Genomic DNA, 227,344 nt, shown 5'->3' with positions numbered 1-227,344 from the left:
CATCCGACATAGCGTGATGCTGAAACAGCTGATCACGCGTCACAACCAAAAATACAACCAGATGACGTGACCGTCAAAAGAGCATACCGGATCAGCACAGGGAAGGGAAGTAGGAAGTCTTTTTTTCTGTACACTCGCATATTGCGACAACTTTTGCACGAAATATAAACGAATATGTACTGTACTCCGAGAATATGTCCTGTAGAAAATTAATTTTTCGATAGGGAAAATACCCTGACTGAATTTTGAACGGTATGTTACGCCATAATATGTATGCTTGATTATACATATACAGTCAACTCTTTTGTAAGCGGACACCCTCGGGAATTGGAGAAAGTGCGCGTCAGTAGAAAATTCCGTCTACGAGAATATTTTCCAAGAGCAGAAATCAGAAAAAAATAGTGGAGTGCGTTAAGCCGGACTCTTGTTACTGTCAAACGAACGCACAGCATGCTTTCCCGCAGACACATGGAGATTTGACAAAACTGATCAACACTGTTCTGTTGCTTTGTCAGAGGTTATACTTTTGTTGACTCACAAACTCAAGACACTGATATTGATCCGACAAATCGTACTGCCAAGAGTCAATTATATATACATGGGGTTTCCGCTTTGGAAAGATAAAAAAAAAAAAAGGACAGTTTCGCTTTTCAAAGTGTCCGCGTCCGCTTTCGGGAGAGTATTCGCTTACGGGAATGTGTAAATACAGAGTTTAGCTGGGAGGCAAAAAAGGGGAATTGAAGAAAGAGTCTGTTAGAGGAGAGTTGACAGTAATTTATAGCTCTGATGAAAGGCAGAACGTCAAGTAATAAAAGGAAGAAAAAATTACACGTGTGGTAAGAGATCTGAATTCTTTTAAAGTAATGTCATTACCGGATGCGGAGGATTTAAAGGATACGAAACTGATGTAGTTATTTTGAAGGGAGCTGTGTTGTTAGGAGCCCCAAATACTCTTTGATAAAATTTAACTCGAATCATACTCAAACCACTTTGGAAAACTTTGCTTCAAGGATGTTATAAATGCCAAATCTTCCAAAGCGCAGAGAGACTACAGCATCTGTTACGATTACTTACATGACATAGCTGATACCGCTGGACAGATCTCAGAAATAAACAATACCACCGTCTCGCCATCGTGTCCTCTCTGGAGCGAAACGGAAAGAATAAGGAAAGTCCGCTGCAAACCCTTGCACGCGCTCGGCTGTCGGCGACCTTCGATCTTGGTGAGTATTTCATACAGATATCAGCCTCAAACTGACCTTAACTGTGCCAGTTTTAAAGTTTCTCTCCACGGGAGCTAACCGAAGATTATATCTAGAGTATGTGTTAAAAAGAACGGTGAAATCGAAATCGATCAGCATAGTGTCATGCGAGGTTCTCCCGATTCAACCTTTGACAACGACTACTGAAAACATTTGCTTTAAAGGTAACATAGAAGTATTCTTTTTTTGTTTGCAATCGATAGAAATTCGAATTCAAAGCGTAGGGTTTAAAACCAAAGGGTTTGAGGTTTAATTTATGCTCGTTTGGATATTTTTGTGTATCAAATTATGCAGGTTGAATTTCTCAAAAAAAAAAGGCCAGATACTGAAAGCTTGAATCCTAAACCGTTGTCTGTTTGACCTTGAGCCATTTAAATGTTTCGCGAAAGTAGAAACCAAAAGCCCCAATAAAACTGTCATAATTTATTTCAGAGATAGCTGAGGTTTAGACCGCTGTACAACCTGGTTTTAAAATTTATTTAAGGAAACCAACATTGCTTTTGAGCACTTAATGGACTATGAATTTCTTGAGGATAAGGATCTTTTAAGCGGGTTTTTCAGATCTCAGTTTTTGTGGTAAATAAAAATCTAAGAATGAGCGCTCAAAGAATACCGAGATTCGAAGAGACAGCTGGAATGTTTTGCAGAACCATGCCAATTTGCGTATGATGAATCCTAATAACTTAATATGCAAATATTGGCTTCAGCACTCATGAAAACCTGATCGTAGCATGTGGGTTTCTAAAATTGGTGGGAAGTAATGAAATATAATAGCGGAAACCGCTTAAGTCATCTGGAGCGGACTTCGGTCGGTGTTTGTTATAATTGGAAAGAAAAAGAGTGCGTTTATTCGAGGAAGCAATCTTGTGCCGTCCGCCCTCAATCGAAACCGTTGAAAGGGTATGTTGCGTGACGTTACACATGTGATTTGAACAAAATTAAGCTATACATTAAATTGAGAATTTTTAAACAAATGCGACTCGTTTCTTTCCTTATTTTACTGGCTAAATTCTAGACTGAATAATCCATCTTAATATATGAAAGTATTATAGTGGACCAAGTACAGTGGATTTTGGATTACGCACGGGGACTACGGAATCTAGAGTTCAGAGTAAAACTAGACTATAAGGTGATTGCGTAGTTATGGTTTTTATCAACTATTTCTAAAACAAACTGTAGTGGTGGAATTTTGTGAGATGTTAATTTTATAATAAAATAATAAATAAACATCTTACCACTTTAAGCACTCTCGGGATGTCTGCCGATCAAAAGAAATATTTAGAATGACATGTTCTTGTACCGATAATGCATAAGGTATCTTTTCTTTCAGGTGTCAATTACCATATTAGAATATGAAGTTTTCTCGTTGGACGTTCCCTCTTTTTGTCGCTATCTTGATCCCTGCAGGTATGTGCATGATGTCTATTAGTTTACAGCTAGTTTCAAAATTTTTATGAAGAAATGTTTTATGAAAATCAGACGGCCAGAACGGCCTAGAAGTGAAGTTTATGACAGAACTCATCGTTACCGGGAGTCTAGCATAGGAACAAGTGATGAGGGGGATCGAAATGCGGATTAGTTGCGTTAGAACGGCCCAGAGAATCCCTAGGGGAGGGCATGCACCTCGTTAAAGATGGCGGACGGACTGTTAATATGGTAGATCAATGAGTGAGTTGCCAGTAGTCGGATTCTTGTGTTTGCGCAAAGATTTCTGAGATCACCACGGGGCAAACATTGCAACTTGCTTGAAGGAAATATATGGCGAAAGGTTTTTTTGACGCCCAAAAAACGAGAGATGAGAAAAGCGGCAAAAAAGCGATAATCTCACCCCAAGATCGTTTTTTTGGACGTCGAAACAACCTTTCGCTACAGATTTCTTTCTAGCAAGTTGCAAACACAAGGATCCGATTTCTGACAATTCATTCATTGGGGATTACTTCTGTGGAGATGACGGCTAAATTCTGTTTATTGGAATGACAGGATCATTTTCTTTTAGTAAAATCACTGTATGTTCTAATTGTATTCCACGAGTTCACCACAGCGCCACATTGGTTTTCTGTCTTCCGGTGCTTTTTTTCCATGTACGTTTGCGAATCGTACTTCACATCAAATTGAAATAGCTTAATGGAATTCAAACCATCACCATTTTTCGCACGAAGGGATGGTTGGCAGGGGGTGCTAATCTGCGGGCTGCGAAGAAGGAAAATCGCAATTTTTACCAACATTTCTTGGCGTTGAAAAAAGGAAGGGAAACATTTCCTCGTCCGGAGAGCTACAATTGGTAGAAATACCATTTAAAAATGTCTTTACCTATTTTTGCCGATATTTTCACGCAGGTTTTTATCTTAAAAAGCCGCTTTTGTTCCTTTCAGCTTGTGCTCTTCAGTGCAATGAATGTCATTTTGATACTCAATTAAATCAGAACACTTGCAACACCACCGTTAAGAATTGTCCGAAAGACTCGACATTCTGCATGACTCAGTCAGACCGCAGACCAGATGGAAGCAGGACATTCACGAGGGACTGTGTACCCCCTAGGGTTTGCAGAAAGGACTATTGCAAGGAAGAGATCATAAATAGAATAGGACGGACGGATTGTAACATCACCTGCTGTCAGGAAGATTTTTGCAACACAACAGTTGGCAGCAAAGGACATATGACACGTACCAACTGTATGTTAGAATACTTTCTCATTATTGTAGGTATCTGGTTTTCTCTTCTAGGAAGACAGTTGCAACTTTAAGAAGTTTATTTTAGCTTTAGGAAGTTTCCTTAGAATTCGCAGCCTTTGTTGGGATCGTCAAGTAACACACTTTATCCCTCTCTAAAAGCAAATGTTGCTAAGGAGTTGGAATTCGGTGATGAAGAAAGAGTTAAGGATTTACTTTTCTGTGCGTCACGCTTTACTAACTGTACCAGCCATTCTTACTTTTCTGGAAATCTTGACAACAGAGTCAATTATCTCGTTATCAACTCTTTTCAGCTTATCACAATTTGTGATAAATAAGCCCGAATAAATTGTTCATAAACCTACTTATTTGCATAAGCCTAAAGGGCAATAGCAATTCGTAATCTTTAAAAAAAAAATAAACAGGTGCTCATTCATTCCGAATGGCACCCGAAAATCATTGTCGTATAAACTGAATTGAACCTTGAACACTGCTATTGTTGTCACGTAAGCTTGCCATGTGGTCATGTTGTAATCGTAAGCGCGCGCAAGTCACATGGCGAAGACTGCATTCGGACCGCCATTTGGAAATATAGTGGTGTTTGATTATTGAAACTCTGTTACTCGTCTGTCCGCATTCCTTCGTTCTCCTTACAGCCGATATCAGCGGACGCTGAACTACTTCTTCTCTTCTCTAAATTACGTCCCTTCTGCATTGTGTTACCTAAAAACTGCAGTTCTCTCATTCCAGTCAGAATGAAAATAAATTTCATTTATATTATTGTAGATCAAACATTCTGGATCTCTGCTTGTTAAAATCTCCCCTAAAACTTTTTATAAACATACATACACAATAAGATATGTCGTTCACGAGGCGAGGTAGAGTGTATCACTGACATTTTTACCACATTTTAATTCTTGTCTATTCTATTACTGAAGAGACACGCTGACATTTGTTTTATACGTATGATTAAGAGGGGTTTATTTAGTTGATACTGACGTCATCTATACGTATCTCCTCCAAAAGAACATAAGTAAGAACCAATCAAAATTCGTGTAAAATTCAGCTTATTGTATTACGTATATACCCCTGTCGCGCTCTCATCAAGCCTCGCGCATGTTGACAGAAAAAAGATCATTCATCGATTCGCTATATTTCTGTGGAATCACGAAGATTTCTAAAGCCCTCGCAGAGTGGTTGAGTGAAAAATAATTCTCTTTTTTCACTTTTACAAGTACTACAAAGAGCAAAGTTAAAATAGTGCCAAAAAAAGCCGATGTTGTTGTTGGCAATTGCAAACTTTCAAAATAAGAAAGACCACGTGTATTTTCATTGGTACTCAACAGATTCTGTGAGCTTGTTGCCTTTTACACAACCACAAGATTCGCACGAGTCCCATTGCATGAATTTGAAAAGTGGACGATGGCTCTTGAAAACTGTGACAAGTTCTCACGACGTTTTTAGAACATAACTGCTTCCTTAGAATGGACGACATTCTCCATTGTGTTTCAAGAGACGCTAAGTTGGCAAATATGATTGTCCAATGTCGTTCTTCAGCAGCGTGGCAGAATATGTTGTTTGCCCCTTTCACGCCTGGAAAATCAATCGATTCAGCTTAATCTTAAATTAAGTAATAGTTCTTGTGTATAGTCACAACGATACCGTGCCAGATCGGGTCAGTGCCTTGATATCGTGTGATATCAGGACAGAAAACCAGGCTTTGGATTAGCTTATTGCGAGTTTGGGTACGGTAAAAAGTAATAATGCACGAATAAGCAGTCTTTCCCCGTAGCCTCCCCGGATGCGGTTCTGCGTTAGCCGTAAAAGTGAACGGCCTCAAATTTACCCAAGGCCCGTGAAAGCCACTTCTGCTTTGAGGCCTGCCCTCCAATCTTGACTCAACTCAGTTGACAACTATTTGGTGTCGCATAATGAGACTGTTGGTCGGAAATATTTGAGCTGAAGAAATACCAGTTCAGTTTAATATACATCCTAAGGCAGTATTGAATATTAATGCCTGTGAATATCTGAAAATCATATATGTGCACTAAATAGAATCGATCCTCGCAGTTATGAACACTACTGAACTAGTAGTTGATTTGAACCCAGGACCTCTGCGATACCGGTGCAGCGTTCTACCAACTGAGCTAACATTATCTGGATCAAACATAATGACCAGCTCCCAGCTGGCTTGTTAGCTCAGTTGGTAGAGCACTGCACCGATATCGCAGAGGTCATGGGGTTCAAATTCAGTACGGGTCTGAATTTTTATCAGTCCTTATTTAAACTACTCGTTCAGTAGTGTTCATAACTGCGAGGATCGATTCTATATTAGTATTGAATACTGTTCAACGTTTGCTTTTTATTAAAACCTAGAAAAACTGCCTTGTAAATAATCAAAATTCGTAAAACATTTTGTCAGTAATCAAAATAAATTTTAATTCTGATGGTTATGTAAACATTGCCATTTTAAACAAAGCGGAACTTCCAAATAAATAGTTTAATTTATACAAGATACTTTTAACTAACTAATCAGTATCATAAAATGTTACTTCCGCTACATCTTCCAGTATAAACAATGTCAAAAATGTTTTTCTTTGTTCCGAAAGTAAATTTTAAAAGTTTTAACTTCAAAATCGCATTAAAGCTCTTTATGGTTAGTGACACATTTCCTAATTAAAAAAGAACATGAATTAAACGCCCTCGAGGAAAGGGTATACAGTCGCCGTCACCTACAACCTCTACACATAGGGGCCTGGTTAATTATATAGAAGGAAGTTACCATTTATTTAAGCATTTGAGGAAGCTAATTCAGATTTTTTGTCTTTTGAAAAAATTTCAGCTCAATTATTTCAAGTTCGCTGACTGCAGTCCACGTATATGTTCATCATCCAGATTTTTTTTCATTAACTTACTCTTTTCCTTACTGCATTTTTCCACATTGGAAGGTTTCTTCGTCGCTGGATTATCACAAGTTAGTTTCATTAATCGTGTTACACAATCAAAGGCGGCCTGTTCATAAACTGACCAACTCGCTCAGTTTTCGATTGAATGTCGAATATAAGATTACATTGGTTTTGCCTTACTTGTCTCTGTGTGACTTGGGAACTCGAGCCAACTTCTCAACCAATCATATGAGTCACAATCCCGACGCTCCCCTTTTACTGCGCTTTAAGCAGTGTGCTTGTCTTCACTTGGAGGTGTCATCGCCAGATTATGAAGTTAACCTTTATCCTATAATAACTATAATTTTGGTTTCACAACACTCAGACTAAATGCGCTCCATATCTAACATAACTTAGTAAGAAAGCTTTGCTGTCTGCGTGAATGAGGATCTTTTTTAATTCACTTTCTTAAAGACGTATTTAAATTCCAAAGACTACTCTCTTATAATTCAAAACTCAGAGATCGCAGACAAAAAAATGTACAAACGCTGATCTGATACCAGACAGATACCGCGAACACAACGAATATGTTAACAAAAACTCAAACTTAACTGGATGTAATTATAAAAAAAAAAATTTTGTCTGCCATCCTAATAAAAAGTAAAAAAGAAAACCTAATAATTTTAAAATCATAAAAATCTTCTAAAGACTTACAAAATAAAGTTTTTAAATGAAATGTTGATCTCATAGCACTTGATTCTGATTTCTTATTAGGATTATAAACTCTGACATCTTCCACTAATTTTACCTTAAATTCACCTATTCTACATAACTTGTCTTACAATGGAATAACTTCCTACAATTTTTTCCTTTCGGAAATAATTTGATTTAGTAATGTCTCACTGACTAGAAACTTCCGATACTCTTCAAGTGTCTCTTTGATACAGTTATTTAAACTAGGCAAGAGAATATAGCCAGTTTATATTCTCTTGAACTGGGACAGTCCCTGAGGAGACGACGAAATATTTTCCCAATCATTTACAATCGCCTAAACATTAGTGCAGTTCAGAATTTACGTTGTGAGTAATATTTCAAAAATGAGAATTATGCAGAGAACAAACAAATATTACTATTGGTCCGTTAAAAATTCTCGAGCTTTCATATGATTCCTTAACACGACTATGACAGTCGTGCGGTGAGTAATTTTCACTTATATGATTAAATGTGTTGCATCTTTCGAGGCTGAGTATTAAAATTTGAAAAATTTCTAATTAGAGTAACTGTAAATTAAATATTGTTTCGTAATTAGAAGGGATGATATTTTCTTTTATTACGTTCCGTTGAACCACTTGTTTAGGATCCAACCAATGTGTAAAAAAACGCCCAAAGAAATAGTGTATCTATAACAAAAAATACAATGCAAGAATCTGAGTAAGTCGCCTTGTAAGGATCAACCGTTATACTTTTGAATAGAAAAGGTAAGTTTCGAAAGAAACTTTGGCGCTGTGTCGATTGGAGGGTAGATAAGATAATCTGGTTTCATCAACTGCAAATTGGCCACCATAGAGAGTTTCAAAGCTGATGTTTCGAGCATTAGCTAATAAAGCCCCTCTTTACAGCGCTCTACTCTTGTTTTAATGGTGTTGCTCCCTAACGAGTTTTCTGTAGCTCTGTTGGCAAAGCATCCGCATACGTGACGCATGCGCAGTTGGTTGGGGCTCTAACTTACAATGAACGAGACTTAATCTTCGTTCCATGCAAAAAAATATAATCGTACTCACTAGTTCATCAGTAAATTGGAGGAATAAAGTAATTCTTTAAAGCCAACCCACCTAGCTTCGTTGTAAACTCCAGCTGATTCACAACAGGAGGGTTTTCCTCCTATCGAACAACAATATTTCAATTTTTTATTATCCTTTGGACGCGGACAGTAATCCCTAACTCTTGATCCGTTGTCATGACAACGCTCTCCTCCCGGCTCACAACAGCTTGGGCCATTGTCGTAGCAACAAATGCCAGTTTTGTTGTTGTTTACGTTTAATTCCTTTGGACATTGAAACGGGTACCTCCAATCCATCGGACAGGAAAATCCTATAACAAAGAGATTACTTTCAGTTTTAGTTCTTCCTTTCAATATCAGAAATTTATGAATGAGCAGGGCTCAGTTGATTTACTGCATTCCTGTAACTATGAGACGCACGCACGAACAGTGTGCCTGTTTTTAATTAGATCTATCCACTATCATTGACTGTGAACGTGAGAAAGCTTCATACTCATTTTCATTCAAACCTAACCATAGTCTGATGAAACTGAGAGATAATGATTATTATCTCTTGAAGAAACTGAACCACACTATGCCTTCTTTGCAGTTTAAGTCGGCACCATTTGCAAACTGGAAGTCAGCTTACTCTCCACTTAACCCTTGGAAGTTAATATCACAACTAGGAAATCGTACAGCTTACCTTTCCGATATTTCTCAGAAGAAAACTGCGCCACAAAACCCGAATCAGCCACAGCATCGTCTGATCTGAATCTTACCCATAGGTGTCGGCCGCTTGAATATATCGCATCCGTGTTATTAGTTCCACAAAATGTCCCGAGCAAACGAGCACTAGAATTTGCTCCATCTCTTACTTCAACGTAATCGCACGAACAAAACTCGGAAGTTCCCATTCTACCGCAGCTTTGTATTGACATCGAGAGGATTTTGAATATGATGCGCGTTCTATACGGCGCAGTGATTTCCCAGATACAGTCCACATTGTTAGGATAATTTCGAGAAGGAAATTCAGGGCTCTGAACTGTTCCTACTGATGTAACGAGGCTCGTGGCGTTCCTACAAACTGAGAACCAAAACTATAACTCAATAATAGAATAAACGGAGAGAAAAGTGAACGACAAAAAGGTCAGGACACAAAGAATAACTATTGTGAAATAAATTGCATCGAGTGGTGTCTTTTGGCTTTATTACCAACTGAGCTACTTCACTGACTAGAGCTTTGCTTTCAGTTGTAATTCTGATCAAGAATTGATTGAAATAGTTTACTTTTAGTAACACGCTGAATAAAAACGATTAGTGCCCGTAAGAACCGCTGAGTTAGTGAATAAATGACGTTTCTTAACCTTGTGAAATGCATGACAAAGAAAAACACTAAACAAGGCACTAAACAAACCTGCACCAGGAAGCACTGAGGAATATGTCGCCGTAAATCCTGAAAAGCCGTTTCCATGATCAGAACTGAACACAACCTTCAACGCCTGTTTGCTTGAAAAGAAAGGGCCTGGTAAAGAGCTTCCGCAAAACTTTCCCAAAGAAGTGTGTATGTTTCCGATGACGTCCAAAATCTCTACAAAGTCACATTGGCAATCAAGGCAGCTCTCCAATTGAAATGTGTTAAATGTAAGTTTTATGTGCTGATTTCTGCCTGGAATTGAAATGTGCCATACACAGCGAGTGTAGTCCGGATAGAGCAATGACCCACGTGGTTTGGGGCTACTTAAATCTCCAGAGCTGTTTGAAAAAAAGGTAGATTCAGGACACCCTGGAAAAAAAAAAAAAAAAAAAAAAGGAATGGAGTAAGCATGTGAAATCCAAAGACATTGTTTATAAAGAAAATCATTTTGAAGCGTGTGATCAGCCATTACTTTCCATGGTTATGGGCCACCATCTTAATAGATGGTGCTGACTTTCTCTATTTAACACAAATTCATTGTTGCGTCTGTTTAGTTATAGATCACAGATGACATCAAGATATGGTGGGAACAAATAAATAAAATAAACGGACAAAATATTTAAATGGTGACATTCTTTATGCGTCTGTCTTCCAATAGATCATAGGTAAGGTTCAGTTATAATACCTGCGTAATTCAGCTTCTTATATATAACAAATACACCTGAAATTCAATGTTGCCGTGACACCTGACATTCTATGTTGCCGTGACACCTGACATTCTATGTTGCCGTGACACCTAACATTCTATATTACCGTGAAACGTGACATTTTATGTTGTGACACTTGACATTCTATGTTGCAATGGTTCTATTCGAATTTAGTGATAAAGTACAGATGACGTCAAAATGTGGTAGGGACAAGAAAATGGCACACGAGGCGCAGCCAAGTGTGTTACTAATGTTCCCACCACATTTTGACCTCTTCTGGTGTAGTCCTCCAACACGTCTGTTCTCCATAGGATCATGAGGAAGAACCAAAATAAGAGCGTGTATAGTTTAACTTATTCTATAAAAAGGAAATAGTTAAATAGAATAAGAAAGATGTATGCTTTAAGCTCGGTAAAGAAATAGAGAAAGATTTTTTTTCGTCTTGCCACTAGCGAGGGACAAAGAAAAAATTCTGAGTCTCCAGGAGGGGCATCGGAGCGCAGAATCCGTGGGTTCGAGGTTCGAATCCTCATAGAAGACTCACAATGTTTTCCTTGTCTCACGCTCGTGACAAGCAAGACGAAAAACATCTTTCACGATGATATAGTTATTTTCTGAAAAAACACATGTTAACTTACAGAAATAATTTATTGCGTCTTGGGAGTTGAAGGTTCAGAGAATAGCTTGCTCTGGTCAGTGAATTAAAAAAAGGCTCGATGAGCTTTCTCTATCTTTTTTTTTTTTTTTTTTTTTTTTTCAAGGAGCTAAAATTTCAAGCTAACGCAGTACATAATCATCTAAATTTACTGGATTGCACAATAGTTAAACTCGAGGTTGGTAATCTTCAGTTGAGCAGGGAATTTCCGCAAGATTTCCGTTATTATTTTAAACCAGGTACACCGATACATGTACATCCGGTATTATCAACAAGCCACACACGTGCACTCGGAGATATGAAAATATCATAATACTTCCAGCTGCATTTGTTGGGACACCTACTGGATCTCATGCCCCTCTCAATGCAAAATGGCTCAGGAGCATCGGCAATTAACAAGATAGGAAGGGAAGAGGGGTGAAAGAAAATCTTGAACATTGTCCTGGAGAAGCATCCCAACTAATTTTGTAAAATAATTTAAATAGTACGCGCGCTCTGATTGGCCATAAAACCATTTTACATGAGCGTATGTAAACACGGTTTTCGTTCCTCTTTCATTAGTTATTTTATAAAAGAAATGTAAAATGGTTTCTGTGTTTACATAGCCTGATGTAAACACTTGGGAGGTTGGGAGAACACTCGATAAGCTGGAAACCACTCCGCTTCGCGTCGTGGTTTCCTACGCTTATCTCGTGTTGTCCCAACCTCCCGCGTGTTTACATCAGCTATGTAAACACGGAAACCGTTTTACATTTCTTCAATGTCTGGAAGCGTGGTTTCACCAATACATATGTATCCGGTATTGTTTACCACCACACGCGTGCAGTCGGAAAAATGCACGAAATGAATAACAATGGAGCACTATCAGCTCCCAAATAGGAAACAGCTCGATCAGGAGTTCAGCGCGTTCTTTTTCTGCTGAAGGAGAGATGCTTTTTCACGCCCAAAATGCTGGCGTGACTACCAGGTGATTATTCATATTTTTACACTTTTGTACCGAAATGTATTAAGTTATCCAAGGTACTTACATTTTTGCGTTGACACAATTTCCACGAGACAGATTACTGTAAAACCAGAAGGGAAAAAACAAAATTTTAGGGAATTAGTCTCTGCATAACCCATAACCCCAAATGTCAGACCAACTGTATTAATTAACTAACAAATAAGTCACGACATCTTTTGACGACGAAATTTCCGTTCCAAGAAAGGAAACCATATCTCGTTGACTTTCTAAGGAAGAAGCGCTCGAAAGAGAAATAAGCAAACTGAAGAGAACGAGAATGTGTTGATAAACTTGAAAAATTCTGGCTGCGTTTTGCGAGATCCTTGAACCGTGATGAAGCCTCTTTAAATATTCTGAGAGGCTCTAAAGCTCACAGTTACAATGTTGGCTCTGGTACTTCCATTCATAACTAATATACGCGTCTAGATCAGTCTAATAAAGCGGCTTAAGCTGTAGTGTGCAATGACGCTGAAGATACGTTCTTAGCACTACTTATTGGAGCGGAGGCCTTAAGGCGGAAAATAAAACTGATAGGTAGCAAGCGGTCTGTTGCACCTCATTTATCGGAAAACGACGAGGATAGTATTGTATGATAAATAAAGTGGAGTCTTGTGTTCCAGCCGTTAAGACCTATGTTTTATTTTGAACCTCATTTTGAGCTCTCGAAATAAGAAATTCCCTCTAGAACCTGATATTATGAGTTAGTTTCAGTTTTGTTTATCAGCAGCGGTTATTTAAGTCCTTAACTCTGTCTGTTATCAAATCATCAGCTGTCAACAATAGCATTATCACCAATCAAGCGCGTAACAAAAGCCATGTATGTGAAGAATAATTTTAGACTAAGTATTAGCTCTAAACAACAGAAATTATCTAAAAATATAAAAGATCACATCATTACCTGTCAACAACTGAAGCATATCGTCAAGCAAATAATAGCAAAAGCCAACTCCACCTAAATTTCCTCGGTAACTGAGAGGTACAGAAACCACAGCGGATGTAGAAAGGTCATTTTCAATTCACGTGAATAATATTTTCAGGATCATGCCCGGTATACGTTCCGTCATGCGAGGCTAACAGCGCTCCTTAATTAGGATCGGTTCGTGATGATCAAAATAAATGCCTTTTCTTTACAATGGTATGACGTCTTTAGTTCATACTATGGTTTGATAGGGTATCTTTCGCACGAACTCCGTCCTTTTTTCTTCCGCTAACAAAAGACTGGTTCAGCGAGAATGTGACTGTGATGATCAGAAAACCACCTTGAGATGGAAGCTTTGACACATTGACGGGAAGATCCTACGAATTAAGTGTCTACGAGCAGAAAAATACAAAAAATGTCAAATGTCCAAAGCACTTAGCGGTATTTTATAAATCATGACATTTTCTAATGGATGACGTCTGTGATGTGCTCTTTTCTGGCGTCGAGGGTTTGTAAGCTACTTACTTGCTATCAATTTGCATTTATCTAAATGTAAACATTATGTTTGTGTCTGCACCACAGTGAGCCTACGCGTGAGACAAAGCTTTTTTGGTTTTTCTTATTTCCTTATTTGTCGTCTTTATGAATATTCTAGAATAATTTCTGAACCATGCCTTAGGGTGATTTTAAGTTGTAAAATGGTTTGAAATATCAAGAGTGCGACAGTTGTGTGAGTCTTGATGAAAAAAAAACGAATGGGTTGATCTACAATGTCACTCATACCACGAAAACCGTTGATGGGAAAATAATTTACATCGTCTGAACGTGATAAAAGTGCGATAACAACGAAGCACAGAAGTTAAAATCAACAATTTTTCATTAACAAATGCACTTGTCACGAAAATACATGAGCTGAATCCATAGTTAAGAAAGCATGCGTGTGTTCTGACACTTTTCATTACAAGTAACTTGAAGAAAAAACATCTGCTTAGGTGGACTTTCCCCGCACACTTTTCCAATCTAGTTCCTTGATCAGTCCCTGTATTACAAAAACTGGCATGTCACTCACTGCCAATCGTACATGTTTAGGAAAAATTGTTAAGGGAAATCTTGCCTTTGAAAATAAGTCCTAGGGAAATCATACCCTCCTACCTTTAAATTTCTTTGCAGTGCAGCTGGGTAAATTTTTTAAATACCCAGGTTTTTGATGACGAGATCAGGAATGAAGACTATTTCTATTATCAATTACACAGTGGGGAAGTCTTTGTTGATCACATTACTGTCAACGATCAGTGTGGATTCTGCTTACAATTACTTTTGCCAAATGCACGTAAACAGGCACTTTATGCACCTTATACAGGCCACATCTGACGGACAGAGAATGCCGGCAGGAATTGCTGGCACTGCTCAAAACAAGCCGCTTGATCGATAATATTCGACTTTGCTTTGCTGGAAACTTTCTACCACGTAGCCGAAACTGATGACGTATTAGATATCTGCAATAGAAAGTCATTCTTTCAACTTCCTTTCTCGATCAATTTTGAGATGACGATCGTATCTTTTCAAATTGTCAGCCTATTCTTTCGACTTAAGAAGGATGCTATGCCATTGAAATCATCACTTTGGCTACTCTTATCTGTATCTTATATACGTCAAGGCGAGATTCAATGTCGCATGTGTTGCCGCTGCCAACCTTGCTGGCGCAGAGCTCTTGTGTAAATATACAAGAGAATACAGACAGTTTATTATCTCTTGATATATATTTAAATTTAAAACTAAATTAAAATAAAAGAGTAATATATATATATATATATATATATATATATATATATATATATATATATATATATATGTATGTGTGTATAAAGAGTTGTGAAACTCCCTTTATGGTTATAGTCATCTTTACCAATATAACCAGTCGAGTATCGAGACTATCGTGTTCAGGTAAAGGCAAATCTATTGTGGGTGTGTCTTTGGAAGCCATCAAAGCGAGAAAACCGTCTAGCGGTTTCATTACCGGCGTATAGCAATTGAGGGATAATAGTATCTTGTCTCTGCTGATCAGACGTTCTGTCAGACCCTAGGGGGTCGGAAAGGACACATTGATTAATTGTTCGACAGCTTGATTCATCGTGTTTTGAGCATCGCTGTCACGCTAGGATTCTTTTCAATTAAAACCCAGCTCATTATCTCATATCGGTCAAGTTTTGAACCGATCGGAAACCTTCTGAGAGTCAGCGAATAAGCAAATCTCAAAGCCATCCAGTATTGCCATGGCACTGCTCTTAAAATAATGTATAATTTTGGTATTTCCATCACTTTATCACAACCTAAAAGATTATTAACATTTTGTCACGAAATCAGTTTAGTGGCCCCAGAAAACTGAAATGGCGATTGAATCAAAGTTTGAACTTCGCTGTTTTTAACGCGGTATTTACGTCCCGCTTCTTATTGCTAACCAGGTCAAGTTATCGAAATAAATTGTCATTTAAAAGAACATGTGGTGGCAAGTGTAGGAGGAGTAAACACGTGGCCAATTGTTTTGTTTAAAAACTCTTGTTTACATTAAGACTCGACAATGCTTCAGTGTTTTCGTTTATGAGAGCGATTATGGCGATATCAAGTTATAATAATGTTTCTACTTTACGCCAAAACGTCGTTTTGTGGCGCAAATCAAGAGTTAAAACCTCTTGAAGCGATATCGACGTAAACCAGAATGTTTTAGGTTCTGCGTATAAAGCGTAAACGTATGGTCTTTGCGTGATGAGGCGACCACCCATGCGGAAAAGACTTACACTGAAACGAAGATTTCCCTCGAAATTTAGGGAAAATCAACTTAAAATCTCTTAAGGCTCTTTGGCAAACGTGATGGCGAGGTTACTTTTAAATGGTAATTTGATCTTTGTCGATGGCTTGCAACAAACGCGATTGTTCCACGCCTGAGACATTAATAATAACAGCGGTCGTGTATGTCGAATAATCATTTGACTGAATAAATTTATGTCTCCCTTGAAATGTATAGAAGATATCAATAAAGGTTTGCTCACCTATAAAAACTCTCATCATCCCAACAGTTGCGTTCAGAAATTTCCTTAGGATGATTCATAAAATTTACACGCGGTCTTGATGTTGAGCCAGTGTGGCTTGTCGACAAGGTGATGTCTGTCACGCAAAAATGCAATAGTTTTCTTGTATATGCAAATTTTCCTCCAATGATTGGGCAGGTGCTAACAAAGAAAGCCTGTGCTTTTGAAGAATTAATGCAAAGTCAATTGACCGGAATAACAAAACGTCATCTGGACGAAATGTCAATAAAACCTGATTTGGGAAAAAGCCAACTCTTCACTGCACCTCGTCGGCCGTGTCTGCTAAAGTCGGTATTCGCCTGCGCGCATTCTAAAAGTGACAGATAATTTGTTTATACGCCCTTTTGAGTGACCCATGAACGAAAGCTATGCAAATTTCGCAAACAAGAAGAAAAATCGTTTTAGACAAACTTCACTTTCGGTTTGAAAGTTAATGCCACTGTCTGGAATTTTCTGTCACATGTTCAGATTCAATTTTTTATTTTTTTCTCTGTTCTGCTCTGTTCTTGCGTATTCTGAGAATCTTCTTGTCGTGAAAAAAATTCAATGGAAAAGTCATATCATGTATCTTTAATAAGACGCCAACTTCATAATCGATGGCGAAATATAATGAAATATTAAAAAAAACACTCAAATACAGGTTGACAGATCTTTCTTTTATCTACATTGCGGTCGTTGAAAAATAATTTACACATATAGTTTTCAACCCCAAAGGCTTGAAGTTTACACTGGTAATGCATATTTTATGAAAACACAATTTCAAAGAGTAGCAGGTTGGCGCAGTTTTTCAGCCAGCGAAAAAAGAAATACATAAATTAACCACTCTATTGCTAGTTTTCAAGACATCGCATTTTTAATTATTGGGTGAATATACCATTATTTTTTTGGCTAGATATTCTTCCCAATGTTCTTGGTCCTTTAAGATTATCGGCAACATACTGAATAGAATCAAAACGAACAAATTTTATAGATACTTTTTGAATTTTTTCTGTTATCACGGAATCGCAGCCATGTCGATCACTACCTTTTTTTGGTAACTTTTTGGTGGTCAGTTTAGTTTCAAAAAGGCATTGATTTAAGTTGCCATTCCTTCCGTTGAGATGATAAAATCAAGTTCATCCAAAGAAATTATTACTATGTAACTTAAACGATTTGTAATTTTTCACCAAAACCCAAAGATATGCACGTTTTTAATTAACTGGGTGATGATTCTAGACGTTTTATTCGATCAGCTCAAGTTTTCTTTAAAACAGCATCATTCTAAAGGGTATTTGGCTCTGTACCTCTGCCAGCATGCATTTAGAATGTCTTGTTTTTCATTCTATACTATAATCCTAAATCATACTTTCGGTCCACTTGGAACACAATCGAATCCTTATTATTTACATTATGATATTTGTCAAAATTGTTTTAAGGGTTGTCGGAGTAATTCTGAGTGAAACCACTGATTAACAATTAATATTGATAATTACAAGTTATGCCTTCATTGAGTGGAAGAGACAGGCGTATACCTACAGCCATTATTTTGAAGATATTAGTCTCCGACACCTCGTTTTCATCAGCAAAACCAGCAAAACCAAAATTCTAAATCAGTTCCAATTTTGACTTAGAGAACAGTGGGCTAGGAACCACCTTATTACTGCCTCTGGTATAAAATTCCAATTCGATCTAAACCCAGAGAAAATATCAAGACCAATATTTTCTCTTAATTTCGACATATGTATCTAGAAGGGGAAAAGAACAGCGTACGGTAGATACACATGCTGTCTTCCATAGAATAGTTTAAGGTGTTTATCTCGCGTGAGAGAGTAAAAAGAAAATAGGAAATAAAGAAATAAATTACCTTGATTTTTCTGAAATTTGCGTGTTGCCTCTGTTTGAACTCTCTTGTAATTATCATGCTGTTAAGCCTCTCTGACTTAATGGTACAGTTTTTTAAAACATTCTCTAAAAAAATAACTTTTATTCTAACAAATTTTCACTTTATGACTTCCTGCCTCTCAAAAACCCCAAAACGTCGTTATATGTGTGTGAATCCTAGCACTGGACATGTGTAAAATCCCAGCCGTCTCCTGCTTTGTCCCTAGGGTAACGACCAATGCAAGTATTCAAATAAGTATTCAAAACGTCGTTATATGTGTGTGAATCCTAGCACTGGACATGTGTAAAATCCCAGCTGTCTCCTGCTTTGTCCCAAGGGTAACGACCAAGTATTCAAATAAGTTTATCTTTTCATTTTTAAGTGCGAGAATGCGAGTTTCCTTAGACCCATTCTCAACTGACCGCTCACATTAATAGCTGGAGATATTCGTGTGTCTGTCTTGAAGGTATTAAATTTTGATGCTGTGGACATTGCTACAGCCTAAGGGTATTACTTACCGAGACTTTACCTACCGAATACACAGGAAAGACCAGCAACTGAAACCTTTACATTGATTCCATGCATGGTTGCAGAGCATCGAACTATCAGCAATGATGGTATATTTATCCGAGCCTCTTTGTTTGACGATTGAACATAATCTTTGCCACGAGGAACTTTAATTTCTTTATCTATTAACATTGGGAAGTGCTAAGGACCAAGCTTTTGTCAAAATACATTTCTTGGCTATCAATCGGAGAGTAAAAATATAAATAAGATCAGAAGATAGGAGCTTTGCTTTTAAGTGAAACATTGTTTTCTTGTAAACTTTCTCTCGGCATCGTATACATATATGCTCGACGACAGCCCAAAAAAAAAAAAAAACTGAACGAAAAATGTCTTTAGGTATTTTAGATAGAGGCGTTCAATTTTCTTATTTTGTATTCATTCACAATTTTATCCGTTTCTTCACTTACAGACTGAACTCTGCCGATGTTTTTAAAGAGTAGATTGTGTGGTTTTACCCTTTTTTATTAACTTCTTGTCAAAAGTGCGCTTCAGATGTGACATTAATGATCATTTACCCAATAAGTTCTCAGTTCTTCCTCTTTGAGGTTGTCGGAATGCCATTAGCCATTGGTCAGGCTACAAATGGAAACGAATGTTAATAAGATGTAAAAAACCATTGAGATTTTACCTCTAAGAAATATAAATTATGTAGGATTTCACAGCAAAACAAAGTTCAAAGCTAGCCGTTGATATATAAGTAAAAATGATTATTTGCAGACACTTTTTCAATTAATTTCTTCAGAAGCAGTTATGGCAGGTTAGTTCATCCTTGATAAGATAAGATATATAAAGATAAATCCATCTCATATGTCGATTGTCAAATATTACACGCCAACAATCAAGTTTCGTGAATAATTACTTAAAGAATAATTTTAGCTGTCTCCCGTCATCGGTCCGTGGCTAAATTTTTAAAGCTATCATGCCAGTTATATCTAATAGAGGACTTTCAGCAAGGTGTTTGAATTAAATTTGTTTTCGACGCTAAAGAGATGTGCGACCAAGCCGAACGAAGAACATTGTGATTGCAGTGAAGAGAATTAAGAATAAAAGAAAAACCATTTAAAACTATTTACAGGGAAAATGTGACAAAACTTTAATCGTGATCGGTGTTTTAAAGTCCATTTGCACTGAAGTCGATTTCACAAGACATTAACCAAAATATCATGCAATAAGCTTGTATGCGCGTTCTGTCTTAGTCGATCTGGAAGTGCCGAACATAGTAATAGTAAATATATATGGCTCTTACTTTAAAAGACAACGATTTACACCTTTTCTCTTCATGCCGCGGAAGTTAAGGAGGAAGAATAACTCTACGCAGTGTGAGGACGAATTTGTTGATATTTGTGCTTAGTTTCTAGACTAAGTGGAGAAGTTCGCCGAGAAGGGGTTGGTTTCATGCAATAAATGTCTTAACCCTTTACTCCCAGGAATGATTAAAATATTACTTCTCCCTAAGATATCCTTACATTATCCAGCAAACAGGCGATGAGAATACTCAAACTTATCAGGTAGAATTTGCCATCTATAGTTCTTGCACTAAATTATTGTAACCGGCAATTTACAAGGAAATGTATCGCAGCTAAAGGAGAGAATTAAGGAGAAGAACTTGGGAGTGAAAAGGTTACACTAACACGAAATGAGAATCATGTCCAACGTAAACGCTAGATTTTGTCTTTTCCAGGTGAATAAATAGCGTAGATGTGTCTGGAACAGTCATTTCGAAATACACGTCTGATAACGCCATTATCATTTCCAACTGTATTCAGTTAGCGTTATTGTCACCGGGTCGTGGGTTATTTTACTGTGTAATGCTGCGGCTCGAGTGATTTTTCAGATTCCAAAATTTGATCATATCACACCTGCACTTATCGACCTATATTGGCTCCCAGTAACGTTCAGAGATCAGTTTAAATTGCTCCTCTTTGTTTACAAGTCATTACACAACCAAAGTTCTCCCTACATTAAAGATCTTTTGTCCCTGAAACCAGCTACTAATTATGCTCTTCGCTCGTCCGCTCAATCTCATCTGTTCGTTCCAAAAGCCAATTGCTCTTCACTTAGGGATCGGGTCTTTGCTCATGCTGCACCTGTTTTATGGAACTCGCTGCCATTAACTGTAAGAACAAGTAGTAGCCTCACCATTTTTAAACAGCAACTTAAAACATTTCTATTTAGGAAAGCTTCCAATTTGTTTCAATAGTTCTAATGTTTATTGCCTTTGAATATTTTAATTTTAATTGTATAGAACTTTAACTTATCTAAAGCGCTTCTGAATATTGTTTATAGTTTTAGCGCTATATAAATTCCTTATCATTATCATTATCATTATTGTCTTTTCAGCCACCAAGTGAGCTTACACCGACTTCCAAAGATTGATAACAGTCAAGCCCACAAGACGATCTTAAGAGGTGGTTTTACTGGGTCGTGGATTATTTTACTGTATTTCAGTAAGCTTACACCGACTTCCGAAGATGGATAAGAGTCAAGCCAACAAGACAGCTGGTTGTCATGAGAAAGATAAAAATGCCTCTTGTAGCACTGAAATAGGTGCGTAAAGCTTCACTGTCATTCTGCACGATTGTGCATTAATTGGTAACATAGCGCCTCTGAGACCTAGACTCTGGAGTCCATGGTTTCAATTGGACGTTGGAGTTTGCAAACTTCTAGATATTTTAAAGCTTACTCTCTTAAATGACCCTGGTCTTCTCCATCAATGTTGATATGTTTATACATCTAACCAAGTATTAAAACGTAATGGAGCCATTCACTTTCCCAAATCTTACAGAAAAAAGATGAATAAGCCAGGGTATAAAATGATCAAGTTATTTGACTTTCCTTCATGCTACAAGAAAAAACGAAAAACCTGCACCTTTCGAAAGAGCATGCAGACGTTATTTACCCCTTAAGCTCTGTTATCAATCCTTCTCCCCCCCCCCTTTTTTTTTGTTTGCTATTTTTCGTCTTTCGTAGATAAACGATTGATAAAAAAGATGGGTTTAGTCAAATTCATTAATGGGCCACTTAATGAATAAAAAGAAATATTCTTGCTTTATTCCTGTCCCTTCTGCTAGGTCCCAGTTACGAAGAATGTGAGATAAACGTGGCGGTTGTAATTATAGTAATTCTTGTAATCGTGGGTTGGTTCATTGGATACCTGTTCCTCCAGAAGGTGCAAGAGAAAAAAGAGGAAGGGACTAGTTCGACACCACAGAAAAGACGGAATTTTAAAATACCATAATATGTCAAACTGATCAACTTTTAATATTAGTGATCATTTTAGTTATGGACTTCGTTTCACCTCGTCGAGGATGGCACAGTAGATATTGTACATTAGGAAAGGCGACAGATTTCTTGGTTTAGGTTATACTGTCAAGCTTTTTGGACCGCATCTTGCACAAAGTTTCATAGTATTCTAATGGTTTTGAGTTAAGTGACCAACAGAAACTTTCCCAAAGGTTATTAAGTAAGAATCAGTGAACAATAACACACTAGGATTTTGCACGGTTAGGGAGCTTTCATCCTGAACCACGCGATAGTTATCATCATCTTTCATTTTAGTTGGCTTTCACAACTAGTAACCTATGCTATATGTGACTATGATGAAAATCAACGAGGTAAATATCAAGAGAGAACGCACAGACAGGAAAAAAGAGTTTCCTTTGAAAATAGAAACAAAAGTGTAAATGCTCTTGTCCTTGAAAGTAACGTCAAAATATTATGCGGCTCTTGTAGTGTTGTGTGAGAGGACGCGTTCTGTACACGGGGAAGTATCTTTACTTGTAATAAAAAGTTTCCTGAAAGAAACATGTTTAAGATAAGGTGTCCTCCCTGAGCTGTAACAAAGTGACAAGATGAAGTTTTGTTTAAGTACCTTGAGTACAGAAGATGATTTGGATCTCCCTCACAAACGTGTATAAAGAAATCCATTCAAAAACATCCCAACGAGTCCTACTCTTAAAGTTATTGAAGGTATCCTTGACAAAACACTTCATTTCCAAATAAAAACTCTCTGGGATTCAAGTTTATAGTTAGCACCACTGACTAAGACTGCTTTCTCGATGTTACAAGTCCGTTGAGAGTGGAACAAACTTTGCACAATTATGTGAAATGCATGATAGTTTGAGTACATTCACGGGGCGTCCTTTTTTATTACGCTGAAACAGTCCCAAATGTCAGTAATCGGAACTTAACACTCGAGGAAATCGGCAGGTCACTCCAGGCAACTAGAAAATACAACGAGGGCTAAATTTGTAAGAAACCATAAGAAACTGTTCACTTGTGACTTTCCTATCGAGTTACGTGGAGTGTGAAGCGTCGGTGGATTGGTGCCTCCATTTGATGAAGGTTCCTCTGCCGTGCTAGATATATCTAAAAAGACAAAAAGAAGGCAAAACTGATTTGACCTATGCGAAAAATTTATACAAAATTCTAGTTACGATTTACATCGTTTCAGTTTTACAGTTTCAGCCTTTAAAACGTGGTGTTAAAAATCGAACAATATCCCCTGATTTATTTGTTATAACCTTCTGTTTAAGAATGTGATAGTATTGTGTAAAGAAACTCCTTCATGTTCATCCCTGTGGTTTCTCTTTTCATAAAAACTTCTTCAGCTCGAATTTAACTATTCACCAGGCAGAACATCAATGTAGGGCATCAAACCTGTTTTTGTGGTCTGTGAACTTTGTTCCTCACTATCTTTGGCAGTTGTCGGCGTTGTTGTTGTAGATGACTCTGACCATGGACAGTAACCATTAGGAACAGACTCCCCTATTAACAAAAAAAACAACAACAACAAACAAACAAACCATCAAAAAAAGTAAATCGGTAGTAAAATATGGTACTAGGGCTGGTGCACAGTTATGCCTGAATATTTAAGATGCAATCGAGCAATAACGTTAACCAATCGCGTTTCCTACAGGATCTTGGGCCGGCAAAAGGTGTTGATGATGAACGCACCACTCCGTCTGCGTTGAAGCTTTGTTGCATGTTACAACCACTCCCTTTAGGATACTGCTGTTATGGGAATATATTTCCGATCATTCTTTCCTATGTAACTAAACCATCGAAGTTTCCAGAGAAAGTAGAGAACTTTGCACTGAAAGTGCAAACGCAAAAGTTGCGGCGTATTTAAAGGAGCTATAAAACCAAGTGTTGGTCGTGAACTTTGGATATCTTAGCGTTGTTCCTGCATATTATTAAGGCATGATGCGTTAAAAACATTGCGATTTCATTGCCATGGGTTCCGATCTCATGATCACACCATACACCACAAATGCGAAATAAACAAAGCATTTCTGCGGAATAATTGTGACAGGTTTTAAAACATTGATCCTTTTAATACAGTGATCATTACTCTTGCACTCATTGGATATGAGATACATTAGTTATGAACGATTCATTTCCAATGCTTGTTCATGGAGAAACTACTAAATATTCTTGTAAAAAGGGGACCCAACTGGATAGATCAAGAAATTTGCAGACAAAGGAAAATTTTCTTGTTTCGAAAGCTGAGTCTTTCAATTCCTAGTACCTTTAGTATCCTTGTTGTTATAAAAGGTACAATGGCAAACCGTGAATCAACACTACAAACAATGAACATGTTGGGTGCTGCTTTTCAGGGGCAGCTTCTCATTGGTTGTGCCATTAAAGAATTTTGCAGATCAGACAGACAACCCCTACACTTACTTTGCAATTTTGTTCATTGAGTCTTTGTACCTGTACCCACAAGTGCAATATATGAACTCATTTTGAGAAAATAGAACAATAAGTAAACAGATTACTCACATGCTTCTAAAGGTACAAATGTGTAAACTGCTTGAAATCCCTTCTTATTTGAATGACTATCAGATTTAAACGTCACCACGATATCACGTCCAAAAAGATTTTTCACCTTCCATTCACCCGGCTGTAATGTTCCACATTTCTTTTGCGCATTGTCTTTGCCGATAGCAACCTTGAAAAAAAAAACAGTTGTTTATAATTTTATACAAAAAAATGATGATTGTCTTTAGATTAGGAACGAGGGAATTCTTCAGTGGGTTGTTCGAAAACCTCACTGACCGAAAAAACCTTCAAGAGGTACCCTTATCCTACCTAACAATTACGATACATCATCAGCCCCTCTTATTTATCCACAGTTACAACAATATAGAAATTACTCACCTCAACATAGTCGCAAAAGCACGTGCTTACACAATCTTCGAGATCAAAGTCCAGGAAATTTAGATAAATCTTGTACCCTGCAGGGATTGAAATATTCCAGCCGCACTGAATATTATCAGGATAGTTGGCAGGGAAGTTCGGACTGGAAAACCATCCACTCGTGTTCGTCAGTTGTGTCATCTGAAGGCACGCTTTTGAGAAAAGTATAGGGTTAATGCAATATCTATTTGCGGAAATAAGAACATAGATGGAAACGGGAATGAAAAACTAAGAAATCAGTTACTCTGAGAAAAGAAACAAAATAGGTCAATAAGAAGGCTATAGCCAGATCATCACTTAAGGAGTGTTGTCTATTCGTTCGTATGGCTTAACTGATGTGATACTCCGAGCGACCGTTGTCCAAAGAAAAAGAGACTGTTTTCATAGTGTCCCGTTTTTTTCTTCTTCTTTCATTTTTTAAGCTAGACATACAACTGCTTTTGCATAGATGGGTTTAAAGGTATCCTACCTCACTTCCAATCGTATAAAAAGAATAAATAGATTTCAAATTCCACCAACCTTCATCACGAAATACATTATGATAATCCGCCACGAATCCTCTTGAGGTTTGCTCATTGGTCAACATGGACAAAGAGATTTGATTGTCCACTGAAATAAACGGTGTTACCGAAGAAAATGGACAAAGATGCTGATCGCCTACTGTGACTTCACCAATATCTAAACTACTACACAGACCGTCCGCGCATGGCGTGGACGATGAACCGCTGGGCGAGCAGATACCGAGGCATATCCGGTAAAATACAAGAGTAAACCGCGATCCGGCTGGTCCTGTTAAATTCCACGTGCACTCCATGTCACTCGGGTAGTTCAATGGGTAAAATGGACTGGTAATGGATCCTGAGGTTCCATTGGAATTGATATTTCTTGGGCAAACTGTAAGGGTTTATTTTAACAAATGGACTTTTCATGGAATTCGTTTATCAGTTACTTCAAAATATAAACCCGCAGTAGAAACGTCAAGACAATAAATTCTCTATTAGAAAAAAAAATCCCTGCAGCTTTAAGACTCGATTTAAAATGCCTGGTGAGGACTCGTAGCGGCATGCCCAAGTTTCAGGTCACCACGTATGAAATATAAATATTAACACTCTAACTCTCAAGATCTCGTTGGTAATTCTCCTTACTGTCTACCATACATTTCTTGTTGTGCTACTTTGAAGAATTTGATTGATATTTTTCTTTTTTCTCATCACTTGTCTGCTTCATGTTGTCTTGATATTTTAAGGAGAAATTCTGTCTTGGTAACTCATGGGATTTAAAGGGTTGAGACTGTCAATGAAAGATTAAGAAAATCTAAACGATTTCTATCAGAATTGTCATGGTGCATAGTTAAAAAAGATACAAAAAGCAGGATCGGAAATTCTCTTTAAGAAGTACGTTACCAAACATGATAAAATAAGAAAAACTACTTACAAGATGGATCAAGAAGCTTCTTGAAGGAAGCTTGGAAGGAGTTTCCTGCTTGAGTTGAACTGTATTCCACCCACATTTGCCTTCCAATTGAGCGGAACACAGAAGGACCTGGGTTTGAGCTGCACATTTTCTTCAACAAGGTGCTCGTGTTGCTCCCACCATCTCGAATCTTTGGAATAATGGCAAGAATAGTCAGCGAAACTAGACTGTTGCGAAATGCTTAAAAAAAACGCAAAGGTCAATTTTATTATCGCACAGTACATTATCATTTGGTTTTTCCCGAGACAACTACTCACAACAGCTGCTTCCAGAAGATTAACCATATTTTTTCACACAGTTATCCGCTTATACAGCATAGCAATAAGAACGTGGCCATAATTACCTGTACATAGTCATTAACACAGTTTGTGTTACCAACAGAAGCGAAGTTATTCTTTGATATAGTGAGTTTAACAGTATAGTTTTCAGGCACTGTGATCACCCATGAGCAAGTGTAGGCAGCACTAGCTTGTATAATCCAATCTCCGTCATACGGCACCTGAACATTGCTGGAGCAGTCTGTAAAATAGAATACTTTTCGATGTAGTGTCGTACATCAAAGGAATATCAACTGTTGATATCCTCTTGCGTACATGTAATACCAAAACCAAAGTTATCCTTTCAGTCAGTCAAAACAAAGGGAAACATCATAAGGAGCCAATGAATTCCAGTAGTTAACGAGGTCACTCTGGCTCCTAACCAATCATAGAGCGTTATTTTGTACCATCTGACGCAAACTGACCAATCCTATGACATTATTGGAAAATTACCCATAATCTACTTCTTCCCTAAATGACCTTCCCTAAGTTATTTGGGACAATCGCTGCTAAATCTGAAGGATGCCAATTTGTTCCTCTGTAGTGTGCCTTAAGTCTCACACCCTATGAGGAGTTAGTTTGATTGACGCTTTTTATTTTGAAATATTTATTCAGAAACATTTTAGGGTATAACAGCCACAAAGGCTTGAATAGCTTAAAAGGTGACTTGCTAATCATAAAAGTAACTAGCTGTGAATACATACCGAAGGCGAGTAGATTCTTGGACTGTGCAACAATGATAATAGATGCTGTCCAATGAAACAGATACATGAAGTATTTCAATTCAATAACACCAAGAGACATCTAAAGCACTAAATGAACAAATTTAGCCAACCAGGCTCGATTGGAAGTATGGTGAATTCAACTAAATCCCGGATCAGCCTAGCAACTGACGAAAAATGACAATATATATTTTTGGCGCAATAAAAATATAATTAAACATTAGGAGCATTGAATGATACCCGTGAACTGTGAACAGAAAAGCCTAACGAAACGCTTCAGGCTTATCAGGCCTAGGGATGGATTATCCTCCCATCCAGGGGAAGGGACAATACTTCAGGGCCCTTCATGCTAAAGAGACCGCCTGACTTGAGTGCAGACTGGTAAAGGAGGTCAATATTGTGCATCAGTTACCATTTGAAGTAATTGTCTCTTCCCTAACTACACTGTTTCTTTAATAGCGTATTCATGCCCCTATAGGCTTTTTTTTTACTCCATTATTTTATCATTTTAGGTTTTTAGAATTAAAAGATACTTTTCTTTTTCGCTTTTAGAACACCAAAGGCAAATTCAACAAGTTAAACATTATCTTAGTTCCTTTCAATCGCTCATCGTGGGATGCGGAGAAAAAATAGAGAAAAAAAAATCCTTAAACCGTCGTAAGCACGGAAAAATATACGTACCAAAAAACCAAATCATAATGGATACGTAATCACCATGACATCTTCGATTGATAAACATGAAATGAAAAAATTAAAAATGGTTTCTGTTAAATCAAGAACTTTGGAGCACTTAATTAAATTCAAAGGCACAATGTTACATTCAAAGACATTTCTGGGAAGAAATGGGTTACGATGTAATAGGGAACGCTACATGAATACAGATATATTTTTTATTTCTGATTCAACTATGCATGGCGTTCTCAATTTCGCGCTTAGTGGTTGAATAAATTCATCAATAATAGATGTCTCGTTTACATAGGGAAAAATAAAATTATCACAGGATCAACTTGGTCACCAACATTAAAATTTGTCAAATCGCACGGAATACAAGATGATCCGGTTGCGTGACTGTGAAGGTGCAAAGGTGTCAACATCTACCGCTTTTCTAGCGACACCTAACATTTTTAAGTTTAAAGTTTAGACAAAAAGACGATATGAAGGAGGCAAAAATATTCAAATATGATTTAGCTGAGGATGGATAACATGAAAACATAACTTTTGTTTTATTGGTAACCAGTTTTTGTTAACACGCTATTAACATTAACATTAACCATTCATTCCCCAATAGAGCTGATATCGACTGTCTTACCGCTGTCCTATCGACGAAAATAATCGGTCCAATCGACCAAATTTTCGTCCCAGAGTGAAATGAAAGTAGAGTTAGGGGTATAATTTAAGATACCTTCTAAAAACGAGGTCTCTATGCGAATTGTTTTGATAATATGTGACCACCATTGGAGAGTATCGGAAAGTATGCGTGTTGTACAAGTGCAATTTATTCTCAAGAAGTCCGCAATCAGAGGCCAAAATGTAAACAAATTGGTCAATTTCTACTTTTTCTGCTGTGGCATTAGCAGAAAGAACCGATCATTTATTTGCTTCGAGCAGGAAATTTATTATTTTGTCTATAGTGTCCGAATGAATTTTGGGCGGATAGAACATGTGTTGTTGAAATACAGTGATACCAGATAATTCATCATTAATATTTCGATTTAAAACGCTCTCCTAAGCAAAATAAGTAAGTAAAATAAGAACACTGAAAGAGAATTTACCTCTATAAAACCTTTGTGACGAGAATCCAGTTTCTTGTTTCGTACCTTACGCGAATGAACGGAGGCATCACCAGCACACAATTGCGTGACTGGTGCATTGCACGCTCATCGGTAATTTGAATTGCTAATATTGTGCAAAAGAAACGACCGCCTGTAGTGTGTTTTTGTTAAAAGCTACCGCTTAATTCAATGCATAGAACCTTCAAACGCAAAGGATTGCCCCTAAAAAGACTGCATGCGATATTCTACCTTCTCCAAACGGGAAAACTTGGTACATGTGTGGTGCTTGGTTTTATTTTCATATATTACTTTATATTATTTTATTTTATTTTATTTCGTCTGTTGGCTTGTTCTGTAAAATTTTTATTGTTTGGTTTATTACGTTCTTTTCATTCATTTGCATATTTCATTTAATCATGTTTTATTTAACATCATTTTTGGACTCAGCAGGATATAGATAGGGATTTTATGGATACTGAAAGATTTTTCAGGGCATTCTGAGGGATTTTCTTTACCAAAAGAGAAGAAAAACTGCTTTTTACATTTCTCAATAAAGCAAAGGGGTTATGGGATATGATGTGTGTACCCAAACTTCGTGAGTGAGCTGTGTTTGTGTGGCTCTTAGTTTGCACCAGTAAGGGAGCAATCATTAGTTATCACCCTGAGGCCCCGTCCACACGTATCCGGATAAATTTGAAAACGGATAAATATTTATACGGTTACGGGTTCCGTCCACACGTAAACGGCGTTTTCACACACCGAAAACGGATCAATTTGAAAACGCTCTCCAGAGTGGATAAATTTGAAAACGCTGGCTAAGCGTCTCCGTGTGGACGCCTTATCCGAATAAATTTGAAAACGATTTGAAAACGATGACGTAACAAGAAAATGAAAGTAAAATAAAATTTGAATTTCTCGTCATTCTGGCACCATCACCATTGATTTTGATTTTATCAGTGATGGGGTCAAAGTCACTGTTTTGCTTCAGGAAATTAGAGATATGTATTTTAAACACTGTTTCAACAGAAGTTACTTTGGCCCCTTCAAACTTAGCATTTAGGGGTTCAATTCTGCACATTTTGTTCAGTTCATCACGGCATTGTTTGACGTTTACGTGTGGACACCAAAAACGATTCACAAACGGCAACGTGTGGACGCTGATAAATTTGAAAACGGATAAATATTTATCCGTTTTTAAATTTATCCGGATACGTGTGGACGGGGCCTGAGGGGAGGGGGAGAGGGGGAGAGGGGGATTTCGGGGATGCAATGATTTTCAGGGGAAACGGAGGGAGGGTCGCCATCAGAGTGCAAAGGAAGTCTTAAGAGAATTGATTGACAAATTGATGGGGGGGGGGAGGGGTCAAAAGAATATTGCAAAGCCTTATGGTGGGATGAGGTAAGTTTTACCCTGACGCAACCAAAATCCTTCGCCCATTACTTGACGAAAATGTTGCACTGCGTAGTGGTGTCAAGTGCGCTAATATTGTCTTTTTTTGTCATAGATTGTATCAGATCGGTGTCTCAAGATTGCCTGTTACCTGTGATCCAAATCATTCGTTTTACGGAGTAATTGTAAGTGTTAAAAACATTGTAGTTCCTACTGATGTGAAATTTCTAGGCCAGGGCCTCTCTTGAAGGAATCGTTAACGTAACTACCACATGTCAATCAAACTAACATGTCAGGTGAAAGAGAACTTATCGCTCCTCTCTTGTTTTCAGGTGGAGAAAAATTAAATCTTGCAGTGATTCTCCATTCGTTTCTTAAGCTAAGACTTCCTCAAACGAAATGATTTTTGGATTAAGAAAAACGGAATTTGAATATTTATTGGAAAAAAAGATGAAAGAAAAAAAAGAAGTTACTCGCAAAAAATTTACCAAAAGGAACACCATTTTCATCTAGAGTGTACCGACGAGGATTGTAGATCCATGCTTGATTGCTCAAACACTTCATAATCTTTTCGTTTTCCTCCTTTTTTACACCTGCGTCCGGTTCGATTGACCCTTCGATATCATGGGAGAAAAAAAAAAGAAACATTGATGAAAACGATAAAGGATCTTTTCTATCCCACATAATGACTTAACGCTTCGATTTGCTTCTTAATTAAATTTTCAAAACAGCCTGTAAAATATGTATGAATACCCTTAGGGCTATCTATAAAGCTTTTAGATATATTTGGGAAGATTAAGTAGTGCGTGTTTGCTCACCATATCTTATATACGCTGAAAGCCCAAATATGATTGGGCGTAATTAATCATAAACCGGAATTCAAATTCAGACTTCTTAAGTTTCTAACAGGATATAAAGAAACAAGAAACGACAAAAAACAAAAATTTAGCCGAAGCCGTGAGACTTTTCTCTGAGGCAAATTTATTCAACATCCATAAATAATTACGGTCACTTCGCGCTAATTTCTGAAATATAATGAATGTAGCCCTTTAAGCGAAAGCTTTAAAGGTTACACAAAAAGGGGCTTTTTTTTATAGAGCTCTGTATAAGTCCTTCTTCTGATTAGATTGGTCAGCTTTTTCGTTTACGAATAGTTGTTTATTGGTGCTCCGTTCATAATTATGCTCAGGTGGATTGTCATCCCATCCAATCTACCAATATTCCATTTTTGTAAGTGTTCGTTTTAGTCGAGCCTATTTGTCTCTGTTTAGAAACAACACCCACTATGTTTATGTAAATTCAAGATATTAACCCTTACGTAAAAAAACTGCGCACTATGCTATTGGTTTAAATGTCTTAACTTGGTGTGAAATAATTTCGACTGTCATCGTTAAGTGAACACAACACTTTTAACTTCGCTCTCTTAAAGTTTGTTCCTTCACCGCAAACACATTTCTCTTGTTTAATTCAGCCGGTTTCATAATTACTCAACTCTGCTACTGTAATTCGATGGTTGGCAAGTTTTGAAAGCATTGCAGTTTTTTAATGCCTTCTAAGAGTAATTTTTCATCTTTTAACTTCTCCCAACGAACCCACCTGCATCGCCTATAAGCATTCAAACAGTAAGTTTGCTCATCCCTGTGTAAAGCCAAGCGAGAAAGTTAAATTTCGTTCAGAAAGTTCTCTCAAACAGGGGTCATTATTCACACCGAGCGCCAGAAAAAACACGAGTAAACTTGAAAAGAATTCAAGCAGCAGAGCAATATTAAACAGGTGTTTTATCAATATTTGAATATTAGAATCAAAAGAGTAAATATGTCATCTATTCGAACAATAATGTAAGCTTTCAGGCTATAAGCTTTTCAGTGCTTTTCAACAACAGCACTCGAAAACAAGGCCCCAGGCATTGCGATAAACATTGATAGTCAGAACGTCTGAGTCAACTCACATTACACAGGCAGCTGATGTCCGATCTCCATTTTTTCACTTTCATTATTATGTTAATTAGTCACGTAAATGACCTTTTAAAAGTCCAAACATCATATGTCATTCGACCCACCAGTGCTTAATTAATTTTATCCCCGTTTGTGGTTATGGTCACAGTGCGTTTTGGACCACGAAGAAGGCGAACGAAGAATATTTGCAAAGACTGTGAAGCTTGGAAAGCAGAACTTGATGAAGTTACGAATTCTCAAAGACTTTCCAAAGTGGACGAGACTAAACAATAGCAAGCTACTACGACGCCAGCACACCTGAAGCATACAACAGTATAAACAAATCTACAACATGCTAATCCGGCTGTTAGAAATGAGAACACTTCGTAAACTTATCTTTCTGGTCTTTGTGAAAACAATGGTTCGTTGCACCATCAGTGGTTGGTATACCTCGAAGTTATATCCTTTCGGTAAAGAAGCTGGCGACTCATCTTTGCCTGTGCAAGATGATGTGAGCTCAGACGCAATTTCAACACCGCCGTTTCATTTCTTCGAACTGAAGGTCGAATCGTTTTACGTAAGTATTCGGCAGGAAAAAGTAATATTTTAAGGAGTGAGAATATATCTCCTAGCGATCTTTTGTAAATCAATCACTTGATTTGAATCTTCTTGAATACTTTGAATTTTCACTCAAAACGAGTCTGATTCACTAAGTCGGTAGATTACAGAAGCGAAATTTTTGTTTTCCTTCTTCCCTTAGGCTTTTTTATTTCTCTTTTACAAACAAAATCAGATGGCTTCATAGTGAATGAGTTACAAGTTCGTGGGACCAGGCCAACATATTCAAAAGTTCATTGATTCAAAATGTGAACGAATCTTCATGAGAGTTGAACTGCAAGCGTCAATAGATATTGTGAGCGGACGGCAAATTTACCTCATTTCTTTTCTTTTCCTTTCAAGCTTTGAATAGATTCAGTAGAAAAATAAAACATTCACAAAGGATGCAAATTTTGCTATATTTTATGCTCAAACCGGGATGATTAACAGACATTAAAATTCAATTTCTGCCGTTCGCTCAGCGTTTGTATCAACGCGCTTTTCACGAACTTAGCTATCATCTTAACTTTAGATAGAGCATATACGTAGACTAGCTTTAACGTCGGGTAGTCATTGAACGTAACTGTATGTGTGGTGCATGCTAGCAAGTCCTGTTTATTGTTGAATTATTTCAACTGCCAGGGAATACTTTGTTTTCTTATTGATAATGCATACTCAAAGTATCCACTTCCACCAGAGTTTTTCTCGTGTATTCACCAGTGAGTGTTATGAAATACATACCTGTCATTTTTTTTCACCACCATTTCGTATGAACAAACATCTAATGGTCATTGCAGGTTTATGCGGCCCTTTAGGGTAATTCCTAGTTTTCTCGTTGCGGTAAAATTTGATAATTTTTGTAACTTTCAATTTACTACAGTTTTCAAGTCAAATACCAGCTCTCTGATTTTAAAAGCAATGTAAACAGTACGTTGAGGAATTCTACTAGTTTTTTTAAAATATTTTTGAGTGCCCCTTTACTGTAAAACGGTTGGGTTGACCGTTGTTACCGAATGGTAGGCGGCAAGGCTCACGTATTTTGATTACGCAAACGCATAGCGTTTTCTATAATCGAAATCTGAATCACAGACATCGCAGCTCACTATATGGAAGAATTACTTTTGTGACCAAAGTAAATAATTGATGTATATTTTAGGATTGAGCTCGCCGTCAACATCGGGCGACTCTCATAAAGATTATGTGTACGATGCTTGAAAAAGGCGAAGGAAAATGTATGAGGACGACCAAAGTACCACCAAAGTAAATAACTGATGTATACTTCAGGATTGAGCTCGCTGTCAACATCGGGTGACTCTCATAACTTGAAAAAGTTGCTTGAAAAAGGCGAAGAAAAATGTATGAAGACGAAGTAAGGGGTCATTTTTTCTTGGCACCCTACAGGGTACATGAATTGAAGAGTTTGAAATACAGGTTTTTTTTCTGTATACCAAGACGCAATTAGAAAATAACATCAGATGGAGTGCAGGAGAGTGCATGTTAACATATCTTTTGAATCATAATTCAGTGATACTTTTTTTTGAAGAATTCGTCGTAACTGCGATGAAACAGTCTATATAAGCGTACAATGTGTCATAACAGAATTTGAAATTCTGGTGAAAGGAAACTTTGCTCAACAATTATTTTGGTACATTTTTTTGACACCTTCTGGAAAATTCGGCAATTATCCGTTTGCTAATTAAAACCGATGTTCGAAGCTATACTTCCAAATCTTCAAAATTAAGTTCCCCGCGTGCTTCTTTAATCTGCTTAAATGTTTAACGTAGCTATACATATTACATGACGTGACGTCCAAATTCTCATTAAATCAACAACTTCCTCGTGGGGGAAATAACCGCGGGTAAACGCTTTTGCATGAAAAGAAGGTTAATCTATTTGCCTAGGGCTGATTTTTATCTTCCGTGGCATTCGCCGTTGTTGATGATTTTAAAATCAGCGGAGGGACCGATTTTGAAGTTGTTATCTTTGCAGAGTAAAATCGTTAACAAGGGGCTAAACCGGGGAAATTACAAAAAAATGTTCGCTAAGCCGAATAAGAATATTTTTACAAGGGTTTTAATAGCTCGTAATATAAGCAGCTGCTTATTGGCGGCTGTGCCGAAAGGCGATCCTAATAAAGAAAGCTAGCTCGCGGCTAAAAAGACGGCAGCAACCGTCTGTTATTGAAGTCGCTGGTTTTAGGATAAAAATTCTCTGATACTTCATTTTCCATCATATGATTTGTTTCGTTTCTTCAGAAACATAAGGAAATCGTATGAAGAACATTCCATTAAGTTAACTGCTTCAGTATCATGATAATGGTAAAAAGACGAGTTGTAATCAACTTGTAATCAACAGTCTGTCTCTTTATATTTAACCTAAGTTATTGCAGTAAAAAGCAATATTAAGTTTAATCTAGCTGGAAATCTCGTCCACTAGATACATGAAAATGGACTCATCTCGTTTGGTTCTTCGTTGAAATCCCAAGAGCCATCATCTTTTCCGCTTAACAACCACACGTACGTAGCCGCACCATATTGGGCCGATGTATATACAATAAGAGGAGGTAGGGTCTGGTATCGAGTTACTACCGAACAAGCGATCATTTCTAGGGCAGCGAGAGACGTCATCCGCGCATTTCCACGCGACACAAAATTTGTGGCAAACTGGGTTGCCATCGTTACATGGAATGAAGTCTCATTCTATGGAGCCAGTGGTATATACACAAAGAATGTAAGTGACAGTGTTTGAGCATTCTTGAGAAAAGTGAATTTTTTCATTTGGTCATTTCATATATAGTGGTATTCTTTCGTTGGTAAGTGGCGAATTCGCCACACTGCAATCACTCGCTTCGATTGCTCGCAAAGGTGGTTGGGGGCGAACTTGCAATGGGGCGAATTCACCATAAACCCTTTCGTTTCTTGTCTTTCAGACAAACACATTCCAAGTTGTCATAGCAGGTGGAGAGCATATGACATTTGTCTCATACATCTACGATAACCTTTCTTGGACAACTGGTACCTTGGATGGAGGGAACAATCGAGGTTTGGGAGGCAAAGCAGCAAAGGTATTTACCAAGGACTTTCATTTAGTAGGCTGGAAATTTATCTTTTAAAAATTTTTAAATTAAAATTTTTTTTTTTATCTTTGGAAATTTATCTACATCAATAGAGTGTCGAAAGTTATCCGGGACTACTTTCGTTTTGTATTATTTGGCTGAGTGACTGTTTCACTCGAAAACTTGCACCACTTTCATATGCAAGCAATGAGATACAAAGCTAAAACCCATCGCAGTTTCGTCACTCATGTTTCCCAGAACTTTGACAGTTTGCTTATTCTTACTTCCAATTCTCATTGGTCGACTAAGATTGTTTCTTTTATTCCGATCATTGACTGTTGTGATCACTTTGGTTTTGGTTTGGCGACGCTCAAACGAAATCCTCCCTAAAATAATGAGATTTAATCTTTTTCAGTTCTTCCAGAACGTACAAGGAGGTTGCTTTTAAAATTTTTCATTACTTGTAATCATAAAGGGTTTCAAAGATTTTGCGTAGTCTCAACGTATTCTAGGTAACTGCAACTGGGGTTTAAAAGGATTTAAATAATATGGAATCAAGGCAATGATATTCATAACAAAAAGCAACCATCTTTGCCTGAATTTTGTGATGTTTGCATGAGAAAAGATGAATTAAATGGATGAATGAAAGAACAAGGGTAAGTAACAAAAGAACAAGCGAGCGAACGAAGGAAAAGAAGGGATGAATGACGATCAATTGAGAAATAAATTGGAGAGATTAAAAATATTTTACTACCTTTGACGCATTTATTCATTTGACGATTAATAATATTATTAAAAACAGTAATGGAAGAACCCAGTACAAGATTCTTCATTTTCATATTTACAAAGGTTGGCTTTAGCTTCGGATCCTCATACCAAAATGTACCATTCTCCGGGTCAAAAGAACTTTTGAGTCTAGTAAACAGAACTAACTGTGGTCAGCCGGGTGTTTGGCTGTTCAAAGTTGATACCGAAAAAGATATGAACGAAAATAGATGCGAAACCTCAGGTAAGACTGAAATCCTGAAGAAAAATTTTTACCATTTTAAGGTCATAACTGTATGTTTTCTCTCTCATTCATTGCCCACTCTCTAATCAGATTGACATCGTTATCTTTGAGCCCAAAAAGTTAATCTACGTTTGGTTTTCAAGGCTTTGCAAACTACATTGCTGTAGAATGTCATCTCATTACTGACATTTAGAGCATGTATTCACATCCTATGTTGGTGTTTAACTGGTTTAGAAAGGCACAATGAAAAATTCTAGTTGCTCAAGTTTAGCTCCTAAGGCCGAGAGTACAAGATGACGTAAAGCACTGGCCCGTCTTAAGTAACATCGTGCCATTCCTGAAAAAAATTTTTTTAGCAAACATCGCCCTCCAGTCGAATAGAAATAGTGCTTCCATAAAAGGTGTATTCTTGGAGTAACTACTTCCTTTTACAATTGTTGTTAACATCCAAGGCACAGTATCCATTCATTCGGCCGGTGGAAAGCTAAACAGTGGCTCCAACATCCTCATCACTGGACTGTGCTATTGGCCCGGTATTGAGTTGCGGTGCGAATTTGGCGATATCGGTGTAGCCAAAGGATACAAAGTCAACGAAACGAAAGCCATTTGTACCGTTCCTTTGTTACCTACGAGAAAACAACAATCCGTCTTTTACATCTACCCGAATGAAAATGATGATTTAAAGTTCGCGCAAGAATTTGACCTGGGTAAGTATCATGGAAACTAAAATCTTTTAAACCTCGTTGCGTTCAGCAAATTTCAAATTCTGACTAAGTTATTTTGCCAAACAGGCTAATTTTTCAAAAGCTAGATTCAATAATAATGTGGGAAAAGATGTTTTTCGTCTTGCCACGAGCGTAGGACAAAGAAAAAAATATTCTAAGTCTCCATGAGAAATCGAACCTCAGAACTTCGGATTTCGTGCTTCGATGCTCTACCATTAAGCCACGCTCGTGACATGACGAAAAACATCTTTCTCTGTTTCTTTACCAAGCTCAAAACTTACCATCTCTCTTATTGTATTCACAAACGTGACGCTATCGACATTGCTGATCCTAGCTGTATGCAGGGCGCCAGTCACATGAACTTCGTGGTACACTTCGCTCACCGTAGAGTCTCGGCTGTGCCTCAATGGTTGAGCATCGGAGCGCGGAATTCGTGGGTCTGAGGTTTGATTCCTCATGGGAACTCAGAATTTTTCCTTTGTCTCATGCTCGTGACAAGACGAAAAACGTCTTTCTCTATTTCTTATCCGAGCCATCTTATCTACCATCTCTGTTATTCTATTAACAGTAATAATTTTTAGTATGCCTAGGAAATTTTTAGAACATTTTGTTTACCATACTATCCCAATAATTTTTTGTTGTCGATGTTGTAACTTTGTGTTGATGATTGCTGTTGTCATATTGCTTATTATAAAATAATTCAAATAGTACGCGCGCTCTGATTGGCCATAAAACCATTTTACATCTTCGCGTCATGGTTTCCTACGCTTATCTCGTGTTCTCTCAACCTCCCGCGTGTTTACATCAGGCTATGTAAACAAGGAAACCATTTTACATTTCTTCAATCTCCTTCTTCTACTTCTTGTGGTGCTATTATTCTGGTCAGGGTCTTTAGAGCTGATACAGCTTTTGATAAATTTAGATATGACTATATCTATACAGTGAAGCAAAGTAACAATAATCATTCGTTTAACAAACAAGAGGAAGGCAATTACATGCTCTAAATGAGCATTTATCATATTGGATTTCAGAACCTGTTTTTCTTGACGATACCACTGTGCAGAGAAAGGCTCCAGATACATGGACCACAGGGAACCGAGTGAACATCACCTGGAATGTCTCAGACCTGGCGGCTGACTTGCTAGTGACAATAGAGATTATAAATCTATCATACAATCAAAGTGGTAGAGAATTTCATAATTATACTACAGTCGTGTTTAGCCAGCCGAACACGGGGAAAGCCGAGTTTGATCTGCCACTTATGGAAAATTTGAGGTGAGTCGATAATACAGAGAAACTGTCCGTTTTTCCATGGTTTTTTTATTTGTAGGAACAGAATGAACTAAACCGTGATTTGTTGTAATTTCCAGTTATTTTTAACCCTGTTTGATTTACGTCCAGGAGGCAAAAACCTGCTTGAAATTTATTGTTATCACATAATCAGGCTTTTTTCAATTGTAATGGGATATCGGTGACAATACTTATCCATTCCACGCTCCAACATTTCTTTGTCCAGAGCATAGAATTTCACGGGCATTTAGTAGAAAACATCGCATCTAACCTTTCACGTGGCGTTTGTAGTTTGGACACAATCGTTTAAATTTTAGAAAATCGAACAAAAGTAACGATATTCACTTTAATTGATTCTCTTGCTCATATCGATTGCACATAACCTGAGTCAGATTCATCGCTATACGAATATTCCAACTTGTGTTTCTTCATTGCATTGCTCCTTTTCCCTTAGAAAGAACCCAAATACACCAGAAACGTTGCAGATGGTTCGGGTTCGAAGCTTGGTTGGAAACAGTTACAACAAGTTCGTGGCAAGGGAGTGGATCGGAAGTGAACTCTTCTTGCTAACAAATCAGACTGCGGCCAACGGAAGCTGCTCAAGTTGGCTACAAAATCAAACGCATTCTCTCATGATAAGTGAGTATATAATGTGCATTCTAATAATATATAGGTCCCAAACGAACGCCTATAGTTGTAAAACCTTTTAACTTCCAAGATCTCATCGTTAATACTCCACTCTAACCGCTACTCATTTCCTTGTAAACTAGTTAAGAGAATTTCATTTTAGATTCCACATAAAAACTTCTAGCTGATATGTTTAAGTATTCTCATTACCTGTTTGCTGGATAAAGTACGGATATAATAGGAAGAAGTTGCACGTTAATTACTTCTTGGACTTAAAGTGAAGTCGTTGCTCTTTGCTGGCGTAACCAGAACGTTGTTAAGGGTAGATGGAATAATACAACCTGGCCATCCATCACGGAGGAATCAAGTATTATTAATATCTCGAATTTTTTCACCAGCAAGTAATAACCACTTAACACCCTGCCCCAAGACTCGACGACAGATGAACGCAGACATTGGAATTTTCAGGGAACACGACTTGTGCGATACAAATATCTTGCCTCTTTGTAAATTCTACTATAGAAAGGTCGAAACATGCTACAAAACAACAGTCACGAGGTGGGTAAAAATTTAAAATGCTGATAAACGTTACTCTGGATCAAGTATTATCAAACTTGAAAATGCTACTCTGAATTCTCTTTATCAGTTTGTTATTGCTACATGTTGAGGGCAAAGTACTTTTAATGTGAAATGAGCAGTCACTAAGCAGTTGTGACCATCTTTCCAGCCACAATTTAATCATTGCCTTTGTGGGTGTTTTCCAGCGATCGAGGAATAACGCGAGCATGTTGCTATGACAAGGAAGGAGAATTGACTGCAGGGCCACCTGGCGAGTTCGTAAATCGAAACAAACACGCTGTCACGAGCGGATCAATATTCCCTTCCATATGGGACAAAATCATTCCTTATCTGCAGTGCTGTATGTTTTCTAACAATTGCTTTAAATATCAAGAGCTGACGACATCTGAGGGGCGATATCTCCCTCCTAACATTGGCAAGTACTGCTCGATGTTGTCGATCTACTAGATACTGATTCAACTGATATCCTGAGGAATTATTACGTGTATGCAATGTGTTGCTCTTTCTAAACAAACACAGAAATCCCTTTCTTTATTTCAAGGACTGAATCCAAGTTTTGAGATAAAAAAAACTCTAACAGGGTTTTTAAAATTATGGGAAAGCCAAGTTGGTGTCATCATTAATTTTTTCTTTAGTTTTATTGCTTTACGTATGAGGTTACTGCTGATAACTTTCCGCCAGCTTTTCCTTGTGGACAAATCTAAACTAAGCTTATTTTTAAGTCCTTTATCAATTTAAAACACAACCAGTTGTAACTGATTGAGGTTAGCTCCACTCAGGAGGCAGTATGATTTAAAAATGACATTTTCATTTCGATTTTAGGAGCAGCATTCGGTGATCCCCATATTCAAACTTTAGATGGTGTGGAATATACGTTTAATGGTTTTGGCGAGTATACAGTCCTCAACGTCGACAATACACGGTTTCTTCTCCAAGGGAGAATGCAGCCTTTGAAAGGTGAGAAAAGTGGAGAAGCACCTGCGACAGTTTTCACTGCGTTCGCCATGAAAGAGAAAAAAAGTAGCCTTATTCAGGTGAGTTTTTCTCGGGTTTCAAACTCTGCGTAAATATCGCTTGATTCTCACTGAATACTTTAGGTTAGTCTTCTTATGAAGAGCCTTCGTCTTCCTACTGCACTCTGTTTCAGCGTAAGATAGATCGGGAATGGGGTAGGAAAGTGAAAATAAAAGTTTTACCATCAATAACTATTCAGTTAGAGGGTTGGTGTGATCTAAAGTAATAGATAAACTGGGTTGTGTCGCTCATGGAAAAAATGAACAAAATTGACATATACTGTATTTTCTTATCTCGTAGATGCAACTAAATGAACGGCAAACAATAGACATTCTTGTCGACAGAAAATTGGTCATTTTTGATCACGAACTACAATCTAGAGGAGTGCTTATTAAGAACAGCCTTCGTGAAAACAATCCAAGAGTAATTGCTGCCTTTACTTCAGGGATTACTGTATATGTTGAAAATGCCGCACCAGTTTTGCAAATGGCTGTAGTTGTCCCTGTAAAGTTCAAAGGTGAGTGAATTCTTCAAATGTAAACCTAGAAAGGTGAACGGTTGAACAATGTGGATGGTTGAAACAGTCTCAGGAATTTTTTCCTTATCATTTTTATCAACTTTAGCTGCTTTTTATTTTAAGAGGAAACGCTGCACTTTATGGTAAACCGTTTAATGTTTCGTCTGAATCTGAACGATTTGCACTCTTACAGGAAAAACAAGCGGTCTTCTCGGCTATTGGGACGACAATAGTGATAAGGAGTATCTTCTACCAAACAACGAAGTCCTCAGCACCGCGTCAACCATGTCCGAGTTACACTACAAGTTTGGTCAGCAATGTATGTCTCTCTTATCCTGTAGTCATTAATGTTCACAACAGATTAATCAGCACAGTTGTGCTGGCTTCAAAACACTACCAAAGCATAGGGAAAACTATAACTTTAAGTTTGTAAATAAAGCTTAGCAAGGAGCTACGAAAAAAATTGGCAACAGTACATAAGAGGGTTCATGATGAGATGTCAATTTTCTTTTTTTCCTTCAATCGTTCATTTAGGGGTGACGAAAGAGATCGATTCTCTGTTCATGTACGGCCCGGAAGAGGCTCATAGGGACTTTCTTGATCCTTCTTATATCCCAACGTTTATGGAAGGATATTATCCAATAACATCCAAGATGAAAAGTGGCATGAAAAAGAGGGCGCTCAAGACGTGCGACCACTCATTTCAATGCATATTTGACATCGCAATAACAGGGAGATTTGGAATCGGCCAGGCTACCAAGGAGTTCCAAGAATGGTTAATGGGCATGAAAAGGGATTTACATGATGAAGGTGAGACAAATGCAAGCATGAAATCAAACTCATGTTTTTTGTTCCTTCTTTTTGAGTTAAGCATCACCTCTTATGAAGAAGGCAAAGTTTTAAATCTCAATACACCTGTCGTACTGTCTGATCGCAAATACGTATGGCTACTAACACGCCACGCAGCCTAGTAAGCAATAAAGAGAACCTCCTTCGAAACTAAGCAGCAGCTGGATAACTTTGACTTAAATCTTGCTTCTGAAGGATGTAACGTTGTATTGAGCTTTGATCGTGGGTCTGTACGAAGGGACGTCTCAGGAGATCAAGTAACGCATCACTTTACTTGTAACAATGGTTACACAATGGTTGGAAAAGACAAAATGTCTTGCCGTGGAGGGGTCTGGGATGAATCGAAACCAACCTGCATAAAAGGTTAGTGAATGTGACTATGCGATACACATATAAGATAATGGTTTTGAAGCAGTCATATTTAAGTAACTTAACTCAATATGTTTTGTCTGACAGCTTCGAAAGGGTGCGGGCAGTTTTCGACATCATTTAAAAACGGGCACTTCACTGGTCAAGGTAACAAAGCAGGCGATCGATACAAATTCCAGTGCGACTCATCATACACGCTCGTAGGTAAAAATGAAATTGTCTGCGAGAATGGGGAATGGAGCGGAGAAGTTCCTTCTTGCAAAGGTAGTTAAATCTTTAAGATATCTCATTAAATCGAGCCCCAGACCTTGGGATGCTCCTCCCCTTTGAGGAGAGAGAAGGAAGCCTCAGTGGGATATTTACTCTCCCACCGTAAGGCAGTCTCTTAGTTTATCAGAGTATGGTTCTCGGTCATTCTCTCTGCGCCACTGGCAAAATTTCCTGCATGCCACTGACCTGAAATTTCTTGGACAGATACGTTATGGGCAAGAAACTCACAGTATTTCTGGTTTCTTACTTATAAAGACTTTGTATTGCATTCTGAGGACCGCACCTGGCTTGCCTTTATAATTCCTAGCAAACATAAATTCATTTTTTCTCCTCAGCTAAGTGCTCTCAAATAAAATTAAACAATTCTCAAGTTACAGTCGGGAACGGAGGCCAACTTATCATCCAATGCAACCCGGGATATACTTTGTCCGGATCCAGAGTAATAAGCTGTCTGAATGGACTACTGAATGGAACACTGCCTTCTTGCACAAAAGGTGCCGTTAAATGAAACATATTATTATCTTAATTCTGTTTATAATCATTACATACGAATATTACCTCCAAGCTGCTATAACATTAATCAAGAATGAACGAGGCTTAAGTTATTTTGGTTTCAAACTCGCCTTCCACGGCTGCAGTACAACTCTAACATGAGGGCAAGAACACTCAATTTTGCATAGCATCAACCAATCAGCGAAAGAAAAAACGTGGCTCAGCGATCATAACTGAGGACGTCGAATCCAAATATCGGTGCACTAGATCCCAAAGCCAGAATAACTGTCCGTTTACCCTCCATAACTTCGGTGCAGTATTTCACCGACAATTGTCTTGTTCAGCGACTGTCCTCGCCCGCATTTTCACAATGCATGATTAACAGTCTTTCCCAAACGTTTACTCTGACGGTATCACTTAATTTAGATGGCTTCTATTAAAATTTCATATCGGCTTATGTTCACCCGTCCACATGTCACTGCTGAGCAAAAATTTCCACATTCTCAATTGGTCTCTATTCTTGTTCACATTTCGAGAGCCAGCGAGATGTGCTTTTAACTCTCCAGGCTGGCTCACTTTTCCGCGCAGCACCAGCAGCTTGGTGCAAAATGAAAGAACCTGCAACCCCAGGCTTTCGGGAATTTGTGATAGTCCCTGTTCTGAACTCCTATCGCTCATTCCGAGGGTTTGATTAGCTACATGACCGTATAATAAATGATATTTATCTTATTTTATTGCTTTTTAAGGGTACAATTTTACAGCTCCGATCCTGAAAGCCTCCGAAAAGAAGAAAAATTTCATGATTGTCATCGTAATTGGAGTGTTAGTCCTCTTCATAGCCATTCTTGTAATCATGTTGACGATTTACTTGGTCAGAAAACATCACAGGAGGAAGGACACCCAAGTGCAAAAAAAGCCGGACGAGGACGATAACGAGTGCGTGGCAGTGTGAGAATAAGGAAAGTTAAATAATCAGCACGAACTTAATTCAACATATTTTGCTCCTGATTTCAGGTCGAAACCAAAGGAAATTCACAATTCTACGGCCCTCAAGTTCATACTACTTGCGTTTGAGTAAAATCATTCTTATCCTCACCCTGCAAAGCCGTCGAATGACGGGTAAAAAATTGCCCGAGAAATTTCCCTCATGCCAGTCAAATACTAATGCGTTCTCTCAGAACAACAAATAGAATATCAGGAGAGCATGAAACTGTGATGGTATTTGAGATAAGTTAAGCTGCTGCAACCTCATAAAACAATTTATAATTATGGCTGTAATGAAACTGCAATCTCACTAAGATCACAGAGTAAGGTTGCTTTATTCACTCAGACGCCTCCGCGCTGTCGTATTCACGTGTATTGACGTTTACATTGTTGGAACTTTCTTGGAGGAACTACTTAGGTGTGGGTACTTCCATTAAAATAAACACAGCTCGTTCGAAGAAAAGAAATAGACAGCGTACAAATGATCGACACGGATATTAATCGCTTATACAAAGTGTATTTCTTAGACGTCCTTTTATAGAAAGTTTTCAATCGAGAATTTATAGTTCAGCAAAATATGTTAGGCCAGTTTTAATTGAATGCCGGATATTAGAAGATATATAAATTATGGCGACAAACAAAAATACATGCATGAAGCATCGTTCTTAAGATTCCCCCGAAATTATAATTGCTCAAATATCCCGCTCTGAATGCCAGTTTTATTTCAGTTTTTCCAAATATTTAAGATAGCTGACAATCAAAGAATATTCACAAGACTTCATATAATAATCATTTTTCCAGTAAAGATTGTTATTTTTCATTTGGTAAATACATTTGCCTAACTGAATAAAGTTGACTTAAGAATCAGGAAGCAATGTATAATCAATAAGTGTTTCTCTTGAATCCTCTTTGTCTGTAAGCCTCCTCGTTCCTTTCTAGTTTGTTACTTTCATTTTGATGCTTTCGTATCTCAGCAAACTAAAAATTTGTTGTTTCCTTTGGGGTGAAGGCATGATTTACAAGTCTTTACAAACCACACAAAATTTGGATAGTTTTAATTCAAGGCACTAAACCAAAGACCTCTGACTGTGAATATATGAAAATCATATATGTGAACTGCGGATTAAGAACTTAATATGAAAGCCATCTTCGTAGTAATGAACACCACTTAAGCAGTAAGTATGAGATGGTTTTCATGCATTCACAGTCATTGATCAATCCACACTTCTCGGGTTTATTAAGAACAAACATGATGTCAGCTCCCAGTTGGCTTGTTAGCTCAGTTGGTGGAGCACTGCACCGGTATCGCAAAGGTCAAGGGATGCAAATCCCGTACAGGCCTGAATTTTTTCCAGGTTTTATTTTCACTTCTGCTCAACTAGTGTCATTACTGCGAAGGTCGCTTTCATATATATTTCCAAAGAGAACTGTTTGGATTTAATAATACACTACACTTAGTCACCTATTTCCCGTGATCGCGGGTTTTCCCCTCTATGAAGGTCTACAAATCCTTCCTCCCCCCCCGCCCCCTCCTCCCACTGGATAAAATTGTTCGTGTGACGACAACAAGAATAGTTTAGAAGAATATGTGAATGAGCCAATATATTCAAACAGGGAATTAATCTGTTTTTTAATAATTTCCTTGACCAATGACCTTGTTTCAGCAGAAATATTGGCGTGTTTCTGAAATGTTTACCACTCATAACTCTTCACTCTCCGGGAAAAATACTAGGATTTTTGTTTAAAAGCGCTCTATTTGAAGCAGAGTTGTAGGAGAGGAAAAGAATTGAAAATTTTAGAGTTTGAAGAACATCTGGATTATATGTTACTTCAGTTTTGGACGTGGCTTGCTTACTTATTTTTGCAAATGGCATCAAACGTATCATATTTGAAAGATCTCTCATTTCACATACCGAATAGCCTAGAAATCCTTAAGACGGCTTTCTCTTTCTGAGAGTGTATTTTGTATATGAAGATACAGGACTCACTTTGTGGATCGATCAGTACTGATGAGAATACTGCGAGTTTGATACCGAGATAGTTTCTATCCACGTTTGCATAAGAACCGACTTCTAAAGACTGTATCAATAACCAAATAATGCTCTTTTGACATGATTTCACAAAATGAACTTAGCCGTAGCTATTGCGAGAGTAGTCCTTTTCACATCTCCCCTGAAGTTATTTCTTTATTCTTTTTCAAATCACGGTGATAATGTTTTCAGTTCCTAACATCGATGATATTGTTCTTTTAACTTATATTTCAACTTCCCTCTTTACAATCAAAGGTAACGAAGTGTAAAATCGGTCGAATTGGTAACCACTGGTTACAAACTGCATCAAGTACCACAGTTCTTCAACTTATAACAGGTTTTCCATCTCTGAATTCGGTGACGTCTGATTTGCTACATTGTAGCAAATCAGACGTCACCGAAACAATGGTAATCTTTTAAAATGTTTTTTGCCAGGGCCCTGTAATACATCGAACTTTACCTTTTGACCCTACAATCACTTTCCACATGAAAACACTTGAAAACGAAGAATCAATACCAAGTGCTGTGTGGGAAAACTATAGAGCGAATTACGTCAATATATTCTATTGTGGAGTGGATAAGTAGCTGACGAAAACTTTCTTGAGCAGTTTTTTCAAGTATTTGACAGAATGGTGTCAAGAAAGCTCTGCTACATTGCTGTGATTATCGTTTTTTCTGGTAAGTAATTCTTTATCATAGCGAAGGGAAGGTGGAAGGAGATAAGAGCTCGTGAGGAGCAATTCTGGAACAGTTCTGCTCTGAGTATTGACATCTTGGTACGATCTTTGACTTATCGAAATACATCATTAGTTTCTATTTAAGTTCCCTGCTCATTTACCTCAAAGAGATACCTCAGCCAGATCTAGAAACATGCGTTGTTATGATTAAGTTGATTTGTACTTCAGTGGAGGTTCGATTGTAAATCGGTTTGTAAAATTCCGAGGCAATACATACATGCTATCTTACTTTTTACAGGTCATAGACATAAGTCTCGTTTACAATGTAAGAAAAAGTGCTCATTCGCGTAACAAAGCAGCAGCTTATGATCTGTAAGGGGAAGTAAGAAAATCTGGCAAAGCACGTGCCAAATGAAACCAGAAAAAGCCTTTAGCAATGAAATATCGAGTCATTTTCCATTTTTTATTCAGTCAAACAGAAGCTAGGAGTTCCTCTTTGACTCAGAGCTTTAAACTTAGACTTCTACCAAGCGGTAGGCTGCTTGGAATGCATTTTGTAAATGTTTTCTTAAGTTGTCATGATAACAGTCTTAAACAAATATTTTGCATTACAATAGGGAGTTGTGCTCGGTCTGACTTGTTCAGCCACCATTCAAGTACTTTGTTTTCGAACCTGACTGAACTTCCGCATATCTTCATATCTTGGTTTGATTTTATATTTATCTGTTGATAAATGATGTAAAAATAGAGTCTGATAGAAACAGGTAGGCGTTTAACTTAGACAATAAAGGGGGTATGTTTCTAAAGAAACCGTGGTGCTGCGTTGGTGGGAGAGTATAACAGGGTAATTTAGAATTATAAACTGAGTTGATAACGTAAATTTGCCACCTTCATTAAAACATTACAAAGCTAACGTTTCGCGCGCTAGCTCTTTATCGCCCTTCAAAGGGCTAACACTCGAAACGTCAACTTTGTAACTCTTTACGGTGGCCAATTTACGTTATCAACTCAGTTGATAATACTTAATTACCCTATTTAACTCAGTTATCTTATTAGTAATTTACTAATAGAGACAGTGTGACTTCAGTCTGGGAGCAAATGTCATAAAATAAGGTCCCGTGTGAAGTTCGTGCTGAAAGCAAGCACCTAGTGTAAAAGTGTTCATTAGGTCCTACTAAACATGAAAAGTTTTGGTGCCAGCTTTGCCACTTGCTCAGACGGCTTTTAAGGGGGGGGGGGGGGGTTAAATTCTGACCCATGAAATCCAGCGTGAAAACGAGGCTAAAACACATAATTCCTCATAACTTTGTTAATAACAGACAAAAATACACCAGACTTGCTCACATGATTGGGCATGATCCTCCCTGTTGGTTTATGCTAATTTACATACGTCACGTGACCTTACGCATGAAAGCGAGGCTGAAACACATAATTTACTATAAATTTGTCAAAAAAATCCTTATCATGCCAAACTTGCTCACCTTAGTCAGTTAGACATCTTGCATCGATTGGTGCCACTTTGTAGTGTCACGTGACCCCATATATGGAAATGAGGCTGGATTGCAAAACACGCCAAAGGTGAACACATCATCCAGGACAATAACGTTGACTCATTGTAATTCATATTAATGCTGTATGTATAGCATTTGAATGAAAAAAATAAAAGCTAAAAAGCTGCAATGATTATGTATTTCGTGTGGCTTATATGACTTTATTATGAGCGATTTCTACAATCCTATTTCGCAATGGGAGACAAGTCGTTGTGGCATGGGGAACGGAATGTGAGGCAACGCACAGAGACGTCAGGCATTTACGAAGTACACAAGAAGAAGCCGACACGAAGATTATTTTACATGCTCTGGATGCCTCTGCTCAAGGTGCTACCCAACTATCTATATATTCTCCTGACACTGATGTTCTTGTTTTGGCTCTCCGACGGTATCCAGATTTGTACTCCAACCCTTGCTTTGTTACTGGAACCGGCAGTAGTCGTAGAGTTATCAACTTGAAGTCAATCGCAGACGCCCTTGCGCCCACTAAGACGGCTGCGCTGCCAGCGTTTCATGCGTTGACCGGAGCAGATGTTACTGGGAGTTTCTCTGGAAAGGGAAAAGCCATTTGTTGGGATGAGTTTGATAACACCAGCACTCCTATCTTGCAAGCTCTTGCTAACCTCGGTTGTGGGGAACAGCCAGATGACGGCACAAGACGTGGAGTGGAACAGCTGGTTTGTCGGATGTACCAACCAAAGACAGACATCAAAACTGTCAAAGCCCTCAGATGGTCCCTCTTTAAGAAAAATCAAGCTGAGTCTGAGAGGTTGCCGCCCACACAAGCTGCTCTCCATCAAGCCATACTGAGAGCGCACTACCAGCTTCTTGTTTGGAACAACGATCATGTAGCAAACCCGGTGTTGCCCTCACCAGAAGGCTATGGATGGCAAGATGAAGATGGAAAGTGGGTACCAGTCATGAAAAATCTTCCACCAGCTCCAGAGGCAATTATACAGCTTGTCCGATGCAAGTGCGCCAAGTCCCTTGCTCTAACAACCGTTGTCGGTGTCAAAAAGCCGGACTTGTCTGTACTGATCTCTGTCTGTGCTCTGAAGATTGCCAGAACGAGTATGCTGAAAGTGATGATGAGTATGATGAAGACGAAGTCGAACAGGAAATTCCATAGGAATGGACAACAGAACAATGTATATAGATATTCAGTAATACTTTCATGACTGTATATATAAAACAGCAGTGGTCGCTATTTTCATTTTCTGCCCTTGTTCCAATATACATGCGAAAATGAATACATGGAACCAGTATCATAAGTTGGCAAAATTATTGATTATGTGTACAAGATAAATTCTCAAATGGAGCCTCCGCAGTATTTGCTTTATCCGTCTTGTCCCTGTGCTATGGGCCATAGGACAATGATTAGTTGAAGTTTTTATATCTGAAATCGGATAACCAGATATGTATCTGCCTAGTAGTTGTTAATACATTTGGCAGGACAAATGCCATCCTACACGATGCTACCAGATATATCCAGCCTCGTTTCCATGTATGGGGTCACGTGACACTACAAAGTGGCACCAATCGATGCAAGATGTCTAACTGACTAAGGTGAGCAAGTTTGGCATGATAAGGATTTCTTTTGACAAATTTATAGTGAATTATGTGTTTCAGCCTCGCTTTCATGCGTAAGGTCACGTGACCTATGTTAATTAACATAAACCAACAGGGAGGATCATGCCCAATCATGTGAGCAAGTCTGGTGTATTTTCGTCTGTTATTAACAAAGTTATGAGGAATTATGTGTTTTAGCCTCGTTTCCATGCTAGATTTCATGGATCAGAATTTAACCCCCCTTAAAAGCCGTCTGAGCAAGTGGCAAAGCTGACACCAAAACTTTTCATGTTTAGTAGGTCCTAATGAACACTTTTACACTAGGTGCTTGCTTTCAGCACGAACTTCACACGGGACCACATTTGCTCCCAGACTACTTCTGGAATGAGTGCTTTTCTCGTAAACTGTTGGTGATTGGCTTATTCAGGCTCGCCCTCATTTACTGGATATGCTTTTCTGTTCTTCCAAGCTCATTCTGCTTCGTTTCAGTTTGGATTCAAACCGATGCATAATCATTTAGAATAGCTGGTTCATTGTTTGTATACGTTGCCTTGAAAATCAAATGCACATGAAAATATGCATATATGCTCAATATACGTCCATTGTTTTGGCCACATCTGTCCAACTAGCAGCCCTTAATTAGGCTCATATCCAACTCCATACCACGTGACCACTTGATTCGAATGCTGTTTATCGCAATCAAGTTTTTCAAAGGTTTGAATGATATAGGAGGGAAACTAACTATTATACTACTGAACTTTACAAACTTGACTCTATCTTGAATTTTGATATCAAAAGACAGCTCATCAACGGAAACCATTCTGGAAAGTAACATTGTTTTTCTTTTCAGTTTTTACCCTGTTATCTTCGGTAAGAGGACAATGTAGTGAGGCCGGTATCACTCTCAATGGTACAACAGGAAGTTTCGCTAGTCCTAACTACCCATCAAACTATCCAAACAGAGAGACTTGCAGGTGGATTATAGAAGTTCCCCAAGAGCATGTTGTGCATCTGAGTTTTGATGTGTTTGTAATGGAAAAGTGCGCAATCCCTTCACCGACCTGCAGCTGTGATCATGTGGAGATACGAGATGGACCAAATGTCAGTTCTCCGAAATTAGCGAAATATTGCGGAGACGAAAATCCCGGTACAATTATGTCATCTGGAAGATTTATGTGGGTTGAGTTCGATTCAGACTTCTTTAGTAACGCACAAGGTTTCTTGGCAACGTACATAGCAGTGGGTATGTGAGATTCAAGTTTCTCCTTAATTCAAACCGTTGCATAATCATTTAGAATAGCTGGTTCATTGTTTGTATACGTTGCCTTTAAAATCAAATGCACATGAAAATAAGCATATAGTAAGTTTTATCTTTGGAAAAGTGAAGTAGCGTATGAATAATTTAAAAAAATCGCTCGCTATTATTTTATAGGGATTAAAACATGGACGCGCGTAGATATGGAATTTCTCTTCGAGTTTTCAACTCGATGGCTCACGAGTGAGATATGCAGTTTTTCCCTCTTTTTGTTTCCTTTCAGATGCAAGTGAATGCCCCAGGGGTAAAATATTAAGTGGTACAAATGGCAGCTTAACCACTCCACGTTTTCCCGTACGTTACCCAAACAGTGTCAAGTGCACCTGGATAATACAGGTTCCTGAAGGCTTCCAGGTGCGGCTGCGATTTGATTCATTTCGACTGGAGACGTGTACTCTTCCTTCTGTGTGCTCGTGCGACCATGTCCAAGTGAGAGATGGTCGAGATGAAAGCTCACAGTCTTTAGCGAAGCTTTGTGGAGACCACTCACCAACCATACTGCGATCGTCAGGTCAAACACTATGGGTGGAGTTTGAAAGTGACTCTTTAACAGGAGGGCAAGGATTTTCTGCCACCTTCAAAGCTGTTCGTAAGTATACTATGTTGACGTACGCTAAAAGTTATCTAACTTTAAAATAATGTAATACGTAGTGAGATGTATCGGGGCAATGGGAAAAGGTCGCAAACAATTATAATAAGGAAATTGTAATCGCACGGGGAAAGATAAAAATACTACAGCTGGTGGCCATAAGGAAACGATATAAAGACGATAGTGAACTTCCAAACGTTTCTTAAGATAAAAAAGGTTCGCGCAATAAATTTTCTTAAAAATTCCTGCAGGTAAAGTTTCAACTTGTCTATCCAAAAGTGATGAGAACTTTTAGAATAGATAAACCAGGCCAACTCCTTTCCAGGTAATTTAGTGTTAAAAACTGAGTTGAAAACGTAAATTGGCCACCGTAAAGAGTTAAAAGGCTGACGTTTCGAGCGTTAGCCCTTCCTCAGAGCGTTAGCTGTTCGCAATCGCTCTGACGAAGGGCTAACGCTCGAAACGTCAGCCTTTTAACTCTTTACGGTGGCCAATTTACGTTTTCAGCTCAGCTGCCATACTCTCCCACCGACGCAGATACCCCCTTTTGTCAGCTGCTTTCCAGCCTGACTGGATGTAACATTACTCAAAATTGGAGCAACTTTTCATCAGTGTCAGTTACTTTCTATTTACTTCACATTTACAGGGATTATGGGATTATAGGAATCTTACATGCTGGCCAATTTATGGAAGAAAAATCTCCTAAACAATCATTCCCGAACAATGCTAGAAATGAAATGATTAAGCTGCAATTATTCCTTAAAGGTACCACAGCGGTTAAGATAGGATCTGTAAATTTACTCCTCCTATGTAAAATGAGAGCGAAGAAAAAAAGAAAAAGAATGAATGGTTTGAAGTGTTTCACCAACAGTGATACTTTTTCATTCGACCCGGCATTGCATTTGTACTGATTTCAGCTGAGAGTGACTGCCCAAGAGACGGTTATATACTGAGAGGTACAAATGGTAGTATCTCAAGTCCAGAATATCCTCTAAGCTATCCAGACAGTGTGAAGTGCACGTGGATAATAGAGGTTCCTGAAGGCTATCGCGTACGACTTGAATTTCAATCTTTTCAACTGGAGACTTGCACAATCCCTTCTGTGTGCACATGTGATCATGTGGAAGTCAGGGATGGTCGAGATGCAACTGGCAACGGAAAGGTCTTGTGGAAAGGTCTTGTGGCGACAAGAAACCCCCCCCCCCCCCCCACTTGCGGTCATCGGGGCGATTCATGTGGATCGAGTTTGAAAGTGACTCTAAGACGACACGCAATGGATTCCATGCAATCTTTAACGCTCTATGTAAGTGTCCAGTAGAAAGGAGCGCTTTCTCTCTTTGAAAAAAAAAAATCAAATATTAAAATCAACCTTAGTTTGATTTATACTTTCATCTCAGTTGAGCCGTGTAACAATGAGCCCAGCATGAATTGATCCATTTTCCAAGAGGCATATCTCGCTGTGCTTTAGTTTTGCTTCCGCCCTAACGAGGGTCCTTATTCTTTATGTGCTGCTGTCTTGTATGGATTCTGTAACTAATCTGTTTAATGCAGACGCGGTTGTTTTCTATACTTTTATTCCCCCTTATTCCTTTCTGTGCACTTCAAAATTGTCTATTCTTAAACCTTGAAAAAAGCAATTCAGAATTCATTAAAGTAATCCATTACAGTCATCCCGTCTAATATATTTCCCTTTAGCTGTGAATGAATGTCCAACAAGAGGAGTATTGCAAGGGACAAATGGCAGTTTCTCAAGTCCACAATATCCTTTAAACTACCCAAACAGTGTTACATGCACGTGGATTACACGTGGATTATAGAGGTTCCTGAAGGCTACCAAGTTCAATTAACATTCAATACATTTAAACTGGAGGATTGCGCAATTTCGTCGATTTGCACTTGTGACCACGTTGAGGTGAGAGATGGGCAAACGGAAAATTCGCCTTCCTTGAAGAAGCATTGCGGAAACGAGAAACCAACTCCACTTCGATCCTCTGGTCGATATATGTGGGTGGAGTTCGACAGTGAGTCAGAAACAACTGAGAAAGGATTTAACGCTTCCTTTGTGGCAGTTTGTAAGTGCTTGCAAATAGAATCTAACTAATAAAAAAATAAGATACGATTCGCGTCGTTTTTGATACAGTTTTTTTTTCGCTTAGTTTTTGTTCCTTTGAGACGTTTCAAAGAAAAAAATTCGACCTTCAGTTCGAATGTATGTAGGATGAAGAAACGACAAGTATTGAAGTTATTTCTTAAAAATCTAGTTCTGACTTAAAGTCAGAGGAATTTGTTTTGGAATAAAACTTAGTCTTTTAATTTTATTATTTAGCTAACAGTGAATGCCCAAGAAATGGTTTATTGAAAGGCAAAGTGGGCAACTTCTCTAGCCCTGGCTATCCAAAGGAATATCCAAACAGTGTGACCTGCACATGGGTCATTGAAGTTCCTGAAAATCATCTTGTTGAACTTACATTTGACGATTTTGAACTGGAGGACTGTTTCATATCATCAATATGCACGTGTGATCATGTTGAAGTCAGAGACGGTAAGGATAAGAGTGCGTCTGAGCTGGACGAGTTTTGTGGAGACGACAAACCATCGACGTTGATATCTACCGGGCGGTATATGTAGGTGGAGTTTGAGGCTGACTCAAGCACAAATCGAAAAGGATTCCACGCGACTTATAAAGCAATCAGTAAGTTTCGGAGAAGGATACTCTCAACGTTGAAAAAGCTGTATTTCTAGTGTTTTTGAAAACTTGTGGTTAAATACAATACCAAAGTTTTGTTAGAAATGCATTATTCATTCAAAACAGACATCCCCTTAAGGTGGAGCCTGTTTTCAACTAGCGCCGCCTTCGGTTAAATTTGGGCACGAAAAAAACACATAATTTCCCTCTTCAAATTGTTCAATTTGAAATTGAGTTCTACTGCTCATCTTAACAAATCAGAATGTTTTATTTTGACTAATGCTCATTCTCAATTTAAAATTTAATTTATCAATTATTCCATGAATCATTTATTCCTATTTCCCTTTTTCATTTGTTTTCCTAATTCAGAAACTGGCATGTACTGTAACACCGCATTTGGATGGAACATTAGCGCAATCGGCTGGTGAGGATCATACTTTGAGTTGTGTTGCCTTTGTGGGTTAATCTTGAGATTTAAGCTTTGGAGGTTCTCCAAGGAAGGCTCACCTAAGATTAAGTTATCCAAATTTGCTGTTAAATAAAGCTCAGAAGCTTTCAGTGTTTGTTCTTGTCGTGGTCATTTCAGGTTTAGCTGCATTATGTCAAAGAGAAATCCGCTTCCAAAGCTCATTTACAAATTATTTGCAAAACATGTTGAATCCTCCATGTGCTTTTTTGATTCGTTTTAAGTATTTGCTTCACGAGCAACGAGGCGCCTGTAACAAATAACAGCATAACCTAACTTAAAACACTAAAAACTGCAGGATTGTTGCAGATTTGTGTTAAGATCTTCGAACGAGTAACCTAAAAATAAGGCTATGTCTTCTTTGAATTTCTAGACCATTATTCCCAGCAGATTTAGTAGCCTTACGCAGCTGATATTCAAAACTGGACCTTTCACTAAATTGAATATCAGTCGTTATTAAAAACAGACTTTTTTTAGAGAAAGATGTTGATGTTTAGAGAAAGACATAATTGATCCTAACAGTAAGCTAGACGCATGTCACATGTTAACCCAGAATCTGCCTCGTTCACCATAGAATTTCTGTAACTCAGAAGTAGAGCATCGAAGCGCCGACTGAACCTAAAGGTCAAAGATTTGACCCCTTATGGGAAGTGCTAGACAAAATAGTTTCTTTGTCCTACGCTTGTGCAACACGAAAAAAAATTTTTTCTCCATTTCATCATCGACTTTTTTTCTGCTAATATCAGATTTTCTGCATATTGTCTGTGCCCTTACTCGGTGATAGGGAAATGCTTTATTTTAACCTTTTTAATTTTTTACAGCATTGCTGCCACCGTCGGTGTGTTAGGAGGAGGAGTCTTCATCATAGTCTTGATGTGCATTGTGTTGGTCAAGAAACCAAATGTATTTAAGTGCAAGTGCCGTTGGAGTCTCTTCGGCTCCTGCTTCGACTGCGAAAATGCTTCGTAATAGTTGTAATATTCCTTGTTGAGAAAAAAAGGCTTTGAAATAATCTTGAGAGCATTAAGAGGCCAAGCTTTCCATATTGTTTGATAAGAATACATGCGCTTGGTTTAATTCAGAAGAAGCGTCAGCAATGCGTGTGCCACGCGTATATAGTGTTGTAATCATAAATAATTGTCACCAACTCTCGGAAAGAGCAGCATGATGCCCTTTGCGAAACCCTCGAATTCAGCAAAACTTGTACTTCTCTAAATGTGCGTTAAATAAATTAGGTGACTACGAAATTGTGTCATGGTTTCACTTGCATCTGTCTACTTTGAAAGAAAAAAACAACCTTGAACCTTGAAATTTTCACTCTTTGGGACCTGAAACGCAAAAACAGTAATAAAGTAATAAACAGAAACGCCATAACCATCGGCTGACGCGTCACTAGCTTTTTGCACTTCTCTGTCAGGTTGATGAATGAATGTGATATATTGCGTTCAACATTGATAGAGTCGATCTTTCTTATCGGCAAAGGCCCACGGCTTTTATATAATAAACAAAATAATAAACGGTTACATGTAGATATGGAACTGCTCCTCTCTTTTTCAAATAGATATCTCTACTCTAACACTCGAAGAGAAATTCCGTATCTGCGCGCATACATATATTTACTGTCTCACACCAGATACCCCGAATCTACATAACGCAAGGAAAAATTCCCTTTGAAAAAGGACATTGCTTAACACTCATTCTCTTATTCGTCAAATCTCGCTTCAATACAAGATGTAAGGTAACTTCACGACTTTGTTAGATGGAAGGTGGCCGCTACTGAGGCTTTGATTTTGATATAACTTACATTTTTCATCACACTCCTGCTTAACTTCACATGGTATTCCTCGGCACCATTCCACATCTTCACAGTAACAGCCTCCAAACATACCACGACAGTAGTCGCAAGCTAATTAAAAACAAATATCCAAAACATTTTTATCTGCAATTGAATGCGAAAGCGATCTTCGCAGTTGTGAACACTACTTAATTCAGGCCTGTGCGATTTTCATCTGCAACGTATCATTACATGAGCGATTTCTTAACAGTTATCGTGTAAATGAATGCTGGTATGAGAGGACCTTAATGGGGTGATTGCTTTTACGGCTAACGGCTTACGCTGAGATCTCTAAATAACAAAGAAAAAAGGGTAGCCAGGTCATGTAATGAAAATGGACATTGCTTTTGAAATTCTATGGAAGCGACCCTTCCCCCAAAATCTTTAGCAATAGGAGATCTTACATGACTTACACGGTATGAACCATATTTTGGATTCTTTGGGATTATATTTTCTCTGGTAGATTACTGATTCCTGGTTAATTGGCAAAGCTTGGTTTAGTTATACGGACTTGAATATACAAGTGTTCGTTTTCGACATTTTACCTGGGTTGGATTCGGAGCCAAGAAGGTTAGCAGTAACAGGGGCTATGGTCTCCTCAACTACGATTTCACCTTCAGGTGACTCTGAATAAAATGCATATAAAAACATTAACTTTATTTTTCAAATGTGTTTAAATTACTAGTCTCCGACGTGGGACAAGAGATGAGTCTCCTTGGTGGTACATCAAGCAATACCAAAAAACTAGTTTGATTCGTTCAATATACCGAAAAATTGTAGGAAATTAAACTTTTGACGGGCAGTTTTTTCTTTTCGGCTTCTTAGAGGCGAATTGCACTAACTATTCACTTCCGAACTAGCCAATCAGTACGCACAAAAAGTACCATTCACTTGTGTGGTATATAGTAACACTGATTATTGGTGTGAGATTCTTGACATAATTATACAAGCAATGATACACAGTCACTTGTTTTCCGTCACTTTTTTACCCTGTTTGGATTCGGAACTAAGAAAGTTAGTTGTAAAAATTATAAAAATTTGATCTCCTCGACTCTGAATTTTATGATTACTGAAAAAAAAATCCAATCACGATAACAAAAATATTTGTGATAATCTAATTCTTCAATGCGAGTAAAAAGGTTTAACTCGAGCCTACTCAGGTTTTAATTTCTAACCTTCTTCTCGTTCATCTGCTATAGGCTTTGGCATAGTCAATTCCATCATAGCATTCACTTCTTCATCGTATCCTTTGACATCAGCGCCACCTTTGTGAATGATACGTTTCAGTTTTTAAAAAGATTCATGCCTTTATAAGTTGACCTCAGTGCCCAGTTGAGCCGTGCTCTGACGACCGAATTGAGAATATATTGCCCTTCAGGAACCACTAATCCTTGATTGAAAGAATTTCAGTGATAAGATTCTAAATCACTGTGATTTTCACCTTACTTTTCACGTTTTCGCAACCAATCCCATGTTGAGGGACTAGTGCGTAACTAGCGCCGGAGATAAGAAAGAGATGATGAGGACTTTTTATTCGGCGGGAAAAAGGCGCTGGCACAAATATACAATTATTATGCAAACGGCCGTCAGTTGACATAAAAGAAAAAAAACTTCCGAGTTGTACATTTTTTTCACGGGCAGTACAGTTAGACCTTAAGTTTTAGACAATGAAGAAAATGAAAACAGTGTTTCTTTGATAGCATCGGCCATAATTTTACCTCATTGATAAGTTACATTTGGATGAGACAGTTCTTACCTCGATTCCTCTGTTGGAAAGGAAACTTTACGCCGTTGCAGAAAGCGACATACAAAATAAAAGATATAACGCACACATACTTCATCGTGAGGTCACTACCGATAATAACTTTTTTTCCTTTTCTCTCAATTTTTTTAGCAAGATCGGATAAAGCCGAGTCAGCCGAGTCAGCAGAGTGCTCTGATTCAATAAGGCAAGTGAAATGAATCGTACACCAGGCTTAGCACTAGTTTTATTTCTGACAGTTCAAAACAAAATACTGCAAGTCTTTTGTTCATAATCACTAGACTGCGACCGGATTAATTAATGAATTTGCATAGCCCGCGATTTTCACGCTTGCTTTGCGCGCCACTCCGTCACAACTGTTAACGTCTATGGACAAACGACAGAAAATTTATTTCTGATAGGGATTTTCCTGGAGTCAGCTTAGTATATAATCCTCATGATGAATACGTTCTCTTTAATGAACGCTTTGTTATTTCAATAACATTTTTAAATGTTTGCGCTCTTCAAAACTAGTAGTATATTAAATTAAAAGTAACAGAGATAGTGATAATTGTAATGTTATAGAAATGTTCATGGTCATGTTTAAAATTTATATATAATATTGGATTCGTCGTACTTAAAAGAGAGAAATCAAAGACCGCTTTTGAAAATAGCTCAACTGAAGAAAAACAATTAATTTTTCTCGCTTCAGTACAGTTATTTTCAATGGCGCCTAAAAGATAAATATTCTCGAAAAATGGCGCGTGAAATGGCGCGTGAACTTCCCTCGTCTAATTTGTAGTAAATGGTCTCTGACAAGTTAGCTTGGTTGAGGGAACAGTGCATTAAATGAAGTCTCGGCATATAGAGTTTGGGATCTTCCTTTATACCACTAGCGCCTTCTGAGATTCGAACTAGTTATAGAGTTCCAGCACCAAAGAACATGTGCAATAATCCAAACAAACAACAGCTTCCCTAATAATATTTATAACAATATGCGTTCTTCACATGTCTCGCTCTCAAGACTCGAGCTTTCGCATGGCAGGCTATTACTTCTTTTTCCCGCACACTGTGGAAGTCCTATCGAAGAACTAAACGAAAACCACAAAAACCCAAGTTTTCATTCGTTTCCTTAATAAACATTTATCGAAACTTTTCTTTAAGGTACACTCTGTTATCCCAATTAATTTCCATAATGTTTGTATGTTTTTAACATTGGAATTTATACTTCATCACCCGCGATATGTACATTGATTTGTACGTTTATCGTACTATTGGCCTTTACCCTTCGTCAAGGAAACAAAATTTCAGCCTAAGTAAGATGAAAAATGCAATTTAATAAGGGTAAGTAAACCAGATCAAATTTGCCATTTGCGGGTTCCTTGCTCACCCGTTTAACGTTCCACAACATCAGACATAGTTAGATGCTACACTGGTTTGCAGATTTAATGAATGTAGCCGAAGAAGTTACAATTCATAGACCCAACGTTTCGACACTCCTGTCTAGTGCCTTCATCAGGGGTGATCTAAACGCTGCAACAAGAGGTCCTTTTATATGATCACTAATTAGCGGCCTTTTTTCTGACGAGGTGTAAATAAGCGTCAGGAAGCAGACTGCCATCGTCACGATTTAGAGGAGCGTGGGCGGAGTTAATGTGCCAAGCCTCCAAACAAAGGCGCTGGTGGTAACGCCGATTAGTGGTGATAATTTTAGAATTATCCCACCCAATTGTATGGTTGGTTAGGCAAGTATGCTCCGATAAAGCTGAATTTTCCTTTTTGCAAAGAAAAACCGCTTTTTGGTGCTCTTTTAACCGTTTACCAAACTGGCGTTTGGTCTGTCCGATGTATTCGTTGTCACAGTTATTGCAAGGAATAGAATAAATGGCGTCGGTTCGTTGTTCTTTCTTGACAGGATCCTTAGGTTTGGCGAAAATATGCCCCAAAGTCTGAAAAGGTTCTTAAGCAACTTTAACGTTGTGGCTATTCAAAATTCTCTTGATGGGTTCAGTAACACCCTGTATGTAAGGAATAACAGCAAAACCAGTCGCTGGTTCCCTTTCATCAAGAGAGTTACTATTTGTAACTGGTTTTTGGCAGTTACGGAGAAAATTTTTTTGTATAGCCATTTGCCTTTAGGACATTGGAAACATATTTCCTGCCGTAGTCTTCTTATGTCAAGTGACAGCTGTGATAACTAGCTTCTAGTGAGCCAAGCAGACAGTGTAGCAGCTGTTCGTCCAAAATCGCTATTGGACCCGCGTAAGACCTTTGTTTATAGCCTCATCATGGGAATGGAAACTTTGCAGTGTGGCTGGAAGCAAGAATTCGAATTTAAAAAAGAACAAAGCACTATTCTTCTGATGACATCAAGAAAGCATCTATCGTTCAACTTCATTGGACTGCAACTTAATCAATATAATTTGCATAAGTCTTGTTAAATAATGAGTCACATAAAGCACAAGCAATTTAATCTTTTTTTCTTGGTTTCGATGAGCTAAGTGAATAATTTGTGGAAATTTTCCTCGATGCATGAACTCTACTGATGCGTTCGACGAGGGAGATCTCAGTCCTACAGTAGACGGGAGCGAAATTTTATGAGACGGTGGACTGCGGCAGTTGGAAGGATGTGGGGACATGGATGGATGTGCACGCTCCGCAACAGGGACGAATACAAACAATGAATTTCTATTCAATTTTAAGAAGCATTTCCCATATGAAAGTAACACCAACGCTGCATGACTCACGCAATTTGCTCTATTTTGTGCAAGGATAGTCAGTCTTCATTTGCGCGGATGGTATTATGAGCGCACACAGCCATTTCCCTCACAACACTATATAACCATGTTCACATTTCCGAATTAAATTCCTTCGCTTTTAAATGGTTCGACTTCGAGAGTATTTTCAAAAAAGTATTTTTATCAAAGAACATAACTCGTGGAATGATACTGACCAGTAAACTCAATTAAAAAACGAGTCGGAAGTCACAAAATTCCGATGAACTAGAGTGTTTGGAGGCTCGGTTAGGTCTGTGAAAAAGGACAGACGTACTTGCGTTAGTACTCAAACCACTGCGATCATTTCCGAGTCGCAGATCGGCTCAGAGGTAACTAAATTGTTGTCATTAATGTTATGTAACTATAAGTCAATTTTCAAAACAAAAATTTGCACGCTGTTCGATACTTTTTCCAACTTTATTAAGAAGCTACGTGCTCTTATACAAATTAGCGCAGACTTAGTTACATGCAAAGATCTCTTCTCATGGACGTTGTGTCCATCAGTGTCTTTATATTAACTGCTTAGAAGCGATTTACTACAAGTGCAGCTACGATGCTAAAGAGATACATTTATGCAGCAAATAGCACCAAGTGCCTCAGCGGAACCTCAGTTCTATTTCAGTCTTCAGCGAACTAAAAGATGAATAACAAATCAGAAGGATAAAATGAATTGTAAAGCAACAAAGCGTTCCTCTAATGTCTAGATCTGTTTACCATAATAGAGGAGATCAGTGATCCATAGTTTTTTAAATCAATTTTAATCCATGTAGGTATTTTTCCTATTTCATCTTGGATTAATAATTCTCGTCACTACTTGAAAGTCGGTTAGAAATATTTAGAGAACTTACCCTTGTTATGGTGGAGTTTTCGTGCAAACTTCGGAAAAATTTTATCCCTCTTATTGTCCGCGCCTAGAAATGCAAATAAATTGATTGTATAAGAGCGCAGTTCACATCGGGAAACATTATCCACTTGCTGGCTTGTCTGAGTCATGTTACGTATTCAAATCACTATTTCTGATTGGTTAGCAAAACAGCCAATAGCGAGACGTGATTACGGAGTCCGTTAGCGAACCTTTGGTGTTATGATTCTTTAGATCCTTCATCATAATGGATTATCATTGATCTGCGACTGCGAAGATGTTTATGAACGTTACGTTTAAGAGTTTTCTTTCAATTTTCCGATAGACTAACGGAATTCGGGAAATAAGCCTCGCATGGAACTTTCTAAGTGCAGTGAAGCACGAACCATCAAGTTTGGATTCGAGTTCGAGTTGGATATCAAGCTAGAAACCAATTTTTTCTGTGATTGATTGATTGTAAACCTAGTAGTATACGTGTTTGCTAAAAAATTTCACTGTCGGAAGACCCGAATGCGAAATCGGAAGTCTTCAGGAGCCGAACTCCCTGAAGAATTGCTGGTTTTCACGTGACGTCACTAAATTTCAGACTTCAGAACTATTGATCCTCCTGAGATTTTACTTTCATGATGTATTAGAGCAGCTAAAAACTAATATTCAGACAAATTTTCACTCCAAATGGGTTCTTGGTTTAGTGATAGACTACTCTTGAATTTCTAAGCTTTTGCGTGACGTGGCCTTTACATGACGAGCGAGAGAGCTGTTATGTTGGTTTAAAAGGTGACTTATTTAGGGAAATTCAGCTATCTGAACAGTTCTTGTATTAGAATAAAGTATTATTGTTACGTTTATGAGTTCTTAGAGAGATAAATTCACGCTTTTGTAGCAAAACTCAGTGACAGATGTTTCTGCTGGTTTCCGGCCGCCATGTTGGTGCCCATCTAGGTGGGCACCAGCATGGCGGCTCCATACAAATCTCTATAAATTTGGGAAAAACGTTTCTCCTCATATCTTCCGTAAGAAAAATTGCTGTGACCTGAATCTTGGCGAGAGTTTTTACATATCTAGCTTCTTTCTATTTCCAGATTCTAGACTAAATCGATTGAACGGTTTTTATTTTTTATTTTGATCTATTTTGAATGGCGTGACACTGAAAACCAGCAATAGGAATAAATGACATTACTCACATATATTTTTGCATTTCTCAGGTACTTCACAATTATTACTACTACAGAATTCCACGTCCTGGCAAAAACAATCCTCCAACATATAGTCAACGCAGAAGTCGCAATCTATTGAACAATAAATCCATTGTTACAATTAGAAGACAGTTAAAATACAAAACAAAAACGAATGTGTGAACAGGTAAAAGTTAAGTGCAATTTTGTTGCGGCAGCGAACGATTTCAGAAACTGTTTTTAGAAACCCACATTGCTCATTTGAGATTGAATTTCAATCAGCAACGAAAAAGGACGCGAATTTCCAGTCCTTAATTTTACATTTTGAAATGTGCACTAAGAACCTGATCGGTGATCTTAAGAAAAATTAATTTTGAGCCAACTACAAAGCATTGATCATAATTATTTTTTTATCTGCCAGATACTCGATAGGCAACGCAAATATCAATTAGTATTTGAAATAAATCGGTTAGATTTTAGCTCTAAAAAAACTTAAAAACTCTTCGCTTCAAACAGTTGAGATCTCCGGAACTAACCAAGCGTGAGACTTGGCGAACAAATTCGTATTTACTCTCTAAATGAATGTAAAAGGGCTATATTTAAGCTCAGCAAGGAGCTACACTCTACGGCTACAGACATCTCTTGAACTGTTAACACAACACAAATTAAACCAGCAGATCTTTGAGCCAAACAACTTTGCTTAAATTGAATTAGTTAATATAACAAAATGGCGGTTGAAGCGTGTGACTTCTACATACCTTGGCGCTTTACATGTAATGGGATCCTTGCAGCGTTGCAATTGAAAACAATCAAAATCAGAAACATCAAAAATACCGTCTTCATCTCTGGAGTAACACAGATTATTGTACTATGTGGAATGTCTCTGACTCAAAATCGAAATCTCAAAGACGACGATGCGTTCGGTTCAGTTGGCGGAGCCTGATCGAGGTCTTTCGCCAAAATGAATGGTACTCCAACTGTAGGTATCTTTTATTTGTCACAAATACGACAAAGGCCTCGAATAAAAAACAAATGATACAAGAATGATTGGCTGATGACCCAGAAGGTTCCTTGTTCTCGCGGTTGGAAAATTTTAATGACAAAGAATATTTTTCCCAACAAGCACCACCTCATTGAACCAAAGCAACGGACTGAAACTGGCGTCTGTTTTTCATTTAAGCAACCGCAAAGAAAACCGGGTATGATTTATGATGCGAATCCATATTTTAAGCCATTGCGAAAGACTTGTATAAATTTCGGTAAAGTTTCCGCACAGCCCCATACTATTGTAAAACGAATCTGTTTTCCCAACGGAAATGTATTGTTTTTGTCATTGTTTCCTCTGTTCAAGAACTGAATGCATAATGTAGGATGGGGCTGTGCGGAAAGTTTACCTAAATTTCTCTTCAGCTAAAACTTAAAAAAGAACCCAAAAAACCGAAAAAAAACCTCTATTTGAGCTATCAGATGTCTGTAGTTGTCTTTGCAATGCTTGCAAAGTTCAAGAATCAAGGAACTTCGATGCAATGAAGTGAGACAAACGAGTCATGACATGATAAACTCATAGATCGATATGCGCACTCATAGATGAATGAACAGCAGATTGTTGTATTTAACTATTTTCCACCCCTCACATCTATCAAAGCTTTATACAAAATAAAGAACAAATGACGAATGATGATAAGATATTCCTTGCAATGACTGTGACAACGAATACATCGGACAGACCAAACGCCAGTTTGGTACACGGTTAAAAGAGCACCAAAAAGCGGTTTTTCTTTGCAAAAAGGAAAATTCAGCTTTATCGGAGCATAGTTGCGTAACCAACCATACAATTGGGTGGGATAATTCTAAAATTATCACCACTAATCGGCGTTACCACCAGCGTCTTTGTTTGGAGGCTTGGCACATTAACTCCGCCCACGCTCCTTTAAATCGTGACGATGGCGGTCCGCTTCCTGACGCTTATTTACACCTCGTCAGAAAAAAAGGCCGCTAATTAGTGATCATATAAAAGGACCTCTTATTGCAGCGTTTAGATCACCCCTGATGAAGGCACTAGACAGGAGTGTCGAAACGTTGGGTCTATGAATTGTAACTTCTTCGGTTACATTCATTAAATCTGCAAACCAGTGTAGCATCAAACTATGTCTGATGATAAGATATACTTGCACAACAGTGGCTTGCTTCCTAGTGTGAATTCATTAGCAAAACGCCCGGGAAATTGCTTGGTCTTAATTTATGACTAAATAATATACATGAAAAAATTACTCAGTTCTGATTGGTTAAGATAGATGCAGTTTTCAGGTAATTCAGTGCAGAAGAGAGTTAAAAGAAAGAGAAAGTAACAAACCAGACATTCTGATTGGTAAATAATCAAAGAAACTCACAGATAGCCAATCAACAACAAAATTTGAAAATTTGCGAGCGAAACATGGCCGGCGTTTTAATTAGGTTTTCTTTCGCCACCGCAGCTGAAAAACAGCTCAAACAAAGAAAACACTGTAAAAAGCACTGCTTTTTGGTTATCGGTTTAGAAAAGTGGTGTTTAGAGAAGGGAACTGCCAAGGAAATCGAAAATTACGAGCCAACCCAGCTTAACACTTTGCTCGAGCAATCCAACGCCGAAATGAAAAAACAAACATGGTTAAACCTCGGAAACGACGATTCCATTTCATCAAAAGTGATTTGGACACAGACTGAACAATTTCTTGAACTGTTTAGCCGGATTTTTAACTTTTTTTGCGCCTTAAAGATGTGAAGATATCATGGCATATTATTGTTTTGATCGTACGCGGTTGTTTTGACCGAACGCACGGTTTGAATAAATTATTTTTGCACTTGATGCGCGCGCTTTGCTTATGCTTACTTATGATGAGCTGTCTCGTATTTTTTCATGTATATTATTAACACGTAATCACATGATTTTTCTCGTGCAATTTGGAACAAACAAGCACTTGTTTATTTTTTCAAAGACCACAAATTGTGCGTGCTTATTTATTCCAAATTGCACTCGAAATCATGTGATTACCTATACAAATAATATACATGAAGAAATTACTCAGTCCTGATTGGTTAAGATAAATGCAGTTTTCAGGTAATTCAGTGCAGAAGAGAGTTAAAAGAAAGAGAAAGTAACAAACCAGAGATTCATATTCATATTCATGTTCATATTTTCCCTTACTTTTCTGAGGCCTTTTATGTGTTTTACTCAAGGCTCAAAGTACGTGTCTCAGTGATTTTGCGAGGCACTGGAATAGAAATAAAAAATAGTGACCTTTCAAATGATGTTGACACGGAAGGAAAAAACGGTCGGCTTTGCTAATTTGCATATGAGTTTTATGCTAGTGATGAGAATTCTTGGGAGTAGTTGGTCAATGCCTGGTAATTTCAAATTTCATATGTTTCCCACGAAAGGAAACTGTTGTTTTCAAAATCGATTCAATGAGGAGCTGATCTGGATGGCAAAAAATTGAAGACTGAATAACTAGGGAAATTTGAAAATACTTTGCCCAAATTTAAAGAAATTGAATTATATTTTGCAATCGTTTAAAAGCAAATCAGAGAGGCGCTTTGGAAGCATGTTGGGCCCAGATCGGGGATAAGACCTCGCCCTGCTGCTTTCTTTTTATTCCTTTTAATTTTCTTTCACAGAACAGTAATACCGTGAACGCGTTGAAATAACCTCCTGGAGTGTATTAATATCCTGGGCTTCTAGACGAAAACACACTTTGGAGGGGCTTTGGTTTTTTTGGTTTGATAGCCCAAATGGGATCGCATTTTAAGGCTTACCATCACTTTTAGAGTAAGAATGCCACTTATAAACCCTTGAGTGGAAGATTTTATCGAAGAGTCATCTCTGAAGGAATAAAAGAAAGGTCTATTTGTTAGACCAGTCATTATTGAGGAGGGAGGACGAGGGAGGACGAAGGGAGGTTATAAGGCTCTAGGTGGAACCATATGGTTTTCAAGGAAATTAATGGGGATCAGTCGTCGCTAACAGAGTATAAAAGGGGGGACTATAGTTGAATTTACTCTCAATGAGGGGGATCGTTAGAATACTACAGAGCCTTACTGGAGTCCAGTAAATTTGGTTGTGACGCAAATAAAATCCTCTCGGCCCCCTCCTTCCGGGCGATAATTAATGACTGATCCCTAACCAAGAGAAACTCGCATTACAAACTGGCCCGATGACTAGCTTCCTTTCCCGTCCGACAAAGAGAGAAACCTAATTATTCCCTCCCTCACTAACACTAAAACTTAAAGATATATTTTCTACCAAAGAAAGTGCAACCACAGTAAGATGGAGTGAGGAAACAGGAAGGACCCAATGACAAGAACTCACTGAAAACCAAACCATAACCGAGCTATTCTCTTCTACTTTGCGTTCTTAATTTCATCTCATCTATTACACGAATTAATTTATTAATTAACTTATTTATTAATTTTATCAAGTTATGTTAATTCTGTTTGGATTTATCTCAAACTCTACAGAACTAAGCTATGGGCAGTTGTACATCTTGTTCATTTGACGGGCATCTCCCTCGCTCTCTCTTTCTCTTTGACCAAACTCGATCTGAAACGAAATTTCATCAAATATATTATACTTGGGGAAACCAAAAAGAAATATGGTCTCTGTTAAACGGACAGAAGAAAACAGATCTTCTCCATATTAGTTCTCAATCGAAAGCTAGTGGCGTAGGTTGTACGAACACACTTTTCTAGCCACACAAGAAACTGGACTCACAAGTGAATGAGAGTGATTATCATTTGCTGTTATGTGCAATGGCTTGAGAACTACTAACATCACTGCCCAGACTGGAAACGGAAACTAAGTAAAATCACAACACTTAGCCGACTCATTTTGTCACCTTTCAACTTGAGTTGTGAAAATTTCATTGCTCTTACTCTTGTTTAAAGGACACTTGGACAATGATTCTTTTTATAATTATCATAAAAATTATTATTATTATTATTATTATTATTACTATCATTATTAAATCATGACAGAAATAAAGAAATATTGGAGGCTTGAAACACATCCTTTTTTGCTAGAAAAGGAAAAATTCGAAGCTTGAAATACGTGCGTCTCTAGTCACGTCGTTTGAGAAGATCTTTGGTTCACAACATACACAACGTTTACACGAGAAGAGTAAAATGTTCCTGTGTACTACTGTAGCAGCACAGTATTTAATAGCAAATTTTTGTATTTGTTTTAGTAAAGCAGTAAAGACAGTCTCACCCCTTTCTTTTGTGGAAACAAGGTTGGACGACCGTTCTTGCTAAAAAACGTACGACCGTAATGCATAAGAGAATCGAAGTCATATGGTTCCTCCAACGAATTAATGTGGTTGACCTTCATGAAGTTATAGCCCATACCTACGGGTAAGAGTTTGCATTTTAACGAAGAATATTCACAATAGGTAGTATTAATTTTTTTGAGCGTGTATGCGTCAAATAAGCAACTGACGATTATATTGACAGCCAAAACTTGCCTGAATTTATTTGAGGCTGAGGCGTAGCTATGGAAGGGAGATGCCCAAGGTGCACATGACCCTCCTTCATGAGGTTAAAATTTTTACAAGTTGACAAAATTTGAACCGCATAATTAAGGTAGTAAAAACTCGGGAATCCGAAAAATCTCCATGTATGGCATTTCTCCTTGCCGGTCCTATGAGCCCGCTGATTCATGAAGTAGAGCAGCGGTATTCATTTGTTTACATACAGCACACGAGATTCGTAAACGTGACCCCTATCATGAAAAATCTTATCTAGTTAAAAGATGGAAATGAGGGGGTGATGGAGAGCCGTTGATACCTTTACTTTTCCCTTTGGTCAAGAGTAAAGGATAACAGTAAAATGATCGCATTAAAAACTAGAAGGCTTTAAAAATACGCTCAGTTAGTAATCTGTGGAATGGTTATCACTAATTTTATGATTACCTGTTTGAATGTTGTACCAGACAACTCTCACGAATCTGTCTCTGTCCGGTCGAGATTGTTCGTGAAAGAACCCAAGAGCGTGACCTTAGCAAAATATAAAGCACGTATGGTCAAAAGCCGCGAGAACGATAGCAAGCAATGTCTCAGTGAGAAAACTATCGAGTAACAGCAATAAAGAAAGGGTAAAGAAAGGATACTTTATTCTTAAGTCACAATAACAAAATCATACGCTGTTGAAAAATAATCCAGGGTTCTTTAAAATCGTGTCTGAAGTCAGAGAAAATTAACAGAATCCCGTTCAGTGAGGTGTAACAATACTCAACGCTACCTCAAGCCACCAGAGATGTAGTAAGCTCTTGCAGTAATAGGCTTACTGGCTCGTAAGCTGGAGCCGACCTGTGCAACCAAACCCCCCCCCCCCCCACCCTTTTCCCAACCCACGTACCGATTTCATGAGCCACAGTCCCCATGTGCCAACATCCAGGATATAGGTTAACGAACTGTTGGTATCCTTGATATCCCACTGAAGTAGAGCAACTGCAAGAACATATAAGATTCTGTAGACACACTGTTAGCTCCCTAATAGATAATTCTTCTCTCTCGCTATAACTCTGTTGTTGTGAATAAGAAATGAGAATTTGGTGCCAGATCGTCTGTAGGCCAACCCCTCTGATTGGTGAATTTAAATGCCAATCAATGGATTTCGAGCTGAGAGTTTAATAAACAGAACAGGATTGTTCGTTACGAGATGTCTTTATTGATTTTATTCTAAAATCAGTGAGAGCAACAAGTCAACAAAGTTCTTGGACTCTTAAACAGCCCAAAACGAAGAAATTTAAATGGGAATGCATTATCCAGCAGGAATTATTCGAAGGTTACAAGAGTAAAGTGAGATAATGAAAGGCTTCCAGGTAAAGAAAATCGTGTAAGAATGAAGAATTGTAGAGTCCAGTTTTGACACGATTCCTGGCAAACGATGTGACTTAAACTGCTATTAAAGGCGTTTATACAATCAAATTAATATATATTAGTTTCACTAAAATCAGGTACAAACCCGCTTCCTATGCGAAATGTAACGTATGCCCTCTCGGAAGTCCTTTCCTTGAATTGCAAACAGGTTTTGCTTGTCCATTCCTCAATAGCAGCAGTAATGACAGATTTGGCCACATCTTCCCTTTCTGCAAGAAATGTGATGGGCAGACTCAGTTTCTCTGACGCAAGATAAAATCATAGCACGAACGCTGTCATTTTTAGGGGTGTTAGTAATATCTTAAGAATACTAAGCCTTCCGGGTTAGCTTGTGTGTGTTTCTTTTCTCCTACTTTTTATTTCTTTATTTTTAATCGCATGGTTGTACGGGCGTAGTGATATTTGACAGGGGAGAGCCTGGATCAAGACTAAAGGCACAATAACATTCTCCTCCTGTCTCGTCCCAAACTCTTGTCATCGGCAAAACTCACTCCCTATCCAAAGATCACAGACTACTAGCAGGCGATTCATATCCTAAGCATATGAGAAAAAATTGTTAGATTAAAGTGTCTTCAACTTTAAAATTAATGTCACGCTTACCCAAACTCCAATCGATAGTATATGGCACCATGCCATTTGACCAGCGGCGAGCAAAATGAGCGCCACGTGACTGTCCCAGGAGTAACCCTCTTACTTGCTGTGGCGACATAATCATGTCACCTTCAAGTAGGTTAGGATTTAAGGATTCCGAATTCTCTTCAAAGGAAGGAATGTGATTCAACTTAGACCACTAGCAATAAAGTTGACAGAAGAAGAACTTATCAATAGTGTTCGTTCCTCTCAATAGTCCAACTTGTTTTTCTAAGAATTTTTCTTAAAAATTGTTTCATTAGAATATAACTTTGATGTATCAATCCGATTCATTTTCAGAAGAGCAGATTTCTTTGAAAAGAATATCCGCATTCATTCGAAAAGGTAGCCAGGCAATAGCTGTGCAGTCCGGAAAGACCAAATTATTAAAAGTCATTTATTTGTATGTGCTTTTCCGTGTCCCTAACGTTTCTTTTAGAAAACGTGCAGTTCGATTATACTAAATAAAAATTCACAAAAATGACGAAAGCAAACCTTCTGGGCTAGAGGAAAGTATTCTTGCCCTAAGAGTGAGAACTGCAAAAAGCAACATCGTTGCTTGTTATACACTTTAGTCAAAAGTGGGTCGCCTTGACCGTGTTTGCAGTTACTCAGAATTAAAGTGTCCCAAAAGGAAACTGTTAGGTGAAGTCCTGCGGAAACGGCACAGACATTGGTTGGAATCGTGTAGTGATTTCATTGGATAATTTAAAGGAGAAACGGCTAGAATTTCTCATCGGTGTTTAAATCTGACTCGCGTTAGCCAGATCGCTCTTAAAACAGTCTTTGAGCATAAACAAATCAAAGTGACTGTAACAATCTGTTTACTTAGGCAAGCATCTGTTCAATGTTATTTCATAACACTAACTTTGCTCCAAAATGGTCTTCGTCCTTTTACTTGTTTACATATGAATGGTAAAACGGTTTTTTGATGGAAAAGTTATTGCGTTTGCACATATTATTTCAGCTTGTCAATATCAACAGCAGATTTCCCTCGCTCTCCGCTGCGGCTGTAAGGCGGATGTATTCTTAAGCTAATTTCATTTGCATTAGAAATTTCAATTTCTGAACTCTAAAAGAAGCACACCGCCACAAAGAAAATGCGCGATGACCTCACCGAAATTATGCTAGTTGGGAATGAAATAACTGGTCCTTATGAAGAAGCTGAAAATTTAGAAAAGTTGGCAACCTTATTACGCCGCGTGGTAACATGGAAATTGATTGAAATATGAAGCGGTTTTCCGGACTGATGCTCAACGTATTTAAACAGCTGGGAAACTTGAGAGGATCGACCTAAAAAGTTTTTGGTCTATTCTCCAAGTGAGAGTGTAAAGCAATATTAAATGGTTGCTTTTGTTCGGTATTCCCCATGCATTAACATTTTTTAAAATTCTCTTTTGAAACTGACGAGAAAACCAGGACTTCATTTCTGCGGCTCTCTTAAGTCACGTCTTTACTTTCTCCTGATATATGAACGTCTCCCCCATACAGCAGCTGGTTGCCGAGCCTAAAGAACATAAACAATAGACCTTTGAGGTGACCTCGCTGTTTACACGAGAGCCAGACAAGCAAAACTCATTCGTACTTCCTTACTTTTTCTTGAGGACTGAGAGAGCGAAGAATCATCACAATCAGTACCCTTTGGTTCTATTTTTTTTAAAAACAAAATCATTTGCAATACTGGTTAAACTGGTTACTCGTCTTCAGGGTACATTTTCATCTCTTACATGAAATGCTTGATTCAGAATTCTGGACTAGCCCGAAAAGCGTTAAAATTTCTATTCCAGAAAAGAAGTTTTACCTGGAATTTCAGCTGAGCGGATAAAACAGAAAACATTTCTGTCTAAAGAGGGACAATCAACAAACCAATAAAAATTCCTAGCCATCAATTTTATCCATTTTTATTCGTATTAAACGGATGATGAAATTTCAGAAAAATAAATACTCTGTAGTCCATAAATGAAGACAAAACTTTGGGTAAAAAAAAAATTATAACCTTCATCCAACATCAAAATACAAGTGTAAAATAAATAATTTTTCAAACCCTCTTCGTGGAATATCATGTAAAACCAAAAGCCATTATTCTCCTTGCAGAGTAACAACTATAATACAACAAACACTCGTAAAATTGACCCCCAAAAAATTGCTGTTACATTACTTGACGTAGTATTTAAAATGCTCACTCAGTGAATCTACTTTTGAACAATCACAGAATGCGGAATGGATGGACAAATATCCTTGTGAAAAATGTGCGCTTTACACCTTCATAATTTTTTTAAACAAATTCGTCGTAAATTTGTTTATGAGTCGAAAAAGGGGGCTGCCAAACTTTACCAGCCCTTTTAACTGTATCCATAAGAAAGAACCGATGGGAAACCATCGATAGCAGGTGAAACGATTTACAGTACAATTCAAGGAGTTGTAGCTAAACCACCTCGCGGAAAGTATTAATAAATCGAACATCAATAAGACGTTTAAAAGACAACATTCTTAAGGAGAAGGGTCTGAACTCTCCAAAATCGCTTTAAATGCAACTAGAGCACAATATTCTTGTCGTCACTAGTCCCTCACCACACTCGGCCATCAGCGTAAGCGGGGTGCTGGGCTGCATACTCATGACGGGCAAGACTCTCGCTGTAGTTTGACTGAACGAGCTGCGCATGAACAGTTTGATCTGCTTTGCGATCTCTAGCACGTTGATTCATCTCTTGTCTGTAAATAAAATGATAAAATAAAAGATATCTCATCGAAATAAAATTTCTTATCAAGCGCTGCAAGTTAGCGTTAAATAGCGTCCTACGATTGAATGGAAATCGGTCGATAGAAATCGAAATACAACGCACTCACATCGGTCGATAGGCGTGCTTAATTAAGCAAACGCTCGTCTGCGTGGCGGTTTTGTATAGCTGTGTTTAGTTTTTTAACCTTCCTGGTGTTTAGAAGAGACAAGTCATTTATGGTAACATACCTAGCGCCTGGCCACAGACAGAGAAATGTACGAAGAAAGTCAAGATATAATTAAATGTTTTCATTGTTAAAGACACAATCAAAAATACAAACCTCGCCTTAGCCAGAGCATTTTCTTCCATGTCAGTATCAGCAATCACATCAACATTTACGGAGGAGATAACAAATGGTGTCCCGTACATGAAAGCCTGGCCAGAGTTGTAGTATTCCACTGCCCTTTGAACAGACTCAGCGTCTGCAAATAACACCCAGGCTAAGCCATTTGGTTTCCTGAGAATCTGATCCTGATTCACAGAAAAAATAGGCAGATTGGAGAGGAAGAATAATACTCCCAATACAATTACAAAAAATATATGTTAGCCCCTATTTCTAGGTACTCAAAAGAGTAATCTTTAATCAATAAGACTAACCGACTGACCGACTGACTACCTGATTGTCTGACTGACTGACTGACCGATTTACGGCTGATTGACTGACTTATCGACTGACTGTTTGACTGAATGACTACATCACTGACTGTCTAATTTACTACATCACTTACTGACAACTGACTGACCGTCTGACTGACTAACTAAATCACTGACTGACAACTGACTGACTGACTCACTAATTGACGGCTGAACGGACACACAGACCTGCTGTCCGAAAAAACCGTCTTGATTTTAAAAATGAAGCTTCAATGATTTTGGCTCTTCTGAGGTATAGGAAACAATTCTTACTGAAAGGGAATTTTTTTTTCGTTCTGTCCGAAGTCCCCTACATTTGATAAATACTACACTTTACAGTTAAATAGAGGAGTTACAGCCTAATAAACAAATAGAAGTTTAAACCTTTAGCAAATAGACTTCCACGACGTTACACTCCGCTTCACTATCCAGCTGCCCTTCCAATTTCTCCGCAGTCACGCTCAGCGGCAGATTACTAACATATATCGCACATGCCCGCTGTGACGAGATCTGCAACCATCCTGGTGCGTCTTTGTCAGCGCTGATAACTCGGTTCCAGTCGCCTTGACTCATCTGAGATCTCGTGTTTTCCGTTTGGGAGAGAGCCACAGACAGCTGCAATGCATCATCAAGTGTCAAAGTCCTACAATGTTTTGAGCTGTAGTCTGTTAGGACGGCCAGACTGTCCAGTTTCGGTCCCAGTTCACCAGGTTCGCCCCCAAGTCCGGTGAGGTTGACTGAGAAGTTTGAGGGTGGTACAAAAACGTCTGACGTAGGAGGGTCACTACTCTGTGGGTCGAATCCTGAAAAGTATAAGACAAGGCCGCTTGCCAGTTATTTCACAGACACGCTGCCACTGGTTGTAGGGTGCCATGCACGTTAACGTACAATCCTAGCACGATGATAATACTTCAGTAATTCCTTATCTTACATCAAATTAATAATTATCTAAACGAAATGAATAGTGCAAGAACACTAAAAGAAAAAGCGTAACATATCAACAAGGGAGACGAGGAAAATAAACTGCCAGGGTACTATGACAAGAACAAAATTATGATGTTAGGTAATAAAATATGAACAGGCATGTACCAAGTGCTTCTGCCAGCCGTTCCATTATCTGATCCACATCTTTTTCTCCCAAAGCTTGTTGCTGACTTTTGAGGTTTAAAACTCCCAGTTGAGAGCCGGAACCAATTTTGCCAACCAACGCAAGTATCCCTTCCCTGCCGATACAGTTGTCGCCCATAAACAAGCTCTTCAGGTTTGCCAGTTTGTCAGCTAAAGCACAAGCTAGTTTCTCAGCGCCGCCGTTTCGAATCTAACGAATAAAACAGTTGTTTCAATTAGTGTTTCATAATAAAAGCAATTTATAAATACATGCAAACCTTGTTTATTGACAGATCCAGGGTTTCAAGAGAAAGCGAATTTCCAGTAGATTCCAACAAGTTGTTGACCGATGTGTCTGTGAGCCTGTTTGCCGCCAATCTCAATTCCTTTATAATCAGTCCATTCCCTATTGCAGTCATCAGCGGTTTCATGTCTCTATCGTTCAACCCACACCCTATAAGCGACAACAACTCAAAGCTGCAGGGAGTTATGGGTATAAATATGTCTGACAATCCCAGCATTCTTTTCAGAGCATCTGTTCCTGACAGTTTGATTCCGTCCAATGTCAGAGAGGAAATAAGTGGGACTTCAGGCGTTGTCACGGCAACGAGCTTAGAAAGATCAGCGATGAAATTTGGTGAAATCCTACATTTCTTTAGAAGCAGCGATTTGAGGTTTTTAAGTTGAGGAAGGTTTACGATTTCGGCGGCGATATCATCAGCAACATTCAACGAGAAGTCAACGGCACACAAGGAATGTACACTTCGATCTACAGAAGCAAAAAATGGAAAAATTAAAACCAGTTCGTCGCTTAATGTAAGATAGGGTTGAACAGAAAAAAATTTAATCGAATAACATTCCTTTTCCTTCGTGTTTCCCCGTTTAAGGCAAAAAGAAACCTTCAATTAATTGTCTCACAGCGATTTCATTCACCTACCGTCGCCAGTTAATAAGGGTATGGCCAAAACTACATAAGAAATGAAATCTCACAGAACTGGCTGTCCACCATTCGAAGATCGCGTCTCTTTCAAAAATAAGATGTATCATCGAGCTTTATAGGGGCCTCTAAGTGTGAAGGGCAGATGCAGGGCTTTGGGTCTAGATGCTAAACCGTATGTCACAGATTTACATGTTTTGCCACTGCTTTGAGAGGGGAGGCTTGGGAAATTAATTCCAAAGTTCTGTTTGTTTAGAATTCTATAATAAAGGATATTTGATAGACAGGGAAAATAATCTCCCACAGGTAAAACGGTCTTTATCAATAACCAAGACAATTACCAGAGGAGGTCAAGGCGCAAATGCTTGATAAACACTTTGTGGTAAGCTGATCATTGTTGGACAAATCCAAGGAAAAGAGCTGATTTAATTTTCCCTGAGCGTTTTCTGCCAAAGTCCCTAACGCTTGATTTGTCAGCGAACATCCTGCTATAAGTAGCTTTTTCAGATTCGAACTTCTTTCCGGCTCATCAGTCACACCTATATGGTTACAATGCATTCAAAAGTGAAAGTAAGAAAAGATGCAAGTCTGGGGATGAATAGTTGCCAATCAAGAACAGTTACTGCGACTATGAATGCAAACCGTTAAGAACTATTTCCCATGCCAGAAGACTGACATTCGAGTTTAGCACAAATCTCACCTACAAATAAATGCAAAGACTCTAAAACACCCTAGACAGCACGAGATCGGTAGATATAACAAAATAAGAAAGCTCAAATACACTGTAAAGTACTGAAAGTTGCAAACAGAGAGCAAGACCTGATGGTTTCCATTCATCCCGTTCGCCAATTTTGGTTCCGTCAAGAACCAGCTCCTCCAAAGAAGGATGACAAATACAGCTCCACAAAAACTCCATGAGAAATGACAGACAAGACACCTGGACATTAGACAAGTCGAGAAGTAACATGCATTAGCCAATTTGAAGATACATGTGAACTCAGCGGCAGCTTGGTGATGGCAAATAAAAAATCAACAAGCCAGAAGAATTCTCAAAATTTACTGGATCTCGTGAAAAGTCCACGAACAGTCAAACAAAATGTGGAGATCGTGCTTAAGGGTAATTTTTTTTTCCTGTTGCACAATACAGTGAAAAAGTAATTGGTCTTCGCAAATGTTAGACAAACAATAGCTTCCTTTGCTCTCTCCAGTATATGGTTTGGACCCGGAAGTAACGCCTGAACGGAAGTCATCACCAGAGTCGATTGAAGAGTTGTCGTCAGTCACGTATTCTAAATTCAGTTCGTGTAAACTGATAAGTCATGTACGTTTTACTCTAATTTTTTTACCAGTGGTTTGAAAAAAAACATCCATGATGAACAAATGCAGTACACTGATTGTCGCCTTTTTTGGTCCCAAGTTGTACCATTCAATATCACAAAATATCACGGTCTAATTAGATGATGTCAAAGTTAGCCCAGAGGTGTGAAGTTCGGAGAAAATGACTCCATCCTCACTGTTAACTGACAACCCTGTAAATGACTACACAAGTGCATCATTGTGAACCAAGCACACGAATAGTTTTTTTTCCCGTGAAAATTGTAATCACAGTGTTCAGTAAATTCAGTGCAAAAATTTAGTTTTTTGCATGACATAGGTAAATTTACCTGGTGCCCAGCTGCATTCACACTGATGAGAGAGTTGTTATTTTGAATTCCTTTCCGCAGTGCTGCCATTCCATCGTTTCCAAGGCTCGTTCCATGGACGTCAAGATGTCGCAAGCGACAACCTGGTTTCTGTGACAAACAGCAAACACTATATTATAAGACTTGTTCACGATACCATTCAACATTATAAACACATCCACTGTACATGTAACCAAACGTCTATACATTATGATATGAGTTTCCATAACAATATGCAACACATGAACTTTTCAACAACACTGAAATGCGCAGGATAACGATTTCTCAGTTGAATAGCGATATTCGCTCTTTGAACGACCCAGAAAATTAAGAGTGAACCAGAATTCTGCCGTTAGTATGCTAATACCACTAATATGCATAGATGTACATATACCTGCAAGATTTTTAACAACCCCTCTCCAAACACAGCTCCAATGTGATTATTACTGGCATCGAGTTCCTCAATTGTTGTATTTCCTTCTACCATTGCCTCGCAAATGGCAGACACATCATTTGATCCACAACTGGTAAACTTTAACACCTTTAGAGATTTGTTGCTCATCAATGCTGGTCCAACACATCGCGAAAAGTAATCACTCCCAAGGTTATTCCCAGAAACATCCAATCTCTCCAGAGTGGAGTTGACAGACAGCATTTCTCCTAAACAGTCCTTTACGCGTGAAGAGAAAACATCACACTCACTTATCAAGGTTATTTCAAAAAGCTGATTATGCTTAAGTTTTTGGCGGTGACAAGTTGGCATTTGTGAGAGAATGTCGTTAGTTGTACATATTATATAATAAAATAATTTTGTGAGAACAAAAACCTTAACAAAAAAAAAAAGAAATAAGAAAAAGGTTTGGGTAAATTTGAATCGCCGAAATAAATTTGTATTATGTCATGAGATAAGCTGTTTCGAAATCAACCAGAACTAAACGAAATGCTTTTGGCTCTGTGGGATTCCTGACCAAATTTATGATAGTTGATGAAGGTTGCCATTAGATGTTAATAAAATATTTTTGTTTCGCAAAGAATTAGTATTCTAGTAAATAATAGCTAATAAAAAAAAAAGATTTCAATACTTACAGAACTATCAGTGTCTGCCAAGTTGTTTGCCAAGTTCAAAGACTTAAGAGTAACATTCCTTCTGAGAGCCAAACAAATAACACGAAATCCCTGAGGTCCAATAAGATTTCCTGATAGATCAAGTTCCGTCAAGTGAACAAGCTTTTGTATCAGCTCTGCTACAGTCACAACCCCTGGTGAAAGTGAACGCATCAATTGAACTGACTTCACACCCATGACATTAAGATCTTTCACAAGATGCCCAGGTGATAACTTGCAGGAAAGACGTAGTGCTGCAATGAGCCTGTTTTCGGCAATGACGTCTCGAAAAAGCGCAGAATCTTGTGCTTCTGTTTCAACACTGCTCATTTCACCAACAACTGAGAGACTTTCAGCTGATGTGACATTTCTATCTGACAGATTTATTTTGACATCATTTTCACTCTTATCTGTGGCACAATTTCCTTGGCCACCTTGGATATTTTCAGTAGCTTGTACAACTGGCACATGGTTCAATATTTGTAGAACTTTCCCTCGGTCACTTTCATTTTTACTTGTTACAGCTTTGTTCAAGTTGCCACAAAACAGGGGATCCTTAATTTCAGCAATATCTTGATTTATTGAAGGATAAATATCAGCATTCTTAGCAGTTTGTTCCCTACAAATATCACCATTTTCTAACTCAGTTGTCCTTTTTTCTATGGCTTTCTTTTGGGTAGAGGATTCTTCATTTTCTTGAATACATTTAGGATCAGTCACCTCGGCTACATCTAATTTATCCTCTACATTTCTTAACTTTATTTCCTCTTCAAATGTTGCTTTTGTAGCTTCTTTCACCTTACTTTCTTGAATGTTTTTAGATTCAATCACTTTCACAGCATCCAACTGATTTTCTGACAGATGAAGATCAGTATTTTCAGCTGTTTGATCTGTAGCAGCCGCACCATGTGTTAACTCACTGTCACGATCTTTATACGTTTCTTTGGTACGTTCTGTACTTTCTTGATTGCTTTCAGAGTCAGTCACCTCAATAGCATTCAACTGATTAAGATCAGTACTCTCTGCTGTTTGGTGTGATGTAGTAATTGTACCATTTGTTAACTCTGAGTCAGTTTCCAGTCCAGATATTTCGTTGGCAAAAGAGTCTTGAAAGCTTTGGTTGGGTGTTGCAACAACTTGGGTAAATGAATCATTTGTTTCATTCAGGGATGTTTTCTTTACCCCACCTCTACAACTACAGCCATCTTTGGCAGGACCAGAATCTCTAGTCCCAGTCTGAGGAGTAACATGTACCTCAGAATTTTCATTCCTCTGATCCATGCCAGCAGAAACTATACATAAACCATCTCTATCTGTAACCTGATTTGTCAGCCCTGAACTACCATTGTCATCTTTTCCATTAGGGATATCATCTCCCTTAACAATACCACTTTTACTGTCCTCTATGATGTCATTTTTAACAAATTTCTTCCCTGATTTTGCCTGCTCTGTCTTTGCAGAAGTTGTAGAAATATTTTGTATATCAGATAATACTTCGCCAGTGACATGTTTCTCTTGCTCCCTCAAGTTCTTTCCCTCTTCTGTTGAAGCTGCATTGACAAAGTCTTGCTCCTTTCCAAAACCAGTTCTCCCAACTGACAACACATAATATGTTACAAAATAATCATATCAAAATAAGTGCTTCACTTGGATTGGCAGTGTAGGATTGAATTACTAACAAAAATGAGCATATTCGTCTAATTTCATAAATATGTGAATTATGCTCAGCTTACAAACTTGTTCAATTCAAGGCACTCTGCTTCCAAGATATAAATGACCTATTCCTCATTAAAATTGTTAACTTTTGGGAATCTTCAAGAACACTAGTATAACACTTGTGTGTTCACCAGCATTTTTTCTTTGATATAAATGCATCTGTCTTCTCTTGAAAAGTACAAAGCAAACTTAACACTCAGCATGTACATGCTGGATATTTTTTCCACTCCTTTTTAACACCAAACCAGCTCATAATTATATATTAACCACAAGATGCAAACAGCAGAGCCAGCAAGGGCTTGAATAGTGAGCAATGGACACCCAATTGATATGATATACAGTGTACTTTGAACAAGCCATAAACACTGGCAATATTCAATTCATCCTCTTGCACTAATTGTGTCTCTTACTCATTCCCCATGATCACTTAGCAAAAGATGATTCATCATCAGCACTTAGAAATAAACTTCATCTCCCAGTGTTACAACAAAATATATATATATCTCCTCTGTGTCATTGAAAAAAAACAAGTTCACATTAAATGTCTCCTCACCAGATTTTGTTGCTTTCTTGTAAGGATCTACATCATTTCTTTCCTCTGCTTCATCAACTTCTACTTGATGAGCACTTGACCCACATCCCATACTTTGGAATTTCTGATTCACTAGGGACAAGACATAAACTTATTGAATTTTCACTTATTCCATGATTGTGCATCTAATACAAGATTGGTTATAGTCAAATCAACACTATGCACCTCCCTGGCTATTAACCATCTTATATCCAGTGCACTATCATGGAATAATTGTTAATTGTATCTACTGTATTAAATCATAATTAATTTAAACACCACTTCCATGCTCCATACAAAGGTAGTGAAAAATTAAAAATCAATGGAATTTCAGAGACACCAAGTCCTATCAGCCTGATTATAGCTTGTACCACAACCACTGACCAAAGACTCCCTTCTCAGACATTATGCCTCCTTTGCCAAGTCTATCACCTAGATCAAGAGCAATAAATCCCCCCCCCCCCTTCACCCTCATAAGCCCATTTCTTCCTTTCTTAGCTGAATAAAAACTCTAGTCATGTATTTTCATACATTTGGGCTGGGTAGGGTTACATTAATGGTGTACTTGTATTTGAAGGCCTTTGTTATAAGTGTCTGTCCTAACCATAAAAAATCCACACGGCAAGCAGCATTCACTAAATGGCGGGGGACAGGCCGATGAAAATAATGGCTCAAATTTGGCTTTCATTTCTGGATTTTCAACTCACATCACTTTCTCATAACTAAGCCCCACTCTCCACCAATGTTCCCTCTTGGGAGGTCTCACAGTGAATGAGCCCCCTAAGGACTTATTTTAGCATTTACAGAATAATTACACTACCTCATTATGTGAAATGCAGGAGTCTCCTGGACATGCATAAAAATATCTCCCAGTGCTCTATATACTTTACTTAATCTCAAAGATAAGTGAATATGGATTTGTTTATCTACAGAGGAGATGAAGTCATGTAAACTCTACTCTCCACTTTAAAGGAATTTTAATTGGTTACCTTTTCAGAGATAGTAATTTTTTGGCCAATTTTTATTTGATTGTGGAAAATCTGCATCAATTTAAGGGTCTTTCAATCGATGAGGAGAAAAATTGGCGACCAAACAAATTTCAGAAGAGAGAGGTTGTCATATGCTGTCCACTCTAAACATTCTCCAGATTTCAGTTGTATACAGTAAATGATGTCTGTAATAGTGAATTTCAATTTTTGATACTATGGTGTCACTTATTAAAGAGGGCAGCACAAGAGTTGAAATCCAAGTGTTATTTCTAAGACGATAGTCCTCGTAATTTATGCTCTCTTTTCATTTGTTGGCATGACGGCGGCTAAAACAACTACAACATTGTCGATTCTTTCAAACGAAAGTAAATTCAGGTCTTCCCTCGAATAGAAGATTCAAGACGTAAGATCAAAGTAAAGATAAGCCCTTATCGATTATTTATGCCCTGATATTCATTGACTAATTCGGTTTAAAAGTTACGAACAATAATTTGGGAAAAATTAATCGAATGAGCAATCATATCAGATGCCAGGATTTGTGAATAGAATGAAAATTTTACGATTGGGAATAGCTCAAATGGTTGGAATTTCAAAGAAACCAACCTTGTACGTTGTACCTGTCCCGTCTCAGATATCACTAAAGATATTATTCTCAAATGCATCGACTTTCCCGCTCGACGCCATATTTACATGTTACTGTACCCATCATGCATCGCTTCTCATCTGAAAAGAGGTGAACCGTAGTTGTTGTGGAGTTTTACAGGTAATTTCGGGCAACAATTCAGGTCTGAAATTAATTTTTTGATCGATTTCTTGTTCGAAATTTCTTACACTTTTCATTCCTCTACCTCGCCCTCAATTTCTCCATGTAAACTTTAAATTACAGCAGTATATTGATGCGATCAGAAGGCCTGGTTCAACCTGGGTTTGTGCAGGGCAATGAGGCTCAGAAAGATGGTATCATGATTAATTACACTTCGTTATAGAAAAGGTTGATGAACTTGTCTGATTTTAAGAATGATGAAGAAGAAGAACAAGGACTGACTTCCAAGGACCGTGCAAATGATCCACCTCGCCGTTCAACAGACACCTTAAGCAAACGTACAAGTACACGAAAAACACTTCTACCTAAAAGAAAAGATTGTGAGCAATGATCTTAGAAATACAACAACAATGATAATTTCAGGCTGGGCATGTGTTCACTTCTGACCTAAAATATGAAAGCCTGTCCCAGATGTTTTTTGTCAGTTCATCCCTTAAACGGAGTGAGTAACTAAGAAATTCTTCTCACAGTATCCATTTAATTTCAAACAGAAAGGTGATGAGAAGCAATAAAACATAAACCTTAGGATACAGTTTGATTTCACAGATATTTTCTCATCTAAAATTCAAGAAAATGTGGTAAACAGCATGGAGAAACGACTTTTTTGATCATGGGAGTTTAAATTTGAACAGGGTCCACATTGACTAAGCGGAAAAGGTGGTTTTGGACGAGTTGCTTAATCTCTCTCCACCCGGTTTTCTCTCTGCGCAAGCATAGCAACCCGTTTGCTAACTGGACACCTTGTGCTGGCTACGCAAAAGACCACATCGTGAGACAAGCACTACTTTGTCATATGGTTTTAAGGGGAAACGGATGGGGTTCAGTTTCCACCAAAAGAAGTAAAAAGAGGAACTATAGAAAATCGAGTACCAAGTAGGGAGATCATTAGAATACAAAGAGCCTTAAGGGGGGGGGGGGGGGGGGAAAGGAAAGGGGGTTTGGTAGATTTTATTGTGACACAACCATGCCGCCCCCCTACCCCGCCCCCGGCCATAAATGGTTACTGGCCCCTTTTAAGTTCACCGCTGATTACGTCACGATTAACACTCGAAGATCTGTTGAGCGTGGTTTATTTACAGCCCAAAGTTTCACTTCATAAGGATACAAATTTCATTTCAATAAGTCATTGTAATTACAATATTTTGTAAATAATTTTTCAACGAAATAACTTTGTCTCTCTTAAATTATACGAATCTGAGTTGTTGACAGTTTATTTTTGATAAAAATTGATAATCAATCCCCAATTAAGGGAACTCGTTGAATGCCGGACATAAAATTGTCTCATTTAGTGCCACATCTGATTCAATAAAAATAATTTCATTAAGATATATGTTCCTCTGAGCACTTCAAACCGGCAAGCATTCCAGTGAGACAACAGCAGCAGCTAGCGATGGCGTGCTAATTATAAAAAAAAGTGTCGTTAAAAGCAGACACGATTGCACAACGATTAATAAAAGCCAAAAATGAAAGAGGGATCACGTCCTTGCTTCATCTCTAAAAGATAAAAGATCTCCTTTTCTTGCTTTAGCACAAACTTTAAAACCAAACTTAAGCGCGCACAAAAATCAGGAGCTTCTCCTACCAGGCGGGTAATGAAGAAGATTCGTGCACCAAGAAGGCATTGAAAGAGATGCAAACTGCGAACAAACTTTCGCTTGGAAAAAAAAGGACAAGAAAACGCACGGAGAAAGTGAAAACAAGCAAAACAAAACTGAAAACAACGACAACAAAAAACTACACTTTCTCGTTAAACTAGAAACTTGAGGGCATATAGGAAAGTTCCCTAACGAGCTTGTAGTTTTAAGGTAGTTTTAAACCCATTCAGTTCTCTAATGGTAGAAGGACATGAGACGTGTAGGTGTCGACCTTTCCCTTCCCAGGTAACCCTTTCTCTTCCTTTTCCTCTCCGAGTTTGTCGCCTTCTCAGTTTACATTCTAGCCGCGAAAGGAGTCGGTAATATCTTGTGAGAGTTTCAACACGAGCCCAATTTCTGACCGTTTGAGGTCCAAATAAAATTATTAAATTATTATAAGCGAGCTAGCATGATTGCGAAAACAAAACTCTGTCGATTGTTATTGAGAGCCTGACAAAGCCATGGGCGACACGAAACAGTTCGAAATATTCTGCAACGCAAACTAAACGGGAAAAATCCCATCCAGTAACTTCAAAGCGATTCAAATTATGTAACCAAATGTGATAGCTGGAAAGCACTTTCCTTTATACTATCATTCAAAGCAACTTTAACTGCTGTAACAACCTCTGGAAATTCGTAGAGACGAAGGGCTTCCGAGTTCGATATATTTGCTTGAAAGAGAGATATTCTCTTCAATCTTGAAGGTTCTTCTTTCCTTCTGGTACATTTCCTCTACTCATGTAATAGTTACACATCTGTCACAAAACTACTAGTCGTGTCCATTCGCTGGAATACAGGTTGCACCGTTTCTTTGGAGTCCCGTCGCTCAAGCGTTGTCACTTCATTTTCCAAAGAGGACTCGAGGTTCCGAACAATTGGCGAGGACGGCGCATCCGTCGAACAGCGTCGGTACCAAACCGCCGAAATCTGACATGAGGGTTGTTCCGATTCGGACACATGACGTTCTTTCGAGTGAGACCTTCTCCTCTCATCAGAAGGTTGACCAAAACAAAATTCCACCACTCCATCCCTACCGGAAAGTCCTGGATAAGGAGGGAGATCTTCGTCATCCGACTCAGGGTCACCCAGTAAATAGCTGATTTCCCGATGAAGGTGTGGAACACCGGAGTAACCACGAGACTGTTGGCGTTCCTTTGAAGGGAAAAGATCCGGAGACGCCATAACTGCAAAGGAATAATTGCAAAATTTGCTGTTATTGCGTAAGTCGAAAGACGCTATAGGTAACGGATTGAGGGAATGGACGGACATTGCTGTTATCTATCAAGACGCAAAAGGGTCTCCAGAACATTTTTTCGAATATGGATGGGCAGTTCTTCAGGATGTTTAACATACACATCTCACACATTTCCCTCTAGATTTACCAGCATTACCTAAATCATAAGCTGGCGGGGCATTAGCCTGATGGATGTCGAAAGAAACAGTGCTGGCCACTTCTGATATCCGGCTCTGAGCCCGTTGGCGCCGCAACTTGCGAGTGTGGAACACGGCCAGAAGACTGAGCACGATGAAAATGACACCACAAGAGGCACCAATCATTATTCCAGTGAAGTGATTCCTTTTTTCTCCGTCTGAAAATCAAAGGATTTCATTTAATCTTGCACAAAAAGAAGTACACGAGGAACAAATCGAAGTTTAAGAAGAGATTGGCACATTGTGAGCTAAGTTTTGCTCATCTAACACTTATTAAAGCACTTCCAGTTAGAAAAGAATAGTGAATTAACATGTTTTTTTGTATCGTGATGTTTTCATTCGTACTTTAGCAAAATTATACATCCTCAAACCTCATGATTTGCAATAAAACACTAACACACTTTATGGTACAATAAGTTTGTAAAAAGAAATTTAATACTACTGCAAAATAGAAACCCTGCTGCATCCCACATACTTATCAGAGCCCTATTCTACAAGAGAAAGATGATTCAAGAATACACTGACTAATTGACACACAACCACTCATTAAATGGTAACAAATAATCACATTAATAATAATAATAACAATAATAATAATAATGATGATGATGATAACAAAAGTAATAGTAATGATAACTTATAGAGGCTCGCTCGAGAACCTCACTGTTCCTCTGTCCGTCTATCCCTAGGCTTCAATAATGATTAAACTAGCCTTCTTTTAATTTTGATTTGCCTGTTAATTATACATTGCAATTCCATTTTTTTGAGACTTTTGTTTCATACAACAAGGCATTCCGCGCTGTAGAATATTAGGCCTTTCCATCATTCCATCGTTTAATCAAATGGCGTCACCCTGTTGAACTCAACGTATCGTATTATAGACCTTCCTCGCTTCGCAAATTTAACGGCTCTTCTGAGCATTTGACGCTGATTGAAATGGTAAAATGATCTCTTTTCGAATATATAAATTCTTCTACAAAGTTTCCACGATGTACAGATCAAACGTATTTAGATATTTCTTCAATATCATTCAAACGCTTTCTTTTTTTCACGTGCCATTCTGAAGTGATTGTGAAATGTTTATCGTCTCCTGTAGTACACAACGAGAAAACCATGAAGTAGCACCGAAAAACAGTGTGATTACCTGCTAATATGCCGCGTAACATTCGAAGCGATTCGAAGAAGTCATTAAACGTTGAACAACCGAAGATGTTCGGAAACAAACAAAAGCCAAGAGCGAGGAATATCGGGTAAAACTCGGCAGACTTCGTTGAGGACGAAGACGTCGTTCGTATTCTATTCTATTTTAACTCTCACTCACTCAACAGGACAACATTACTGCTTCGCCTCCACAGGAGGCAGTGGCCATAAAAATAGGACAAGAAAAAGCAAAACAAAGAAATGACTAAAAAAATAATGGAAATTAAAATAACAACCAATAACAAAATATTTTGGGTTCAAAAAAGGTAAAAATTTAGACCAATCGTAAACCAAGGTTAAAAGTTTCCTCATATATTGTAACATGTAGTTAAATAAAATTATAAACCTTGAACATTACTCGAAAGTTTCCTTCTAACTGAAAACGAAATTAAAATGAACAGCCCCATTAAAATGTTTCCTTTTATCGGATTGAAATCCCAAGATCCCAACAAGAATTTTTGAATTTTTCGTGACTTAAATCGCGTTCTGAAAAGCTCGCCGCTTTTAAATCAATTAATTACAGGATGGGAACGAAAGTGTTCACCAGCCAATAATTTGTCAGGAAGCCAAGGCTCATCACAGAAGATCAAGACTTTCACTCATACTAAAATTTACAACCGGAAATGGTATTTGGAACTAGCCTAAACCGGAAGTATTCATTGGTCAGGGATATTAGAAAGATGGTGAAATTGTTTTTCGTTTTTAATCCATCTGAAATTTCCAGATGCGAAAATGACCTTTGCAATCACCGCTCTCATGGTTGAAGGTGATATTTCAAAATTGGTTCAATTTGATCACTGTAAACCAGTTGGTGTAAATCCGGGATATTTCTTATCTCGATGATCTTGTCATCAGAGGAGTCAAATGGCGTAGGCGGGTGAAGAAAGCGAAAAGCGAGCAGTGAATCACAAAGAAAGAAAAACAATCAATCGTAAGATCATTCACTTAGAGGACAAAAATGAAAACAAAAGAAAAAACAGGGAATCGAAACCAGAAGAAAAGGCTCTCGAGAAAATCAGTACTTAAGTCTTATTTCTCATTTCACGACTGCGATTTCGAAATGCTTGTAGCCTACCAGAAAAGCCAAGATTACCTGCTGGTGAATTGCTTGCATAATTCACATTCAATGATATCCATTTAATGTCGTAATCGAATTCGAATATTTTATATTCGAGACCCCAATAAAGATATCGTATCCATGGTGAAAGAATATGTCGCCTGGTATTCTGCCACGTAATAGTTGTTTTAAAAAAGAAATATTCCATCGCTCTTTCACGCAATGGGGATATAGCTCAGTGGTAGAGCATTCGACTGCAGATCGAGAGGTCCTTGGTTCAACTCCGAGTGTCCCCTTGCTCAAACATTTTTCCTATTTTCTTTTTAACATCACTACATGAATTTTAGCAACTTAGATATTTACAATTCTAGCCCTCAGGGTACTTGTCTGTAAAAATTGGTTTATAGGCTTATTTAGAAATAAAAAAGCGTCAAAATCGTCATCTAGTTTACAATGACTACACGAAGATTCGAACCGAGAAGATCAGACAAGGATATCTTAACGAGATCAGATAAAGGAAAAGAGGGTTAGCTCATTATTGTATAAATCAAGATCATTAAATATTAACGTTTATTTCAACCTCTTGGAAAGCGCACACAAACAGCCCTAACACTTGACTAGGCTCCACCAATGTCACTAAGATACACCATACCTGCTTCGTCGCTCTGGATAGTGTACACTGCATCAAACCCTCGGCCAGCATATTGACTGTTGGATCGGAACTCTATTCGGAGCTTGTTCGTCTTCGATTTGATGGTGGCCGGGATGACTCGGCCACAATATCGGCCAATCACCGGGGACCAGCTAGCCAAACCATTGTACACTTTAGCATAGTCGGAATCATCTGGGCATACCTGTGAATCCCCTTCCACATCAAACTCCCTAAGGGAAAATCAGCGTCGAAAAGATCAGCTAGTTGAAAATGCTTCAGATAAAAAATCGTAGTAAATGCTTGGTATTAAACATGACTTGAAGAAACCCCAACTGATAGAGGAATTACTTTCTGTTAGAGGAAATTTTGAGAAATGCTAATATGTTAAAATAAAACTGCGACTTCCTAATCCATTGAACAGAATTAGCTGAGACAACAGGGACAAATTTATTTTGATCACTGAGTAACACGCAAAAATATTGGTGGAACTGTTGCTTAATGTAGTTGTTGTGAGAAGGAACCTTATCATTTTGCACTTTTATGGGATTATCTAACACACTCAGCTTTGCAAAAGTCTGAACAAAATAAAAAGGTATTGTTTTTATTATTCATTCCTATAGCTAACACAAAGTTTACCACACGTCTTTTTCTATTTAATCGAATGGTTCCGAAAACACAAAAACTATTTACAGTGGATCACCCATTGCAAGAAAAATGTAAAAATTCAAAGTCACCGAAATTACCAAGTCATTTAATTAATTGAGGGCCAAAACTGAAGGCTTTTCCAAATTCGCCTTGTGAGAGCGCAAGAATACGGGTGTTCATACTTGTGAAGGGAGGGGGGGAAGAGAGGGTTTGAGGATTTCGGAAATCAAATGGATTTCAAAGGGGAATGGAGGGATGTCAGGCCTGACCTACAGAGTACAAATAGGGGGGCTATAGAAAATAGGCTGCAAATTACCTACCAATGGTGTGTGTGAGCATCATAAAATCACAGAGCCCTATGAGGGTATTGGGTAAATTCTAACATAGCAATAACCAAACCTAACCCTCCCCCTCCACACCCAGCAATAAATAATGACTGTTCCTCCCCCCCCCCCCCCAAGAGTGAACTGTAGAATGCTAACATCAGTTGTGGCAAAAGCATTTTGTAAGTAACGAGAATGAGAATCTTATGAATCTCATGTCTATCTAATACACACAATAAAATAAATCTTACTGAAATCTGAGGACAATCTTGTTCTTACTGGCAACCTCAATTTTCCATATACAATTAAGACCAGGGGGATATTGTTCCAGGTATCGCGGTGTTGAAAATCTTCCATCATTGGCATCCAACAAAAAAGCATGATCACAGTAATCTGGTATGAAAGCAGTAACAATAGAATTAACTTCTCAATTTGTGTATGACTAAAGCAGTTAAGGGCAGCTGGGGGAGAGGGGGTGTACTGAAAGACAACAAAGAGGGGAGGGGGGGAGATACATCACTGGGGTATGGTTGGGAGGAAACATGCCATAGAGTTGAGAGCAAGAAACACTTAACACTCCTTGGGTAAGGTAAAGGATGAAACACTCTGTATGGTTGAGAGTAAGAGAGGCCAGCTGAAAACAGAGGAAATAAAAAGCATAACACTAAATGGAAGACAAATATTTATTTACTGGAGAAACAGTGGCTAAGTTGTTGGTGCCTTGGGTGGTGGATCAAAAGGCCCCAAATCAAGCTTGGGTTAGGACCAGTGGCTTACCACCTCCAGGAGTATAGATAGATACAGAACAGTGTAGCACCAACCATTCAGGGAATCAGGACAAAAATGCTGCATGGTAACCTGTGTTTGGCTCATCAAAGAGAAATAGCAACAACCTGGGGTAGTTTCAAGGTTAGGAAAACTGACAGGGAGACACCCAGGTATCATGGGCTACAACACTCTGATTAGACTTGATCTAATTCTGAAAGTTTTAATTTAAAAGCAAAACCTGCAAATTAAACAACTATGCCAAAGATAAAATGACAAAGATGGGATGAAATTCAACATACTGGTTTTGGATGCTGGAGTGCTGTCTACAACAGTGTACTGTGCCTTGAAGGAATGCTTAGAGGTGATCCCAGTGTTACTTCCATGCAGTGTTATTCTTAAGTATTGCCCTGATGAATACACAGGGTATGGCCTTGATGTTCCACAAAATCTTCCAAGGACAGGTGAAGTACTGCTCAAACACAAAATACATTTTAGTTTCATGTATGCTCAGTAAATTTACAAGAGGAGGTTACTACAGAAGAAACACTTTTTGATCAGCAACACATATATAAAAAAAAAACAAAACAAAACCACAGCACCCAAAATGGCTGTACATATCACAAGGACTCAATAACAACCCACAGAACCCTTTGACCCCTACCATCAATGTGCATATTCTCCATACTGTTCTCTCTACATTTCCTTTAATGGTGTGAAGGAGAATTTGTTTAACAATCTAGAGCTTCTTTAAGTAAGTGATCTTTTCTTTCCTTTTTTGACCTTAATTTTTGAATCAGGGATGATATTGTAAAGAGAAACAAGATAATATTCACTTTTAGAAGGGAGAGGGTTACAGTAATTAGATGTACGTGTAAACAGTCATGAGAGTGGGTAAGATGAGAGGGAAGTGCAAGTGATTTAATTTTTATCTAACAAAAAAATGTTGAGAAAGAGGCCAAAGTTGTGTCATCCAGTCACCACGAAGGTAAAATAACAACAGTTCAATCTGACATGCAAATCACTTTTGACCCTCAATCAAAAACTACTCTATCTTTGGTGTAAAGCTCAGCCCTAATAGCTGAACACTTCATGGTATTGTACCTGTATCTGCCATCTTGAACTTGAACATAATTCTCCTTACAGTCCTGGGCAAGGCTTGTCACTTGAAATCTGTCTTTGAATGCCAACTCAATTATGCCCCTCTGGACAACAATGATCCATACACACTTGTTGCTTCCTCCAGGGTTTGCAGGCAGTCTGCCTTCAAAGGTTTGGTTCTTGTTGTTGTCATTTTTCAATATGTCTCCACAGGAGGCTGCAAGAAAACAAGTTGTCAAACAAAAAATGCAAAGTGCATGTACTGTACAATCTTGTCATAAAAAGTTTGGTCTCAGTCGCAAATATCAGTTGAAGTAAACAAATATAATGTATAACAAATAACTACACAGTTAAACAAAGATATATATATGAATGAGGCATTTCAAGAAATGACTACATGTACATTGTGGCATTGCCAGGGATTTTAGGGGTTTGACTTCGAACTTCAGTTCATTGTTAGGTTTTTGTTGATTCAGTTATGAAAATGAGAAAAGAAAAAAGAATAATGAGATGGTTGGCATAATCGACAAAATTTAACTTAATGGTTGCTGTTCATTCCACTCAAAGATGACAGGCCTCAAACAAATCTTACCGATTGAATAAAATTATACAATCTTTTGGGAAAAAAATTTTATCATGTCTAAATAAAAATTGATTGAATATGTGACAGATTTTCATTTAGCAAATTCCAGATTTTGAGTTCATATCTGTTTCATTTTGTTTCACAAATTAAAAAAAGCAGAATACTTTTAACAGTGCTAAGAAAATAGTCAACTGATGTCATTTTACCTGCACTCTCCGCCACGCTTAGACGAAATTTATTGCCTTTACGCTTCCCTGAAGAGAACTTTATAGTTACACAAGACCCTGATGAGACCCATAAGATTCCAACTGGCTCAGTTTTAGGCCTTTGACAAATCTTTTCCACTAGAAACCGCTCGGAACCACAACCATTGAAAATTTCTAGCCTGCCATTTTCACAGTCATCTTTTATCTCTGATCCAAAATCAAGATTAATAGCTTGAACAACTACTGCCATCCCTCTTGGATTGCTCACCTTCCATGAACATTCAGAGCCACGAGGTGAGGAACTAGGATAGTCCGGTGATGAGAGAGAGAAAGTTGTCTTATTGAGATAGATGTCTCCACTACACTCTGTAAAAAGGAGATGTTGATTAGCTCTCCAAGCTCACATTTTTTCAAAGTTTCGTTTTGCAACCCAACTGTGAAATTCATAAAATCATGAACAACAGATACACTTAATATGAAATGCTATTTTGTTACTGACATCTCTCACTTGGTATGTGCACGATAATTGGTCGATTTGGCAGGTCATATTTCCGAGTGGCACCCACTAAATTCAAAAGTTTGTTTGAATTAAAATCTTATTTCTCTATCGGAACCCAGAGATATCACTAACAATACTTAGCATAATTACTAAAGTAATTATAGAGATTAACATGCTCTGATTGGTTGAGGATTGCATCATATCTCCCTATAATCACCAGTGCAATTTGCAACAAGTTTCTGAGCATAATTAAGTAAAATTGCATTCTTAACACCATGGGAGACCCTGCTGTAAGTATCCCAATAACTACAAAGTAAAATACAGAAAAGGAGTCTAGTCATTAATTGTGTTGTTTTACCAGCCAAGACACTTAACTCTCCAGCTGTCCCCTGATCTTCAATCAGACAGGTTTAAGGAGTGTACCAGGAATCAGCAAGGGAAACTAGCTCATTATATTCAAGGCATAACCCAGGATGCACTAAAATTCCATGCCAGTGAATGATATTTAACAATTATTCACCAGAGTGGAGGTGAATAGTGGTGGATATTTACCAAGCCACTAAGCTGCAAGGTCAATATCTACTACTTTCACCAACACTGAGGTGAATAATTGTTTTAGTATATACCACACAGATACCAGCAAAACTAGGTTTATTAGTTCTTTAAATTAAACTTGATTGGTAGTCATTAAATGTGATTTTTATCATAGGCTGCTTGGAGGTGAATAATAGTTGCTATTTACTTCTAAACTAGCCAATCAGCAGGTGTGAAAAGCACTATTCAGTTGAGTGGTATATGCTAATTATTGATATTCCATGCCAAAGACATCAGCCAGATAGACATCACACATGCTATAAAGTAAATGCCTAATGTGCAATATGTTCTTAATGTCAATGAAGCTGCTATATATATAGCTGCTCACCCCAATATAACTTACCATGTTCTGGATATCGTTCTGCGGCAACCAGGAGTGGCCACAATAAAAAGAAACAAACTGGGAATAGAAACACAAAAAAAGAGAACGATATGCATTAGTCACACAAAAGAATCAATACATCAACTTTCATTTTGTCAAGAAAGAAGAATTCTATCATTTCAGTTTTCCTTTTTTTTTGCTATAAGGTAAAGATGAAGAGTCCCTGATGTTAAAAATACTGCCGTGTTGAAGCTGATATAAAGTAAAAATGAACTCAGAAGAGAGTATTTCAATACAAGTACAACAGGTAAAATAGGGAATTGCATATTTCATATTCTTAGCCGTAGTCTTGTCTTTTAAAACAGAAGTAACCACATTTAAGCAAGTTTTGGATTGAATTATTCACCACCCTTTCCACAGGGGGAAAACTCTAGTCTACAAAAAGTGTCCCTTTCACAGAGGTGTTGCAAATAAAAAGAGGATTTTTTCCTAAAGGGACTATTGTTTATGCTCCTAGAATTGGGGTTTCCCCTAAATGTTGTGTCCAAAAAGATAGGTTTGATTGTTGCATTTGACATTAACCATCATGTCTACATCAGACATAAAATTAGACTACAGCAACAAGTACTTTGAAAACCAAACCAAAAAGTCTAAATGAAAATACAATGCTGCCTTTTTTTAAGTATCTAAGGGGTAAGGAATCTTGCCAGAAATTTTTTGTACAAGTTTGCATTGGTTTTTGAAAAGATATACATGAATTCTGAAAATGTTCCCATGTTATTTAACTAAAATTTGCGTGCAGCATCTCAGTTTCCACTCTCAGTATCTGGACAATCTTGCAATCTGGCCAAATTTTTGATAGTCCAATTGCTACTCTAAAATCCTGGATTCTTAATTCACAGAAGTTATACTTTTCAATAGCTGTCTAGAAGAGTGATTGGTAATCTAAAGGCTGGTTTTCATCTCATTTCAACTCTGAGTTGAAGTTGGAGTCTCAATCATAAGCACACAGCCATAGGATCTAATGAATATCAATCTGACCAAATTGGAAGAAAAATAATTTTGCCACTTGCGACTCAGTCGCTCACAATCCAGTGAAAACTGAGTTGTTAGAGTCACAAGTGGAAGAATGTACTGCAAGGGCCTGAGAATTGGCATTGTGATTGGTTGGTTTTTCCATTTCTGCTTGCAACTGACAATCTCTTTCACTGGATCAAAAGCGACAGAGGCATAAGTGGAATAGGAAGAAAATGCAACAGTTTTGATCCTTCTGAATACGATTCTGTTGAGCTTGTGACTTTGCTTTTGACTCTGATTTTTAGCTTTCACTCGGTTGGAAGTATCTTACAACTCCATCTTTTTTTTTTTTCAATTGGAACCAACTGACCATGACCAAATTGAATGAGGAATATTTTACCGTTGCAACTTCTGCTAACCAAATGCCAACTGAACGTTACTCAATTATTAGACCGGTGAAGCAAATTCAGTATTGAGAAAACCTTATCAAACGTAGTCGGTGCAACTTCACAGGTAAATTTTAATCTCAAGACAAGGTAATCAACTCAATAAAAAGGATTATCTGCGAAGCAATTCTCAAGGCCATGATCGAATTGCTCTCAAGGCCGTCGTCGATGACAAGGTAAGATGAACTCGTCTACATTTTTTTCGTCTAGACTTGAAAACCTCTATTCATCCCAGCAGCAAAGCATAGGCAAAGGGGCGGTCACGAGATCATTTAAAGTGTCTACAGTAAAAGACAACGTGGCTAAATAAAGCATTCCAGAGGTCATTTCACGTCTAGTCAACTTGCACGGTGCGAACTTGTCATATGTGCTCATTCATGTTCGGGGAGTTTTGCTTAATCCAAATCTCTCACAGCGATTTAGTTCGAGTATTCTGGCTACCTTACAATGGAGAAATTTCTTTCGAAAATTTGAAAGGTTGTTGCGAAATAAAACCCTTAGTATAGACGCCGCAGTGCTATCACACTAATGAAAGTTGACCGCTCCTGATCACGTACACTCTTCACATGATAGGACGTATTTAGAAAGCGTGGCGAATTTTAATTGCGTTGTGATTGCAAAATTACACTTCAGTTTCGCTCGCTACATTGAGTAACCGTTAATTTACGTACAAAATAAAAAACGAAAATCACAACAAACATAAATCGAGTCTGTGCAAGTAGATACGCATTTCGCATAGATCGTAAAATGACTATGACGGTCCCAAAATAGCAGTTTAAATGGTGTACCATTCAATAATCAACAGGTCGGTCTTAGAAGATTTTGACGAATTGCGAATCAGACAGCAAGCAGAAAGCAAAAAAAGGACTCCATGCATCCTCATTACAACGATCACAATGAGCTGATGAGCTTAAAGCCGCAGTATCATTCGCGTAATCGAAGAGTGCGTAGCACGTTTTGAACTCACCAAAACAACAATGAGTGAAGAACGAGGGAGACTGAATGCCGTAAAACAGCCGCAGTAATTCCATGCCTTTCCGATCCTGCACCTCTTGTATCTTACTCTACCTCCAAATATACGAAGGTCTGCGGATGGCGGCCTTTCCTTCAAACTGATCGCTATTTTCGAGCTCGGATAGCTTTGATGGCCATTACAAATACGGTAGCTAATTACACGAATCTAAGCATAGAATGCGCACAGTACGCATGCTTCGCTTCATTGAATTGCATGTGATAACTTGTCACCGCGGTGTCCTATATTTGCATACTAAATCGCGCCTTTTTCGTCACATCACAAAAGGCTTTATCTGACAGGGAGGAAGCAACCATCTTAAAACTAGAGAAGAGTGACCCAAGTTACCTCGGTACATAGGGCTATTTTTTGGTGTATTATGCGTGCCCCTCACTTCCGGCTGTCACTTTCATGCGGTATGTGCACTTGGCTCTCTGTTTCCGGTCTCCACTGGGCTTGTTAGTCAAAAAGAGCGAACGAGAATATTAGTCCGGAAGCCAAGACCCCAAAATAAGGGTTTCGTACAATGATCGAGTCAGAAAAGGCTCGATAGCGGATTTTTATAGAATAGAGCCTGCTGATCAATGTTAGGCTCTGAGTTAGGGGTGTTTTAATAAAACACCCCTTAAATTTGCGGAAACGAGGCTCAGCCATAACTACTGATAATGCTTAAATGTAACGTTCATTATGACAAGAATCTTCAAGAGTGCGTTACATCTTTATAATTAATAAGTTCACGCAAGTGAAGGAGATTTAATGGGCTTCCACAATAATTTGGGCTTTGGACACGTGTTTTTGTCGGAGACAATTGTATGATGTAACAAGTACTTAAACCATCGCGGAAATGAAAAAGTCAAATACATTTCCAAATATGTCAATTTCAGACTTGGTAAGGTTGACTTTATGCTTTATGAGGAAACAACTCTAACCAGTGCAATTTGCCAAGGAAAAATTCTCCAGCAGTAAAATATTTATGTGCTCTCATAATACGCTGGTAAAACAAATCCCTATTAGCCTGCTCTAGAGTGGGTTAAGGAGTGCAAATAAAGTGAAACGCAGCAAGCCAGTTGTCTATTGGGCATGTGTTTGTGAAATGTACATTCAGCCCAAGGTGGAACAGGTGGCAAAGTGTTGTTTGGAGCACGGACCTATCTGTTATTTGTAAGTGTCATTTGAATAGAGACACCTGCGTCTTGTGTTTGGCTTCAGTTTTGGTAATAATATTTTTTCATATCTCACCTGACTTCTCTCCAAACAATTTTTTTACCCTATCACATTTGCAAACAATTTATTTTGTCTTTTCAGACCCTGCAAACAATTTTTTTTCAACATTTCTCATACCCTCCCTCCAGAAAAATGGTCCGTCCCTCACTCGAAACCTATAACTCTACAAACTAGCTGACATTGATCAGCCGGGTTTATTCTACGAAATCCGCTATCAAACCTTTTCTAACCCGATCATTGTTCGAAACCCCTATTTTGGGATCCTGGCTTGCGGACTGTATAAACTAATCTTTCTTTGGTTCCTTGAGGTTAAGAATCAAGAGTACGGTGGTTGAAACTGAACCCTGTTTCTGCTGTATTACATGCGACTGGGAAACTCAACCCTGAGTTCCAAACTTGTACCCTTGAATACAACAATTCTGCAACCCTCTTAGGAGGAGCAACATGGCCTAAGAAGAATTGAAGGTGTGCCCATCAGGAAGCAACATACAGGCTACTTAAAATCCGCTGGTTGAAAAGAGCAAAAATAACAACAAGGGCTTCATCAGGCCTTTAGATTGTCTTTCTTTTTTTTTTTTCTTTTTGTGCTATTTTTGACGGGAGTTAGGTAAAGGACATTTTATCAGAATGCTCCGACTGAGAAAACAAACTTCTAGCTAAAGGAGAGGGTTCAGGGACTCCAGTTTTCCAGAAAAGACTGGCAAATCTGTAATATACCTGGTTGCAGTCAAAGAGATATGTAAGCTGTGGCTACTAACAGCGACATTTACCATGGAGGTAAGCGCGATAATTTTTTATATTAATTCCTCTTCTTTTCTTAATTCTTACCGGTATATTTTAAACAGCGATCAACTCAAGAATCATTATTTTCATATGTCACTTCTAGATAATAAGGATCTATTCAAAATACCAGATGAGCCACGTCCCAAAACCCCAACTGGCCCTCCCCAAACTTTTAAATGGGCAATAGATCTAGATCTATAATCTAGATCTACAATATTAATAGATCTAGAGTTGTTCACGATTAAAATCCAAGCCAAACCATCCCTCTAAGTCCTATTGAGATAATGAAAACTTTTGAGAAATCAACGAATAATTTTTTTTTACGGGTGGAATGGTTCCTCTATATGAACAACGATCTGGCCCTGACGCATTCTGGTGAGATGGTGGTGGCAACTATAGTGATACTAGAATCAACGACATGTACTTTTGCTTCTCCTTTCGTGCAAACTCTGTGGAGCTTACACAAAATAAAAAGAATTTAACACCGTCTTTGGTGAGTTGATTAATTTATCAATCATTATCCAGCACTCCTTGTTGATAGAAAGTGGCTATGCAACTCGCTTCATAAGTATTGTGGGACTTTTTCCTTGTTATTCGATTTTAATTCCTTCGCCTGATGTAGAAACACAAGAAAAACAGCAATAATCTCGTTAACTTCGTGAAGCAGAAGGATATTTCCAATCTCAAAATCTTTACCTAAATCTTAAAAGGTAAGCACTACTTCCCGGTTATGGTTGGCAATGGTGTACTTGACATCAAGAAACCGGAGTAACCTCCCCCTCCCCTTTTCACTCCAGGGGTGATTACTTTGGCTATGCCAGTATACCTCAAAATGTGACTAGGAGCTAGTACTTCGGTTCATAGTTAAAATGACCAAAACAAATGAGTTGACTGTGATAACAAGATAAGTTTATTTCATTTCACATTATACACTAGTCGACTTGACTGATAAGCTTCCAATAACTAAATAACTGCAAAAATGTAGCATTAATTTTACTAAGACTCCCGTTATAAAGAGTCAAGTGTTAAAATGGCCATAAAATACATCACGCTGGCTCAAAAATGTCTTCAAATTATGAATACATTTGAATCTAAACAAATATTATAACTGACGAGTCTAAAATCAGGGCAAGATATTAATTGTAGACAACAAAATACTAAAAAGTTAAAAATCTCCTCCTAACCCATACAATGAAGTAATTCTTTACCAAATTATCATTATCATACTACAACTTACATCACACTCAAGCTATTATTTTACAGCAAGCCTTTAATTGAAGCAGCCCAGTCACGTTTTGCAATCTTGAAAACTTGAGCCTCAACTTTTCAAGATAGTAGCTATAATTTATTTTACTTGTTTCATTCTCTACCATTCTGGAATACCCCCAAATCTATTGTCTGTCTACTAAAAAGAAAATGAAATTATTAAGTAAAAATTTTCTGACAAACCCAAAGATTTAAATGAGAGATTGTTTCAGTGCTAAATTATGCAAACATTAGGTATGTTTTTGGAAAAAAATACACGAGTTGCTCCTTTTAATTAGAAATATTTGTGTTTGAAGCTAAACATCAATAGGGACTACATTTCTTAAAATTACATACTTTTGTCCCTGCATTCTAGTTTGAAAGTTAAATTTTTTCTAATTGTATCCATCAAGTACTGTTCTGTAAAAGTATACTGTGCTAGATCATTTTCCTTAATGGTCCTCTTTTTAATTTAGTGAATGAAAGCAATGAATATGAAGATTTCTGCATGACAAAGTTCTCTGCAAAATTGTGATGAAAGTTGGATGAATTTTAACAGAAATATTTTCATTGCATGTTAAAAGTAATTTGTGAACTACAACAGAAGGATGGATTCAATATCTAAAGGATAAATTTTAGTTTCCAAAGCAAAACAGCAAAACAAGCCTACTAACAGCTTGTAATACAACAGTAGTGCTAGGAATGAGATGTGTTTTCAGGCTTCAAGTGGAGTATAAGTATGTTCACTTCAACTATTGCCAAAACCTGTCTCCAAAGAAAAAAAGTATCACATACCTACACTAATACATACAATCTCTGTAATTTAAGGCTTGAATGGAGCTTATCAAGTTTGAGAATGACAAGAAAAGGTACAAACCTCTTTTAAACGTGATCAGTAAGGAGAGTTCATATACAAGGCAATGTCAGAAAAAAGTATCCTGTGTAAATGGAAGGTTAGTTAAGCCACCCTGCTTTGAACCAACTTTCCTTTTTATAATTTCCCCTCACAAAGTTGCCCTAATTCATCTTGAATATTCAATAACACAGAAAATATGTTATTTCTCCAAAGCTCAAATGAATTTGCTAGTTTCTTCTGTTTGGCTTCAGATTTCAATTCTGGTCAAGAATATCAGGTGTAAGGATGATAAACATTTTATCTGCAAAGTCACCAGGACCAATTTGGTTTAATTAGTTTCAAATAAAGTCACAAATACCTAAAATCACATACACGTGTGTTGAAAATTTCACAACTGTCCTGCAGTTGGCAGACAATGCACCTGATATACTAAACCATGACATCATGGCATCACTTATGAAAGGCAAGTTGAAAATTAAGATCAGAGCAGTAGAGAAAGTTGTTGTTCAAAGACATTTGCTTTACCATTATTAAAATTAGGTATATGGCTGGTTAAAACTATCCACATAACTGAAGAAACACTACACTATAACAGATGAAAACAATAATTATTGCAAACAATAGCCATTTGTGCAACTGCCAGAAGATGCACCAACAAAAGTTAATGGAGTGAAAAATTCCACTACCCACAAATCACAACAACTCAGGTTATCACTGTGAAATATCATTTGAACTGAGTAAGGTGAGTTGAGAGGTTTGGACCTGATACTAGCATTCTGGAGTCCTGAGGATGCACATTGACAGGCCTGTAAATACATGAACATGTACAGCCCTAAAAAGCAGTGGGTGCAGTTCATACATGCATCATTGTTTGGATTGTACTTTAACATTTAAAAACCCAAAACAATTCTATCACCTCCTACAAATGACTCTGCTAATTATTTGCAAGGTACACCTGTGTCCTATACTTTAACCTGACGCCCACTAAATATCTTTATCAACTAAATTTTTAATATTTTTGTAAAAGACTCTAGATTTTAAGGCAAGGACAACACCTTTTTATATTTTGGTTGACTTTATACAGATAAAAAGGAAGAGAAATCACCCTCGAACCCCAAAGCTAAATTATTTACATTAGCTTTAAGTTTGCTTACTTAGCTGGCAGTTTTGTAGGTGAACCTGAGTGTTACCCTTCCTCCTTACATCAAAGTTTCAATACCCGTACAAAACTGCTAATTAAGCAGGGAAAGCAACTACAAACTTTGCAATTGTAAAGAAGAGCTCCCTGAAAAACCCTGTCAGCTGATTGTCAGCTGAAAGTTAACCAACAGGTTACCAATATTAGTAATAGACCCAAGAATAAAAGGAAAAATAAAAATTTGACTGTAATTAATGTATACTTTTTAATGTTGAAGTTACTCTGTATACCTTGAATCACTTATACTGACTGTTGACTGACTGTCACCCAACAGGTCTGCTGAAAACTGTCAGCTAACAGTTGGCCTACTGTTGGCTGTCTGTCAGCTATCTGTCTCACAGACTGTCAGCCAACTGTCAGGTGACAGGTGTTTTTTAGGGAGATCTTGTTCACAATTACCACACTCTTAGTGTCAATCCTCATCATCTCGAGTTCCAGACAATGGTACTTCCATGGGTGGCAGAGGGACACGAGACATTGATGGAGTGATTGATCCTGGAGGGACACCATCACCAGCACCCTGTTGAGGGGTTGGCTTCTTGTACTTCAAGATCCCAAAATAACGCAGTAAAGCGAAGATAGGAATGAAGAGCACTGACGTTGATATAAGGAGGACAATGACAGCATAGCCCCATCCAGGATAATTTAAGTCCATTGTCTTGGACTGAAAAGACCAAACAGAAGGAAAAAAGGTTAACTTGGTTTCAACCTGTATGTGACATGTAGAAGTAGTTATACCTCAAACCTCTTTAAAGCCACATTCATCACCTAATCTTTATCTGCTTGTGAAATGTTATGTTTTGAACAGACAAATACAGATACTTTTGAAAGTGGACAACAATAAAATTGTCAAAGTGCAGTTTGATCATCCAGGTGAGTGTAGTCCTGAGAAGGACTGTTGTCAGTAATGGTGAAAAGTCATCATTACTGGCAACAGCCCTTCTCAGGACTACACTCACCCGGACAATCAAACTACACTATTACATGTTACCACCAGGTTCAAACCATTTACTGTAATGAAATTGTCCATGTTAATGTGTGGACAGTGTAGGCCCATGATTAGGTTTGTGATGCAAACCTTACCACTGTCTTTCTACAGTTGTAATTATAATTTACTTTTAAAGGTTAACTCTTTAACCTTCAGATCCTGTTTTCTCCCATCCATAGATATATCTTTTAGCTCTACTGTACTTCTGTTGCTTTTTTTATACCTGTGTTTCTTTGTACTTTTTCTACAACTTCTAGTTACTATTGTAACCTTTTGACCATGCAGTTGGTTTGCATTACAAAATTCATAGCTCTTTCAATTCAGTTTAATTATTATTAGGAATACAACCCAAGTTGACTCAACAATTACCAGTGATCAACAAATTTGTATGACTACAGAGCAGGCAAAACACATAACCTGTCCCATTAAAATGTTCATTTATAAGTACAATGCACTGACTATCCTACTAGTGTTAAAATCAGGCAGCTAATAGCCAATTATATTTGACAATTTTTAATAGTTTTGACAAACTTTAGCATGCATTGGACAAAATTGGCCAGAACACTTACAAGATTAGGATCCCATGCTGAATATGTCATAGGTGTGATTGCTAGATTGATGATGCTAGCAATGAGAATAACAGAAATGAGGAAAGGTGATACATAGCGCCAGCAGATCCTCCAGTATGCATGTGGTCTGAAGCCAATCATATACTGTATGTCATCTTCAAACCTGTTGAGGGGAAAAGAACAAGATGTCAGAGCAGCTTTGAAGAAAAACCATAAATATAACACAAAGACCTCCAATCATGGCTCCTCCACTGAGTTTTGTAAAGTACTCTTACCTTTCAATTGTGTAGATGTAACTGACACCAACAAGTTCAAACAGGCCGATGAACAGCAGAGGCAGTGTAGCACAGTAGTTATCAAACATCTGGAGCCAGTACTGTCCAGAATGCTGGGTAAACAGTAAACCAGTGATGTAACAGAAGACACAGATGATACCTGCAAATAAATCCCATGGTTAAGTTATGCTAACATTACTAGTTATTCCTGAAGTGGCCAAACTAAGAGAGCCCTGAAAGCTATTTATATTTCATATCTCACAACATTCTATACCTCATGACATGCACACTGATGAACAAGATATGACAAAAGAAATTCTTTGCCACCAGTGAGATACCATGCTTTAAACAGACATTTTGAACACTAAACATACAACTTTAAAGACCAAGACACCTACCAGTCATGATCTCTTTCCTCCATGGTACAATTTTCATGTCGTAAAATGGGGTGATGACTCCTTCCAGAGTTCCAAACATGCTGCCAAGTCCAAGGGTCAGCAACATTGTGAAGAACAGCACAGACCAGAGGGGTGAGGCAGGCATTTTGACTATAGCCTCAGTGAAAGCAATGAATGTCAGACCAGGGCCAGATGCAGACTGCAAAATTAAAGAAACATCACCTTGAAGATCTGTGCATGCACAAGCAACTGAGAATCACAGTGGGAATAGCCTGGTATGTGGTTAGCGGTTATAGGATTGATACGGCATGGAAACAATTAGCAAAATAGAGTACTTGAATTTTAAAGATTTGTACCAGGAATGTGAGATAAAAACCTCAACCTCCTAGATCCAGTTTTTTGTTGTATTTGTTTTGAGCTTTTGTGTGATAGTCAAGTCTTTGGCATACATATTACAACATAAATGGTATACAACAATAAGTGAAGATAGCATATAGCAACAACTATGAAAACAAAACATGTACTCGCCCACTTCTAACATGTACATATTTAAATCTTTATGCAATGAAGAGTTATCCAAATGACCTACGTAGTAACATATTTTGATCTGTGCTAGATTGACATCAATATCATTTTTATTGTGTGTACCTTTATTCGAAATAATGCATGAATTCTTCTGGTTATTGCAATAAGATAACCTCCGCCTTACCTCTGAAAGCCAATATTCCAAGTCCTTACACTTCAAAGCAACCAAGTCAGTTCCATTAGTGTTGTTTATGGCTCCATAAAACTCTTGACAATCATGGAAAGAACGAGTGGCCTAAAAAGATACCAAATATTAAAATGTTTACCTACAAGTGATGCCACAACAAAGCTCTCTGAAGTAAAGTAAGAGAGTATTTTCTAGTTCTAAAGGAAAGAGATGAATAGGGTTGCAGACTAAAATATTAAGTACTACAGATCCAGAAATAATGTTGAAATAACAGATCGGGTGAATAAAAACTGAGAAAATTGCCTGGTTTCACCAACTTAAAAGCTAGAAGTTAGATTTTTGTTACTCCCAAAGAATGAGAGTAAAAAATTAAAAGGAAGAAAAATTGGAAAGCATAGGAAAAATGAGTGGAACATATTTAAGTATACTGCATAAACAGTTAAACCATAAATAATACACAATTTAACATTGTGGGGGTCATCTATTGGGAAGAAAAATTCTTGATTTCACAAAAGTTACAAATACAAAACTGGTCCTTTCCAGTTCTTCAACACGATGTGATTCTCAACTTAAACTCTTGAAAGATACAATTATAGACATCAACTCAAAAGAAGAAAAAAAATAGTTTTAGGGAGTTTGACAGAAGACTATACCAACAATATCAGCATTGTGTTATCTTTACAAGTAACAGGATAAGGGTAAAGTGTATAAAAGGCTCAGCATAATAATCTTATGGCAAACCTTGAATCCAAGGATGCTGAAAATAACAATACTGGCAAACACTGATGTTCCACAGTTGATCAATGAGACCATAATAGCATCGCGGTGGCAGTTGTTGTGCACTGGATTGTAACTGGACATGGCAATAAGTCCTCCAAAGGCCACACTTAGAGAAAAGAAAATTTGTGTAGCAGCTTCCAGCCACACTTGAGGATTTGCGAGCTTTGAAAACTGCAATAAGAAATTTGGGGATGATGAAGAAATGGATGAATAATCCATTGAGCCACTAGTATAGGGTGACAACACAGAGATTTCAACCATGCTAATCCAGCAAAAAACCCTCCTATCACTGCTGACCTTCTGTTTTCATGAAATCCTTCGTCCTTTTTCTTTTTTCAAAAATTTCTTAACTCTTTAAACCCTAAAAGTGACTACCATCTAATTTCTCCCCACAATATCACCCCTGAATCACAGATTAATGTCACGAGAATAAAAAAAAAGAATCATCAATGAAAAAAGCTTTTGATTGGTAAACAAATTCTTCTTGTCAGCACCTTCGGAAATGTATAAAGAACAGTACAGAGAATATGCATACTGATGTTGGGGTGTCAAGGGTTAAGTCTTTCTTTCCTTTATGGCATCCCAGTGTAAGCCCACAAAAGGCATAGTTGGTGATATGCACAATAGTAAACCTTCCTCAAGTGTGGTACTTGATTAGATCATTGGATATTTGCAACCAAACACTGTAATATTCTAAGGTCCCTGACAAACATTTTATTGAAAGACCAGACACTAACCTGGGGTTTCAGCATGTGAGCAATTCCAGCACCAGCACCTTCCAAGCTGACACCACGACCAAAGAAGATGGTCAGGACAATGTAAGGGAATGTAGCAGTAAAGTACACAGCCTTAAAATTGATAAATAAACCAACACTAGTAGAGTCCTTATCAGACCTTTTCCAACAATTTTTGGATTATGTTCATCCATTTAGCCTCGTCAGTTAGTGAAAGAGACTTGGACAAAGTGGACTTATGTTAAATTGGGAGTAAGGGGGGGAGGGAGGGGAGTAAGACAGTCTAAACCAAACATCCTCGATTTTAATATTCCCAAAAGTTTGCACCTTTGGAATTGGCACTGAAGATGATTGAGGTTTTAGTGGATTTTAGGACTAAAATTGTCCCTCTCAATACAGTCTTATATAAGCATAGAGTAACCAGTTATGAGTTACCTTTCCTGCTGACTGAACACCTCTCATCATACACAGGAACACTACAGCCCAAGCCACTAACAGCACAAGGACAAGATGCCAAACAAGACCACCACTTTCCTCAATGGATGGAGTCACATCAAGGGCTTTTCTGTACCAGTAAAACTGTGTGCGACCAGCCTCTTTACACTCTTCTAGCAATGTGCCATTATCCAGTCTGGGGCACGTGGAATATGGTAGAGGGTCTTGAAATGAAGCAAACAGATAGTAGAAGCACCAAGAAATGACCATGTTGTAGTACATTCCCACAAGTAGACAGACAACAACACAGGCATAACCAACACCCCCAAGGTATGGGTGAATGGCATTCCATACTCCAACAGATCCTTGTCGCAGACTCTGGCCAATGGCAAGCTCAAGGAAGAACAGTGGGATACCAATGAGGAAAAGACTTAAGAAGTATGGAATCAAAAATGCACCTGTAAATGAAAAATAGTTTTGTTAAACTGATACATGTTTTGTATAGGAAGTGCTTCATAATTGTTTGTTGGTTAAGTTACCTATGAGCTCACAGAGACAAACATCTTATAGATTAGAAAACAATCTTAAATTGTATTCAGGAGTAGATTTCAGACTAAAGTGGCTGTAGGGCTGGTACTTCCCCTTCCTTGTTGTATTTTACAAATGTCTGAGCAACCAAACTACAAGTAAAAACTACTAGGAGAGGAAGGGGAAGTCTTTTTGTCTTGCTGTAATTTCTCTGTCTCCCTCTGAATAAACCATTTTAGCTGCCCCCGTTCCTAACACTTTAAAGCCATCTAGTCTAATCTCTGATTTTCAATGCAACATTACACTATGGGAGAACACAATTTTTTCTTTTTGGAGCAGGGGGGAGGGGGCACATCAGAAAAAAAATCCCCAGAAGCTCAATTATCACAATACTTGGATGTTTTAAAAAGTCATGCAATGTCAAGATCATCTTCATTTTGATTTCATATGATACAGATCTACTGTTTTATTGAACTGTTGGATTAAAAATTTCAGCAAATAATTTACAACAGTCAATTACTGAATCTTTAGAACCTCAAAATTGTATGGAATATGAAATATTGATGACTGTTATCACTCTGCTCATGTTCAAAGAACCTCTGGCAAATCTATCTCCCGAACTGATAAACTGAAGTAAATTCTGGAATGTCAATTATTGGTAAAAACATGTAAATTTCAAGTAAAAGGACAAAGCAATGAATAAATATTCCTTTAAGAAACACTGTCAGAAGTAAGTCCATTTCCAGAGAATCTGTTTGCATTTATAGCTTTGACAAACGAAAAGGTGGAAAATGTATGTCAAGCATATTGCACTGACTGATATTTTAGTGACTGTAAATATTTTGATGTAAAATCTTCTATGTTTAAACAAAGAGTTGTTTTGAATTTCTTGCACAACCACATACAACTGTCTCTAATCTGTTTTGCTACAATAAACAATGACACATCAAGTAAATAATTATCTCATGAAGATGCAATTACAGAGCATCACTCCTACAAGATACAAAGGGCAGTTAATCTGTGCAAAACCATGTTTTAAACTATCCTCATGCTTCATCTAAATGCTGATTTTTGTGAACAGTGTTGATTTGTCCCTGGAAAAACGATGACTTACTTTAAACAATTATCTGAAACCGCGGCTCAAGTTTGATCTCTGGTGAATAACCGGCCCTCAAACAGCGCACTTTTTCATCCTTTGGACTGCCTAATCAACATTCAGTGTGAACAGACCCAATCCAAATTTAATTTGCGCTTATCTGTTGATAATATTCATGTTATCACTAAAGATTAACAAAAGAAAACAAAGCGACCTTGATTACATTATTTTACAACAACTACAGCCACTTGACAAATAAATTTATGTTCAAAACCATTGTGAAATATTGTTGTGAAACGCATTGGGCAACACAAAGGCGGGTTGCGGCTTGTCACAAAAGAGCCTTAGCATGAACCAGTCACACACACGTCCGAGAGCGTGACAGTATCCGAATATAAATCATTCTACTATGAACGTTCCGATCGACAGAAGACCGATCCATTTGTCTCGCATTAAAGTCTTTTACAAAATCATTTGTCTGGCAATTCTTTGAGATGCTTCAGTACTGAAAGGTAAAAAACTGAACGCGGGAATTTTGGCGTGAATCAGCGCAAACACACACATAAAAATATCTGAGATAAGCGAAGCACGCAATTTTCTGAATGGAGCGACCTGTTTCTTCGTATTTTGCGGAGGAAATGTTCATCGTCGATAAAATCAGCCAGACGCACTTAAGCTAAACAAACAAGAGAATCGTTTGCATCTAAACGAGCGAATACGTGTCGCGTACAGGTCTATTTAAAAAAAAAAAGACCACAATACTTTAATCGGTTTCGCCTTCTGCATCCAGTAAGGTAGAACTAAACAAAGCCCTTCACCAGTTAAGCAGTAAAAAAAAAGGGTAATACGATATCTCTAAGACGATTTTCAAATACCCATGATGTTAATTTCCCGTCAATAGTTAAGGTCTGACCCAAGATTGCTTTTGAATATTATTTTCATGCACAAATTTATTCAGACCGAAGACGGTAAATTAATCTTAATCCGAAAAATTTTGAAATAGGCGTTATTTAGTTATCAATAATACAAATAAGATTGCCAGTCTGCCAATTTAACCTGTGATTAATAATAATCGAGGGGTGGACCTCCTCTAGGGTTTAGTACGTAACCTTTCAACCGATTATATGTTAAGGTTTGCCCCGGACAAAAAGGCCTCAAACAGGTACAAATATCGGATAAAATACCTCCTCCGCTTTTTTGACAAAGATAAGGAAATCTCCATATGTTTCCAAGACCGACCGCGAAGCCAACAGTGGCCAAAATAAATTCTATCTTGTTCCCCCATCCTCCTCTGTCGTCCGCCACAGCCACCTCTGGCACAACATCGCCATTTTTGGCTGATTTTTGTTCCTGGATTTCTAAATTTTTCTCCAGAGCATCCGTGACAGTTACGTTTACGACGCCATCCTTTTGATCTGCTGAAGACATGGCTGGAAAGAAACCTCCTTTTCAGCGAACGGACGGATATCAAATGCGCACTTGCTTCACCTCGAGGAGCATATGAAAACAAACACTGGTGGATGCAATGCACGTGGGAAGATCAAATTTCACTCATGACCTCTGGAGTCTTCACTTTACGTTCCCTTAGGCTACTTCTTTCTCGAAGAAAAGCTCTAAATCGCACGACTTAATAATGATCCGAATTCCTCTCACTGTAAAATAGTACTACGCTACTTGTGAAGGCCAAAGTTTGAATGAACTAGAAGAAAACCATTCCGACTCCGGTAGATTATAATTGGCAGGTGCCAATCTTTTTGCCGCGTTTTTGGGTTAATTTATTTGATCTTCAAACTCTATTTACTCTCTACGTCCACAAAAGTCAGATGGTTAAACATTTCTGGACAAAAGAGGTGCAACTTCGCAGACTTTCTTTTAGTTTTAAAACTCTTTGTTTACATGAGTTGTGTTGTAGACTTACGGGGACATCGGTTCAAGCCTGTTCGGAGGTATCCTGCAGAGCTTTGGATAATTTAGGAAACGACCCATCAAATCGAATTTCAGCGCAAATACGATCGTGAAAATTCGTCTTCGCTTCGTAACGAGGACATCTACCTCGAATCATCTGCCTACTACCTTCCAGTTAGCTGCCCGAGAATAAGACAAAAACCGAGGTAAGTTTGAAGATAATCTTTCGGCCTACGTCGTGTAACTGTTGCAGCAGACTTCGTACAGCTCTTGTTACAGTGATTTTTACTGCCCATTTACATTACAGCTCGGGAAACACAACTTCTGTTTTCAAGTTGACTTGTTAGTTTCATTGTATTTGGAAATGGAAGCAATTTCCGTTTGCCCCAATTTTCGTTTGTAGTTAATAAGTAGACCAGAGATGCCGTTTGCATATCACATTGAAGATGTAAACCACATGCAAACAAGACGGCACGAAGGTATGTGAAATTCAATTACCTCTATATCAATAACTTGATCCCAGAACTTACCGAACTATTGTCCTAGAAATCAGGCAATTGTGGCGAAAAAAGACCTTGAAAATAAATCCTCCCAATTTTCAAGATTTTCCTGTGATTTGACTTTGAACTTGCGAATATCACGGTTTAGGTGTTACTGAATTAAGCTGGTAACACAATCATAACCAGTTTGCTCTTAGGCTTTACGTTAAGACAATGCTATTTCTGCTTGTTCTTGAGGGAAGGAGAGATAGTTTTAATACACTTTTTACAAGAAGTGATATGAATTTGTCGACAATTTTTTTTCCAGATATATTGAAGCGTAACATATCATGAGCATCGAGAATATCAGGTTGCAAAAAAAAAAAGATAAAATTTTCTACAAAAGGAATGAAAAGAAACAGCCGGCGGGGTAAAATATTGAAAAATAAAGTATGTTGCTAAAAAAATAAAAAAATTCTGGTCACATGACACATCATGCGCGAAAATAAAGGCGGGAAGAAAAACGTAAACAAATACACGTGATACAATATGAACGAAGGCAGATTCCTACAAGCCATTGATTATGAAAAATAAATTGCCCTCTGTTCTTCGAAGTAATCGCCCTTTTCGTTCGATTTAACGATATAGAGTTAAAATTAATTTTGTGATTGATACGAATTTCTGGCGAGGTAACCACTTATATAGGAGAACAGAAGTTAGCTGGCAAACGAGATCGCAGTGGAAAGTTAAATCATTATGCTAATAGAATAGGAACGAAGGCAAAAAATATTGATTTGATTTGCTTGTACTAGTGATGGGCTTGAAATGGAGCTTCGATACAGAAAGAAAACTAATGAATTTAACGGCATTTTGTTTCTTCGTAAATCCACTTCACTTTAAAGTGTGTAAGGATATTTAACCTTTGCGACTGACCACGTTCGTGGTCATGCAAATCGATTTACCTAAATCGTCTGTGGCGTATAGTAATTCACGGTTTATTTTACATTTGTTCACATTTCCACAAAAGGTTCTCGAATAAACGTTTCTGTTAATATAGCAGCAGAGATATTCAAAAGATACATGCACTTTGTGGAATGGTGGCGCATTTCGGAAACGCAAATTTTTCACTTCGTCATTGTGGTCAAATGCGAATGAATGGCGGAAAAGCTTTGTTTACTTGTAAAGGAGAATACAACGAGGAAGAGGGGAATAAGAGCAGAGAAGAGACACTGTGAGGCTGACTTTGTCCTAGGAAAGAAAGAAACCTTGAAAAGTCTTTAAAGTCCAGCAGGAATTTTTAGAAAAATAGAGCGAAAACTTTAGTTTCGTGTTGGTTGTAAAATCAGTCAATTTATCACATGAAAGGTTCTATTGATGAATTTAAAATATCACATGTTTTAACTCGATGAAACACGTGGAAAAAAGTATTCTTTCCGCAGAAACAGAATTTTCATGTGAAATACCTAGATAATTTCATAGCTAGGGAAATTAAGATCTTTTTTTTTCGACAAAAGCTCTTTTTTTCCGTTAATTCTTCGTCCGCTGAACTCCTGAGCGGGAAGGTTTTACACAGTTCCACACAAAACAAGTAGTAGAGAAAATGCTATATTACCTCCACCATTTTTCTGGCAAAGATAGGGAAAACGCCATACATTTCCAAGACCAACCGCAAATCCGATGGCAGCGAGAATGAACTCTATTTGATTGCCCCACTTGCCACGGTCGCTATCAGCTTCGTAAATTCGAACTGTTACTCCATTACTTTCTATGTCGGTGGTCGGATGCGGATTATTGATCTCCCCAATTTCCTCGTTCTCGACGTTGAAGGTGATTTTCTTGGTGTCTGAATACTCAAGATCTTCTTCTTTGGCCATTTCCAAACCTCTGAATAATGAACTCACTGTTTACGACCCTGCAACACAAAACACAACAATTGAACACCATCAATTCAGGTCACGCGGAAAGCAGCTGACCAGGCTTAGTTGATATCCGAATGGTCTTATTTTGGTGAACCTCCTACGCGCTGAATTTTATATCCAAATGGTCTTATTTTGGTGAACCTCCTTCGCGCTGAATTTTACTCCCTGATACTTTCAGCTAACGTGTGAAAAATTGCTCACAAGAGCTTCGATTCTGTTTCTTGTATTATATTTATGCAGGAGCTCATACTTTCTCGTTTCTCGAATGTTTAAAAGACCCTTTATCAGCAAGTTTGCAATTAGTGACCACGATAAATGTGAAATTTGTCAAGACGATTCGGAGAAAATGTTTAACATTCGGTGGTTACCGGTAATAGCTGTTATCACTGGAATATTTTCCTCGATCAATGGTCTGACTTTAAACACAGGCTAAATTGAAAATAATACTCTCAGCTTTTTAAGAAAAAAGTTTAAGAAACTCGAGTAAAATTGTCTCATTCGACCTCGGTCACAGCTGATCCGTATCGATATCAGAAAAAAAAATTCTGAGTGATCATGCGAAGCGAAAGGTTTCCCTCTTTTTTTGATCGAAAAAGAACTTATGTGAGATCCTAACGCCTCCTCGAAAACTAAAGGCCTCTCTACGTGGTTACTGACCAAAAAAAAAAATAAATAAAATAAAAATCACATAGAACCCCAGTTGACTACTTTCACAAACTCATCTCTTTGTGACGTCAGAGTTGGCTCCTACTTTCGTCAACAAAGCTGTCAAAACAAGAAAACAAGTGACTCTCTTGAGGTGAGCCAAGTGTGAACTCGTGTAGGAAAATGATTTCATTGTTCAGGGGCTATAATGTTTGTCTCTGTCCTTCAAGGAGAAGGCAGTTTTTTCAAGGCGCTAAGGTCCCCTATCATCGTCGCTATACAGCTTTTCAATTCATGACTTGAACTTATATTCGATGATGTTCAGGTTTTACAAACTCCCCACACGGAATAAATTTCACTTCGGTAGGGAAACAAATACCATGTGACGCATCAAGAGGGCCTCGCTTTCAGGAAGCCGAGAAATTTCCCGCCAAGGTTTGATGATGTCCTGGGGCCTCGTGTACCTTGCGAAAATCACGCGAGGCGCGACAACTTCAAGGTCACGATCGCTTGAAAAGTTCGAAGTTTTTAAGTGGGAAAGAAATACGTTTTCTCTGACGTACAGAGCAAAATTCCCACAAATTTGGTCGCCAGTTGGCAAACTGACGACAAGAGACGTTATATTTCAGCTCAGTTTTGTTCAACCGAGTCTGAAACCTGTAAAGGCCGGAACTTTCTCCTTCTTTCAATTCAAGAATTTGATCGTGGCGCAATACAGTTGTAAGGGCAACAATACACACGTTTCAATTTCAATTGAATTCCCTGGTTATGGGGTAAAATGTATTCTGTTTGTAGGTGATGTACTCTTTAGTAGTACACAATTAAGAACCCTCATATATGATCACCAAATATTTAGTAATGCGGAAAAAAGCTGGTAATTTATTAATCTTCCATTTTCCCATGTGCTATGGGGATGTACCAGCAATTCATAACAATATTAACTTAAAATTGGCTTTTGAAAATCAAGAGTATGATTTACTTATTCTTTATGATGTTTCAAGAGAAAATTCGGTTTCAAAATACGGCCATTCAAAGGGAGTGTGTGACTTATTGTTTTGCTGCACTGCACAGAAAATATACTGATGAATGGGCTGAACTGTGGAAGCCATGAATTATGGAAAATATTTTAGAATGATATCTATGATATAGTCCTTACCTGCTAGAGTTGATCGACAGCCGCGAAATACTTGGCACAGGGACGAAGAGCGATTTACTAACTTGGCAAAGATTTAGAGAGCTCTTTTTATTTGGAAATTTCAACCCGTGCGTTTCTGCCGGTCTCTTCCCGGCATTGACAGGATGTGGCATATTTACAAATTGTAACCGATGTCAGCTTTTAGACTTGTCATGTCTCAAAGATATTTGAATGCTTTCCAAGACATACAGTGAATTTTTAGGACAATAGCGGCTAGCAATCGTTACTGACATTTACGTTGTTTTTTTAATTAATTCACACCGAGTGTCTGTATTTTGGTGGAAACTTTACGAGTACGGATTTCTATGCTTTTCCCGCTAAGGTCCCTGTTAAGTATCAGTTGAGTCACTCCACAGGAAGCATAAACATTAAGATTTTCGTGCTCAACTGAAACAGGCTCAAGGCGGATTTCTAATTCAGAGCGTTTGATTATACAAGATCAAAAGTTGATATTTCGTCATTCGCCACCACATTGTTAAAAGGCTTGAGAACCGGCAAGTTGGCTTTTGTTTGTGAATCCATAAAATTTGTTAGTGGCGATTCAAGACACGTTTTAATTCATCTTTTGCACGAGGGAGAAACAATTCCATAACAAGTAAAATACATACACCAAATTTGCCAAGTGATTGGATGATTAAGATATTGAATTGTCTCGTATTAGGAGCGACCTTTACATTTTTCAATTTCCATTTACTTCTTATGGATATATATTTGTACGTCTATTGAAATAAAATTCAGCGCCAGTATTAGAAAGCTTTTGAAGGAAAACAAGAAAAAAACGTTTCCCACGGGTTTTGAAGCTTCGAGGCCTTTCATTGTTGTTTAAACGCACGTAACTCGGTTTTGCGTCTTTGTAAAACAGTTCAATATGTCAAGTAGATTCTTATCTTCTTGACACGTTTCCAGTGAAAGTGAACCGTGAAACCTACTTTTACGGGTCGCGGTGCAACAAGACAAGTCACGCTACCTTAACCGAAAGTCAAGGGATAGTTTCACTTGGTTTCACATGATGGTGTTTCTGAGTCACATTTGCGGTCGAGAGGTTATCAAGATATTTTTTATAACTCATGGATGATGCAGAACTGTAATTTCAGGTCTCTTCAATGACTTAACGTTATTTTTCTGGTTTGTTGAAATCATTTGTTTTGTATTACAAATGTATCGCGTGCGCGGAGGGCAAGCTTGTTAACGAAGCTTATATAAAAGCATGCCTGCGGATAACGTGTTCTATTTTTGGTTGAACTTTCTATGCTCCGCAAACTCGAAACACTAACTCTCTTTTTAAGAAAATGGGGAATTCTACGTTCTGCAAGGCTACTTTGCGAGAAGAAGAGAGATGATTTTTCTGCATGTGCCACTTCGTAACAAGGCAACACAGTTTCTTTAATATTCTTTTCCAATCTTTTACGCATAAATATTGGAAAATTAGATGACAAAAATTTTGACTACACCTCAGCAGGTTGTCTCAAAAGTGAAGCGCCATAATTCTTTGAAATTCTATGCTGGAATTGCTATTCATGCCGCGTAACCAGCTAAAGTGGATCACTGCCAATCACGCGGCACAACACACACAAATCACGTGTGAATTTTGAATGGTATGTTTATATTACAGATATCTGTAGTTTTGTGTTGTCTAAATCAAGCGATCTTAAATTGATAGACTGTTGAATCACCAACTTTGCGTGAATAAACAATATTAAAATAACATCTCTTTATTTTGTTTTACACAATACGTTTTGTAAGCAGGTCCTCCAAAATCGCGTGCTAATCCGAAAACATAGCGTGATTTGAAATTTAACTTTCAACTTTCAACTTCTCAGCGCCGAACACCTGTTAGGATGAAATATAATTATATTGTCATTTAACTCGATGGTGGAACCTAAACAGTATCACGTGAACACGAGACGAACTGTTTCGAAACAAAATTGATTTTTCTCGGCAGTTTTTAACACCAAGGATACCTTTAACAGTGGTTTGAGAGCAAGCATAGGAAGGAACTATGCATTTGCAGTTTCTTGAAACGTACGGAAGTAGTGCGATGAATGGAATTGAAATGAGAACTTCCGTATTTCAAATCCTACCTTGCGATTCATTTGAGTCTCATTTTCGGTAGTGCCGAAATCACGCGTTTCGTCAATTACCAACTGGTTTACCTCCCTACTAATGAGATTTATAGCTATTTGCTTTCAATTATTCTACATGACGAGATAAGAGTCCCCAAATATCATAGCGCTGCTAAAGACATCCTCACTTAAACCAATATTTATTTATTCTGGATTTTCGATTTAACCTCAGTGGAACACAAATATTGTCAGGACACTTTAAAAGTGACTTCTCCAAACAGGGCACTCCAATACAAACCCCACAGTTATTGCTGGCCTGGTTGCTAAGGATACGTATCGCTGACCTCGTTATCGATTCATTAAGCCAGATAAGACATTGTTCCTTATCAGTCATTGAGTCTCTTATTATTTTCGCAAAATTTCGATAAAACTTGTCGAAAACTCTATCAATATTTTTTGTTATTTTTGGAATGTCTGGTAATTTCCAAAAAATGCAAAGCTGGATGTTCTGTGGGAGTTCTGTATCGAGCGCCCGAAAAATGGTGGCTGCTAAAGGTCGAATAATTATCCCCTGCAGGAAAATGAAATTTTCCCCTTGAAAGCATACACTGACTGGGTCAAAGTTGTCTCGATCTATTCACATGACAATGCGTTAAACTCTTCCGCTAATTATATGTTTGTATTTTATTGTCAGATGATCAAATAATTACGGACATATTATTATCACTTTCGATGCATGGCGTCTTAGAAAACTTAAATCTAACTGATCGGGGAACACTTATTTTGTACTTAAAGTAAGTGACCTGTAAAATAGCGACACGGTTCAATCCTTTTGTCCTCTAAAACGACGGTGTTTTGTTTATATTGCTCGTATATTTTGACCCACGTATTGTTTCGCTACAATAACGTATTTTTCGAATATATTAAAGAACTGTACAAATTCTCCGAAAGATGATAAGAAACCTTCCCTTGCGCAAAAAATATCAGTTTCCTATGTTATCCAAAACGAGCCGTTAAAGCACAATTAGAATGATTGGATTAATCATAACTAAGCTTAGTTCAAGTAAAGAGTACATATTTCAAGTGAGGTGGTATAACAATACTACAATCTCTACTGAGACCTGTACAAAAATTGTGCAATAAGTTTCACAAGGAGATTGCCTATAGCCTAAGTCAAAAAATGCTGATTAATTTCATTAGTTCTATAACGATATGATAGAATTATCTAAGAAAAAAGTTCTCCCGCCACGTGCACGTGGACACTACAAAGGTCACGTGAAAATTTTTATGAAAGATTTGTCTTCGAGCGACATGGAGCTTCGAACTAACAAAACACTTCCTTTAGCTCATAAAACCATTGCCATTTTTGTTAACTTCCCCTTTTTCTCAGTAACAAAATTTTATTGTCTCAAGCAGTTTCCCAGTGTGACATCAAATTCTGACTGGTCGTTTCTTCTCATCCAGTGATTAATGTTTAACTTCGACCCAACGCCTACGTTTGTGTTTACATGAGCTCACATGTTCGATTTACGGCAAGCGCTTAAAAACCATCGAAATAATCCCTCCGGCACAAAGATAAAAAACTAGTGAATGAATCGGAAGTCACTTAAAGACAGAGAACAATCTATTTCGTAGAAAGAAGGGAGTCGTAATCTAGTAAAATAGTCGAATTCTTCGTGTTTACGGTGCCTGTTGCCTCGTTTCACCGTGTGTTTTGAATGACTTTGAAACTCTACGGTGGTCTCTCTGCGGTTTTCCTGACCACCTAATCGCAAATAGCTGTCTTAAAATATTTAAATATGAGATGTATCAACTGAAAAATCACCCAAAACATACCAATAACTGAGATCCGAAGGGCTTCACTGACTACCGTCTATATACCACGTGGAATACGCACAAATAAGTCGAAAGTAAAAGTCGCTCCAGCTTGAAATCTTAATTTGCATAAACTACCACACAAAAGAGCAAATCAAGCGGGAACTAAGTAGCCAATCAGCCCCGTCGTACTTAATTCATTCCTCTTTCTCTATCTATTGCGCAACGGTATTGGGTCTCTAGTCAGACAGTTCAGGTTTTACCTGTATCTTTCGCCTCGACAAAGCATGAAGAACTTGTTTCTTCTTCACGTTGCTCTTGGCGTGATATTTCTCTGAAATATGGATTGTTTGAACGAAAAGAAAGTAAGATTTCCGTGAACATGTTGTTTCGCAAGTTTAGTTCAACAAGAAAAAATGAAACTTCAATATCGTTTTGAAGGCACGTGCTAATCTCGAGGGAAATATGTCTTTCAGAAAGACTTCTTTCACTCAATACTCAACGATTAAACATTGGTATTTTCAAGGTTGTTCAGTGAGAGATGAGCGTGTTTACAGTAATTGCCGCCGCTTTTTCATTCATGCATTACTAATTTGTCACATTGTTCTACTTTAGGGGCTTTATTTCCATTTAAAAGGACTCTAAAAGCTCATTTGATAATGTCTAATTCACAACAGAGCTGCGCACAATGCTCATTTTTCCATTTCGTCAACCGCTGTTCGCAGATCATTTCCAAAACCAAATTCCACGTGCTATTTAGTCATGAAAACGAAAAATATACAACTTCCGCTCTTTAAATTTGTCGAGCGACCAGTGTTCAAGGCTTCAATTCTGCTCAGTCGTAATGGGAGTGGAAGCAATCTGGTTGATAAAGCTGATTCTTATCGATAGAACCGCACTCGAATCGAAATGATTTCTATATGACGCAGCTGTGTTCCACTAAAAGTTGACTGTGGCATATGCAAATTAAAACATTCTTCATTTCCATCGTGGTTGCCACGTCTCCCGCCTTACTTTCCCGCCAAAACACGAGGGCGAGACACCTGCTGCTGGTTTATTGCGCAAGAAAGAGATTTAAGTAGGACACATTTATTAGGCTATAGTACGCAAAAATTGAACTACGATAACAAAATAAACTTGTCGACCTACCCCTTCTTTTACCTAAAGTTATGTCAGTTTTTGTTGTATTCTATTTCGAGGCACGTCATATGAAACCGAAATACCTGTCTGGCTCTGTTTCCGAGATGTAACCTCCTTACTATTCCCCATGTTGATGTTTTGATGTCTTTGTTGATATAGGATGGCGATCTAGATCTCCTATAACGGCCTAAAGCTACCATATTTGAAAACCCCGCCGGGATCAAACTTGAAAGATTGTGCCTCGTAAGTTAAAGTTTGACTTATATGAAGAGGTAGTCCATGAATTTCTCTGAAAAGAACTAAGTAACTGCCGCTCTCGATCAGTCTGACCCGTCAGATTTTGTTACTTAGTTCGAAATCAGTAAAGTGTAGAAAAATATGATGCGTTCACAAGAGCTCTTTCACTTTCTGTCGCTTTAAATATCAAGTAAATAACACGTGGGCATCATATCCGTCACACTTTCCTAGAATTTAATTTCTTGTTATATTTTCGACCAAGAGGTGATACCTGTATCTTTTAGTTTTACACATAAATATTCATATTTTGCGCAACGTGGAAATCGTCTAGTGACGTTGTACATTAGGCTTTGTTAGGATGAATTGTTTGGTTTCACCAATCGTGCTCCCTTAGAAATGGATGAAAGGTGTGTAAGTCGGGTACGGTTGCAAGGGAGGTTTAACTGAATTTGGCAGAAGAGGAGACGGTTTCTTCTTAACTGTGGCTCTCCCGCCGTTCTATGGAAAAGCGCCCGGTATGGGTCATATATTTATTGTTTCAAATTCTGAGACACTTAGCTCGCCAAACAAAGTGTACATGGGTAATTTGGTTAGAAGGTCAGGCGGCTTGAGTGATTACGTATATGTTTGGCAAAGAAATGGATATTGTGACGACTGAGTGCATTTCATTCTTAATTTGTTGGATCTCTTTTCTATATCGCTGTCGTAATCCGAAACGGCTGAGGCCTCCGAATAGGAGTGGTCTCTTAATTAAGCATAATTTGAAAGCGAAACCTCACAAGAATAGTGCATTTGGCGCGCATCTATCGAGTTTAATTTGCACCGCATGACACTCGCAGACCAATGAACTGACACGGTTCTATTCTATGTTTAAAGCTGGAGTCTCGATCTAAGATCTGAAGAAGCAAGTCATTCTGTGTTCTTCTTGGGCGGTTTCTTTGCAGACGTTTCAAGCAAGTCACGGACAATCTCTGTATCTCTCCTTCTCCTTGAGATCACACTTTGATATAATCTTAGAAAAAACACCGCCGGTATACAGAGACAAGAAGCGCAGATGAGAACCGCAATGATAAAGAGACACCAATTAGGATATTCTACACTCTTAACGTCGCCCTGAAATGAAAGAAAAATGATTTTTCATCGGTGGTTTATAAATTTTAATCCCTATGACAATACAGATAATCTCAGCAAACTATAATGCTTAATTATGCAGTCATGAAAGTCACGTTATTGTTATGATTCAGTTGACTAAAACCGATCAAACTAGAATCAAGGTCGACGAAGATGGCAGAAGCTGAGCGAGGATTTCATCTCATTTTACAGCCTAATGCCTTACCTCAACCGGGTTCGCGTGTCGATTTGCTCCGACGAGAGATTATTATGGATTAGTGAGACGTTTGTGCCTCCTACCATACAAAGCTCTTTACTACTGATTTATTATTCCACACTCAACTATGTCTCTGTGTTTTTGAATCACTCAAATTGAGTAAACAAACTTTTATTTCAGGTGACAGGCGAAGCTATTTCAACCAATTAAATGAAGACTTCGTTTCTAGTCCCCTGCTTGTTTATGACATGACTGGTTATTGAAATGCTCTGTCTAACACCCCCAACTTCCGTTTTGTATATAAATGCGAAAGGTGTTGTTCGTACCTCCTTGCTGTTCCACACCGAATATGTAATCGGTTTCAGTCCAAGGTTCAACACACTCCACACAAAGATGACAAATACTATCAAAGGGGACACAAATCTCCAGGTTATTTTCCAGTACAAGCCAGGTCGCATGCGCAGCATATACTCGATGTCGTCGTAAAACCTGTGTATCAAAGTACGAAAGAAAGCGCTGTGTTACCGGTCGTTCGTAATGTGAAGTGAAATAATGTTGGTGCAGGAGACAATTGTTCTATATAAATTGACACCACAGGTAAAGGTGTGTCTTAGAATAAAAAATGACCTTTAATCCTTCTAAATCTGCGCTAATCATGATCACTTGCGCTCAGATACAGACGATCTGCCGCGGATAATCTCGGCACGGGTGAGAAACAATTTCCTTCATGAACACCACTCATAGTTTCACACTCAAATTTACTTCCTTTGAACTCTTTTTTTACCTTTACTTGTTTGGTTGGTTGTTTTTTTGATTGGGTTAACGGAGATGGCCACACCACCATGCGGACAGAAGGACTGACAGTCAAAAGAACCCTTTTTCCACTCCCACCCCGATCAAATAGTAAGCAGTTTCAAACTCTCGATGATATACTAGGCCGATCGTTCATTAAAATTAAGGCACGATCTTTCATCCATTACCTGTTGGCGCCGTAGATCCATGAAACACCAACAAGTTCAAAGAAGCAGATGAACAGAAGCGGAAGTGTTCCTGTAAAGCTGTCAAACATCTGCAGCCAGTACTCCCCAGAGGTCTGACAGAACAGCAGTCCAACGACCAGACACACAAAACACGTCAGACCTGAAGACGAAATGAGATATTTTGTAAGATATTTTATCATCTGGAGTGTGAATATTATTCCTGTTTTCCTTCCTTTATTTTCCCTTACATATCACTTACTTAACCATTCAGCGAGAGATCATGGACAAAAGCAACATTGTTTATCAGAGCTTTTCTTTAGTTTTTGGATTTGAGTGTTGTTCCCTTGTCTTAAAGTTTCTTTTAAACAGTCGGTGTATTATAGACCGGTAAGCATCAAATCAGTGTTCACGCTTTGCTGGCCGTGGGTGTCGTATATAGAGAATAATACATGGGCGCGGGTAGATATGGAATTTCTCTTCGAGTGTTTAACTCGATAGCTCACGAGTGAGATGTCGAGTTGAGCACGAGAAGAGAAATTCCATATCTACAAGCAACCATGTATTATTTTGTTTATCATATAAACACAATAGCACTTTACTGGAAAGAAAAGCCGACTTCATTAATGAATGAAAATAAATGAATCGACAATCCTCGAATAACAATCGTAAAGTGCGTTAGCGCTAACTCTTTATAAGATGGAAAAATGCGTTTAATCATGATTACAAAAACAACAATGATCGTAATTTTCAATTTACAAAATTCTCATTTATTGACTTTGCCCTTACCGACAGAAGAAGTCTTTCAGGTAAACGGCCAAAATCGGCCAGTGAAAAATCTTCCAGTCGTCGATTTCATTCTGAGCCGAGAGAAATGCTTACACTAAAGCCACTGAATACGTAACTTTTGGTTTTTCTTTTAGTATATTGGTTTCCTCCCTCTTCTAAAAAAGTTTGAACCTCACTGTCTGTCAGCAATACGGATTTTTTAGTGTTTTAGCCGCCATAATTTGAGGAAGCTTTGAATCGTAAGGGATTTGCCGTTCATTCATCACTGAACCTGACCGAGTGGCGCCAAAGGCGATTGACGTATAAGCAGCTGATTGGCTATATCAACACACGTGAAAAAAATACGATATTTTTTCACGTGTGTTGTTACGGCTTTTCTCAGGGGCCGGAAATCCTTGTATAACACCGCAGTTTATGTGATAAAAAAAGATAATCTACAATAAAGAAATTCTGAAATTTTACGTAGCTAAAAAGTAAATGAAATTATCTTACCTGTCAGTAATTCCTTTCGCAGCGGAATCAACTTCTGGTCGTGCAGTGAATTAAGCACACCCTCCAGTATACCGAACATACTGCCGAGGCCAAGAGACAGCAACATGGAAAAGAACAGAACAGACCATAGTGGGGATAACGGAAGCTTCAGGATGGCTTCAGTGAAAGCTATGAACGTCAGGCCAGGACCTTGGAACGACTGATAAGGAAATTCATTAAAAAATGGTTTTTGCAGAGAATGATATTTCAGAAGTATCCTGATTAATTCAGTCGTAGAAGCTTGAAGCAAGAGACTCTTGATCTCAAGTGTTGTCCTTTAACGTGATTTCTATTTATCTTAGAAGGTATCGGAAAAAAATTTACTTGTCGAACTTGTACATATAATTTTATGGCTACTATTTAGCGTCTTTACCTCAGAAAGCCAATATGTTAGGTTATGGCATTTTTGCTGAATTGTTACTCCGTGCGGAAGGTTGGTGTTATTTGCACCACCGTATAGACTCAAACATTCGTCGTATGATCCATGTGCCTGCGGAATAAAGTCAAAAGACTTCTAGAGTGCTAAAAAAAAAACATTTTAAAGATATTTTCCTCGCTTTACGACTGGCGTCCTCCTAGAGAAATGACCAGTGTCTTAGAAACTAGCTTGCTTCTTTTCCTTGACGAATAAAAACGAGAGCATGGTGCAGTAAAGGGTTAACAAGATGCTAAAAAATTGGCAGGTTTGCAGTTCTTTTTTTCTTTCTTTAATCATTAGGGGTTTCAATTAAGTCCGATGATAAAAACTTTCTGGTAATGTCGCTCTCAAAAAAACGCGTAAAAAGCTAGACGATGAGTGTTTCTTTTGTATTATCGTTACGTTAAAAAAACTTAATTTAATTAAAATCTTGTAGTGATAACAACAACAATAGCAGCAAGGTAGTATCTCAATCTTAACCTGGTAGTTGAGTTAACACCCATCTCTTATTAATTAGTACAACACCCCAACGCATCTCGGTCTTTTGCTCACTTGGGTGGTAGAAATCTACTCCCCCAGGCTAAACCTCACCTTGAAGCCGAGGACGGAGAAAACTACAACGGCCGCAAAGACTGACGTGAAACTATCAGTCAAAGATATAAAAATGGCGTCTCGCCGACAGTTGTTGTGTTTTGGGTTGTAACTCGCCATCGCGATGAGGGTCCCAAAACCGACACCCGCAGAAAAAAACACTTGAGTTGCAGCCTCGAGCCATACTAAAGGGGACAGCAATCTAGAGAACTGAACATTAAGATAAAGGGAAGTTAAAGGTCGGAAAAAATCATCTCATATTTTCTTCGAGAGTTCACAATATGCGCGGTTTTTTTTAAGTACATTTACCAATTACATATTTCTACTACTTTTGTGGTTTTTGTGGGCGCCTTACGGTTTTTACTTAAAACTGTCTTCCATCCTAATAGGCCTTTTGCAGCCTTACCGCTCATTGCTTTGGCGTGAACAAAATAACCAGCGACGTAGGCTACTCTAGATAGTTGATGCCTCATTATGCAGATAATAATCAGTTCTTTGTTAGGCTTGATTTCTCCCATTTACGCGAGTTCGGTATTCGATATCCTCGAGACTCGGGCTCATTTTCTGAACAGCATTTATAATTGGGCATCGGGCCGAGTTCTTTACAGTATAAATGGAGTTTACGCAGTCCATACTGATCGGCCAGATCGGCGTAATTATTCACTGAGAGGATTTAAAAATCAATCGGAGTGGTTCTACTAGATAAAAGCTATTTCTTAATTGTATCCACTACATCGAATGTAATTGGACTACGTGGCCGATCAGTTTTAGCTCGTGAAAAATGCTCCAAGTGGAAGAGTCTGCCTGTCGTGTGTGTCCGTTGGCGATGGTTTCACTATGAAAATAAACGCTTTTCCGGTTAGTTACCTGAGGTTTGAACATGTGTATGATTCCATCTAATGATCCCTTCAGAGTAACAGCTCTTCCAAAGAAGATGGCCAGCACGATATATGGTAAGGTGGCAGTGACATACAACGCCTGTTAAAAAAAATGGGAAATTAGATAACTCTGAGAGGTTTCCACCTTTGCTTCTCTTCTGAGAGAGCCAATTTAACTGGCAAGGCCTATAAATGTTTTACCTTTCCAGCAGACTGGACACCACGGCTAACAAACAAAAACAGAACAATCCATGCCAATAATAGCACAAGGCACAGATGCCACTGAAAATCACCCATATCCTCGATGGAGGTTGTCGCACCGAGGGCTTTAGTGTACCAGAAATATTGTGTTCGACCGGCCAGTTTGCACTCCTCATTTACTGTGCAGTTCACGCCGCTGGGGCAAGTAGAGTAGGGGAGGGGGGCTTGAAACGACACAAATAGATAATAAAAACACCAGGCAATGATCATGTTGTAGTACATGGAGATCAGAAGGCATACGACTACTGAAGCAAGCCCCACACCGCCCAGGTAGGGGTGAATAGCTTTCCACACACCGATGGGACCCTGACGGAGGCTTTGGCCGATGGCAAGTTCCAGGAAGAAGAGAGGAATGCCGAGAAGGATCAGGCTGATAAAGTATGGAATAAGAAACGCACCTTTTATGGAAGGAATGAAAAATAACTATGATTAGGAAAGACATCAGTGCATATTTACATTTATTTACAGTGCATGAAACTGTTCAGAAGGAAAAAGAAAGGCTCTGAGGAAAAATGCACGTAGGCCAAAAGCGGTGGCTTTCGAGTTTCGCTCGAAGCAATGTTAACTTGAGTGAACGCGATCGCAGAACAGTCTAAGATTTTGACACTTTCAAAATGACACACCTAAAAATAGGGACAATTTTTATGATTAAATTTCATCACTTTTACGCCTAACAGCTGATTGTTTTACCGTTTTACAGCTAACGGTTATAGCCCCATCTAGTAGCGTACATTTTTATACCTTGCAAGCACAGGAATTCTTTTAAAACAAAATGTTAAGGCTATAGAGCAAAATATCAGTGGAGTAACATATTGACAAGAAGGCAAACTGTTTTCTTAGTATGGTGTTTGTTGTTTCAGATTTAACCTGTTGCTTAAATGTCCTGTTGACCTATTGTTATCAGGAGATACCTTTTCACCAGCGTGAAATTTGCATTCAACGATCCAGCCGTATAAAGGTTCATTGAATGGTCACCACAATTTCGCTAGAATAATCTGCGATACCGCTTGCTTTATTTTGATTACACTGCTTCAAAGGGAGTGCGAATTTTCATCGGTATCTCTTTGTTTTTCGAAGAGCAAGAGAGTAAATCGAATTAAAAAGATCAGACTCCTCGATATGTGCATGTGATTAAATGTTGATAGGCGCGCGAGCTTTGTTATGTATTCTTGCGCTAAAATTACTCTATTTGTCTGCGGTTATTCGACCTCATTTCCGACCTGGCGTTTTTGCGAGTCCACCAGATATTTTCAGGGAAACAATATATCGGTTTGGATAACATTATCTACGGAAACAGGGCTCGGAATAATTTATTCTTTACTAACAGTTCGCTAATTCCCAATCAATCCATTTTCAAGAGATGACCAACAGGAAAAAAGTCGAGCCATAGAGGGTTACGTACACTTCTAAACTTGAGAAAAAAAAACATTACGTGCTATCTAAGGCTATAACAGCTCTGAAAATGCGCTGATTTTATTTTAACGAGGCTGTCTTTTTTTAATGCGATTCCTTATCTCAACAGGGTGTCAGGTGCTCTCGAGTTTATTGTTCTTTCACATGTGCTCTCTTACAAGGAAATTATTTAATCCATCAGAAAAAGTGAAATACGGCCCAAGAACACAAAACAGAAATGATAAGGAAGTGAAACCAAATATTACAAAGTTTTGCGTGTTATTCCAAGCATAAATTATTGAGCTATCGATAGGGAACTATCAGAGAGTGACGATTTTCTCTCTTTCACCGCAATTTACATAATAAATTAAGAGTTTCATGACCGCAGACGTGATACCATGGCTCAATTTTAAACCCATTAGATCTCTCCCTACCTCCTCCATTTTTCTGACACAAATACGGAAATCTCCATAAATTTCCAAATCCAACCGCGAACCCGATAGTAGCGAGAATGTATTCAGCTTTGTTGCTCCAAGTCTGCCGTTTTACTATATCTACCTCCTCGCTTATGGTGTCGGTCTCGAAATCAAGCTTGCCTTCCTCCGCTTCATCGTACCCATTCTCGGGGCTGGCTGTTAGATTCAACGTTATCAGACCGTCGGCTTTTCGATCTTGTCTTGGCATTGCGATCGCAGTGCTTTGAATACGCGCCAAGGCTCAAAGACACTATTCGTCTGCTCATAAAGTGAGGGTCAATAACAAATCACGAATAAGGATAAATAAAAACCAGTTTTCTCAAAACACAATAAACGAGTTTGACCGGTTTGAATATTTTATTTCTTAGTGAACATAGAAGCGCGCTAAACGCGACTTTAGTATGGTCTATGTAGAAAAAACCGTTTAGTATCTGCGATTGTGAAATACGAGTGGGTATTATTAATTTAAAACGTTAGCAAGGAACATGTAAAAGTTCGTTCACGATCATACAATAGATACATACTCATTTGTAAATATTTCATCAGCACGGATGTTTGTTGATGACTGACAGCTCGGCACATTTGACCCGTCTCAAGAGATCTTTCAGAATTTTAACGAAACGAGGAAGTTTAGGGATAGGGTAAGGGTTATTTTAATTTAATTTATATTTTTCAAGACTTGATATGAAATAACATGACAAAACCGGTGCAAACGAACTTACAGAATGTACCGCCATGAAGAGAGTTCAGATTTTTGTGGAAGCGTCAAGACAATATGTGTTTAACTTTCTAGACAAGTTTTCTTTCAAAAAGTTTTCAAAAGTGTCAGTTTATGTAAATATAAGGCGCCTCATTGAGTCACAGATATGATTCTCTTCGACTAAACTTTATGCATGTTTTTCTCGTAGGGCTTAGAGTTAGAGTTCACCAGTCAACAAGGTTTGGCACTTGGTTATAACAGAATTTAAACTACTCGTGAGCTTATTATTTATTACAATTATACAGACTAAATAGGATTTGATCGACCTAGCATGATAACTATAATACAAATGGTTAAAAAAAAAAAACAAATACAAATGTTACTACCTGTACAGCCTCAGACAAATGGTACTAAAAAAAATGCTTTCAGATGTCAAATTAAAACTAACAGGCTTCTCGACTACCACTTTCTATTAAAAAAAAATAGTAAAATGGAAGTTGTCATTTGAAAAATGCTTTGTAACAGGGTAAGGAGGAAAAAAGTGCGTTTTAGACTCATTTCCATCCTTGTAGCGGACGTTGTATGTTCGTAGAAATGTTGTAATGTAAACTGTACCATGATATAAATTTTTCCATCTAGTTAGACTTTTCCTTGGCTTCACTTTGCGACAATTTCGAGCCAGAAGTCTACGGAATCTCGTACACGCTGTTAGCGTCAAATTAACTTTGTAATGGTAGAGATAGGAATGAATTAATTTCTGGAGATTTCTCCATTATGAGCAACAGCATCTTGACAGTAAATACCCTTGTGATCTTTTCATGAATATATCTAAGAATATTCGCCAAGTTGATGTTCCTGAAGGTTATTTGTTATCCTGTATTGATATGAAAATCGCCTTCAAGTTTAAAGGTAGAGCATTATTACTCCATTGGAAAATGGATTGATGACTGTTTGTTTTCGTTTACGAGGAAATAAAGATAGCGGCCATATTTTATTTTACACGCTAATCACGTGTGAAATTATCCGCAGTATGGATGCGCACTGCAATACTAAGTAAAAGCCTTGAATTCAAATCAATGAACGGTTCAGTTTCCACTGGTTCCGCAATCTTCCTACTACTTTACTAACATTTGCCATTGAAATGTGTTGTAAATGCTCGATCATCTCCAAGTATGTTAGTCAAACCATAACAAACAGTCAAGTGATCATGGCGTACAAACCATAACAAACAGTCAAGTGATCATGGCGTACAAACCCTAACAAACAGTCAAGTGATCATGGCGTATATCCTCTCCTCTTCGCGATAAACCGTTGGCATAAGTTTACAAGAAAGACCGCTGGTATACAAAGACAGGATGCGCAGATGAGGAAAGTAATAATAGGATAAGACCAGGATGGGTATGGAACGCTCTCCACCTCGGCCTACAACATCAAACACACAAATATACATTTTGACTAAAAAAACAACAACAACAACAACAACTGTTAAAAATTTATCCAATAAATACAGCGAAGTTCCGATTCAAAGTAATTTGCCCTTTCCATTTTCAATAATTGACGGACCTGACAGATATGAGAGGCTCTTTCTTTTGTAGACGTTTGGAAAGGGACACTTAGCACAGCCAACTGAAACCGCCACACAGATAGTGCATTGAGTTCTTCAAATGCTGAAACTCTTTGAACTTTAGCATTTGTCTAAAACTAATCGCTGCAAACAGCAAACAAATGGCCGACCATTAACGTGATTTTAGCGGAAACTTCACAGCGCAACATTCCCAAGGAAAACTTTATTAAATATCCTTAGCACCCCACAAATTCAGCACAATTACCCCCATTTCTTCTACTCCTGACCCCTGACCCCTGACCCCTGATCCCTTACCCACCGGTAACAACGCACAATTAAAGAACAATGGTAAAATCATTCAGTCACCTTATTTGGTCTCCAGACAGAGTACGCAGGTGGTTTCATTGCCAAGTTAACAATACTGCTAACAAAGATCGCCAGGACTATCACAGGAGACACAAATCTCCACATTATCGTCCAGAACCATCCGGGTCTCTCGAGGAGCATGTAAGTTAAATCGTCAGAAAATCTGGAAGAATCAAGATATGCTTCTAAGAAAATTCTTCATTGCCAAAGACATCACGAACAGATAATTTAGTGTTAACAACTGGGTTGAAAACGTAAATTAGCCACCGTAAAGGGTAAAAAAGCTGACGTTTCGAGCGTTAGCCCTTCGTCAGAGCGATTAGAGGAATTGTGGGTTGTGTGTGGATTTATATGTAGAAAGTGGAGCTACGCCATTGATGGGAATATGGTGACGGTGACATCACGAACAGAGACCGGTGGTAGATTCTCTTAGCTCTATCCGTTTCTGAGAACAAGGCACCCATGTCAAAGAACTCTCAACCACACCTCAACATCAGTAAGCATATTCTCTCAACTATTCTCTGTACATTTTTTAAGGTACCGATAAGGAGAATTTGTTTAACAGTCCAGAGGGTCTGTATTTGGCGATCATTTCATTTATTCTCGTGACCTTAAAATAAGCAGAGCGGTGATACTGTAAGGAGAAATGAAATGCTAGTCACTCATGGTAAACTTTCCAATAGGTGTCTCGTACTTCCTATCAAAGGTCGCTTTGAGTTTCTTTACGTTGCATCAAGATAACACACGAAAAGTTTTCTGAAAGTGACAAGATTTTCTCTTCAATCGCATCATGTGTTACCTGATTAATGCGGTGATGTTACAACGTGAAATCACAAAAAATACACCAACAAACAAACAAACAGAGCTTCCTTATATGAAGACACGCCCACTCGTGATGATCTCGAGCTTATGGTTTATATCTTATCAGTCGATCTAGCTCCAGTCCTCACCTCTTGGTTCCATACACCCATGCTACTCCGATAAGTTCGAAGAAGCAGATGAAGAGAAGTGGTAGTGTTCCTGTAAAGCTGTCAAATAGCTGCAACCAGTACTCCCCAGAGGTCTGGCAGAACAGCAGTCCAACGATGAGACAAAAGAGGCACGTAAGACCTGGGAAGGATTAAACAATATGCTAGCTTAGTATCTGACTTGTTAGCGAAGGAGAGAGTAGAAAGGCTGGAGGGGGATCATGAAGTAAAGTCCCTTGTTACCCTTTCATCCTCGTCTTTCAATCAGCTGCCTTACTTTTGGGGATTCTTTGTTCGCACCACTACACTTACTACACAGATAACCAGGTACTTTTACGTCAAATCAAGACTGTTAAATCAAAGAAAATTAAAAATGTGACCGAAGCCGAGTGCATGACGCAGAAGTAAACAAGGTAATTTCCAATTGTGATTCGATATCTTGCAAGGAGGTTTCGTCGCAGCTAACGTGCGATTTTCCCACAGAACCCAGCGGTGTCACATTTAAGAAACTAACTCGTGATATAACATTTTTTACGCCCAAGAAATTTGCCTTCATAATAAAGGAAACTGCAAAATGCTATTGAGACAAGATAGAAAAAATAAAAAACAAATTGACGGCAAACCAAGAAGGAACTAGAATTCATTCAACTCAACAGAAACTGACCTGTCATTATTTCCTTGCGCAAGGGCACTATCTTCTGTTTGTGTAACGGGTTGAGTACACCCTCCAGTATACCGAACATGCTACCAAGACCGAGAGACAGAAACATGGCGAAGAACAGAACAGACCATAGTGGTGAAGCCGGCATTAAAAGGATTGCTTCAGTAAAGGCAATGAAAGTGAGGCCAGGACCTTGAAATTTCTGAAGAAAAAAGATGCGATAGTCGTTTTGCTATTGATCATGATCATTTAACAGAATTTCTTTCGATTATATTAATATATTCAAGTGAAAAGAGAAAACATGGAGTTTTCTTGTATTATGGAAAAACCACAGGCGCGATTCTTTTGATACAATTCCAATTCTTTTGACTTTCTGTCTCTCTCCCCCTCTCTCTCCCCCTCTCTCTCTTTCCCTCCCCTCCCCCCCCCCTCTCTCTCTCTCTCTCTCTCTCTACAGTCATTCGTTCGTCAGTAGGTTTATTTGTCCGTTTGCCTGCCGGTCTGTCTGTTAGTTTATCCATCTTTATCCTTTTGCGGTTTCTGCAATTTACAGTGCGCAAATGTTTTAACCCGTCCACAGGTGCATGTTCTATATTTGTCTGTAAGATTGTCAGTCTGCGTGAGTAATACATGAATTTTGATGAACTATGTGCCATGATTTACCTTAGATAGCCAGTGCTCCAGATTATGACATTGCTTTTTAAGCGTCACTCCAGCGGGCAGTTTAGTATTATTGACTTCACCATAAAATGCTAAACACTGAGTGTAGGAATCATGTGCCTTTAAACGTAAGAAAGATGAAAGTCAAGTCATATTCGATGGGTAATTGAATTTTAGTTAAGCCTTAAAATAGGCTCTATCAATGTAATCAAACATGATACCCTTTAAAATATCAGAAGGTATTCCAAGTAATCTTTGTTATTATGAGACAGAGAGGGCAAGATGACTTATCATAGGGCAATTGAGTGCACCTGAACTGAGATGTGATTCTCAAGATCACTGTTACTCAATAAGTTGTGGTAAAATTCTCATCTTTCCAATGGTCAATTAGTCAATTATTCTGAGTAGTAATCTATGAGGGAGTGATTTCTGCTGATACTCATTTCATAGTTGTTTGAGTGTATACAACATATTAAAGTCGCTCTCAAGAACTGACCAGAAAGAGATGTAATGTATTCAGCTCTTGAATGACGATGATGGTGGTGATATTGTCATTCTGTGAATTAGCAAACTCACATCCCAAAGTTGTAATCTACTTGAATTGCGATACCTTGATTAAAATGATTGTGGCAAACTGTCGAGGTCCAATGGATTTAAAACAGCTATTTATGATCTGCTCACGTGATTGTTTACTTTTTCACGTTTTTTTTTAAATAAGATCTAACGCCATTATCAGTGTCCTCTTAGCACGATGGTATTTCTCATTTTATAGAAGCAACATAAAAATGTCTTAATCATATCTTCGCTTAATCACCACAAACAAATTGAATCACAAAAATTAACTTTCATGCATTACAATCTCTACCTCTTAATAAGTGCTGTTTTTTCGTCATTTATTCTGCACTTATATTGTACTTCCGTAACTACTCACCTTAAAACCAAGGACAGAGAACACCACCAGAGCTGCAAAGATAGCCGTGAAACTGTCAGCTAACGATATAAAGATGGCGTCTCTTTTGCAGTTGTTATGCTTTGTGTTGTAACTTGCCATCGCAATGAAAGTACCAAAACCAACACCGATGGAAAAGAATACTTGAGTAACGGCTTCTAACCAAACCAGAGGACTGGTTAGCTTGGAAAACTGAAAGAAACGTTAATATTAGCGATTTTTTGCTCTAAACTTTGCCCACATTTTAACCCTTAATGAGGGTGAATGATATGAGGAGGTAAATCGAAGCTTTTTTACGAGTAAAATCAAACTCTAATTTTCAAGCACGTCATTTGCAATCCGTCTTGATATGAGACATTCTAAACCATATTTGTATCTTGTTGCTGTATTCTCCAGCCCGTTTTTGTTTACACTATCAATTTAAGAAGTACCCTTTTTAACGCTTTAAGCTGATTCAAGATCTGACAATCGGATTCATAGTCCTTCAAAACACTGGTTTGTTTTCGTCGTTTCTAGCCTGTTCGTCTAGCACTATAATCATGATCTTTCCTTTTACCTAAGAAAAACATGAGCTCATAGTTATCTTTCCATTTAATTGCAACAATGATTTGACTTAAACATCAGTCAGGAAGAAACCTCTAAACACATAAGTCCAAGAAAGAATTCAGTAATATAATCTTCTGATTACCTGAGGTTTGAACATGTGTTTGATTCCGTCTACCGATCCCTCCAATGTGACAGCTCTTACAAGGAATATGGTCAGAACAATATATGGAAGTGTAGCAGTGACATAAACCGCCTATTAATAAATAAAAGCGTTTAATAATCAAAATAAATGCCTAAACTTTGGGAAGAGCCTAAACTAATTACTAAAAAGTTGTTATGAGCGAATGAGGTGACTTTATTTAAGGAATTACAAGGCTCTACCTTTCCAGCTGACTGGACTCCTCGATTGATAATGATCAGCAGAACAATCCATGCTAAACTAAGCACAAGACACAGATGCCACTGAAAATCACCCATATCCTCAATGGAAGTTGTTGCCCCGAGTGTCTTAGTATACCAGTAGTACTGCGTCCGCCCAGCCAGTTTACACTCTTCGTTTACGGTGCAATTCGGGCCAGCGGGACAAAAAGAATAAGGCAGAGGGTCTTGAAACGACGCGAACAAATAATAAAAACACCACCCGATTATCACGTTATAATACATGGAGATCAGAACGCACACGACCGCTGAAGCAAGCCCCACACCACTCAAGTAGGGGTGAATAGCTTTCCACACACCGATGGGACCCTGGCGGAGGCTTTGGCCGATGGCGAGCTCCAGAAACAGAAGGGGTATGCCAAGCAGGATCACACTGATAAAATATGGAATGAGAAATGCACCTGAAGAAGAGGAAGAAAAACATTTTTGTTTGATATGGTTTTCTTTCTCGTTCCGCTGTGATTGGAGGAACCACGTTACAGTAGTGGGACTGGAGTCCGACATTGTATTTAATCCGAGACGATGTAAAGGTTGCTCTATTTTTGCGATTTGGTGAGGTGGCCTAATAGTCAGTGCACTGGACTCCAGGTTTTGAGGTCTGGGTTCGAGACCAGGCCAGGTCAATGTCTTGTGTTCTTGGGCGAGACACTTTCTCTCATCGTGCTTCTCTACACCCAGGAGTATTAATGGGTACCGGTGAATTGTCTGGGAGGCCTCACAAAGTACAAAAATGCTCAAAATGCTGGGGGAGGGGGACCTTGTGATGGACTAGCATCCCATGGGGGGGGGGGGAGTAATACTCCTTGTCGCTTAATTCTACATGCAACCGGCAGGTTTGAGCTATATATTAGTAGTTTAGTTAAGCGCTTTGAAACCAGCCTCGTATTCCCTGTGAGACTGAAATCTAGTTATAAATCTGGGTAGTAGGGGGGGGGGGGGGTGGGAGGATAGGGAAGCCCTTAAGGGAGAAAGAGAAACTGGTCGGCCACGAGGTTTCAAATACCTCATTTGACTAACATTTGTGGAGTCTCTTCTCTTATTATTCTGGAATAAAAACGTTGCATCCCTACCTGATTAAGAAAATCTGTATAAAAGCGATTAGAATGAAGAGTTTAGTTTCGCAAATGCATTTTTGTACCAGAAAAGTTTAATAAAACGTCAGCTTACCAAGATTGCAGTGTGAGGAAAAAGTGTTTTAAAAAATATTGCGCCACTAAATCAGTCAACCATAAGGTGCGTGTGAAAGAAACCCAAGTCATGACCTAGACTCGTGCGTGGCGCCTTCACGGATAACTGCTTCAATTGTTGTTTTTGGTCGCATAAGTGAAACTAAGTGTGGTAATTGCCCTGTTTATTATTCATGTCGGAAACCGGTATAACTCCTTTTTTGTCTAACTTGCGTGATCCACTTGAAATTCACAGTGCAGGTGAAAAACAAATCTTAAACGCGGATGCAAAGAAAACATCAGGCTTCTACTGCTCAAACTTTTCCCCTCTCCGCCGCCGGCGTGCATTTTCGCTGTTAGAGGTATCTATAGTCTTAAAAATTGAAAAAAAAAAATAGCGATTCTTCGCATGGACGGAAGATCGATTTCAAAATGGTATTATGAGACGATAGATGGCAGATGCGATCTTTGATAATCCTCTAATTTCACCGTGTTATCAGATGCCATGGAACCCTGGGTGGCAAAACACTAATGCGAAACTGAGATTGCATTGTTTTACGGTAAAAATCGAAAATGCACGCCATCAGGCTGTGTTAACAATGCTTGTTCCGTTTCCTCAATTACAAATCCTACGAATTCGTTCCATTATAACATATCATCATAGTCTCACAGAGATCCTGGTGAGATTATTGGATCTATAGCATTAATTTTTTGCTTCTGGATCTGCTCCAGTTTTAAGTCTCATCTTTTGCTTTCTAAGCGATCTATGCAAATTAAATGCGGTATTTCCTAAAATACGTAAACATGCCGCTTTGCGAGCCATCAACTCGACGTGACACTCTTTTCGACCTGGCTGCAGTATTACTGCCACTTTTAGTCGCCGAGATCACAAAATTTCAAACAATCTTTTGAATTTCTTGCAACCAATGACAATACTCTGCCACAGCGAGAGCGACGTCAAGTTTTATTAACTGCATACATAAAATAATCTCTTTTTGATTTACTCCTAGATGCACTCAATGCATGACTTCGACAAACTTACCGCCTCCATTTTTTTGGCACAAGTAAGGGAATCTCCAAACATTTCCAAATCCAACCGAAAAACCTAACATTGCCAGCACAGACTGAGCCTTGTTTCCCCAGGTTTTGTACTCAGCGTCGTCATCATTGTTTGCATCACCTCCGGAAGAGTTGAATTTGTCTTTTGGCTCCTCGTCGTCGATGTCCAGCTCGGTTAACGGCAAAGCTACGTGATTTTCGTCGCGTTCTCCTTGAAACATTGTTTGAGCGGAAGAATGAACGAATTGGAGTGAGAACAGCGCTTGTTGTCAGTAGTATCGAACAGGTTCGAAACTTGAAAAACCTCTTTGAAAACTGGTTTGTCAAGTTGTAACGGAACTTTGAATTGATTCCAATTCACGCATGAGTAACCTACCCACGATGATTTAACAAATAGAGAAGCCTTGACTGTGCTCTGTTCTGTTATAAAGCACGCAGGAAGCGGCTAGAGCACGAAAGAAGTGTAGTGAGAAACACGAGACGTAAACCTTTAACCCGGAATGTCTATTTTGTTTTTCCTTTGAGGATTTTCGTATCTGCTCACGTTTTAATAACGTAAATCATGGCGCCTGGTATGTTTACAAACGTTTGTTTGGTTCTTCTGTTGCTACTTACCGGCTCGCTTGTTTCGAAATTTCACTTTCAATGATCAGAAAAAAGCTAAAAAGAAGTCCCGAAAAGGTCGAACATGTTACAATTTGGCAGATGGCGTGACAGCTTTAGCTCAGCTCTATGCTCTATACTCTCATAGAGCACGCTCTTTCAGCCAATGAATGACAGCGCGCGTTATATCCAAACTTTATTATAAACGGCATTTATATTACGTCTTATGGTGTCTAGAAAGTTCCAACCTCCCATTTAAATAAAATCGATTTGGTTTCTTTAGGTGTCAACAAACAATGAGTCAAACCCTTATTTTCAAAGCGCGCTTCCTTGAATCGAGAGGGTACTAAGAATTGAGAGCGCACCATGACCATGTGGGTCACAAGTAAGAGATCTTGAGTCAAATGAGTGACGCAATTTTTATGAAACCTATGCCTACATAAGGAAGAAATTAAACCGAGAGAGCTTGTAACTGTTGATACCAGTCTAATAGCTGCTTAGTTGATTCACTAACCACAGATCACTGAGGTCTATCTTTCTGTTAGTTAGCTTTTTACGCATTCCATTCTTTCTATAGATTATTTGATGCCATCTTTTTCAAATTTCTCCCCACCAAATATTAGTATTCTACAGCGCTTTCTTTTAGGAGATGAGTTGCATGAACGACTTTCGTTACCGCCTGCGTGTACTTTCGTTTTGCCACTTTAATAATGGAAAAGATGACTAACATGCAAGCTCAAGCCTTAGTTTACATAAGGAAGAAATTAAACCTAGAGAGAGCTTGTAACCTTGTGCGCAAGTCTAATGGCTGTTCAAGGTTTTAAAACCAGACATCGCGATCCGTCGTCCAGTGCTCTATATAAAATGCCACGGGCGGTACTTAAGATGTTAATATAGTGCGTGGGAAGAATAGTTACAGCTGGGAGACTTTTTGGAACTCCAAGGTTACTTAACTTCGCGTTCTTATCTAAGCAACAAAATATAGTAATATATATAGAGTTAATTTGATTTTATCAACTGATTGATAATGTAAAAAAAGACCATTACATGTATAGGCTACTTTTTGGCGACGTCTGCACAGAGACAGACCTTCTCGCGGATTTTGTTTGGTGAAGCGACTCGAGGTAGAATAACTCTTATGTATTGTGACCGCGGTTTTTTTTTTTTTTTCAGCCATCCAGACGGGTTTTCGGATCTAAACCCTAAGGCATTAGCCATCATCCACTTGGCGTCTCCTACCATAGAATGACACCACCTTTATGAATGATAAAATGATATCGTTAGAGCATGAGAAGCATGATAAATTTTAAAATTCCGAGATTGCTTACCCTTTGGACATTTTGTGAAACTAGACGAAGTTTAAGTCGGAGTACCATGACGATCTAAATGTCTCTGTTGGCATGATTGCATGTTTCTTATAAAAAGGTAACTTGCTGGGTTTTTTTTTTTGTAATAACGCCAATGGAATATCGAATGATAAGAATGAAATTAACGCAAACGTACAGCCTATATCACGTGAAATTGCTATCTTAAGCAATGGAATGGATGCAATGTCAAACAGTGTTCCTCCAAACGAGAGTTGATCACACAGCCTTTAAACTTCACGAAAAGTGAGCATTATAATATTCAGCAAATTCCCATTTCCGAATTCAGTATTTTCCTTTATTCGTGACAAATATTGGACAACTTCCTATATTCGACGACCGTGCACAATCTAAAAGATATGTAACACAAACGTTTAGCATGTGGGTTGGCTGACAAGTTGGCTAGAGCCTGTCTGTATGCTGTCTGACCGCGAATGCGAAACGGCTGGGACTTCAAAAGACATGAAGGTTTTGATTTTTCTTTCTTATAGGCTCTTGACTTATCTTTTTCTTTTTCTTTTTTTCTATTGGTATCGGTTTCTTTTTAAGTGCGGTGTAGCTTTCATATCCAAAGTCATTTTCTTTTATCTTCGAGACGTCAGTAACCGAGCGACCAAGCAACTAAGCAGTTAGTAATCAAACAATTTTAAGGCATCCCTTTCGCAAGATCCCAGCCGTCAATCGTAGTGGCGGCCGGCAGTTGCAAATTGCGGAATATAACCGTAAGTAGCCTTTTAAATATCTGAGACTTAATTAATAAACTTGTCTATTTTCTTTCAATCAGCAACATGACCGTGATCATTGACCTTCAGTTCACTGAAATAACAACAAAATTTCATAAGAAGTATGGCGCACTTCGAACCAGCCACACGCCACACTTTAGAGCATTTTCAAAACTCCTTTAGAAGTGCGTTGGCTTTTAAGACTAAAAGAATTCTCTAATATCGCAATTATATACACAGTGGTAGAGCAATGAACAGAGCTATGATAACACCGTGCATTTCTTATATGGCTAAGAAAGACTGACTTGTATGCTCCAAGTAAATCCATTGTTCGTATAAAATTATACAGTGCATAGTAAAAAAAAAAATAGTAACCTTACCTTTACTCAGTCAATCAGCGTAAACATTACCTGTAACGTTCGTAAAATCCCATAAATAGTCATAAAAAACATTGACATGATATCTTGGCTAGCATCAGTTCAAACGACTCTCCCAGACTCTTGTAAGCTTATAGTGAGTTAATATGCGTACGTTAATTGATCAGATAAGCAACTCGAATTACAATTGACATTGAAAAAATTGAAAACGTCAAGCTAAATTGCCTAAGATGCACTAACGATGACATAGAAAAGCTGATTTTAGATTATAAAGAAGAAAAATTAATAGTGCCTTAATAAACGTTGATCAGATAAAGAACTTGAAAATGGTCATTTGAAATATTGTTGGTCATTTTTTTACTTATCAGTTTGCTAGTGAGCGAAACTAATATACAGGAATACTTCTCCCTTTTATATTTTTGTTAACGTTTATAGGCCTCATAAACGCGTTTTAAGTCCAGAGTTGAGGAAAAACTTTGCCAGATCATCTTTGCATTTTCCATTTTCAGAAAGTCTTTGCTGTACGCGTCAGGAAAATTTCCTAGACATGTATAAATCAAAGAATCTTGTCACCCAAAACTCGCTTAACTTTGACAATTATGCTATATTTACCTCGCGTCTAACTTTTGTCTATCAAAGATAGAGATCAGTTAATTGCAGCAAGCATTGAGATGTATTGACTCTCGGGAAACATTTGAGAGTATAAAGCAGTTCGTTAGAAGTGCTTTCACTCAATTTCAGTGAATGCGGTTAGCTGACAGAACAAGAGGAGAGAACACGAACAAGAGAGACCAGAAAACACTACATGAACTATAAAGTACTGCAGCAGGTAAGTGGAAAATCGAAATTTTAGTATCTTAGAGTATTGAAGTTATTCCAAAATATACGACAATCGTAACTTATCCCTCGCTAAGATGTAATGAAACGGCTTAAAAGGGTTCGAGCGTCTGCTAAGTGTCTCTCAAAAGAACGATCGAGAGTGTCATATTATTTTGATTATCATATAATTAGGATTCGTTCTAATTGGGACGAAGAAAATTTCATTAATTAAACTAAATCGCTAACTTAGCTTGCATTAGTAAGACAAGCACCTACTGAGTTAAGTGGGGGAAAAAACCAAACCAAACAATGGTAGTTTAAGTAGGAGGACAAACATTGACACGAATTGGGAATGATGAAATTGACAAATTTCATGCTAAATTACTTAAGATGCGCAGACGGTAACCAGAAAATGCTTAATTTGCTTTGTGTAGAAAAAGAAATAGCTAAAAGCAGTGTCATTAAGGGATTATATAGCGTTTGGAAAGCTTGAACTTAATATTGATACAGCCTTGTGCCCCTACAAAAATGCTACACGATGTTCATACTGATTTTAAGTAGTTGACAGCATGTCGTATCTTAAAGATAATTGACGAAAAAGCTAGGTGCTACAAATCCGCTCATCAAACTGTAACATTGAGTTATGCATGCTCCTTTGAAGTTTTAAATGTAATAAAGGACCATTTGAATATTTTCTTTTGTCATTCTTAGTCATTTTAAACTTAACACTACGTCTGTCTTTAACCAGTCTGTCTGTCTTTCTAAATTACTGATACGATCGGAGAGTAAAATACTAAAAACAATTCCTTGAAACTGGATGCGTCCATCCCGAAGACTCAAAGAGGCTGAGACAGAGCCAAGAAAATACGGTCTTTACTGAGAGGCATTGCCTGTTGGACTTAAAAGAGATACAAATAAGCTGAAGAGATAAATCACTTGTCGATTTGCTGACGCCACAAGCAGCTGGTAATAAGCCTTCAAATTTTATGGAACGAAAACATAGAAATCTAACAAAAAAACAGATTTGTGATCAGATCACAGGAAATTACAAAGCCGAAAACGGGAACCGGAGATCAATGACTGGAGAATTAATCTTCTTCATGCAAATTTATTTTTCGTCCTTAATACAACAACATGTTCACTTAACCCAATTTTTCCTATCATAATCTGCCATTGCTGCCAATTATTCTTAAAACCAAACGTGAAAAAATATATTCTCTAACCTCAGAGCGTGGGTGAAGTCGATGCTATTTACATATCCCGTAAGATGACTTCCCTGTTGCTTTTATTTCAAAGGTTTCCGGTTAGCTTTTTTAAAACTTCCTCTTTGGTTAGGTCCAGGGTTCAAAGAACTTAAATCTAAAAGCTTTATTCTGCAAACCATTTTCTACTGGACTACGTGTTGGCAACGATTGCCTGTTAATTTAATTAGCTAGACAATTACTCGCTCAACCATTAACCAAGTAACCTGAGCTCTCTGATGCAACATGTACAGTCCTATGTGTGAGGATTAATTAACTAAATCGGAAATAAATTTTGCTTAAAAGCATTTGCTTCAAAATATTCGAGTCTCTTCCACATACCCTCTTTACAAAGGAAAAAATGTTTGAAAGAATTTATTTTTAAAACAGCCTTTGCGGTAGAGAGAAAAAAGCGGCAATTCTAAAAGTATTTATGCCTTCGATAAACAAAGCATCCATAAACGTAAGCGTCTCCATTGGATAGTTACCATAAGTGAGCAATACCTCGTTAATAAATTATTCAAGTATGCCATTGAAATAAAATTCTATACGAAATCCGCACTAGATTTTAGGAATGAAAATTTATCTGAACAAAATTTGCCGTAGTCACGGAAACTCTCGGAGTATATAAGCTGAAAAGAACTGCAGTAGATAAAGCTTTCCAAGGAAATTACCGCTTGGTTATATTTCTCGTCGATTTTGATGGCTTCACTGTAAATAATCTGAGAATTGGAAGAGAACTTCATCACAAAAGGTGAGGAATCCTTAAAAAGCATTTCGCCAGCTAAACACGGAAATTAACCAATTATGATTACTTCTGTTTTTCGTAACTGTCGAAGCCATATCCTTTGAACACTTTCTCTCAACTTAAAACCCACAGTGTGGGCTTGCACCGCATGTTTAATGAGACTTCTTCCTTTAGGGCCGATATCCTACTGAACATTTGTGATCCGGTCAACTCCAAAACATTGTTTTTATTTCCGTGTGTAGATTGATTGCCTTGCAGAGCTGTTGGCCGCGATTGTTGACTAAAGGAAAGCTGAAGAAAAAATTATACCATTTTTACTTTTACAGGTAAGTTATTTTATTATTGATACTGCGCTGTTTGCTGGCTGTGTCACAAAGAAACAAGGATCCGCCAAAAACAAGCCAATAAGAGGAAATGTCATGAAACACCGAAAAGTTACTTTTCATATAGGACCGGAGACAAAACGATAAGGATGTTAATGAATTAAGATGTGACTGAAAAACTCTTCTTCTTTAGACTAAGTAAACCTTACGAGTAAAGTTCAGGGGGAAGGAAAATTATATTACGTAATGAGTTTAGTGAGAGCAGTTGGGTAACTAGGAAAATGAAAGATGAAATTTACATTTAAAATGTTATCGGTTTAAAATCAGATGAGGGATTGAACGCGTCTTGCACAGATACATTAGCCTGAGATTTCTTGTTTTTCTTTTGTTGTTAAGTTTTGTTTTCTACAATTCTGATTTTATCTCTTTGTACACGAGAAGACCTTTGTACAAAAGCGGCCCTTTCGAAAGCCATCTAAAAGCAATCTCAAATGGCTGGTTCCTAAATTGGCAGGCTTAATGAGAATAAACTTATTTTGCTTTAAATCCACCTGAAATTCTATCTTCTCAGGCTTATAATTCCGTTAGGTTTAAAGAATCACTTTCTGATTCTGCCGTGCGTTACCACTGATTTGCAAGTCTGCCATGAGCAAATTTTTTTTTTCATTTTTTTTTTTTTTATCTGACTGACTATGTGGATTTTTATTCAGCTCTGCTTTATTACGATCTATAAATGCGTTCGTTTTCGAAGAGACGATATGAACATGACGCTTAAAACATTGTTCCCAACTTATGAGTTCGGCCTATTTTCATACGCCTTCTGATAACTTTTGCGTCGAAAATTCTACGCGCATTTTCAAAACCCTCAAAATTCTTCCGTATCTCTGCCGGAAGAGTTAACAGGTCAACATTGCGTGATGTTGTTTGTAACTATGCCGTTCGAAAAAGCTCGAATGGCGTCATTCCTGAAATCTAATGGATTCTTTTTCGGAGAGATCAATAAAAGTTGCGGAAGAGGACTAGCGAGAAGGACGTAACAAATAAAAAATTTATATTTTTCCCGCCGGGAAAAATCGCTTAGAACGTTACAATGCTGCTGTTAATTAATTATGAATGGGGCTGAATCGAGCGAAAAAACACGAAACACTTCGCCTGCTCTAAAATTTGAAACTGTTCTGACTAAATAAAGCTATGATTAGAGGATAGTCAGTAATTTTTTTTTCTTAGTGGACGATGTTCAACGTCTATGTATCAAATTTTTAGAATGATTTTTCGTATTTTTTGTGTTTTTTAACTTCAAATTGTTATTAAACACTCAGGATGCGTTTTTAGTGCCGAAGACGTGCTAAAACTTTTCGAAGATGTTGCATTGAAACTGATTCTCCTTTGTTTCCTTACTCAAATGGTTTTGGTCCACTTCAAAGAGAAAGCTTTGAAAGTTATGGGCCTTGCTAAATACTGAAAGCATAATTACGTCATAAAAACAACGTGAGTGAAAGGAATGAAAAAGTCGTTATTCTATTGTCCATGTTAAAGCAATTCCCTCTGTGGAACACAATAACAACACAATATTGCAAGATTTCCTTCCACAGGACTTATTTAAAGTTCCTCATCGATAAAAGCCGGAGGAAATGACGTCAATTTAACTCATTAGAGGCTAAAAACATCTCTCAAGAGAAAATTTGAGCGATCGGAGAGGAGGTAGTTTAAATTTAGATTTCACATTAGCTTTGTTAACAATGAACAATTGTATCTAAAACACATGTCACAACCGCATTTACCAACGATAGAATTGTTAGATTCACTTTACCAGATGAGGTTTAATTAGGGTTCTTTTTCTCCCCTAAAAAAGGATAAAATTAGGAATGCCTAACATTCAACTGACCGACAGAAAATCGAAGGCTTAGGCTCGGGTAATTTCTGTTAGCATAATTGTGAGCATAATTAGTTCTAGACATCATCAGCATGCCGGCAGAAAACTGCCTTTCGAGCAGAGTTCTGAGTAGAATCCCTTAAAAATTAACGGCGTAGACTAAAAAACCAATCAAACGAATAGTTTTCAATCTCTGTTTTGCGGAGTTGCTCGTTGCTTTAGCGTCTCAGCTATTAACGTTGACCACCTTATTATGAATGTTAAAAATTACCGCCGTTTTAAAAGGTTGAATCTAAGTTTGTGATCAAAGAAAGAATACATGTACATATATGTACATTTATAATTTGAACTTACACGTCTGGTGTACTTATTCATTTGTTGAGCAGAATTTGAAGAGAACTTCGAGTAGAATTTGCGAGTTTTATTGCGACTTTCATTAACGGCAGTGCTGCATGGAAAGCAGAATTTGTTATGTAGCGGCCAAAGGCTAGCCAGACGTATCCTTTAATAAAGAGCATGCCGCTATCAATCAGATTTGCAAAGCCACATAAAACTAGTCCTAACTTTTTATAAGCTTCTCAGAACGCAACTAACGCGCAGACGAGAGCAAAACATTTCCCTAGCAAGCACTCCGCGGGGGAGCACCACTCATGCGTGGTAAATTCCGCGCCAGTCATAATAGTTAAAATAATCTCACGTTACTATGTCAATAGTATTACTACACTATTCTGATAATTTTCTTTTCTCTACGCTTAAAGTAAAGACTCTTAAAGAAGAAGCCTATTATTTTTCTGAGTCTATTTGTCCATTTCGGACAAATAGCAAGCTCTTATATAGTTGCAAAGATGGAAGATAGTCATTTGAGGCCCTGAATGAAATGGTTAAATATCGTAACCGAAACGTATCCATAAGGATTTTTTGCTGTATTCTTGCCTGCACGCCTTATCTTAAAAGTTCCCGGAACATAGAAACTCGATTTCGGAGCTCTAACAGTTTTTTTTGTCTCTTCTTGTTTTAAAAATCGATAACCATTCGCATATTTCTACGAGTATTTTCGTCGTATCCTCGTTGAATTTTACCGACATAATCCTGATAAAAATCAATCATACCAAGGCAAACTATTGGCTTTTGCCTCTTATAGTATTGTCTTTTTAAAGTGCAAAAGGAACTTCAACAATGTTTCAGTTGCAGTTGATTACAAATTTACAGATATCTCGATCCAATCGTAGACAAGCAATGTTTTTCTTTACGTGCTATCGCAAACAAAAGAAATAAAGCTCTCGGTTATTAATTCGCTTTAAAATCAAAGAGCTGTGAGAAAGAACCGAAAAGAACCAACTGTCATCTTTTATTTAGTACATTTTAATCCCGCTCATAAAGCCAATGTCATTTCGGTGTACATTATTGACGAAAACGAGTGTTATTGAATTAAGTATGCAATAATTTTCTTCGCGGGTACACTTGTAAATAGGTGATCGCGAAAAATCTGCTGGAAAGCGAAATTTACATGTTTTGGTAATATCTTAGTAGAAAGTCAATGGGATTAATTTATTTTGGATGCAGGCACTCGATAATTTGTTGTAGCGGTTAATCATGCAATTCTTTCTGTTTCCCGATGTCAGCGAAGTTGCAATCAGACCATTTGGGAACACTGACAAATTCTGACGTACAAAAAGATTAAAATTCTCAATTTCCAATTTAACCTGATAGTTAAAGATAAGAAAAGCAATTTAGGGATAACACTCAAGATTTATTCTAGTTGATTTATAAAATGAAATCTCTGAAGTGCAATTTTTTCCTCTGCTCAGGGAAATACGATATTACAAACATTCTGATTATAATATTAAAAAAAAACGTGGAAAAGAAGGAAGGCCTTAATTAAAAGATACGACAAACAAAAAGGAAAGAAACAAAAGAATGAAATTTAAGAAGGACACTGTAACTTCTCCTTTCAGATTTCTCCTTTAAAGAAGAACAAATTTCAGTTGGATTGGACATCATGTCGAACGGCCAAGACCGCCTGGCGCTAAGCATTGCGCAAAGAGATAATGTCTTCGTTGCGGTGGAAGCCACGATACTGATTTTGGTGGACATCACAGCTTTGATCGGAAACATTCTGGTTTTCGCCGTAGCCTATAGAAATCGCCGTCGTCTTACCATCACAGACGTGTTAATCGTCGCACTCTCCCTGACAGATCTACTGGTAGCAACCTCAGTGATGCCACTTTCTGCAGGAGCGCTTATCGCAGGGGTTTGGCCTTACCACAGAGCTGTTTGCCTTTTCCAGGGATTCTGCGTTATAACGTTTGCTACAGCTTCACTTAATACTCTCTCTGTCATTGCCCTTAACAGATATTTCTGCGTCGTGAAGCCTAACGACTATCGAACCGTGTTCTCCATGAAAAGAACGCTAGGTTACTTGGTGATCGTGTGGCTACTGGCGTGCCTTTTTTCAGTTTCTACACTTGTGTTTGGTAGGGAAGACTACGCATTCCAGCCCGGCAAAGTTCTTTGCGTTTATCCCTTCGAAATAAACATCGCTTACACCGTTTGTCTCGATGTTATGTTCATTGGAGTGCCAACATCAACCATTGTTTTCTGTTATTGGCGCGTTTTTAAGACAGTGCGAGGGCAAAACCGCGTCATGACGGCAAATGGGGAAGATTCTGCGACCAGGGTCAACGTGCGCGACGCCAATATCACCAAAACTCTAGTAGCGGTTGTCGTTGGATTTGCATTATGCTGGCTTCCCGTGTTAGTGATGGACACCACAGACGTGGTGACAGGCGCTCTTATTCTGCCCCGTCAGATGTACCTGTTCTATACAATCATGGTTTTCTTGTCTTCTACAATCAACCCTTTTATTTACGCGGTTGTGAACAAAAGATTTAAGAGAGAGTTTTTGAAGATTTTCCGACTTATTCTAAACTACCGTGAACAAGTTCACCTGCCATCCGTGAGATCATCTTCTCAGTAATAAACAGGTTTGCGAAACAACAGAATTTCTCTCGAGGGCCAAAAAACTTGAGGGTTTAAAACTCTAACGAGGGCATTACTGAACGATAAACTGGTGTTTATTCACGCCGTTGCAAATATGTTCATAAAACTTTAACAGCATAACTGATAAATCGCAATTTCCTTGACAATAGAAGGGGCTGTGCGGTGATTGGTCTACGCCAGATAGCGACGCGGTTGGAAGTAGCCTTCCTGATAAAAGCCAGCATTTGGACTTCTGTGGATTAGTACTTTCCCCCTAGGATCAGCGTGTTTCTGGCCGTGATTTTTTCCATGTTAAAAGTCCAACTTATTCGAGACAGCATCGCCCTAATAAATGTTGGCTTTGATGACAGCTCTGGGAAAGAATCGAAACCCAAAGACGAAGGAAAATGGTCTTAATACGACACTACAATTTTGCGAGACCCTCACAGTTTGGAGAGACCATACGCACCCCTAACACGATATTTTTTCATCGTATTACAGTAGGTAGACTGAACTGAAATATTTTCCTAGGAGAATAAATATCTTCTGGAAAATTTTAAGAGTTATTAACTTCCGTCAAGATTAAACAGTGTTCTCTTGCTAAATCTGTAACCTATGGTTATTCAATAGATAACTCTTTGGTGTTTAAAAATAGGATTTTTTTTTGGGAGAGGGGGTTGGAGGTGGAAGCAATTTTGTATGTAGCACATAATCAGCGGGTATTAGACTCAAACAACCAACTAGAAAAAGAAAGCTGGTTTTTTCAATAAAAAAATTAGACGTAGGAGTTCTGAAGCCGGGAACTATACTTTGAAAACAATCCAGAGCGATTGAATATCCAGACCGAAATTATATCACAAAAACCGCCCTATACAATCATGAAATTAAAAAACCAAATGTCAAAACAGCGAAAACCAACAACCCCAGTGGATTAAAAAACGGAAAAACCATCAAGATTCTGAGAAGATCAATAAAACACCGACTTCAAAATTGATGTAGACGGGTATATATCTCGAACTTATTAATACCACGTTTTGTCTTTTTGACATTTTGTTGCGGGAGTATATCTTATTTATCCATTATTATTTTTATATTAATTTTCACTTTAATTTAATCTGCTATCTACAGCAGACTTAAACTCTATGTAAGAGATATAAGCTGAACGAGCAACTGCATTCCCAATAAATTTTAATCAAGATCACAAATACGATACATTTCATATGATAGTTGTCGAATGTGGAGGACACATTGTGCACTAATAATAAAAAAGCTGAATTCTGCCGACAAAGTATTCATCAGATAACATCTATTAATCCTTTAACTCTCAATATCGGATTCAGTTAATTCTCCCTCTGGCTTCACATTTCCTTGTAAATAACTTACAAGAGTTTGGTGTCAGATCGAGATAACAACTTCAACCTGATAAGTTTGAATATTCCTATGACCTGCTGTTTGCTGGATAATGTTTAGATTTTATAGGGAGAAGTTACTTGTTAATCTCTTCTAGGAGTTAAGGAATTAAAAAGCTTAATAAAATCAATAAAATCAATAAAATCAATAAAATCAATGGTCTTGTTATACCAGATTATTTCAAAGAGCCGAAAGCCACATGGAAGACACACTAAAAATTGTTACTCAGACATCAAATTACAGCGAAGTCAGACGTCCATATTGGAGATAAAATCCATTCTCAAAGCTTTATAAAACAAAAACATACCGATACTGGACTTGTCAAACTTGCATCAGAAATCAACCAGAGATACACCACGCTTACCGAAAAAGTCAGGAAGTGCCGTGGACCCGATATATTTTCTTTTACGATTCATACTTTTCGTCGAAGTCGTCGGTCCCACCCAGCGGTTCTTCTGATAAATTTAGTGCGACACGTGACAATTGGGGTGTCAGACATCCCGGAGGTATGACGTCATCTCCCCTCACAGAGCGCCTCACTTTTTTCTCGTAATTAGTGAAACCAAACCTCCGCAGTATAAAGATGAATGGAATAAAGAAACACGACGACAGAATCAGAATGACTATTACAACATATCCCCAATTTGGATATTGAGTCGGGACCACGTCTGCCTGCGATAGGATAGGAAATTGTTTTTATTTAACATCAGTTTTTCACCCCCAAAAAGATGATTTAATTCTCTATTAGGAATGAATGTTCAAAAATCTTCCACTCTGCCAAGTAAAGCAGAACGAAGTCATTGCTTATACGAGAAAAATGGTTTAAATCAGCAGTCGTTTATATGACCACCGTGTTAACTCGGAAGAGCGCCTCGGCCCTTTTTCAAATTTGTTGTTTTTCGTCGCAGTTCTCATTTTAAATTTGTTATCTTCGCAAAACAAGCACGGGCACCTTTTTTCGAGGCAGAGCTATTTCGTGTATTTACGGGTAAACCGCATTCCCATAAGCATGAACAAAGAAAGTAAAAGTTGAATTTACTCACAAGTTCCGGATGCCAGGCTGAATAAACGATAGGTTTGATTCCCATGTTTACTATACTAGCCACCAAAATACTGAAAACAAGGAATGGGGCAACAAAGCGCCATGTGATCTTCCAATACCACCCAGGTCGGCTTCCAATCATGTACTCGATATCATCCTCAAACCTGAGGAGAAACGTAAAACGTAAAACAAAAATTAGTCTCAGAGGAAAGCAAACATTGGGCGAACTTGTGGCCTAGCGACTAATGTCCTGAAATACGAGAGAGGTCTGGATTAGAGTCCTTCCACTGTGCTCGCTCCTAGGGTGGGAGGAGAGAGAGGGGAGGTAAGTGATTCTCTTAGTCGCTCCATGCTTTTGGTGTTGAAACCCTGTAAGTGATGGGTAAGTAAGTAAGTAAGTAAGTAAGTAAAAGCCTTATTCAAACAAGATGGGGATTAAAACTAAGCAGCTAGTGGAGGAGAAAACATCAAAATATCCTATTTCTAAAATTTTGGACTAAACGTGATAAGACAAACTCAACTTATCAGTCTAAAACAGTAGTCCTGCCAACGGAAGTCCCCCTTCCTCTTTTTCAACCATGAGGAGAAACAAATTTTGCGAGGGTTATTTTGCTTCATTGAATATAAAATACCAAGTCAAACATGGCGTGAAGAGTGAAGCAGGACATGTCTTTGCTCTCTTGCACCGAGCATCAAGTATTAAGACACTTACTTGGATGCACCATAGATGTAATGAACAGCAATCAGCTCAAAGAAGCCGATGAACAGAACAGGAATGGTTCCACTGAACGAATCAAACATCTGCAGCCAGTACTCGCCGGACCTCTGACAGAATAACAAACCAACCAGGAAACTACCAACACAGAGGATACCTGGAGATAACATGAATAACGTGGAATATCCGCCATCATAAGCTTTTATCACGAGCTTAAATTTTACCCTAAAACTCCCAAGATCTACGGTCAGTTTCCTCACCCTTCAAGATGTCATCATTTCTCTGTTAAAATCGAACAATAAAAAGAAACGAGAAATAAAACTCTTGTGAAATTAGGGAAAGAAATAAAAAACACATTCACGGACTGCAGAAGTCAAGCAGGCCGGCAAAGTAAATTTATATGGCGGAATCCACCGTCACGAGCACACTGAAGAGCATTTCAACCTGATTCAGAGTACGGAAAGTCTCGTGTTTCGGTTATTATCAAGGAATGAGCTCTTCTCTCCTAACCTTAACACATATTAATTTTTAAACCTACCATAGTTTCATTTACTTACCAGTGAGGATCTCTTTCCTGCAAGGAAAAATTTAAAGGTCATATAAAGGTGTGAGCGCTCCCTCCAAAGTTCCAAACATACTGCCGAGTCCAAGAGTCAGTAACATGCAAAAAAACAGCACAGCCCACAGCGGGGATATGGGCATCTTCACTATCGCTTCCGTGAAGGCGATGAATGTTAACCCAGGTCCCTGTGCAGACTGGATACAGAAAGGAAAAAATAGCAACCATAGCGTTTAGCTTCTCTTTTCAAAGTTTTTGGCATCTCATCCATTTCAGTGTTAGTTGCTCCTCATGTTAGACATACAAGGTATGATTACTCTTAATATGGTCCTTTGCTGTTCTATATTTGTTGCTTAAAAAATTTGGCCTGTACATCGTTCAATATACAGTTTATTCAATTAACATGACATGAAGTGCTCGACCCACTTTTCGTGGTCGCTTCCTTCCCTACAAGAATGCAACGGACAACATCCTCGAAGATAAAATGCATAGATATCAATTCATTACAGCTTTCATCGTGAACTAGGAAATGTATCATCTTCACACTGAGTGTACGCACTTACCTCAGACAACCAAAATTCCAAATCCTTACAATGCTTTTCAATGTTGGTGCTATTTCCTCCGTAGATATCCAAACATTCGTGATATGAATGATGGGCCTTGAAAAAAAAAAGGGTGGTAACCGTTTTCCCCTAAAAGCGTTCAGCACGGATGTCGAATGTGAACCTAATAGTAACCCAGCTCACCGGCTCTCAGCGGTAAAGCACATGTTCCCGAGATCCTATCTCTGGTGGGAAATTAAGATTCTTACTTGTAACATGTGTTAGATATGTTACGTTTATGGTTTACATGACCATATCTAGAAATGGCATTTGGTGTAATTCTACATGAATTGTTGACTTAAAGCCACAAATAAAAAGCGAAGGAGTGTTTTTAAGTGCACTTTGTGACGGAAACACTTGGCTTCTGACAATTGAATACAAATTTTTATTCGACGACCGAATTCCAAATTCATTTACAACCTTTTTAAACATACTTGTGCCGATAGCATTATTTATGATCTTACCTTGAATCCAAGAATGGAGAAAATGACAATTGAAGCAAAGATTGAGGTGCCACAGTTGATGGTGGACACCAGAATAGCGTCCCGTTTGCAATTGTTATGGACATCGTTGTAACTGGACATGGCGATGAGTCCACCGAAAGCAACTCCTAACGAGTAGAAAATCTGTGTGGCGGCTTCCAGCCAGACTTGAGGATCAGTAAGTTTATCAAACTGGAAAAAGAAAACAAGGAGAATACCAAAAATATGACAGACGGGGTATTGATTATACCAGTTATTTGCTGGCATACAAAGCACATAATAACTTGCAATCTCCTTAAAAAATTTTCGAGAGTTTATTTGGTTTAACCAATACAGGTTTATAAATAGATTAAATCAGTATTAAGATCTCTTGGGATACTGAGTTTTTCGCAAGCGTTGAATTGTACGCAAATTTCTAATTATTTTTTTTTTGTTGTTGTTGCCTGATTTTGTTTGAAAAAACAAAGTGGGATCCAAATTAATCTGAAATACGTGAAATGTCTAGTGAAATAACTTAATCTAGGCCATTTTGATGAAGGTAATTATTATCTCCCATGCTCACAGGAATAAAACAGACTATTTAACTAAAATCTTAGATGTTTCATATTTGTTTCATGACTGGGTTTACTACCTGAGGGGTAAACATGTGTTTGACGCCATCAACAGAGCCTGGTAAACTGATCCCACGACCAAAGAAGATAATCAGTACGACGTATGGAAATGTGGCGGTGAAGTAGACTGCCTGCAAACCAGAAAGAAACTCAAACCATTTTCAACTATTGCAACGCTGTGAACTGAATCTGATTCGTCCTCTCATTTATCAAAGGACGAAAACTTCCGTCACCATTTTATCAACGAAGCACTCACAACTTCTTTGTCAAGCAAGTTTATCCGACCTCTAGCAGCGCGAAGGGACATTTAGGCCCCAACCTCGTTCGCAAACTCATATCTTTGAAACGTTTTTGTCCTTCACACAAACTTAAACGCTATAAAATTAAAGGAAAAACGCATTAGTGTGGCAAGTGTCTCACTCTTTCTGTGGTTGACCACTGCAGCTGGGAAAGTAGGAATACAAACACACTGCAATTATTTATCTTCCGCAAAAGAAAACGAACGATCTCGATGAGTTAGAAGGCTCATTACCGCAGAGAACTATGTAGCGGTTTTTTCTTTTTTGGCGCTAAAAGCTACCTTAAACATGAACACAAACACAATACATTGACTCAAAAGAGATAAACAAGACAATAAACCCAGAAGAGACAAGGATGGAGAAGGATGCCGAAAGACTGAAACAGAGAAGAAAATTTAGGCTACCAGTAAACTATGGTTAAATGCAAGAATATTTATCATAGTACTCACTTTTCCTGCTGATTCCACACCACGCATCATGCACAAGAATACAACAATCCAAGAGAGCAGCAACACCAGGCACAAATGCCACAGGAGTCCTCCACTCTCTTCGATGGACGCACTTATTTCTAAGGCATTCCTGTACCAGTAATACTGTGTACGGCCTGCTAATTGACACTCCTCCACGAAAGTGACATTATCCACCATAGGACAATTGGCGTAAGGCAAAGGGTCCTGGAAAGAAGCGAATAAATAGTAAAAGCACCAGGCGATGATCATGTTGTAGTACAGGCCCACCAACAGGCAGATAACCACTGATGCGAACCCCAGTCCACCCAAGAAGGGGTGAATGGCATTCCACACACCCACAGATCCTTGACGCAGGCTCTGACCAATCGCCAACTCCATGAAAAACAGGGGGATTCCCATTACAACCAAACTGAAGACGTACGGGATGAGAAAAGCACCTAGAAAAAAAATTTCAAGAAATGCTGTTCACCGCCTCTCATATCTGAAACTGTGAGGGCAAAGAAAAAGCCGCGAGCACAAAGTTCCTAGCCTCTCGCTTCCAAGTTTCACCTCGTTTTGTTCCCAGAGATTGACGTTCCGAAAAAAACCGGAGAGCTCAGTCCGGTATAGCAAAGGCTACAGTAAATTGAACCTGAAAAGATTTTCCAGTTTCTTTAAATCTCCGTAAGGTCTCCATGAAACGAACCACATTCTACGAAGGGAAGCGTTACTAACATTCTAATAATCATTTGACTCCCTAAGAGTGACAAGCATCTAACTTCTCCCCCCCGAATCACACATAAAGGTCACGACAATAAAGGAAATGATCACCAGCTAAAGAAGCTCATGATTATTAGACAAATTCTCCATGTCAACACCTCAGGAAATGTATAGAGAACAGTATGGAGAAGATGCATACTGATGTTAGGGTATAAAGGGTTAAAGCTGTCCATGGGATTTTCCGCAAAGCCTCCTTTGGGAGTGACATTGCGTGACATCCTAGCTCTGGAACGCCTCCTTAGGCAGTAACGTTGCATGACATCCTAGCTCTAGAGCGGTTGCAAAGGAGACCCATCCTAGCGATCGATTCACACGTATTTCGTGCAAACTACCCATGTTCCAGGAAACCCTCGGAATATATTTGAGAAATACTTTTGTTGATAGTTCATGTAGGTGATGTTAGAGGAGAGGTTTTATTTTTTATGTAAATGACAAGTCAACTGCGAATCTGACACCTCTCCAGTACACTAAGCTAAAATCACACACACAACTGATAAAGAGAAAATAGTACATTCAGTCCACTAAAAATTTGGCTAAAATGTCTTTGAGGTCAAAATTATTTCTAGGTTTTTCTTGTTAGAAACTTCATCTCCGTCAAGGACTGTCTCAACAATAGGATATTTCTGAATCACTATACTTTGTTTAGGTTTCAACGAATAAAGCGATACTTGGTCCATCCTAGCAGTTTTTCCATTGTACAAGATTAAGATGCGCGAAAAATATTTACTGAAGCGCCCAGTTCTGTTTCTGAAAAAATCTTAAGTTCATTGTCGTAAGAGACGGAAACTAAAGACCACTATCGGCAGACAAATACAAGCGTGTGGGAATAGGATAGCGCTCAACACCAGGTCTGTTACTGAGAGTTTTTCTTAGCTATACCAAACTCTTTTTTTGAAAAAATGAAGCGAAATTGCTCACGAAGGGCAAAAGAACAAATTTCGAAGCATTTAAATAAAGGTTGCTTACCCTAAGAATCGATCTCGAACAAACTAAAATACAGTAAAGTTATTTCCGGTGTCGACGCTATGAAAGTCAAAAGGAATGAAATTCACTACTAAAACTACCCACCCTTCATAAGGGAAACTTTTCTGTCACATAAAGTACTGCTCGATATAATTTTACGAAAGATTCGTTGAAAGCGCAAGACCCCTTTGAATTTTAGTAAGCTAAATGGGTTTGACACAGAAGTGTGAAATAGGAAACCCTTCGAATTCTCACCCGATGTCTCTGGGGTGTTAAAATCGTCCAGTAGTCAATACTAAGATAAGAAACCAGGCAAAACTCTATGTCTTTTGTTAGTCACTGGATTTATTAACCTCCTCCATTCTTTTGGCACAGGTAAGGGAAACGCCATACATTTCCAAGACCAACAGCAAATCCGACAGTGGCAAGCATGTACTCCAATTTATTTCCCCATCCTTTCCGCTTCGCCTCCACTTCAACTTGGAGCTCGTCATCGTTTTCCTCATCAGTGATGACCTGTTCCTCGTTTGAGGGTGAGGTGACTGTGACCGTAATATGTCCGTTTGATTCGCCTTTTTCCGACATTTTCTCTAGCACTCTTGCAGTACGATCCGTGCAAGCTACCAGGCACCCTTGGGAGTTAAGACCTGGAAAACTACATGTCACTTCAGACAGTAACTTATTCCAGTTAATAAAGAATATCGAGTTTCTACAAAACAATCGATTCAAAGAAAACTGTATTGTGGTCACTCAATCGACACAATCTGGAAAAAAATCCTTTGTTGAAAAAACATTGAAAGATATTGAAAGTCAGTTGAGAAATATAAATAACTCAGCTAAAAAGAAATTAAAAAAAAAAACCCTGTCTCTTCCTTGATGAACGTGGTTTCAGTGGTATGTTGATTTAAGCGTTTTAGGCAAATATTAACCTACTACCTTAACAGAAAACTTTAATTAGCATTTCCCGCAAAGCCACGTATTGCATAGTGGTTCGGTCTGTTCTATCAGTATTTCCATTTTAGCAAGGACATGTTTTACCCAGTCGTAATTGCACGGGAAATCCACGGGTAACGCCGGAACAAACATTGTACAAAGTGAACCCAAACGGAGGAAAAAAGCTTTTTATTTCAAAATCACCAGTCTTTTTAAACAGTAATCAGCTGTCTGTCATGTGTCCTTGTCAGAACAAGACTTGGTATCGGTCTAACGCGGGAGGGGGGGGGGGGTAATTGGAATAGAGTGGCTGACCGATGGAGGGATTAGGAACTTGAAAAAAGTCAATAATAATTACGATAATGGCTGTTATTATGTTATTTTTTATTTAAACATGACAACGATCCATTTTTTATCGCAACAATCATCTCATAAACATTAAATAAAACCAAACCTCTTCAGTCTCTGCGAAGAGTGACTGAAACTATATAAGCGGCGCATTGGACTGTACTAGAGCTCATGCACTGTTGACTGTATATATTGAAAAAATGAACCTATCTGGAGTCTTGTAATTATATTAGTCTACAATGTTCCTATCTGATCTATTTTCATAACGTAGTTTCTATCGAGGCTAGGGCTGTCTTAGTTAACCGTTCAATTCCTAAAAGAAAAAGGAATTTCTCATGGCGCTCTGCGTTCTCCAAATATTATCATTTGGTTATTTCGCATTGTAGTTTTCCTCAGCGAAGTTCTAGTCACGGTTTCTGTCCTTCTTTTTGAAAGGTTGTTCTAATTTTTGTGCGCCAACATTTGAAGTCATGAGGCAAGACCTAAGACGCCATGTGGCCCTACATTTAAAGTAATGAGGCAAGACCTAAGACCCTTTGCTTCGTGATCATGAGGCAAGACCTAAGACCCTTTGCCTCGTGATCATGAGGCAAGACCTAAGACCCTTTGCCTCGTGATCATGAGGCAAGACCTAAGACCCTTTGCCTCGTGATCATGAGGCAAGACCTAAGACCCTTTGCCTCGTGATCATGAGGCAAGACCTAAGACCCTTTGCCTCGTGATCATGAGGCAAGACCTAAGACCCTTTGCCTCGTGATCATGAGGCAAGACCTAAGACCCTTTGCCTCGTGATCATGAGGCAAGACCTAAGACCCTTTGCCTCGTGATCATGAGGCAAGACCTAAGAACCTTTGAAGTCATGAGGCAACGCCCAAGACCCTCTGCCTTGTGTACTCCCAAACGAGTAGAGCCCCACTAACATGCACGTTGAGGGACCTTATGATGCCAACCTGTGGGATCTCTACGCACACATCAAGCATCTGAATCAGCTCTACGGGTATGCCCTGTTTCTCGTTGCCCAGCAACAATAGCGACTTGTGTGGGAACTGGTAATGAGTTAAGTTCACGCTATTTGCTGTTTGCTCAGCGCCGATTAGCGTGTAGCCTTCATGGCGCATGCGCGCCAGGTAGGACTTGAGCTCTGACTCCCGAGCCTCGTCGATGTTCATCCATTTGGCAGCGGTAACGCTTAGAGATTTGAATTGGATGTCTTCGAGTACATGAGAGTTACTAAGCACCAAGGTCTGGACGCCAAATATTTCACAAGTACGGCAAAGGCCGCCCAGATTTGGAGCCTTGTCGATTAGTGAAGCAACCACTATCAAACCTCCAGCTGAGCTCTTCTCAAGGTTCGCCAATCGCTGCCGTTGCATTTCTGATATAATATCTGCGTCGGGAGGAATCACTTTCCAAGGGACGATTTTTTTCTGGACATCACCGCTCTGTACTTCAGAAGTCCTAGCTGAATCGTTTATTTGCGCAGTGTTTTTACTGTTCGTTCTCTCGCCCGCTAATCGTCGACGAATTTGTTCCCCCACGTTTTCACCGTAGTTAAAATATGGACCATGAGAAATCTGAGCCAGATGTGTATCATCAGGATTGTACAGCGGCAATACACCAAGGCCATGCTTACGAGAACCCCAAACGCGCATGCCTAACCATCCCTCAGTGAACACTTTGGGAGAAATCCATTCTTCATCAGTAACCTCTGTTAAACGAGGAAGGGTCTCGAACAGAGTCTGCATAGAAAAGTCTCGGTGGGGATGCAAATCAAGGAAGAAAAAGTCTCCCAGCAAGCGAACTTTCTGACGTACACTTTCATTATTCGTCTCCAAGAAGTGCACACAAGACTGAATGATGGCGTGGTTGGACGTCACGTCATGAAGATTCTCTCGCTGGCACGTAAGCCACATCTTCTGTAACGTCACCTGGGCATAGGCCTGGACCTGAGAGAGACAAACACCAATAGATCACTCACCTGCCTCTACTTGGCGGATAACCAGCGTCAAACCTTTTACGGAAAACCACTGGTATTTTTCCAGCTGTTTTTTTCTTTCCTATTCTTAACTTACGATTTGACAGAATTGCAATTGATGATGAGACAAACACCAATAGATTACTCACCTGCCTCTACTTGGCGGATAACCAGCGTCAAACCTTTTACGGAAAACCACTGGTATTTTTCCAGCTGTTTTTTTCTTTCCTATTCTTAACTTACGATTTGAATTGCAATTGATGATGTTCTGATCAAAGTGCAAATTTCATACCTTGCCTTCTTAACCTGAACACAGCAGACCGCGTATGCGAATTCTTCAGATAAGACGAACAACGAACGATGGGCAAAACTTGCCTTAATTTGGTTTCAACGAAATTCTGTATAACATTAACCCATGAAACAGCTACGTTTCTGGGCGAATGAACAGGTTGGTCAATAACCGACTCGACAGTTTCATCCAAAGTCTTTACCCGTTGCGCCCTATCAGCTGACAACCTTAAAACTCTTCATCGGAAGAGGGACTTAATACTTTTTCGCCCAAGAGTTCATATTACCTAAGTAAAAACGAAGATGATAGACGCTGTTATTGTCAAATCATCATTTTTCTCTGACTTAGGGCTAAAAATCGACCGCTGGCCTAAAAGCTGGCTAGCAACGAGAAGAAAAGAACATGGTAATTTATTAATACTTCGCCGCTAGAGCCAAAACGACGGTGGATAATGTCCGGCGCTTTACTTTTCAAACATGATTTAAGAAACAATAACACAGATATATCATACCATAACATGTGATGTTAACGCCCAAGGGAGTATAGTGGGAAAAGCCTGCTGGAAATAAGCCGCCTGGGAGCGGGAATCTGAAAATGAAAACTCGCCAACGAGCGCTGCAACGGCAAGAAGTGACGACACACTACCAGCTTTTCTCTCAACATCGTACTTCAGTTGTGCCCATAACAAAGGCTCGAGGCTTGGGTACCTGATGAAACAAGACACATTATTTCTACCGTTAGTTCTTATTTGCTTGGCGACCATGGTGCTCCTTTTCAAAGGTAAGCCATCAGGGAATCACACTTCCAAGTCTTTCCTCTCAGAATACAGAGAGCATACGAGACTGATCCACAAAGCTACCAGTAGGGATCCCGGTGTCTTTACCACAAAACAACTTAGAGTGAAGTTAATACTAATAGGTGGGATACTCCCCAACGCAGATCACCCTACGGTCAGGGTAACACCCTGGACTCGCGATCTGAAGCTCCCGGGTACGAATCACGGGACACGGTTGTAATAGGCCTACTAGTCCGCCTCTGTAACTTTTACCTGGAATTTTTACCATGCTATAAAGCATTTGAATTATTGGTTTCCCTGATATTAGTTTTTTTGATGTAGAAATTAAACTTTTTCCTCCAAAGACATAACATAATGAAATTGATCCTAGATTCGTGTTGAGCAAAGGCCTTTTGATTTGCGCCGATGTATGTTCAGCGCTCTGAAGCTTAGGCCACCGGAAACTTTGGGGAGAGAGGGGAGGGTGCCTCCATTAACAGCTGGTTTGGCTCTGAGAATGGAGATCACCGAAGAACATGCCTGAAACGACCACGATTTTTTTTTTGGTGAGAAAAGATGTGCCTTATTTCCTGCGTTAGAGCACTTCCTAACGAACTTACTTTCCTAGGATCAGAACCACTCCCCATTGAAGAAAGTTCCGGACCGACATTTGGTTCTCGGAAAGAATGGCGCGGAAAATCCCTTCCAACACTCGACTGGCAAACATCTCATCAACGACGTCGGCATCAAAAAAGCGAGAGAGCACCACGAGAACAGCTTGCCACACTCGGTGCTTTCTCCTATGTGAGTACGAGTTAATAGAGGAACGGGGTTTATCTTCCGACAGCTCGCCGTTCTTACTGATCAGAGATTCGGCGAGACGTTGTAGAAGCTTCGCATCCTGAGTGTCCATCGGATTTAAAGTCATTAACACGTTAATCGCGTTCACTCGCACTCGCGTGTCATCGCGCAACTCGTCCGACTTGAAGGAACAAATCACCCCTTCCCTGCCCAACCGACGAACGTATTCCAGCACGTAATTTGTACCTCGCGCCGTTTTCTTTTCCCTGGGACCGAAAAAACAAGCTTCAGTAATAAAATCCAGGTGAACATCTAAGCTTTGACTGCGATTTTCGTCACTGATTTGATAAACTAGGTTCCCAAGGATACGATCACAGGGAGAGCCAGCCCAGAATTCACAGCACGGCCCGATCACATGATTCATAATACCCGGACGACCTTCTCCCAGAGCCGACAATTCTCCCCAGTACCTTCGCACGAATGCGGTCACTGGGTGGTCCTCGGCCAGTATCAAGAGACAGGGGTTAAAAAACACCTGTGAAACTTCCCGCAACGTTCTCCAAAACCAGATCTGATCGCCTTTTTGCCGATCCTGAAAAGTCCACCAAACTGCCTCCAGAGCCTGTGAACACAGCGAGTCGTTTGCTAGAAGCATTCGAGGAGTCAACAAGCGCACGCATCTTATGACGGGAAGCACCGCTAGACCTGAGCCCAAAGAAAGGGCCTCTAAGGCAGCCTCAGGCAGATCCGCCAAAAAGCGCTCCAATTTGCTGCCAAGTTCCATGTTCCTTCCATCGGAAGATCCCTGGGATTCCTCGAGAAGAAATTGAACGCACTGCCACTGAGCTTCGATAAAGTCAGAGACCAGTCTCCCCCAACCTTTCTTGAGGAATACACTTGATTCGGTTGAAGACTCGCTACGAACATCGACCGGGTAAAGAAACTTTGGAGTTGGAAACTCGGAGCTCAGATCAAGCTCTGTCACCGTCTGCAACAAGGTGGATGCTAAATGAGTGGTATACAGGTCAGGTTTGGTTCTCAAAGCTACACAGCACCACGCTAAGCATTTCATGGACAAAACAAATGCACGCCAATCACTCAATGCTAGCTGTTCTCTATCTGATTGTTTCCCTAACACAACTCTCCGGCTTCGCTGTGTAAGGGTTTCAACAAATTGGTGCCACACTTCCAAACTCTGACTAGAATTCCCAGAGACTTTTGTGAACATCAACAGCTGATCAACGAGATCAAGAAACGCGAAGTTGCAATCTACTTGGGAGAAATTCACGGACACGGCGGTGAGTTTCCTCAACAACAGCTCAAAGATGTCTGCACCACTGCGTCCAAACACGTTTTCAATGATCTCCCTGCTGCCATCGACTTCCTTCACAGCGATGTCATCTGTTTTTCCATCTGTGTTTTTGATGGCTGCTGTGCTATTCATGTGCTCTAAGATTCCTGACAGCATCATAGCTGCTCTTTGAGTCCTACCCTCCGATGCATAAACATGTCGGCTTGCCTGCTGAAGGACCTCCACAATATTCTGGAATATTTCATCCACTGATTGCTTTCGATTGGTTGAATTCTCTGAGAACTTAAGATGAGCATCGCATGCAATTATCATTAACCTTATAACAGACTGCATTTCGGGATCACTGGTTGATAACTCTAGTTTCTCGTCGTTAAGAAGAACCTCCACACCTTCCCTGAGGTGATCGAACAGGCCTGACAATCCCTTTTTATCTTGACTACAATTGGTTTGGCTGAAATTTTCTTGACCGATCAAGTCACGGATCTCCCACACCCAGTGAACTGCTGCCTCCCACAAGGTATTCCCTCGGCATAAACAATCATCCTTTGTGAACAAAGAAAGAAAATCTCCAATGTCTTTCCACGACACACGCCTGGGGGCACATAGATTTATAACTGCCTTGAGGAGAAAGCTCTGAATAGCACTTGTCAGGTGTGGGCTGAACGGTCTAAAGAGGGGAAAAATGTCACGAATGCTTGCCAATGCATTAGAATCCCAGACAGGGCAAGACGGCAGACTCGCTAACATCTGGGATATGAAGACCAAAGGAACTTGTGAAAACTCTTGTTTCACCACAGCAGATAAGAGCCCCGAGCAAAATAAACGTCTGTTATCTGCTGACAGGGCCTTTACAAACTCTGGGAAGAAGGCGACAAGTGCAGCCCCCACAGGGGGAGGGTCTCCTCTGAGGCCCTCGTCTGCTCTGGTGTAGATTGCATACTCAGCGAGCATGTTCATTAGAGGGCCGTATAAGAACCACCAGTGACAGGTGTTTAGAAATGGTGAATCACACAGGTCCATGCTGAGCAGGTCGAGAATAGCCCATCGGCAGATGGACTTGGTGTCGTGTTGAGCTGCTCTTTGGTACAGTGTCAGAAGCCAGGAAATGTCCAGCATTACATCACCTGCACACACAAAAAAACAAAAACAGACAATCAAAAATTAGACCTTTTAACTTCCATGAGTGATCAAGATACAATTTCTCCTTACATTATCAATACAATATCAACCAGATAAGTGATGAGAGTAAAGAAAAATATCAATTTGGGGATAATTAGTTGATCCAATGCTAAATTCTCTGAACTAACATTATAAGAATTGCATGGCTGACAGAGAGGAGAATTACAAATTTAATCTGGGAGTTAAAGGGTTAATAACAGTGGAAAACATGAAAACATGCTTTTAAGCAATACAGACTGGTTCTCATGGGTGTGAAAATCTATCTGGGCCATTTCCCAATTTCAAACACCCTCTCTTTTATAATGAGCCTATGGGTTTGACACAATAAAAGAACACACCTTTTCTGCTATCTGTGGTTATGATCTATCAAATATTTTTGATTGTGCACAATTAGCCTAAATGCATCATGTGAGCAAACATTCCTGACTAAAACTGGGGATATCCAAGGATATCCCCCAAATGATATTTCCCAATTTGAATCTTATGTCCACTATGATAAGTGTTTGTTTAATATTTAATTCAAGATGAGAGAGAGCTGTTTATAAACATTTTTTCACATGTGTTGTGAAATATTTGAAGGCTAATAAACACAATAGCCTCTATTTTGCACAAAAATATGTTAGCATATTTGTCCTTGGGCATCATCTGTTACTCGAAGCTCACAGCTTTCCTTAAACTTCACTCTCAGAAAACTGTTCAGATCTTGGAACAGATTATACCAAGGGACAAATATTTGTGCATATTTTTGTGCCAAATAGAGGCTATTGTTTATTTATTCTGATAAAATTGCACTCCCTCTAAATCATGAGATACACAACTTAAGCAGTGCCGGGTTGATCATCATTTCAATTCAATTCATGCAGACTGTCGAAATATTCAAAATGTAAGCAATCCAAACTGTTTGTATCAAATTACTAATTTATATATAAATATCAACCACAGTGTAACATTTGCCCACTGACAAAGTACAAATGTTCCTTAAAACTTATCACAAAGTTAACATATTCTTTAGCAATCAGTATCTTACCATTGTTGTCTCTCTTTGTGGCACAAATGATACTTGAGATCCGAGGAAGCACTGGTTTGATAAGATGCCCCTGAAAGAAAGTTTGTGGGTATCATAATTTAAGATGCAAATTCTTCTATCTTGCCAATAATATCACAAATCAGTCTTGTACATCTGTAGACATGCTGATTTTTATTTAGCTACCTGTTCATAATGGTTCTACACACGATGGTCATTATTGATGCTCCACAAAGCCCAGAAAAGAATTTAACAGTTACAGGGTATAAAACTGTTCAAACATGTGATAAGCATAGACAAACTTGTCAAATGGAGATGTTATTTTGGTATAAATGTCATATCAAATTCTCTTGACATATTTAACCCTATAGCTCCCAACATCTGATTGTTCATTCTCTCATCTGGTTGCAAGACATTTCCTTGTGAGTAAGTTATAAGAATTTGGTGTTAGATCAAGAGAACAACTTGATAGTTTGACTATTCTCATCATCTGTTTGCTGGATGATGTATAGATATTATAAGGAGAAATTACATGTTGATCGCCTCTCAGAGTTAAAGGGTTAGAAGGAATGGTTTTGCATCTAGAAAGAAGAATTGTAAATCAGATCTTGAGAGTTAAGAAAGAGAATACTTTTCTGAAGTCAGAGAATACACACATTTGGTAACAGGAAAAAAAAAAGTTTTACACACACCACTTTATTTTTGCTTAAGGATGACTGAATACCTGTTGTGAATTTTTTTATTATACCTGCTTTTCCTCCAGTGTCTCCATTAAAAGAACATAATCCTGCCATACTCTCATGCGAGAGTCCTTCTTATTGCGTGACCAGCAAAATATCTGCAATCCTTTGTCATTCTGCACCAGTAAATCACATGGTTGTTTATCTAGCAAGTCCAATGTTCTCTTCAACAGATACATGGCTCTTTTCCTAGAAAGAGGTTCCTCTAACACCAGTCCTTTCTGAATGATTTCCCAAAACTCTGCTTTGTGAAAGAGACTTTCATTGCCACAAGTGTAGAAGAAATCAGCAAGACCACAAAGAATGGCATAGGTTTGATTGATTGTTCCAGGAATAGAACCAGCTGCTTGGGATTCAAATATCTGTTTCACTGTACTCCACACAGCCTGTTAATATTCAGCAACAACACCATGATAACACATGAACCTTATGAATGCCGCTCATTAGAAAGGCTTAAAGTTCTGGTGTAACAATCAACACTAACTTCTCAATCAGTACTAATGATTTGATTCTTACAGCTGATCAGGCTCTTGAAAAGCATTATGATGGACAAATTTGACATGAAAATTTATCTCTAACATTATCAAAGATGGTTGCCATATAAGCATGCACAGAAAAAGAAATAATGTCTTAGAATACCTCTAAACCCCTTACACCCTAAGATCAGTATGTTTATTCTCCATACTGCTCTTTCTACATTTCCTATGGCACTGACTGAGAAATTAGTTAAAAATCTAGAAGTTTTCAAGTTTGCCATGTGCTTAATATTTGATTCAGCAGCATTACTTTAATGAGAAACTGTAGGTACCAGTCATAATTGATCACCCTGAGGGGTGTAAAGGTTCAGGGTTATTTGTTTGAGTATTAAAATTTTCCTTATAGTGTAAAATTAATTTAGAATCTCTCTCAGGCGCAGCCTTATGAAACTTATAATGAACGGCTAAGAATATACGAAAGTCATATATTTGAACTGCAGATAAAGACATGAATGAAAGTGATCCTTGCAGTAATGTGCACTACTTGAGCAGCAGTGAAAATAAGGCCTGAAAAAAATTCAGGCCTGTATGGGATTTGAACCCAGAATATATGAAAGTCATATATTTGAACTGCGGGTAAAGACATGAATGAAAGTGATCCTCACAGTAATGTACACTACTTGAGCAGTAGTGAAAATGAAGCCTGAAAAAAATTCAGGCCTGTACAGGATTTGAACTCATGACCTCTGCGATACCGGTGCAACGCTCTACCAACTGAGCTAACAAATATATATTCTAAGCCGTTCATTCATCACTTCACGGGTTTATTTGGAACTAACATAATGACCAGCTCCCAGTTGGCTTGTTAGCTCAGTTGGTGGAGCGCTGCACCGGTATTGCAGAGGTCATAGGTTCAAATCCTGTAGAGGCCTGAATTTTTTTCAGGCCTTATTTTCACTACTGCTCAAGTAGTGCACATTACTGCGAGGATCGCTTTCATTCACGAAACTTATAATGATAACATCCTAACGGTGACCTGTGACTCACCTCGCAACGTGTTTCTCTATCAAATTCCAAGAAATTTGGAAGAACAAGGCTGGTTACTTTCCCGCATAAGCTTTCAGTTGTAAAAGGTAAAATATTTAATAACTCCTGAAAGAGCGTATTTCCCAGTTCTCCAGAAATTATATGAGTACTTTCTGAAGGGCTTAAGGCAGCTGGCTTCACAAGATTTCCAATAAGATCTAGTGTTACTGAGACATCAACTGCGTTCTCCTCTGTTGAACCCAATTCCACGACGTAGCGCTTTAAAATCTGAAGGCACTTTTCGCTTACCACTGGAAGCAAAGTTTCCGGAAACACTGAACAGCAGAAGGCTATAATATCGTAACAAAGATGAAGCCTTTTTCGCCTGTGCACAGAAGGCTGATTGCTGTCGTTAGATTTGTACACGATCGGCCAACAAATCTCAAACAAGACCTTAGTGGCTAAATCTTCACCAAAATCTTTGGATTTTTCAAGGGTATCTAGCACCAGTTTTAGCGTTTCTAAGAAATTTGTATCGAGTATAATATCTTTCCGTTCTATGAACTGTTTCAAAACGGGCAAGATTTGGTAAAGATCGGAATTTTTACATATGAATTGAACTAGGTCAGCCATTCTGCTACACGAGGTCGACGAAACGTTCCAGGCTTGAAGTTTAGCCGGTAGCCCACGTGCAGCCGTACCCTCCCCCCGAAGGTCAAACGAAGGCAGCTGAAAATATATAGACTGGTGAATTTCCCTACCCCCTCCCTCAAAGTAAGTTATTTATCCTCGTGGGAGATGGAACTAACATTTCATTGGCTAATTGCCTTAACAGACAGCCAATCAAGATGATTGTGATTAATTTTAGATTTTATAGCGCGAGCTCAGAAACTACGTACTCAGTGAAGAGTCCATCGCTGCCAATTGACTGATTACAGCCGTGCGGAACTATTTTCCTCGAAAACGGGTAGAGTTTGCTTGTTCAACAGTCTCAAAATGGGTCAGTTCGTGTCTACGGCCCTTACAGCGCTAGGTTTTTCACACCCTAGTTTTAATGACAATGTATTGTTATTCAAAAAAATAAGCGATCGGGCCACAACTCCGAGCCGAGGGTCAGACTTGGCGGCGGGATACGACTTGTACAGTGCGGAAAATGTAGTAATTCCTAAGCAAGGGAAGGCTTTGGTAAAAACTGACATCGCCATAGCACTACCTGAAGGATGTTATGGACGAGTTGCTCCGAGGTAAGGAAGAAAATTGCGATTTCTACGCGCCAAAATCGGAAAATTAGCCTCGAGAAACCTCGTGTTACTAGGGAATGAACTATTGTACACATTTCTGCAGAATTTCCAGTTAGTACATCCGAGAAATTAGGCTGTGTGTCCTTGTTAAGAACCAGTTTCATTATTCTCGCTGCTAGATTAGCGAATTTCCCAGTTTGTTGTAATTTTGATAGAATATACGTAATGTTTCACTTTGGCGGGAAAATTCCCACTATTATTTTACGGGACTCATAGTCGCTTTCAATTTCAGTTCGGTACAATAACCTTGATTAAGAAAAATGAAGCTCAATTGGAGCTTCTTCAAGTTTTGTAGTTCATAAAGGCTGTGTGTCCTTGTTAAGAACCAGTTTCATTATTCTCGCTGCTAGATTAGCGAATTTCCCAGTTTGTTGTAATTTTGATAGAATGTAATAGAATGTCTCACGTAATAAGAGAGTGAGCTATTGTGCACATTTTCCAGAATTTCCAGCTCGTTAATCCGAGATAATTTGAGCACAGTGCCCCTGGCCACGAATCTACTTCATTATTTACACTTATAGATCTGCAAATTTCCCAGACTGTAGTATTGAAAGAAAGTAGTGTTTCGCTTTGGCGGGAAATATCCCGCTATAATTTATTCTTGAGCTCAGGTATCCTTTCTATAAGTTTGATGAAGATGAGTGAGGCTGATGTAGAGCTTCTATTGTTTGTCTATTCTGTAAAGCTAGTCAAAATTAGCTGTTAAGATTATTTTCCAAATAGTGCCATTAATGAGTTGAAATTGAGGGGAAATGAAGCTCATCTTTAAAATTGGACAGAGATTATTTTTTTTCTCATTTATATCTGACACCATAGAAGCTCTGGCATTCAATGTTTTTTTTTTGTCTTTTAAAGTTACATAAATTTACAGTAAAACAAGATCAGACCGCTTGGATTAGTTTTCTCTGGCTTATAATTTCTGTGGAAGAGTCCAAAAAATTAATGATCAATAGCAATTATATGGAATTGTTGGTTGACACTTTCTTCAGATTAATAATTTGGAGTGTCTTAAGTTGCCCCTCGTCTGTAACCATGTGAACAGTAAGTTACAAATGTGTCAACCTGTGTTCAGTGTCTGTGGCAAATTGTAACCTTTTCTTAATTAGTGGTGTTTTTGTTTACAGAACTGAGTTATGTCTGTGCATGTCACAAATTAAAATAGGTTAATATCCTCCATTCATTTGACACTACTGTGTCACAAACACAAGCAGACAAAAGTCAATGTGGAACCTGTTCAAAATGCATATTTTGCAATCACACCACAACAATTAGGTTTTTGGCAATTACTCTAGGATTCAAGTCTGATTCCTGAAATACGAAGACTCAAAGGTTAAAACCTTTCTACTTCAGTCTTAACATGGCTCTTCAAACTTTTCAAAATTGTACTATTTTACTGCAGTATCACCATGGTTTCCTATAGAGACATGTGAAAGTTTTTAACCACTTTTTTTACTTGTGAAAAGTTAATGTGAGAGGAACATTTGCAAAGACATTGAAACTTGCTCAAATCTTTTGTGATTTCACCATTGCTTTGCTAAAATCTGTTTAGAAAGAAACATGCAGGTCAAATATCCTAATGTTGTTTTTAAGATAAGTTGATTGGTGATTTAACCTGGAATTCCATACTGGATTGTAGATTCCATGGATCCATAATTCATCATGATTGTTTCTGATATTTTAATTCAATGAATGTAGAAATTGCTTGAAGCAGATGGAAAATATTTTGGTTTGTTTGGCAAGGAGTTTCACCAGACTGCACATCCTACAATGTCTTGAACAAAGTATTCATTGATTTTTAGATCCAGCCTTTCCTGGAAGCATCACATTGATGTTGGAGCAGGCGTTGTAGATCGTGATTATCGTGGAAATGTTGGTGTTGTACTATTCAATTTATCACAGATGGATTATGAAGTTCAGCAAGGTGATCGTATTGCTCAGCTTATTATTGAGAGAATAAGCAACCCACCCCTTGTGGAGGTCAAGGTAATTTTTTAAAAATGCTTTGATCTTTTAGTCTACAATTGAATTTTAAAAAATACTTTGATCTTTTAATCCACAAAACTTGAAAATTATTAAGTGCTATCCAAAAATAAGGTGAATAACAAACAGTTTCTCAAACATCAAGCAACATCACCTTTTCTTACATCACCATGAGTTGCATTTATTTTATTTACTTTCCTTTTGTTACTTGTTTCTGTTTTCATTTCTGTTGCTTTGTTTTAACAGGAACTTGATGACACAGCCCGTGGCACAGCTGGATATGGGTCAACAGGAAAATGAAAGGGGATCATTGTTTCTGTTGTCTTAGCAGTTATTCTGTTTTCCACCTGTTGCTTGAACTTAGTTTCCTCAACAGAAGAATCCATCTTTTGGCCTGATTCACCTCCATTCTATAGTTAATCATTTCAGCCATACATATCTGAGTCAGACCCACCTCTTGCAGAGGCATACAGAAAGAAAAATGACCCAAAGCCATTTGGTTTAAGGAGAAATTGTTTAAATTAGTCTTAAGAAAAAAAAAAAGAGGATGTGTTGCCCTTGCTCTTGAGTTATTTCATTAAAATACACAAGGTACACAACATTATTCCAACTTATGTAATACATTTGTACAGTTGTCTTGTATCTTTAAAAGGATCATGCTGTTAAGATTAAAGATGTTTTTTTTTGAAAGTTAAAGGTTGTCTCTGATGGTGATCTGTTCCTCTTAGACACTAGACATACTTACCTTTCTTCTCCTTCTCTTGTTTCTTTGCACTTAGTTAAAGAGAGATGTCACCCGTTGGAATTGTATTCCAGAAAACAAAAACAATTTTGAGACTTTTATTATATTTTTTCTCCAGTACGAAAGCTACTATTACGTCTGGTGTCCACCCTTTGAAACTTAAGATCTCCAAAATCACACCTATTGTTAAGAGTGAAGACGAGACTGATGCTTCTAATTCCCGACCAATTTCTCTCGTCAAATTTAAATAAAATATTTGAAAAGCTTCTGTGTAAGAATGAAGGACTTAATTGACAAAAGTAAGTTAATGCATGCCTCACAGTATGACTTCCTTACGGCACACACCCCAGATCGTGAGATCCATGATAGAGTCGAAACTTCACGGAACGATATGGATAGGCGTTTTTCGTGTGGCGTTTTTATTGATCTAAAAAAAGGCTTTTGACACTCAATCACAAAATACTACCTGATAAACTTAATTTTTATGGTTTTCGAGGGATTATCAACGAGTCGTTCCGGTCGTACTTGACAAATCAAACGCAAATTACTCACGCATATCCCGTATCAACTAAATTAATTTCTCCTTGAGGTGTTCCTCAGGGTTCGGTTTTAGGACCACTTCTCATTTTACTTTAGATAAATGACATTTAGCTATGTTCCAAGAAACTTCAATTTTTCTTATTTGCGGATGACACTAATATTATTTATGCCAAAAAAGACCTCTAGTCAATGGTCAATGCTGAACTGAACAATTAACATGACTGGCTAACTACAAATAAATTGACTTTGAATACAAAAAAATCAAATCTTGTAATTTTTCACCCTAGACAAAAGAAAATCCGTTATCCTCCACAATTAAGTATATTTAATAGTGAAAAAATAGAAGAGTCAGTTTGGAACATAAGAGTTACATCAAGTAGTTAGGTGTTTTAATCGATAAAAATCTTTCTTGGAAAAACCATTTAGACTGTGTCATCACTAAAATAAGTAACACCATAGGAATGATTGCTAAGCTGAGACACTTTGTGCCATTCTCTGTACTCATAAATATTTATAAATCCTTAATTTTACCTTATTTAACAAATGAACTCATTACTTGGGGTAATGCGTCTAAAACCTATCTAAAGAAAATTTTTCTCTAAAAGCGAGTATTACGCAATCCCCTTATTTATAAATGCAAAATTTCTGCCTGTTACCTTCTGATATTATGAAGCTGTATGTAAATTAATGCTCGATGTTCATGATGACAGTGCACCTTCTAACATCATGAAAATTTTTACCAGAACTTCAAACATCGATACATATACTACTCGCTCAATGTAACAGCTCTTTAGCGTTAAGCACTCTGGGCCTAAAATGCGAGAAAGGCCTTTTTGCGTGTTGGTGTCAAAGTCTGGAATGAGATACCTAATGAATACAAAAACTTGTCAAAGAAATCCTTCAAAAGAGGAAACAAAAAGAGCTCTTCTCAACATCCTAGAAACTGAAGATTCTTACATGGAGCCTGATGAGATAACAATGCTAAAATTCAAACACAGCAAAATTGAACCAAACTGAATCAGTTCTACAATATGTTTCGTACACTTAAAAACTATGACTTTCTCTCCTTTACAATTGAACATCTGCCAGTTTCCTTTTTTTTTCTTTCTTGTGTATCTTTTTGTCTTTTTATGTTCAATTTCTTCATTTCCGTTTCAGGTTATTTCCAGTGTAATTGAAATAAGTTAGTTAAAGCAAAAAAAATTGACCCGCCTCGATTAGCGTTTGCTATCTGCGGGTCAAAGGAATATCTTGTAAATATGTATGAAAATAAAAATAAAAGTGTTATTAGAATAGACGAACCTGTGAGCAAGTAAGTTACCTTATTGCATAGCTGCCTAAAAAGATGTTGAGGTCGTACCTTGGAAGGAAGGGAGTTTACTAAAAACCCCACATACCATCCTCAGTCTTTGTGCTTCTACCCCTGAGAATTGGGTAAGAGTGCGAAAAGGCCTAGAAATGAGGTTGTCGTTCACAAGGAGCTTTTTTCTTTTGCTCTAAGCCTTGGCAGTTACTCAGAACCTTGATACCGCCAGGCTATCCAATCAATGTTCTATCTGTCAGCAAGAGTTTAATCGCTTTATTTATTCCAATTATTATTATTGCCACACTGATGATCACCGGCGTTGATTCAGTGACACTAATCCTCAGTCTTTATACTTTGTATTGTCTCCCTGGCTCAATCTATGTCAGCTAGGTTAGTTTTCTTTGCTACAACCCTGGCCTCTTCGGGCAGCTTTTCAATCCATGGCGTACAGCAGCTGCCAATCAGTTAACATCTCTGAACTTACAATTACATCATCTTGATTTGCCAAAGGCGAGCATGATAAATTAATCCGAGAGATAAATAACGCCAACATTATGTTTTTTTTACCTTTTTTTTAACTCAAGCGACAGACTTCGCCAAAAAGGAGTCTAGAATGCGACTTACCCTTCAATTGTAATCGATTAGCACAACTTTTTTCTTCATTCATATTGAAAACTGAGCAGCTCCAAGCTCTTGTGAAGGGATAGTTACCTTCATCCCCACGGGAACTACAACTTTGGTATCAAACTCACGAGTAGAAATAGATTCCCGGCAATGAACCTCTTCTGTAAATAAATTTTTGTCTTTGTTTTGTTTTGCTATTCATGTTCAAATCTCCATGTATTTCTTGCTGTTTATGTCAAGTGCGCAACAGCTGTAACTCCTACTTACGAGCTCGTGATCAAAATTCTGCTTCCTCACGAAGTGTATATTTAAGTTTCTCCTCTGCGATAGGAGACAACTTATGGCCTCTGGAACTTGGCTTGGATTTTGTCAAGTATAATTTTCACTAATGGACAGATTTCCTTGGCTAACGAACTGAAAGGTTGCCCTCTTTTTCCCCTCAGCGAAACGTGTAGTTTCTTGCAGCGAATCGTGTCATCATGTCGGGTATAAATTTGCATATCAACCTTTGTTACCAGAAATTTGATTTACCTTGCCACAACACGTTTCGTGTATTCGGATGTAGAAATTTCCTTACAAAAATTTTTCCTTGCAAGTCTAGTTTACGGGCCATCTTTCATCGTTTTTTGATTATCACTTTTACCAAAACCACATCAGTAATAACCAAAGAAAGTGACCAAGACGAACAAAGAAAATTAAAAAATTCAAGGTCGGGTTTCCAAGAACGCCCTCTTTTTTCTGTAAAAAACGGCAAAGATTCACTCCGGTTTAACTTTAAAATAGATAATTTAGCTGTAGACAGGTGTTATATAAATGTTTATTTCAGGTGTTTAGGTCTCTAATCCCCTAAAGATCATTTCTGTACCTGTCAGCCCTTGAAAGGTGCTCGTACAGTTTGGGAAATTCACAAGTAACTCACGTTTCGCTTGAATATTTGGTCGAATGAGGTACATTTTGCTAGGGACAAAATAGGAACAGAACAAAAAGAAAGAAAGCATCATTGCAATCATCCGTGTTAAATTCTCTCCTGCCCTTTGGCATACCTTGCAGTATTCATGAAGAAGACGAGAGGAGAGTTCGTGTAGTTCTCGTTAGACACAACATAAGTAATCAAAGCAACAACAAAAGCAAGATTTCCTATTGTTTCCCGTTTTCTGCTAACCAGTTTTATCATTATTTTTATCAATATACTTCCCGTTAAGACAAAAGGGTACCATTTTAGTTTTGTGTCGAACCTTAAATTTAGCCTGCATAAATATTTGAAGCCTCTGAGAGACTAACAAATGACTTTTTTGGAAAAATGTATAGAATGATAACTGAGAACGAACGGAAAATTTAATGCTTTGCTCCGCAAAACAACGCACTAAGGTTGGAAAGGCTATATAATAACTTTTTGAGGGGCTAAAGCCGAGGAAACATTTGTCGGAAAAGGGCGTAGTCGATATTTCTTGAAATAAATCTAACTTGACGATTTAAGAATTACATTAAATGAGATTTCTATATTTACACCTGTAACAGGTGGCCTTGTCTCCCTCTGTGCGGTGGAGTTTACAAAAAGCTGAGCCCTGCAGAGAATTACGGATTACTTGTAAAGGCTGCTTGCCTGCAGACTGATAAAAAGCAAGCGAGTTTCGATAAGGGACACAAAGAAATCGGTCTTTTTTCTTGATTCGACTTTAAATCATCTTTGTTGTCGCGGTAAGTACGTTTTCGTTTGCTTTTGCTTTCTTGACCGCAGTAAGTCTAGTCGTACTGGTTGAGGCGAGACTCACGGGGAAAAAGGTGCGATAAAGACGTTGTCAACATGGATATCGGCAAGGCTACATCCGATGAAAAATTCAATTTTTTTCGGAAAATTGACTGAAGTCTGTGTTACATACAGTTGCTGATGAGTTTAAGTCTCCTGTATCTAAATGTTATCCTGGCCCGAGTTGTTCAAATCTGGGTTAAGATAACACAGGGTTAGCAAGGAATTTGATTTCAGGTCTGAAAGCTTAAAAGAAAATTCAGTTCAAATCTTTTTGCTTGCAATTTGATCATTGGATGTTCTAAAAAGAATAGGGAAAATTTTCACTAAAAGGCTTTGGAAAAAAGAATATAGAAACCTGCATTAAAATTTAACCCTGGGCTAGCACTAATCGGCCTTTGAACAACTGGGCCCTGATGCGTTAGCAAATTTATTTGCCTAATTGGGACCTGTACAAACTTCACCGGCCAATAGAGGACTCAAAGAAAAAAACGTTACTAATATTTCCAGGCGAGAAATAATGAAGACTAAAAGAATATGATAAATACCACATTTCTTACAGTTCCTGTCGCTCCTTAAATTAAACGCTAGTTTTTTTTTTGTTTTGTTTTGTTTTGTTTTTTTGATGAAGGTCCGCAAGGATCAATTTTTCTCTTTAGCGGCACATTCCAGATTCCCAGGTAAATAGGAATGTGCCTCGGGGGCTTATCAGATTCCAGGGTTTCTGGACTGTGGCTTCTGAAAGAGGGATGGGATGCTAATGAAAAAGTCTTAGGCGATCAAAATTAGAATCATTTAGATGATTTTTTTTCTTTAAATTTCTGTTGACGGGAGAAGGAGATATTTTGTTTTCTCTGAAACTTGAGGTGATCTAACTTTTGTCAAATGCCGTATGTAATATTCATGGCTTATTTATATATATATATATATATATATATATATATATATATATATATATTTATATATATATATAATTGTGGAAAATTGTAGCAAATGCTGTTGGAAAGTGCTCAATAGACATGAGTGTAGAGCGAAATACAGTTCAAAATGACTAAAATGAAACACGCATGATTCCCTGTAACTCTGAGTTTCGTGCTTACGCACTCGTCAGACAGATTTAATATATATATATATATATATAACTAACTGCAGACAGTACTGTTTCGGCCTTCTGGGCCTCATCAGTGCAGTGCTGATGCTGGGATGGAGGTAAGACCATATAGCCACCCCAAGTGATCTCACATATGTGGGATCATCTAAGCCATGCCAGAGTGCTCAAACTAGAAAAACTAGTGAGCATGCATAATGCTAGCAGCAATGACTCATCCTAGTAGAGTGCTCAATTTGGACATGAAAGCAAAGCTTTGTATGCCAAAGAGCAATATCTAACTTTAATGATATATACTATCTATATATATTATATAAAACAGAACAAAACAAACTGAGCAACAATATTCAAAACGGAAACTAATACAGGCTTCCAGAGACAGAGAATATTATGTGCCTATCCACTAGGTATAATTACACAGACGAGAGATCTCTTGATACCGTTAACTGTGCAGCGGTAGATGAACATTTACATCACCCTATAATTAAAAAAAAAAGCCATATCGTTTTTTCGTGTGTATGTGTGTTTTCTTTATCGATATGTTCTTATCTCTTTTTTTCAAAGAATTTTTTGTGTAGGGAATTGGTTATTTGATCGTAACGATGAAGATCAAAAGCTCCGCATAACTGACTGCGCTTCAGAAGTAAATAGTCTTCTTTTATTTTTGAAGCATTATTTCTTTCAAAGATGAAAGGGGTGAGAAATGGCCCCTTGAAGGATTGTGCAAAAGAATGAGACCGCAACAGAAGAAAAATATGAGCTAATTGCGCTTATATCAATACGTATACCGTATTCAATATTTATCAGACTCCATTCATGATTGAATTGTGCAATTGAAGACTCTTGATTATTCATACAGAGACATGGCTGGGTTTTCGAAATCTGATTTGCACTTGGGTTAGTTACGTAGCAAAAAATGAAAACGTAATTTCCAAAGTGGTTAACTCTGTTAATGACAGCTAATTGTACTTCGGAAATTTCGGTTCTCTGGTCTGTTGCACTCTTTGTTAATGTGCCCATCGACTGGGTTGACTATTGATAAATAAAAATGACCACACCATCTGAAAAGAGTAGTGGTTGCCTCTCTAAACGAGAACCGGATTTTGCTTGCATTTATGTAATTGAATTTAAAAATCCCAGTCTTAAATGAAATACCTGGAATGATTTGTTAGTTGTCCTCGGTTAATTTTCTAGACTAAGAGTAAAGCTGTGGTATGAAACCTTAAACTAAATTTGTGAGTGATGATTGATTTATAAGCAAAATACTGACAAGTAGTACAATTTCCGAACTCCAAGAGGCTAAAATAGAGAGAAAAAAAAAATCGAAATCTTCTACAGGGGTGGAGTGGGGACTGGATGGCATTGTTTTCGCAGACTTTCACGCATGCGTACTGAGTCATAGTTGTCGTTGTGGTTCGTGACATCGCGCGGGCTCTGTCGAGTCGAGTTGTATGTTCATGTATGCATGTGATTTGAAACTCTTTCCTGGTGGCAACATTCATGTGCGACTTGTCGTTATTGTCTGAAATCCAAAACAGGATAGACTCAACGGACACAGTCCACGAACAGATAGACACGTCCTTGTTTGTTACGCCTAGCTCCGTGGCGGAGAGGCTGTCAAAGATGGCTGTGGCACCGAACAGTTCAGATGCGTGCCTGAGTATCGTTCACAGCCTGATGTGTCACCGACAAGGGGGTGAGTCAGAGTCGTTCGCGAAGCGGGCTATCGAGTCTCTCGTCAAGAAACTCAAAGAAAAAAGAGACGAGCTAGACGCCTTGATTACCGCTATAACCTCTGGTGGCACGCATCCTTCCAAATGCGTTACAATTCAACGCACATTAGACGGAAGATTACAAGTCGCCGGTCGGAAAGGTTTCCCCCATGTCATTTACGCGCGAATTTGGAGGTGGCCCGATCTGCACAAGAATGAACTAAAGCACGTCAAGTACTGCCAGTTTGCTTTTGATTTAAAATGTGACAGCGTTTGCGTGAATCCTTATCATTACGAGCGAGTCGTCTCACCGGGTGAGTAAAAAAATATCAAGCTCCAATATTTTACGAATTCGACGGGTCGATCGACGGTTGAAGGTTGCCTATGGCTATTATTGCAGAAACGCAGTCGACAATAGTTTAGTCTACGCGTGGATCCATTTTCCTATTTCCTTGATCGACTCAGGGACTGTTTGTTAAGATTTGGTATTACTTGTGTGTTTTGTAAATGCAAAATAAGACTAAACTTATGAACCGTTATTCACAGATATTACGGGATTGGCATTGTCGAGGAATCCAGGTAGGTTGTGAATCCATAAGTACTTTACAGCGGTAGATGTCAATGTTTTGCTGTTTATCACAAACGACTCGAATGGAGAGGCCGTGTTTTTCTATAATTTTTTTTTTTCAGTCTCATTCCTCAACACTCTCGGCTTGTATGCCCAAACATTTATATTTGTACGTGGGTACTGTTTCTCAAGAGTTTTCGTCAAAACTGTCGATTTCTTGCCTTTGAAACAGACAAAAGTTACCACGGGTTCCGACGTGCAATTATATTCATGGCGATATCTTTGTTCCATTCCAGACTTTCTGTCTGCTCGAAAACACGTGGCTTGGCCATCTTTTTTGTTTTCATTTAGGAGTACATGCTTGACTGGGATCAGACAATGGAACTGGTCGTTTCCCCTTCTATTGTTGAGAATGTGATCATTTGTTCGAGAACGCGGAGATCGAGCTCCCCAAATATTCGCCTAGATCTTTCTTTGACTTAAATCATTAAACCACAAAAGAGATCTTAATTACGGAGGCGATAGAAATAGCTAACAAGGAGATTGAACTTATGGTGTCACGATATGCATCATTCAATTTATTGTACTCTCAAAACTCTCCCAAGAGCAGCTATTCAAATCACAAAAGCCTGTATTACTCTTGCTCTTAAGCTTATTGTGGCAATCAGAACATACATTGAGTAGAAAAGTCAACAATTTGTTTCATTCCAGTTAAAATACTAAGACTACTATCTGCTTTACTGTTGAGGTAGCGGCATTAAAATGTTCGATTTTGGTTAGTTGGTTTATTTGGCTTTTTCCGGATTTGACAAACACGAGTCTTGACTTGATGGTGTTTCGATTTCAAAAGCTAAAAGAGATATTTTAGGTTATTTACCTATTATTGTATGAGTTGTCTAATGCCCTTAAATGATTCATAACGTTAAAAAAGTTATAAGAAAAAAAAACATGATCCTGGTAAACAATTGTTTTTAACTCTGGGTGAGGTTGTTTGAAAATTTATGAGGATCGATTGTCACTCGTTCCTCAAGTCTATTACCGTCTTTTCAGCCAAATAGTGTCTCGAACTGTCAACACAAATTAAAACGCTCAAAATCATAAATGGATAAAAATTACAACTGGTAATTTTATAATTAGGTGATGGGCTACTGTTGACATTGTTTGACAAATAGTTCATCTCTTCCTGTTGGTATGCTCTCTCTCTTTAATTGATTTCTTTGAGATCTTGCTCTCTAAAAGCATAAAATAACCAAGTGTTACAATGAGCTCTCTTGTAGGAAAAAAATGAGTACTTTCTCTCACTCTCTCTGTCTCTGTCTATCTCACTCTATCTGTTCAAATTGAACTTTAAAAATGCCATTAGTAGGGAAAGAAAGCTTTGAAAAGCATCAGCACCTTTCATTTCTTTAAATTGATGTATTTATCACACTTTTAGTTCTAATAGAAAATAATGTATATAATGGTTTATGCTGTGCTATGGAGCATGAAGGTCTTAGTCTGTATTTATTTGAAAGAAAAGCTCCTTTAGCTTCCCTCAATAGTTTAAGCTCTGTGAAAAGCCCACCACATTTCTTGTGAAAAGGAAACAACATTTTTTTCAAATCTTGTTTTTATTGTCAAAGTTTTGAATACCAGAATTCTATGATTGATGTTGGGAATTTGCTGACTTTCATAATGATTTTAAGTTTTACAGTAAATTGAACATAGGGGGTTACTGTTTAATCTTGATGTTTACCTTGAAATATCAAATTCCTTATTTTAGGACCTTTTGCTAATGAACACCTCCTCTATCTATTAAGGACTTTTCATCATTTCAATACAGATGAAAGTGGAAAATATTGAACATAACTTTGTGAAAAAATTCTAAGGATGAAATCTAATTTACATTGTGCTGTGCTCTATTTTCTTTGAAAGTCATGGTTTTAAATTTTTTATGCCTTGTGAGAAATTACTTTTTTTATGATTTTCCATCTAAAGGTTTTTTTATTCTTTTTGATGGCACAAGCTCTCCATAGATATTCTAGAGAGCCTTGACTCATTGCTGGAATTTTATTTTTCAGCATTTTAATTAAAACCCCTATTCATGATGTAAAGCTGGGGATTTAACTTAGTCTTGAGAAGTACTTTTGCTAGAAGCTGTTTGTGGAAAGGCAGTTCTTTGCTTTTAACACTTTTATAAAGTTTTCACATCACCCAATATGTGGAGGTGGATGTATGAATCCAAGGCCAGATTTAGAAGGGTTTTTAAGGGGTTGCAGCTTATCTTTTTGGGATTTGTAGTTTGGAACAAACCTTTTTCATTGGATGTTGATATGTCTGTAGATTTAATGATAAATGAGTGTGTGCTTCTTTAACCAGTTTCCAATGCTCTTCCTTATTCTTTTTCTGTCCTTGTTCACTCATGAAAACAATCAGGATTAAGATGAAGGAGGAACTTTAGAGAACTTTGCACCACTAAAAGCACTAAAAGCCAGAGATTACAGATCTCTTGCTGCAGCATGACACATGTGGCAACTTTTCATTCTGATAGATTTAACAGTGCTGTTGGGAAGTGATATTGTTTATCACATTAGGTGATTGTTAATTTTATGTGTGAAGTAGACCGCAATGTTTTGATTTTGTAGTGTTTGTCTTAAGGGAGAAATGATTATCATCACTATTTTTGGTGTTAAACACTAAGGCAGAAGAGGCAAGATAATTTCAATCCTCCATGGTTAATAAGAAAATTGTGTTGTGTTTTGCTAAAGCCACTGAAGGTGGAATAGAAGTTACATTTCCTTGCTAAATAGTTCATATTTATTTTCCTGCAATCTGCTACAGCTGTTACATTATTTTGTGCTCAAACAAATGTGTATCAAACTGCATTTTTTTAGCAGCTGAGATGGTACTTCTGGCTTTGCCTCATGATTGTAGGTGACTTTCTAATAATTATTATATTTTGTGGCTTTCAGGAGTCAATTCTTAGAAAAACAAATTTACATGATAACATTGAACAGTAGCACGACATGCTTCATTGGGCTTGCAAGGCAAATTGTGGCTGTGTTACCCTTTTTTGTTTTTTTGTTTTCTGACCTGAACCTTTGAAATCAAAGCATCAGGTAAGACAGACTGGTACCAGTTCAACAACCAACAATTGAAGAGCAAAAAATGCTTAGAAACTTGATAGCCCAATCCAGCAGTCAGACAAGTTTTATATTCCAATGATTATTTTTTCTGCTATGTTGCCAAAAATGTAAATCCTAGAAGTCTTGACGCATGTCTGCAAATTGAATTATACAAGGCTGTAGTGATTATAAGAATCTATTGAATCATGTTTCAAAAGACTTCTCAAATGTCTTGAATGTTTCCAGCCTTAATTTTCAAGGGACACAACACCCAGTCTAAGTAAATCTAAGTTAAGTTTTTAAAACCTGTTTACATTGGTCAGAATTATGACAGATTGACTAGAATAATTGAATATTCTGTTTAACATTTTAGGAATGTGTTAATGTTATTAATTCAAACACAGCTATATTTTTCTTAAAGAATGTTAAATAAACATAGATTTTGGTGAGGGAAATTTAGGAAAAAGTCATGGCATGTCACAATGGGAAAGATCAAGGGTCGGTTTTCTTTGGAAGATGATAAAAAATATTTTCAGTTGGAGAGTGTTCTGCTCTCTTCTGCTTCATCTCTTTAAAAGTAAATTTTCTCATATCATAATAATTTTCTATCCACTTTCTAAATCTCAGAAACATGCTTCTTTTCTGTACACGTGAGTGCCGAGGAAACATTTCGCCAATGCTCTTTTCTAAAGTTGAAGAAACAATACCACTTTGAAAGATGTAGTCATAATTGGAAATTTTAAGAGAAAGAATAGTTTACCAAATACACTGTATGATATCATATTTGAAGTAATTTCAATGTAGTTTTGTAGTGGGTGCATGCGCCATGGCGCCTCAGGTCTTTTTCTCAAAAATAAGAAAGCTAAAATCTCACTCTATAGAGATTCCTGTTTTACAAGAATCTGTAATATATGGAATGTCTTACCATATAACAAAAGAGCTTAAAAGGAACTACCATCTTTCATCAAAAAACTAATATCTTTCTTTTATCTAAGACTTAGCAAAATTTTCAATAAAGACGACATCTGTTCATTTAAAAAAGTTTGTGTAAAATGTCGTTGTTTCAATGCTCTTAATTCTTATACATGTTAATCAACTAGTTTTTTCTTTTTATCTTTTGTTAATGATTGTATATTTTGTTATTTCCTAGCATAGGGGCTTGTAAGTGGGTTGAGTTTCAATTTTGTTTGTTTGTAGGGGATGGGGAAAGGTAAAGTAACTAGTAGGAGACAACCTTGTCCTATTGTAAATTTACGTGCCTTAGGCAAATTGTGAAATAAACAAAGTAGAGTGACAAAAATGTTACTGTGCAGATCATGTACATGCATTTTTCATTGGTACAGAAGCTCTCATTTCTTTGCAATATGGACTGCTGTGTAAAGGAATTGACAAGATGAATAATCACACGAAAAGATAATCACAACAAACAAACAAGACAGTGAATCTGTTTTGGCATCTTTGATGAACAGTAGCTCAAGAAAAGCCCCCGAGGCAGTAGTCAGGTGAAAGAAACGACTGGAATTATTGCAAGGACAAAACAAAGTGATCACATGAAAACCAAATGTCAGTTAACAGCAAGCAAGATGCAGCATGTAGGCTTGAGGCTAATAAATAAGTTATTCCCCAGGAATATGAACAATGATGAATTTAATGGAAAAGTTTGCTCTAGAGACCATACTATGTTTTTCTTTGCCTTAAGGAACATAAATGAATTGTGAATTATGGTGATTTATCTCCACAAAAGGAGCCACCCAGAAAATGAATATTTTGTCAAAAAATTGCCTGCAATAGATAACCAAGGTTAACTATTTCTGAACCATCATTGTTATTTTGCATTTGCAGGTACAGTAGCTTAGTTAGCGAGTTTCTCTTCAAATAGTGGGGTCTATAGTCTAATTTTAAACGCATTCGAAGATAGTTTTGGAACTGTCACACTTACACCTATGGCATCTTCAAATATTCATTTTAGTAATGGGATTTTACTCCTTTAACCACCAAGAGTGACTACATGGCTTCAGATTTCTCTTAACAGTATCAGCCTTGATTCAAATGTAAAGATCAGGTGGGGAAAGGAAATCATCACCAATTTAAGAAGCTCCTGATTGTCCAAAAAATTCTCCTTTTCAGTATCAGAGGAAATGTGAAGAGACAAGTGTGGAGAATGTGAATGTTATCGTTAGGGTGTATAGAGTTTATAGCTGGATTATTTTGAGTCTGTATTTCAAAAACTTATTTATTGTTCCTTTTGTTTTTTTTCTTTGGTCATTAGATGGGGCCTATGCCAGTAATTCTCAATCAGATCCAGACTTCCGCCAAGCTGTTGGTCCAACAGCACATCATTATCCAGGTTTGGTCACTATAAAAAACGTGCTGTTTGATAATAATGTTTCAGTGGATTTATCAACAATTTACTTTGCACCACGTGTGCCAAGTTTCCATTCAGTTTATGCCATGCAGTTGTAAATCTTGTTAATCTACTGTTTGGTTGATAAATATTACAGATAGTTTACTTAGATACAACTTAAACTCCTGTGTGTAAAAAATTTGGAAAAGTTTGTAAACCCCACTTACCTTGGGCATTTGATCTATAAACTTGTTCCCTGAGTTCTCTGTAACTCCTGCATGGGTTAATACAGCTACTGAAACTGACAAAAAGTGTGGTTTATCACCTAAATACAACAGTTATGAGGACTACTTTAAAGTCACACCTGATAGTTATGACTTAGCCTAAAAGGGGAGTAAACCTTTGATTATATTTCCATGGTTGTTAACAAAAGCAGATACACCTATAGAAAAGAAACAATAGCTGACAATTCATTTGGTGAATTATCACTTACACATAAACATTTACTGGCAGGAAGCCAAACAATTCCTTCAGTTGTTGGTTCTCCACATGATATGTACCCTGGAATGCATCCATCAGGAGATCCCTCTATGGGTCATGTTGCCTCAGGTATGACACTTGATCTCTTACAGTCTAACATGTTTTCTTCAGGGTAAAGAAAGTTATAGTTAGGTTGGTTCTATGTTCAAATGAATGATTTTCAATTTTGAAACCTCAAAAGAATTAAGTAAGTGTTTGTTATCAAACTTTGGACTTAAAGCAGAAAACTTATATGTATGTAGACATTCCTGGAAAATTAATTTGAGGTAAAAGGTTTTCATTTAGATTTCCCTTTCACTTTTCCCTTTTACTTTTAGTTTTTTTTCATCTCAGTAATTTTTATAATCTAAAGGGTCATTCTTGTGATACTTGATACCTGACATGTTTTTCCAGGTTAGAAAGTCCTCAAAATTTTGTATTATATTGTTAAACCCCTTGTCATTCCCTTGCTGATAATTTTCTCTCTTCTCATTACCTGTCTGCTTTACTGAGTGTTGAAAATTCAGGGAGAATTTTCCAAATTGATCACTCCAACAAAACCAGATTTACAGATGTTATAATGTGTTTGTGTAAAATGTTCCCTTCCGCAGGACCTCCCACTTGGGGTACACCAGGATCTGCCACCTACAACCCTGGACCACACCCTGGGGCTGGTTATTGTAAGTTTAATGAATGTTGTAAATGAGAGGGAATTCATCAAATCGCTTTCAGTCAATCTTTTTCGTGCCCCCCTCTCCACTAGGTGGCATTAATGTAGCTCAGATTTTTCAAAGGTGGAGGGGGGTGGTCACAGTTACACATTTCCATGCACATGAGGTGAAGCACCTTATACTAATCTTCTATCTTCTGTACCAGTGAGGTTGTATTCACGAGGTGATAAGGACAGCAAATGAAGTATCTAGCTTTGAGAAAGATCTTTTCTGGGTAGAGTGTAGTCGAATTTTTCGCAAATGTGAAAAAGCACAGATGATCCATGAAGGAATGAGGATAACACAGGGTGGCTCTGAGCTCCAAGTCAAGGGAGAATGATTTTAAAAACTTTATATCTCTCTATTAAGAATTTTTTTTTTTTTTCAAGAAGAAGCTTAAGATCTTAATAACGGAATTAAAATGCGAGATTTTCCTTTTGAACGAAAAAAATAAAAATGAAATACTAAAATACTGTTAACATAAATGAAGGTTTCGATGCTGGAAGTTAAATGTTGTCGATAATTTTTATCATCTCTAGGGACTCAGGATCAGGCATCAGAGGTTCAAGATGGCGCTCCAATATCTAAACACCCCCGTAAGTACACTCACTCACCTCATGTACGATATTATACAATGGATAAGATATTTTCCGGGTGGGAGGTCCGTAAGGGAACAAACTTTGCCCGAAACTTGACAGAAACTTGAGTGCAGCCTGAGCCCTAGGGCCGTACTCAACACCGAAGGCACACTTTTTCCCAAACGGACCGACCGGTAAATAATTTTTCTTTTCCGGCTGGTTTACTTTTATCCGCTTTGCCCGCCATGATCCGTATTGTTTGAGCTGGACCGGTTTCGAGCGCCCGATTAGCCAATTAGAGGATTTGAGATTAATAGACTAAGTGACCTTTTAAAGAGCAGTTGACGAGAATAAAAGTGAAAGCTGAAGTAAAATTACCGTGACAAGTGAAAAATGTGTTGAAGGAAGGATGAAAGGCAGTTATTTAAGGGTCGCGCAATTTAGGCTTCTCACACACTCGCGCCAGCCAAAAAGATTCCCGAATTGGGTGCCCCCAACGAAGTTTGATCTTTATCGTCTAATTTTAATTAACTCTTCCTCTTCTCGCAACAGCTCCAGAAAACTGGTGCTCGATATCATACTTCGAACTGGACCAGCAGGTTGGAGAGATTTTTAAGGTGATGTCTTCGTGTCCGTCAGTCACAGTGGATGGTTATGTTGATCCTTCGGGTGGGAACAGGTTTTGTCTTGGTCAGCTCTCCAACGTCCACAGAACCGAAGCGAGTGAGAAGGCGAGGCTACACATAGGTTAGTGGCTCAATGTCTGTTCATGAAACTTTGTAAGTCTTTATTGATCGATTCAGTGGTGAATCTTCCCTAAGTAGAAGGTCTACACTCTTTCGTACTACCTTTTTGTCAGTGCAGACACCCACGAGATCTGTGTTCGCGCGGTTGTTGATGAAGAAAGATTTGTTTGGAAGCCACATATGTGGTAGGGCTCTTATCAGTCCTTATTTCAGTTTACTTCTGGGATCTTTGTGTCACAAATTCTCCCGAGCTGGATGGGAGTCAAACGGAATTCACCAGCCTGTCATTTAGGCAGAGTGTCTTACGAACTATGTATTACCCTTAGAAACAAGCTGCAAAGCGGAACCTGAACACAAGGACTGTCCTCATGAATTAGCCCTTTCTATCTTTGTGTGTCTTTTTAGGAAAAGGAGTCCAGCTAGATTTAAGAGGTGAAGGTGATGTCTGGGTGAGATGTCTCAGTGAACACAGCGTCTTTGTACAAAGTTATTATTTAGATAGAGAGGCAGGGCGTTGCCCCGGGGACGCTGTACACAAAATCTACCCATCCGCGTACATTAAGGTGTTTGACTTACGTCAGTGTTATCGACAAATCAAGCAACAGGCTCATGCTGCCCAAGCTGCCGCTGCAGCTCAAGCCGCAGCCATTTCCACCGGTGTGGGGCCTGGTGCCTTGTTACCACAGATAGGAATGAGCGTGGGTGTCGATGATTTGAGAAGGCTTTGTATACTGCGACTGAGCTTCGTGAAAGGCTGGGGACCTGACTACCCAAGAAAAAGCATCAAAGAAACACCGTGCTGGATAGAAATTCATTTGCATCGGGCGTTACAGCTTCTCGATGAGATATTGATTACAATGCCGATCAACGAGCCCCGCCCACACGACACGTGATTGACATGTAGATACACTTTGTTGGCTTCGCTGACAGTGCGTGAAACGGTTGGCGTGGCTTTGATAGTGATATCATTTTTACAAATTATTTTATTTCCCTCGCTTCCTAAGGAACGGCCATTTTGTAAGCGGTTTTTCAGCTCCTGCTATTTCCTAAAAACGGCAAAATGTTTGTTTTGTCATGATTATGCGAATTCATTCTAAGAGCATTCAAACTCTCTGTGTGGGATTATTTTTTACGCCTAGAACTTTATTGAAAGTTACTTCGAAGGTCCGTCAAGCGATCACCACTAACTGTCTTCGTGAAAGCTGCGTTGGACTTAATTCGCTTCTCACGTAAAGAAGGACAGTATGTTATAATGGAAGGGATAGTCAAAATAGGGAGATCAGTAAATATCTGAAATAGTTATGATGCAGCTTAAATCATCCATAGTGGAAATTAGGTTCTTGGCTCTAAATCAGCTCTTATAACAGTTTCTCTTGGAGGCAAAGACCTAATCGCATGCATTGGTTTTTAATGCTAAATAACAAGAATCGTGCGCTTGCGCGCTCAAAAGAGAGGGACGACGAAGGCTCTTAAAACTGTAACTCTACATTTAGGTAGATGAATGGTGCTTTTACGGTGTATTGGAATGAATATAAACATTGTCATTTGAGGTGAGATCTCTCTAATCTACAACAGCACAACCTATATGCGATTTATCAGCGATTGGCTCAGGATTACCATTTATCTCCTTGATGTTGTGCCTAATTGACCAAATGAAGATTTAAAAATATAATTAACAGGCCGTGTATAGATAGGTACTGCATTTAAAATGCATTTTATCAACCTACTTGCTTTGAAGGAGCTGTTGAAGTGCTCAAGATGATATATGGTTCTTTTTCTTATGTGTGATGGGGTTAAACAAATTCTTGAGTGTTTGTTATGTTTGGATACAGTGTTATTAACTGTTTGACATCGGAAGAGCAGATCAGAGTGATCGATCACGGTGCATTATGGTAGAGAATAATACTATTTGCTCTAGGTTAGAATGGAGTGTCTTAACCAGACTAATAGCATTCCCGTGGTTATTTTGATAGCATTCAGTAGGAAGGGAAATATATAGGCAAGCGAAAATTAAATGTTTGAGTGTACGGGGCGGGTTAAGCTTAACCCAACAACTATTAAGGTAAACAAGGGTATGCTAATAGTCTCGTCAAATTTGATACGCCTTTCTCCTATCTGTTTACTTAATTAATCGGTATTAACTAACGTAATTAACTGTTTAAGTTAATCTTGCATATACCAAAAGTACTACACCTTTTCCAGAATGGCAACCGAGTTGAAGGGGAAACCGAGAAATAATCGTCAAATTAATTGAAACTTTTTTTGCTAGCAGCAAATTCATTCACTTCCTCTATGTCGGTCTACAAGGTAAATTTTGGTCTTATGTTTGTGGATGTATGGTACAGTTGATTTTCTGGAGTGTTGTAAAACGCGAAACCAAAGAAATCACAGAGTCGATAAAGACTTGTGGTACTCGCAAGCAAACTGCCTTAAGGGCGGGAAACGCGAGTTCAAAGGTGGAAGTAGTACAAGATTTGTATATCTGATTGGCTGAGGAGATTGTCCAAGTTTTCTGGAACAGTCATAGGGCAAAGCATGGCGAAACCAGTGCAATTTGGAATTACCCCGACACTTGCTTGAAAATCGTTCTCTCTACACGGTCCTACAAACTCTTCTGAACATGAAACGTATTAAGTCTAATTTCACCGATGACACTAATTAGTGTCGATAAATTTCCAGTACGCAATCTTTGGACCATGCACTTTTTTGCTGTGAAAATTAGTTTTCGATGTGATAACTTTTCATCTCGGTCGCCACTTTGGAGAAGCTTTAAATGCTCATGCCCATTTCAATGTCTCAATTTGTCTGTGATAGCCTTGTTTTACTTTATTTTGCTAATGTAGCTCTGTTGTAAGTAAAATGTTTCCGACATTTTTAAGCAACGAATTTCATGTGTAATTGAAAACCGTTGCATTGTAGATAGCTCAGTGATAGAAATGTATTTTCGTAAAGTTAATGAGCTTTATAGACTTAATTTCTTAAGTCAAATTGTAAATTTTACTCAGCGATTTGTTTTTCAAGAAAAGTCTTATTAAGGTATGTAAAATGTATCATTGTATGATTTGAGACTTCAAGCGGAATTTAGGTCGTGGGGTCGGTTACAGAGATTTTTCATATTGTTTTAGCGATATAACTGTTCATTAATAAGTTATGAAGTAAAAACGAAAATTGAAAGATGTAGTCAGCCTCTCTAAACAGTAAATGCCAACATTCCTAGCTGCAACGTAGTTGAAAGTTCCTTTGTCACTCTTTCTGAATCCTGATTGTTTGAGTTAACAGGCAACTGTACTAAAAACTCGGAGGTTTCTTGAAAGTTAGATAATCAGTGGCTTTTCTCAATAGAGGGACGAGACAGAGTGACAGAATGACGGTCATTTTTTTGTTATCAATGGACGTTATCAATTTTGAAAGACCCAACCGTTGGTTACTGCTGCCTTCGAAATGTTTCAGACTCGGGCTTTAAATGTAGACTGGAGAGCTTTGTTGAATCTTAACATCTAATTTCTTTTGATTGCAGAATGCTTTTATTTATCCGTTCAACTGAATTAAGCAGATATTACTTGACGCTCTTCGGTTTTGTGCCACTTTTTTGGTTACATTTGAGGGAATAGGTGGGTTTTCTCAATGTCGGTCTCCTGATGAAGACTGTAAAATAATTCACTCGGTTGGTTAACATCTGTTTTTGTGCTGTGACTTCCAAACACTAGTCAACACAATCTGAAACTTTGCTTCTTCTTGATGTGTTATACAAGGGTTTTTTTTTTTTGGAGCTTCATCCCTAAAAGCTAGTGGGTTAGGCCTCGTATGCACGAAGTCAATAGTTTTTTTTTGAAAACGCACCATAAGTTAAAAAAAAACACGTTTATGCTGGATTATTTTTCTGCTAGCGTTTTTATTTGATACTAATGTTGATATGCTATTGTCGTTTAACCAAGCGTTAATAGTTGGAGCATACTTGCCAATTGTCAGGCCCCTTCCAATATTTCTTTCCAAGCTGTCGTTGTTATGATGAAAACAAAGAAACTTCTTTTACTCGCAGACTGTTGGAGATCTTTTCTGTGATAACATAAATTTAATAATTAAGATCTTCCTCGTTGTTTTAATCTTCAGTCCTTGCCTGCCGCTGGTTCCTTTCATTGGGATATAAATATCATATAAAAAGGCTGTGCTCAGCGATATTTGCATGGTATAAACCGCACGCCAGAAACTTTTACATTATTTCCTGATTTCAGTCAGCTTTTAGCCTCTAATTCCAAGCACGATTTATAAAAGGAGAAAAAAAAAATGCTGACAAGATAGTACGGGAGGAAGTAACTCTTCCTGTGCGTCTGAATTGTGACTCGTTTCTATGATAACAAAATTCCACTGTCCTACACTCCCTTGGTAGAAGTTAGTTTGTTGTCAATCAATATGGCGGCTGTTGCTACGAGAGTGTAGCAGAAGTGCTTCTAGATTTTCTTTCTCTGTTCTCCCTGTGTAACGGTGTCAGTGTACTTGGTAACGACATGAGTAACAAACTTTCAAGCAAACCTTCCAGGAAGGATCGCCCAAGATCGACAGGTAAGCAATTGCGCTGAGGTGACGCGCAAACCCATTTTGATATCTCAGGTTACATAAACTGTTTTTATCTTTTATCTTCTTGTGGTGTATACTTTCTATGTTCCTTTCACTTTTGCATTTGAAATCACAAACTTATGAAAAATAGGATTGGGAAATTTCATCGCTAAGCCTTCTTGCATGCATGAGAGACTGAGGTGCATGCATGTGAGAGGTTGAAAGAGAGTAGCCCATTTTCTTGTAGATGGGACACGCAAGCTATCCCGAATGGCTCTCGTCTGAGCTCTGTTGATCGAAGTTGTAGTAAGAAAAACACTTGGTTAACGACAAAAAATTTTTTTTTTGCTATGGAAGATAAATCTGGTCATGCTTCGAACAACTCTGCTTTCTCGTACATTGTTCAGGGTAGGATAATTTGATTTTTTTTTTGCACCATACTAAGATAATTCTACGCTTTTTAAAGGATATATACATGTAGAGGTTGCTCTAGGTGAGTAACTTAAGTATTAAAGAAAATGTCTTTAAACGGCATTACTTTTCCATGAACAGGGCCATTGCACAAATCTAAACTTAGCTGGTGTACATTCATAACTGAACCTGTAGCTGAATCTTTGGTGAAAGATACCTAATTTGGGGGGTGGTACTCTCCTTTAAATATTTGAGGGTTACACATAGTCATTACTAAGAATGATTGTCAACTTTGGTGGAGATCACAGAAAACCATTGGTGAGACTTGTTAACTATAATTATTATTATTAAAAGGAGGAGGCTTGATATGAATATCGTTAATGAGTGTCTTGATGACCTTTTCCAGATAAGAGTGCTAAAACTAAAAAGAGAGATGGTGGTACCCCTGATAAGATGAGTTCACCAATTGGTTCTGCTGTGCACATTCCTGATGAATTATGCACAGGACCATCTGTTGGGAAGGTCATAAGTGGAGATGATATTGATTCTCTGGCAATCAATGTGGACGAATTGAAAAAGGTAGAGGAAAAATAAAGAAAATTTTGTTTAAGGCATGCTTCACTTACTAAAGGTTAAAAAAAAAAACATTTGAAAGGAAGCATGGTATAATTTAGAGAAAAATGAATTTGAGACGCCAAGATGTGGTCATTAATTGCTTCAAACTGTCAACCTGTTACTTCCAGTTGGCAAGTGGTAGGCTTTGTCCTGCTTAATTGGAAATTCCCCATGTTGATAAATAATACAATTACTGAGACTCTTCCTTGCAATTATCAGGTGAAGCATATTTTTTTTTCCCTGGTAATTAACACTTATCACTGATTTAAATCCTTTCCGACTACTTAGTCGTTCTACAATTCTGGTGGTAGCTGTGGCCTTGACATGTTATGATGTTGAAGGGTTGTCTTCGGTCAAGGTGTGCAGTAAGCTGCTCATGTTTGTTTATAAGCAAAAGTCATAATGAGTGCAAACAAAGAACAGGAAGGTTAGATCAACCTTTCAGTGTCCAGTTAGTGAATGATAATGAAGAAATGAAATAATGAAGATTTGCATGTGCATATATTTATAGTAATCTTTCTTGGAAATGAAGGATGTACACTTTCAGGTTGTCTGGCAGAATAATTACTGCCACAAGTTTTGTCACAGAAAGTCAAAGAAAACACAGTTGAATTATTTTCAATGTAAATGAACTTGATTCTTGTCTACTCCTATATGTTGTGGAACATTTGAAGGATCAAACGGTCATTTCCTGACTTAACAGGTCCATCCTCCTAAGAGACCAGCAGTCCCAAAACCATCAAGAACTCTCGTGGTGCGAAAGACACGACTCAAGCCCTCAGTGGAGCAGAATCAACCTGTGGGAAAGAGGTATTTGCATTAACAATTACATTGACATGTAACTATTGAAAAAAAAAAAAAAAAGGAACTCAAAATTCTTCAAGATCTGATCAAGATAAAGAAGAATTTATGGGAAAAGTTCAGATAAGTCATATAATATCTCATCTTTGAAATGATATAGAGTGTTCTTTGAATAACAGATACAAGATAATAAGGGAATGACATGACTTTTTTCGGGAATATTGTTTATTTGCGCCCTTGTAGTGTCATTTGTGGCCCTCGCACTTCGTGCTCGGGCCGCAAATGACACTACAAGGGCGCAAATAAACAATATTCTCGAAAAAAGTCATGTCATTATCATTATTATCAATAAACAAGGCCAAATGATATCAAGAATGCGAGTTTTAATAATACAAGCTAAGTGAATGACGAATTCAAAGTCACTTCAAATCATTATGTAAGCTGCAGGGCTGATAATGCATTAGCAGCCCGCTGTCAGTCTTTTGCGGCCCGCTGAGCATGTGTTTTGAAGAGGCCCATTTTCTATTTGGCTGCATATATTGATAATAATTGGTATTAAAAGACTAATTGTGTTACATTAACCCTTTAGCTCCCAATATCTCATTAGTAGTTCTCCTTACTGACTGCTATATAGTTCTTGAGATAACAGTTTGGAGAATTTGGTTTTGAATCAACTAATAATCCCCTAATTAATATTTTTCTTTATTCTCATCACTTGTCTGCTTGATATTGTGATGATATGGTAAGGAGAAATTCTGTCTTGGTCACCCATGGGAGTTAGAAGGTTAACAGTTATGATTTATAATGATGTTTTGGACATCAAGGTTATTAGCAAAGACATGTACATTTTGGAAAGTAAGAAAAACATATTTCATCATTTCGTGTGTAACAAAAAGCAAATTTTCTTATTTCAGGGTTAAAGGAGTTCTTTTTTTTTTTTCAGTATGACTGTTGCACGACCAGCTCCTTCAGATGCACCGTTAGTATCTACTCCCCTTATTGGTAAGGCAATACCTAGTAAATGTCTTTTGTATAATTGCTCCAGTGATTATAGAGATGTGTGCACTCTGATTGGTTGAGGATTACATTGTATCTTGCAATACTCACCTCCTGGTGATTATAGCAGGAGCACAAATTTCAAAATGGCTGCCTTGATAAACATGATAGAAGAAGATACAATTCTGAAGAGCACACAAGAAGCTAATAAGTTTGGTGTAACACTTTTCTAAAGAAGGGTATGGAGTTTTTGCTGACGGAATTAATAGTTAAACTTGTTTAATTCTTGTGAAAACTGCTTATCTCAATATGAGTAATCCAGACAATTGTAAAAGAATTTACAGTTTTCAATTTACAATAATTTTACAACAGAATTTGAAAGCACCCAAGCAATCATACTAAAAAAATTATTCGCCTTAGGCATAATTATGTGCTTTGTCTTGAGGATTATTCAACAATATTCACTTTGCCTTCAGCAAATAATTGGTTAATAATTTTTAAATATCCACTTCTTTATGGATATTTTATATAACTTTTTCATGTATGTAGACATTTATTAAACATTTGACACTTTCTTGACAGCAGAACTTCTTAATAGCACTAAATTAAATGTAACAAATGTTTATACCTTTAATTTCCCATAAAAATCTTTTACCTCTGTTGCACAAGACCATATGTCACTCTGCCATAATGTTCACTTTGTAGACATCTTCCTTTATTGTTAGTTCTTTTATAGTTATCCCAGAGGTTTGTTTCATTAATTTTAGTTAATATTATAAATTATCCAATATAATATTATTTTGCACTTTTGTCAAATAAGGTACAACTGGTCCAATTTGTGATGAAGATGGACAAGTTTTGACTCACACCATACTGGGATCTTGGGAAGACTTTCAACAGGAAGCTATTAAGAGAGGAGATATTGAGGTTAGTGTTACTCTTGGTAAGCAGTTACTGTATGAAAAAAGGACTGCTGTTTCTTAAAAAGGAAATTTGAGCAAAGCAAGGCAAGTATGAGGAGACCCACTTAAAACAGTTCCTCCCTGAAATATTTTGATGTTTTATTTTAGTTATAAACTGCAAATGTTAAGTTCATAGTGAATTCATCGTATTACCCAATGGTAAATGCAATCTTGAATTATTTGTATACCCTTCAACAGAATAGTTTCTTCTTTATTTTCATCTTTCAGAATCTCCCTCCATTCTCTGGACACAAGGTATTGTCATTAAAAGCAACAAAGCCCTAGATCATGCCAGGTGTCAGGAAGAAATATTCTGACATTTATTTTTAATTAATGGGAATAAAATATGAAATAATAATAAAACCAGTTATCCCTTATTCAGATATTAAGTAATTAAAGATGTAAAGGGATTCTTTCAATACCAAGTATTTCATTTAAGTATCCAGTTTGTTTTATGACATTCTTACTAATATTCTTGTAGTTTGGTGCTGGCAAAGTTAGGCCATCAACTAAAGATGCAGAAAAGGAAAAGAAGTTCTCCAGTCATGTTTGGCAAACAAAGGTAAGTGCATGTAAAGTTTGAAATATTATAAAAGTTTCATTTAAGAATTTCATAATTTTTAAGTCAAGCATTTAAATGGCTTGACAAAAGCCACTACACTGTGGTTGGTAATTGTGAAGAGCAGCCCCTCTTCTGGCTGTTTTTTTTTTTTTTTTATTTTTTATTTATTTATTTATTTATTTTTTTATTTTCACTTAAAGCACAAATACTAGAATAATACAAACAAATACAAAGTTAATTACACTAACGCTTACGCTACTCACTAACACTAATTACGAAATACTGCGTTACATTACATTCACAGTCGGCTAGATTTAATTTATGTTGTGGTTATATAATAATATAAACCTAATTTGTACAAATACTTCTACATCAAATTCTCTTCTGGCTGTTGGCCAACTGTCAGCCAACAAATAACTGATAGGCAACTGAATTGTACATGAAAGGCTACTGACATATAAATAATAGGCTACTGAAATAAATGATGGGCTATTGACTTATAAATGATAGATTTCTGACACATAAATGATAGGGTACTGACATTATAAATGATATATAGGCTTCTGACATATGAATTAATGATAGGCTGCTGACATATGAATGATAGGCTACTGAAATAACTGATAGGCTACTGACATCTGAAGTAATGATAGGCTACTGACATATAAATGACTAGCTACTGACATATAGATGATAAGCTACTGACATACCAATGACTGGATACTGACACATAGATGATAGACTAGTGACATATAAATGTGTAGCTACTAGTTTACCATGATCGCAAAAAATTTTACTGTATTTTATAATATCAGAGAATTATCATCCAAAGTGTTTTCTCATCTGATGTAGCATCTAATTTTGTCTACAGAAGTGTGGATGATATATAAGGTTAATACCTAACAATAATCTTGTTACCCACAACTTACCTGCAGCATACAGATCACCAACAGATTAATAATTGTTGGCCTACAAGTATGCCTAAAACTTTGGCTGTCAGGTTTTTCCAAGAGTTTTTCTCCACCGATTCCCTGTTGCTGGTGGTCTTACTTTCCTTAATTTGGCAGCTAGTCCCTTTCCTAGTCACAGCTACCCGTGTGCCTATATAATGAATAAAAAAAGAAATGTAATCTGTGAGTCAGAATAACTTACAGTTAAAGTAAAGCCTAATTTCTGTTTACAGGACTTTTTTTTTTCAATAGTTTGGTTTATAGTAAACTTTTGGTTGAGCAAAATGATACTGTTCAGACATAGAGAAGATGCCAATGATGTGATTTACATGCATGTAGCCTGTTTTTCTTTTCAAATACTTCCAGATAATTTATTTTTTTTACAATTTGCAAGTCCATTATTTTAAATATTTCATAATTATGTCTGACACATTTAAAAAATTAACTTTAAAGATTATTCATCACAATGTAAATTAAAATTATAATCTTTTATGTCATTGATCATTTTGTCTTTAATAATGTCTTTCTTGTTTTCCCATTAAAGATCAATGAAAGTAATGCATTGACAAACTGGCAAAGACAGATGATACAGAGGAAGAAACAACAACGTCATCTAGCAAGTAAGTCAACAAGCCATCATCATTTATTATGGCTGATGAACTGACTTCTCTTAAGAAATAATATGCACAAAGGCCATCAATATCTCTGGCCTCTAGTGTTGAACATTACTCTGACTTGTGGTTTCTATAAACTCAAGATTAATGTTAGAATATTATTAATTTGAATTCATTTATTGTTCTTTTATCTAGATGCACTAAACACATCAACAGATATGTTGGTTATGAACCAAAGTGAGGATTATAGAGAAACACAAGAAGACAGGTACATTTAACCCATTTAAATGAAAAGAAAATTTTTGGCAGTGGTAATTATCTCAATTACTTTTTAATGGCCTTGAAGCTGAAAAGAAAAGTTGATATTCAGAACTGATGGTTTTATTTTATCATTTACTTTTAAAGGTATGCCATTGACAGATCCATCCCATCAATGGATTATGGAAAAGGATGTAAGTTTAAGAAGTTGAAATAATTTTTAAGCGGTAACTTTTTCTTTACTTTGTATTTCATGTTTTTTTTTGTTTTATTTTGTTTTTTTACACCAATTTGGCTGATAAGCATAATCATTTGTGAATTGATGAGTTTAGACAGCAACACTCTTTAAGTAAGGCTACTTGTTAAATTTCTAAATTCTTTTGTGCAGATCGTGTTGGTAGTGAGTTTTGGAAACAGGCTGAGCAAATAGGAAATGATGAAACAGGGATCAAGTAAGACTCCATAATCAGCTTGATTACTTTTATAAAAAGTTATGGATTTCAATAATGTAAGACTGTGCTTTATGTTTTTAAATCATCATCAATACCATCACTCTTGCAAGTCAAAGAAGTTTGGACTGCATGGGCCTGAATAGAGCATTGCAGTGTGTTGACCTCAGCTTGATCAAGAACATTGAAACTACGATCACTTTAGTCAGGGTTGCCTTTCTACTGATTGTTGGACAGTGTTCCTAAGGAGTTTTCTGAACTTCTACATCAAATCAATTAACCACAACTTTTAGTTTTGGTTACTTTTTTTTTAATTTGTCTTAGAATGAAGTGTTTAGTGTTTAACTTGATATTCATTCACAAAAGCAGGAGACACCTGTTAAGTTTGGTGCCTCACCACTTCTTTGAGGAGTAATATGATTGTTTGATAATTTTATTTGAATAAGAAGACTGTTATATTGATTGATGTCCTTTCTGTATGTAGTATGACTTTGACACAGACTGAGCGAGGCTATCCACCTGCCATTGAACACATTGGAAAACCCATATACATCAAGAATGAAATGGGTAAGGAACAATTAAGGCTGAGTTCAACCACTGTTGCTGCCATTCAAAGTTAATGGCAACAATTTGAATTTTCATGCCCTTTCTGCATTTGAAGCAATTGTGTGAAGAAATTTTCTTGAAGGGGTGATAAAAGTATGAAACAAATTATTGTGATGTTGAGAAGATAATGTATAAGGAAGAAGGAAAGAAATCACCTTTTTAAAACTAAAAGCAGACTTTTCACTGTCACCAGGTAGCTCTGTATGTTCTCTTTAGTAGAAGCTTTTTATTATTTTTTTGAGGAATCTCTGTTGGTCCATGGTTTTGTTTGATGAGGTTGTTAAATAATTATTTGCTATGAGCAGAGCTTTGGGCTAGCTTGTAAAATTTTGAGAGTCAGTGGTACGGTGTGACTCCAGTTGTTGTTTTTTAGGCATAGAGTGGTCCAACACCCATAGGTCAGTATCAGTGCACTACCCCTGGCAGAAGTCTAGTTATCTTCAGGAGAGAACTACACAGCTTCGAAATGTTTTAAATGAGTTAGACCCACACCAACCAGTAAGTGAAGCAAAGTGCTGCAGTATTGTCTCTGACATTTCCAGGTTTTTGCATGTGATGGGTATCAATTTTACACAATTGTTGTCCTCTGTAGATGGCTAATATATACTATAGTAAAAAACTCTACTGTATGAAGTGCTAGGAAGTCCCTTCTTTTGTTCTGTGGATTGTTCCATTTGAAAGAAATCTTGTAATGATAAGACTGATGCTGTTGGGTTATTCGACCTACATTTTGTACTTCAGTCTGTTGCCCAAACTGCAGTCCAGTTTACTTTATTATAATCACTTTTTGTGAGCATGTGTACCTTTAGATCAGTGTACGAAACATATGTTATTGTAATATGATGCAATCATTCTGCAAAGTTCTCCATCTGTCGTACACTTTTTTTAATAGTTTAGTAAGTGTTAAATGCTGCCAGGTTTTCCTCTATTGCAAATGCTAATCATGTTTTTCTCTTTCAGTACATTGATGATCTTGAAGTGATTGGAACAAATCAGCCTCAGCATTCATTCAAGTTCGACATGATGTCCATAGTTCAAGAGGAAGAAGAAGAGGAAAGTGAAGCAATGGATGAAACTGTACTTCAAAGGTTAGTCATTCTTAATTTTTTGTAGCATTATTAACCATTAAGGATAGAACCAACACAAACACTTGTATTTCAAAAGTTTGTTTAAACTGATATAGCTCCATGCCAATTGGGATGGAATTAAATAAAGCAGTTAAGGACATAAAACTACTTGTTGTGATTAACAGGAACACATTTCCTGCATGTACATGCATGTATCAATCTTAAAGATTAATACACACACAAGAACCAAGCAGAAACAAAGAAAATTTTGTTTGTGGTATAGCATCCTTAGATATAGCAGCATTGTACCCAACCATAGAAAAGCCAGATGCTGTATTATTTGGGTCAACATAAAACTCATCTCAAGTTTGCTATAAATATCACACACCATCACACTTATATTTAGTCCATGTTTATTCTCATATTACTGTTAACATGAGTTGCTTATTCCTAGGGACCCTTTGGCAAATATCGCTGATGTTGTACCTCAGCCAATATTTGGACCATCATTATCAATTGGTGGTCACACAGCTCAGTGGAATGGTCCAAGGTCAGGAGGCAGTGAGAAAGCAGGGGTGGCTTGCCGCGTGATATTTGATTCCAGTGTTGGAGACAGGGTCACTTCTCATCTAAATATCTGCAATGATGGAACAACTGCAGTGTACTTTTCTTGGAAGGTATTGTTCAGCACCTGTCCTCCCTCTTGTTTATAACCTGAGTCCTGAAAGACTTGCAGTTGTCATGTTGTTCTGATTTCTGTAGGAGGCCTGACTTTGTGAGATGATCTACCATGTACAAGTTGTGGTTAGAATTATCAGAAAATTATGAGTCTTGTATCAATTAAGAGAGCTTCAAAACTGCATCATATTAATTAATAAACAGACATATAATTAAGGATTATACATGTTACTTTCCTTTTTCAAAAAAGTACTAAGTGACCAGTTTTTTTTTAGTGCTTTGGACAGTAAGTGATTTGACAATTATGATAAAATTGATATTGAATTCATTTGAATTAGGAAATTAAGACCTGCAATGAACAGAATTATGTGTATTTAAAGCCTACCACAATATGAATGTGATAACTTTTTATTGTTACCATAACAGTTTTACTGTTTTTATAATTACTCATTGCCAACTCTTCCTTCAAAAGTTACACTGAAATGCCCTTCAAATATCAAAAACCTTGCCACCTTTCAGACAGATGTAATTCTAGTATGTTTGTGAAGGTATTTTGTTTACTTAACCTAACATTCATACCACAGAAAATTCCACTGACCAATGTACTGGGGACCAAGCTTGCAGGACATGCTCAAAGGTTTTACTTTGACACCAAGAGTGATGTAATCTCACCAGGAGATACTTTGAAGTTCCCATTCATATTCAAATCTCCAAATGCTGGGATCTTCACTGAGACATGGGAACTGATGACAAGACCTACTCTTTGTGGTGGGGCTCCCATAAGGATCACTCTAAGAGGTAATGAAAATGGCAAATATTTATAGATTGGTTTTTTTGCTTATGTTTCTTATTTTTCAGTCAGCCAGCACATTTCACTTGGCTTTCTTTGATCCAGTTGCTAAGACTGCCTTGCTTTTGGTTCAATGACATTAATTTCTGGTGTTGGGTTTTTTTTTCCTATGGGGTAAAGTTTTTAGACCAAAAGGAGATTGCTGTGAAATTAAAAAATGTTTTAAATCAATTTCACTGCAAGTAAACTATGAAATAAACCAAAATTTAATTGGAAGAATATTCCATTTCTTTTTTAAGAGCAGTCAGCTGTAGGAGGATTTGAATGATTTGGTTGGATAAGATTTTAAAAAAATTACATCTTCATCAAATATTAGGGCTATCATAGAGTGTATGGTTTGTTTGTAATTATTGGATGGGTTGTGCTGAAATATTCTCGTTTAATTGTCCACATGTTTGGTAGATTGCAGTGTTAGGATTAGTACTGCTGTTAGTTGTCTGTGAGTAACAAGCTTCAGCTAACCTCGTCATCTGCAGATGACTCGCTTTAGTCAATTTAAACACCACAATTCACATGGAGAGGGATCATTGTTGTTCAGTGTGGTGAGAACATGGACCAAAGTTACAGTCCTCAGTTTCTGTAGTACATAAAACATGATTACTGCCATTAACAAAAGCTGTCCGTAATAATGAAAGATTGTGGTCCTATGAAAGTGTGGTCATGCAGTTAAAAGGTGGTAAGGTACATGTACCAGCTGGCGGCCCGATATCAGTCTTTTTATTTTTAAATCTCTTTCATTTATCATCATCAGAAAACTGTTTTGTACATTTTTTTTTTTTTTACTTAACATTATAGAATACTTCAAATTATGTCTAAAGAAACCCTCTTGATACTTGGCTTTGTTCTTTTCAGTTTACCACCAACAACTCATCACATACATTTCTTAGAGCATTTTTAGCAGCAAGTTAATTTACTTGCAGGTGTAGCGTTAGAAGAGGACATCTACAAGGAAGCCAGGCAGCAAATTGAGGATGATTTGGCTCACAGAGAAGCAGTGGAGACTGCAACAAGACTCCTTGAAGAGATCCTTGATGGTGTTCGTACTCCTGAGAGAGCCAGGTCCCCAGTGGATGCTTATATCACGGTGAGTTGTGTCAGTGAGGATGTAGGTACTTGGGAAAGAGTTAGTGAGTGTGGAAGTTTTATTAATAACATTTTCTTCAGTTTTTCATATTCACATGCCTTTGATAATTACAAATTTTTAAAGTGACAGTTCATCAGAAATGTTTAAGTGAAAAGAAAGAAAACATGGGGTTTTGCAATGTCTGTTTAACTTGTATTTTTGCCCACTGAAAATTTGACGTTTAATGTCAGTTGACATGAAAATGTACTGCCATGAGGAATTGGAACCCATTGTTGGTGTACATGTATGCCTGTGAGATAATACAAAATGAATTGTTTAGCACCAATGTACCAATACATTTCCCTTTTTGTTGTCATATTAAAATTGGAATAACTCTTGTTAGTGGCTTAGTTGATGAAAATAGATTTACTAATTGTTACAAAATGATACAACCATCGTACTATAAATTAAAATTTCATATTTTATAATATACTGTTTGGATTTTTCAAAATAATTGCTTTTGAAAATTACCTGTCATAATAATTATAATTATAATGTTTTATTTCAGGAGGAAGAGATCTTTGAAAGAGCTAATCAAGGGGTGAGAATCAAATTTACACTCCAACCCAACACACTGGAAATGCAAATTACAAAATATGAGTAGTCCGTATCAACATTTAAGATTTTTAGTTTCTTTATGAAGTCAGAATTGAGATGACATTATATTGTAATCTGCTCATAATCTTCTCCAAAATCACAGGTGGTTGACTGAAGGATTAAAAATCTCAATATCAATGGTTTTTTTGTGTTTTCACAGATGCATTTCCAGGATGAGGTTGTTGGGGAATTGAAGCAGATTTATGCGCAGCTTGGAGACAATGAAGAGTGGGACTTGTCTATAGAGTCCCTTCAACAGGTAACACTTTTGGTATAATAAGTCATTCTGACATGGTGTATTTAACAAAGAGATCCTATATGTATAATTTTATACAAATGTTGCCATACCTTTGTTCTGATATAGATCACAGATGACATCAAAAAGGGGCAAAAACAAAAAATGTGGCACAAGGCAACAGCAGTGTGTGTCACTGAGACAGTCAAGAAGACAGTTCTTGATAACTAAATCATGTATTCCCTTTCCAATTTATTTTTAACTGTTTTCATTTTTTGTAGAAAATCATGTGCATTGAAGATGCTGATCAACGTGATAGCCTGCTCCAGACACTCAATAGCTCTGTATCAACCTTATCATTCCCACCAATGACTCCTATTAAACAAGCCATGTATGCTGCAGGGTGAGTTATTTACTGTACCAAAAAATCAACAGATTGAGGGCAAACTAGGGACCACTCAAAGATTTAATCACAGCATGATTGTTAACAGAGAAGAGTATATCATGCATAGAAAACAACCAAGAGCAAGCTGGGGTTATTTTTGAAATTAGTATTTATCATTTAGATATGAATTAAATATGCATTCACTTAAATTAGAAAATATGCTTTCACTTACACAATACACATTTTTAGTATTAATTAACCAGAAACATAAATTTATTCACTTTAAGTCACTTACTATGATATAGACAAAAGTACAAAATCAAGTTATAGATGATTCATACCCCTTTAGTGTAATAAATTATAGAAAATGAATGGGTAATTTATAAATGTAGGCTGCTGCTAGTTTTTTTTTCCTTTTGACCTCTAATTCAACTGAAATTGGCTGCAAGGAATTACTTTTTTCAATATATATATAACCTTTTATTGTTGCCTTTTCCGGTACATTCAATGCATTCTGCATTATATTCCTTTCTAATTTGGCTACTTCTTTTGGGTTATGTTCAAAATATTCCCTCTTTCAAAGAACTACATGTCTGAAGTTACTTAATTTGAAGAGTAAAGCCATACCATTCCCAGTATTTACTTATCTTAAAACTGTATTTAGATATCAATTACTTTGTGAGATGGTGGACAGTATTGTTGGACAGGCAAACATGATACGATCCATTCTTGGTCTTCCCGAGAGAGAGCTTGTGGAGGATACTTCACAAGAGGAAGGTTAGAAACCTAGCTGTAATCATGATCAGTGTTCTTGAGTCTCTTACATCCTGATCAGTCAGGATTACTACTGGTGAGTTAGCATTAACAACAGTATTTGTGAAATCTCAGTTTATTCAGCTTTTTTGTTTTTAATTAGCGGACAAAAAACTGCGCAAAGGAACAATTTCTGAAACAAAAGCTGCTGAAAGTCGAAAAGGAGATAAAAAAGACAAGAGAGGAGGAAAGCTTTCTGAAATTGTGAGTGTAGATTTTGTCCAGTACTGTAGTTCAGGAGCTATGTCATAATTACAGAGAACCCTTGTGGTCAATGATGATTTTACTAGGCCTGATTTAAAAAATTGGAAATCCAACAGACTTAACAAATCACTCAGTATTTAGTGTATTGTATCCATGTCTCTCTAGTTAACTTTTTGCCACTGGGCCAGACAAACAAAAAACTCAAATTTAGAGAAGGAATTTTGAAATTGATGTAATTCTGTACTGTTGGTGTTAAGTTTTGTTGTAACAGTTGCCATAAATATTTCAGAGTGAAGAAAATCATGGACATGAAGATTATCATTTCAAAATGGATCTTGGCATGTTTGTTAGTAGTGTCGTGTGTACTTGTTACCAAAAGAATGCACACAATCCGCACTTAAAGTGCTAGTGAAATTTATGTAGAAAATGTGTACTGCATTTTGTAAGACTACACTGTATGTTAACTGTGAGGAAGGAAAATATAAAAATGCATCTTAGGAACCTAGCTGTGTTAAAGCCCTCGTGAACCCATAGACCCTGAAATTGTCATATGCCATAGTTTGAAATCCATCAAGATATGTAAGATACCATAATTATTATCTAAAACAGTTATATCACATTTTTTGGGGGTTTAAGCTTTATCCAAGTTATGTTTGTTTTTTGTGTTGCATAATTGCAAGGATCGTCCAACTTCCACCCAACGCTCCAAGTTATCAGCCAAAAAATCAGGAAGAGGTGACAATATTAAATTTATTAAATTGTGATAATTCAATTAAAAAGAAAAAAAAAGAAACATGCTTAGGCTGAAGCCTACAGTATTTTTCCATTAATTAGTTGTACTGAATTACAATCATATAAGGTATAAACAATGGAACTCTTCATGCAACACGAGTGCAATATGTCTTCAGAACAGTTTTCATCTCAACTCTTTCCCTTGATAGGTACTAGCACACCATCATCACAGTCCAAATCAGCTCTCAGTGAAGCTGCCGCAGAAAGGACTGGGGTGAGAAATTTCTTATTGGTTCAGAAATATCTAACAATTTGATGAGAAAGTCCTCCTTTATTTTTTTTGTTAAACAATTTGGCAATTTAAATTCCTTTGCGACTTAATCCTAGGAATTAAAGTAGTTTTCTCAGAAAAAAAAGTTAATATTTTAGATCGAAATAATTTTCATATTTAGTTTACTGTTTTGTTTTTAAGCTCTTTCAGTACTATAAATTGTCTAGGTTGCATTTATTGCAATTTAAAATAGTTTGTTTTCTTTCCATAGAATCATGGAAAACCACTAAACTTTCCTTGAATGTTCAAATAATCCTCCAAAAAACATTTCATGTATTGTTAATCTCTTTCCTTTGATCAGTTGGTTAATGGGATATTTGTCAAAGTCAGTTGATAAGTTACATGTTATTTACCTGAGAATAAAAATACAGCTGTTCAGTTTTTAAATTGCTCAGAAAAGCACATAACATGCAGCTATGTTTTAGGCTAAAGATGTTGTTGTTCATTATGATTATATAGTTAAATCAACGTCTAATCATTTGTCTCACGTTGTTGAGTCAGACTATCGATTGTTGTGACAAACAACATTTCGACTGCTAAACTGCTTGTCTATATCGGGCGACATGTCACTTTAGTGACAGCTTATTCAGAGGATGATAATCTTCTGGAAATTCCACAGAAGTTGAATGAAAATTGAAAATAAAGTTTGTGGTATATGATGTACTGAGACATGGATTTTGATTTATTTTTCACGTGTTTCAGACCCCAGTCAGTGTGGAGGGATTAACAATTGAAAATACTGTCGACCCCGTCTTAGAAGCAAAGTACAAGGAGAAACTTTTTACGCAGGTTTGAAGATTGGTTGTACTTGTTGTTAAATATATTGATTACTTGTGCTACAGTTCAGAGTTCTCTTGGTTTAAACCCGCCAATGAATGAAAGAAACAACAAATTTACCTGTTACTAGGAGTAGTTTGTCACAAGCCATTTTCATTTTAGCAAATCTAGTTCTTGATAGTCTTTCAACAAGTACAGTGAAATAGAATCATGGCAATGAAAGGCATGCAGTGATCCTCATTTAAAGGTTTTCGTGCAATGGGTGTGAATTCCAGCCCTTTTTTTGTTTCAAATTATTTTTACTTGTATTAGATAAATTTTAAATTTTTTTTAATGTCTTGTATGTTGTGTGTTTCATCAGACCTATGCCCTTGTGGTGGATACGTTTGAAAGAATGGACTTGGTTTTTGAAGACATAAAAACTGCAGAATCAAGGTTATCAGGTCTAGAGTAGGATATGAGCTATGTGCTGCTTAGTTCTCTCTAACACTCAAGCACTTCATTTTGTGCATTATTTATGGCAATCAAGTGACATTGTAGAGGGGAAATAAAATACACCTCAGAGACAACATTAAATTAATGTTATTTGCTACCAAGTGTGTCTTATAATTGTTGTTGTTTGTGGAAGGACGGGGGCTTGGAAGAGAAGAAGAATCAATTTAAAGAGTCATCTGGCAAGCTAAGAGACCTTTTCAAGGTTGTTCAACCTCACCAACGCTTTGTGAGATTTAGACCCACGCTTAGCATCGAATACCAATCCTGGATTGATAACACACCACAAACTGATTACAGAAACTATCTTGTGTTGTTGTCAGCTTAATTAGGAGTAGTGCAAACTACGCTCCAACCAACATAGACCTACTCTTTCAGTTTAATAGAAGTTCTACAATGTATCTTGATCCATTGATCTCTTTAGTACATGGTCCTGAATCAGACCGAAACAGGTCTCAAACCCTACCTTGTTTGATTCAACTGAAGAAGCTAATCCAGAGTGGATTAAGTTGGAAAAGAGAAAAAAAAAAACAGTAACAAAGTTAACAAAAAGGTGGATTTTCGAAGGGGCACACTATTTCATACATGCAACACAACTTTTGACTTAGAGCATATGGCAGTTGATTTATTTAATTTATTTGATTTGTTTGATAAAGTTTGAGTATTCTCATCACCCGTTTGCTGGATAACGCATGAATGTTAGAGGGAGAAGTAACACGTTAATCACTTCTGAGAGTAAAAGGGTTAAACAGCACGTTAGAGACAGATGTTGAAATAATTAAATCACCCAAAAATGTTTCTTCTCACCGTAACCATCATTCGTTTTTTTTTTTCAGAGTAACTTTTGAAGGACTTTCTTGCGAAAAAAAATACGAGCAAATAAATGCTTCTCTCCAGATAACATTGTACATCGCAGCTAATTAAAAGTTTGCACCAAAATTAAATTATGTAACATCTTGCCGAATCTATTGCGTTTAATTTTCATAAAAAGAAGTATGCTATCAAAACTGAATTTGATGTTTACACCCCAATTTTCCCTAACTTCGGCTACACAGCTTCGCCGAGATATAAGACAAATTTAAAGATAGAGGTGGAATGCGAGGGTGTTTGACATTTATTATAGGGGAAAATGTCATTCGCAGCTTACTAGTTTAAGCCAGTTGAGAAGAAACTAGATCAGTATCCTCGACCTGTGACGTTAATCAACATTTATTCACCTGAGTGGAAATGAATAGTGGTGGACACTTACCGAGCCGCAAAGCGGCTCGGTGAATTAATCACTTCATCCACCACTTTCACATTTATCCACCACTTTCTCCAACACTGACCGAAAATGCGTGGAAATTTGAACTCTTGACATGCGATTTTGTCTCTTCGGCTGCTCGGAGGTGAATGGAGCGTGAGCGCGTGCGAAAACATTATTCACCTGAGTGGTATATACTGATGAAAGATATTCTATAATAGTTAGACTGCGAAGAACTCTCTTATTCGGCTATCTTCACCCATCAGTATAAATGGGTATCGGCGATCTATCGACCTGTTACAAAACCCAAAGACCTAATGGAAGTTATCTCCTACATACCTCGTGCTTTAGAAATTAGGAAACAAAACAACTTCGGGGCTAAATAAGTTGATTAATGCTTTTGGCTGCCTCAGAACAGGTCGTCACTTAATATTTCAACTGCCATTTACGTTCTGATTTTGTTATTCCTTTAAGAGGGGAAACACGTACTCCTTAAAAGATGTGAGAATTTTTGTTTAATCAATTTTGTTCCAGTTTGCGACGAGATTAACTTTTCCTTCTCTTCCTGAAGTGATCAGTTTTGATAGATGCAATCATCAGATTGAAATAGCAGCCCTGTAAACTACGCTAATATGCTATATATTTGAAAATACTTCCTGGTGTAGTTGTTTTTTTTTTTTCAACCCAATTATTCCCATGAAAAGGAAACATGATTCTGTATCTCTCTCGTAAGGTCTGACATCTCTGATTTCATAACATTGCTATGGTGATTTGTACGTTGTAACTCTTCCGGTAGTAGTTCTAATTTTTCCGGCGGTTTTAATTCATTCGGAAGTTGTAAAAAGTTTCGAAAGGTTTTAGCGGAGCGTCAGAAACGTATATCTAAAAATATATCCGTCACACACCTCGACGCATGGAAAAAACACCCAACATCATTGGATAATGATTTTTTTCTGTTTCAGTTTTTTTCTTGGTTTAAATAGTATTAACCTCTGTTTTTTGCCGGCGTGATTATATCAGGTACTTAGCTTGAAACAAAACAAAACTGCCGTACAATTCGACGTGCAATAACGTAATCGCCACGAAAATTATATCAAAGGGGTGATGAAAACTTTCTTTTGGTATCTCAAAATCAGCTTTGTTATATTTTTAGAATCTAAAACCATTAGCCGACGTGATTCGAAGGAAACCGAAATAAAGATTGTCAGATGATCATGTGTATATAGCCCGTATTTTTTTTCCTAAACTAATATCTTCATTGAGTCATGAGTTTACTCACGATAACCTGAGCTGGAGCCATCCAGAAAAAAATTGAACATTCCTACTTAAAAAGGTAGGTGTTGAATTTGAACATTATCATCATAGTTTGCCATAATATGCAACTAAGGAGTTTTTTAAGGAGAATCAAACCATATCCCTGCCTAAGAGCCAACAGCTTTAACTATGAATGTAACGAGGTGGTACAAAAAATTCCATGGAATGGAAAATTTTTCTCTCTTGTGACAGATATCCCGCATTCTCAAATATTCGCACATGATGTCGAAGGGATCGATTTATCGGACTCGTCCATTCATAAACAGAGTTCCACCAATAATTATAAACATCTGTTCATATCATTGAAAACATTTGTCAATTGTCTTGATTCACTATTTTGATTGAATTTTTTAAATAAACTTTACGGGAAGAGTGTCGAAAACATTTTCCGATTCATTATCTAATTGACCAGCCTAGCCTTCCAGTTCCGACAAATGACAAAACCCCTGAATTTGGCTACATTTCTAAAGGCCAGTGAGGGTTCGTTTCCGTCTGACATTTTTCTGACGTTAGTCGCTTATAAAGGGTCCCGCGATGAAGAATTTTATCGATATATAGAGTGCTAGTAAAATGTTAGTGCTCCGCAAGGATTAGAATTCTGATCAACTCTGGTTTCCGGGTCGGAAAGTCTACCAAATGAGCAACAGCGAATTCATTTTCAAGCTAAACGTCACATTATAAAGTTTAGGTTCTTACGTGATGAACATTCTGTGTGCCGTTAGGATCAACAATATGATATGGAAGTCGTTATGTTCGTTACGATAGACTAAGAATTCTTTTTTGCGAGGACTGTGTTCGAATCAAAGATGAGCCTTTTTCCAATGTGAGGATTTGAACTTATCTGATTCCAGAACAATCGTTCTGTGTTAGCACAATCTGCGGTTTTTTGCTATGTTTGGTTAGTTTTTAATATTTTGTTTCCTTTATCGAAGAAAATGAAAGAGGTGACGTTTGATTTCGATCTGTTCCAACTACGTATTCTTGGTGTGCATTAAATTGAGATGATCACCCTAGTTCTAATTGGTTGTTGTGGACTTTTTACGGGTTATTATTTCAGTGTATTCCGCCTGTCTTAGCCCGCTGCGTTTTGAGTTACGGTAACTCAAAATGCAGCTGTATCTTGTCATGCTTTTCCCCGTTATTACGGGGTCCATTTTTAGATGATGATGTTTGAAGTCATGCATCAATAGCGGTGAGCATAGAGACACACTCGTCGTGAAGTAAAACTACCCTCTCTCCTTTTTTTTCCTTATTTGAAAAAGTTGGATAAGCATCTTGAAAAATCCGGCGATAGTAACATTCAAAAAAATATCTTAAAAGGCATTATATTCAACGCAAAATATTATGATGTGCGAGACACAGAATCATCTGCCGGTGATATTAGAGATTCTCAGCCGATTTAAGAAATGACAACTAATTATACGTCAAAATACCTTGTCAGCAAAGCCATACTAAAACTGATTTTATAGTATGTTCTGTTGGGAAAGCTCAAATGTTTTAGAAAAACTGAAGCCATGCTTAAGAAATCAGTTAGAGGGTCTGCATAGAGCTAACTGACCACTGTCAACTATCCAAAAGTTTGGATGAAAATTGTTCTAAAATTTAGTTAAAAGCTATCAAATGGCGACAATTGTGACTGATCACAGACATTTGCAGATTTACTCCCCTCCCCCACCCCCTCGATCCAGTCAAGCCCTGGGATCCGATTCAAAAGCTGTAGATCCGAACCTTGGCCAGGTCATTGTGTTCATTTCTTCCTAAGATGCATTACTTACAAAATGCCTCCCCCACCCTGGAGTGTAAATGACCTTTAGAAATGTAGCTAACTTAAGGGTTTTTATCAATTGGATAATGAATCGGAAATTTTTTCAACACCCTTCCCGTAAAATTTTGTTTTAAAAAATTCAACAAGCAGACGATGGCAAGGGTAACCTGCCATAGGCTAACATCTCATTCAGGAAGAGTAAAACCCGATTGGTCTCCACTAGAGGTTGCATTGAAAGTCTCTGACGGGTCCCTATGATATTAATGTGATGACAGTTACTACAGTGGGTTTGACCCGAATAATTTTTAATGCATTGTGAATTGACTATCGATTTACTTCCGATTTGTTTTCAGATCATGGAAGAGTCACTAAGAAAGTTTGCCGCGGAAAATTTCAGTCATAGATACTTCCCCGCACTTCACGGTGAAATCGATAAGGTACAACCCCTGACAATGGTGGTACAAAAGAATCGGCCTCTATGGAAGCGACCTTTCGTAAAATTGGAAGTCATAGTCCTTGCAGAACTGGCGAAATATGTTAAAAGTGAAGAAGATACTAAAGTGTTTCGTGATTACGCAGAAAGGAAGATCAAAGAGGAAATGCTTATCTCATCGCCGCACGAAACAATTGACATGGGATCCAGGTATGATCACTCTTTGACCCAATTTTTTCGTGCATGGCACATCAACGTGTTGCATCTCAACAAAGTATGTTTAATACAAAAAAATAAGAAAAAGTACTGGCAAGAACATCACGAAAGTCAACCGCAATTGTTTGTAATTAGTCCTGGCTTTTTCACTGCCTTCAAAACTGTTTTTACCGGACGACGAGTTGAAGCAAGTGAGGTAAAGCTCCCGGTGCCGTGTTGTTTTTTAACATTCACGGGAGGTTTCTCAAAGGTGCATTCTTCGAACGCCTTCAGTCATTCTTCTTATAATGAGGATAATACTTGGTCTTTATTCAGATGAAAATACTCATCAAAAGTTAAAAAAAATAAAATTAACTCGAACATTTAAAAATAAGCACTTACGAGATGAAAGTTGACATTACTGTTCATTCATATCCGAAAAAGCAATCTATGAAGGAAGCTGTTCATAGACGTTCTGAACATAATTTCGGAAATTTTCCTCGCATTTCAAATGATATAAATGGGGATTCCAGTCGACATCATCCACATCGGCATCACCCCTATCATTGATGTCATCATAATGATCATTGCTATTGTTATCGTCCTCTTCACTCTCAATGCTACTTTCATTGTTTACATTCGTCTTCGCAATTGAAAATGTCATAGCATTTTCATCGTCCACATAATTGTCAGTATCACTGTCGCTGTCTTTATCATTGTGATCGTCATCATCATTGTAGTTTTTGGTGTAGTCGTTACTTTCACCGTCTTTTTCATTGCTATCGTCGACATTTTCGTTGTCACCGTCGGTTTTGATTGTCATTATCAATGCCGCGTTATTGTTATTGCCATTGTCTTAGTAAATGTAGTTATCTTCGTCATCATCATTCTCATTGTCATGCACTTTCATTGTTATTGTTACCATCCTCAAAAATTTACCATCTCTCTTATTTCTATCTACAAACATTACTGTATCGACATTGCTGATCCTAGCAGTATTTAGGACGCGTGTCCTATGAACTTTGTAACAGAACTCGCTCACCGCTCTGTGGCTCAGTGGTAAAGCATCGGAGTGCGAAATCCGAAGGTCTGAGGTTAGATTCCGAGCGGGGACTCAGAATTTTTTCTTTGTCCCACGCTTGTGACAAGACGAAAAAAAAAATTTTTTTATCCTCATTATTGTCATTGACAATGCTATTGTCTCGATCAGTGTTATTTTCTTTGTCATCAGTCATTGCCTTTGTCGCTCTGTTATTGACATCGTCGTTTTCATGTCTTTGACAGTGATCGTCAATGTCATTGTCATCCTCTTTGTCTCTGTCACTGTTCTTGCCGTTTTCGTTCCATTGCAATAGTCGTGTGGAAGTCACTCTCTCTGTGTCTGTTAGTAAAGGAGCTGTTGTATCATTTTCTGAACGAGAGAAACACACTTCCTCTTTATTTCCCGCTGACATAACTAGTTGTTATCATTATTTCATATCATTTTGAGTTATGTAGAAATTTGTATATATTTTTTTTAATCTAGAGAACAAAGCCTTGGTGTGGGTGTTGGAGGAATTTTGGAGGGAACCATCAGATTAAGTAATGATCAAGGAGTTCTAAAACTGGGAAAACTTAGCCAGAAATATATCGATGATCCAGATCTCCGTGGCCTTTTAGAAAAGGCCGAACTGAGTCCTAAATTGATGAAGAATTTCGCCGAAGGGGATAAACTGCTTCTTATCACTTCTGTGGTTTACAGTGAGAAGTTTGAATTAACAGGGCAGAGAAAAGAAGAGGTAATGGCCACTTTTCTTTAACTCGATAAACAAAACAAACAAAGGAGTTCAACTGTAAGTAAGGTTTAACCTCTCCGCCCTTACCATTTCCATCACTTTCCTTTAAGGCTCAAGCTTGTTTGAATGGGCTCCCAAGATCAAGAAATCTTCTCAAACTGGTTTCAGCGGGGATAGTAAACATTAACGAACTTAGGCTTTTTCAAACCCCTTCTTTACTTCGAGTGAACCATAGAATTAGAAACGAAACGTTCATTAAATAAATAGGCCGACTTCATTTAGAACTAGCTGGACTTTCATGCGAATGTAACAGTATTTGAAACTTATGAATTGACCTACCTAGAGGATTTTCCCCTCTTCTACGATACAGTGATTGGTACTAGTATTCTTTAAGATACTTTTAGATATTATAACATAACGCTAACTTACGCACCCGAACCCAACAACCCTACATGAAAAGTAAATGTTACAGAGATTACATTTTCGTATGTGATCACCACTCAGCAATAACTAGAAACGAGATGACAAATGTTATGTTGTTCCAATATTGAAGACCAGTTTGGATCACACCTATATGCAGAAAAACTAAGATTCATAGGGCAGGGTTCTGTGTTTAAGCGTGGAAAAAGCTTCCGATCCCCAGTTCTGGAAATATTTAGTTGATTTACCCTGCCTCGCTACTGTTTGACCGAATTTCTGAGAAAAAAAAAACATAGAAATTTGCCTACTTATCATAAAACTATCTTATTTACTTACCTTGTATCAGACCGAGGCTGAAGTCAGTGTGGATGGGGTACATGTGGCAAATCCGTTTGTCGATTATTTTAAGACCAAAATGCATGCCCGCTACAGCAGCTCAACTCAGTGTTCAGAGCTGGCATCTAGGACAGCACATGCACCACTCCTCTTCAAGTGTTGCACTGTTGATTACATAAAAGAAGACAATCGACTGGAAATCAGGAAAGGGGAATACATTGGTAAAGTAGTTACCAGGGACACAACAGCCGAGGGTCTTGTGAAGTGTGATGACGAAGATTATGACAACACTACGGTGGAAATTTTCTCAGACGAGACCGATGCACCAGGTGAGATCTTCAGGTACTTTTTTATGCCACATAACTTGAAAAAGGTATTTAAACTCTGAAAATGCAGCAATAAATTTTTGTATACACTGGAGAACAGATCAAATGATAACTGTCCCCGATCTGCTGCAACATTCAGCCGATCTGGACACAGTTTTCAAAAAGTTGCATTTTCTTCGACCGTATATTTGGAATAGAGTTAGTGTTAGACTTAATGTCAATACATTATTTAAAATAAAAAAGAATCTGAGAATTTCAAATTGATCAATGTCTAACTAAGTGCTACTTCTTTTCACTCAACCATTTCCTGTCTGGCTTCCGAGCCTCCACACCACTAGGATAAAGAGAATTCAAAAGTCAGTAAGGCTACATTTTTGTTCTGGAAACAATGCGTGGAATTGAGGGACTTTTATTGTAGATACATGCTTACATTAACTATAGAACTACTTGTCTACATCTGCCGGAATTTTACCGACCCATACTCGCTAAAACTTGTCCGAAGTTTGCTGCTTTAAAATAAGCTGCCTGTGTCAAACTATTTCACAAAGTTTACGGAGCCGGTGAATAATGATGCAAGTCGGCATTACACACTAACTACAAGATTATCGCGGTTTCAGCACTGAGCGGAGAAATGTAGCTAACAGGAATCGGTTGGGTAGAACCGGCACCTAAGTTTCCTTATTTTCAATCAATCAGCCCCTCTCACTCCGCAAGATGTCAAGAAACTGGACTCGATGCTTCAAAATGTTCTTTTACCTGTGAAGAACATAGACAAACGGAAGGAGCAGGTTGGAAAGTATCTTCGTTGGGTAAGTTAGTCTAAGGGCCTCTTCATATGAGCCCGGTTACCGGGTCGAATTTTGTCGTCTGTTCATATGGGAAAATTTCAGCCCGGTTACCGGGATGAAAAAGAGTCGAAAAGGGCGCGAAACGTGGACTGAGGCCCTGGGAACGAGTTTGGGCATGCGTAGTTGAAAAATTTTCATCCCGGTAACCGGGCTGGAGTGTTCATATGGGAAAATATTTCATCCCGGTTACCGAGATCTCGGTTTCTACAACCGAGATCTCGGTAACCGGGCTGGCCCGCCTTCTCATATGAACACATTGAAATTTTTACAAAGGAAATAGGAGTGAGGCGAGATGTCGGTAACCGGGCTAGCCCGGTCAACCGTGCTCATATGAAGAGGCCCTAAGACATCGTTCACGTTTGAATTAAACAAACTCCTCATGAATAGTAAATAAAACTGTGAAAGAGTAGGTTCTACGGTGTGAATACTATCTCATGAAGAAATGGCTATAACAATAGTGCAATTTGTCCATTTCTAGTGTACAACGGTAAGACTTTGAGTAAAACTGTTCGGTGCGTGCATCTGGAAGAATTTATCCCTGAATGCCGCTTTTCTTAATTTGTTGTTTTGTTATTATTATTACTGAAATATGCAACAAAGCCTTTGTGAAATTTCCAAGTCACTGCGTTGTTCACTAAGCTTTCACCGTCAAGTTATTTCGAACAAGAAGTGATTAAAGATCATTGGTTCATGCTCTATGATACACACGTATTTAGCTGGAAACCTTGTCTGCTTGACCACAGTTAAATCGTACACCCATTTTTTCATCCTAATTAATTTGATAATTTTTTTTTTTTGGGGGGGGGGAGGGGGGTTAAGATGACAAAAAACAAAATCAACAAAGCGAAAAATATCGAAAAAAACAAGCCACAAATAAAATAATGGACAAGATACGAGAGATAAAACCTAAAAACTGAAAACTAAAAAACTAAACTTGCTAAAACGAATAGCGCAACTGAAAAAGCAATGCGCAAGCATTAGAAGTTGTCTATCGAAGTTGTCTATTGAAGTTATTCAACTGAACTTCCGTTCTGAGAGAAATAGAAAAGTTAAGTAGAGTTTCCCCACCGTACTCTTACATCCCAATTATTATTATTTTTCAAAAGTTTGAAGCAGCAATGGTATCAGAGCAGGATAAGGTCCTAATTCAAGACTCGGTAGCACCGGATGACTGTGAGCTTCTTAAACTTGCGTTTCTTTCCGCCTCAGAGGGATCAACTCTGCTGGACATGTCATCCCTCACAAAACCAGATATTCACGGATACGTTGTTGTCCTCAAACACCTTTTAGGTAATTGTCAGTTTCATGATACAGATGCCAATATCAGAATATCTGCTTTTTCAAAACATGGAATCCACACAACTCGCAGCGGTCATGCTTTTCATATATTTCTGAAGTGAAGTTTAAAATGTCAGTATGGTGACTGCGAGATCTAACATGCCGTTTTGGCTTTTATGAAGGTCACTGTTACCCACCAAAACTCGTGTGAAAGGAAAAACACCATTATGCAAATATCTTACTTTAATTTAAAATCATAAGTTGATATAACATTTCCATGATATGAGTATACATTCAAGTGATTACCACATTCAGTGCTCTCAAATTGTGTTCTAAAATTGTCTTTCACGGTATAGATTTTTGCAAATCGATCATTCGAGTGACTGAAATAAGACGAATGTAAATTACTCCTCGTGATATGCATGCGCGTTCTTTTTTTTAAATCTGAATTAAAAGTGCAGATCATGGGCAACCCGCAAAATTATGGCGCCACACGCTGTCACTAGCGAGGAGACTTGCGACGACTTGCGACAACATCAAATCTTTTTATTAATAAAATGCCGATGGCTACTCTTTCTGAAAGCATTTGTGTTCCTTTTTCCAACAGATTTGACTGATGAAAAGTGGAGAAAATTGGAGCAGTGCAATGCAGAATCTGATTAACCACGACTGTGATAACAATGGCCAATATACTTCTGATACTAGGATAGATGTTTTCTAATCTAAACGATTAAGGTTTGAGCTGAGCACGTTTGCAAGAAGTAATTTTAATATCAATTTTCGCTTTAATCTTTACCACTGAGTATTTTCCACTTGTGAAAAGTTGTCCACGTAAGGTCGCTTCGTGATTGAGTGTGCGACACCAAAAATCAAACTCATCAAAATAGACCAATTAGAACAATGGAAATTCTGCAGCGAGCCAATAAGAACCTACAGTAAGACCACGAATCTTCTTTAAGGGCAGTAATTGGAATCTATTGGATTTAAGTTCTGCTTTCCCCGTGTTATAATAAGTAATCAATAGTATGCAAGAGATTTGTCCAAAATTCGACAATGATTATCCATACCATAGGATCCCACGAAATACCGACGGCTTCGCCGAGGACTTCGTCCATGAAAAGTATCTCTGTTTTTCGCGAGAACTTTAAAATAAACAAGATTCCTTTACTTCTTTGCATGACGGCAGAATACTTTTGCAATTTCTGCACTAAGAATGCTCCATTTCCAATTGGGGAAACGAGAAATTCCTGTATTCCACAGCCTTTTTCTGAGAACGACGGAGTTGATTGTTCAATCACTTTGCTATTTTCATTGGACAGCAAAAATAAATTAAAATACCCCTCAGCGTTCTGCTCATCGTTCTGCTTCTTGTCCTACTACTTATAAATAATTTTGTTTAGTCATCGCCTTCGTGTAAAGTCCCTATCGATGGCTTAAAGACTTGATGGTGTCATTCTAACTTCCTCAGAGACTCAATCCCCCATGTGTAATTCTATAAAGTGCATTTCTGTAGAAAAGAACCGATTGATGCAGTTATCTTTCATGACTTCAGCATCATAAAGTCAGGAGAGAAAATCCAAGTAGAGAAAATTCTGGTTTCTTATACTATTGTTTGAATAATCCACGAGGCAGAGATTAGAGGAGCTAAGTCAAAAAAAAGGAATTTCAATTTGTTTTTTAATTTAGTGATTTGTCATCCGTCACAATCAATTCTTGCCAAAGTCAGTTCAGCATCTTGCTTCTCTGTTTTATGGTGGACCTTATAGCGAGGACATGTCGCTGGGAAATTTCACTGCGCTAAGTAACCGAGAAAAATCGTGTAAATTACACACGAAGGCTACATGTGGCGGGGATGTTTAGCTGGGACATCAGGCGAGACATAATATTAAGAGCAGATTCTTCCCACACGCGTAATAGCAATAATTGTGCCCGTGTTTTCCATGGTGGGTCATATTTACTCTGTGTTTTCATTTGCTTCTCCTTTTATTCCCTACTTTCTTCTTTGAAATGGGATAAGCGTAAGATTCTAGCTAACATACAATGATGTCTGGCCAGTATCTTCGGAGAGATCAGCCAACTGGGTTTTTCCATTGATTAAACAGGAAGACTCACCATTTTCTCTTCTTTGAAGCAATGCAGTCATCGCATCTAAAGTATCGCGAATACCTAGCTGTCTAAATTGGAGGACATGTTCCTCCAACATTTACAAAGGACATTTCCCCACCGCATTTTTGTGTGTATGGCGGTATGTGTAAGAATCACGAAGTTCTGTCCTTATCTCACGTCCCAGCAATACGCCCCTGCCACATAACGGTTAATGCACACGGCACATCAAGTTACTCCCCCTACATTTTTCAGGTTTATGTCCATGTTACAAGATTCCCTGTGTGGGACCACCATCATCTTACATTTTAGATAATTCTCTAAAGTGACAGAGAACTATTCTAGGGGTTTCAGTAGCCGAAGAAAGACGTCTGGTGGTCAGATTATTTCAAATTTAATATCATGATCTAGCATTTTTAAATCAATAGAGATTATGTAGATTATGATCTTTCAAGAGCTAAAGTATTGAAAGCTGAAAGTATAAACCTCATTAACTCTTCGTATCTAATTTAAAAGAACAACGAAGCGCTATTCTAACCTGCCCATTTACTTCTGCAAGCCTTCCAACGAGATCTGAAATTGAATTAGCGGTTGAGAGCATGACTGGTCTATTTGAAAGGTGATTTTTATGTGGACAGCTTTTCTCTTCCCTTAGATGATTCCAAGTAATTGTAATCATAGCATGTAACCCAAGTAACTAAGATCGTAGAGTTTGTTTGCTATAAGCTATAAATTCAAAAAAATAAAGTAAATTGTATCAGTATTGGTGTTTCCCTGACTTTAAGTCTGTCACTTTGTGTTTTTGGCCTAAAAGCAGCTTTGGGGACTAAGGATGGTAGCATGTAGAAATTAACTACGTTATTCTAAACTTCATAATTATCTTAAGTTTTTTCCATTTAACTCGCCGTTCTCCTTAAAATTAATACTTTCGACAGAAAACAACGGCGTCAGCTACAAGAACGGGGACAAACAAAATAAAGAGCGAGAGAGTGCCTTTTAAAGTTTGAACAGCTGAAGTACAAGACTTTCTCTGGAGTAAAACCCCGGTGGCAATTTTTCATGCTCCAATTTGGCATCCTAGTTACGTGCTTTCGTCACAGATTAAGCTTAAGAGGGATCTGCCACCGATTAAGAATATGATTAGGCCATTAGCAAACTTTTCGAGATAAATGAGTTGATTTTTTAAGCAATCATTTTCCTTGGTGTCACAGTCATAATCGTTTTGTTTCTTAATGCAAATCAGAGGGAACAACATCAGCCCTTCAGGAAGCTTAGCATATTTTAACCGTAAACAGAATTTTATATATAGGCAATGAAAGGAAATCTTTAAAAAGTTCCCTTGCTTCTCTACTGGAGAACTTAGCAACGTCATTCAACAATTATTTTCCATCTGCCCTCATCTTTCGCCTTAATTTTCTTCATGGTAACAGTAATGAAACCGTCTTGTGGACTTTTTCTTGTTGCTGAGTTGGTCGATCGAAAGATTCTTAACGAAGAAATGGAGGAGTCGACTTCTCGCTCGTGATTTAACATTTCCGGTCGATGTGCATGAAAAGACGAGAAAAGCTGAACTTATATTGTTTTAACACTCCACAGAAAAATTTCTTTGTCTTTCCATTTATTTTTCCCGGGAAGTTCGCCAAAGAGCCTTAACTTCAGGCACTCGACCCAGTTTTCATAAATCACGTTCTAACATATTGTACATGGTCTATCATAATCGTAGACATCCCCTCCGAAGAGAATTGCAAAAACCAGTGCGCAACGAAAAGTATGAACCAAGAAATAAAACAATTTTATGTCGAACGTACTTATTTCTACGTTTTTTTTTTATTTTCACTCGTTAAAAACGCCAACTATTGGTGTCCTTATCGTGGTTGCCGTTAACACTGTTATAACCTTCCCTCTTTGCTGAGCCCCTCCTCACTGGAGAGTTTGCAATTTTTTCGTTTTAAATATCGAAAGTTTTCAACCAGATTCATATAATACTCAAATCTGGGTGAAATAGGGATAAAAAACCGACAAGTTGCTCGTTGGCCTTCAGTTAGTCTTGAACAAATTCCCCTGCCCTCCCCCTCTCTGGTGGGTTCTCCATCCCAAAACATTTCCTGTCCAAATATCATGAAGTACATCATTGAAGAAACCGAAATTAATCATACCATGATATTGATACAGCTTGTCCGATTTAAATACGTGAAGTGAGAGTCAATGTTAGAGTGAATTAACGCATCAGAACTCAAAGGTTTTGTCAGCTGGGATCAAAACAATATTTAACAACACGATTTTGTTTCAGACGGTATGTAGTTTTTATTCCTTTTCCATACTTGAACAAACACTGCTCTGATTCTAGCTATCCAATTATTTTATCGTATTTGAAAGTCTATAGATGACTATTTACAATATCGTTCATAATATTTTTTGACGAAATTGATGTATTAAAGTTCCTGGAGCGTCAAAGTTCTCGGTGTATTCAGTACGGTCATAGCGCTTAGAAAACTAGAAAGAATTTTAACTGTACTACGCTGAATTCATGGCAAATTTGCCGGAATTATAACCAGGGGTCTCGAATTCAAGTCGTTTACGCTGATTCTTGGCGAATTTTTCCTTGTTTGTCATTTTGAAGTTTCAAGATTTTTTGTGCGTTTTTCGCAGATAGCCAAGTGGTCTTTCTCTTCACTGTTAGGATTTAAATTCTTTTACTTATTTTTACTTGTGTTCATTTCTTTGGTTACACATACACATTGGATGATTAATACATTAATATTTCGGCGCTGTTTTAATCTATAAATCTATTATATTCATTATTCCTGTATGTGTAGGTTATCTAGGTGAATTTTATTTGTTAGAGCTCAGTGTTGTTCTTCTAGAGAAAGATCTTCCGCTGACGAAAATTAAAAAGTTGTGTTTTCATTTCTATTTAATCAAATTTGTTGTTCTTGTTACAAAACCCCTGAAGTTGGCTACAATTCTAAAGGCCAGTGAGGGTTCATTTCCGTCTGACATTTCTGACGCTGGTCGCTTATAAAGGGACCCGCGATAAAGAATTTTGGCGATATATGAAGAGACCTATTACGAGGAAGGACTAAGAAAATGCGAGTGCTCCGCAAGGATTAGAATTCTGATTAACTCTGGTTTCCGGGTCGGAAAGCCTATCAAATGAGCAACAGCGAATTCATTTTCAAGCTAAACGTCATATTATAAAGTGTAGGTTCTTACGTGATGAACATTGTGTGTGCCGTTAGGATCAACAATATGATATGGAAGTCGTTATGTTCGTTACGATAGACTAAGAATTCTTTTTTGCGAGGACTGTTTTCGAATCAAAGATGAGCCTTTTTCCAATGTGAGGATTTGAACTTATCTGATTCCAGAACAATTGTTCTGTGTTGGCACAATATGCGGTTTTTTTATGTTTTGTTTTGTTTTGTTTTTAATATTTTGTTTCCTTTATCGAAGAAAATGAAAGAGGTGACGTTTGATTTCGATCTGTTCCAACTACGTATTCTTGGTGTGCATTAAATTGAGATGATCACCCTAGTTCTAATTGGTTGTTGTGGACTTTTTACGTGTTATTATTTCAGTGCATCCCGCCTGTGTTAGCCCGCTGCGTTTTGAGTTACAGCAACTCAAAATGCAGCTGTATTTTGTGATGCTTTTTCCCGTTACTGCGGGGTCCATTTTTAGATGATGATGTCTGAAGTCATGCATCAATAGCGGTGAGCATAGAGACACACTCGTCGTGAAGTAAAACATACCCTCTCTCCTTTTTTTTCCTTATTTGAAAAAGTCGGATAAACATCTTGAAAAATCGGGCGATAGTAACATTCGAAAAAATATCTTCTGTGCGAGACACAGAATCGTCTGCCGGTGATATTAGGGATTCTCAGCCGATTTAAGAAATGACAACTAATTATACGTCAAAATACCTTGTCAGCAAAGCCATACTAAAACTGATATCAAAAGCGATAAAAAACATGTGCTATATAGTATGTTCTGTTGGGAAAGCTCAAATGTTTTAAAAAATCTGAAACTATCAAATGGCGAAAATTCTGACTGATCACGGACATTTGCAGATTTACTCCCCTCCCCCACCCCCTCGATCCAGTCAAGTCCTGGGATCCGATTCAAAAGCTGTAGATCCGAACCTTGGCCAGGTCATTGTGTTCGTTTCTTTCTAAGATGCATTACTGACAAAATGCCTCTTCCCACTTAGGAGTGTAAATGAACTTTAGAAATGTAGCTAACTTAAGGGTTTTTATCAATTGGATAATGAATCGAAATTTTTTCAACACTCTTCCTGTAAAAGTTTATTTTAAAAAATTCAACAAACAGACGAAGGCAGGGGTAACCTGCCATAGGCTAACATCTTATTCAGGAAGAGTAAAACCTGATTGGTCTACATTAGAGGTTGCATTGAAAGTCTCTGATGGGTCCCTACGATATTAATGTAATGACAGTTACTACAGTGGGTTTGACCCGAATAATTTTTAATGCATTGTGAATTGACTATCGATTTACTTCCGATTTGTTCTCAGATCATGGAGGAGTCACTAAGAAAGTTTGCCGAGGAAAATTTCGGTAAGAGATGCTTCCCCGCACTTCACGGCGAAATCGATAAGGTACAACCCCTGACAATGGTGGTACAAAAGAATCGGCCTCTATGGAAGCGACCTTTCGTAAAATTGGAAGTCATAGTCCTTGCAGAACTGGCGAAATATGTTAAAAGTGAAGAAGATACTAAAGTGTTTCGTGATTACGCGAAATGTAAGATCAAAGAGGAAATGCTTATCTCATCGCCGCACGAAACAATTGCTATGGGATCCAGGTATGATCACGCTTTAACCCAATTTTTTCGGGCATGGCACATCAACGTGTTGCATCTTAACAAAGTATGTTTAAAAAAATAAATAAATAAGAAAAAATACTGGCAAGAACATCACGAAAGTAAACCGCAATTTTTTGTAATTAGTCCTGCCTTTCTCGCTGCTTTCAAAACTGTTTTTACCGGACGACGAGTTGAAGCAAGTGAGGTAAAGCTCCCGGTGCAGTGTTGTTTTTTAACATTCACGGAAGGTTTCTCAAAGGTGCATTCTTCGAACGCCTTCAGTCATTCTTCTAATAGTGATGATAACAATTGGTCTTTATTTAGATGAAAACACACATCAAAAGTTAAAAAAAATAAAATCAACTCGAACATTTAAAAATAAGCACTTACGAGATGAAAATTGACCACACTGTTCATTCATATCCGAAAAAAAAATCTATTAAGGAAGCTGTTCATAGACGTTCTGAACATAATTTTGGAAATGTGCGTCACATTTCAAATGAAATAAATGGAGATTCCAGTCGACGTCATCCACATCGGCATCACCCTTGTCATTGATGTCATTATAGTCATCATTGCTCTGGTTAATTAAGGCCTGGGTCACCCTGCCTTTAACCCATATTTTTCACAAAATTTAGAATAACTTAGCTATTTTGCGAGGGATTTTTCTCATACTTGGCAGAAATGTGTATCACTACCATCTCTCTTGGACTGAATTGTGGCAGCGTAATATGACACTCTCAACAGCCAAAAACAGTTAATTTAGGCGCCAAATTCGTCGGTTGCTTTCTTGAGCAAATTCCCACCACTAAACACAAGGCAAATCAAAATGCAGTTATCGCTATGAATATTTGAGACGTTTTTCATTGTTTTCCACTTGGAATGGATGCCAAAAAAAGAGAGATGTGCTAGGCAGATTAAATCAAGTTTTGTCTCTGCGAAGCTGCTTCCTCTTTCATGGTTTTCGCCCGAAAACATCTTAGCCTCTACCTGGTTCCAACCACTGTAAATGAAAGTAATCCTACAGGTTCCTATTTATTTGGAAAAAAGACAAATTAAAACCGTTTAAGAGGTGGGAATTTTGAAAACTCGCAGTCACGTATTCAACTTAGTGTCCGCCATTTTGACACGCGAGTGTTCAGAAGCAATTAAACTTACCTAACAACTGCTCTGGGGGATTACTTTTGTAAGTAAATTCATCTGCTTCTTGGAGAAATTGTTTCCAAAGCATTCAAAAGCCTAAATTTTGATAGACACCATAAGTATACACATCATGATATGATAGAGGATTTATCAAGCTAAATTTAATTTCAAAATTGAATGGTATATCCACAATGAAACTTTTTTCTATGCATTTGTTACAAAACATAGTACTTTTTTCTATGCATAAGTTACAAACATTGTAAAACGCTATTGAGCTCTAGAAATGAGCGCTATATTTTAAATTCATGTTGCATTGTATTTGTAGTGAAGTTAATGAACATATTGAGAGCGGTGTTTAGAAGTCTTCGTAGGTTCAAAAGGGTTCTCTTTGGCTTTAAGATAGCGATATCATGTCATTTTTTGAGGAAATGAAGATAGCAAAGAAAATGTTATTACCTTCTTTTGATGTCTTCCTATAAATTGTCGGACTTACCAGCGAAGATGGGGAAAACCAATGCAAAGCCGACACTTCAAAATGGCGGATGCCGTTCACGAGCTACGCGATCTTGATTCCAAGTAACTATAGTTACTCGCGCAGTCCACGCGAGTTTCGCGAACCTTGCTTGGGGGGCACTGGAGGCGAAAATCATTTTTGACCCAGGCCTTAATTAACCTGAGTGCAATTTTTATCGTCCTCATCACTCTCAATGCAACTTTCATCGTTTAAATTCGTCTTCGCAATTGAAAAGTCATAACACTTTCATCGTCCACATGATTTTCAGTATCACTGTTTCTGTCTTTATCATTGTGATCGTCATCATCATTGTCGTTTTCGATGTGGTCGTTACTTTCACCGTCTTTTTCATTACTATCGTCGACATTTTTGCTGTCACCGTCGGTTTTTATTGTCATCGTCATCATCGTCATTACCAATGCTGCGTTACTACTTTGTAACAGACCTCGCTCACCGAGGAGTCTCTGTGGCTCAGTGGTAAAGTATCAGCGCGCGAAATCCGAGGGTCTGAGGTTCGATTCCCAGCGGGGACTCAGAAGTTTTTCTTTGTCACACGCTCGTGACAAGACGAAAAAAAAAATATTTCTCTATCCTTATTATTGTCATTGACAATGCTATTGTCTCGATCAATGTTATTTTCTTTATCATCAGTCATTGCCTTTGTCCCTCTATTATTGACATCGTCGTTTTCATTATCTGTGACATTGCATTGCTTTGGGTTAATGTCATTGTTATCTTCTTTGTCTCTGTCACTGTTATTGCCGTTTTCGTTTCCATTGCAATGGTCGTGTGGAAGTCACTCTCTCTATGTCTGTCAGCAAAGGAGCTGTTGTATCATTCTCTGAACCAGGGAAACACACTTCCTCTTTATTTCCCGCTGACATAGCTAGCCATATGGCTTAATTTGTTATCATTATTTCATATCATTTTGAGTTATGTAGAAATTTGTGTATATTTTTTTTAATCTAGAGAACAAAGCCTTGGTGTGGGTGTTGGAGGAATTTTGGAGGGAAACATCAGATTAAGTAATGATCAAGGAGTTCTAAAACTGGGAAAACTTAGCCAGAAATATATCGATGATTCAGATCTCCGTGGCCTTTTAGCAAAGACCGCAATGGATCCTACCTTGATGAAGAGTTTCGCCGAAGGAGATAAACTGCTTCTTATCACTTCTGTCGTTTACAGTGAGAAGTTTGAATTAACAGGGCAAATAAAAGAAGAGGTAATGGCTACTTTTCTTTAACTTGATAAATAAAACAAACAAAGGAGTTCAACTATAATTAAGGTTTAACCTCTCCGCCCTTACCATTTCCATCACTTTCCTTTAAGGCTCAAGCTTGTTTGATTAGGCTCCCAAGATCAAGAAATCTTCTCAAACTGGTTTTAGCGGGGATGATAGACATTAACGAACTTAGTATTTTTTAAAACCCTTTTTTTGCTTCGAGTGAACCATAGGGTTAGAAACGGAAAGTTCATTAAATAAATAGACCGACTTCATTAAGAACTAGCTGGACTTTCATACGAATGTAACAGTATTTGAAACTCATGAAATGACCTACTAAGAGGATTTTTCCGTCGTCTGCGATTCAGTGATTGGCACTGGTATTCTTTAAGATACTTTTAGATATTATTACATAACGCTAACTTACGCACCCGAATCCAACGACCCTACATCAAAACTAAATGTTGCAGAGATTACATTTTAGTATGTGATCACCACTCAGCAATAACTAGAAACGAGATGACAAA

At 37.9% G+C, this 227,344-nt stretch overlaps 22 protein-coding genes, 2 long non-coding RNA genes and 1 other non-coding gene across 38 annotated transcripts in view; 13 read left to right on the top strand and 12 right to left on the bottom strand.

The window, feature by feature from the left end:
* Positions 1–6,344: 6,344 nt before the first annotated feature.
* On the bottom strand, positions 6,345–16,676 carry LOC113670913 (tolloid-like protein 2). 2 transcript variants are annotated; one of them, XM_027187123.2, is made up of 7 exons: positions 16,321–16,676; positions 13,253–13,665; positions 12,380–12,415; positions 9,990–10,358; positions 9,279–9,659; positions 8,649–8,907; positions 6,345–8,216 (listed from the first exon to the last, which is right to left on the bottom strand). In XM_027187123.2, exons 2-7 carry the CDS (start codon positions 13,269–13,271, stop codon positions 8,147–8,149), a joined length of 1,134 nt encoding a protein of 377 aa, XP_027042924.2. In that variant the 5' UTR covers positions 13,272–13,665; positions 16,321–16,676; the 3' UTR covers positions 6,345–8,146. The 2 variants fall into 2 exon arrangements, with proteins under 2 accessions (XP_027042924.2, XP_089051596.1); XM_089195470.1 differs by lacking the exon at positions 16,321–16,676 and adding an exon at positions 14,426–14,703.
* On the top strand, positions 11,897–22,587 carry LOC113670828 (uncharacterized). Of its 2 annotated transcripts, XM_089195477.1 has the most exons (3): positions 11,897–12,318; positions 21,128–21,334; positions 21,859–22,587. In XM_089195477.1, the coding sequence occupies exons 2-3, from the start codon at positions 21,259–21,261 to the stop codon at positions 22,023–22,025; spliced, it is 243 nt and encodes an 80-aa protein (XP_089051603.1). In that variant the 5' UTR covers positions 11,897–12,318; positions 21,128–21,258; the 3' UTR covers positions 22,026–22,587. The 2 variants fall into 2 exon arrangements, with proteins under 2 accessions (XP_089051603.1, XP_027042817.2); XM_027187016.2 differs by lacking the exon at positions 11,897–12,318 and having other exon boundaries at positions 21,121–21,334.
* LOC113670917 (CUB domain-containing protein 2) lies at positions 22,026–29,385 on the bottom strand. 3 transcript variants are annotated; one of them, XM_027187129.2, is made up of 10 exons: positions 29,273–29,385; positions 28,182–28,222; positions 27,483–27,527; positions 26,805–26,980; positions 26,423–26,591; positions 25,508–25,882; positions 24,950–25,140; positions 24,572–24,740; positions 23,447–23,554; positions 22,026–23,155 (listed from the first exon to the last, which is right to left on the bottom strand). In XM_027187129.2, the coding sequence occupies exons 2-10, from the start codon at positions 28,195–28,197 to the stop codon at positions 22,998–23,000; spliced, it is 1,407 nt and encodes a 468-aa protein (XP_027042930.2). In that variant the 5' UTR covers positions 28,198–28,222; positions 29,273–29,385; the 3' UTR covers positions 22,026–22,997. The 3 variants fall into 3 exon arrangements, with proteins under 3 accessions (XP_027042930.2, XP_089051594.1, XP_089051595.1); XM_089195468.1 differs by lacking the exon at positions 29,273–29,385 and adding an exon at positions 28,903–28,920; XM_089195469.1 differs by lacking the exon at positions 28,182–28,222 and having other exon boundaries at positions 29,273–29,372.
* Positions 29,386–32,696: 3,311 nt separating this feature from the next.
* On the top strand, positions 32,697–45,844 carry LOC113670916 (protein mesh). The gene is made up of 17 exons (XM_027187128.2): positions 32,697–33,173; positions 35,630–35,923; positions 36,123–36,257; positions 37,098–37,257; positions 37,710–37,964; positions 39,014–39,257; positions 39,727–39,911; positions 40,298–40,457; positions 40,664–40,893; positions 41,301–41,512; positions 41,793–42,009; positions 42,203–42,328; positions 42,544–42,819; positions 43,054–43,221; positions 43,315–43,491; positions 43,833–43,991; positions 44,736–45,844. Exons 1-17 carry the CDS (start codon positions 32,949–32,951, stop codon positions 44,939–44,941), a joined length of 3,429 nt encoding a protein of 1,142 aa, XP_027042929.2. The 5' UTR covers positions 32,697–32,948; the 3' UTR covers positions 44,942–45,844.
* A 1,788-nt stretch (positions 45,845–47,632) lies between these two features.
* Positions 47,633–50,544, top strand: LOC149049870 (uncharacterized). Its single transcript, XM_089191767.1, has 2 exons — positions 47,633–47,681; positions 49,402–50,544. Exons 1-2 carry the CDS (start codon positions 47,633–47,635, stop codon positions 50,406–50,408), a joined length of 1,056 nt encoding a protein of 351 aa, XP_089047893.1. The 3' UTR covers positions 50,409–50,544.
* Positions 50,545–51,482: 938 nt separating this feature from the next.
* Positions 51,483–56,824, top strand: LOC113670912 (dorsal-ventral patterning tolloid-like protein 1). The gene is given in 8 exon segments (XM_089191764.1): positions 51,483–51,513; positions 51,650–52,042; positions 52,338–52,703; positions 53,621–53,736; positions 54,523–54,775; positions 55,030–55,395; positions 55,759–55,813; positions 56,677–56,824. Coding segments are annotated over 8 exon segments (1,728 nt in total).
* Positions 56,825–57,062: 238 nt separating this feature from the next.
* On the bottom strand, positions 57,063–65,207 carry LOC113670915 (uncharacterized). The gene is made up of 8 exons (XM_027187127.2): positions 65,003–65,207; positions 64,254–64,358; positions 63,056–63,118; positions 59,446–59,664; positions 58,865–58,954; positions 58,235–58,315; positions 57,660–57,761; positions 57,063–57,183 (listed from the first exon to the last, which is right to left on the bottom strand). Exons 1-8 carry the CDS (start codon positions 65,085–65,087, stop codon positions 57,170–57,172), a joined length of 759 nt encoding a protein of 252 aa, XP_027042928.2. The 5' UTR covers positions 65,088–65,207; the 3' UTR covers positions 57,063–57,169.
* A 3,413-nt stretch (positions 65,208–68,620) lies between these two features.
* On the bottom strand, positions 68,621–70,878 carry LOC113670914 (zinc metalloproteinase nas-4). The gene is made up of 4 exons (XM_089195478.1): positions 70,632–70,878; positions 70,187–70,270; positions 69,487–69,623; positions 68,621–68,820 (listed from the first exon to the last, which is right to left on the bottom strand). Exons 1-4 carry the CDS (start codon positions 70,654–70,656, stop codon positions 68,746–68,748), a joined length of 321 nt encoding a protein of 106 aa, XP_089051604.1. The 5' UTR covers positions 70,657–70,878; the 3' UTR covers positions 68,621–68,745.
* A 200-nt stretch (positions 70,879–71,078) lies between these two features.
* Positions 71,079–72,486, bottom strand: LOC149049869 (meprin A subunit beta-like). The gene is made up of 3 exons (XM_089195476.1): positions 72,281–72,486; positions 71,756–71,911; positions 71,079–71,364 (listed from the first exon to the last, which is right to left on the bottom strand). The coding sequence occupies exons 1-3, from the start codon at positions 72,336–72,338 to the stop codon at positions 71,204–71,206; spliced, it is 375 nt and encodes a 124-aa protein (XP_089051602.1). The 5' UTR covers positions 72,339–72,486; the 3' UTR covers positions 71,079–71,203.
* Positions 72,487–73,674: 1,188 nt separating this feature from the next.
* On the bottom strand, positions 73,675–84,022 carry LOC113670877 (uncharacterized). Of its 2 annotated transcripts, none has more exons than XR_016183421.1 (12): positions 83,908–84,022; positions 82,298–82,408; positions 80,011–81,623; positions 79,319–79,594; positions 78,907–79,035; positions 78,062–78,179; positions 77,584–77,781; positions 76,584–77,074; positions 76,288–76,516; positions 75,583–76,001; positions 74,846–74,987; positions 73,675–74,497 (listed from the first exon to the last, which is right to left on the bottom strand). XR_016183421.1 is itself a non-coding variant. In XM_089195466.1 (12 exons), the coding sequence occupies exons 2-12, from the start codon at positions 82,386–82,388 to the stop codon at positions 74,353–74,355; spliced, it is 3,900 nt and encodes a 1,299-aa protein (XP_089051592.1). In that variant the 5' UTR covers positions 82,389–82,408; positions 83,908–84,022; the 3' UTR covers positions 73,675–74,352. The 2 variants fall into 2 exon arrangements, 1 of the variants encoding a protein (XP_089051592.1); XM_089195466.1 differs by having other exon boundaries at positions 74,846–75,036.
* Positions 84,023–85,181: 1,159 nt separating this feature from the next.
* Positions 85,182–97,992, bottom strand: LOC113670840 (dorsal-ventral patterning tolloid-like protein 1). Its single transcript, XM_027187026.2, has 9 exons — positions 97,570–97,992; positions 95,161–95,217; positions 93,725–94,090; positions 92,939–93,152; positions 92,137–92,306; positions 91,321–91,462; positions 90,102–90,331; positions 87,153–87,350; positions 85,182–86,945 (listed from the first exon to the last, which is right to left on the bottom strand). The coding sequence occupies exons 1-9, from the start codon at positions 97,631–97,633 to the stop codon at positions 86,509–86,511; spliced, it is 1,878 nt and encodes a 625-aa protein (XP_027042827.2). The 5' UTR covers positions 97,634–97,992; the 3' UTR covers positions 85,182–86,508.
* Trnac-gca (transfer RNA cysteine (anticodon GCA)) lies at positions 89,674–89,745 on the top strand. The gene has a single exon. It is a non-coding gene; the product is annotated as a tRNA-Cys (tRNA).
* LOC149049868 (uncharacterized) lies at positions 96,648–98,674 on the top strand. The gene is made up of 2 exons (XR_016183424.1): positions 96,648–96,778; positions 97,408–98,674. It is a non-coding gene; the product is annotated as an uncharacterized LOC149049868 (long non-coding RNA).
* A 1,834-nt stretch (positions 98,675–100,508) lies between these two features.
* Positions 100,509–119,689, bottom strand: LOC113670859 (sodium-dependent neutral amino acid transporter B(0)AT3). 3 transcript variants are annotated; one of them, XM_027187054.2, is made up of 10 exons: positions 119,478–119,689; positions 113,432–113,731; positions 107,812–108,269; positions 107,380–107,490; positions 106,604–106,813; positions 105,860–105,970; positions 105,151–105,349; positions 104,753–104,912; positions 104,478–104,640; positions 100,509–103,584 (listed from the first exon to the last, which is right to left on the bottom strand). In XM_027187054.2, exons 2-10 carry the CDS (start codon positions 113,691–113,693, stop codon positions 103,333–103,335), a joined length of 1,926 nt encoding a protein of 641 aa, XP_027042855.2. In that variant the 5' UTR covers positions 113,694–113,731; positions 119,478–119,689; the 3' UTR covers positions 100,509–103,332. The 3 variants fall into 3 exon arrangements, with proteins under 3 accessions (XP_027042855.2, XP_027042857.2, XP_027042858.2); XM_027187056.2 differs by lacking the exon at positions 119,478–119,689 and adding an exon at positions 115,540–115,702; XM_027187057.2 differs by lacking the exons at positions 113,432–113,731; positions 119,478–119,689 and adding an exon at positions 110,620–111,147.
* A 1,023-nt stretch (positions 119,690–120,712) lies between these two features.
* On the top strand, positions 120,713–125,326 carry LOC149049867 (uncharacterized). The gene is made up of 2 exons (XR_016183423.1): positions 120,713–120,839; positions 124,441–125,326. It is a non-coding gene; the product is annotated as an uncharacterized LOC149049867 (long non-coding RNA).
* On the bottom strand, positions 121,049–128,842 carry LOC113670861 (sodium-dependent neutral amino acid transporter B(0)AT1). Its single transcript, XM_027187058.2, has 9 exons — positions 128,432–128,842; positions 126,546–127,003; positions 126,334–126,444; positions 125,467–125,676; positions 124,831–124,947; positions 124,419–124,617; positions 123,141–123,300; positions 122,487–122,649; positions 121,049–121,946 (listed from the first exon to the last, which is right to left on the bottom strand). Exons 1-9 carry the CDS (start codon positions 128,679–128,681, stop codon positions 121,743–121,745), a joined length of 1,872 nt encoding a protein of 623 aa, XP_027042859.2. The 5' UTR covers positions 128,682–128,842; the 3' UTR covers positions 121,049–121,742.
* Positions 128,812–137,986, bottom strand: LOC113670862 (sodium-dependent neutral amino acid transporter B(0)AT1). Its single transcript, XM_027187059.2, has 9 exons — positions 137,534–137,986; positions 135,269–135,726; positions 135,030–135,140; positions 134,324–134,533; positions 133,396–133,512; positions 132,736–132,934; positions 132,054–132,213; positions 131,104–131,266; positions 128,812–130,595 (listed from the first exon to the last, which is right to left on the bottom strand). Exons 1-9 carry the CDS (start codon positions 137,769–137,771, stop codon positions 130,449–130,451), a joined length of 1,803 nt encoding a protein of 600 aa, XP_027042860.2. The 5' UTR covers positions 137,772–137,986; the 3' UTR covers positions 128,812–130,448.
* A 1,897-nt stretch (positions 137,987–139,883) lies between these two features.
* Positions 139,884–150,153, top strand: LOC113670906 (melatonin receptor type 1A). 5 transcript variants are annotated; one of them, XM_089195473.1, is made up of 4 exons: positions 139,884–139,985; positions 141,358–141,445; positions 143,667–143,750; positions 147,576–149,201. In XM_089195473.1, exon 4 carries the CDS (start codon positions 147,620–147,622, stop codon positions 148,595–148,597), a length of 978 nt encoding a protein of 325 aa, XP_089051599.1. In that variant the 5' UTR covers positions 139,884–139,985; positions 141,358–141,445; positions 143,667–143,750; positions 147,576–147,619; the 3' UTR covers positions 148,598–149,201. The 5 variants fall into 5 exon arrangements, with proteins under 5 accessions (XP_089051599.1, XP_089051600.1, XP_089051598.1 ...); XM_089195474.1 differs by lacking the exon at positions 143,667–143,750; XM_089195472.1 differs by lacking the exon at positions 139,884–139,985 and having other exon boundaries at positions 141,349–141,445; positions 147,576–150,153.
* On the bottom strand, positions 149,771–157,217 carry LOC113670905 (sodium-dependent neutral amino acid transporter B(0)AT2). Its single transcript, XM_027187118.2, is given in 9 exon segments — positions 149,771–150,681; positions 151,053–151,215; positions 151,764–151,923; positions 152,324–152,522; positions 152,889–152,984; positions 153,392–153,601; positions 154,041–154,151; positions 154,769–155,226; positions 156,865–157,217. Coding segments are annotated over 9 exon segments (1,896 nt in total). The 5' UTR covers positions 157,097–157,217; the 3' UTR covers positions 149,771–150,414.
* Positions 157,218–157,807: 590 nt separating this feature from the next.
* LOC113670880 (tRNA (guanosine(18)-2'-O)-methyltransferase TARBP1) lies at positions 157,808–168,065 on the bottom strand. 2 transcript variants are annotated; one of them, XM_089191312.1, is made up of 7 exons: positions 167,411–168,065; positions 165,896–166,273; positions 165,151–165,220; positions 161,452–164,068; positions 160,568–160,763; positions 158,564–159,738; positions 157,808–158,318 (listed from the first exon to the last, which is right to left on the bottom strand). In XM_089191312.1, exons 1-6 carry the CDS (start codon positions 168,020–168,022, stop codon positions 158,650–158,652), a joined length of 4,962 nt encoding a protein of 1,653 aa, XP_089047438.1. In that variant the 5' UTR covers positions 168,023–168,065; the 3' UTR covers positions 157,808–158,318; positions 158,564–158,649. The 2 variants fall into 2 exon arrangements, with proteins under 2 accessions (XP_089047438.1, XP_089047434.1); XM_089191308.1 differs by having other exon boundaries at positions 158,599–159,738.
* A 225-nt stretch (positions 168,066–168,290) lies between these two features.
* LOC113670926 (uncharacterized) lies at positions 168,291–171,366 on the top strand. The gene is made up of 3 exons (XM_027187141.2): positions 168,291–168,633; positions 170,490–170,673; positions 170,917–171,366. Exons 1-3 carry the CDS (start codon positions 168,386–168,388, stop codon positions 170,968–170,970), a joined length of 486 nt encoding a protein of 161 aa, XP_027042942.2. The 5' UTR covers positions 168,291–168,385; the 3' UTR covers positions 170,971–171,366.
* A 6,764-nt stretch (positions 171,367–178,130) lies between these two features.
* On the top strand, positions 178,131–190,192 carry LOC113670804 (SMAD family member 4). Its single transcript, XM_027187000.2, has 8 exons — positions 178,131–178,763; positions 178,996–179,028; positions 184,391–184,468; positions 184,979–185,074; positions 185,596–185,664; positions 186,234–186,290; positions 186,825–187,019; positions 187,424–190,192. Exons 1-8 carry the CDS (start codon positions 178,238–178,240, stop codon positions 187,909–187,911), a joined length of 1,542 nt encoding a protein of 513 aa, XP_027042801.1. The 5' UTR covers positions 178,131–178,237; the 3' UTR covers positions 187,912–190,192.
* A 1,204-nt stretch (positions 190,193–191,396) lies between these two features.
* Positions 191,397–207,184, top strand: LOC113670845 (MYCBP-associated protein). Its single transcript, XM_027187031.2, has 26 exons — positions 191,397–191,578; positions 192,390–192,562; positions 193,302–193,408; positions 194,343–194,401; positions 195,216–195,322; positions 195,586–195,612; positions 195,839–195,919; positions 197,414–197,489; positions 197,679–197,751; positions 197,889–197,935; positions 198,130–198,193; positions 198,675–198,757; positions 199,170–199,294; positions 199,757–199,884; positions 200,318–200,540; positions 201,126–201,339; positions 202,312–202,475; positions 203,023–203,055; positions 203,272–203,370; positions 203,628–203,749; positions 204,396–204,508; positions 204,648–204,748; positions 205,429–205,483; positions 205,690–205,754; positions 206,514–206,600; positions 206,950–207,184. The coding sequence occupies exons 1-26, from the start codon at positions 191,524–191,526 to the stop codon at positions 207,040–207,042; spliced, it is 2,574 nt and encodes an 857-aa protein (XP_027042832.2). The 5' UTR covers positions 191,397–191,523; the 3' UTR covers positions 207,043–207,184.
* A 2,338-nt stretch (positions 207,185–209,522) lies between these two features.
* On the top strand, positions 209,523–218,357 carry LOC113670827 (uncharacterized). Of its 2 annotated transcripts, none has more exons than XM_089198692.1 (7): positions 209,523–209,656; positions 211,756–212,045; positions 213,556–213,808; positions 214,572–214,890; positions 215,584–215,696; positions 216,945–217,025; positions 217,621–218,357. In XM_089198692.1, the coding sequence occupies exons 2-6, from the start codon at positions 211,759–211,761 to the stop codon at positions 217,023–217,025; spliced, it is 1,053 nt and encodes a 350-aa protein (XP_089054818.1). In that variant the 5' UTR covers positions 209,523–209,656; positions 211,756–211,758; the 3' UTR covers positions 217,621–218,357. The 2 variants fall into 2 exon arrangements, with proteins under 2 accessions (XP_089054818.1, XP_089054817.1); XM_089198691.1 differs by having other exon boundaries at positions 216,842–217,025.
* A 2,920-nt stretch (positions 218,358–221,277) lies between these two features.
* Positions 221,278–227,344, top strand: part of LOC149049866 (uncharacterized) — a 10,990-nt gene continuing 4,923 nt past the window's right edge. The window contains exons 1-3 of the mRNA XM_089198693.1: positions 221,278–221,409; positions 223,649–223,938; positions 226,565–226,817. Of these exons, the coding sequence (XP_089054819.1) occupies positions 223,652–223,938; positions 226,565–226,817 (540 nt within the window). The 5' untranslated portion in view covers positions 221,278–221,409; positions 223,649–223,651. The remainder of the gene's footprint in view (positions 221,410–223,648; positions 223,939–226,564; positions 226,818–227,344) is intronic.

Source organism: Pocillopora damicornis, chromosome 2 (genome assembly GCF_964200805.1).
Source record: "Pocillopora damicornis chromosome 2, jaPocDami1.2, whole genome shotgun sequence".
Classification (NCBI taxonomy): domain Eukaryota; kingdom Metazoa; phylum Cnidaria; class Anthozoa; order Scleractinia; family Pocilloporidae; genus Pocillopora; species Pocillopora damicornis.
This window is presented reverse-complemented; position numbering and strand designations above follow the sequence as displayed.

Bases quoted from the DNA above. Each gene is read 5' to 3' on its own strand.
- LOC113670913 (XM_027187123.2), bottom strand. The intron at 9,660-9,989 runs GTTTGTTTAGTG...TTTGGTTCTCAG, and splicing joins CTCAGTGCTTCCTGGTGCAG to TTTGTAGGAACGCCACGAGC. The intron at 8,908-9,278 runs GTAAGCTGTACG...TCTTTGTTATAG, and splicing joins TTCTGAGAAATATCGGAAAG to GATTTTCCTGTCCGATGGAT.
- LOC113670862 (XM_027187059.2), bottom strand. From the start codon at position 137,771: ATGTTTCAAGGAGAACGCGACGAAAATCACGTAGCTTTGCCGTTAACC. The intron at 135,727-137,533 runs GTAAGTTTGTCG...CCTCTTCTTCAG, and splicing joins GTGCCAAAAAAATGGAGGCG to GTGCATTTCTCATTCCATAT. The intron at 134,534-135,029 runs GTAATCAGAAGA...CGTTTCTTTCAG, and splicing joins AACACATGTTCAAACCTCAG to TTTTCCAAGCTAACCAGTCC.
- LOC113670804 (XM_027187000.2), top strand. From the start codon at position 178,238: ATGTGCGACTTGTCGTTATTGTCTGAAATCCAAAACAGGATAGACTCA. The intron at 178,764-178,995 runs GTGAGTAAAAAA...CGTTATTCACAG, and splicing joins CGAGCGAGTCGTCTCACCGG to ATATTACGGGATTGGCATTG. The intron at 186,291-186,824 runs GTAAGTACACTC...TTCTCGCAACAG, and splicing joins TCCAATATCTAAACACCCCC to CTCCAGAAAACTGGTGCTCG.
- LOC113670877 (XM_089195466.1), bottom strand. From the start codon at position 82,388: ATGGGATGTGGGTCAAGTGCTCATCAAGTAGAAGTTGATGAAGCAGAG. The intron at 76,517-76,583 runs GTTTGCATGTAT...TTTATTCGTTAG, and splicing joins TGGATCTGTCAATAAACAAG to ATTCGAAACGGCGGCGCTGA. The intron at 74,498-74,845 runs GTTTGTATTTTT...TTTTATTTACAG, and splicing joins AATGCTCTGGCTAAGGCGAG to ACAAGAGATGAATCAACGTG.
- LOC113670916 (XM_027187128.2), top strand. From the start codon at position 32,949: ATGCTAATCCGGCTGTTAGAAATGAGAACACTTCGTAAACTTATCTTT. The intron at 33,174-35,629 runs GTAAGTATTCGG...CTCGTCCACTAG, and splicing joins TGAAGGTCGAATCGTTTTAC to ATACATGAAAATGGACTCAT. The intron at 42,010-42,202 runs GTGAGTGAATTC...GCACTCTTACAG, and splicing joins TGTCCCTGTAAAGTTCAAAG to GAAAAACAAGCGGTCTTCTC.
- LOC113670906 (XM_089195472.1), top strand. From the start codon at position 147,620: ATGTCGAACGGCCAAGACCGCCTGGCGCTAAGCATTGCGCAAAGAGAT.
- LOC113670828 (XM_089195477.1), top strand. From the start codon at position 21,259: ATGGATAAGAGTCAAGCCAACAAGACAGCTGGTTGTCATGAGAAAGAT. The intron at 21,335-21,858 runs GTGCGTAAAGCT...CCCTTCTGCTAG, and splicing joins CTCTTGTAGCACTGAAATAG to GTCCCAGTTACGAAGAATGT.
- LOC113670880 (XM_089191312.1), bottom strand. From the start codon at position 168,022: ATGGCTGACCTAGTTCAATTCATATGTAAAAATTCCGATCTTTACCAA. The intron at 165,221-165,895 runs GTATAATAAAAA...ACTTTCTTTCAG, and splicing joins AGACACTGGAGGAAAAGCAG to GGGCATCTTATCAAACCAGT. The intron at 164,069-165,150 runs GTAAGATACTGA...TTGTGTGTGCAG, and splicing joins CACAAAGAGAGACAACAATG to GTGATGTAATGCTGGACATT.
- LOC113670840 (XM_027187026.2), bottom strand. From the start codon at position 97,633: ATGGAATTACTGCGGCTGTTTTACGGCATTCAGTCTCCCTCGTTCTTC. The intron at 94,091-95,160 runs GTAAGTTATATT...TCCTTTTTACAG, and splicing joins AGAACGATATCCAGAACATG to AGTGTAGTGGAGACATCTAT. The intron at 86,946-87,152 runs GTAATGCTGGTA...ATTCCTTTGCAG, and splicing joins CCCGCCAGCTTATGATTTAG to TTATGGCGTCTCCGGATCTT.
- LOC113670845 (XM_027187031.2), top strand. From the start codon at position 191,524: ATGAGTAACAAACTTTCAAGCAAACCTTCCAGGAAGGATCGCCCAAGA. The intron at 204,509-204,647 runs GTTAGAAACCTA...GTTTTTAATTAG, and splicing joins GGATACTTCACAAGAGGAAG to CGGACAAAAAACTGCGCAAA. The intron at 205,484-205,689 runs GTGACAATATTA...TTCCCTTGATAG, and splicing joins AGCCAAAAAATCAGGAAGAG to GTACTAGCACACCATCATCA.
- LOC149049869 (XM_089195476.1), bottom strand. From the start codon at position 72,338: ATGTTGCTTTTTGCAGTTCTCACTCTTAGGGCAAGAATACTTTCCTCT. The intron at 71,912-72,280 runs GTTTGCTTTCGT...CTTCCTTTGAAG, and splicing joins ACTTTCCTCTAGCCCAGAAG to AGAATTCGGAATCCTTAAAT. The intron at 71,365-71,755 runs GTAAGCGTGACA...CATTTCTTGCAG, and splicing joins TACTATCGATTGGAGTTTGG to AAAGGGAAGATGTGGCCAAA.
- LOC113670861 (XM_027187058.2), bottom strand. From the start codon at position 128,681: ATGCCAAGACAAGATCGAAAAGCCGACGGTCTGATAACGTTGAATCTA. The intron at 127,004-128,431 runs GTAGGGAGAGAT...CTTCCATAAAAG, and splicing joins GTGTCAGAAAAATGGAGGAG to GTGCGTTTCTTATTCCATAC. The intron at 124,948-125,466 runs GTGAGGTTTAGC...TTTATTCCGCAG, and splicing joins TCTCCGTCCTCGGCTTCAAG to GCACATGGATCATACGACGA.
- LOC113670827 (XM_089198691.1), top strand. From the start codon at position 211,759: ATGGAAGAGTCACTAAGAAAGTTTGCCGCGGAAAATTTCAGTCATAGA. The intron at 213,809-214,571 runs GTAATGGCCACT...ACCTTGTATCAG, and splicing joins CAGGGCAGAGAAAAGAAGAG to ACCGAGGCTGAAGTCAGTGT. The intron at 217,026-217,620 runs GTAATTGTCAGT...TTTTTCCAACAG, and splicing joins TGTCCTCAAACACCTTTTAG to ATTTGACTGATGAAAAGTGG.
- LOC113670914 (XM_089195478.1), bottom strand. From the start codon at position 70,656: ATGGGGACTGTGGCTCATGAAATCG. The intron at 69,624-70,186 runs GTAATCATAAAA...TCTTACCCGTAG, and splicing joins CTGGTACAACATTCAAACAG to GTATGGGCTATAACTTCATG. The intron at 68,821-69,486 runs GTGAGACTGTCT...ATTTCGTTTCAG, and splicing joins TGTTTCCACAAAAGAAAGGG to ATCGAGTTTGGTCAAAGAGA.
- LOC149049870 (XM_089191767.1), top strand. From the start codon at position 47,633: ATGGTGTCAAGAAAGCTCTGCTACATTGCTGTGATTATCGTTTTTTCT. The intron at 47,682-49,401 runs GTAAGTAATTCT...CTTTATTATGAG, and splicing joins TGTGATTATCGTTTTTTCTG to CGATTTCTACAATCCTATTT.
- LOC113670859 (XM_027187054.2), bottom strand. From the start codon at position 113,693: ATGGCCAAAGAAGAAGATCTTGAGTATTCAGACACCAAGAAAATCACC. The intron at 105,350-105,859 runs GTAAGGCGGAGG...TTAATTTTGCAG, and splicing joins TGGAATATTGGCTTTCAGAG to TCTGCATCTGGCCCTGGTCT. The intron at 103,585-104,477 runs GTAAGTGTTCTG...TGGTCTTTTCAG, and splicing joins CAGCATGGGATCCTAATCTT to TCCAAGACAATGGACTTAAA.
- LOC113670917 (XM_027187129.2), bottom strand. The intron at 26,592-26,804 runs GTAATTATGGCC...ATTATTCCAAAG, and splicing joins GTGTTAATGACTATGTACAG to ATTCGAGATGGTGGGAGCAA. The intron at 24,741-24,949 runs GTGAGTAATTTC...TTTTTTTTCAAG, and splicing joins GCTTTTGCGACTATGTTGAG to GTTGCTATCGGCAAAGACAA.
- LOC113670926 (XM_027187141.2), top strand. From the start codon at position 168,386: ATGGGTCAGTTCGTGTCTACGGCCCTTACAGCGCTAGGTTTTTCACAC. The intron at 168,634-170,489 runs GTAAGGAAGAAA...ATTGATTTTTAG, and splicing joins TATGGACGAGTTGCTCCGAG to ATCCAGCCTTTCCTGGAAGC. The intron at 170,674-170,916 runs GTAATTTTTTAA...TTGTTTTAACAG, and splicing joins CACCCCTTGTGGAGGTCAAG to GAACTTGATGACACAGCCCG.
- LOC113670915 (XM_027187127.2), bottom strand. From the start codon at position 65,087: ATGAAGACGGTATTTTTGATGTTTCTGATTTTGATTGTTTTCAATTGC. The intron at 58,955-59,445 runs GTAAGAACTGTC...TCATTCACAAAG, and splicing joins TTTCCAACAGAGGAATCGAG to GTGGCGCTGATGTCAAAGGA. The intron at 58,316-58,864 runs GTTAGAAATTAA...CATTTTATTCAG, and splicing joins AGCAGATGAACGAGAAGAAG to AGTCACCTGAAGGTGAAATC.